This window comes from Rhinoderma darwinii, chromosome 4 (assembly GCF_050947455.1).
Source record: "Rhinoderma darwinii isolate aRhiDar2 chromosome 4, aRhiDar2.hap1, whole genome shotgun sequence".
Lineage (NCBI taxonomy): Eukaryota > Metazoa > Chordata > Amphibia > Anura > Rhinodermatidae > Rhinoderma > Rhinoderma darwinii.
In genome coordinates this window covers 172,054,095-172,342,452 of record NC_134690.1, presented here as the reverse complement: position 1 = coordinate 172,342,452, position 288,358 = coordinate 172,054,095, and the positions used below count along the sequence as shown (strand labels likewise).

The following is a 288,358-nucleotide window of genomic DNA, read 5'->3' as shown; positions in this document are numbered from 1 at the left end:
CATTCGACAGGGTGCATTGGGGATACTTGAAATCGGTTTTAGACAAAATAGGTATTACAGGTCCAGTTGGACATGCCATCTTGGCTCTTTATTCGGGACCTTCCGCAGCACTATATACAGCTGGCTTCCTGTCCTCTAGCTTTACAATCACAAATGGCACTAGACAGGGAAGTCCACTCTCCCCACTGATCTTTGCCTTGCTCATGGAACCTCTAGCTGAAAAGATCAGAACATCTGATCTGATTAAAGGTATAACTATTGGTACATATGAACATCGCATAGGCCTTTTTGCAGATGACGTCATCATAATGTGCGCCTCCCCGTTGACATCTCTTCCAGAAATAGAAAAAAATCCTCTGCGAATTCAGCAAAACGTCTTATTATAAAATTAACACAACAAAATCCCAAATATTAAACATGGGTCTTCCTAAGAAAATTGTTAAATATCTCAAAAATAAATTCACTTTCAAATGGGTAGAGGGGGCCCTGCCCTACTTGGGTATTAACCTAACATTTCCTATCTTGTGCATGTTTAACCAAAACTACATACTTTTGCAAAAGTGTATAGAAGAGGATTTACGTAGCTACAAACATCATGGAGTGTCTTGGTTAGGTAGGATTGCAGCAATCAAAATGCTATCTCTTCCCAAAATACTGTATTTCTTTAGGAATGTTCCTATAAGTGTGCCTATAACTTATCTTACAAAGCTACAATCTGTTCTGATGAAATTCATATGGGGCAAAAATAAACCGAGAGTAAAGGCAGAGATTCTTTATAAACCATTTCAGAAGGGGGGAATGGGTTGCCCATCAGTATTACAATATTACCGTGCTTCTATAATGGACCAACTAAAATCCTTATGGTCCAATGACATATCGAAGTTGTGGGTATCTACCGAATCCTTTCTACTAGGGAAAATACCCATTTCGGACATTCTTACTGCTTCTTCTCTCTTTGGTACTCATGTACAATCCACGCATCCTACTATCAAAGCAATTATGGATTTATGGAATAATTTTGTACGCAGAACTGAATTGTACTCAACAAATTATAATAAATCAAATGTTATTATCTTAATGGCCCATATACCAGACCTTGACATATCAAACTGGATGGCCAATGGTTTACATGTATTGTCTAACTTATGGAAAAGGGACCTGTTCATAACCTTTGAAGATCTTACCCAATTCTACTCTGTACATAAACACGATTTCTATAAATACTTACAGATCAGACATGCGACTTCTTCTCTACCCTGTCCTCTTCCCTCCATATGCTCACCCTTACACAAATGGATGACCTCCAACTCCGCATCCAAAGGCAACATCTCACACTGTTACAGACTGATACTCAGTTCATACCCTGACGCCCTTCAAAATTATACTCAGAAATGGGAACAGGACTTGAATATTACATTCTCAAAGAATCAATGGGCTCTAGCGTTTACTGCAATTGCTTCCATTTCAAGATGTACTAACCATATAGAAACTGCTAGAAAGCTTTTATATAGATGGTATCTCACCCCGTCGAAACTTTCTAGATACTACAATGTTTCAAATAGCTGCTGGAGATGTAACGCTGAAGGGACCATGAAACATATTTGGTGGGCTTGCCCCCCCATTCTAACATTCTGGAAAAGAATTGGCAAATTTTTATCTTCAATTTGCGGATACCCGATAATTCTGAATGCACCCTTGACTCTTTTAACCATAGATGCAGATAATTTTGATTGGACACATAGAACAGTTATTTTACACACTATAATTGTAGCAAGGTCCAAAATTGCACAAAATTGGAAATCCAACAAAATTCCTACTATTTCGGAAATCATACAGGGAATTAATAACAACTGTTGGTTTGAATCCATGATTGCTTCCTCACTAAATAGGAAAAAGGTGTTCGATGATAATTGGGATGCGTTTATTACCAGCCGCCATTGTAAAGCGTTACATTGACTCTTCATTCTAAGACTTTGTTGCACCTACATTCAATCTATACTGCCTAATTGTACAAATAATTGCGGAAATGTAAAAATGTTACATTTTGTTTTTCTTATTTTCTTTTCTTTTATTACTTTCAAAATCAAATGTTATTGGCATATTTTTGAGTGATTGTAACTCAATGTATGCACTTCATTGCCATGTTATTGTATAAAATTACTTGAAAAAAAATTCAATAAAAATAAATGTGATAAAAAAAAAAAAAAGATACGACATCTTTGTTTAAAGTTTGCATCAAGGTATAATAATTGATTGATAACAACTTACTACAAGGATAAGTAAGAGAGATACCCAAGTAAGGAATCGCTCCATCAGACCATTTAAAAGGAAATTCCCCTTGCAGGTTCAACTGTGTAAGTTTGGGGATACCCATATTTAGAATTAAAGATTTAGTAGTATCGACTTTATAGTAGCTAATCTCTCCAAATTCCTGAATGAGCTTGAGTATGTGAGGTAAAGTGTCGTTAGGGGAGGATAAGCACAATATGAGGTCATCCGCAAAGAGACCTATACGATGTTCAGTAGGGCCTAGTGAAACTCCTTTGATTTGGTGACATTTTGACTGCCATAGCAAATGGCTTCATGACCATAGTAAATATCATGGGCAATAAAGGGCAGCCCTGTCTTATGCCGTTGGTTATAGAGAACGTGGTCGACAGCGCACCTGTGGTATACACCTGGGCGGAGGGAAATGTATACAAGGCCATAATAGCAGACAAGAAGGAATTATGAATTCCAAACTTCCCCAATACCTCCCACAGGAAACCCCAATGGATGCGGTTGAACGCCTTCTCTGCGTCCAGGTTAAGGAGTAGGGCAGGCAATATTTATGAGACAATATTTATAAACCATTAAGTACTATCTACTGTTTGTCTACCTCTTACAAATCCCACCTGATCAGGACCAATCAGTTGGGGAAGAATATCCGCAAGCCTGCTTGATAAAAATTTTGCGTAGATTTTTAGATCCGTATTCAGAAGGGAAATGGGGCAAAAATTGGAAGGGACATGCAGAGATTTGCCCGGTTTGGGTAAGGCGACTACAAGTGCTTTGAGCATTTCAGGGGGGAAGACTTCATGTTTAATTACCTAATTAAATGTTCTAGCCAGATAGGGAGCCAAAATAGTTTTATAAGACCTAAAGTACTCATTGGTAAGCAAATCGGGTCCAGGGGATTTATGGGCTTTAAGCAACGATATAGCTTTGAGAATCGCCTCTTCAGTTATGGGCATAGAAATACTTTGTAGTTGGGTAGGAGAAATGGAGGGAAAATCCAATTGGGCTAGGAAACTTTTAATTTTATCAAGTTGGGGTTCTATGGTAAGGGGATTGTTCCTTTAATTATAAAGTGACTCATAATATTCCGCCAGGCTATTAGCTATCCCCCTAGGGTCCATTATGCGTTCCTTCTTAGTATTATACATAAATGGGATCCGAGATTTAGCATTGTGTGCTTTAAGTTGCTTGGCTAATAGCGACCCAGGTTTATTACCACTCCAATAGAATGACATTTTGAATTTCCGTAGAGCCAAATCATATTTATGGACATTCAATTCATGTAGCTGATGATTAAGGCAGAGCGGAGAGTGGTAACGATAGGCTACTGCTCGCCGGTCTGTTCACAGTGTGGCGCTAAGTACAAGGGGTGGGAGTGTGGCGCTATTTAAAAGGGGGGGCGAGTGTGGCGCTATTTACAAAGGGGCAGCGGGCTGTGTGTGGCACTATCTACAAGGTGGGCTGTGTGGCACTATTTACAAGGGGGACTGTGTGTGGCACTATCTACTGGGGGCTGTGTGTGGCACTATCTACTGGGGGCTGTGTGTGGCACTATCTACAGGGGGCTGTGTGTGGCACTATCTACAGGGGGCTGTGTGTGGCACTATCTACAGGGGGCTGTGTGTGGCCTCTTTAATTTATTTTCTTGTAATTTATTTTTATGTTAATTACATTATAGAACTACATGGCTTGTAAAATGTAGAAATGCTTTTATACTCGAGTTACATTAAAAAAATTGTGAACAAAAAATTACATCTCATTGATTGGTAGGGAAAGAAAACATGGCAAGGGGGAAGGAGATATCGGGAAATAAGTTGGGGGGGGGGGCGCCAATCTGAATCTTTGCCCCGGGTGCAGGAGAACCTAGCTACGCCTCTGCACCACTCTCTTGATTGAAAAATAAAAAAGTTATGGCTCTAGGAAGGCGGGAAGTGAAAAACTAAAATGAAAAATCAAATGGCTCAGTCCTGAAAGGGTTAATAAATGTGTTTTAGTGAGCAGATTTAGCCATCTGTCTAAAAGAAAAACTGTTGCCCATAACAACCAATCACAGCACAGCTTTCATTTTACCCGAGCAGTTTAATTAAAGGAAAACTGAGCTCTGATTGGTCGCTATGTTTATGACAACATCACCTAGACACAGACAGCAATGTAATACAAGAACATACGCACATACATGCTATTTCTATTCAGTTAGTCCATAGATGTCATGCAACCCTGTTAACTGAATGCCAAAGGTCACATGTTGTGTGTATGTGTGGGGGGGGGGGGGGTGTACACACTGCAGGCGACAACATTACTTAACAGGTTCCCGACCGCTGGCCGTATTTATACGGCCATCGGTCAGGGTCTCTGAAGTCCGCCGTATAGACTATTTACGGCGGCACTTCAGAGACTGTGCACGCGCGATCGCGTGCACACAGCTCTATGCCCTGGCTGTTGCTAACAGCCATGGGCACTGGGCAGAATGTCAGGGGCCAATCTTTTGGCCCCTGAACATGTGATCGCTGTGACAACCAATCACAGCGATCACATGCATTTCTGCATATAAAACAGTGTGCACGCGATCGCGTGCACACAGCCCTGTGCCCACGCTGTTACCAACAGCTCTGGGCACTGGGCAGAGTATCAGGGACCAATCTGATGGTCCCTGAACATGTGGTCGCTGTGAAAACCTATCACAGCGACCACATTTGTTTTATTTTGACTTTTCTGGCAGCAAATCTCCTGCCTCTTTTCTTCTCCTCAAACATTGTTTCAGTGTGAGGAGAAGAAGAGACTCGGGAGAATTTCTGCCAGAAGATTACAGTTACAGTTACAAAAAAATACAGTTACACTCATAAAACATTCTCTGTATAGATAGATTTCTATCTATCTATACAATCTATCTATCCATCTATCTTTTTTTCTATCTATCTACCTTTCTTTCTTTTATTCTATTAGAATAGGCAGGTAGGGAGTATATAATTATATATATATCCACATATATATAATATATATAGCAATAGCGGTTTATTTTTTTGTTAGCGGTAGTGTAAATCTATATACCAGTTAGTTTGTGTGTTTTATAAAACAAAAACAAAAAAAATGTGTTTAGTTAGTGTTAGTGTTAGTGACGTTATGGCGAGAAAGTTGTTTAGCGCCGAGGAGGCATACGCCATGCTGTGGTCTGAGTCGGAGACCGCATCAGAGATGGCGTCCGAGATGGAACCTGTTTTAGGTAGTGATGATGACAGCGTCACTTCAGGTTCATCTTCAGGGGACATTGTCCCTGATGCAGTTGAAACTGCAGAACATGAAAGCGCAGGGCCAAGTAGCGCTGTAGCACGGGACAGCCTGGTCCCTCCAGTCCAGGCTCTTGTATGGGCACCTGCCCCATCTTTTGGGCCTAGAATCCACGGATTTACTGCCACTCCTGGCATAACCGTGGACAATACAAATTTTGTCCAAATGGATTACTTCCATTTATTTATAACGGACGACATCCTAAATCAGATTGTCCACGAAACAAATTTATATGCCACTCAATATATAAGGCAGAAACCTTCATCCATCCATGCCAGAGATTTGACGCCCACCAATTTGCAGGAATTAAAAATTTTTTGGGGGCTCACCCTAAATATGGGTATTGTCAAAAAGCCCTCCATTAGGTCTTACTGGTCAACAAGACCCGCCCAAGCCATCCCAGTATATTCTGCAGTAATGCCCAGGTCTCATTATGAGACAATAATGAGGTTCCTCCACTTCAACAACAACGCACAGGACCCCCAAGTACCGATGCAAACCGTGATCGGTTGTTCAAAATAAGACCGCTAATAAATTCCCTGAATAATTTATTTCTGCAACTTTACACCCCTGAGCAGAATGTAAGTGTGGACGAATCCCTCCTCAACTTTCATGGCAGACTTAGCTTTCGCCAATATCTACCTTCCAAAAGGGCAAGATATGGCGTTAAGCTCTACAAATTGTGTGAAAGCGGGTCAGGATATACCAACGCCTTCAGGATTTATGAAGGGCGGGACCGCACAATAAATGTTCCTGGATGCCCCCCTGATCTTTCCACCAGCAGTAAGATCGTGTGGGAGATAATGCAGCCTCTGCTTCACAAGGGGTACCACCTGTACTGTGATATTTTTTATTCCAGTGTGCCCGTGTTTAGGCATTTGCATGCTGCAAGGACTGGGGCATGTGGTACCATGCGCAAAAACCGAATTGGTTTTCCACAGCAATTAGTGGGGAAGCGCATGGTAAAGGGGGACTCCTCTGCTTATGCATCTGAAGAATTGCTGGCGGTCAAGTTCAGGGATCGCAAAGATGTGTATGTGCTAAGCACGATTCATACCGCAGGAACAGTGGCAGTGAGGGAAAGGGGGGCATCATCGGACAAGCACAAACCAGTGAGCGTGTCCGAATATAACAAGTATATGGAGGGGGGGGTGGATTTAAGCGACCAGGTTTTACAGCCCTATTTAGTAAAACGCAAAACTAAAACCTGGTACAAAAAAGTGGCCATTTATTTGTTAGAGGTGGCCATCCACAACTCATTTGTGCTCTACAAAAAAAACAGAGGCAAAGACACATACCTGGATTTCCAGGAAAACATTATTGAAGGCCTCATTTTTGATGTTCAGGACACCAGAGAATGCCCCCAGTCTGAGGATGTCACGCGACTGACTGAAAGACACTTCATCAGTCGGATTCCCCCAGCACCAACCAGAAGCAACCCCCAGAAAAAGAGCCGCGTCTGCAGAAAAGACGGGCACCGCAAAGATTCCCTATATTTCTGTCCATCATGTCCCTCGCAACCAGGCCTGTGCATTGAGCCATGTTTTAAAAAATACCACACTGTTCTGAATTATTAGATTTTAGTTAATTCATTGAAAATATATTTGCCCTACATTACGTTTTTATTTTTCCCCTGATTTTACTCCAAGGGTGAGGGAGGGAATTGGTTGGGGTTGGATGTCATGATTGCATATTCTCTAAATTTCATCTGCTGGAGAGCTCCATTTGCATAAACCTGCAATTTCTTATTTTAGAAAACCCCAAAAAATAAATTCCCATTATACCCCTAGATGAATATTTTGGGATTTCTGCTTCAAGAGCAGATATTTTGGAAGTGTAAGGCGGGATTCACACGACAGGGTTTCCCGGCCGGGTGCCGGCCGTTCATAAATCGGCCGGCACCCGGCTGCATTAGGAATAATAGACCCCTAATGGGGCTATTCACACGACCGATTTTTTGACGGCCGGGACAACCGGCCGTCAAAAAATAGGACATGCTCTATTTTCGGCCGGGTGCCCGGCCGCCCGGCTCCCATAGAAGTCTATGGGGCCGGGTAATACCCGGCCATCACCGGAATGTGTCCCGAGTGATGGCCGGGTCTACCGTCGCTCGCGCACTCTCTCTCCTCCTCCTCACAGTGCAGACTGCATGTGAAGAGGAGGAGGAGGGTCTTTTATTGCTCGCTGTAGGAGTCGGAATCCCCAATCCCCAGCCGGGGATTGGGGATTCCACTACAGGAGAAGTGCGTGACTACACTGTCCAGATATGGACACAGCAAAGTCACTCACTTCTGCAGCGGAATCCCCGACTCTATGGCCGGGGATGCCGCTACAGGAGAAGTGCGTGACTACACTGTCCATATATGGACACAGCGAAGTCACGCACTTCTGCAGCGGAATCCCCGACTCTATGGCCGGAGATGCCGCTACAGGAGAAGTGCGTGACTACACTGTCCATATATGGACACAGCGAAGTCACGCACTTCTGCAGCGGAATCCCCAACTCTATGGCCGGGGATGCCGCTACAGGAGAAGTGCATGACTACACTGTCCATATATGGACATAGCGAAGTCACGCACTTCTGCAGCGGAATCCCCGACTCTATGGCCGGGGATGCCGCTACAGGAGAAGTGAGTGACTACACTGTCCATATATGGACACAGCGAAGTCACGCACTTCTGCAGCGGAATCCCCGACTCTATGGCCGGGGATGCCGCTACAGGAGAAGTGCATGACTACACTGTCCATATATGGACACAGCGAAGTCACGCACTTCTGCAGCGGAATCCCCGACTCTATGGCCGGGGATTCCGCTACAGGAGAAGTGAGTGACTACACTGTCCATATATGGACACAGTGACGTCACTCACTTCTGAAGCGGAATTCCCGACCTGTGGCAGGGAATTCCTCTTCAGGAGAAGTCAGTGACTACACTGTCCATATATGGACATTGAAGTCAGTGACTTCTCCTGGAAGGGGGGGGGGATGGGTGCAACCTACAGGGGGCTGTGTGGGATCACCTACAGGGGGCAGGGTGGAATCACCTACAGGGGGCAGGGTGGAATCACCTACAGGGGGCAGGGTGGAATCACCTACAGGGGGCAGGGTGGCATCACCTATAGGGGGCAGGGTGGGTGGCATCGCCTACAGGGGGCTGTGTGGCATCGCCTACAGGGGGCTGTGTGGCATCGCCTACAGGGGGCTGTGTGGCATCGCCTACAGGGGGCTGTGTGGCATCGCCTACAGGGGGCTGTGTGGCATCGCCTACAGGGGGCTGTGTGGCATCGCCTACAGGGGGCTGTGTGGCATCGCCTACAGGGGGCTGTGTGGCATCGCCTACAGGGGGCTGTGTGGCATCGCCTACAGGGGGCTGTGTGGCATCGCCTACAGGGGGCTGTGTGGCATCGCCTACAGGGGGCTGTGTGGCATCGCCTACAGGGGGCTGTGTGGCATCGCCTACAGGGGGCTGTGTGGCATCGCCTACAGGGGGCTGTGTGGCATCGCCTACAGGTGGCTGTGTGGCATCGCCTACAGGGGGCTTGGTGACATCGCCTACAGGGAATGGAATCGGAACGGATGCAAATCGGATGCAAACCGGCCGGGAAAAATCGGCCAAAAACGGCCGATTTTCCCGGCCGACACTCGGACCCTGTCGTGTGAATGAGGCCTTATAGAAACTCTGTTGAGTTTTGTAAAACCAGCTTTGAAAAAAAGCGATTTGTGAAATAAGCTTCTTCTATCGTCCGCCCTCCTACATCTCTATGTGATAAATAAGGCCCACATATTTGGTATCCCCATGCACGGGAGAAGTGGCAGAATGTGAAAGGAGATTAATTTTGTCCGTGGTCTATACCGTGTGTGAAAAATGCTATCATAAACTGACGCATTTGCTAAAAAAGCGCTGATTTTATTTTGTTCCATCTTATTCAAGAAACTTTCAGAAGAAAACTGGACTTGCTAAAAATATCATAAACCCCTTGAACGAAACCTTGTGGGGTCTACTTGTGTGAATGAAGTCATTTATGGGGTGTTTCTAATGTTTCAGCAGCATTAGGCCCCCCAGAAAACAGTATGTGGCTATAAAATCAAATGCCAAATTCCTGGACCGAAAAGGCCAAAAAGCCTCCTTTTATGCCAAGCCCTAGCACATGCCCGCACAGTGAATAAGGCACACATATTTGGTATCTCCATGCACGGGAGAAATGGAAGAATGTGAAAGGAGATGAATTTTGTCCGTGGTCTATACCGTGTGTGAAAAATACTAGCCTAAACTGACGCATTTGCTAAAAAAGCGCTGATTTTATTTTGTTCCATCTTATTCAAGAAACTTTCAGAAGAAAACTGGACTTGCTAAAAATATGATAAACCCCTTGAAGGAAACCTTGTGGGGTCTACTTGTGTGAATGAAGTCATTTATGGGGTGTTTCTAATGTTTCAGCAGCATTAGGCCCCCCAGAAAACAGTATGCGGCTATAAAATCAAATGCAAAATTCCTGGACCGAAAAGGCCAAAAAGCCTCCTTTTATGCCAAGCCTTGGCACATGCGCGCACAGTGAATAAGGCACACATATTTGGTATCCCCATGCACGGGAGAAGTGGAAGAATGTGAAAGGAGATTAATTTTGTCCGTGGTCCATACCGTGTGAAAAATGCTATCATAAACTGACGCAATTGCTAAATTCTTGAATTTTTTTCCAATTTTGCCCACTTTAAAGAAAAAAATAAAAATGATATATACTGACAAATGCCACTAAAACAAATCCCTATCTGTCCTTTAAAAAGAGTGTAAAATTCAAAGATGAACTTTATTCACCTGCAGAGTTATAGTCATCTAAAGAAGCGCATAGCAAAATTGTCAAATTTGCTCTGGTCATTTAGCTGTAAAACAGCCTAGTCCTTAACCGGTTAAAGGGGTTGCCCACTTTTAATTTGTTTTATTAATTTATTTAGAATAGGAAATCATACAGATTTCTAATAAAGAATATACGTATTTTAGAATACCTTTCTTATACCAGTGTACTTTGTCTAAAAACTATTTTTTATAGCCCACAGCATAGTAGCCAACAGTTGCCGGGACTGTCCCGAATTTACAGACAGCCCCAGCAAATTACTGTCCCGGACGTGTCACGGGAACAACCATATTCAATTTAACCTGCATCCTCAGGAAACTATCCGCTACCTGCTCTGCCTTTCACTCCTCCTGGAGCAGAATCCCCGGCCAGAGTGTTGCCAAAGCTCTGGCCAAGGATTCCGCTCCGAGAGGGAGCCTCTGACATCACTGTCCATATATGGAGGTCAGGGGCTTCACCAGGAGTGGAATATCTGGCCAGAGCATCAGCAACGCTCTTACTGGTGATTCCACTCCTAGAGGGAGCCCCAATGGCGCTATATACAAGGGGGGAGGGCGTGTGTGGCGCTATCTTCAGGAGGTGTGTGTGGCACTATCCACAGAGAGCACTGTGGCATTACCTACAGAGGGCACTGTGGAATTAGCTACAGGGGGGTGGCACTATCTACAGAGAGCATTGTGGCACTATCTACAGGGGGCTGTGTGGCACTATCTACAGGGGGCTGTGTGGCACTATCTACAGAGGGCACTATGGCACTATATACAGAGGGCACTGTGGCATTATCTACAGGGTGGGGTGTGTGTGGCATTATCTAAAGGGGTGTGTGTGGCACTATCTACAGGGGGGGGGGCTGTGTGGCTCTATCTACAGGAAGCAGTGTCTGGCACTATCTACAAGGGGCACTGAGTGTGTCACTATCTACGCTGGTTTTTATGCTACCAGTAGTGGTCAGTACCTATCCACTAGCACTATTAATAAAGTCAGACATCACCTGCTTGTAAGCAACCAGATAAACAGAGAGAGATACTGGCTACCATTGTAGTTGTCAGCCAAACTAGTGCAGACATTTTTGTTTGTTTATTTATATGCAGAAATTCGGGGGGGGGGGGGGGAGCCACGCCTTATTAGCCACACCCACCATATAAGCCATGGCCCAATAAGACACACCCACCAAAGAAGCCATACCCTAAGTGTCCCTGAATTTTTTTTTCAAATGTTGGCAACTTTGCCATAGATTAGTGCATAGAAATGCATTGATAGGATAACTGAATAGACTAAAGATGGCAGCAGTCATGTGACCCACATCATCTGACCCCTGGCATTCAGGTAGCACTCTCCAGGTAAATAATAGGTAATTGAGGAGCATAAATTATAAAGTACTACTACCTACAGCAGCATCTCATCATGTTTGTCAGTCTCTGTGTATGAGCAGCTGTTACATTTTTCTCCCTTTCTCTTGTGTTTGTTATTTAACTTTATTAACAACATCTCAAAGAGACAGGCAGCCATTTAAAAAAAAATATCTAAAGACAGTAAATACAGGCTCATTGAAGTAGTTGTTTATCAGTATTCCACCATTAGTCCTATTCACTTAGGCCTCATGCACACGACTGTAATTTTAATTGCGGATAAAATACTGACCCATTCATTTCTATCGGCCATGTAAGCCTTTCCTTAAATTAACGGGTGTGAGTCCAAGCCGTAGAAATTACCCGCAAAAAATAGGACATCTCCTATTTTTTGCATTTACGGACCATGCGCCTGTACTTTTTAATGTGAGTACAGCCCGCAAATCTGTGTGACAATCCGCGGCCCGTCCTTGCAGTATTTACGGTCAGTAAATACCGCACGTTCATGTTCATGAGGCCTTAGTCTTCTATGTTGCCCCAACACATTGTAACGACTTGCAGGTATGTAGACCCACTGGGCCACTCTGCCGTAACAGAGCAGCTGCTGATCAACAGAGCCTGTGAGAGTCAGTAATGCTTAAAGAGGCTCTGTCACCAGATTTTGCAACCCCTATCTGCTATTGCAGCAGATAGGCGCTGCAATGTAGATTACAGTAACGTTTTTATTTTTAAAAAACGAGCATTTTTGGCCAAGTTATGACCATTTTTGTAGTTATGCAAATGAGGCTTGCAAAAGTCCAAGTGGGTGTGTTTAAAAGTAAAAGTCCAAGTGGGCGTGTATTAGGTGCGTACATCCTACCAGGTAAGTAGCTACATCGACTTACCTGCTAACGCCGATGCTGCTGCAGAATCAACTGTAGCCTCTGGTGCCGGTGTCCTCGCTCGTCTGACACGATGCAGGACCTGTGAGTGACGTCACAGCGTGATCTCTCGAGAACACGCTGTGTCTGCACTGCCAGAAGCTGGGCGTTCTGAAGAGAAGTGGATGATACTTCTCATCAGAGCGCCCAGCTAGTAAAAGTATAAAAAACGCCCCGATGTACGCACCTAATACACGACCACTTGGACTTTTACTTTTAAACACACCCACTTGGACTTTTGCAAGCCTCATTTGCATAACTACAAAAATGGTCATAACTTGGCCAAAAATGCTCATTTTTTAAAAATAAAAACGTTACTGTAATCTACATTGCAGCGCCTATCTGCTGCAATAGCAGATAGGGGTTGCAAAATCTGGTGACAGAGCCTCTTTAAGTACCTGGAAGGTCAGAAGTCGGTAAATGCAGACAGTCAGGAGGAAGCAGGCCTGTGCAGGATGATGACGTGAGGAAATGACAGAAGAGAAGTGACAAGAAAAGTCCAAGTTTACATCTAAAAGTTTACATAGGGCTCTCCAGAATTTAGATGTGAATTGTACACCCCGGTCAGACACAACATGGAAGGGTAGTCCATGCAGACGAAAGATATGCTGAATAAACAGGCTTGCCAGACGAGGAGCTGAGAGAAGGCCAGTTAGAGGAACGAAATGTGCCAACTTAAAGAAGCGACATAGACGGTGGTACACCGAGCAGAAGAAGGAAGGTCGGTAATAAAATCCATGGCAATGTGATGCTAGGGACCATCAGGAACAGGCAAAGATTGGAACAGACCAGCTGGCTTGGAATGGGTAACCTTGTTTTGGGCACAGTTGGTACAGGAAGAAGCATAGTCCACAACATCTTTAGGTAGCGTGGGCCACCAGTAGTGACGAAAGATAAAGAACCAAGTCTTACGGACACCAGAGTGCCCAGCCAGCATGTCCTCAGAGGAGAATTATTTTCCGGTCACATCGAACAAAAAAATTTCCAGGAGGAATGTCTTTGATCTGCAGAGGTTTAACAGCAATAATCCTAGAAGGATTAATAATATGTTGAGGATCTTCTTCAGAGTCATCAGACCGGGACAGGGCATCGGCCTTAATATTTTTATCTGCTGAGCGGAAATGGAGCAAGAATCGAAATCAGGCAAAGAACAGTGACCATCTGGCTTGACGAGGGTTCAGATGTTGTACAGACTGTGAATATGTGAGATTCTTGTGATCAGTGAAGATGATGATGGGATGAGCAGCCCCCTCCAGCAGGTGCTTTCACTCTTCTAAGGCTAACTTGACAGCCAGCAATTCACAATCCCCAATGGAGTAGTTGAGCTCTGCCAGAGAGAAGAGTTTTGAGAAAAGTCCACAGGATACTGCCCTACCTTGGAATTTCTTTGGAAAAGGAGAGCTCCAGCACCAATGGAAGAAGCGTCAACCTCCAATGAGAACTGCCGAGTCACAGCTGGATGGTGAAGAACGGAAGCCCAAGTGAAGGCGCTCTTATGACTGATGAATGCCGACTCTGCCTCAGGGGTCCAATCCTTAGCATTCACTCCCTTCTTGGTAAGAGCAGAGATGGAAGCAGTAAGAGACGAGAAATTAGGGATGAATTGTCGATAGAAATTTGCGAATCCTAGAAATCTTTGTATGTCTCGGAGACCTTGAGGACGTGGCTACTCCAAGACGGACTTCACTTTCTCCAGATCCATTTGAAGTCCTTGATCAGAGATTATATAGCCCAGGAATGGCAGGGATTTTTTTTTTTTTCAAATATGCACTGCTCAAGTTTAGTATATAGGTTGTTCCCCCTTAACCGCGATAGGACTGGGCGGACATGCTTCCGATGCGTCCGATCAGGTGAGTAGATCAAGATGACATACAGATAAACCACCACACAGACATACAGAAGATCCCAGAAGATTTCGTTCACAAATTCCTGAGCTGGAGCGTTACACAGTCCAAAGGGCATCATGAGATACTCTTAGTGACCGTCTCGGGTGTTGAATGCGGTTTTCCATTCATCACCCTTGTGTATACAGATCAGGTTATAAGTCCCTCATAGATCCAGCATCGTGAAAATCTTGGCCCCACTAATCCTATCAAAGAACTCAGAGATAAGCGGCAAGTACTTGTTTTTGACCGTGATTTGGTTTAAACCACGGTAATCGATACACTGTCAGAGTGAGCCATTCTTTTTCTCCACAAACAAGATGAATCCCCTCTCAAGGTTCTCGTTGACATAATCTGACATAGCCTGGGTTTCAGTCAAGGAGAGAGGATAAACCCATCCACGAGGAGGTTAAGCTTCATGAATCAACTCAATAGGACAGTCGTAGGTATGATGAGGAAGGACCTCTGCCTCCTTCTTGCTAAAGACATCTGCGTAACTATCAAACTGTGTAAGCAGTCCAGAGAGTGACTGAGGCAGAGGGGAAAGAGCAGGACGAACCTGAGGCAGGCAGCGGTGAAGACATCGGGGTCGACATTAGTGGACCTCCCCGGAATTCCAGTCAAGGACAGGAGCGTGTTGGCGAAGCCATGGCAATCCCAGCAGGATGGGGTTAATAGCTTTAGACTGGACATAAAAAGGTATCAGTTCCGAGTGGAGGACTCCTACTTGTAGCCTCAGAGGTTTGGTGATAGAAAGGATTGAATCTGGCAGAGGTTGTCCATTCACTGAAGCGACCGCCAGAGGTTACTCCAAAATTCCTTACAAAAAACGCTGTGTGAACATACCCTAAGAGTGTAGTGCTTGTTTTTAGCCATTTTCTGTCTTTCTTGAAAACAATTTTTGGTAGGAGTGCCCTGAGGAAATTGTATTTTTCTAGTGGTGCCGCGAGTTCGAAAAGGTTGGGAAACTCTGTACTAGGCTACGGGATCCCGTCGTGGGAACGGGTACAAGGTGAGTAACATTTTTTTTTGTTTGGGGGCACTGTCTACAAGGGAGAGGTGGGGGATTATGGCACTGTCTACAGGGAGGCTGTATGGCACAATCTACAGGGGGCACTATCTACAAAGTGGGGCTGTGTGTGTCAGCCAGGGGAGGGGGCATTATACTGTGTGGGGTCCACTAAGCAGACATTATACTGTGTAGGGGTACTACAGGAGGCAAAATACTGTGTGTGGCACTGAGGGGGCATAGTACTGTGTGGGCACAATCGGAGAACAAAATACTGTGTCCTTGAAGGGATTATAATATATTTTAATTTTAAATATTATTATACTGTATGGGGGGGCACTAAAGGGGCATTATACTGTGTGGGGGCACTATATAGGGCATTATACTGTGGGGGGAATTATACTTTTTTATGGGGCAATTTCGCACGGGGGGCCATCTATCCTAAGGCCGGCCCTGGCTAGGGGGTCACTGTGTGTGTGTGTGTGTGTGTGTGTGTGTGTGTGTGTGTGTGTGTGTGTGTGTGTGTGTGTGTGTAGGGTGTCACATGACTAATGCCATGTGTAGTCATGTTCAGTTAGCCTGTGGATGTATTACACAGGACTAATCTGTGGGCTGTACCATTCTACTGTGACAGGGGCCTCATACACTATAAGAAAGGTATGTGAGCAGAATTTCTAATACATGTATATTAGAAAACTATATAATTTCCTATTCTACAAATAAATAAAAATATAAATAAAAATTCGACAGCGCCTTTAAGAAAAAGCTGATACTAAATGCCGCAAAGTCAATTATGACAGAAGAAGGTGGCAACAATGAACTGCAAATTAAAGAAATGCTGAGCTTCAGCGTTTGCGTGATTTTCATAATGAAAGGACACCCCAACAAATTGAAGGTGAATCTCAGCGCATGCATAATGTGCATATTGCAGAAGCACAAAACATAAACCCCCTAAAAAAGGGCATGTCTCAGCAACCTAAAAAATCTTCACAAAAAACAATACATACAGAGAAAAATATTCCAACGTTGACTGATTTGTAAAGAATCATCATCGTACTAGTATATAAAAGGCAAGCCATGTTGCAAAGGAGGTGGTGCAAGGCAACCCGCTCTTCAACCATGCTGGAGAAACCAATACTTAATAGTCCTCTTTCCCCTCCACTCCTTCGCTACAGGAAGAGGGGTATTGAGTAGCGGACTCTCCCAGTGTGGTTGTAGAGCGGGATACGTTGCCCCAGTAGAAGGGTATTGAGCAGGGGAGTCTATTACTAACTGGAGGTCAGTGTCTTGATTGAGTCAGAACAGTAGATGTGGGGGAGCAAAAAAATAAATAAAACCATTGAAAAAAACTATGAAGCAACATGCAGAAGTGGTCCACATCTCCTGCCCTAGAAGGATTATCATCCTGCAAATGCTTCTGAATTTTGGATTTTAATGTTTTATGAAAAATGAAAGAACTGACCAACAGGAGTTTTTTTTTTAGAGCCCATTATACTTTTTGCACAATGGGCATACAGGGGTAATTATGGTGACACACAGGGGACATAGTTACATAGTTACATAGTTAGTACGGCTGAAAAAAGACACATGTCCATCAAGTCCAACCAAGGGAAGGGAAAAGGGAAGGAAAAATTTCTACACATAGGAGCTAATATTTTTTTGTTCTAGGAAATTATCTAACCCTTTTTTAAAGCCATCTACTGTCCCTGCTGTGACCAGCTCCTGCGGTAGGCTATTCCATAAATTCACCGTTCTTACTGTAAAGAAGCCTTGTCGCCTCTGCAGCTTGAACCTTTTTTTCTCCAGACGGAGGGAGTGCCCCCTTGTTTTTTGAGGGGGTTTTACAAGGAACAGGATATCACCATATTTTTTGTATGTGCCATTAATATATTTATATAAGTTAATCATGTCCCCCCTTAGTCGTCTTTTTTCAAGGCTAAATAGGTTTAATTCTTTCAATCTTTTCTCATAACTTAAATTCTCCATGCCCCTTATTAGCTTCGTTGCTCTTCTTTGTATTTTTTCCAACTCCAGGGCATCCTTTCTATGAACTGGAGCCCAGAACTGAACTGCATATTCTAGATGGGGCCTCACTAATGCTTTGTAAAGTGGCAATATTACATCTCTGTCCCGCGAGTCCATGCCTCTTTTAATACACGACAATATCTTGCTGGCCTTTGAAGCAGCTGATTGACACTGCATGCTGTTATTGAGTTTATGATTTACAAGAACACCCAGATCCTTCTCAACAAGTGAATCCGCCAGTGTAGCTCCCCCTAGGACATATGATGCATGCAGGTTGTTGGTACCCAGATGCATAACTTTACATTTATCTACATTAAACTTCATCTGCCAAGTGGACGCCCAAACACTTAGTTTGTTTAAATCTGCCTGTAATTCATGAACATCTTCCATAGTCTGAACTATATTACATAGCTTGGTGTCATCTGCAAAAATAGAAATAGTGCTATTAATCCCATCCTCTATATCATTAATAAATAAGTTGAATAATAGTGGTCCCAGCACTGAACCCTGGGGTACACCACTTATAACCGGTGACCATTCAGAGAAGGAATCATTGACCACAACTCTCTGGATACGGTCCTTGAGCCAATTCTCAATCCAATTACAAACTATATTTTCTAAACCTATAGTCCGTAATTTACCCATTAGGCGTCTATGGGGGACAGTGTCAAATGCCTTTGCAAAGTCCAAAAACACTAAATCCACAGCGGCCCCTCTGTCTAGACTTCTGCTTACCTCTTCATAAAAACAGATTAGGTTAGTTTGACAACTTCTGTCCTTAGTAAAACCATGCTGGCTGTCACTTATAATGCTATTTATTGTCACATAATCCTGTATATAGTCCCTCAATAGCCCCTCAAACATTTTCCCCACGATGGATGTTAAGCTTACTGGTCTATAATTACCCGGGGAAGACCTAGAGCCCTTTTTGAAAATAGGCACCACATTTGCCCTGCGCCAGTCCCTTGGCACTATACCAGTCACTAGAGATTCTCTGAATATTATGAAAAGGGGGACAGAAATAACTGAACTAAGCTCTTTAAGAATTCTAGGGTGTAACCCATCTGGTCCCGGAGCCTTGTGCACATTTATTTTATTTAATTTAGCTTGGACCATCTCTACATTCATCCAATTCAGTATATCAGCCGATATATTAACAGCACTGGCACCGGCTACATCAGCTGCTCTTTCTTCAGTTGTATATACAGAGCTAAAGAACCCATTTAGTAACTCTGCCTTCTCTTGATCCCCTGTGATCAACTCCCCATTACCATTATCTAGGGGTCCTACATGTTCAGACCTTGGCTTTTTTGCATTTATATGCTTGAAGAATTTTTTAGGATTTGTTTTACTATCCTTGGCCACCTGCCTTTCATTTTGTATTTTTGCTAATTTTATTACATTTTTACAGATTTTATTAAGCTCTTTATATTTTACAAAGGCTACAGCTGTACCCTCAGATTTGTATTTTTTAAATGCCCTTTTTTTGTCATGTATTGCCCCTTTCACAGAAGGTGTAAGCCATGTGGGGTTTAATTTGAGTCGTTTATACTTATTACCTGTAGGAATAAATTTTGCACTATAATAACTCAAAGTAGATTTGAAAATCTCCCATTTATCATTTGTTCCATTATTTGACATTAGTTCTTCCCAGTCCATATCCTGAATTGCAGCCCTCATCCTGGGGAAATTGGCTTTCTTAAAATTAAATGTTTTTGCCCTCCCAGCCTGCGTTTGTTTTTTACAGTATAGGTAAAATGTAACTATATTGTGATCACTGTTACCGAGGTTTTCACGAACATTGACATTCCCAACAAGATCTGCATTATTAGAAATGACCAGATCCAACAGAGCTTCACCTCTAGTCGGGTCTTCCACAAACTGGCCCATAAAATTTTCCTGCAACAGGTTGAGGAAATGTCTCCCCTTTGCAGTTGAAGCCGAACCATGACACCAATTAATATCCCGGAAATTAAAATCTCCCATTATCACTACAGTACCCGTCTGTGCAGCCCGCTCCATCTGTTTATATAGCTGAACTTCCATCTCCTCAGTTATATTGGGGGGTCTATAGATTACACCAAAAGTAATTTTTTCAGTGTTTACCTCCCTTTCTAGTTCCACCCACAAGGTTTCAACCTCCTCACAGTCTTCACCCACTATTGTCTCTTTCACACTCGCCTTCATATCACTTCTCACATACAGACATACACCACCACCTTTCCTATTTGTCCTGTCTTTACGAAAAAGTGTAAAACCCTGTAGATTTACAGCCCAGTCACGTGAAGAGTCCAGCCATGTTTCAGCAACACCAACTATATCTATATTTTCTTCCAGTATCAAGGCCTCCAGCTCCCCCATTTTACTTGCTAGACTTCTGGCATTTGTGAACATACACTTTAATTTGCCTGTCAGTTTTTCACTTTTATTATCAGAAATGTGATTTGACATTAATCGGTCCTTTTTATTTACACTGATGTTTTGTAACGAAAGGATCTCCTTATCCTGTTGTCTAGTCCTCTCCCCACATTCTGTTTCTCCCCCCACCAATATAGTCTGACCCCTCTCTAACCTGGCTACCCCTTTATTTTCTACATTGACCTCCCTCCTCAGCCCTAGTTTAAATACTCCGCCACCCCAGCTAGAATTCTCTCCCCCAGCACAGCGGACCCCCTTCCATTTAGGTGCAAATCATCTGCAGAATACAGTTTGTACCCCAATGAAAAGTCAGCCCAGTGCTCTAGGAACCCAAATCCTTCTCCTCTACACCAAGACTTCAGCCATGCATTTAACTCCCTAAGCTCCCGCTGTCTTTCCTGTGATGCGCATGGCACAGGCAGTATTCCTGAGAATACAACCTTGGAGGTCCTTCCCTTCAGCTTGTAGCCTAGTTCTTTAAAATTATTCTTAAGGCTCCTCCACCTACCATTTATTCTGTCGTTGGTACCGACATGGACCACGACAGCTGGATCATCACCAGCCCCTCCCAGCAATTTGTCCACCCGTTCCACCACATGCCGAACCCTGGCACCAGGGAGACAGCAAACCATTCGGTTGAGGTGGTCTTGGCGACAAATAATTCTATCCGTCTTCCTGATTATAGAATCCCCTACGACTATCAATTGTCTTGGCTTACCTGCATTACCATCCCGCCGACTACTAGCTGGGCTGTTCTCCCGGCTGTTAGGGAGATCAGTATCCACTAGGGCTGCCATTTCTGAGACTGACACCCTCGCATCATCACCCAACTTGGCAATTTTGCCTGGAATGTCAGAAACCGGATCGGCCTTCCTTGTCTTTGACCCCTTTCTACTGCCCCTAACTACATTAACCCAGCTACTTACCTGATCCTGCTCACCCATGTCTTCACCCTCCAGTTGTAACCCACTAACTGCATGCTCTGTGAGCAGCAAGCTCCGTTCAAAATTGTCTATCCTCCTCAGTGTTGCATTCTGCTCCTCCAGATCTCTAATACGAGCTTCCAGGTGAACAACATGCTCACATCTGCCACAGAGATATTCACCCTGGAACTCCGGCTCCAGTCGTGCATACATATGGCAAACTGTGCACTGAAGAAAACCTCCAATCTTGCTGTCCATTATCCCAGTTACAAAAAAAACAGCGAACAGGTGTTAACCAAAAAGATAAAGAAGTAGAAGAGCACTTACTTGGGCTTTAACTCCTCTTTTGAACTCCGGTTTTTGGAACTCCACTTAATATACAAACCACTTGCTATTCAAGGCACAGAGCAGGCTCTACAGAGTAGTGAGGCCTGATTTATACCACCTGGTAGCAGCTAAGCCCTCCCCCTTACTCAGCTACTCAGGAAACTGCAAAGGAAAAAAAGGTTACAAATTATGTCACTTTTGCAAACTTTGTAGCAAGCAATCAATACATATATCACATACAATGGCCCCCCACTTTGTCACACACAACACAGTAAATCAATCCGGTTTTTGGAACTCCACTTAATATACAAACCACTTGCTATTCAAGGCACAGAGCAGGCTCTACAGAGTAGTGAGGCCTGATTTATACCACCTGGTAGCAGCTAAGCCCTCCCCCTTACTCAGCTACTCAGGAAACTGCAAAGGAAAAAAAGGTTACAAATTATGTCACTTTTGCAAACTTTGTAGCAAGCAAGCAATCAATACATATATCACATACAATGGCCCCCCACTTTGTCACACACAACACAGTAAATCAATCCGGTTTTTGGAACTCCACTTAATATACAAACCACTTGCTATTCAAGGCACAGAGCAGGCTCTACAGAGTAGTGAGGCCTGATTTATACCACCTGGTAGCAGCTAAGCCCTCCCCCTTACTCAGCTACTCAGGAAACTGCAAAGGAAAAAAAGGTTACAAATTATGTCACTTTTGCAAACTTTGTAGCAAGCAAGCAATCAATACATATATCACATACAATGGCCCCCCACTTTGTCACACACAACACAGTAAATCAATCCGGTTTTTGGAACTCCACTTAATATACAAACCACTTGCTATTCAAGGCACAGAGCAGGCTCTACAGAGTAGTGAGGCCTGATTTATACCACCTGGTAGCAGCTAAGCCCTCCCCCTTACTCAGCTACTCAGGAAACTGCAAAGGAAAAAAAGGTTACAAATTATGTCACTTTTGCAAACTTTGTAGCAAGCAAGCAATCAATACATATATCACATACAATGGCCCCCCACTTTGTCACACACAACACAGTAAATCAATCCGGTTTTTGGAACTCCACTTAATATACAAACCACTTGCTATTCAAGGCACAGAGCAGGCTCTACAGAGTAGTGAGGCCTGATTTATACCACCTGGTAGCAGCTAAGCCCTCCCCCTTACTCAGCTACTCAGGAAACTGCAAAGGAAAAAAAGGTTACAAATTATGTCACTTTTGCAAACTTTGTAGCAAGCAAGCAATCAATACATATATCACATACAATGGCCCCCCACTTTGTCACACACAACACAGTAAATCAATCCGGTTTTTGGAACTCCACTTAATATACAAACCACTTGCTATTCAAGGCACAGAGCAGGCTCTACAGAGTAGTGAGGCCTGATTTATACCACCTGGTAGCAGCTAAGCCCTCCCCCTTACTCAGCTACTCAGGAAACTGCAAAGGAAAAAAAGGTTACAAATTATGTCACTTTTGCAAACTTTGTAGCAAGCAAGCAATCAATACATATATCACATACAATGGCCCCCCACTTTGTCACACACAACACAGTAAATCAATCCGGTTTTTGGAACTCCACTTAATATACAAACCACTTGCTATTCAAGGCACAGAGCAGGCTCTACAGAGTAGTGAGGCCTGATTTATACCACCTGGTAGCAGCTAAGCCCTCCCCCTTACTCAGCTACTCAGGAAACTGCAAAGGAAAAAAAGGTTACAAATTATGTCACTTTTGCAAACTTTGTAGCAAGCAAGCAATCAATACATATATCACATACAATGGCCCCCCACTTTGTCACACACAACACAGTAAATCAATCCGGTTTTTGGAACTCCACTTAATATACAAACCACTTGCTATTCAAGGCACAGAGCAGGCTCTACAGAGTAGTGAGGCCTGATTTATACCACCTGGTAGCAGCTAAGCCCTCCCCCTTACTCAGCTACTCAGGAAACTGCAAAGGAAAAAAAGGTTACAAATTATGTCACTTTTGCAAACTTTGTAGCAAGCAAGCAATCAATACATATATCACATACAATGGCCCCCCACTTTGTCACACACAACACAGTAAATCAATCCGGTTTTTGGAACTCCACTTAATATACAAACCACTTGCTATTCAAGGCACAGAGCAGGCTCTACAGAGTAGTGAGGCCTGATTTATACCACCTGGTAGCAGCTAAGCCCTCCCCCTTACTCAGCTACTCAGGAAACTGCAAAGGAAAAAAAGGTTACAAATTATGTCACTTTTGCAAACTTTGTAGCAAGCAAGCAATCAATACATATATCACATACAATGGCCCCCCACTTTGTCACACACAACACAGTAAATCAATCCGGTTTTTGGAACTCCACTTAATATACAAACCACTTGCTATTCAAGGCACAGAGCAGGCTCTACAGAGTAGTGAGGCCTGATTTATACCACCTGGTAGCAGCTAAGCCCTCCCCCTTACTCAGCTACTCAGGAAACTGCAAAGGAAAAAAAGGTTACAAATTATGTCACTTTTGCAAACTTTGTAGCAAGCAAGCAATCAATACATATATCACATACAATGGCCCCCCACTTTGTCACACACAACACAGTAAATCAATCCGGTTTTTGGAACTCCACTTAATATACAAACCACTTGCTATTCAAGGCACAGAGCAGGCTCTACAGAGTAGTGAGGCCTGATTTATACCACCTGGTAGCAGCTAAGCCCTCCCCCTTACTCAGCTACTCAGGAAACTGCAAAGGAAAAAAAGGTTACAAATTATGTCACTTTTGCAAACTTTGTAGCAAGCAAGCAATCAATACATATATCACATACAATGGCCCCCCACTTTGTCACACACAACACAGTAAATCAATCCGGTTTTTGGAACTCCACTTAATATACAAACCACTTGCTATTCAAGGCACAGAGCAGGCTCTACAGAGTAGTGAGGCCTGATTTATACCACCTGGTAGCAGCTAAGCCCTCCCCCTTACTCAGCTACTCAGGAAACTGCAAAGGAAAAAAAGGTTACAAATTATGTCACTTTTGCAAACTTTGTAGCAAGCAAGCAATCAATACATATATCACATACAATGGCCCCCCACTTTGTCACACACAACACAGTAAATCAATCCGGTTTTTGGAACTCCACTTAATATACAAACCACTTGCTATTCAAGGCACAGAGCAGGCTCTACAGAGTAGTGAGGCCTGATTTATACCACCTGGTAGCAGCTAAGCCCTCCCCCTTACTCAGCTACTCAGGAAACTGCAAAGGAAAAAAAGGTTACAAATTATGTCACTTTTGCAAACTTTGTAGCAAGCAAGCAATCAATACATATATCACATACAATGGCCCCCCACTTTGTCACACACAACACAGTAAATCAATCCGGTTTTTGGAACTCCACTTAATATACAAACCACTTGCTATTCAAGGCACAGAGCAGGCTCTACAGAGTAGTGAGGCCTGATTTATACCACCTGGTAGCAGCTAAGCCCTCCCCCTTACTCAGCTACTCAGGAAACTGCAAAGGAAAAAAAGGTTACAAATTATGTCACTTTTGCAAACTTTGTAGCAAGCAAGCAATCAATACATATATCACATACAATGGCCCCCCACTTTGTCACACACAACACAGTAAATCAATCCGGTTTTTGGAACTCCACTTAATATACAAACCACTTGCTATTCAAGGCACAGAGCAGGCTCTACAGAGTAGTGAGGCCTGATTTATACCACCTGGTAGCAGCTAAGCCCTCCCCCTTACTCAGCTACTCAGGAAACTGCAAAGGAAAAAAAGGTTACAAATTATGTCACTTTTGCAAACTTTGTAGCAAGCAAGCAATCAATACATATATCACATACAATGGCCCCCCACTTTGTCACACACAACACAGTAAATCAATCCGGTTTTTGGAACTCCACTTAATATACAAACCACTTGCTATTCAAGGCACAGAGCAGGCTCTACAGAGTAGTGAGGCCTGATTTATACCACCTGGTAGCAGCTAAGCCCTCCCCCTTACTCAGCTACTCAGGAAACTGCAAAGGAAAAAAAGGTTACAAATTATGTCACTTTTGCAAACTTTGTAGCAAGCAAGCAATCAATACATATATCACATACAATGGCCCCCCACTTTGTCACACACAACACAGTAAATCAATCCGGTTTTTGGAACTCCACTTAATATACAAACCACTTGCTATTCAAGGCACAGAGCAGGCTCTACAGAGTAGTGAGGCCTGATTTATACCACCTGGTAGCAGCTAAGCCCTCCCCCTTACTCAGCTACTCAGGAAACTGCAAAGGAAAAAAAGGTTACAAATTATGTCACTTTTGCAAACTTTGTAGCAAGCAAGCAATCAATACATATATCACATACAATGGCCCCCCACTTTGTCACACACAACACAGTAAATCAATCCGGTTTTTGGAACTCCACTTAATATACAAACCACTTGCTATTCAAGGCACAGAGCAGGCTCTACAGAGTAGTGAGGCCTGATTTATACCACCTGGTAGCAGCTAAGCCCTCCCCCTTACTCAGCTACTCAGGAAACTGCAAAGGAAAAAAAGGTTACAAATTATGTCACTTTTGCAAACTTTGTGTAGCAAGCAAGCAATCAATACATATATCACATACAATGGCCCCCCACTTTGTCACACACAACACAGTAAATCAATCCGGTTTTTGGAACTCCACTTAATATACAAACCACTTGCTATTCAAGGCACAGAGCAGGCTCTACAGAGTAGTGAGGCCTGATTTATACCACCTGGTAGCAGCTAAGCCCTCCCCCTTACTCAGCTACTCAGGAAACTGCAAAGGAAAAAAAGGTTACAAATTATGTCACTTTTGCAAACTTTGTAGCAAGCAAGCAATCAATACATATATCACATACAATGGCCCCCCACTTTGTCACACACAACACAGTAAATCAATCCGGTTTTTGGAACTCCACTTAATATACAAACCACTTGCTATTCAAGGCACAGAGCAGGCTCTACAGAGTAGTGAGGCCTGATTTATACCACCTGGTAGCAGCTAAGCCCTCCCCCTTACTCAGCTACTCAGGAAACTGCAAAGGAAAAAAAGGTTACAAATTATGTCACTTTTGCAAACTTTGTAGCAAGCAAGCAATCAATACATATATCACATACAATGGCCCCCCACTTTGTCACACACAACACAGTAAATCAATCCGGTTTTTGGAACTCCACTTAATATACAAACCACTTGCTATTCAAGGCACAGAGCAGGCTCTACAGAGTAGTGAGGCCTGATTTATACCACCTGGTAGCAGCTAAGCCCTCCCCCTTACTCAGCTACTCAGGAAACTGCAAAGGAAAAAAAGGTTACAAATTATGTCACTTTTGCAAACTTTGTAGCAAGCAAGCAATCAATACATATATCACATACAATGGCCCCCCACTTTGTCACACACAACACAGTAAATCAATCCGGTTTTTGGAACTCCACTTAATATACAAACCACTTGCTATTCAAGGCACAGAGCAGGCTCTACAGAGTAGTGAGGCCTGATTTATACCACCTGGTAGCAGCTAAGCCCTCCCCCTTACTCAGCTACTCAGGAAACTGCAAAGGAAAAAAAGGTTACAAATTATGTCACTTTTGCAAACTTTGTAGCAAGCAAGCAATCAATACATATATCACATACAATGGCCCCCCACTTTGTCACACACAACACAGTAAATCAATCCGGTTTTTGGAACTCCACTTAATATACAAACCACTTGCTATTCAAGGCACAGAGCAGGCTCTACAGAGTAGTGAGGCCTGATTTATACCACCTGGTAGCAGCTAAGCCCTCCCCCTTACTCAGCTACTCAGGAAACTGCAAAGGAAAAAAAGGTTACAAATTATGTCACTTTTGCAAACTTTGTAGCAAGCAATCAATACATATATCACATACAATGGCCCCCCACTTTGTCACACACAACACAGTAAATCAATCCGGTTTTTGGAACTCCACTTAATATACAAACCACTTGCTATTCAAGGCACAGAGCAGGCTCTACAGAGTAGTGAGGCCTGATTTATACCACCTGGTAGCAGCTAAGCCCTCCCCCTTACTCAGCTACTCAGGAAACTGCAAAGGAAAAAAAGGTTACAAATTATGTCACTTTTGCAAACTTTGTAGCAAGCAAGCAATACATACATATATCACATACAATGGCCCCCCACTTTGTCACACACAACACAGTAAATCAATCCGGTTTTTGGAACTCCACTTAATATACAAACCACTTGCTATTCAAGGCACAGAGCAGGCTCTACAGAGTAGTGAGGCCTGATTTATACCACCTGGTAGCAGCTAAGCCCTCCCCCTTACTCAGCTACTCAGGAAACTGCAAAGGAAAAAAAGGTTACAAATTATGTCACTTTTGCAAACTTTGTAGCAAGCAAGCAATCAATACATATATCACATACAATGGCCCCCCACTTTGTCACACACAACACAGTAAATCAATCCGGTTTTTGGAACTCCACTTAATATACAAACCACTTGCTATTCAAGGCACAGAGCAGGCTCTACAGAGTAGTGAGGCCTGATTTATACCACCTGGTAGCAGCTAAGCCCTCCCCCTTACTCAGCTACTCAGGAAACTGCAAAGGAAAAAAAGGTTACAAATTATGTCACTTTTGCAAACTTTGTAGCAAGCAAGCAATCAATACATATATCACATACAATGGCCCCCCACTTTGTCACACACAACACAGTAAATCAATCCGGTTTTTGGAACTCCACTTAATATACAAACCACTTGCTATTCAAGGCACAGAGCAGGCTCTACAGGACTGCATGTACTAATGTTATCCCCATATTAAGTGTCGCTGATGCATCATTACCCCATTTAATAAACCAATAAAGCAACAAAACCTGTTTCTTGGAGAATGTGGGAATGGCCACAGCTTTATTTAACACAACCAAACATTTTTGTATCACATGGCCCTGAAGTAACCACTTAATTTATTCACATCTCCTGTGATGCCGCCCACTGTGAAGCGGCGCGCATGTAGGTTCTTCTCCGGATTTTACTCTTCAGAGCCTATCTCCGCCCGCTGTGACATCTGAAAAACAAAGAAAAACCACAGAAACACGCCTACGCAAAGAAAAAGGAAGCAACTGACGAGCCATAATAGACATGGCATAGAAAAGCAAAGAAATTAAAAGACAGAGAAAACACCATAACTACACACCCAAATTTTTTCAAAGAGGGAGGGCGGGAGGGACGTTTGCAGCTCCAGCAGGTAAGATAGTGAACTGCCCTTGACCTCAACTATTTATCTGCTCCTAACCCCTCCTCTATCCCCTTGTCCCACCAATCCCTGCTCCTGATTTTTTCCCGCACTTTTTTCCCCCCTTCCATCCCCCTATCACATACAGTCCCAGGCACTTTCTCTATTTGATTTAGTGCCTCAAGACTGCATGTACTAATGTTATCCCCATATTAAGTGTCGCTGATGCATCATTACCCCATTTAATAAACCAATAAAGCAACAAAACCTGTTTCTTGGAGAATGTGGGAATGGCCACAGCTTTATTTAACACAACCAAACATTTTTGTATCACATGGCCCTGAAGTAACCACTTAATTTATTCACATCTCCTGTGATGCCGCCCACTGTGAAGCGGCGCGCATGTAGGTTCTTCTCCGGATTTTACTCTTCAGAGCCTATCTCCGCCAAGGAGGATACCGCGAACACCTACGCGGTACTCCGACCACCCCCACCACACAATGCCAAACCAGCCTCCACTTCATCTTGCAGACCCGACAGCATGATGTCGATCCCAATGTCATTTAAATGAACGCCGTCAGATAACAATACGTCCCCATTGTCACCTTCCAACATCAAATGACAAATTGCTACCCCCCCAATGGAACGAACAAACCTGGAAATACGAACATTCAACAGCCGTCTTGACCGCTCGATGGCCACAGCACTTCTAGCTCCTCGCCAATGAGTTCGTGCAATCACCTCAGACCAGACAATCACACAATCAGAAAAAAGCTGTTTGAAATGACCTAAATCAGCCTTGATAAGGGACAACAACTCCGACAATTTCACATTTCCCAAATCATTTCCCCCAACATGTATAACGAGCACAATTGGACCACGGCATTCCCGACTAACTTCAACTATTAACGGCAACAGCTGAACCCACCTCAGCCCTCTGATACCTTTCCAGTGCACCTCGGCCGATGACACCCCAAGACTGAGGCCTAAAGGCCGATATTCAGCCCGACGAGCTGCCCAGAAAATAAAAGAATGGCCAACTATCCATACTTCCGGCCGATGTCCTGAAATGACAAGGAAAATCAAAACAACACCAGATCCGGACGCACATAGGACCTATAACAAGTTGAACTCCACCTACCCAGACGTTTAATATCTTCCTCCCCCATACCTAAAGCATTAGCCTCCGTGGCTGCCCCTATTCTAAACGAATGAGTCCCAAACTCAGCAGGATCAACGCCCAAATGCTCCAAACAAGACTTAACGGCTCCAAATTGAAATCGAGTAAGCGGCAAAGAATTAGAATGTACCAAGAAAGGAACCCCATCAGCTCGAAAAGACAAAAACTCACGCACCAAACGAACTGGACAGAATTCACCACCCAATGCATTCACACACAACCAAACACCAACGCCCATCTGATCAGTCTTGGACCGTCTCACACATACCCGGACCACTTTTTCCTCCAATAAAACATCCGCAAACAGAAGACCCCCAAACCGCTTTGCGCTCGGTGACACCAATTCGCTCACCCGCAATGCTGCGAAAAAGGCCAAAGAAAAAGCAGTACGCAGCAAAACAGACTCATAAGGATCAAAGCAAACAGCCGGAACAACCATCAGCATCCTTAGTAATAAAGCATATGTAATAGGCCTCCTAGCATCCTTCACAATATGCTCCTTCTTCCACCCCTTCAATGCCTGTCTAATAACAAACATTTTCGTCACATCAGTACAACCCCACAACTTCAACATAAACGCAATACCAGTCAAACCTTTTGAAACCGTGTACACCGAAGAACCATTAGTACGCATCCGAGACAAATACTCCAACGTAACCTCATAATGCCGCTCATCATTTGTAGGAAAAACCCCGCCAGATAATTCCAACCACTCCGCCCAAAACTTATTATGGCTCCGCCATGTACCTGGTACCACAGAACCTTGAACTAGCCGAGCAAGTTCCCCTCGACCAGGGCCCATAAGTGATTCGGGCAACGCTCCCCTTCCAGCCGTGCTCCCGGGTGAAGCTCCCGAAAGACCCCCATCTGCAAACGAGATAAGGCATCTGCGATTTTAGTCTCAACACCCGGCACATGTGTAGCCCGAAACCAAATGTTACATTGCATGCAACGTAGAACTAGATGCCTAAGTAACGCCAAAACCGGCAATGATCCAGAAGACAAATTGTTAACAGCCTGCACCACTGCCATATTGTCCGTCCAAAAACGTATGCGACTATTCAACATCTTTGAACCCCACAACTCCACTGCAACCACAATGGGAAAGAGTTCTAAAAGTGTCAAATTCAATGTCAGACCCATACTACTCCAGCCCACAGGCCAACGTGCAAAACACCACTCCGCTCCAAAAACCGCACCGCAACCGACACTGCCCACAGCATCTGTAAACAGCTGTAACTCAAAACTGGAAACCTCCTCCGACTGACAAATCGCCCTACCATTAAAAGATCGCAAAAAAGTCTGCCACACGCGCAAATCATCTTTCATTTGCCTAGTGACACGAATGAAAGGATTTGAGCGCGAAATACCCCTAGTCGCCAATGATAGGCGTCTAGAGAAAACGCGACCCATGGGAACAATCCTGCAAGCAAAAACCAGCAACCCTAACAGTGACTGAAGATGCTTCAGGGTAACCTTTTTTGATAAAACAAATTCGTCAATGGTACAAAGCAGACGCGCAAGCTTGTCGTCAGGTAATTTGAAAACCATCTCTTGCGTATCAATTTCAATACCCAGAAACGACAAAATCGTAGCCGGACCAACCGTCTTCTCTTCTGCTATCGGGACACCAAATTCGGACATTAAAACTCGAAAGGTTTTCAGCAAATAACCACATATTCCTGAATCACTTGGACCTACAAATAAAAAGTCGTCTAGATAATGAATGGCTGAAGAAATACCTGTCTTGAAACGAACCGTCCATTCCAGAAAGGAACCAAAAACTTCAAAATAGTAACATGAGATGGCACAACCCATAGGCAAACACATGTCTACAAAAAACTGCTCATCTAACCGACATCCCAACAAATGGAAACAGGCAGGATCCACAGGCAACAAACGAAAAGCTGACTCTATGTCCGATTTAGCAAGCAAGGCACCTACGCCTGCCTCCCGTACCAACCGCACAGCCACATCAAAAGACGTGTAAGACACTGCAGCCTCATCTCTGGAAATCCCATCGTTGACCGAATCCCCACGAGGGAAGGAAAGGTGATGAATCAACCTAAACTTCCCCGGTTCCTTTTTGGGGACCAAGCCAAGAGGAGAAACCCGTAAATTCGTATAAGGTGGCTCCCCAAAGGGGCCCGCCATCCTGCCTAACGACACCTCATTCAGCACTTTTTCCCGTGCCAAACACATGTTTTCTTTCACCGATTTTAAATTATCTGACATCAAAACCGAAGAAAAAACATGCGGAATGAAAAAAAACCTTCACTGAAGCCCCGACCTAACAAGTCTGCTTCCTGTCTCTTGGGATACCTGGCGAGCCACGGTTCCATCGCGAGAGCGCTCACCGGAGTTCTCCGCTGCACCGGCAGGACCCACCTTGGAAGGTTGTTTTGCCCGTCGGAAACAGCGAAGCGCGGAATGGGCACCCCCGCAGATGGAGCACTCATGACGAAACTTGCAGGAAGAATAGAACCTGCAATGTCCCTCATTGTAGAGCCAACATGCTCCTGTTGGGCGCTGCGCCGCAATCCCGGGTGCTGAACCCGAAACTGCGACTCCTGCCTGAAAGGGCCGAGCCTGCTTTTGAGCCAAAATTAGCTGTAACCACACATCCGTCGCCTTCGACGCCCAACCAATGTCAGGCGACATCGCCAACCGACGGCGAAATTCCTCGTCATATCTCCACCAAGCTGCACCTCCGTGCAATTTGTGGGCACTGAATATAGTGTCTACATACACAAACAGCTCGGCCCCTTTTTCCGGAAAACGTTGACAGATGACATGAGCCAAGGTAGAAAAACCCTGGAGCCAATTGCCAAAAGTTTTCGCGACTTTTACCTTTTTCTCCGAACCTCTTTCGAAAACACGCTCCTTATCTATCGTCACATGATCGACCGACACCAAGGACCAAACATCCACAAAGTCATGTGCCCATATCTTGTCCTTGATCTCAGCAGACAGGTGAGTACCCAAAGGAGCAACACCACAAAACAGCGAATCACGGAATGCCAAGCCAGACATACTGGCCGCCCGCTCAGGCGGAGGCTGAGCCCCCCCTGGCAAAACCAACGGAACCGAAGCTCCGCCTTTTGTACCCAAACTATCCAACAAGCTTTTTAATGCCGAAACTAAATCAATAGCAGATAAATCACCCTTAGGTAGCCATGCGTTCCCACATGGAGACTCACCGGAGAAGGGCGTCCTCGTCACTTCCGAGGGTGCATCAACTCTCCCAGATACCGGAACCACAGACAGATCCCCACCAGGTGGACAGGCTGAGGCGACTTCTGGAACTGGAACCAGCGAAGACGAATGACGATCCCTGTGCTCCCGCCGATGACTCCTCGTGTATCTCCTTCCCGTGCGGCTGGGTGTACTAGCTCCCGACGACGACTGGGACGGCGAAGAAGATGCTGTACTGGAAGACACACTCCTACTCCGGGAACGGCGACGTCTCTCAACCTGGTGGCGTGGACGCCCGTGACCACCACGACGATGTCCTCTTCCATGCCGTCTCCTTCGCCGTCTGCGTCTCGCCGACACCGCACCTGGAAGAGAAAACTCCGAAAGAGAAACTGGCAAATCACGTTGCTCCGCAGACTGCCTGCACGGCAACAGATCACTGCTACCGCACGACAATCCACCCAGCGCACTCCTCTCATTCACAGTGCCTGTGCCTGGTAAAAACAGGCCACTCACCAGCTCTGTGTCATTTTCAGAACCACCAGCAGGTGGCAGCAACTGCACACCTAACCTGCTGGTGCCTGAGGCCTGCGTCTCTGCTCTCCTGAGACCGCCCCCTCCAGCTCCCCTCTCAACCACGGCCTGCTGTGAGAGGGAAAAAGCTGTCGGGCCGGGAAGAAGAACCAGCGGTGCACTAATCACGGCCCCGGCTTCTGCGGCTGCTTGCGGCCTTGCACTGCCTGCAGCCCGGATGGGGAGAACTGCAGAAGCTCCCCCAGCCAGGGGAGTGGGTGGCACGACGTCGGGACCGGGTGAAGGGGAGAGCAGGCGACGGCGCCTCCGTCCCGCTCCTGAAGAGCGAACGGTGCCGGCCCGCCTCTGGGTGGCTGAAGGTGGACTGGGGCTCAAACGGGGAGGAGGCCGAGAAACCCGGCGCGGCCTACCTCTAACTGCCGACGCCGACGGGACTCCACCGCTGCTGACACCGACGACCGCCGCAGGTAACACCTCTTGCCTGCGATCCCCTGCCAGGAACACCTCCAGCCAGCTTGTACCCTCCGTGGCAACCCGCTGTGCCACCTGCCTCATCAGCTCATCCGCCATCTGTACTCCGGAAAACGCCCTGGACCGCAGAGGAAGATCTCTCACAGGACCAGACGTCTGACGTTTGCAGCTCCAGCAGGTAAGATAGTGAACTGCCCTTGACCTCAACTATTTATCTGCTCCTAACCCCTCCTCTATCCCCTTGTCCCACCAATCCCTGCTCCTGATTTTTTCCCGCACTTTTTTCCCCCCTTCCATCCCCCTATCACATACAGTCCCAGGCACTTTCTCTATTTGATTTAGTGCCTCAAAGTAGTGAGGCCTGATTTATACCACCTGGTAGCAGCTAAGCCCTCCCCCTTACTCAGCTACTCAGGAAACTGCAAAGGAAAAAAAGGTTACAAATTATGTCACTTTTGCAAACTTTGTAGCAAGCAAGCAATCAATACATATATCACATACAATGGCCCCCCACTTTGTCACACACAACACAGTAAATCAATCCGGTTTTTGGAACTCCACTTAATATACAAACCACTTGCTATTCAAGGCACAGAGCAGGCTCTACAGAGTAGTGAGGCCTGATTTATACCACCTGGTAGCAGCTAAGCCCTCCCCCTTACTCAGCTACTCAGGAAACTGCAAAGGAAAAAAAGGTTACAAATTATGTCACTTTTGCAAACTTTGTAGCAAGCAAGCAATCAATACATATATCACATACAATGGCCCCCCACTTTGTCACACACAACACAGTAAATCAATCCGGTTTTTGGAACTCCACTTAATATACAAACCACTTGCTATTCAAGGCACAGAGCAGGCTCTACAGAGTAGTGAGGCCTGATTTATACCACCTGGTAGCAGCTAAGCCCTCCCCCTTACTCAGCTACTCAGGAAACTGCAAAGGAAAAAAAGGTTACAAATTATGTCACTTTTGCAAACTTTGTAGCAAGCAAGCAATCAATACATATATCACATACAATGGCCCCCCACTTTGTCACACACAACACAGTAAATCAATCCGGTTTTTGGAACTCCACTTAATATACAAACCACTTGCTATTCAAGGCACAGAGCAGGCTCTACAGAGTAGTGAGGCCTGATTTATACCACCTGGTAGCAGCTAAGCCCTCCCCCTTACTCAGCTACTCAGGAAACTGCAAAGGAAAAAAAGGTTACAAATTATGTCACTTTTGCAAACTTTGTAGCAAGCAAGCAATCAATACATATATCACATACAATGGCCCCCCACTTTGTCACACACAACACAGTAAATCAATCCGGTTTTTGGAACTCCACTTAATATACAAACCACTTGCTATTCAAGGCACAGAGCAGGCTCTACAGAGTAGTGAGGCCTGATTTATACCACCTGGTAGCAGCTAAGCCCTCCCCCTTACTCAGCTACTCAGGAAACTGCAAAGGAAAAAAAGGTTACAAATTATGTCACTTTTGCAAACTTTGTAGCAAGCAAGCAATCAATACATATATCACATACAATGGCCCCCCACTTTGTCACACACAACACAGTAAATCAATCCGGTTTTTGGAACTCCACTTAATATACAAACCACTTGCTATTCAAGGCACAGAGCAGGCTCTACAGAGTAGTGAGGCCTGATTTATACCACCTGGTAGCAGCTAAGCCCTCCCCCTTACTCAGCTACTCAGGAAACTGCAAAGGAAAAAAAGGTTACAAATTATGTCACTTTTGCAAACTTTGTAGCAAGCAAGCAATCAATACATATATCACATACAATGGCCCCCCACTTTGTCACACACAACACAGTAAATCAATCCGGTTTTTGGAACTCCACTTAATATACAAACCACTTGCTATTCAAGGCACAGAGCAGGCTCTACAGAGTAGTGAGGCCTGATTTATACCACCTGGTAGCAGCTAAGCCCTCCCCCTTACTCAGCTACTCAGGAAACTGCAAAGGAAAAAAAGGTTACAAATTATGTCACTTTTGCAAACTTTGTAGCAAGCAATCAATACATATATCACATACAATGGCCCCCCACTTTGTCACACACAACACAGTAAATCAATCCGGTTTTTGGAACTCCACTTAATATACAAACCACTTGCTATTCAAGGCACAGAGCAGGCTCTACAGAGTAGTGAGGCCTGATTTATACCACCTGGTAGCAGCTAAGCCCTCCCCCTTACTCAGCTACTCAGGAAACTGCAAAGGAAAAAAAGGTTACAAATTATGTCACTTTTGCAAACTTTGTAGCAAGCAAGCAATCAATACATATATCACATACAATGGCCCCCCACTTTGTCACACACAACACAGTAAATCAATCCGGTTTTTGGAACTCCACTTAATATACAAACCACTTGCTATTCAAGGCACAGAGCAGGCTCTACAGAGTAGTGAGGCCTGATTTATACCACCTGGTAGCAGCTAAGCCCTCCCCCTTACTCAGCTACTCAGGAAACTGCAAAGGAAAAAAAGGTTACAAATTATGTCACTTTTGCAAACTTTGTAGCAAGCAAGCAATCAATACATATATCACATACAATGGCCCCCCACTTTGTCACACACAACACAGTAAATCAATCCGGTTTTTGGAACTCCACTTAATATACAAAGCACTTGCTATTCAAGGCACAGAGCAGGCTCTACAGAGTAGTGAGGCCTGATTTATACCACCTGGTAGCAGCTAAGCCCTCCCCCTTACTCAGCTACTCAGGAAACTGCAAAGGAAAAAAAGGTTACAAATTATGTCACTTTTGCAAACTTTGTAGCAAGCAAGCAATCAATACATATATCACATACAATGGCCCCCCACTTTGTCACACACAACACAGTAAATCAATCCGGTTTTTGGAACTCCACTTAATATACAAACCACTTGCTATTCAAGGCACAGAGCAGGCTCTACAGAGTAGTGAGGCCTGATTTATACCACCTGGTAGCAGCTAAGCCCTCCCCCTTACTCAGCTACTCAGGAAACTGCAAAGGAAAAAAAGGTTACAAATTATGTCACTTTTGCAAACTTTGTAGCAAGCAAGCAATCAATACATATATCACATACAATGGCCCCCCACTTTGTCACACACAACACAGTAAATCAATCCGGTTTTTGGAACTCCACTTAATATACAAACCACTTGCTATTCAAGGCACAGAGCAGGCTCTACAGAGTAGTGAGGCCTGATTTATACCACCTGGTAGCAGCTAAGCCCTCCCCCTTACTCAGCTACTCAGGAAACTGCAAAGGAAAAAAAGGTTACAAATTATGTCACTTTTGCAAACTTTGTAGCAAGCAAGCAATCAATACATATATCACATACAATGGCCCCCCACTTTGTCACACACAACACAGTAAATCAATCCGGTTTTTGGAACTCCACTTAATATACAAACCACTTGCTATTCAAGGCACAGAGCAGGCTCTACAGAGTAGTGAGGCCTGATTTATACCACCTGGTAGCAGCTAAGCCCTCCCCCTTACTCAGCTACTCAGGAAACTGCAAAGGAAAAAAAGGTTACAAATTATGTCACTTTTGCAAACTTTGTAGCAAGCAAGCAATCAATACATATATCACATACAATGGCCCCCCACTTTGTCACACACAACACAGTAAATCAATCCGGTTTTTGGAACTCCACTTAATATACAAACCACTTGCTATTCAAGGCACAGAGCAGGCTCTACAGAGTAGTGAGGCCTGATTTATACCACCTGGTAGCAGCTAAGCCCTCCCCCTTACTCAGCTACTCAGGAAACTGCAAAGGAAAAAAAGGTTACAAATTATGTCACTTTTGCAAACTTTGTAGCAAGCAAGCAATCAATACATATATCACATACAATGGCCCCCCACTTTGTCACACACAACACAGTAAATCAATCCGGTTTTTGGAACTCCACTTAATATACAAACCACTTGCTATTCAAGGCACAGAGCAGGCTCTACAGAGTAGTGAGGCCTGATTTATACCACCTGGTAGCAGCTAAGCCCTCCCCCTTACTCAGCTACTCAGGAAACTGCAAAGGAAAAAAAGGTTACAAATTATGTCACTTTTGCAAACTTTGTAGCAAGCAAGCAATCAATACATATATCACATACAATGGCCCCCCACTTTGTCACACACAACACAGTAAATCAATCCGGTTTTTGGAACTCCACTTAATATACAAACCACTTGCTATTCAAGGCACAGAGCAGGCTCTACAGAGTAGTGAGGCCTGATTTATACCACCTGGTAGCAGCTAAGCCCTCCCCCTTACTCAGCTACTCAGGAAACTGCAAAGGAAAAAAAGGTTACAAATTATGTCACTTTTGCAAACTTTGTAGCAAGCAAGCAATCAATACATATATCACATACAATGGCCCCCCACTTTGTCACACACAACACAGTAAATCAATCCGGTTTTTGGAACTCCACTTAATATACAAACCACTTGCTATTCAAGGCACAGTGATGGCATACAGCCAACAGAGTGGTGTAATGCCAGTGCACAGTGATGGCATATAGGGGACCTTAATGGCATACTTCGGGGACATAGTGGTGGCGTACAGAGGACAGTGATGGCATACAGGGGACAGTGAGGGCATGCAGGAGATAGAATGGTGTCATACAATTGGCAGAGTGATGGCAAATTAGGAGGCAAATTAGGCAAATTAGGAGGCAGACTTTTCTAGAGCATGTTGTATTTTTTGCACAGTGGGCATACAGGGGGTAGAGTAGTGACACACAGGGGACAGTGATGTCATACAGGCAACAGAGTGGTGTCATACCCAGTGGACAGTGATGGCATACCCAGGGGACAGAGTGATGGCATATTAGGGTGCATAATTTTCTAGAGCCCGTTGTATTTATTCACACAATGTGCTTTATTGCTAGTTTAGTATAATGCATGCAAAGTTACATCCATCCTCCTGACAGGAACGGCGCTGAATTTTGGGGAAAGCACACCCCCTTTCCCAAGCAGGCACACTCTAAGGCCCCATGCACACGGTCCGTAATTATGGGCCCATTCATTTCTATGGCTGACGGACACCTTCCCGTATGTCTACGGGAGAGTGTCCGTGCCGTAGAAAACTGCCGAACAAAATAGGACATGTCCTATTTTTTTATTTTACACACTGTGCTCCTATACTTTATAATGGGAGAAGGGCCTGTAAAAATGGCCGGCTGTCCGCGGCCGTCCGTGCCCGTAATTACAGGTCGTAATTATGGGCATGGTCGTGTGCATGGGGCCTCAGACCCTGTTCACACAAGGTTTTTTGCAGGCAGAAAAATCTGCCTTAAAATTCCATCTGGAATTTTGAGGCAGATTTTGACCTGCTTGCACGCCGTTTGCCACGTTTTTTGGCCACGGCCATTGAGCTCCGCGGGTGAAAATTGTTTTCTCTGCCTCTCATTGATGTAAATGGCAGGACAGAGACGGAAACGCCCAAAGAAAGGGCATGTCGCTCAATTCTGAAATCAATGGGAGGCGATTTAGGCCGTTTTCCGACGCGGTGTCCAAACCAGACAACTCCCTTTATCTGCTTGATGCACCAGGACGTCCCTGTATGTTCTGGTGTGGGGATTGAAGTATGGAGAGGGCTCACGCGCTGAGCACCCTCCATACGCTGGTGTCAGCTATGTATTATAGCTGACACCTTGCACTAACGGCCAGGAACAGAGAGAACTCTGATCCTGGCCTTTTAACCACTTAGATGCCACGGTCAACAGCAACCCCAGCATCTATGCCGTTAGAAAGAGGGGGTGATCCTCTCCGACAGCCCATGGCCGCCCGTGATGCGATTGCGAGTTGCCGATAATTGTCATTGCAGCCCGGGGGCCTAATGAAGGTCCCTAGGTCCGCCTTCTTTCTGCTCCAGGGCTTAACAGGCCTGTAAAAATTACAATTTACTGTGATACATCAGTATTGCAGTGTATGTGTATCCGACGATTGCTGGTTCAAATCTCCTAGGGGGACTGTTAAAAATAGTTAAATAAAGTTTTCAGTAGTGTACAAAAAATATTAAAAATGTAAAAAAAACTTTTTCCATTTTTCCTCTATAAAGCAATGTAAAAAATAAAACAGTAAATGTCTAAACAACATAACAACATTTAACTCGCAGAGAGGACGCTGTAATTTTTATTTTATTTTTTAAAACCGCCAGAATCATTGCTTTTTGGTCACCTTGGCACTCAAAAAACAAGTTAATATAAACTGATCAAAAAGTTGTATGTATCAAAAAATGGTACCAATAAAAACTACAGCTCGTCCCACAAAAAATAAGCCCTCACATTGCTCAAATCGACGTAAAAAAATTATGACTTTCAGAATATGGAGACACAAAAAAAATAGTATTTCTATGTAAAAGTAGTAAAAACTATATAAATTTGGGATCGCCGTAATCATAGTTACATAGGTTGAAAAAAGACACAGTTCCATCAAGCTCAACCTTTCTCAATAAATTACCTGTCATTTATTGCTTGATTAATTATAACCTTCAATGCCATTCTATAATAACACAGTTACATAGGTTGAAAAAAGACACAGGTCCATCAAGTAAGGCTCTATTCACACAACAGGGTCCGAGTATCAGCCGATGAAATCGGCTGTTTTGGTCCGTTTTTCCAGGCCATTTTGCATCCGTTTTGCATCCGTTCCGGGCCATGTTTAAGTTTTTAATGTCCAATTTTTACCCGTTTTGCATCCACTTTTTTTCCCTGTCCGTTTTAAAAACAGATGAATTGCATTTGTGAATTTTCTGCCACACACTGTTGTTAAGGCTACACACTGCCCTCTGTAGATAATGCAACACACTGACCTCTGTAGATAATGCCACACACTGCCCTCTATAGATAATGCCACACACTGACCTCTGTAGATAATGCCGGACACTGACCTCTGTAGATAATGCCGGACACTGCCCTCTGTAGGTACTGCCACAGCCCCCTGTAGATAATGCCATAGAGACCCCCTTTTAGGTAGTGGCACACAGACCCCCTTGTAGGTAGTGCTACACAGCACCCTTGTACATAGCCACCCCCCATAGATGGCACCCTCCCTACCTCCCTGTAGGGGACCGCTCCATGAGAAGTCCCTGACTTCAATGTTCATATATGGACAGTGAAGTCAGGGACTTTTCCTGGAGCGGAATCACCGGCCACAGCATCGGGGATTCTGCTTCAGGAGTAGGAGACCACTCCAGGAAAAGTCCCTGACCTCACTGTCCATGTATGGACAGTGACGTCAGGGACTCTTCCTGGATTGTAATCACCGGCCACAGCGCCGGAGATTCAGGTTCAGAAGTTCCTGACGTCACTGTCCATATATGGACAGTGACGTCAGGGACTTCTCCTGGAGCGTAATCACCGGCCACAGCCCCGGGAATTCCGCTTCAGGAGTAGGGGACTGCTACAGGAGAAGTCCCTGATATCACTGTCCATATATGGACAGTGAAGTCAGGGACTTCTTCTGGAGCGGAATCCCCGGCCACAGTTTCGGCCGAAGCTGTGGCCGGGGATTAGGGATTCAGCTCCTATAGGTACCAACAAAATGCCCTCCTCCTCCTCACATGCACTTCGGACTTTGAGGAGGAGAAGAGAGCGATTGAACTGCAGAATGCATGGCCGTTACTCGGATCACATCCGAGTGACAGCCATGCTTTACACGGCCCAATAGACTTCTATGGGAGCCGTGCGGCCGGGAGAACGTCCCAAAATAGGGCATGTTCCACTTCTTGATGGCCCAGCTTACCGGGCCTTCAAAAGAATTGGAAGTCTGAATAGCCCCATTTAGGGTCTGTTGTTCCTACTACGGCCGTGTGACGGCTGTTCAAAGAACGGCCGTCACACAGCGGAGAATCCCTGGCGTGTGAATAGGGCCTAAGACACAGGTGCATCAAGTCGTATTGACCAGTAGAATAAAGTTAAGTTGTTGTTTTTACTGCAGTGAAATATGTAAAAACAAAACCCCCAAAAGATGGAGGGATTACAGTCTTTCCAATTCCACTACACAAAGATTTTTTTTTCCGTTTTCCAGTACATTAAATGGTAGTTTAAATAGTGGCAATAGAAACTACAACTCCTCCCGCAAAAAATAAGCCTTCACACCACTCCAATGACGGCAAAATAAAAAAGTTATGGCTTTTGGAGGGCGGGAAATGGAAAATGAAAAATAAATAAATAAATAAAAAATAGCGCCAAGGGGTTAAAGGTGAAATTCTAACCATGGTGCACTCGTGCAGACAGCAACTCAAAATAAAACACTTAATTTGAGCTGCTGTATCCATACAGACCTCATATTGTAATGTAATGGTATCTAGAGAAGTTACTGGGTGCTGCTGGTCCACAAATCTGCAAATTAATGCTCCAAACCTATTTAGGCACAGGGCCGCCATCAGGAATTTCAGGGCCCCATACAGCCAAATTGTCTGGGCCCCCTCCTGTGGCACCGCCCATTAAGATTACTCCGTCCAGTACCATATCACGCTCTTTGAGTGATACATAAAAATTAAAAAAACACTCTGCTGCTACTGCAAATTGCTGTGGATTTTCCACAATGAATTTTGTTGCATAAAATCCACAGCGTTCACGCCTAGTGTTCTCCTACCCTAATAAGGCCCAGTCCACACAGTTTTTTTGGTGTTGATTTTGATGTAGAAACTGCATCAGAATCAGCGCCAAAAAACGCCCGAAACTGCCTCCCATTTATTTTATCTGAAATCAATGGGAGCCATTCGCGGGGAAAAAAAAAGCGTCATATTCTTTCTTGCCGCGGTTCCGCCTCTGACTTCCCATTGAAATCAATGGGAGGCAAAAATAGCGCTTTCACTGCGTTTTTTTGCCCGCAGTCCTCAATGGCCGTGGACGAAAAATGCCGCAAAAAACGCGGCAAGAAAGTGTAGGCAGATTTTTTCTGCCTGCAAAATACTCTGTGTGAACAGGGCCATACTTAAAGAGGCTCTGTCACCAGATTTTGCAACCCCTATCTCCTATTGCAGCAGATCGGCGCTGCAATGTAGATTACAGTAACGTTTTTATTTTTAAAAAACGAGCATTTTTGGCCAAGTTATGACCATTTTCGTATTTATGCAAATGAGGCTTGCAAAAGTACAACTGGGCGTGTTGAAAAGTAAAAGTACAACTGGGCGTGTATTATGTGCGTACATCGGGGCGTGTATTATGTGCGTACATCGGGGCGTGTTTACTACTTTTACTAGCTGGGCTTTCTGACGAGAAGTATCATCCACTTCTCTTCAGAACGCCCAGCTTCTGGCAGTGCAGATCTGTGACGTCACTCACAGGTCCTGCATCGTGTCGGCACCAGAGGCTACAGTTGATTCTGCAGCAGCATCAGCGTTTGCAGGTAAGTAGCTACATCGACTTACCTGCAAACGCCGATGCTGCTGCAGAATCATCTGTAGCCTCTGGTGCCGATGTGTCCTCGCTCGTCTGACACGATGCAGGACCTGTGAGTGACGTCACAGCGTGATCTCTCGAGAACACGGCTGTGTCTGCACTGCCAGAAGCTGGGCGTTGTGAAGAGAAGTGGATGATACTTCTATACACAACGCCCAGCTTGTAAAAGTAGTAAACACGCCCCGATGTACGCACATAATACACGCCCAGTTGTACTTTTACTTTTCAACACGCCCAGTTGTACTTTTACTTTTAAACACACCCACTTGGACTTTTGCAAGCCTCATTTGCATAAATACGAAAATGGTCATAACTTGGCCAAAAATGCTCGTTTTTTAAAAATAAAAACGTTACTGTAATCTACATTGCAGCGCCGATCTGCTGCAATAGCAGATAGGGGTTGCAAAATCTGGTGACAGAGCCTCTTTAATCAGCACTTTCAGACACTTTACTTACTGTGTCAGAAGAGCTGCTGGCTCCCACTCCAGTCCTCGTTGTCCCACGTCTTCCAGGTCCAGTCCTCCTCCTCCAGGCTTCAGAAAATAGCGGGGATCGGAAAATGCCTGCCGCCACGCTATAACTTGACTCCTCCTCCTCTCCTTACACAGCTACGCACTTACGTTGAGGAGGAGGTTAGTAAAAAACAAAAAAAGAGGGGGTGGGGACGTACTCTGCAAATAGCAGAGAAGCGAGCGGGTGGGTGCGCGCGTGCATGTTTGCGTGTGTTCGAACGGGGGGTGTTTGACGGCTAGGCCCCCATGACGAGAGGAGCATCACAAAATCAGGTAAAGGGGCCCACTGCCCACGGCACTACTTTGGTGAAAAGAACGGGCCCCATTACAGGGGCCTGTTTTTTTCTACCAAAAGCAAGCTGTGGCAGTTGTCGGGTCCCCTTTGTGCTAGGTTTGGTCCGGGCCCCGTACAGCAGTACCTCTAGTACTGCCCTGATGGCGGCCATGTTTAGGCATATCACATGCACAGTATTGGCTCATGTGCCTACTCCTTCTTGCAATGTAGGCTCATACAACAAAGAATAGGGAGGTACACGGACAGCCAGAGATGCTCGTTCGCCTCTTGTCAAATTAGGCCACATTTTGCTCCAGTGCTCTTAATACATTTCCTCTATTGTATGGTAAACTGTGGGTCCTGTTGAGGAGTCTGGCCAGTCACAGAAGGGCGGTGGAAGCTGGTGAGCACGAGAAATACTGAGAATTAGGGGGGATTCACACGAGCGTGTATTCGGTCCGTGCGGGCTGCGTGGTTTTCACGCGGCACGCATGGACCAATACAAGTCTATGGGGCAGTACAGACAGTCCGTGCTTTTTGCGCAGCGTTTGTCTGCTGCGCAAAAAGCGCGACAGGTTCAATAACTCTGCGTATTTCGCGCATCACGCACCCATTGAAGTCAATGGGTGCGTGAAAATCACGCGCACCACACGGAAGCACTTCCGTGGGACGAGCGTGATTCGCGCAACAGCAGTGAAAAGGATGAATGAAAACAGAAAAGCACCACGTGCTTTTCTGTTTCCAAGCATCCAAACGGAGTGTCTTTGCGAGGAGCGAACCCCGACAACCGAGGCAAACTTCACCGGGTTCGGCCAAACTCGTTTTGGCCGAACCCGGCAAAAAAATTTCCGGTCCGCGACGTCGGGAGAGATTCACTGTGCATGGTGCTGAAAGAGTTAAACTGTTTCAGCACCATGGACAGTGACTTGCGATCCCAAAATACATGAACCTGTAAAAAAAAACGAAGTTCTAACTTACCGATTACTCCTGTCTCCTTCCTGCAGTCCGACCTCCCGGGATGACACTTCAGTTCAAGTGACAGCTCCAGCCAATCACAGGCCAAGCACAGGCTGCAGCCAATCACAGGCTGCAGCGGTCACTTGGACTGCCGCGTCATCCAGGGAGGTGGGGCCCGATGTCAAGAGAGGCGCGTCACCAAGGACGCGTCACCAAGGACGCGTCACCAAGGCAACGGCCGGGAAGTTCTCGGTAAGTAGGAACTTTATCTTTTTTTTTTACAGGTTTTTCGCTGTTGTGTTCGGCATTCACTGTCGAGGGTGCTGAAAGAGTTAGCTCTTTCAGCACCTTGGACAGTGACGGGCGTCGACAAGCCTCATCTCTATGATGCCGGCTGCGCGAAAATCACGCAGCCGCGCATCAGACACGCATGACACACGCAGCTGTCAAATGGTTTTTGCGCTCGCAAAACGCCGCGTTGTTTGCGCGCGCAAAAACGCAACGCTCGTGTGAATCTCCCCTTAAGCCAGTGGTCAGACGATGCGCTGGGGCCCGACCTAGAGTGAGTGGCATTTTTGCTGGGCGTCTGGGATGAGCTAGGCTCCCTGCCTTGGTAGTCCCAGGAGAATGACGTCTCTCTGCATCCTGGATCTGAAACAAGTAGGTGAAGGCTGGAATCTCCCCACACTGCAATTGAGATGGAGAAGTCCATGTTCGTCTCGCTCTCGGTATACAGATACCGATCATGGGTGGATGAACTCTCTTCCACACCGGGAGCGTAAAACAGGCCATAGAGACCTAGGAATATACCCCTGCACCAGGAAAGAGATTGTTAGACTGGCCAGTATGTCCGTGCTGTGTACATAGAGAATATGGAAGTTGTCACAGTAACCGCCAAACGTGTGTGCCCCTTTGTGGGTGAAACCGATACACTTTTGTGCCTGAACCTCTACAACTGTTAGGCATACTGACTGTACATATTGTAACCACAAAAATTTGCACCTCTAAGGAAGTAAAGTTACATTTGAACTTGAGTAGTGTGTGTGGAATGGCCTCCACTGCCACCTGCTTCCACCGCCACTGCAACCATATACTTTCCAGGTCCTGACATCTTCTGGTTCCTGCCCAGCACAGCTGCTCTCCATGCTGCTGGTGGCCTCCCATGATGGCGGTGCTCACCTCCTGGTTCTCCTGCCACTGCTCCTACCGTGTTTCCCCGAAAGTAAGACAGTGTCTTACTTTCTTTTTATCCCCAAAAGCCCCACTATGTCTTACTTTCGGGGTATGTCTTATATTAGAAAAAAATTGTCGAATTTTTTGCACTTTACTTTATTATTTATTATTTTTTTATTACTATGGTCTGTCCCTCAAAGGTCAAAAAAGACCTTTGGGGAACTTTATATATATTTTTTTCTTTCTTTTACACCATCTTTTCCCCTGTAACTGGAGCTGCACAGCAGCCCCAGTTACAGGGGAAATCAGCCCTCTCATAGTGACGATTGTCACTAATAGGGCTGTGCTGGGTCTTGTTAGACCCAGCAGCAGTCTGTCACTAACGGGACCCGGCGATCATGTGACCTGTCACATGATCACCGGGAGGAATAGAGACAGCGCCGCTGCTGCTGTCTCTATTCCTATACACAGCGTTCATTGAACGCTGTGTAAAAACACATCGGAGAAGACAGAAGCAGCTAAAGCTGCTCCTATCCTCTCCTCAGGGTCCCCGGCAGTCACTGACAGCCGGAGACCCGACATTCAGCTGCCCGATCGCGCGGGCAGCAAGTTAAAACCCGAGCCGTAAAAAGTCTATGGCTCGGGTTTTAAGGAGGAGGCGGCGGCATTGACAAGTGCTGGGGGTGACGTATGGAGAGGGGGGCGGCGCGGAAGTGGGCAATACCCCCGTGTTTCCCCGAAAGTAAGACATATGTCTTACTTTCGGGGTACGGCTTATATTAGCCGACCCCCCTGAAACCCCCGATACGTCTTACAATCGGGGGTGTCTTACTATCGGGGAAACACGGTAGTGGGTGTGCTCTTAAAGGGCCAGCGTCCTTTTAAAGGGCCAGAGCATGCCGAAATTCCACTCATCTTTCCCTGTATAATAGGGGCCTTCCTACATTGCTCTATGCCTGAGCAATTAGGTTCTTACTCTAGCTTGCTAGGGGTATAATCCTGAGATTTGTATTTGATTATCTGTTACCGACGTTGCCTGAACTTGACCTCGTCTGCCTCTCCGCTTACCTTTTTACAGTAACGACAGTCTAATGACCTAACCAAAAATACAGCATGGGTCTAATAGCCCAAACATATGATTCAATAATCCGTGTATGTGAACTATATGGGCTGATGCTAGGGTGTAGACCCAGAAAGCATCGAGGATAAATATAACCTATAAGAGACAGATGCTATAAAGACAAGAGAACATGCAAAAAATAGAAAAAATCTTTATTAAGTTACATAATAAAAGACAATAGATAAAAGGAGGAATCCATAAACCAATAGACAATACGCTGTGTATCTCGCAAATAAACAAAGACTACAAAATTGTGCCAATGACGCACCTTCCAAAAGTCTTATATAGACTGAAGTAAAGAGACCATATATAAATGCAAAAACGTGCTATATAAGCACAAGGGATATATAGTATTTGAACATATAGTGGGTCAATATAAACATAGAGGAGAACAATTACACAAAGAAGTGCATAAGCATATCAAATGGATATATCATACCCATAATGGATGCAGCAGAGGAAACCGCGACCGTCCGCTACAAACGCGCATTTCGCCTTCGTCTGGGGGTGGCGTTCAACAATAAACTCACCATATTTAAATGGGGACTAGCCAATTACAAAAGCATGCGTCAGGTGAAAATACACCGTTGAAATTAAGTTACCTCACTGTATAACTACTGGTCGGGTCGTAACGACAGTATGTTGCCTGCCCTAACCTCTTGCTTTGGTAAAATGTGAGTCAGCGTCTGCCGCCTGCCCTCATCTATGCTAATACGAGACCCTGTATCTTGCCTGGCGTTAGTTTACCTTGCCTGTCCATGTCGGCCATTGCCAACGGTGACTACTCTGGGGGGTAGCAACCTGGGGATACCAGCAGCTGAGTCCATATCTCCGTACGGAGATCAAAGTATGAACGCCTAACTATCCCTAAGTAACACAGTGGGTCCACACAGTGGCTTAGCTATAGGGGTCGCAATTACGACCGGGCCTCCCGCACTACGTCTACAGGGCTGTTAGGGAGGGGGGCAAACTGGGCAATTGCCCAGGGCCCCCACCCTCTTAGCGCCCCCTGCCCTCTATAACAGCCATAGCGGCTGCTACGGGGCGCTGAGCCGCCCGATGCTTGCGGCAGCCAAAATCAATTGTATATGTGTCCTCAACCAATGCACAGATAAAATTGAACACTATAGGCTATAAGGCCCATAAGGCGCTGGGAAGAATCCCTGCGGAGGTCCGCATGAGGAGGTCACTGCATCACGCTGGCCTGCGCAAGGTTCCTTCCCGGAGGCAGTGTAGTGCTCTGTCTGTCGCAGGAATGAGGCTAATTTTTTCTGGGGCTGTGTGCCACTATTTACAAGAGGAGGGGGTAGCTGTGTAGCATTATATACAAGTGGGAGGGGCTCTGTGGCACTATATACAAGGGGAGGGGGAGCTGTGTGGCACTATACAGGGGGGCTGTGTGGCACTATATATGGGAAGGGGGGCTGTGTGGCACTATCTACTAGGGCGTCTGTATGGCACTATATACAAGGCGGGTTGGGCTGTGTGGCGCTATTTATAGGGGGCTGTGTGAGTTGCTATCTACTGGGGGCTGTGTGTGGCACTAGATACAGGGGGCACAAAGAGGTAATTATTACAGAGACGAGTCGTGGCTGGAATAAGTTGTCACAGTGGTCTAGGCCGGATGGAGAAAAAAAAGGGACCGCGAACTACTCTAATCAAAGAAAACATCACCTGTGAGTCACTAGATATAAATCTGATCTGCAGAGCTCCTGTGTATAACTGGCATCTACCACTATATGATCACTATATGGTGGTAATATTGTTTTTTTTATTCAGTGACAGTATGGGGGTATTATTCATTCAGTCACTGCAGTTATAGTGTGGCGGTATAATGAGGACCTTATATTGTATTATTATTGGTAATGTTCGTCGTGTTCAGTGAGTTGTGTTCAGTAACAGTATGCAGATAATATTTAACCCCCTTAGTGACCAGCCTATTTTAAACCTTGAAGACCAAGCTATTTTTTAAGTTTTTCCATCGTCGCATTCCAAGAACTAGAACTTTTTTATTTTTGCGTCAACATAGCTGTATAAGGTCTTGTTTTTTGCTGGACAAGTTGTATTTTTTAATAGCATAATTTTGGGGGTACATATTATTTATTGATTAACTTTTATTTTAAAAAATTGTGGCATAATAGAAAGAAAATTAGCAATTTCGCCACTCTGTTTTGCGTCTTTCTTTACACCATTTACCGTGAGGTATAAATAACAACTTTATTCAGCGGGTCGTTACGATTGCAATGACACCAAATTTATATAATTTTCTTATGTTTTACTACTTTTACACAGTAAAAACACTTTTTTTTTCAAAATTATGTGTCTCCAGATTTGAAGAGCCATAACTTTTTTATTTTTCCCCGATGCAGCTGTATGAGGGCTTTTTGTTTTTTTTTTGCGGGATGACTTGTAGTTCCTATCGGTACAATTTTGGAGCAAATGCAACTTTTTGACCACTTTTTATCACATTTGTTTGAAGGCAGGATGAACAGAAAACAAGCATGTTTTTTTTTTTTTTTACAGTGTTCGCCACATCTAAGGGGTTAAAAGGGCGGATTTCAATTTGCCCGCTGGAGCAGCGCTGCTCCAAATTTTCAGCTACCAGATGTAGCTGAGAACAGGGAGTTTTAACTGCTCCCGGCGCCGCAGATTTATTCTGATGCAGCGCCGTGAAAAGGAGTGGGCATCAGAATAAAGCCCGTTAGTGGCCGCCATGAAGAGGCGTATTGGCAGTCACTAATGGGTTAATCTGGTATAGTATGATGTCTCTCTCATATATATATATATATATATATATATATATATATATATATATATATATATATATATACACAGTGAAGGAAATAAGTATTTGATCCCTTGCTGATTTTTTAAGTTTGCCCACTGTCAAAGACATGAACAGTCTAGAATTTTTAGGCTAGGTTAATTTTACCAGTGAGAGATAGATTATATTTAAAAAAAAAATAGAAAATCACATTGTCAAAATTATATATATTTATGTGCATTGTGCACAGAGAAATAAGTATTTGATCCCTTTGGCAAACAAGACTTAATACTTGGTGGCAAAACCCTTGTTGGCAAGCACAGCAGTCAGACGTTTTTGTAGTTGATGATGAGGTTTGCACACATGTTAGATGGAATTTTGGCCCACTCCTCTTTGCAGATCATCTGTAAATCATTAAGATTTCGAGGCTGTCGCTTGGCAACTCGGATCTTCAGCTTCCTCCATAAGTTTTCGATGGGATTAAGGTCTGGAGACTGGCTAGGCCACTCCATTACCTTAATGTGCTTCTTTTTGAGCCACTCCTTTGTTGCCTTGGCTGTATGTTTCGGGTCATTGTCATGCTGGAAGACCCAGCCACGAGCCATTTTTAATGTCCTGGTGGAGGGAAGGAGGTTGTCACTCAGGATTTGACGGTACATGGCTCCATCCATTCTCCCATTGATGCGGTGAAGTAGTCCTGTGCCCTTAGCAGAGAAACACCCCCAAAACATAATGTTTCCACCTCCATGCTTGACAGTGGGGACGGTGTTCTTTGGGTTATAGGCAGCATTTCTCTTCCTCCAAACACGGCGAGTTGAGTTAATGCCAAAGAGCTCAATTTTAGTCTCATCTGACCACTGCACCTTCTCCCAATAACTCTCAGAATCATCCAGATGTTCATTTGCAAACTTCATACGGGCCTGTACATGTGCCTTCTTGAGCAGGGGGACCTTGCGGGCACTGCAGGATTTTAATCCATTACGGCGTAATGTGTTACCAATGGTTTTCTTGGTGACTGTGGACCCAGCTGCCTTGAGATCATTAACATGTTCCCCCCGTGTAGTTTTCGGCTGAGCTCTCACCTTCCTCAGGATCAAGGATACCCCACGAGGTAAGATTTTGCATGGAGCCCCAGATCGATGTCGATTGACAGTCATTTTGTATGTCTTCAATTTTCTTACCATTGCACCAACAGTTGTCTCCTTCTCACCCAGCGTCTTACTTATGGTTTTGTAGCCCATTCCAGCCTTGTGCAGGTCTATGATCTTGTCCCTGACATCCTTAGAAAGCTCTTTGGTCTTGCCCATGTTGTAGAGGTTAGAGTCAGACTGATTAATTGAGTCTGTGGACAGGAGTCTTTTATACAGGTGACCATTTAAGACAGCTGTCTTTAATGCAGGCACCAAGTTGATTTGGAGCGTGTAACTGGTCTGGAGGAGGCTGAACTCTTAATGGTTGGTAGGGGATCAAATACTTATTTCTCTGTGCACAATGCAAATAAATATATATAATTTTGACTATGTGATTTTCTTTTTTATATAATCTATCTCTCACTGGTAAAATTAACCTAGCCTAAAAATTCTAGACTGTTCATGTCTTTGACAGTGGGCAAACTTACAAAATCAGCAAGGGATCAAATACTTATTTCCTTCACTGTATATATATATATATATATATATATATATATATATAAAAAGCTTTTTTTATGTGAGAGGCAGGACAGATGCTTTGGGTCTTGCAACACTCCTGGACGTGCTAGACAAAGAAAAATTATTTTTAATCGAAATAAAAAAACAAAACAATCCTCGTTAAGAATTTAAAAAAAAAAAAAAAAACTCTGTCGTTATCAAAGTATTCCTCGAATCTGAAGTAGTCCAACAACCAAACCTGTAAAAAACTTGCCTTTCCTGGGTCCAGCACTGGAGCCGCAATGTCAGCGAGTTTGGCCATACATCGAAGCCTTTTATATGTGATAAAGTCTGCTGAGCCACTGTATCTAATCCTATCCATAGCTATAGGGTCAAAGTGCTATAGATATGCTGTCCCATAAATATATATATATATATATATTTATCTATTTATACACAGACATGCATGTAATTATTTTTTTTGTGGGGGGGGGGGGGGCACGTATTGGGGCTATTGCCCCTAACGTTTTAAGCCCTTGGCTGCTAGTGCTGCATCATTGGTTCACTTAGGAAACCCAGCGATGCAGCTAAAAGCTGTGGACCGTCGGCCATGAGAACAAGTTGGGGTGGGGCAAGACGGACTTTTGCATCAGGTTCAAAAGCCTTTAGCTACGCCCCTGGGTCCATACCATCCTCAGTGACAGTCACTACTTCTACAGGCAACGTGACCGTGTGGACTGTTTACTGCTGCACCATACTTTTGCACGGCGATGCTCCAACCTCGGTTTGGTTGCGTATAACCTCTATGGCTGGTTGTGTATAACCTCTATGGCTATTTTAAGTCACTATTATCATATCTGTAATCTATTTTTATAACGTTGTTCATTGTAAATATGGTAAAATGTACAAATTCAACTAAAACTATGCTAAGTTACATGTTGGCATTATTCTAAGCCCAAGGGAAGAGCAATTTTTCAGCCTTGGTTGCCTAGGTTTCCTTCACAGGAGTTTGTTTTCCTCTCCTGAATTCTGAAGGATGACTTTTTGTAAATGCCCCATTCACACGAGTGTATCAGATTCACGCACGTGAAAACCGCATTTGAACCTGGTCCGTGTGTGTTGCGTTATGCATCAGTGTGCTTTGCGAGTGCCATGCGTTATTCACGTACTCGCAAAAGCACATATTTTTATTTTCAATCGAATTGATGCGCAGATCACGCATCACACACGGATGTGCATCCGTGTGCAGTGCGTGGTTTTCACGCACCCAGAGACTTCAATGGGCGCCGCGTAGGTGCATGAAAACGCACCAATATAGGATATGCAGCGAGATTCACGCAGCGAACTCTCGCTGCGTGAAAACGCACGCATGTGTGAATGGCCCCATTGAAATCAATGGGTCTGTGTGCTGCGCGCAGCACACGGACGTTATTCACGTTCGTGTGAAAGGGACCGAAGTTGGAGGTCTACCATTTTCAGTGTAGTCATGTGATTATAAATAAAGCTGTGACTATTTAACACCCAAGTATAATGTTTAGTGTATTTCTTTTACATTGATTGGTGTTATTGATTTTACATGGGAGTGACTATCACATATGACAAAATCATAAGGATGGATATCTGGTTTCCATACAACCCAATAACCTACCCTGTGGGTTTTATCCCAGTTGCTGCCCCCACTCTGGCAAATAGGATGGAGCAGAGACCACAAGTGCTATCACACAACACAAGTGTGCATATGTCCTTGGATGAAGAGTTTATGTGTCTATTAGTGATAGAAAAAGTGCAATAAAGTCGGAGAAGATTAAATTGTAAGAAACATCTCGGTTTAAAAGGACAGTTTCAGCAGAAAATTACATATTGACCTCCTAACAGTCAAATGATGTTACTTTTTTTTACTGTAGATTTTGAATTTATGTCTTAAGTAAATATATTTGGCACATAACTCAGGTTCCTTAGAGTGGTATTCCCAGAATCAAAAAATGATCACCAATCCACTGGTCCCCACCTTTGGTACCCCCACCGATCGTTAGAGGGTACTGAACCCCATGTTCCTCCTCAGGAGGAGCTTGAATGTAGCCGCGATTGAGAATGTGCCCTTGCAGCTCCTTTTAAAGTCTCAACTTCTCAACCGCAGTAAGAAACATTAAATGGAGCAGTGGTCTAGCATGCGCACTGCCTCTCAATTCAACGTTTATGGGAATGAGGAAAAAGCAGCCAAGTATAGCACTCAACTGTTTCCATCATTCTCATAGGCTTGCTGCATGTCATATGGCACATAAATGTTTAGTCTTAGGAGTCAAAGTCGCCCAAGTGATTTTTCTTTAAGCCTGTGGCCTTGTAAAGGCCTCTGTATTAAAGTCATTAAAGGGTTAATGCTGGGTCCATGTATCTAAGGGTATGTGCACACGATAGCAGGCATTTATGTGTGAAAAGGCAGACTGTTTTCAAGAGAAAACAGCTGCCTCGTTTCACACGTAAATGCTCCTCGTATTATGCGAGGCGTCTGTGACGCTCGTAAATCTTGAGCTGCTCTTCATTGAGTTCAATGAAGAACGGCTCAAATTACGTTGCAAAGAAGTGCCCTGCACTTCTTTGCCGAGGCAGTCAATTTACGCGTCGTCGTTTGACAGCTGTCAAACGACGACGCGTAAATGACAGGTCTGCACAGTACGTCGGCAAACCCATTCAAATGAATGGGCAGATGTTTGCCGACTTATTGTAGCCCTATTTTCAGGCGTAAATCGAGGCATAATACGCCTCGTTTACGCCTGAAAATAGGTCGTGTGAACCCAGCCTAAGCCTATCATGTATGATACCTACTGCTGGAACCCTGTATCTAAGCCTATCATGTGTGATACTGAAAAATAGTTCTTTTTATCAATTAAAATACAAAGTGAGTGAAAAAAATATATCTAAATCAAAGTCAATATTTGGTGTGACCACCGTTTGCTTTCAAAACAGCATCAATTCTTCTAGGTACACTTGCACAAAGTCATGGATTTTGTAGGATTATAGTCAGGTGTATGATTAATCAATTATACCAAACAGGTGATAGTAATCATTTTCATATGTAGGTTGAAACAGTCATTAACTATAACAGAAACAGATGTGTAGCCGGCTTAAACCTGGGTGAGGAACAGCCAAACTCTGCTACAAAAGGTGAGGTTTTGGACGACCGTCTCATGTCACAAGTCCACTATGGCATGACTGACCACAACAACAAGACACAAGGTAGTTATACTGCATCAGCAATTTCTCTTCCAGGCAAAGATCTCAAAGCAGGAAAAAAAAAAAAATCACAATTTTTTCCCTTACACAATGTTTTATTATTGAAAACATCAATTATCTGTATTTTTTTCTTAATTCATTTTTATCGCCAAATTAGTAGCACCCCACACTATATAATGAATATGAACTTATCCCGCACAGAAATGGTTATAAAGAAAAACTAAAAAACAATGCGAGAATATCAGTTTTTTTCATCTCGCCTCCAAAAAACAGGAAAAATAAGTATTAAAAAAAGTACTCCAACATGGTACTAATAAAAACTAAGTTGTTCCACAAAAAAATAATTTTGTAAAAATTTTGCAAAAGTAGTAAAACATAACGAAAACTATATAAATTTAAATTTGTTATAATCGTAACGACTCTGAATAAAGTTAACATATTATTTATACCACATTTTCAACGCCCTAAAAAAGAAATTGGGGTTTTTTTTTTCCATTTCCTCCCATTAAAAGTTCTTCAATACATTATATGTACCACATAGTGGTTCCGATTAAAAGCTATGACTCATCCTACAAAATACAAGGTCTCATACAGCTACATTAACCCGTTAGTGACCGGCCCATAGTCTTTTTACGTCGGTCACTAACGGGCCTTATTCCGATGCCATAGACTTTTTACATCGCGTCATCGGAATAAGTAAACAGAGCAGGGAACTGTCAAATCTCCCTGCTCTTGGCTGCTAGAGGCAGCTGAGGGCTGGGGGCGTCCCTACTCTGCCGAGTGAGATCGATATAAGCAGGGCCGCCATCAGGGGGGTATTAGGGGTACTACTGTAGGGGGCCCGGCCAAACTTAATTGAAAGGGGGGCCCGGCAACTGCCGCGACTTGCCTTTGTTAGAAAAAAACAGGCCCCTGCAATGGGGCCTGTTCTTTTCACCAAAGCAATGTCGTGAGCTGCGGGCCCCCCTCTCATCAAACACCGCTGTGAGCTGCGGGCCCCCCTCTCATCTAACACTGCCGCGAAACACCGCGCGCGACCGCGCGCGCGAACGACCGCAAGCGCGCGCCGGCGCGCTCGTTACCGCAAACGCGCGCTCACGCGCGAACGACCTGGGGAAGGCTGGAAAGCAACCCGCTCGTGCCCGCCGCCGAGAGGGATGCGGTGCGCACGCACCAAAAGTACAGCGACCAATCAACTGGCAAGAACAGCGGCGCACAGTCTAATTACCTGCTGGCCCGCCTCCGACTCCTCGTCCTCCTCCTCCGCCTCCTCGTCCTCCTCCTCGGCCTCCTCGTCCAGCGCCTCCTCGTCCGACTCCGCCTCCGCCTCCTCCTTCTTCTCCTCCTCCAGAGCGTAGCTGCGTAAGGAGAGGGGGAGGAGTCCAGTTCTTGCGCGACGGCAGGAGTTCTTCGATCCCCGCAATTTTCTGGAGCCTGGAGGTGAAGGACGACATCTGGACCGAAGACATCGCCTGACGAGGACTGGAGAGGGAGCAGCTCTTCTGACACAGTGAGTAAAGTGTCTGAAAGTGCTGTTTATGTATGGCCCTGTTCACACAGAGTATTTTTGCAGGCCAAAAAAATCTGCCTCAAAATTCCTTAAAGAATTTTGAGGCAGATTTTGACCTGCCCACACTATCTTGCCGCGTTTTTTGCTGCGTTTTTTGCCCTCGGCGATTGAGGACAGCAGACAAAAAACGCAGCGAAAAATGCATTTTCTGCCTCCCATTGATTTCGATGGGAGGTCAGAGGCGGAACCGCGGCAAGAAAGGACGTGCTGCTTTTTCTTTTTTCCGCGACTGGCTCCCATTGATTTCAGATTAAATCAATGGGAGGCGGTTTTGGAAGTTTTTTGGTGCTGATTCTGACGCAGTGTCCGAGTCAATATCAAGGCCCAAAAACTCTGTGAACTGGGCCTTATTGTTAGGGCTTATTCAGACGAACGTGTAATACATCCGTGCAATGCCCGTGATTTTCACGCGCCTCGCACGGACCTATGTTAGTCTATGGGGCCGTGCAGACTGTCAGTGATTTTCACGCAGCGTGTGTCCGCTGCGTAAAACTCACGACATGTCCAATATTTGTGCATTGTTCGCGTATCACGCACCCATTGAAGTCAATGGGTGCGTGAAAGTCACGCCCAGCACATGGAAGCACTCCCGCAGCCGTATAAACTATGAATGAAAACAGAAAAGCACCACGTGCTACAAACATCCAAACAGAGTGTCATAATGATGGCGGCTGCGCGAAAATCACGCAGCCACGCATCATACGCTGCTGCCACACGGAGCTGTTATGGACCTTTTGCATGCGCAAAACGCCACGTTTTTTGCGCACGCAAAAATCACACGCTCGTGTAAATCCGGCCTTAGGGTAGGAACACACTCGGCATGAACGCTGCGGATTTTATGCAACACATTTTATTGTGGAAAATCCGCAGCGTATCACAGTCACAGCCGAGTGGATGAGATTTGAACAAATCTCATCCACACGCTGCAAAAAAAATTGACCTGCAGTGTGGCTTTTTAGGCCGCAGCATGTCAATTTATGCTGCAGAATCGCCACTCGTCTGGTGCGGAAATGTTGCGGTTCTGCCGCAAAAATCACAAAAGAGAAAAAAAAAAGGCACTTTTTTAAATTGATAAAAAAGTTTATACTTACCCCGGCCGTAGTCCTGGTGACGCGATCTTCTATTCTTAGCGCAGCTCCTGGAGCTGCTGCCGGTCTCTAAATAGGCAGTTGGTCCAGTAGAATTTGGAATTATTTTTTTTTGTGAACCAGCTTAAAAAAATACAAAACTTTTGTGTTAGGGCCTGTTCACATCACCGTTCGCTTCCGCTCCGGGGTTCCATCTGAGGTTTCTGTCGGGTGAACACCGCAACGGAAAGTGAAAGTGACAGCACAGCTTCCGTTTCAGTCACCATTGATCTCAATGGTGACGGAAACATCGCTAATGGTTTCCGTTCGTCACCATTCCGGCTGGTTTTCGGACGGAATCAATAGTGCAGTCGACTGCGCTAATTGTGACGGAAGCTGTGCTGTCACTTTCACTTTCCGTTGCGGGGTTCACCCGACGGAAACCTCAGATGGAACCCCGGAGCGGAAGCGAACAGTGATGTGAACAGGCCCTAACACAAAAGTTTTGTATTTTTTTAAGCTGGTTCACAAAAAAAAATAATTCCAAATTCTACTGGACCAACTGCCTATTTAGAGACCGGCAGCAGCTCCAGGAGCGACATCATAAGGGACACACTAGGCGGATATGCTGAGAAAAACTCCACAGCTTATCGCGGGAGCCGCAGGGAATTCTGCAAGCAAAACCGCACCAAGTAGTGGTGCAGGTTTCGTGAGGCGTGTCCGCTGCGGGAATCCTGCAGGGAAAAAAAAGTTTAGACTTCCCCCGGCCGTAGTCCTGGTGACGCATCTCTCTCTTCTGAACGTAGCCCCGCCTCCTGGGATGACGCTGTAGACCATGTGACCGCTGCAGCAGTCACATGGGATGAAACGTCATGACAGAAGGCTGAGCTGCGCTAAGACTAGAGGATCGCGTCACCAGGACTACGGCCGGGGCAAGTCTAAACTTTTTTATAAATTTAAAAAAGTGCCTTTTTATTTTTTCTCATTTGTGATTTTTGCGGCAGAATCGCAGCATTTCCACAACAGAGGAGCAGCGATTCCACAGAATACATTGACACGCTGCGGCTTAAAAAGCCAAAAGCTACACTGCAGGTCAATTTTTTTTGCAGAGTGTGGATGAGATTTGTTCATATCTCATCCACTCTGCTGCGACTGTGATACGCTGCGGATTTTCCACAATAAAATGTGTTGCATAAAATCTGCAGTGTTCATGCCTAGTGTGTTCCTACCCTAAGGCCGGATTCACACGAGCGCGTGCTATTTGCGCGCGCAAAAACATGGCGTTTTGCGCATGCAAAAGTTCCATAATAGCTCCGTGTGTCAGCTGCGTATGATGCGCGGCTGCGTGATTTTCGCGCCATCATTATGACACTGTTTGTAGCACGTGGTGCTTTTCTGTTTTCATTCATAGTTTATACTGCTGCGGAAGTGCTGGGCGTGATTTTCACCCACCCATTGACTTCAATGGGTGCGTGATGCGCGAACAATGCACAAATATAGGACATGTCGTGAGTTTTACGCAGCGGACACACGGACACACGCTGCGTGAAAATCACTGACAGTCTGCATGGCCCCATAGAGTAACATAGGTCCGTGTGAAAATCACGCGCGTTGCACGGACGTATTACACGTTCGTCTGAATAAGCCCTAACAATAAGGCCCAGTTCACAGAGTTTTTGGGCCTTGATATTGACTCGGACACTGCGTCAGAATCAGCACCAAAAAACTTCCAAAACCGCCTCCCATTGATTTAATCTGAAATCAATGGGAGCCAGTCGCGGAAAAAAGAAAAAGCAGCACGTCCTTTCTTGCCGCGGTTCTGCCTCTGACCTCCCATCGAAATCAATGGGAGGCAGAAAATGCATTTTTCCCTGCGTTTTTTGTCTGCTGTCATCAATCGCCGTGGGCAAAAAACGCGGCAAGATAGTGTGGGCAGGTCAATATCTGCCTCAAAATTCGGTGCGCGGTTCCAGGCGGTCGCGGGTGCCCATGCGCAGGAGTTTGCGGGTGCGCGCGATCGGTCGCACGGGCGGCGGTGTTTGACGGCCCCATGACGACCCCCATGCTACCCAGGGCCGCCATCAGGGGGGGTATTATGGGTGCTGATGTGAGAGGCCCGGCCAAACCTAATTGAAAGGGGGGCCCGCAGCTCACAACATTCTTTTGGTGAAAAAAACGGGCCCCATTGCAGGGGCCTGTTTTTTTTTCTACCAAAGGCAAGTCGCGGCAGTTTGCCGGGCCCCCCTTTCAATTAGGTTTGGCCGGGCCTCTCACATCAGTACCCCTAATACCCCCCCTGATGGCCGCCCTGGGTACCATGATATAGTGCTGGACGGAGTACCGTTAACAGGCGGTGCCACGGTAGGGGGGCCCAAAAAATTTAGCTGTAGGGGGCCCTGAAATTCCTGATGGCGGCCCTGGATATAAGTATCTATCTCACCCATTTAACCCCTCAGATGCGGTGCTCAATAGCGAGCACCGCATCTGAGTGGTTTTGGAGAGATGCAGGGAGCTCCCTCTCTCTCCCACCGACACCCGGCGATACGATCGCCGAGTGTCTGTGTCTCCAATGGCAGCCGGGGGCCTAATAAAGGCCCCCAGGTCTGCCTGTAATGAATGCCTGCTAGATCATGCTGCAGGCATGACCTAGCAGATGCCTGTCCGTTTTAAATGGACAGGCAGTAATACACTGCAATACAAAAGTATTGCAGTGTATTATAATAGCGATCGGAGAATCGCATATTAAATGTCCCCTAGTGGGACTAGTAAAAACGTAAAAAAAAAGTTTAATAAAGTTAATAAAAAAAAAAAAAGTGAAAAAAAAATGAAAAACCCACTTTTTCACCTTACAAACTCCTTTACTATTAAAAAAACAAAATAAAGTTAAAAAGTTACACATATTTGGTATCGCCGCGTCCGTAACGACCCCGACTATAAAGCTATTACATTACTTAACCCGCACGGTGAACGCCGTAAAAAAATAAATAAAAAACGACGGAAAAATTGCTGTTTTCTGTGAATCCTGACTTTAAAAAAATGTGATTAAAAAGTGATCAAAAAGTCGCATCTACTCCAAAATGGTACCGATAAAAACTACAAGTCTTCCCGCAAAAAAAAAGCCCTCATACAACTGCATCGGCGAAAAATAAAAACGCTACGGCTCTTCAAATATGGAGACACAAAAACAAATAATTTTGAAAATAAAGCGTTTTTACTGTGTAAAAGTAGTAAAACATACAAAAACTATACAAATTTGGTATCGTTGCAATCGTAACAACCCGCTGAATAAACTTATTGTGTTATTTATACCACACGGTAAACGGCGTAGATTTAGGACGCAAAAAAGTGTGGCGAAATGTCAGATTTTTTTCTATTCCCCCCCAAAAAAAAGTTAATAAAAGTTAATCAATAAATAATATGTACCTCAAAATGGTGCTATTAAAAAATACAACTTGTCCCGCAAAAAACAAGACCTTATACAGCTATGTCGATGCAAAAATAAAAACGTTATAGCTCTTGGAATGCGACGATGGAAAAATTTAAAAAATAGCTTGGTCATTAAGGGGTTAAAATAAAAATGAACATGAACATAAAGGGGATAATTTTTTACTAAAATTATTTACCTGGTTTATTATTTAATTATCTGGTCAGGAGAACGACCAGACATCGCCTCCAACCAGGAGGCAGCTGGAGGCGATGTCTGGTCATTCTCCCATCGCTCCGGTGAAGGAACAGCTTGATCTTGCGAGATCACGCTGTGCTGTGACTAAAGCTGGACATGAATGAAGAGAAGTGTATGATGTGAATTGGTCAGCATCATACACTTTTATATACAACGCCCACTTGGTTAAAGTAAAAAAAACAAAAAAAAAAAACAGTTGGGCATTTACAAAAAATTTGCATAAATGTTAAAATGCTCATAAATTTTGTCACTAATAGTTTTTTTAAAAAAAAACAAAAAACAACAAAGTACCTATTAGATTAGGTAGGAGATAGAAAAGTATGAAACAGGTGACAGAGCCTCTTTAAGGCTGGGTCGGCAGTTTTTTTTTACAAGGAAACTACGTCAGAAAACGTGCCAAAAAGCGGCCGAAAAAGCCTCCCATTGATCTCAATGGGAGGCGGAGGCGTTTTTTTTCCCGCAAGCGGAAAAACCAGCTCACAGGAAAAAGAAGGGACATGCCTTATCTTTGGGCGTTTATGCCTCTGACCTCCCATTGACATCAATGGGAGGCAGAGAAACCGTATTTCGCGGCGTTTTATGCCAGCGGCGCTGAATGGCTGCAGGCGAAAAATGCTGCGAAAATAGACGTGCAGGCAGAGGAATACCAAACAAAATTTTGAGGCAGATTTTCCTCCGGCAAAAAACTCTGTGTGATGCCAGCCTAAGGGGTTGTACCAGAATAAAAAATTATGACCTATTCATAGGATAGGTGATAACTTTCTGATCGCTGGAGGCCCCAACTATGGGACCCCCTTCCAATAGTTAGAAGAGGGGTCCCGAACCCACTGTTTGTTCCTCCCCACTTCTCAACCGCAGTAAGAAACATTGAATGGAGCAGTGGTCTAGCATGCGCACTGCCTCTCAATTCAACGTTTATGGGAATGAGGAAAAAAACAGCCAAGTATAGCAGTCAGCTGCTTCTGTCATTCTCCTAGACTTGCTGCATGCGGTCATATGGCACATAAATGTTTAGTCATAGGAGTCAAAGTCGCCCAAGTGATTTTTAAGGCCTCTGTATCAGTCATTAAAGGGTTACTACTTCAGAACACTGCAAGCAGGGGAGGATTATAATGAACTCAATCTGGGAAATCCGGGGCCCGAGGCTGGAAGGGGGCCCAGTTTACCTGTACCGGTTGTTATAATTATAACAGCCGGTTCAGAGATTTGGGGTGAAGCGAGACCTCTAGCGCTGGCTAAATGAACTAACCTGCTCCCTCTACTGTCAGCTAGAATATTATGTTTTAAATCTATGTTTATATGGCAGGGTTAAAAAAAACGACTTCAGTGTTTTTGGCTTCTAAGTCCTTTAAATTTTTGGGTTAATTTGCAACTATTTTAGTTGCCATCTGGACCAGGCTCCTTATGAAAGTATGAAACCCTAATAAATAGAAATTACAGGTTTAATGTACAGGTGTTGAGGTATGACATCCACCATGCTTGAAAAAAATACCTAATAAGCAAATTAGTGTGACATTTTGGCCAATCAAATGTGCAAAGAGGGCTCATGTGCCACTTCCTCACTCTTTGCTGCATACCTGTCAACATTTGCATCCCCATTCGAGAGACACTTAACTGATCTGCCAGGAACGCGCACAAAACACCACAAGAACAACCACTTTTCTGCAACTTAGCAAAGGCTCTGCCCACTTTACAACCTGTTCGTGGGTGCTGTGACGTGTATGTAGTAAAGTACATATTACATTAATGGCACGAGTGGACCTCCTTTTATTTCTATTTGTAAGGTGAGGCACCACTACCATTGAACAACACGAGCTACACATATGTCATGCACTAACCCCAAGTTGTTATACAGCATGTTAAGGAACACACATTTCAAGGGTTCGGACCAGCCATAGGAACACACATTTCAAAGGGATTGGACCAGCCATAGTAGCCATTTAAGGGATGTAAATATATTCACCACTCTCTAAGTATGTAGCCTATGTGCGGAATGGCAGAATGACAAGAGAATAACCAATCAGAACAATATGTAAAATACATATAGGCAAATATATACTGTAGATCAGGGAGTTCCATCTTCACAACTTGTCATGTTTTTCCGGTCTAGTTCAATCTGAAAATATACAAACAATACGTCTCCATGCAACTTAGGCTCTTCAAATAACAGAGCATTCCATCAGAGGTATACGTTGGGAAGATTTTCCAACATATACCTCCAAGGGAAGGCTGTGATGTTTACCACTGTATAAGCATACAATGGCATACCTTGCCCAAACGGCTCAAATAGTATGGTACATGCCCCGGCGATGTCGTCATCACGCAGCTTCCGTCGTTGGACAGGGCAAGGCAGCCGGCCAATAAGCTCACGTTGAAAGGCGCGGATTGGCTGGGCAGAATGACCCTTTTTTCTGATAAATGTGAGGGGCTATATGTGGAGCACTATCTACAGGGGGTGGGGAGGGATCTATGTAGGGCACTATCTACAGGGGCTCTATGGGGGCGGTATCTACAGGAGGCTCTATAGGGGGCACTATGTATGTGGGGCACCTACTATCTACACGGGACTCTGGGGAGCACTATCTACAGGGGGCACTGTGTGTGTGTGTGTGTGTGTGTGTGTGTGTGTGGGTGTGTGTCAGGGACACCGCGTATGGTTCTATTATAATTAGAGGTGCAGTGTGTGGCGCTATTATATTAAGGGGCGTTGTGTGTGGCACCCTGAGAATTTGATCTTAGTTTATAGGTTCCTTAAATGTTTGAAAAGTGAGAAGCTGAAAACATCTGAGCGGGAATCTGCAGAAATGGGCCATGGTAGGGAGAAGTCATCATAGAGGTCTGGACCGGATGGAGATGTCACCTGTGAGTCACTTAAAGAGGCTCTGTCACCAGATTTTGCAACCCCTATCTGCTATTGCAGCAGATAGGCGCTGCAATGTAGATTACAGTAACGTTTTTATTTTTAAAAAATGAGCATTTTTGGCCAAGTTATGACCATTTATGTATTTATGCAAATGAGGCTTGCAAAAGTACAACTGGGCGTGTTTACAGTAAAAGTACAACTGGGCGTGTATTATGTGTGTACATCGGGGAGTTTTTACTTCTTTTACTAGCTGGGCGTTAGGAATGGGAGTGTATGATGCTGACGAATCAGCATCATCCACTTCTGTTCGTTAACCCCCAGCTTCTGGCAGTGCAGACACACAGCGTGTTCTTGAAAGATCACGCTGTGACGTCACTCACTTCCTGCCCCAGGTCCTGCATCGTGTCGGCCACATCGGCACCAGAGGCTACAGTTGATTCTGCAGCAGCATCAGCGTTTGCAGGTAAGTAGCTACATCGACTTACCTGCAAACGCCGATGCTGCTGCAGAATCAACTGTAGCCTCTGGTGCCGATGTGTCCTCGCTCGTCCGACACGATGCAGGACCTGGGGCAGGAAGTGAGTGACGTCACAGCGTGATCTTTCGAGAACACGCTGTGTGTCTGCACTGCCAGAAGCTGGGCGTTGTGAAGAGAAGTGGATGATACTTCTATACACAACGCCCAGCTTGTAAAAGAAGTAAACACGCCCAGATGTAACACACATAATACACGCCCAGTTGGACTTTTGCAAGCCTCATTTGCATAAATACAAAAATGGTCATAACTTGGCCAAAAATGCTCGTTTTTTTAAAATAAAAACGTTACTGTAATCTACATTGCAGCGCCGATCTGCTGCAATAGCAGATAGGGGTTGCAAAATCTGGTGACAGAGCCACTTTAATGTAAATGTTTATTCTGCCTCTAATCTGTACTGTAGTCATTGTATGATCTGCAGCGAGATAATGGGTGGTATGATTTTTGTGAGGCTGCCAGTGATGTAGAACAGCCATGGGGATGTCAATCAAGATCTATGGGGGCGCCATTTAAATTTTTGTCTCAGGCAGCAGAAAAGCTAGAATTGGCCCTGGCAAAAGGATACACTTTTGCCATATCCTGGGTTAATCGAGCATTTGGCATATGTGTTGGGTGTTTTCCTGGCGCATTTGCCTAACATAGGGCTCGAACACGTAAAAAGAGACTTGGCACCAAAAGGGTAACTTGGGCAAGAAAAAAAATGCTCCACACAAACACGAGTGAGCAAACAGATGCAGGGATTTCATACATACCACACAAGTGTATATTGGCACGTGTTTACAAAATCTAAAACTGCTGATTTACAACCGATATTGAAAGCACAAATTTAATGAAAGCACATTAAAGGAGACAAACTTATTGTATCAAAAAAACAATATCTTTTTTGTAGAAAGTATACACATGAGCATAATAGAAATATGCCATAACAAAAAGCTTACACTTATAAGCACCTTAAAATCATTTGAAGTGAAGCGATGGGCAAAAACAAGTTTCATGGACCTCTACATCTCCCCAAAGTTTTACTTACCTGAATGCTGTAATTTTGGATATCTGAGGATATCCTCAGGCAGCTGAAGCCTGTGCTGATCCTGACAATATGAGAACTGCATTAGCATGAGCCGCTTAACAAATGGTCCAACTGCTGACCACGGCAGGCAAAAATGGGTCCATGAAAAGGAACTGGTAAATAACTGGATCACGGAGTCGTGGAGGAGCCTGATTAAACACAAAAGGTGATGAAGATTGGTTTTCATGCTGCAGTATTGAGGCATCGTTTGCTGCAAAATTGTGGCAAAAAAAATAATTAAAAATGCAGCAGTACCGCAGATTGAAAACTCAGTCTGAATGAGATGTTACTCATCATCTTACTTGTTAGGGGGCAGAGATACTCTCACTGCCCGTTAGCCTTAGTTCACATGTGGCAGATTTGTTGAAGAAATTTCTGCGACTGACCCATTCACCTGAACAGGGTTTGCATTAATCCATGCTGCAGTTTTTGCTGTGTTTTTACCTTGCCTTCCAGATTTTTGGGGGGCACCAGTATGGGGCTGCATGGTCATCTGGCTAGCAGGATAGCACTCTTCAGCTTTCAAATGAGCCCAATTAGAGCATCTAGCCAAAATGTGAGACTCATGTGGTTGGCTAGAACACTCCATCCATACAAGGACACAATTCATGTCCGTAGCAGGGGAGGGGTTAAGGCCAGGTTCACATAATGCATTGTACTTTTTATTTTTTTGATAAAATGTGAGATTTTTGGATCTAGAATATCAGTTACTGTAAACTTTTCCTGTCAGTATTTTTCCCCATTTAGAAAAGTAACCATGGTAACTCCATATAGCAGAAGATGATAGCTGAACGTAAATAGGCTAGGGTGCAGTATAAATTTATCTATGCTTAAAAAAATGACATATGTTGGTATAGCAAGTTAAAGTACACAAACATGTTTCTATAGGGGACAGGTTTGCTAAAAGTATGTCCTTTAGACATTTGTTTGACAGGTTTTATGTCAATGCATGATTTTTTTCTTTCTGCACAGATTAGCATATACATCTGGTGGAAAGAACCCTCACCTGTATACTTTAAACACTTTGTAAATAGAGCCTTATTTATTGTCCTGGTCCTGGCTAATTTTTTAAATACCAAATAAATCCCCTACCCCTAGACCTACAGTGTTCCTTTTAGAATTTATATGCCGTTTTCTTAATCTTGTCCTTGGCTGAATTCACACTGTCATATTGGTTGGTGTTAACTTCATGTTTTATAAAAAAAAAAAAAAGAACCAGATCTCATAAGAGGAAAGCAGCGGTCACTGCAGAGATAATATAGCCTTACATGGTAGCCAATAAAATAATTGTCTGTCCATGTAACACAAGAGCGGGCTGAGTCTGCCAGAGCTGTGTTGAGCTTAAAAATAATGCACATGTTGTCCAGAATTCCCTAGTTTGCCCAGATAAATACTTCCTGCTAAGCAGAGTGACCCGCTGACATTGGCCTCCATTACAGAACCATAGACAACTTCCTCATGTTCCCTCTGCTGGCAGCTTTTGGCTAAACTAGTAATGTCTTACTCATCCACAGTCCCCCAAAAAAAGTCACCAGAAAGAGATAAAGGAGCAGGAACACCCCACCCCCAAAAATATAATGGCCGGCTGCGCTTCTACCTGCTCTCTTCCCTTCCTTACATGAGTGTTCCTCTCTTTTTAAAACAAGCAAAGAGGGAGCTTCAGGGCTGGAGTTGCGTTGAGGAGCCAAGCCTGCAGGTACAGCAAGCAGACAGGCCACATGATGCCGAGCGCCGACAGCTAGACCCGGCGCAGTGCTACAGTGGGAGGCGCTTTTTCCTGGCCTGAGCGTTCCTCTCTTGCCGAAGAAAACACGGAGGGAGCTTCAGGTCAGGCAAGGGAGGAGCTGCAGCGTTCTGCAGCTGAGCTTGTATTACTTAGGACAGGTAAAGGGTACAAAATTGAACAATACTTCACCTGTAAGTTGAATATGTTGTATTGGAATGTCCATGTGGATTGTTATACGTAGCAGAGACTACCCAAAAGTGTAGGAATTGGATCAATCAACATAAAATACAACATATGTAATAAAAAAATTGGACCTAAGTGTTCTAATAATAATCTTTATATGGCGCCAACATATTCCGCAGCACTTTACAATTCAGTGGGTACATTGTACAGACAATATCAGACATTACATATTGACAAAATTAATTTACAATTTAAACAAGAGGAGTGTGGACTCTGCTCACAAGAGCTTGAAAAGTGAAGATAAAATACAATTATTATAGAAAATGGAGCTACGTTGGATTTATGAACTGGATACTTTGGAACCTAAAGATTTTAATTGTGAGCTTAAGATAGCATTATTTTGAACCCCCTGCTTGAAGTATACATACCAGTCTGTGTACGTAAAAATAGAAGATAGGTGCTTTTAATTATATGTAAAGAAAGTGCCCAATCTTCACGTTTGTGCTTTCTTTTGTGATTATTATAGTTTATAGTTTGTATATTTTCAGATTGAACTAGACCGGAAAAACATGACAAGTTGTGAAGATGGAACTCCCTGATCTATATATTTGCCTATATGTATTTTACATATTGTTCGGATTTGTTATTCTCTTGTCATTCTGCCATTCCGCAAATAGGCCTCTGTGCCTCATGGCACATGGGCCTTGTATACCTCTGATGAAATGCTCTAATGTTATTTGAAGAGCCTAAGTTGCATGGAGACACTTGTCAGGGGCGTAGCTAGGGGGGGCAGGCGGGGCATGTGCCCCGGGCGCAACTTAGAGGGGGGCACCAACGATCAGTGTCGGCGGCCTGCCTTCTAGGTGAGCTTCTGGCCTCAGGCGCAGGGCACAGCAGCTAAGAACTGCCGCCCAACTGTAACAGCAGCTGTAGTCTGTGCTGCTAACAAATCTCCCGCTCCAGCCCCCTCCCTACTCTTTACACCTCTCCTCGGGCTGCTTCTGTTATCATTCGGGACTTGAATGAGGGGAGATGGTCTGCGGCACTATGTCGGGCCATCAAGCTGCAGAACTCCCTTCACAATGATCCTACATAAAAGGTAAGTGCATGTGTGCTCACAATGTCTACTTTATATGTGCATATTTGTGATGTGTACGTGTGTGTGTGTATATAGTTTGTGATGTGTACATATATTGTGTGTGATGTGTACAAGTATGTATATATAGTGTGTGATGTGTACATGTGTGTATATATAGTGTGTGATGTGTACATATAGTGTGTGATGTTTTCATGTGTGTATATATATAGCAACTAGCAACATATATAGCAACTAGCAGAAATTCTGCTGTGGAAAAACAGCACCAATTCAGGCTACTTTCCTCAGCAGGAATTGACATGTGGCAGTACGAAAAATACGTACCGCAGGTCAATTACTGGTCAGAAATTTTACTCAGCGTGTGGATGGGATTTTAAAGGGAACCTGTCACCAGCATTTCACCTATTAAACCAGCAATACCAGGTTGTAGTGGGTGAAAAATAATTTCTATATAACCTATAATTGTCTTCTTAGCCGGCTCTGTAGCTTTAGTATTCAGTTTTTAGTGTTCCCACACCGTATGCTAATGAGCATAAAATAGTAATATCTTCGTTTGAAAAGAGTCATATTTACGTTCCTCAAGTCTTTCCGAGTTTACCCCGCCTCCTTACTTTTGATTGACAGCTCCTCACCTTCCCCCAGCACACAAAATACTGCGCCTGTGCATTGATGTCCTCTACTGGTGTGTGCGCACAAAGGGACACCGGAATATTACGATAAAAGGCGCAAAATGTTTGCAGACCGATATTTACAGTCAGAGGAGGAGTTTAGGAGAGGGGATAACGGCAATGAACTTGTGATAGCAGCGGCCAGTGAGGGATAAGTAAAGTTCAATAGGTGAAATGCTGGTGACGGGTTCCCTTTAAGTATCACCCACTTTGCTGCTACTGTATTTTGCTGCGTATGTAAATACGCAGCAATTCTGTTACGTGTGAACAATACCAAATGCAGTAGCAACAAAATGGGTGAGATTTTAACAAATCTCACCCACACGATAAGCGGAAAAAAGGCTCAGTAATTGACCTGCGGTCCGTTTTTATAATTAGCAGCATGTTAACTGTATTTGTGTAAATGCTGCTTATTTGTTTCGGGTTTTCCCCATTTAATTCAAAGGGGGAAGTAAAACTCACAACAAATAGCAGATGTGTTTTTTTGCGACGGAAATGCAGCGATTCTGCTACAAAAAACGCAACTCAGGAAAAATTTTAGTGTTATACTTACCTAAAATTCTGTTTCTTTTTCCGGGCCGGCCTCCTGGGACGACGTTTCATCCCATGTGAGCGCTGCAGTCAATCGCAGGATGCAGCGGTCACATGGGATGAAACATCATCCCAGGGCTGCAGGAGGGAAGCGTCACCATGGTAAGTATCCATTTTTTTCTCTGCTCATTTTTCCGCAGCGGCCATTCCTGGCCAAAAAACTGCACCACAGGGCAGTGTTTTACACAGCGTATCTGCCCTGTGTGAACATACCCGTACAGTATATACATATAGTAGCTGCTGTCTTACAACGATACAGCTGCAAACCACATCAACATGCTGCATTCCCACGAGTCAGCGCAGTTTTCAAATGATTGTTACTGTCCATGGAGTTTTTTGCAGACATTATCATTTAAAAACTGCACCGACGTTTGGTAAAACTGCATGTGCTGCGTGTTGTACAGGACAATGGTTGTTACGATCTGATTGTTTGCAGTAAAGGTTATGTACACCTTTGAAAGGGATTTATTTTTTTTATTTTTTTAAATGTCTGTGTTTTGTGCAACTTTATAATTAGTTTTTATTAAAAAATCTTTTTTACTTTTTGAGATACAGCTGCTCTGTATCCTGTATACAGAGCAGCTGTATCTTACGCTGAATCCTGAACACGTCAGGTCTGTGGGACTGATGGGTTCAGTGTCAGCGGGTCCTGTTTGTTTTTCTGACACGCTGGATCCACCTGTAATACATCACATCTAAGTTAGATGTGATAGATTACAAGTGGATACAGTAGACTACTCTATTGATACCGCCAATAAAACGGAAACCTTGTGAAACAGAGACAAACAGAAACCATTAGCAACGGAAGCGTTACCATTGACATGGTAACGGAAAGCTATGGTTTCCGTTCGTGGGTTCCCCTGACGGAAAGGTCCGACGGAACCCATGAACGGAAACCACGACACAGGTGAGAACGAAGCCTAACTATTACTGTATGATCTTTACAGATGGTGGAGGGTACTATTTTTTAGGGTATAAGCAACTCCCAGTATATGATTAGGATTTTAAATGGGTCATACTGGAAGCTGCTAACCTGACTTTGCAAATGATCCCTGTACTGAAATGTATTTGTACTGGTGCTGTATATATGTAATGAGCTTTGTTCTGGTGCTGCATATATGTAATGAGCTTGGTTCTGGTGCTGTGTATAGAACTATATTGCTTGTAAAATGTACAAAATGTTTTTACGCTCGAGTTACATTAAAAAAATGTGAAAAAGAAATGACACGTCATTGATTGGTAGAGAAAACAAACATGGCGTGGGGGAAGGAGCTGTCGGGAAAGGGATGGGGGGGGGGCGCCAAATTGAATCTTTGCCCCGAGTGCTGGAGAACCTAGTTACGCCTCTGCACTTGCAGGCGTAAATTAATTTGTATTCTTTCTTAAAAAAAGTTGATTTTGGTAGTACAGTAGCTGTTTGAGGTATGACATGTATAGCTTTTTGCACTTTTTTTTTAATTTGGAATTCTACACGATGCATCCTTTCCAGCTGCCATTTTGTAAGGTTACATTGACCTTTAATAGTGAATTCGCTATTTTGCTGGATGTCACTGGAAACAGTCAGCAGGCTTGTCATCAGGTACACTATAAACAGCCCAGCTGAGCTCCCACAATGCAGGGGGACAAGCTAGTATCCTTTGTCAGGCCACAGTTCAGTACCTGGAATAAAGATGCTTCCCAGAATAGAAATCACTAAAGAAAACCCTGAACGAGCAGAGCATGCTGGGAGACTTTGCACACCGTAATCTTTTATTTTACAAAAAAAAAACGTAAAACTGGGTAAGACTATTGTAATGGTCTGGTTTCTCACCTTTTACAAATTACGTAGGATTTGTGGGTACATTCACTTTGCCATTTATATTAAGGTTTGTACCAAATTGATGTTTGATTGAAATCAAATGTCAATTGAATGAAAATAGAAGACATATATGAGTAGATAATAGGCGTAGACTGCACATATTTTGAATTTTAATTCGAAAGCGCTTTTGTGATTAAAAGGTTCTGCTCGGGTCACCTTTTTAGTTAGACACTTGCACTTTTGTGTACGTTTTTGTTTTTTTAAAACAGTTTGCTAGCAACTAGTGAAATCCAACAGAACATATGCACCCAACTGTATATTTGGGCGCATATTCTGCTGCGAAAATCAGCCGACAGCTGTGACCGCTGCAACATATCACAGGAGGCCGCTTGTACTCAGACCAGTAAGTAAGGTTGTTTTTATTTTATATATATATATATATATATATATATATATATATATATATACACACATATATACATACACACACACACACACACACACACACACACATACATATATACATATACACAGTGAATGATCCCTTGCTGATTTTGTAAGTTTGCCCACTGTCAAAGACATGAACAGTCTAGAATTTTTAGGCTAGGTTAATTTTACCAGTGAGAGATAGATTATATATATTAAAAAAATTAAAAAAAACAGAAAATCACATTGTCAAAATTATATATATTTATTTGCATTGTGCACAGAGAAATAAGTATTTGATCCCTTTGGCAAACAAGACTTAATACTTGGTGGCAAAACCCTTGTTGGCAAGCACAGCAGTCAGACATTTTTTGTAGTTGATGATGAGGTTTGCACACATGTTAGATGGAATTTTGGCCCACTCCTCTTTACAGATCATCTGTAAATCATTAAGATTTCGAGGCTGTCGCTTGGCAACTCAGATCTTCAGCTCCCTCCATAAGTTTTCGATGGGATTAAAGGAACAGTGTTACCACAATTTTTTTTTAAATATGTTAAAGATGTTAGTGCTTTATTAAAAACGTTTGGATTAATTTGTGTGTTTGTGTGTTACTTTTTCTTATTTTTACACTTTTTCTTCCCTATGGGGGCTGCCATTTTTTTTTCCATTTCTGTATGTGTCGATTAACGACACATACAGACATGGAATACGGCAGCTCCAGTCCCATAGGGACTGCGAACGGGGCCGTTCCATCCACTTCTGTGTACGCCGTCTGTGTGGGAACGGCGCATGCGCCGCTCCCACACAGTCCAATTTGAAATGCGCGCCGTCCGGCGCCATTTTCCTGTGGACCGGAAGTCGCGGCCGGACAGTAAGATTACTACTTCCGGTCGCGGCTTCCGGACTTGTGCACTTGGACCAGCGGCAGCAGACGGAGCGGACGGGCCGGAGGGAGCCGCGGCGGCAGGAGCAGGTAAGAGATTTCTATGTATGTTCGTGTTTGTGTGTGTTTACTACTGTATGTAAACCTACTACACTGTGTGTTAGCTCAAAAAATTTTGACACACAGTGTAGGAGGTTAGACCGTTCAATCCCCTCGTTTATCCCGACACTAGCCAGGATAAAGGAGGGGGGGATGCTGAGAGCTCACTAGAGCGAGGGCTTTTTACCCAATTTTGCAGCATAAAGCAATGTGGTTGCTTTACCACATGCAATGCTGCAATTTTGGGAATGGCTCCATCTAGTGACCAGCAATGGGAAATATTATAAATTAGAATCCAATTTAATCCAATTTATAATATTTCCTGACTCGTGAAAAAAAAAAAAAATTTGAACAATGTTTAATCACCTATACACTAATTGTTTAACTAAAAAAAAATAATCATGTTTTGCTGGCAACACATTCCCTTTAAGGTCTGGAGACTGGCTAGGCCACTCCATGACCTTAATGTGCTTCTTTTTGAGCCACTCCTTTGTTGCCTTGGCTGTATGTTTCGGGTCATTTTCGTGCTGGAAGACCCAGCCACGAGCCATTTTTAGTGTCCTGGTGGAGGGAAGGAGGTTGTCACTCAGGATTTGACGGTACATGGCTCCATCCATTCTCCCATTGATGCGGTGAAGTAGTCCTGTGCCCTTAGCAGAGAAACACCCCCAAAACATAATGTTTCCACCTCCATGCTTGACAGTGGGGACAGTGTTCTTTGGGTCATAGGCAGCATTTCTCTTCCTCCAAACACGGCGAGTTGAGTTAATGCCAAAGAGCTAAATTTTAGTCTCATCTGACCACAGCACCTTCTCCTAATCACTCTCAGAATCATCCAGATGTTCATTTGCAAACTTCAGACGGGCCTGTACATGTGCCTTCTTGAGCAGGGGACCTGCGGGCACTGCAGGATTTTAATCCATTATGGCGTAATGTGTTACCAATGGTTTTCTTGGTGACTGTGGTCCCAGCTGCCTTGAGATCATTAACAAGTTCCCCCCGTGTAGTTTTCGGCTGAGCTCCCACCTTCCTCAGGATCAAGGATACCCCACGAGGTGAGATTTTGCATGGAGCCCCAGATCGATGTCGATTGACAGTCATTTTGTATGTCTTCCATTTTCTTACTATTGCACCAACAGTTGTCTCCTTCTCACCCAGCGTCTTACTTATGGTTTTGTAGCCCATTCCAGCCTTGTGCAGGTCTATGATCTTGTCCCTGACATCCTTAGAAAGCTCTTTGGTCTTGCCCATGTTGTAGAGGTTAGAGTCAGACTGATTAATTGAGTCTGTGGACAGGAGTCTATTATACAGGTGACAATTTAAGACAGCTGTCTTTAATGCAGGCACCAAGTTGATTTGGAGCGTGTAACTGGTCTGGAGGAGGCTGAACTCTTAATGGTTGGTAGGGGATCAAATACATATTTCTCTGTGCACAATGCAAATAAATATATATAATTTTGACTATGTAATTTTCTGTTTTTTTTTTAAATAAAATCTCTCACTGGTAAAATTAACCTAGCCTAAAAATTCTAGACTGTTCATGTCTTTGACAGTGGGCAAACTTACAAAATCAGCAAGGGATCAAATACTTATTTCCTTCACTGTATGTGTATATATATATATTCCTATTTTATTTATTTTAAACTTGCAGAATGTTCTGCAAGTTCTCAGCAAAGTCGGTAACAATTGGCATTTGTTGCGGACTTAGACTTCCCCCACAGAACTCAATGGCAAAATCCTGCAACAAATGTGCTGCAATTCCGCAACATAAATTGAGATGCTGCGGATTTGTAATCAGCCCCGAAGGTCAATTTATGCACGTATTCTGTGCAGAATTTTTTTCAGAAGCGTGTAGATTAAATTTGATCAAATCAAGTCTAGGATTCCACATGGCGTTTTTACCATGGATCTCTGTGGTTTTCTTCTGTGCGGCTAAGCAGATTAAGCACATTGAAACCATGTGCTTCACCTGTAATAGCCGCAGAGCTAAGGACCCCATCACAAAAATGGTGGCGAGTCATGGTAAAACACATGCAGTTTAACAAAAATGCCACCTGGAATCCCAGTCTTAAGCCTTAGATGTCTAGTTTGCTCACTACACCTAGTTCCGAAGGGCTCCGTAATTCTGCGCCACCCAAGTGTAATTACCTCACACCTTCATATATGCAGTATTTACAAAGAATCCCTTTGTAATCATGTCGGTTAATGAAAAACCGATTTCCGGTAAGTAATCAATCTTTTACCCTTTCACCTATGACCGCACCACTTGCGATGTACAATAGAAATCAATATTTAGGGTGGGACCCCACTTGTACCACCTCTCTACCAAAGGCCAAGACAGAGGCTGTATGTAGTTGTAATCTGTAATGCTTGAGGAAGGTGAGGAGAGATCCATGTAGCAGCCTTGCATATCTGATCTAAGGATGCCTCTGCAGGGGGGCGTGGCTAGCAGGCAAGATGGCCGGACGCATCTGAGCTGCTCTCCAGGGGACCGCTGCATATCCTGCTGTAATCCTGAGCTGACGGCATGCTCTGGTGAAATTGAGTGACCGGAACCAGACCACTATACCCCTGACTATACCCGGGCCGACTTTGAAGCGTCTACCCGCTTCCAGCACTGAGCACTCACCGAGTGAAGTACAGGCCGCATGCAGCTGCGGCCTAGCTGTCCCCACTGAGCGCTACCTCCAACAGGGAAACTCTGCAACACATTGCTCGCATCCTGCCCGCGTGTAGCGACGGAAGCCTTGAACCGAGACATCACAGCAGGAGCTGTCGCTGCAACAGGTACCGGACACCCACCCTTCAGGGACTTACCCATTATTAAGTGCGTGGCATAGCACATCGCGACGGGACCTTGAGGACGGAGGTGGGGCGCAGAGGGGTGAAAGACGAGGCCTAGATCCTGAGTAATCTTGTCCAACACTGGCCTACTTCGACCCAGTGATCCTCAATAATAGTAACAGGAGGAATAACCAGGAAATTATATTAAGTCCTAACACCATTGTCATTTGGGCCTTCCTAAACTAACAAGGAGTGTACGATAGGCCTACCTTGCCTGTCTCATCCTCAGCTGCGCAGATCCTTTACACTTTGGAGCTTCATTCGTTACCCTGCTATTCTACAAGAGCACCGTGATAATTTATCACTAGTTGCTTACTTCTTCAATAAACAACATGCACAGATCTAAACTTCAACCCGCTATGGATAAGCTGAAAGAATATGCTCATACAGACAACGACGACACTACCTCCACTCCTCGTGCAACACGTTCTGCACAGGGCAGGACGCGAGATGGCGACTCCCACTCACGGGATAACACTGAACCGGAGACGGATCCTGAACCTACTTTACGTCAAGTATCGGCTCAATTGCTGGCGGCCATAAACACCTGTAAGCCCTCATTGACAGGTAAAATTGATGAAATAAAGAGCGACGTCACCTTATTACGACAAGATATGCAAAACCTGCGGGGTCGCATTGGAGAAATAGAAGACAGTCTCCCGGACGGAGGATAAGATTCGTCCAATGATAGCTACACTCTCCTCCGCCACTCGGAAGTTGGAAGCTGAGCACTCCAAAATGGACTATCTAGAAAATAGAATGCGTCGCAACAACCTGCGCATTATAGGTCTTCCTGAGAAAACAGAGGGGCAAACCCCGGAATCCTTCGTTGAAACATGGCTTAAAACCACCTTGGGAGACACGTCATTCTCATCATGCTTTATTGTGGAAAGAGCACACCGAGTCCAAGCCAAACCTCCTCCTCCGGGCGCAAGTCCTCGACCATTTTTGGCTAGACTGCTGAATTACAGGGACCGGGATACGGCTCTCCGCCTTGCTCGTCAGAAGGGACCGTTAAAGCACAACAACTCAACCGTTTCTATATTTCCTGATTTTTCCGCTGAGTTGCAGAAGCAACGTGCCACCTTTATTGAAGCAAAGAGGAAATTTCGTGATAGTGGTATTCCTTACTCGATGTCTTATCCAGCTCGTCTCCGAATTGTGGCTGACGGAAAAGTGATCTTCCTGCATACGCAAAGAGAAGCAACTGAATGGCTCCAGATGCATCCGCCTCAACCTTGATAAGGACGCTGGGTGATGTACTGCATATATGAGGGTATTGCGGGATGTATTAATATTAATTTTACAATTGAATCTCCTCCTTACTAGGAGAATAAGAATACAGGAGAAATATTTTTATATAGATGGCTGAGAGTCATCTATCTCAAAATACAGTGACACATTAAAGCCCTTCTGTATAACACACATCACGAGTTACAGAACACTTAGGCCGACATTCATTACTTTTATATTAAGGTCTCACGGTTACTCTCACCGAATATGCTCTGTCACATGTCTGACAATATCATGGTCAGACATTCACCATTTACCTTAAATTCAACCCTGATGCAACACCTTCTTAGGGTTCTTATGCTTTTGTTCCTCAGTAATACCCTGATATGGTATTATGTTCTAATGTTATTAGCCTATGTCGCAAGTCAACTTAATGTCTCTTATGGTCAGTTTAATGTTCTTTATATATACACTTACTGTTTCTATTGGTTTTCATGGCTCAAACCTTAAAATGTATATCGTGGAATGTCCGTGGTCTGGGAACTCCCCATAAACGTGCATCAGTGTTCTCCCACTTGAGGCGATCCAACCCCCATGTCATTGGCTTACAAGAGACCCACCTCACCTCCGAAAAATGGGATTATTTACGGAAACCCTGGATTCAATGGTCCTGCCACTCATACCATACCTCTTACTCCAGGGGGGTATCAATCATTATACATAGATCAATACGATGGAACCCCATTCAGACACGTAGAGACCCTGAGGGAAGATTTGTTTTTGTATATGCGGAGATAGATACCAAACCTTATGTGCTTATATGTCTTTACAACCCACCGCAGGCGAATCTGTACGTAATTCAAGCGGCTATTACCTTTGCACATCAATTCCCGACCTCCTTTATACTATGTATGGGAGATTTCAACCAGGTTATGCACTTATCTCTAGATAGATTTGGAGCTTCCCCATCCCCGTCCACCCCTAATCCTACTCCTTTATGTCGGCTGATGGACAGTGTGGGGTGGATCGACCTCTGGAGAATTCACCACCAGGGAGAGGTGGAATACACTTGTCATTCTACAGGACGACACACATTATCTAGGATAGATTATTGTTTTGGTTCCCCTAATGTATCCATTTACGTCTCTCAGATTACACATGATATTAGGGGTATATCTGACCATAGCCCAATATTACTCCATTTAACATTTCCAGACAGATGTATACTGACCAACTGGAAGTTCCATCCCTTCTGGTTAAAACTCATTGATTCGTCGGATCGCATACCAGATCAGATTGATCAATTTTAACAAATCAATTATTCGTCACTCACACATACATTACGCTGGGACTCGTTCAAGGCATACCTCAGAGGTTGTTTGAGATCGTCCATATCATATATTAAGAAAACCTCGGCTCGGGTGGAGAGGGAGTTGGAGGAACAGGTCCTGGCAGTTGAAACACAATATGTTGCGGACCCCACTGATACTCACAAAATGGCCTGGTTGAGTCTGACTCAACTATATAAGAGACAGCTTTATCTTAAATCTAAACGCAAACTATTTTTTACTAAACAATATTATTTCGAAATGGGGAACCAATCTAGTCAACTACTGGCCCATCTTGTTAAACAAGCTAATGGGACTAACTCAGTGTTGGGAATTCGAGACTCTGGCGGATCGGTTATTACGGAAGCTGAGCGTATTACATCTCGATTTAAAGAATTCTATACTGAGTTGTACAGTTCCTCCACTTCTCACTCTATAGCTGATAGTTTAGAATACCTAAATGATCTCACATTCCCAACTCTGTCACCTGAACAGCAATCTATGTTAGATGCCCCCTTTACACTCGAGGAAATACAAGAGGCCATCAGTGATATGGCCATCAACAAATCCCCTGGACCGGATGGCCTTCCAATTGAAATCTACAATAGATACATCGATAACATAGCCCCATTTTTACTAGAAACCCTTAGTCAGGCGTCCCAACTACACGCGCTCCCTCCCACGTTCTATGACGCTACTATTATAGTTCTTTTAAAACTAGGTAAAGAACCTCTTGATTGTGGTTCATATCGACCTACAGTGAAGGAAATAAGTATTTGATCCCTTGCTGATTTTGTAAGTTTGCCCACTGTCAAAGTCATGAACAGTCTAGAATTTTTAGGCTAGGTTAATTTTACCAGTGAGAGATAGATATAAAAAAAAAAAAAGAAAATCACATTTAAATCAAAATTATATATATTTATTTGCATTGTGCACAGAGAAATAAGTATTTGATCCCCTACCAACCATTGAGAGTTCAGCTTCCTCCAGACCAGTTACACGCTCCAAATCAACTTGGTGCCTGCATTAAAGACAGCTGTCTTAAATGGTCACCTGTATAAAAGACTCCTGTCCACAGACTCAATTAATCAATCAGTCTGACTAACCTCTACAACATGGGCAAGACCAAAGAGCTTTCTAAGGATGTCAGGGACAAGATCATAGACCTGCACAAGGCTGGAATGGGCTACAAAACCATAAGTAAGACGCTGGGTGAGAAGGAGACAACTGTTGGTGCAATAGTAAGAAAATGGAAGACATACAAAATGACTGTCAATCGACATCGATCTGAGGCTCCATGCAAAATCTCACCTCGTGGGGTATCCTTGATCCTGAGGAAGGTGAGAGCTCAGCCGAAAACTACACGGGGGAACTTGTTAATGATCTCAAGGCAGCTGGGACCACAGTTACCAAGAAAACCATTGGTAACACATTACGCCTTAATGGATTAAAATCCTGCAGTGCCCGCAAGGTCCCACTGCTCAAGAAGGCACATGTACAGGCCCGTCTGAAGTTTGCAAATGAACATCTGGATGATTCTGAGATTGATTGGGAGAAGGTGCTGTGGTCAGATGAGACTAAAATGGAGCTCTTTGGCATTAATTCAACTCGCCGTGTTTGGAGGAAGAGAAATGCTGCCTATGACCCAAAGAACACCGTCCCCACTGTCAAGCATGGAGGTGGAAACATTATGTTTTGGGGGTGTTTCTCTGCTAAGGGCACTGGACTACTTCACCGCATCAATGGGAGAATGGATGGAGCCATGTACCGTCAAATCCTGAGTGACAACCTCCTTCCCTCCACCAGGACATTAAAAATGGCTCGTGGCTGGGTCTTCCAGCACGACAGTGACCCGAAACATACAGCCAAGGCAACAAAGGAGTGGCTCAAAAAGAAGCACATTAAGGTCATGGAGTGGCCTAGCCAGTCTCCAGACCTTAATCCCATCGAAAACTTATGGAGGGAGCTGAAGATCCGAGTTGCCAAGCGACAGCCTCGAAATCTTAATGATTTACAGATGATCTGCAAAGAGGAGTGGTCCAAAATTCCATCTAACATGTGTGCAAACCTCATCATCAACTACAAAAAACGTCTGACTGTTGTGCTTGCCAACAAGGGTTTTGCCACCAAGTATTAAGTCTTGTTTGCCAAAGGGATCAAATACTTATTTCTCTGTGCACAATGAAAATAAATATATATCATTTTGACAATGTGATTTTCTGTTTTTTTTTTTAAATATAATCTCTCACTGGTCAAATTAACCTAGCCTAAAAATTCTAGACTGTTCATGTCTTTGACAGTGGGCAAGCTTACAAAATCAGCAAGGGATCAAATACTTATTTCCTTCACTGTATATCGTTAGTCAATGTAGACTATAAAATACTGACAAAATTATTAGCTAAAAGACTAAATGGTGTTATCCTTTCCATCATACATGCAGATCAAACTGGATTTATGCCAGGGAAATCTACTAGTATCAATATTAGGAAGGTACAGGCCATTACACAATTGGGTAGGGCACACGACATGCAATGGGCAATTGCCTCTTTAGATACCATGAAGGCTTTTGACTCGGTAGAATGGCCGTTTTTATGGGCCTGTCTGGAACGCTTTGGCTTCGGTCCTCAATTTCGTCAATGGGTCGAGTTAATATATAAATCCCCTAGGGCTAATGTGGTGGTTAATAACGTCCCTTCTCTCCCTTTTTAGAGGTACCCGACAGGGATGCCCCCTATCACCCGCTCTGTTTGCCATTGCCATAGAGGCACTGGCGATTAGGCTTCGAGCCTCCCCGGACCTTACTGGTATAAGCTGGAGGGGTAGAACTTCTGTGGTAGGCCTATACGCAGACGACATGGTCCTTTTTTTGGATAAGCCTAACTCCTCATTCCATGTGGCAGCAAGGCTACTTGACAAATTTTTACAGTATTCAGGACTGAAGGTTAACTGGCAGAAATCGTCCATTTTATATACAGCTAGACACCCGACCCGTCTATGTCACAATATGGCCTTGAAACCGTCTCTAGATTTAAATATTTGGGCATAACTATAGTACAGGATCATAACCAGACCCGAGATACATCATTAACCCCATTGTTAAATAAGGTTGGAGGAAAATTTAAGACATGGTCTAAATTACCGTTATCTGTGGCGGGTCGTATTAATTTAGTCAAGATGGTGATTCAGCCTCAATGTAATTATACATTGCAACATATGCCTGTTGTAGTCCCTATAGCGTTCTTTAAATCCCTTAACACCTTAATAATACAATTTATATGGGGCTCCTCCAGGTCTAAACTCAATTTGGCCACATTGCAACGACCAAAAATTGAAGGGGGAATGGCCTTGACGGATTTTTACTTGTACTACCTGGCGGGTCAACTTCGCAATATCCGGGACTGGGTAGGAGATACACCTCTGTCTGACACAGATTATTACTTAGCCTCCCTGGTTACGGGACGTAGCCTGATCAGTTTTCTGGAATACCCTAAGTTTACTCCCCATGCTGAACTACTTCCTATGCATGATCTGGCACTGGCAGTTTGGCGTGCATCCAAAAAATTACTTACCTACACTGATACAGTTCCAGAGATTCCTCTGTGGCATAATCCTACATTACCACATATCCAATTATTGAAGGATACACAGAGGTGGCAAGATATGGGCATCGCTCGTTTGGGAGATATGTATGATAATGGTTTGATACTTACATTCCTACAGGTCAAAGAAACACATCAAGCTCCAGACTTACAATGGTTTAAATATCTGCAGTTACGGCATGCTATACAGACTCAATTCCCACCTCATTCCTCATTTATATCCACATACCCTCTTATTGGCATACTAAAATCACAAGGTCCTAAGGGTCTTATTTCGGCTCTATATACCCATCTGATTCTAGCTAAAATCAATTCTGCTCCACTTCCGGTTCTAACTAAATGGAAATCGCAGATACCAGACCTTTCTTCGGAAGATCTGACAAACATCTTACACTCACACTTAACAGTATCCCCGGCTATAAATAATAAACTTATTCAGTTATATATCATACACCAAGCTTATCTCACCCCGGTTAGATTACACCGTATGGGCAGACTACCCACTTCAGCATGTCATAGATGTGGGCAACTAGAAGCAGATTTTTGGCACCTCATGTGGGAATGTTCATTCATATCGATATTTTGGACAAATGTTTATGACGTTATTACTCCATTATTGCCTAGCCCTCTATTGTTCTCCCCGAAAATAGCTTTATTGGGACTCATAGACGAAGAACACTGGACACATCACACTGGTATTTTTATAAAAGAAATTGTATTTCTAGCTAGGAAGACAATAGCTATACATTGGATGGCAGACACAGCTCCATCAATAGCCTCGTGGAAATCGCTGGTTGATACTGTTGTTACTTATGAACAACTGGTATATTCCCACAGGGGCTGTCCAGACAAATTTCAGGGAGTGTGGGGTCAGTGGTTGGATGTCAGCCCTCATATCATGGTGAGATAAATCAACGTCCATTCCCCCAAGTAAGATATGAGATATTGATGAGATATTGATGATGTCTGCGATGTTATGATGCGACATAGGTGACTTGTTTTGTTCTGTTTAACGTTTTCCGTTTACTACATACAAATAAATTAATAACGCTCCTGCATTTCCTTACCTGGTTGGCAATTGGAAGTTCTGTTATCATACTACATGTAAATATGTGTCAATGTTGATATCTTAAGCTGTATATGCAATGTCATTGCTGATACTGTCATGTATTATCCAATTGCTGAAATACTTTGTATGTGATATTTTGAATAAACGAATTAAAAAAAAAAAAAAAAAGATGCCTCTGCTCTCTCAGCCCAGGAAGTGGACACAGCCCTGGTGGAGTGCGCTCCGAAGAACTCTGGAGGCTGGAGATTCTGATTTACATAGGCTAAATGTATGGCCCGTTTAATCCATCTCGCTATAGTGGATCTACTGGCTGCCGAACCCTTGTTGGGACCCTGGAACTGGACAAACAAATTTTCGGAGTTTCCTAAATCTTTAGTGATTCTTAGGTACTCGACTAGGCATCTCCTTACGTCCAGGCAGTTAAACTGTTGTTCCTTCAGATTTTTCAGGGGAATTACAAAAGGAGGGAAGAATAATCTCTTGGTCTAGATGAAACGGTGAGACTTTAGGAAGAAACACCGGTAAGGTTTTAAAGATGACCCTGTTATTTAATGGCTAACAAGAACGTCATTTTGAGTGTCAACATCTTTATGGTTAGAGCCTAGTGGTTCGAACGGTGGGTTTGTCATTGCCTGGAGAACAATATTTAAATCCCATGGAGGAACTGAGGATCTAATCTTGGGTTTAAGTCTAGAGGAGGCGGTCAGGAATCTCCCAAATCAGGAGTGTTTCATAATCTAAAATAAAAGAAGGAACTTAGCGGAAATGTGAACTTTTAAGGTGCTAGGCTTGAGGTTCTAATTTAATCCTGCCTGGAGAAAACCCACTATTCAAATGGGATATCTGGTTTGATTAGAGGATTTAGGTTCACCCTTGCAAAATTTGTAAATGCTTTCCAGGCTCTTAGATATATTTCAGAGGTAAACTTTTTCCTACTTGCTAGCAGAGTAGAAATGACAGACTGGGAACCCTCTTTGTCGAAGGATTACCCTTTCAGTCTCCAGGCTGTCAGATGAAGCATTTGAATTTCGGGGTGCATTACTGGGCCCTGGTATAGGAGATCTGGTATGGTCGGGAGAATTCAAGGCTGTTCGGAGGACATTTTCCTTAACCATGGTCTCTGGCCAGAAGGGGGCTATCAGGATTATTGAAGCTTTGTCTTCCCTGATTTTTCTGATCACCCTTGGGAGAAGACATAGGGGGGGGGGGAGGCATAACCCCTCTCTTGACTCCAACACTGGGAGAATGCATCTATTGCTGCTGGGTGTTCTGACTGATCCAGGGAGAAGAATCTCTTGACCTTATGGTTTCCTGTGGACGCAAACAGGTCTATTGATGGAATCCCCCATCTGTGAAAAAATCTTCTAATTTATTTTCGTATTCAGAGGCCATTCTAACTGGAGTAACCTTTCTCGGCTTAGGAAGTCTGCCAACTGGTTGTCCCTTCCCTTCAGTTGGACAGCTGAGAGGGTCAACAGATGGTGCTCTGCCAGAGAAATTATCTGGGAAGATAAATCCATCTGTGGAACCGATCTCGTCCCCTGATGATTTATATAAGCCACTGTCGTTGTGTTGTCTGAAAAGATCTTTAAATTCTGACCTGAAATTTCTGGAATAGAGGAGTTTTTCAGTTTGAAAAACTGCTGCCTGTTCCCTGAAGTTGCAGGACCTCTGCGCGGTCTGGTGATCCCACTGACCCTGAAGAAAAGAGTAATCTTAGTGAGCTCCCTAACCCCAAGGACTCGCATCTGTAGTTATGTTGAGAGTAGAAGTGGTTATCCATGGGATGCCCCGCTTGAGGCTTTCCCTTTTCAACGACCATATGAGAGACAGCCTGGCTGCTGCTGAGATGTGGAGGTATTGAACTAGGGAGCAACTGCTCTTGTCCCACTGATTTAGAATGTCCCATTGTAGAGCCCTGGATCTGAAGTGAGCCCATAATACTGCTGAGATGCATGACGTCACGAGGCCAAGAACTGACATAGCTTTCCTGAAAGAGGTCATATGGTCTAAATATACTCTGAGACTCTGTCTATCAGGGGATTGATCTTTCCTTCTGGGAGAAAGGACATCTGCCTGGAGGAATCTAGCAGAATCCCTAGAAAGACGCATCTGGTTGATGGTATTAAATTAGATTTACGTTTCATCCTAAATTCGTCGTCAGTATAGAGCAAATTATTTCCATCTGTTGGACCAGGGTAGGTCCGAGTCGTCCAGGTAGGGAATCAGGAGGATGTCCCTTGTCCTGATCTATGATGTAATTTCTGCTATTATCTTGGAGAATACCCTTGAGGCTTGTGAAATGCCAAAAAGGGAGGACTCTGTACTGTAGGTGAAACAAAGACTTGTTGAGGGTCACTGCTACCCTTAGATATTACTGGTGAGGACTGCATATTGGCACATGATAATATGCACCCTCCAGGTCTAGTGATGCCATCACACAATCTTTGGAGAGGACATTTATGGTAAAAGGAATGCTCTCCATGCAAAATCTTTTCTATGTCAGATAAGAGCTCAAATCCTTTAGATTTATTATGACCCTGTATTTCCCTTCCGCTTTCTTCATCAGGAACAAGGGGGGAAAAAAGCCCTGGTCTGTCTCTGCACTTGAATTAGAACCCCTTTTTTTTTTTTTAATAAGGTACAGAATTTCTGCCTCTAATACCGTCTGTTACTCTGAATTTTTTAGCGTCTTTGTGGGAAAGAATCTGTGTGGGGGAAGAGATCTGAATTAAAAGACGTACCCCGTTTTTATAATTCCTAGGATCCATGGATTTTATGTTATTTTTTTCCCAATTTTTGTAATACAGGGATAGACAACCCCCTACCATGGGCCTTCTGGCGTCAGTGTTGGTGGTCTGTTTTTGGGGTTGTTTTGAGGCCTGAAAAGGAAGCCCTTGTTTTTATTAGGAGATTTTGAGGCCCTAGACTCCTGTACCATAGGGTTAGGTCTTTTATTAAACCTCTTCGGACAAAAGGAATCCATTGGCTTTCCATTTGTAGGGAACTCCTTCTTCCGATCAGATGCTTTTTTTAATAGGTCATCTAGCGGGGGCCCAAACAAATAATCACCAGAGCAGGGAATAGCATATAGCTTCCCTGTTGACCCAGTGTCCCCCTTCCAGGATTTTAGCCAGATAGACCTTCTGGTGGAGTTTGAGAGAGCCGCTCATCTGGCAGAGAGGCGTACCAGAATCTACCGAGGCATCGGCCAAAAAATCTGCTGCCTTAGATAACATTGGAAGGGAGGAGAGGATCTGATCCCTAGAAGTCTTGTCTCTAATGTGGAGCTCCAATTGCGCTAGCCATATCTTTAGAGACCTAGCCACACAAGTGGCTGCAATGCCTGGTTTAAAAGCACCTGTAGAAGCTTTCCAGGTTCTCTAGTAATCGGCTTTCCTCTCCATAGGATCGGATAAAGAGCCTAGATCCTCAAATGCAAGAGCATTCTTCCTCTATATTTTTGCCACTGGGGCGTAAAGTCTAAGGGTATTATTCCAGCCCTTGCAGACTTCTTCTTCAAAGGAATATTTCATTTTAAGAAATTTGGGAATACCAACTTTCCTATCTGGATTTTTCTATTCCATTTTAATGAGGCTTAATACGTTCTTATGAATGGGAAAGGTTCTCTGTTTTCTAGGCACTAAGCCTTCAAACATTATGTCCTGGATGGAACGAGGTTCTTTGGCGTCATCGATATTCATAGTTGCTATTACTGTTTTAAGTAGCTGGTCTACGTCTTCTGCTAAAATCAAATCCCCCCACTCCAATCCTAATCTGAGGCATTATCTGAAGAGCTCAGCTCTCCTCCTTCTAGCTGAAAATCCTCTTCAGCAGAGGAATCTGATAAATCTACCAGACTAGAGGGGGTGGATGGAAGATCCTTCTTTTTCTTTAGGGAGTTCCTAACTTCTGCCCTAACAATCTCTTTAATACTTGAGGCCAGAGTTTTAGATTCTTCCGTGATGATCTTATCTAAACAATTCTGGCAAAGTCTTATTATAAGAGGCTAGTTTGTGTTTTCTTTTATAGCAAACTGCGCATTCCTTGTTACGGGTTTTATCCAGTTTCTTTCTAGGGCCTTCCCTGGCCTAAACATATGTACAAGAGAAGAGAACAGTATTAGCAAAGAAAGAGTTTTTTTTGTCTTACCCTATAGTCCTGCCTTCTCCTCAAGTACTGGACTGGAGGATCTTGTGGCATCCGAGCAGTCAGCGTGTCCTTTTGCTTCTCCTTGCGTTTCCATTATGGGAGGAGATGCTGGAGACTGAGGCTCCATATCGTTCGGGCCCAAATAGGCCTTGGATTGGCTGGGGAGGTTGTCTGCTCCTGACGCCTGGAGCACCTCCTCCCCGTTAGGGTCGCCAGAATCACCGCTTCCTGGAGCGTAGGACGCATCACCTCACCGGAAGAGACGCGTCGCCGCGACCGTTAGTCTTGCACGGAGTGCGCCGGAAGCCGCCAATGCTGGGCATGCGTACCAGCCATGCCAGGGAACAGAGTATGCCCCGGGAGAAGCGCTCTCTCCTGCCAGTGGAAGGTCTCACCTCGTGGGACCTACAACCATCTCCAAGGAGGGAAGCGATGGACCGGGAGAAGAGGGAGTAACAAACCCAGGCTTAAGGTTGCTCCCTCCAGAGGAGACTTACACCTTCCAGAACACCCCTAGGGAGAAAAGGTAATAACCTTGCTAGGAGGTCTGCAACCCATGGAGAAGTCCTTTTTTCAAACAATGGCCTCCAGCTGGTCCAGATAGGCTTCCTGTCAGTGACAGGAAGTCACTGTGTCGTTGCCGTGGACACAGTCGGCGACCGTGTGCATGAGGAACCGGGAGGTCAGGTGTCCCCGACAGCTGACACGCCAGTGTTGCCGATCAGCATCTCTTCGCTGCAGATTTCGGCAATTAACCCTTTAAATGCGGCGATTGCTGCATTTAGGGAGTTTGTAGCACATCGGCAGCCCCCATGCAATCGTAGGGGTTGCTGATGCTTGTGATGGCATCCAGAGGCCAGACAACGGCCTCCGGGTCTGTCATCTATGGAAGCCTAGGAGGACCAGCCTCTGGCTGGTACTCGTAGACTTACTGTCAGAGTGACTGACGTCACACTGACAGTTGGAATACATTACACTAACTAGGTAGTGTAATGTATTCTAGCGGCGATGAGAGCTGCAGGTCAAAAAATAAAGTTTAAAAAGTAACTAAAAAAAGAATAATGTTTTATAAAAGTGTAAACAGAATTTTTTTTTCCCTGTAAGTCTTTTATTATAGAAAAAAAATTAAAACGTAAAAAAAAAAAAAAAAAGCACACACATTTGGGATCACCGCGTTTGTAACAACCCAAATTATTTTTATTTTTCCCGCACGGTGAGCACACCAAAGAAAATAAATGAAAAACTATGCCAGCTTCGCTATTTTTTGGTCACCACTGCTCCCAAGATATAGAATAAAAAGTGATCAAAGTCACACGTACCCCAATACAGTACCAATAAAAACTACAACCCTCACAGCTTTTTTTTTACTAAAAAATAAAAATAAAAAAAGTTATGGCTCAGAATATGGTGACAGAAAATAAATTTTATAGAAAAGTGATTTTATTGTGCAAACGCTGCAAAACATAAAAATATTTACATATGGTATCGCCGTAATCATACCGAAAAGGCAGAATAAAGTAAAACGTAATTTGTTGCGCACGGTGAACGCCGTAAGAAATAAAAGAATTTAAACCGCCAAAATTGCTGTTTTTTGGTCACTTTAGCTCTTAAAAAAAATGTAATAAAAAGTGACCAAAAACGTATGTACCATAAAATGGTACCAATAAAAGCTACAGCTCACACCGCTCAATCGACCAAAAAATAAAAAAGCTTCAGAATGTGATACAAGTCTTTTCTTTGTAGAAGTAGTAAAATATAAAAAACCTATATAAATTTGGTATCACAGTAATCTTATTGAGACGCAAAATAAAGCTAAGTTGTTGTTTCTACCGCATGGTGAAAGATGTAAAAAAAAACAAACAATGGAGGAATCAGTTTTTTCCAATTTCAGCCTGCAAATAATTTTTGTTTAGTTTCCCAGAACATTATATGGTACTTTAAATGGTGTCAATAGAAACTACAACTCCTCCTGCAAAAAATAAGCCCACACACCAATCTATTGACGGAAAAATTAAAAAGTTATGGCTCTTGGAAGGCAGGGAGTGAAAAACGAAAATGAAAAAGCAAAAAAAGGATCAGTCCTGAAAGGGTTCATTTATATTAAAAACCCATTTATGACCACATATGGGATATTGCCCTACTCGAGAGAAATTGCTTTCAAATGTTGGGGTGCTTTATCTCTTATCCCTTGTGAAAAACAAAAAATGCAACATTTTAGTGGACAAAAATGTTGATATGAATTTTCACGGCCTAATTCCTCTAAATTCTACAATAAACCTGTGGGGTAAAAATGCTCACTATACCCCTAGAAAATTCCTTGAGGGAGTGTAGTTTCCAAAATGGGGTCACTTTTGGGGGGTTTCCAGTGTTTTGGTCCCTCCAGGGCGTTGCAAACGCTACGTGGCACCGAAAACCAATCCAGCAAAATCTGCGCTCCAAAATCCAAAAGGCGCTCCTTCCCTTCTGAGCCCTGTTGTCCAAACATCAGTTTATGACCACATATGGGGTATTGCCGTAATCGGGAGAAAATGCTTTACAAATCTTGGTGTGCTTTTTCTCCTCTATTCCTTGTAAAAATGAAAAAAAATCTGTTTTAGCAGGAAAAAAAAAAAGGTGATTTTCATCTTTACAGACGAAATCCACTAAATTCTGCAAAAAAACCTGTGGGGTCAAAATGCTAACTATACACCTAGAAAAACTCCTTGAGGGGTGTAGTTTAAAAAATGGGGTCACTTTTGGGGGGTTTCGACTGTTTAGGCACCACAAGACCACTTCAAACCTGACATGGTGCCTAAAATATATTCCTAAAAAAAGGAGGCCCCAAAATCTTCTAGGTACTCCTTTGCTTCTTAGCCCGGTGCTTCAGTCCATTAGGACACTAGGGCCACATGTGGGATATTTCTAAAAACTGCAGAATCTGGGCAATAAATATTGAGTTGTGTTTCTCTGGTAAAATCTTCTGTTACAGAAGATGGATTAAAAATTAAATTCAGAAAAAAAATAAAAAAATTTGTACATTTCACCTCTACTTTGCTTTAATTCTTGTGAAAAGCCTAAAGGGTTAAACCACTTTCTGAATGTGGTTTTGAATACTTTGAGGGGTGCAGTTTTCAAAATGGGTTTGATTTATGGGGACTTTCTAATATATAAGGCCCTTAAAGCCATTTCAGAACTGAACTGGTCCCTGAAAAAATAGCCTTTTGAAATTTTCTTGAAAATATGATAAAATTGGCGCTAAAGTTCTAAGCCTTTTAACATCCTAGAAAAATAAAAGGATGTGAAAAAAATTATGCAAACAAAGTAGACATGAGAAATGTTAACTAGTAACTATTTTGTGTGGTAATACTATCTGTTTACAAGTAGACATTTAAATTTAGAAAAATGCTAATTATTGCAAATTTTCTCTAAAATGTGAAGCTTTTCACAAATAAACATTGAATTTAAAAATCAACCAAATTTTTTCACTAACATAAAGTACAATATGTCACGAGAAAACAATCTCAGAATCGCTTGGATAGGTAAAAGCATTCCAAAGTTATTACCACATAAAGTGACACGTCAGATTTGAAAAAATCATCTGTGTCCACAAGGCCAAAACAGGCTGTGTCCTGAAGGGGTTAAAAGATCAAATATTCATTTTTTTTCACAGGACTATGAACTCATCTTATTTTTAGAGGTCTAAGCCAAATTTTTTATTTGCCCATTTCATGTGCAAATTGTTTTATACATTCTTGTAAAAATAAGCATTAAACAAACAGATTTTGCTGACAACAGGGGGTTGACGGCAGATAACAGGAACGAAGACACCTAACGGCAGTAACTTCACACAGAAGTCGCGTGGATAAAATGGCTAAATTTCAAAGTAAATAAACAACAAATCTATATCATGTATACTATTAGATTAGCATAAGTTGTTTGAAAAGTTATTGTCCATTTAAGTCTTGATTCAGACGGCCGTAATGCAGGCATAGTGCATAAAGCCATGGCCCGATTTCAGGTCTAATGACTTGATCTAACAGAATTGTAGATTCCACAGTCGTGCTGGGTTATGAAGTTGTAATACTGACACCAATGATATAGTCGCACATGGCAGATTTGTTGCAAACAATTCCGCAACTAAAAGTTAGTTTCTGCAGCATGCAGATGGATTTCTGCAAGCCCTAATTGGATGAATGGAACAGCCTCAGAAATTTCTGCAACAAATCTGTCTTGTGTGAATACCCTAAAATTCAGCTGCTTAACGGCTGCCTGAATGAGGCTCCAGAAATACACTGGCGTACTTGACTGCTGCTGGGCCTTTATATCACGTCACCGTAAAGTGCTGGTTCGCATTTTGAGAATTTGCTGGGTGTATTCTTGATAGAGGACCTGTCGCCTCTCCTGACATGTTTGTTTTAGTAAATACTTATATTCCCCATAAAATACAAATTCTGGAGAATATTTCCTTAGAATTATGTGTTGTTCTGTTCCTTTGTTATTCCACCTAAAAATTTAGGAACAAAATTTATAACTGGGTGTTACCATTCCCCCTTGTCAATAAGGTGTGTCCCAACATTCTTACACTGACTGGCCGTGTCAGACTGTGTACGGACACCCCCAATTGTTAACACCCAGTTGTCAATTTTATTCCTTCTAGAAAGTATGAACAGCAGAACGTAGAGTTTCTAAGAAAATATGACCCAGAATTGTTATTTCATAGGCAAGATAATTACTTAAACCGCTATGTCAGGAGAGGTGACAGGTCCTCTAAGAAAATATATGGGTATTGAGGTATTCTTGTATACCAAGTGTGAAATTTGTCCCAAATACTCCTGGCCACATCTAAAATGACTACTTTGCAAATAGTCTAAGGGTATGTTCACACGGCCTATTTTCAGGCCATAAACGCCCTGAAAAACGGCTGAAAAAACAGGGGCGGAATGCCTACAAACAGCTGCCCATTGATTTCAATGGGAAAAACAGCATTCCGTTCCCAAGGGGCGTTTTTTTACTCGCCCATTTTTAAAACCGGCGCGTAAAAAAGAAGTGCATGTCACTTCTTGAGCCATTTTTGGAGCAGTTTTCCATGGTGTCAATAGAAAAACAGCTCCAAAAACGGCTGTAAAAAACGCATAAAAAAACACTTGATGAATAAAAAAAACACTTGATGAATAAAAAAACGGCTGAAAATCAGAGGCGGTTTTCCCTTGAAAACAGCTCCGTATTTTACAGCTGTTTTTAGTCTAGCACATGAACATACCCTTAGGCTACCTTCGCACAGCAGTATTTTGCTTCTGTATTTGGATGCAGAAACATAGAAGTATAATGGAAAATGTATACCAAAATGTTGCCATGTGAAAGTGGCCTTGATACAATGTTAGCTTTGTGGATTTAGCTTCTAAACAGATCTATGTGCACCAAGGTTGTTGAAGTCGCTACATGAAAACCAGCTACTAACAAGCCCTGTGTGCAGCCAGCCAAGGTATGAGATTTTCTTAATAGACAGATCTGTCACTACAGATTTCATATATAATGTATGTACTTTAATATAATACATAATGGAAAGCAATTTTTTTTTAAATCAAAGTGCTTAATGTTAACCCCCTGTCTTGAAGTAATTAAGATTAGGCCATTGAATGGACTTTAATAACTTGACAGAAGAAAATCAGTGAACCAATGACACCAGGGATGTCATAGTATACATGGGCAGCTGACCCTAGCTTTAGAACCAAATCACTAGTACCTAGCACCAGGCATGTGCCACTAGTAAACAAAAATATTACGGCCACATATTTTTCTTATCTAGGGTCTTTCATTATTACTTATTTCAGAATTTTTTTTAACCCAAAAAAAAAAAAAAGAGATATACAGAATTCTGGTTGGCTTAAAAAAAATAAAAAAATTATATATATATTTCTATAGTTTTTTTGTATTATCTCTCTGTCATTAAAAGTCACAAAGACAACTCAATTTTGAAATGAATCGATCAGCCACCGGCCCGGCTTGTCTACCTGGATGTCGAGTCTAGGCAGATTTCTCCTGCAGGGCTGCTATACTGGGCTCCTATAGGCCGTATATGTACCATCACATGGTGGCCATTCAAAGGCATGGATGCACCTGGTCCACCAAGCCTCCCTTTATGAAGTCCATATGCCCCAATATATTAGGTAGTTGCTGTACATACAATTCCCTAATATTTTATGCAGTTGCTGAAATTGTTAAAATTTGTAAAATAATGCAATTGTGAAAATATTTATTGGAAAATTTATCACATTTTATAAAACATGGCTGGTACAAGATATACATACAAAAATTAAAAAATACTCTGTTTGCCAATATTTGCATATTATGTACTTTAAAACCCTTCTAATATATTCTACACTAGAGAAACATGGTACTCTGAAATAATATTTATTCCAGCAACTACTTCACTCCTGTCCATGGGTTGTATCTGGTAATGCAGATCTGTCCTACTCACTTGAATGGGGTCTGAGCTGCAATACCAGGCACAGCCCACGGCCAGTGGAACCGTTTCTGGAAGAAAGCAGCCATACTATTCCGATCTCATACAATCCTTTTAAAGTGAATATCCACCTTAGAGTATCTTTATGGCAGTAGGAGCTATGTTTTTTACGCAGATATACATATAATGACATTTAAAGAAAAAAACAAACAAAAAAAACAAAACATGCTGGCTGCCTGTAGCCTCCACAAGAGGAAGCAAGAAAGCTGGCAGCATACAGTTTATACATTGAACTCAATAACATAGCATGAAGTACGCTCCCTCTAGTGGTTAGTGCAGGCAGCTAACACGTCTCAGAAGCAACAATTATTACCTATCTACAGGATAGGTGATCACTGTCTGATCGCTTGAACCACCACCGATCGTGAGTTCTGAACCCACAGATCCTCCTCACTGCACCCCTCGCACTGAGAAGCTTGAATGGAACGGCAGTTGAGAATACTCCCGCCGCTCCATTCAATGTCTATGGGACTGATGGAAACAGCCAAGCACTACACGTCATTTCTAATGACTTTGAAATGAGCGCCAGCGTGCCGCTCCATTCAATGTTGTCCTCACTGTGGTCGAGTAGTGAGAAGGGACAGGGGTTCAGGACCCCCGTTCTAGCAATCGGTGGGTTTCCCAGTGGTGAGGCCCCCATCGATCAGACAATTATCACCTATGTTGTGGATAGAGCATTGTCTATTCTGGCAATATCCCTTTAAATTTATGTCAAAACAGGGGATTTAGAGATCTGCAGCAGTAAAACAACGCTCTGACTTCTATAAATCACAGATTTTCTGGACCTAAAAAAAACGACATAATAAAAAAGTGGAGATTCACTTTAAGTTGGTTACACAAAAAAGATACCTGTTGCCTATCCTGATCCTTCGCCTTCAATGAAATATGAGGACTGTTGGGCTACACTATGCGGATTGGATTGACGGCTGTCCTGTATGAAACAGTCAACAGCAGCGGACGTTTATTTTAACGTTTGGTAATTTTTATATCATGATGGAGGAAAAACACCTGAAAGAAAACAGAGTGTGACATGAAAGAACAAGTTACCTATAGTTTGTACCCCTCCCCCCAATATTTAAAGGCTAAAAAAAAAAACATGTAAAAAGCTTTTTTAATGACATTACAAGCAATGGTTCATTTGGTACCCTGTAAACAAAATATGTCAAATGGAATCCATGATCAGATTGAATAAAGTATGTTCATAGAAGAAAATACACTTGACACGAACACTTTTTCCTCCGTTTAGAACGCTTGGAAATCCAACTTCAGCTGATCGTTAAATCCTATATATGGCTGCTCAAAGATAATGTAAAATTAAAACTCTTTAAAAGGGCAAAAACTTTTCTTCTAAAAAAATAACTGTTAAAAGGCACAATGAAAGGAACCAAACCAATATAAAAACGTAGTCGTTAACTAGGGATGCCGTCCATTGGATTATATACAAACCATTCTTCCTTCATATTTGGATGTTATTAAGAAAATCTTCATCATCACAATCTAGAAGAATTGGGGCGTGCTCTAGGTCCACATGTGACCTATAAAGACTATGTCCCCTCTCAAGGTCCAAAGAGGTCAACTGTCCCCCTTTGCGCATAGTATAGAGGAAATAATGGAAGTCTCTACCGTAAGAGTCACATGACACAGACCAGTCATACCGAAGTTGTGCATAATGACGAGAACGGAAATGTGGGGGTGAGAAGGTGATGGAAATGAAGCATCCACTGGGGGCGAGGACCCGGCTAACCTGTACAATAGAAAACAAGTTTAAGAGGTCAGCAGGCAGAAAACGACATGAAAAGCAATAAAGAGTGTACTACATGTAGTAATATAGATGTAAGGCGTTGGTCACATCACGTTAGAGCCTTCCATCAGAGGTACATGTCAGGAATAATTTAGGACTTATGCCTCCAACATATATTGAAAAAAGTATATTGGAGCGGTATGCCATTGCATGCCAAAAAACACAATTTTGGCATAGTCGGGTCAATGGGGCACGATGGGTACAAAGTACACTGCAAGCGTGATGTGAACATAGCCAAATGATGCATTAACAATTAAAAACATGTCACATTATAGTCTGGGTTTGTTAAACCGCAAGACGACGACATTTCACGGTTACCAGGAGGAGAGACAGAAGTGTATATTATTAAAAGGTACAGACATGGTACATAATAGAGATCTTGGGAGGTAAGACGCAGGGAGGGCAATAAATACATTGATTGGGCGACGAATTGGGGATGCTAAATCTAGAATCTCAAACTTGTATTCCTACAGGAAGGCAGAGAGAAGCGTGTCTGCCCAAATAAAAAGATGCCTAGAGGCAGCTTTGTTTCCATGACAACCCAACCAGACAACACTCAATACAGCCTTCGTCTCCATGGAAACTAACGGGGCCACAGATTAGTTTAGTATCAAGAACTCCACCCTTGATCAAATGATATAGGTTAGAGGTCACCTGTAACATATGTAAGGTCACATAGGCCTAAGTGCTTATCTTAAAATAAAATTTCATACAAAATGTAAAACTTGGCTATACGATATCGAGGGTTAAAGCAACACTCCGGTGAGATTTTTATTTTTTCTTCCACCATATAATGCGCTACAACTTCCCCATGTACGTGAGTAGTGCTGTCTTTTTTGCATTATTATTTTGTTACAAGAATATGCAGCAAATGTCTGGAACTTGAAGCGCACGTGTCTGCTCTCTGCTTATGTTTTAGTGTAATGTGCTGGTCATCTAGCTAGAAACACCTGCATATAATGGTCTAGAAGAGGATTTAGTCCTCCTGTGTGAGGGGTCATGCTGCAGCCAGTTATTCATTCACACAGACCATAGCATAACACTAAGGCCCCATGCACACGACCGTATTTTTCATCCACCTGTAAATACTGTCCGTAAATACGGATCCGTAGTATATAATCATCCGCATATACGGAAAGGAGTCTGTACATACAGTCTGCATTGCATCCGTAATTATGGATCCCCAAAAAAAATAGAGGAATTACATATAGCAACGTAGGGATGTGCATTCGTAGCCGTCAGTAATTACGGAAGCGCCCATAGACTATGGGGAGTTCGTGCCGTAATTACGGACAAAAGAAAAGACATGTACTATAATTTCTACGCCACGGACACCCATAAAAATTAATGGGTCCGTAATTATGGGTCTTAATTACAGATGAAAAATACGGGAGTGTACATGGGGCCTAAGAAGGCAGACAGGGACATCCAGATAAAGAAGCCAAATAACATGGCTGCCAGGACAAGAAACCCAAAGTTCAATATTTTAGGCCTCATTCAGACGGAGGTATTTTGCATCAGGGTTAGTAAGCCAAAGCCAGAAATAGAACATAAACAGAGTAAAAGTATAATGGGAAGATTTGTACTTTTGTTTTGGACCCACTTCTGTTTTTTGGCTTACAAATACAGATGCAAAATACTGCACACTGTGGATCCCAGTGTGGCGGTCTACTGCTGTAGACCGCCACCTTAAGACTGTACCCCACGTCTAGAGATTATCTTCTGCACAACATTGTTATATGAGCTGCAGTCATTCTCCTCTGATGTTCAGTGGAGGTTTTTTGTTCTGATCACCCATCTCTGTAAACTCTAAGACCCTGTTCACACAGCTTTTTGCAGGCAAAAAATTCTGCCTAGAGAAATCAACTCGTTATTTTCAAGTGGTTTTGCACCACAGGTGTTTTTTGCCGCGAGTGTTTTCTGCTCGTGGGAAAAAAACGCCTCCACCTCCCATTGAAATCAACGGGAGGCAATTTCAGTCGTTTTTTGCCGCAGTTTCCACAGCAAAATAAACATGTTTAAAAAAAACTGTGTGAACAGGTCTTAAAGAATGAGGATTGAACATTTCGTCCATGGTCAGCCAAACAGATTTCATTTCTTACCAATTTTGGAGTATGATTTGAACTGAACTTTTTGACCATGCCAACATGATTTTATCCATTGAGTTGCTGGCACATGATTGGTCGGTTACATATTTGTATTAATGAGTAGATTAACCTAATGCGTCGTCCATGAGTATATGTACTATCCTAAAGGCCCTGTACGAAGCCCTGGCACTCTTCTATACTGGGATTTCTATTGAAGATTGGATGGAGCATCTGATCAAGACCATCTATACACACCAGTAGTGAGCTTAGGTTTTCCTTGTGGTTGCCCTGTATACATCAAGGAACATGTATATATTTGTACTGGCATTTAGCTTCTTCTATTTAAAAGGAGTCTGTCGTCACCAGATGTCCGTATCAAACTACCAACAGGCTGTTATAGATTAGGATAACCGGATTCAAACGTGTCTTACCTTTTTCCCCAGAGTGCCTCCTTTGCAGAGGAAACCTTTTTATTCTGTTTAAGCAAATGAGCATTTTGGAGCAATGAGGGTGTCACCGTCTCTCCAAAATGCTCTCGTCATTCCCCAGTTCAACCCCCCTCCCTCTCTGCTTCCTTTCATTGACAGGGGCCAGGCAGGCCCCGTAGTGTAGTGTATGCGTCCCTCCATCCTAATCGGCGCACACGCAGTATGATCTTTATGCTCACCGTTCTAATCGGCACTACTGCGTATACTTTGTATAGCCAAAATGAGAAATTGTAAGTACCGTATTTTTTGGACTATAAGACGCACCCTGGTTCAAAAAATAGGAAAACAAAATAAATTAATATTTTACTACTTTTTCAAAGCAAAAACGATTTGTTAAAAAAATAAATAAAAAACAATTGTTCTGTTTCACCACATTGAGAGACATTTTGTGGTACATAGGATTTTTTTATAACTTCTTATTTCATTCTATTTTTTTTATTTTTTACATTGTGCTTGGGGAAAAAATGGGAAAAGGTTTTGTTTGTTTTTTTTAAAACGTATTTTTTTTAAACTCCTTAAAATGTATTTAACTTTTTTTTATTTTATTAGTTCCCCTAGGGGACTTGAACCAGCGATCTAATTAGATCGCAGGTACAATACATGGATGAGTTACGGAAACAGCGTAACTCTCTTAGCTACAGTTTCCATAACTCCCATAGTAGTGAATGGCAGTTACAGAAGCAGCGTCGCATGCTACGCGGTTTCCGTAACGACTATTCAGTTCTATGGGCGTTACCGAAACAGCGTAGCTCAGCGAGTTACACTGTTTCCGTAAATCGACCATGTACGCTGTATTCGGAAATGCCGATTTCCGGAAACTGCGTAGCTCGCGGTGCTACGCTGTTAACGTAACTCCAATTCCATTCTTTGGGAGTTACAGAAACAGTGTAGCTCAGCGAGCACTGGGCTGTTTCCGTAACTCCCGACCACCTAACCAGGAAGTGGCCGGGAGACAGCGGAGCGAGTAAGCTAGAACAGGGTTTAGGGGGCCCCATTCTAGAGATACATGCGGGTCCCAAAGGTGGAACCCAAATCTGACATTTATGACCTATCCTGTGGATAGGTCATAAATGTCCTTCATGGGAAGACCACTATAAATGCCGCAGTCGCTATTGACCACGGCATTTAACTAGTTAAACGGCCAGGAACAGCGCCACCTGCAGTGTATGGAGGTGTCCAAACATCAGCCTCTCCCAGCTCCATGTGCCGGCACATCATGGGTCGGGAAGGGGTTAAGTAAGAAGCGGTCATGTGGCCCAGCACTGCCGGGTCCCTTGACTGCCGACTATAAGACGCAGGGACTTTTTAGCAAGATTTATTCTTGCTAAAAACTGCGTCAGTCAGAAAAATATGGTACATGAATACATATGCCAGGATGTAGCCATGGCAACCAGAATTAAAACATCAACTGTTAACATTAATGGATTTAGAGTAGTGGTTTATATAACTTTTTTTTATTTCACCAACTACACAGTATGAAATCACAAGGTAGCCTTTCCCCGTCCACAAACAATATAAATACCATCACCTGTGTGCCACTACACTTCACTGTCCTTCAGGCTGCATGCAGGAAAATGAAACAAAACTATTTAGAATACCATCACTGTCAAACAGCACCACCTAGTGCACAACAAGAGGTATTTCAGCAAAGAGCGGGCATCAAACACGCAAAGGAAATTCTGTGTAGTGTACACTGTATGTATCATATCAAGAGAAAAAAATCCACTAATAATCGGACAGCACTTAATCTATTAACAGGATGTAATAACCGTGATCCTTCACTTTGCTCTAAATGCATCAATATTATTCTGCATTTTACAAGTGAAATACCATTGTATACCTTCTCCTAAGCTTTTTGCCAGTCTTTTCCAACATTGACATTATGTAGAAAAAAGCCAGAAGCAGTCCTTGGCCTCAATCACACAGTGCAGTTTTTTTTAAAACATGGAGGCCTGTGGATGACTGATGCCACAGTGTGGCATTCATCAAAGGCCTCTATTAAGCCTATGAGTCGGGAAAATCTAGTGACGTAACCGTAATGACACGGAGCCCGCAGACTATGGCCGCTTGGTCTCCCCATGATTTTGCAATGTAAGCTCTGTGGCATCCTCTAGAATCCAGACCGAAAACTCCCCATCCCGCATGGCGGCCCCATTACACCTACCGAGCGGCCAGAGTACCTGGATGCCATCTAGGCCCGGGGAAGCTACTTCACTGGCAAGTGACGTAGCCTACATGGGCCGAGAGAGCATCCGGCGACACTGGCTGCTCGTTAGAGGCGATAGGGCTGCATGCGGGGGGCTAAAGAGAGGGATTTCTCTGTTTGGATCTCAGAGGGTCCAACGGAACGGACATTGCTACATTATAAGCGGACAAAGTCTGCCGGCAGGGCGCCCTCTGCTACATCAGAAAGCTGCAGTGCAACTGCCCATGTGTGGACAGTTACGTCACTGGAACTTCTAGACATATCCATTAAACGGAGGCCAGTGAGGAATGCCTAACAGAGGCATCAGTCACCCCTAGGTTTTAATTGCATCCAGTTAATGGATAAGTCATGAACGTTCATGACGTGTCCGTTAAACGAATACCATTAACTCCTTCCTGACCGCCCACTGTCTCCTGACGGCAGGCGGTGCAAGTGCTTAGTCTACAGAGACGCCTTTTGGCGTCGTTGTAGGAGAGGCTGATGAGCGCTCGTGTGAGCGCTCATCCTCTAAGCAGGAGCTGTAAGTTACAGCTCCTGATCTTAGAGCAGCCTCCTGATCACAGCTGGGGTCGGAAAACATTCGGACCCCAGCTGTTTAACCCTTTGATTACCGCGGTCCGTGACCACGGCATGATCAAAGGGAATTCCCGTCTTTGATTGCATCACCGGGATTCCGGTGATGCGATCAAACACTGGGGAATCCCTCTGCAGTCAGACCTGGGGACCTACAAAGAACACCAGGGCTGTCTTTTCCGTTTGCCTGCTGTTCGGGCACACTACGTGCTGCCCGATCAGCAGCCTGTGTCATAGTGACACAGTGTAATGTATTAGCATACAGGAGTATGCTAATACATTACAAGTAAAAAATAAAGTTACAAATAAAGTTATCCCTTGATGGGATTAAAAGAAAAAAAAAAGTCCCAAAAAGAGTATTTATTTTGCATAAAATACATTTTATTACCCCTACACTAAATAAAAACAAAAAACCTACACATATTAGGTATCTACACGACCGTAATAACCTGAAGAATTAATGTAATGGGTTATTTTGCATGAAATGTGAACGGGATAAAAAAAGAAACAAGAAAAACTATGGCGAGAATCACTTTTTCCTATATTCACGCCGTAAAAAATTTTTTTTTTACCCCCAAACTTTGGGGGAAAAAAATACTATTTCTCTCACATAAAACAAGGCCTCATACAGCCACGTCAATGAAAAAATAAAAAAAAGTTATGGCTAGTGGGACAAGTGAAAAAAGTTAAAAAAATAAAAATAAAAATGTTTTAAAAAAAGTGTAAAAATAAAAGTTATAAGTGACATAAACATGAACTGCTTTTTTTCCTATAATAAGTCTTTTATTATAGGAAAAAAAATGAACACGTAAAAAAAAAGTACACATATTTGGTATCACCGCGTTCGTAACGACCCCAACTATAAAATTATTTTTCCCGCACGGTGAACACCGCAAAAAAACTAAATGAAAAACAAAGCGAGAATCACTATTTTTTGGTCACCACCCCTCACAAAATATACAATAAAAAGTGATCAAAAAGTCGCATGTACGCCAAAATTGTACCGATACAAACTACAACCCGTCCCGCAAAAAACAAGCCCTTACAGCGCTTTTTTGACTGAAAAATAAAAAAGAAGTTACAGCTCTCAGAATATGGTGACAGAAAATAAATTATTTTCTAAATAAGTGATTTTATTGCGCAAACGCTGCAAAACATAAAAAAACCAATATACATATGGTATCGCCGTAATCGTACCGACCCGCAGAATAAAATATAACGGTCATTTATAGCCCAGGGTGACCGCTGTAAAAAATAAATAAAAATCATTGTCAGAATTGATGGTTTTTGGTCACCTGGCTTGCCGAAAAATGGAATAAAAAGTGATCAACAAAATCGCATGTATCCCAAAATTGTACCAATGAAATCTACAGATTGTCCCGCAACAAATAAGCCCTCACACAGCTCCGGTGGTGAAAAAATAAAAAAAGTTCCGGCTCCCAGATTATGGCGATGCAAAATGTGCAGAGCGTTCCAAAAGCGGATAAGATCGGGCGCCATTTATAATAGAAGTGCAACACTGGCCACATATCTGTGGATTATTATTTATTTACCCATTATACCCTCTTATTATGCCCCTGATGTACTCTGCCCAACCTACATTTGCCCCCACATTATAAACTGAAATACCAGCAAAACGCCAGAGCTTCTACCAAGCAAAATCTGCGCTACAAAAGCCAAATAGCGTCCCTCTCTTCTGAGCCCTACAGCGTGCCCAAACAGCCGTTTACGTCCACTGATATGGCATCGCCATACCTGGGAGAACCCGGTTAATATTTTATTTGTGGTATTTGTGGCACAAACTGGGCACAACATATAGTGCACTAAAATGGCACATCAGTGGAAAATTTAAATTTTCACTTTCCACCATCGGCTGCGCATTAAACCCTTCGCGCGCCATGACTTAATAGCATATCGTGGTGTGGGGGGTGATATATGGAGCTTCTCACGCACTGAGCCCGCGCCATACGCTGCAGGTGTCAGCTGTGTATTACAGCTGATACCCGGGACTAACGGACAGAAACAGTGATCGCGCTGTTACAGGAGCCTGTAAAAATCACAATAAACTGCAATACATTAGTATTGCAGTGTATTCTACCAGTGATCTAACGATTGCTGGTTCAAGTCTCTTATGGGGACTAATAAAATATGTAAAAACAAAAGTAAATAGTTATTATTAGTGGAAAAAATTAAATAAATATTTAAAGTCCAAAAAGAAACCCTTTTCATATTTTTTCTCTAAAGTAATGTAAAAAAATAAAAAAAACACACAAAATTGGTATCGCTGCGTCCGTAAAAGTCCAAGCTATTACAATATACCATTATTGAACTCGCACGGTGAACGCCGTGAAAAATAAAAGAATTTTAAATGGCAAAATCGCAGTTTTTTGGTCACCTTCGCTCTACCAAAAAATGTAATAAAAAGTGCTGAAAAAGTCTTATGTACCAAAAAATGGTACCAATAAAAACTACAGCTCGTCCCGCAAAAAATAAGCCCCCACACCGCTCTATTGACGGAAAAATAAAGACGTTGTGGCTCTCGGAAAGCGGGGAGGAAAAACGAAAAAGAAAAACATGGATCAGTCCGGAAAGGGTTAATTTATTTTCTAATGAAAAAAACATTTATGACCACATGTGGGGTATTGCCGTACTCGGGAGAAATTGCTTTAGAAATGTTGGGGTGCATTTTCTCCTTTATCCTTTGTGAAATTGAAAAAAATTCAACATTTTAGTGGAAATAATGTTGATATTAATTTTCACGGCCTAATTCAAATAATTTCTGCAAAAGATGTGTGGGGCCTAAATACTCACTATACCCCTAGGTAGATTCCTTAAGTGGTGTAGTTTCCCAAATGGGGTTACTTTTGGGAGGTTTCCACTGTTTTAGTACCTCAGGGGCTTTGCAAATTCGACATGACACCCAAAAACTATTCCAGCTAAATTTGAGCTCCAAAAGCCAAATAGCGCTCCTTCCCTTCTAAGCCCCGGTGTGGGTCCAAACAGCAGTTTATTGCCACATATGGGGTATTTACGTAATCAGGAGAAATTGTTTTACAAATGTTGGGGTGCTTTTTCTCCTTTATTCCTTGTAAAAATTTAAAATTTCTAAGTTCTTACAGAAAAGTCGATTTTTACCTTTACAGACTAATTCCAATGACTTCAGCAAAACAACTGTGGGGTCAAAATGCTAAGTTTACCCCTAGAAAAATTCCTTGAGGGGTGTAGTTTCCAAAATGGGGTCACTATTGGGGGGTTTCCACGGTTTTCATCCCTCCAGTGCATTGCAAACGTGACACGGCACTGAAAACTATTCCAGCAAAATCAGAAATCCAAATGGTGCTCCTTCCCTTCTGAGGCCTGCTGTGGGTCCAAACAGCAGTTTATTACCACATGTGGGGTATTGCTATAATCGTAAGAAATTGCTTTACATGTTGCTTTACATATGTTGCTTTATTCCTTGTAAATATTTAAAATTTTTACGTTTTTTCACAAAAAAAAAAAAAAGGAGATTTTCATCTTCACATACTAATTCAAATAAATTTAGCAAAAAAACTGTGGGTTCAAAATGCTAACTATACCCATAGATAAATTCCTTGAGGGGTATAGTTTCCAAAATGGGGTCACTTTTGGGGGGTCTTTACTGTATTGGTACCACAAGACCTATTCAAACCTGACATGGTACCTAAAATAGATTCTGAAAAAAGGAGGCCCCAAAATCCACTAGTTGCTCCTTTGCTTCTGAGGCCGGTGTTTCAGTCCATTACCGCACTAGGACCACATGTGGGATATTTATAAAAACTGCAGAATCTGGGCAATAAATATTGAGTTGCGTTTCTCTGGTAAAACCTTCTGTGGTACAGAAAAAATGTATTACAAATAAATTTTCGGAAAAAAAAATTACATTTGTAAATTTCACCTCTACTTTGCTTTAATTCCTGTGAAACGCCTAAAGGGTTAAAACACTTTCTGAATGCTGTTTTGAATACTTCGAGGGGTGCAGTTTTCAAAATGGTGTGATTTATGGGGACTTTCTAATATATAAGGCCCTCAAAGCCACTTCAGAACTGAACTGGTCCCTGAAAAAATAGGCTTTTGAAATTTTCTTGAAAATATGAGAAATTGCTACTAAAGTTCTAAGCCTTGTAATGTCCTAGAAAAATAAAAAAAATGTTAAAAAAACGATGCAAACATAAAGTAGACATATGGGAAATATAAAATAGTAAGTATTTTGTGTGGTATTACTATCTGTTTTACAAGTAGATGCATTTAAATATAGAAAAATGCAAATTTTTGCTAATTTTCTCTAAATCTTGGTGTTTTTTACAAATAAATATTGAATTTATCGAACAAATTTTTTCCCTAACAAAGTACAATATGTCACGAGAAAACAATCTCAGAATCACTTGGATACGCAAAAGCATTCCGGAGTTATTACCACATAAAGTGACATGTCAGATTTGAAAAATCGGCTTCGTCCTGAAGGCCAAAACAGGCTCAGTCCTGAAGGGGTTAAGGTCTTTTCAGGCCCGGTCATTAAGGGGTTACTACTGTAATCATGTTTTCAGTACGGGACAGTAGTTCCACGCAGAGGCAGGGACTCCTAGCATCGTACATAACTTTGATGCTAGGAGCCCGGCTCCCTGCAGTGTGTTCGGTCCGGGACTTGCAGCCGAAATACGTTCCGTCCATTACGGACGTAACATGCTCGTGTGAACCCAGCCTAACAGTTATCTTACCTCACTTAGAACTTGATCCACAAGAGTAACAGTGTCTTGGGTAACTCTCCATGGATCTCTCTCATCAACCATCATAGCATCCAGCGTTCCTTTTTCAATTACCAGATCAAATGTTCCATCAGGAAACTCAAGGTGTTGCGCATCCATGACCATCCAGCTCATGTCTGGTACATTGACATTTCTCTGTGCCATCTCCTTGATACATGCCGTGGAGTAATCTATACTGACAAGTGGTCTCAAGCCTTCCTTGTGCAGCTCCGCACTCAATGAACTTGTGCCGCATCCTATGGGGAGACAAAATAAACATAACAATGGTTGACCAGGGGTACCGACACTACTCTAGACTTCAGGAGTCCGCTTGAGCTTTCTAGTAGCCAAACACTAAGGGGGAGTTCACACTGAGGTTTTTGACGAGTTTTTTTTCACACGGAAACCGCGCCGCAAATTGGCTGAAAATTCCTCCCATTGATTTCAATGGGCGGCGGAGGCGGTTTTTTCACAGGAGCGGAAAAACCGGCTCGCGGGAAAAAGAAGGGACATGCTCTATCTTCGGACGTTTACGCCTCTGACATCAATGGGAGGCCGAGAAATATTATTTCGCGGCGTTTTATGCCCGCGGCGCTCCATGGCCGCGGGCGAAAAACGGCACGAAAATCAGCGTGCAGGCAGAGGAAAATCTGCCTCAAAATTCAGAACGGAATTTTGAGGCAGAATTTTCTCCTGCAAAAAACTCAGTGTGAACCCAGCCTAAGAACTACTATAGAAGGCAATAGAAAACAACCCAAAAAACATTGCCAAGACCTGCTGTTAAACATAATACCAACTCACAGCTTAACCCCTTCAGGACGCAGCCTGTTTTGGCCTTGTGGACACAGATGATTTTTTCAAATCTGACATGTGTCACTTTATGTGGTAATAACTCCGGAACGCTTTTACCTATCCAAGCGATTCTGAGAACGTTTTCTCGTTACATATTGTACTTTATGTTAGTGAAAAAATGTGGTCGATAAATTCAATATTTGTGAAAAACTTCAAATTTTAGCGAAAATTTGCATTTTTCTAAATTTAAATGTATTTGCTTGTAAAACAGATAGATAGTGATACCACACAAAATAGTTACTACAGTAGTTAACATCCCCATATGTCTACTTTATGTTTGCATTGTTTATTTTTCTAGGACGTTACAAGGCTTAGGCGGGATTCACACGACAGGGTTTCCCGGCCGGGTGCCGGCCGTTCATAAATCGGCCGGCACCCGGCTGCATTAGGAATAATAGACCCCTAATGGGGCTATTCACACGACCGATTTTTTGGCGGCCGGGAAAACCGGCCGTCAAAAAATAGGACATGCTCTATTTTCGGCCGGGTGCCCGGCCGCCCGGCTCCCATAGAAGTCTATGGGGCCGGGTAATACCCGGCCATCACCGGAATGTGTCCCGAGTGATAGCCGGGTCTACCGTCGCTCGCGCACTCTCTCTCCTCCTCCTCAGAGTGCAGAGTGCATGTGAGGAGGAGGAGGAGGGTCTTTTATTGCTCGCTGTAGGAGTCGGAATCCCCAATCCGCGGCCGGGGATTGGGGATTCCGCTACAGGAGAAGTGCGTGACTACACTGTCCAGATATGGACACAGCGAAGTCACGCACTTCTGCAGCGGAATCCCTGACTCTATGGCCGGGGATGCCGGTACAGGCGAAGTGAGTGACTACACTGTCCATATATGGACACAGTGACGTCACTCACTTCTGAAGCGAATTCCCGACCTGTGGCAGGGAATTCCTCTTCAGGAGAAGTCAGTGACTACACTGTCCATATATGGACATTGAAGTCAGTGACTTCTCCTGGAAGGGGGGGGATGGGTGCAACCTACAGGGGACTTGGTGGCATCACCTACAGGGGACTTGGTGGCATCACCTACAGGGGGCAGGGTGGCATCACCTACAGGGGGCAGGGTGGGTGGCATCACCTACAGGGGGCAGGGTGGGTGGCATCACCTACAGGGGGCAGGGTGGGTGGCATCACCTACAGGGGGCAGGGTGGGTGGCATCACCTACAGGGGGCAGGGTGGCATCACCTACAGGGGGCAGGGTGGCATCACCTACAGGGGGCTGGGTGGCATCACCTACAGGGGGCTGGGTGGCATCACCTACAGGGGGCTGGGTGGCATCACCTACAGGGGGCTGGGTGGCATCACCTACAGGGGGCTGGGTGGCATCACCTACAGGGGGCTGGGTGGCATCACCTACAGGGGGCTGGGTGGCATTACCTGCAGGGGGCTGGGTGGCATTACCTGCAGGGGGCTGGGTGGCATCGCCTACCAGGGGGGCTGTGGCATTATCTACAAAGGGCTGTGTGTGGCAACAAATTTAAATGAAATTCATCCGATTTTAAAACGGACAGGGAAAAAAACGGATGCAAATCGGGTCCAAATCGGCCGGTAAAAACGGCAACTCGGCCCGGAACGGAACGGATGCAAACCGGCCGGGAAAAATCGGACAAAAACGGCCGATTTTCCCGGCCGACACTCAGACCCTGTCGTGTGAATGAGGCCTTAGAACTTTACCACCAATTTCTCATATTTTCAAGGTTTCAAAAGGCTATTTTTTCAGGGACCAGTTCAGTTCTGAAGTGGCTTTGAAGGCCTTCTATATTAGAAAGTCCCCCTAAATCACCCCATTTTGAAAACTGCACCCCTCAAAGTATTCAAAACCACATTCAGAAAGTATTTTAACCCTTTAGGCGTTTCACAGGAATTAAGGCAAAGAAGAGGTGAAATTTACAAATTTCATTTTTGTTGCCGAAATTCATTTGTAATAATAAAAAAAAAAAAAAAAAAAAAAAAAAAAGGTTTTACCAGAAAAACGCAACTCAATATTTATTGCCCAGATTCTGCAGTTTTTAGAAATATCCAACATGTGGCCCTAGCGTGCTACTGGACTGAAGCACCAGCCTCAGAAGCAAAGGAGCGCCTAGTGGATTTTGGGGCCTCCTTTTTTTTAGGAATATAATTTAGGCACCATGTCAGGTTTGAAGTGGTCTTGTGGTACCTAAACAGTCGAAAGCCCCCAAAAGTGACCCCATTTTGGAAACTACACCCCTCAAGGCATTTTTCTAGGGGTATAGTTAGCATTTTGACGCCACAGTTTATTTGCAGAATTTAGTGGAATTAGTCTGTGAAGATGAAAATCACCTTTTTTTTCTGTGGAAACATAGAATCTTTTCATTTTTACAAGGAATAAAGGAGAAAAAGCACCCCAAGATTTGTAAAGCAATTGTTCCCGATTATGGCAATACCCCATATGTGGTTATAAATTGATGTCTGGTCCCATTGCAGGGTTTAGAAGGGGAGAAGCGCCTTTTGGATTTAGGAGCGCAGATTTTGCTGGATTGGTTTTCAGTGCCATGTCGGATTTGCAACGCCCCGGGGGGACAAAAACAGTGGAAACCCCCCAAAACTGACCCCATTTTGGAAACTACACCCCTCAAGGAATTTCTCTAGGGTTAGAGTGAGCATTTTGACCTCACAGGTTTTTTGTAGAATTTAGTGGAATTAAGCAATGAAAATTAATATCAACATTTTTGTCCACTAAAACGTTGAATTTTTTAATTTTCACAAGGGATAAAAGAGGAAAAGCACCCCAACAGCAAATTTCTTGCGATTATGGCAATACCCCATATGAGGTCATAAATGTTTTTTTATTAGAAATTAATTAACCCTTTCAGGACTGATCCTTTTTTGCTTTTTCATTTTCGTTTTTCACTCCCCGTCTCCAAGAGCCATAATTTTTTTTATTTTTCCGTCCAGAGAGCAGTGTGAGGGCTTATTGTTTGCGGGAAGAGTTGTATTTTATATTGACACCATTTAAAGTACCATATAATGTACTGGGAAACTGAACAAAAATAATTTGCTGATGTGCTACAAACCCCCTAAATGTGGCGATCGCAATCGAGCACCGCATTTAAGGTGTTAATTGCCTAAATCAGCGGCGATTAGCCACTGATCGGCAACACTGGAGTGTCAGCTGTCGGGGACAGCTGACCTCCCAGTTCCCGATGCACACCTAGTCGCCGACAGTGTGCATCGGGAACGACACAGTGACTTCCTGTCACTGACAGGAAGCCTATCGGGACCAGCCGAAGGTTGGTCCTGATGGGCTTCCGTCCATGCCAGACACAGAGGCCATTGTTTGGCTTCCTTTTGCCAGGCTATCGGCAAACCCAGCGATTTCGTACCAGGGTCTGCCGATATGCTAGAAACCCCTAAAATTCGGCGATTGCAACCGATCGCCAAATTTAAGGGGATAATTCGCAGAAATCAGCGGCAAAGGACCGCTGGCCGGCAAGAGTGGAGAGTTAGCTGTCGGCGACAGCTGACCTACCGGTTCCCGGTGCACACTGTCGCCGACTGTGTGCACAGGAAACAACTCAGTAACTATACGTCCTCGTGCGGGAAGTAACCTCCCGCAACTACGTATAGTTACTTACTAGTGCGGGTAGGGGTTAAAGGAGTTGTCTGGTTTCAGCAAGATGAATGTTATTTTGTGTAAAATTAAAAGTTATACAAATTTCCAATATACTTTATTAATTCCTCACGGTTTTCAAGATCTCTGCTTGTTGTTATTCAGTAGGTACATTCATTGTTAACTTCCAGCGGATAACATTCCCTTTATGGTCATGTGATGGACACAGGTGCACAGCTCGTTCTAGTATGTGTATCAGAACCGTCTTCTAACTAACCCAGTACCTGTGTGTCCATCACATGACCAGAATTATATCCGCTGTAGTAAAGAATTAATGTTCCTACTGAATAATAGCAAGCAGAGATCTTGAAAACCGTGAGGAATACCGAAAATATATTGGAAAATTGTATAACTTAAATACAAAAAAATAAAAAATCTGCTGAAAATGGACAGCCCCTTTAATCATATCAAATGCATGACTAGAAGGCCTCAAGCACATGGTCGAGCAGTGTATAGAGTCCCTGTGGTTCAGTGCTACAGAGCCGTCAGCGCCATCATATTTAAATATTCTCCTCAAAAGCAATGCTGCTAGGGGTGGCACGAGTGCAGACGTCATCTCTAAGTGTCATATTGTCAAAGTGTCCTGGCAGTTATACATGGCAGTTAGACAGGGTAAGCTGCATTACCAAACCAAACAAACTTGCATACATTCGAATTACACCGCGTTCCAAATGTTATTTTTCGCTGATTTTCCTAAATAAATAGATGCAAATGACAGTCAGTATAATCTTCAAGCCATCAACCGTTGGAGTATAATGCGAATTTTATTGAACAAATCTAATAACAGATTTTTTTTAGAGGTAAATAACTCAAAATGCACAGTTTCACATTATTATACACAACAGAGATCAAAACATTTTAAAGGTTGTAAAGAGAACTAAAATGGTAATTTGTTGAATTTGCAGCATCGGGAGGTCATATTTACAGAAATCAAAAGCTCTTTCAATCAAAAAAACTTAACAGGCCAAGTTACATGTTAACATAGGACCCCTTCTTTGATATCACCTTCACAATTCTTGCATCCATTGAATTTGTGAGTATTTGGACAGTTTCTGCTTGAATATCTTTGCAGGATGTCAGAATAGCCTCCCAGAGCTTCTGTTTTGATGTGAACTGCCTCCCACCCTTATAGATATTTTGCTTGAGGATGCTACAAAGGTTCTCAATAGGGTTGAGGTCAGGGGAACATGGGGGCCACACCATGAGTTTCTCTCCTTTTATGCCCATAGCAGCCAATGACACAGAGGTATTCTTTGCAGCATGAGATGGTGCATTGTCATGCATGAAGACAATTTTGCTACGGAAGGCACGGTTCTTCTTTTTGTACCACGGAAGAAAGTGGTCAGTCATAAACTCTACGTACTTTGCAGAGGTCATTTTCACACCGTCAGGGACCCTAAAGAGGCCTACCAGCTCTTTCCCCATGATTCCAGCCCAAAACATGACTCCACCACATCCTTGCTGACGTCGCAGCCTTGTTGGGACATGGTGGCCATTCACCAACCATCCACTACTCCATCCATCTGGACCATCCAGGGTTGCACGGCACTCATCAGTAAACAACACGGTTTGAAAATTAGTCTTCATGTATTTCTAAGCCCACTGCAACCGTTTCTGCTTGTGAGCATGGTTTAGGGGTGGCCGAATAATAGCTTTATGCACACTTGCAAACCTCTGGAGGATCCTACACCTTGAGATTCGCGGGACTCCAGAGGCACCAGCGGCTTCAAATACCTGTTTGATGCTTTGCAATGGCATTTTAGCAGCTGCTCTCCTAATCCTATTAATTTGTCTGGCAGAAACCTTCCTCATTATTCCTTTATCTGAACGAACCCGTCTGTGCTCTGAATCAGTCACAAATCTTTTCACAGTACGATGATCACGCTTAAGTTTTCTTAAAATATCCAATGTTTTCATACCTTGTCCAAGGTATTGCACTATTTCACGCTTTTAGGAAGCAGAGAGATCCTTTTTCTTTCCCATATTGCTTGAAACCTGTGGCCTGCTTAATAATGTGGAACGTCCTTCTTAAAGAGGCTCTGTCACCAGATTCTCAAATCCCTATCTCCTAAAGCATGTGATCGGCGCTGCAATGTAGATTACAGTAACTTTTTTGTTTGTTTTTTTAAAACGTTCTTTTTTGGCCAAGTTATGAGCTAATATATATATATATATATATATATATATATATATATATATATGTATGCAAATGAGCTTTGAAATGGACAACGGGGCGTTTTTTTTTTCGTTATGTTCAACTGGGCGTGAATTGTGTTTTTAACTGGGCGTGTTTATGTGTATGACGCTGACCAATCAGTGACCAGTCAGCGTCAACACTCCTCTCCATTCATTTACACAGCTGCACAGCGTTCTTACTAGAACGATGTGCAGCTACATACACAAGTGTCCTGATAATGAATACATATGAAATCCAGCCTGGACGTCATGTGTATTCAGAATCCTGACACTTCTGACTCTTTTCTCTGAGATTTCCAGCAAGGGAAACGAAATCTCGTTTACCTCGTAATTTCGCGAGATTTCGTTTCCCTTGCTTCTGAAAAAAGTCAGAAGTGTCAGGATTCTGAGTACACATGACGTCCAGGCTGGATTTCATTTGTATTCATTATCAGGACACTTGTGTATGTGGCTGCACATCGTTCTAGTAAGAACGCTGTGCAAATGGAGAGGAGTGTTGACGCTGACTGGTCACGGATTGGTCAGCATCATACACATAAACACGCCCAGTTAAAAACACAATACACGCCCAGTTGGACATAACGAAAAAAAAACGCCCCATTGTCCATTTCAAAGCTCATTTGCATATATATATGTATATATATATATATATATATATATATATATATATAAAATTGCTCATAACTCGGCCAAAAATGAACGTTTTTAAAAAAAAAAACACGTTACTGTTATCTCTATTGCAGCGCCGATCACATGCAATAGGAGATAGGGGTTTCAGAATCTGGTGACAGAGCCTCTTTAAGTAGTTTTCCTTTGATTGGGCACACCTGGCAAACTAATTATCACAGGTGTCTGAGATTGATTACAATGATCCAAAGAGCCCTAAGACACAATACCATCCATGAGTTTAATTGGAAAACTAATAATTCAATGTTAATGACACTTAAATCCAATGTGCATAATAATTTGGAACACGGTGTATTACATTCAATATTTACCTGTTTTCAGACCAAAAAAAACATGTTCACTACCGCACTCATCGTTGTAGCGGTTGTTGGTTTACAATCCTACCGCCCATTTAGGCCTTTGGAAAATTCAGTCCACATCAGTCCCTCTCTCCTCCCATCGCCCATGCACTATTCACTTTCCTGAAGCACCTTAACCCATCTCATCCCACTGCTCAACACAAAGTCGCTCTTATAAATCGCTGAACCATCTGCTGTCTCTCTCCATTCTCCTGCTACTAGCTGCAAGGGACATCTCTCCCAACCCAGGTCCTCCCTTTTCTTCTGCCAAGCCCAACCACTTACATGCCACACATATACAAGGAACGGTAAAAAGATTTGCAGGGTTTCTGTCTTCGCCTGTCTTTTAACTGTTCGCTCTGGAATTCATGACATCACCGCCGCTTTAATACAAAACACCAGTGATTGTCTATCCGCTGTCTCTAACATCATGTCCTCTCTATCTGAAACTGAATCTTTCTAAAACGGAGCTCCTTGTGTTCCCACCATCTAGTAACCTCCCTAAACCTGATGTCTCCATCTGTGTGTGGCACTACCATAACTCCTAGGCAGCAACGCACGCTGTCTCTGGGTTATTTTGGACTCTGATCTTACCTTTACTCCTCAGATTCAATCACTTTCACCTCAAAAACATCCCCAGATTCCGCCCTTTTCTTAGGCTGGGTTCACAGTTTTTTGCAGGCAGAAAATCTGCCTCAAAATTCAGTTTGGAACTTTGAGGCAGATTCTCCTCTACTTGCACGTCGATTTTCCCAGCGTTTTTCGTCCATGCCCATTGAAATCAATGGGAGGCATTTTCGGCCGTTTTTTGGTGCGTTTTCCAACTAGGTTTTTGCGTCAAAAAAACTCTGTGTGATCTGACCCTTACAGTACAAACAGTCAAAACTCTCATTGTTGCTCTGATTCACTCTCGTCTTGACTACTGTAACTCATTACTAAATCGGTCTTCCCCCTCACTAAACTCTCCCCTCTCCAATCTATCCTCAATGCAGCAGCCAGCCTCATCTTTCTGACCAACCGCTACGCCAATGCCTCTACCCTATGCCAGTCACTGTACTGGTTGCCCAGTCCCTTCAGAATAAAATTCAAACTTATTAGTCTCCCCCACAAAGCTCTCCACAGTGCTGCACCTCCTTACATCTCCTCCCTCATGTCGGTCTACCAGCCTACTCGGGCTCTACGTTCTGCCAACGACCAAGGATCAACATCCTCCATAATCCGAACCTCCCACTCCCGTCTGTAAATCTTATCTCGTGTTGCACCAGTCCTCTGGAATGCGCTACCCCAGACAATCAGATTAATTCCCAACATCCAGTTTTAAACGTGCCCTGAAAACACATCTTTTTAGACAGCCCTCTAACATTCCCTGAACTGACCCCTTTCCTTTGCCCCCTATTACATTAGTCATGAGGACTTGACCCCCTCATTCAGCAGTATCCCCCACACTCCTTGCACCCTAATGCACTTCATGTTTGTCATACACAGATACAGGCTGGTGACCGGGTCATGCAGCTTTATGTGTACTATCCTATTATATAAAAGATGGCCGGACCATTGTACTGAACAAACACTTTTACTTCTGGTGTCTCCCTTATTTCCTCTTGTTTGAATTGTTAGTTATTTTTGTCGCTATGTAATGTCTGATATTGTCCGTACAGGTTCCTTCTGAATTGTAAAGTGCTGCGGAATATATAAAGATTCTTATTATTACGACTAGAGGAAAATACCTCTGGAATATGGTGTCTGAAGGAACACGCCTCCAAATGAAATCCGAGGCATACGGAGATACACAGCAGGGACCCATCGACTTCTCTGGGTTATGAATTATGAGCCATAATGTGTTATTGTGAACAAGCCCTTAGGCAAACCAATTGTATTCTGTCCTGAGTGACATGGAGCAGCTCAGCACCACTTTCTAGAGATTACCTCTCTGTGTATATTTGATTTACTACGGTGGTGTGAATCTAACTGACCTTTCTACTATTTTTAGATGTGTGATTGAATAGATTTTATGGCAGGCAAGCCAGCATATCAGCACAGACAGTGATTGAATTGCAGTTACAGATTAGCCATGGGGGGAGGGGACAACAACTGTGAACATACACTATTTTGAGAGAACTAACATATAGCCCCAGTCAGTATGGACAGGATGTAGCAGCTGTCACAAGAGTCCGTGGTCTACGTGAGCCACATATATAGAGTAGTTAAAACTAAAGTCCATATGGGCAGATCATTATATAACTCAGTAAACATACAGAGGAGGTTGTATGAGAATATCCCGGGATATGTAAACTCACTTGGCCCTAGGTAACACCTCATTTGGTCTTTTATCATCTTGCTCCTAAACTTATAAGCCATATGACTCTATATTATAATGCTTTTATGATACTAGGATTTATTTTTTAATTGTAATGACAGTATCAGCGAACAGGAGAGGTAACTGAGCAGATAAGACAGGTAATAAAAGGCCTGAGTGCAGGAAGAGATCCCTCTCCATAGATATAAATGATACTGTCGGAAACAGCCGAACAGGCTCATTTGGCTGTCCCACCTACAACTGGGATTTGGGGACCATCGTTCTCGACATCAGTGGAGGTCCCAGTGGTCTAGCCCTAACCCAACTCTTATAACCTGTGTAAATTCTAAATAAATAGAGAGAAGTAATGCTACTAAAGGAGAATACCTCTACAGTCCTGGCCAAAATTTTAGAGACTGTCAAATTTTGGTTTTCACAAAGTTTGCTGCTTCAGTTTTTATAGATTGTTATGAAGAGTGATCAGATGAATTACAATTAACTAGTCATTCCTTGCCATGAAAATTAAGTTAATTACAAAAACCCAATCGACTGCATTTCAGCCTTGCCACAAAATGAGCTGCTAACAATTTCAGTGATCTTCTCGTTAGCTCAGGAGAGAGTGTTACGGAGGACAAGGCAGCTGATATAATTCATTCGGCATGAAAGAGTGAGAAGAGCAGGCTGGTTGCTTTAAAAGTAGGGATGGTGCTTGAAATCATCATCTTCTTCTGTTAACCATGGTTACCTCCAAGGAAACATGTGCAGTCATCATTGCTTTGCATCAAAAAGACTTTACATGCAAGGACATTGCGACTTTGAAGATTGCCCCTAAATCAACCATTTATTAGATCATCAAGAAGTTCAATTGCTGTGAAGAAGGCTTCAGGGCACCCAAGAAAGTCCAGCAAGCGCCAGGACAGTCTCCTAAAGAGGATTTGGAAACGGGATCAGTTCAACACCAGCGCAGAGCTTGCTCAGGAATGGCAGCAGGCAGATGTTCGTGCACCTGCACGCACAGTAAGGTGACAGGCTGGTCTGATATCAAGAAGGGCAGCAAAGAAGCCTCTTCTCTCCAAGAAAAACATCAAGGACAGACTGACAATCTGCAGGAAGTACAGGGATTGGACTGCAGAGGACTGGGGTAAAGTTATTTTCTCTGGTGAAGTCCCCTTCAGACTGTTTGGGACATCTGGAAGAATGATTGTCCAAGGAAGAAAAGGTGAGCGCTGCCATAATACCTGTGTCATGCCAACAATAAAGCATCCCGAGACCATTCATGTGTGGGGTTGCGTTTCATCCAAGGGAGTGGGCTTGCTCATACACTTCAATGAATAAAGAATGGTATCTAAACATCCTCAAAAGAGCAACTTCTCCCAATGATCCAGCATCAATTTGGTGATGGACAATGCCTTTTCCAGCAAGATGGAGAACCATGTCACAAAGCAAAAGCGATAACGAAGTGGATCGGTGAACAAAACATTGTAATTTTGGGTCCATGTCCAGGAAACCACAGATATCAATCCCACTGGGAACCTGTGGTCAATCCTTAAAAAGTGGGTTGACAAACAAAATAACAGAAATAGTGATAAACTCCAAACACTGATTAGGCAAGAATGGGTTGCCATCAGTCAGGATTTGGCCCAGAAGCTGACATCCAGCATGCCAGGGCGAATTGCTGAAATCTTGATAAAAGAAATAGGTCAACACTATAAATATTGAGTCTTTGTATAAACTTGATGTATTTTTCAGTAAAAGCTTAAAAACACATGAAATGCTTATGACTGTACTTCAGCATACCATAGAAACATCTGACAAAGATCTAAAAACACTGAAGCAGCAGAATTTGTGGAGACCAAAATTTGTGTCCGTCTCAAAACTTTTGGCCAGGACCGTATATACAGAGTATGATGGAGCGTGTCACAATTTTTATTTCTATTTGTTTCATACAGAATCTTATAGAAAAAACGTCCATATGCAATCAGACATAAAAAGGTAAAATAGGGGGCACAAGCACCTCTGTAGGAGCTGCATTACAGTAGAAAACCGAGCCATAATACAGCCATGAGCTTCTAGTAAGGGACTTGCTGATTGGTGGAGATCTGACCCCTGAGACCTTATCGATCACTAGAACAGAGTCCACAGAACTAGTAAAGAAGAGTGCCCCCCCCCAAATTTCTGTTTAGCGCCACTTTCAACTATGCACTTTAAGACTTGGCCCCCACAGTGATATTGTGCAGTGTATCTGATGTCAGTGGATCCTAGTGCAATATTGGGTGTTATTTTTGCTAGTGTTAACCTATGTTGGGTGGGGAGGCATTAAATTGTATGTGTACATGATACATCAGGCACTCACGATTTTATAATCAGAAATGCTGACGTTAGTGGATTTATTCCAATCACAAAATCGCAGACACGTGAAAGAGCAAGTACAAGCCATATGTCATGTGCCCCCCCCATTATTAGTTGTCATCACTTGTGAACGAGGCCTTAAAGGGTCTTTCATAGAACATCTGTGTTTGCTATTTCTGTTGCGGTGCTCCGTCATAGAGGCAGAGCAACGAAAATACCGGAAGCACTGGATCCGTTACATGACAGACACCTTCACCGCCCGACGGAACCCATTGACTTTAATAGGTTTGGTCGAGTTTCCACCATAGGGCCCGTTATTTTAATAGACAAGATAGCGCAGCATGCTGTACTGTATTTGTCCGCCATTTTTTGACAACCTGTGACGGAGGCACCTAACGTTGCCTGCAATGCTGATGTGAACAAAGCCTTAGGCGGGATTCACACGACCGGGTCGCGTCCGAGCCCGAGTGCCGGCCATTCTGTCCGGTCGGTTTGCATAAAGTTATGCATCCGTGCCGGGCCGGGCAGATCCGGACAGTGACATCAGCGGCAACTCTTGAAGGGGAATCCCCATGTGTTCGGGGATTCCGCTTCAGGAGTTTCCCCTGATGTCACTGCCCAGATATGGACAGAGACATCAAGCGCTCTGTCCAGGAGCGGAATCCCCGAACACACGGGGATTCTGCTCCTTCAAGGAGCTAAAGTGCGGCTAGCACATAGCAGAGCGGGGAGATACCTCCACGCTCTGCTATAGTGGCGTCGCTACAGTAGTAGCAGCAGCAGCTGCTAGCGGCGCCATCGAAGGTGTCACCGGGCCAAGGCGCTTTTAAAACAAGCAGGAGAAGGGAGCCAGCGCAGCGCTCCCTTCCACCTGCTGTACACCCCGGCCCTGCCACACCGTGTACAGCGATGCCATTCGTCAGAATGGCATCAACTCCTCCTCCTCACATGCACTCTGCGCTGTGAGGAGGAGGAGATAGAGCGCAAGAGCCGGAAAACCCGGCCGTCACTCGGGACACATCCCGGTGATGGCCGGGTATTACCCGGCCCCATAGACTTCTATGGGAGCCGGGCAGCCGGGTACCCGGGCGAAAATAGAGCATGTCCTATTTTTTGACGGGCGGTTTTCCCGGCCGTCAAAAAATCGGTCGTGTGAATAGCCCCATTAGGGGTCTATTATTCCTAATGCAGCCGGGTGCCGGCCGATTTATGAACGGCCGGCACCCGGCCGGGAAACCCTGCCGTGTGAATGAGGCCTTAGGCCCCAAGCACACGACCATAGCCTTCATCCGGAATTAGACCCATTCATTTATTTTGCCCACGGACACCTTCCTGTATATTTACGGTAAGGTGTCTGTGCCGTAGAGAGGCTCCGCAAAAGATAGGACTAGGGATGTCACGATACCAGAATTTAGACTTCGATACCGATACTTCGTGTAGTATTTGCGATTTCGATACCAAAACGATACTTTGCCATCAGTAATAAAAAAAAAAAAAAAAAAGTTCTTCCATTTTCAGGTGAGATTAATTTTGAATGTGCCTCACATTAATAGTAATTAACCCCATCATGTTTCTCAGTCATAATGGGTTAATGTGTGAGGTACATGGTGGGGTTAATTGCTATTAATGTGAGGCACATGGAGATTAAATTCATCACACCTCCTGCCTCACAACAAGTGATAGAAAGCAGTTTTTATTTTATTTTTTTATAGCGTACACATAAATGATGCAAAAAATTTGTTGTGCAGGTTATTACAGCCACGCCAATACCGAATATGTGAATATTTTATGTTGAGACTTATTTTAATGTTTATTGTAAAAAAAGGTGTATGTGTATTTTTATTTTATTTAATACTACTTTCTGTTTTTACTTTATTTTTTAAACTTTCAAGTACTGGCATATATCTATATACTGATAGTACACAGGCATATATCTATATGCCAGTACATTAGCCTGTGTAGGATAGCACACATGCAATTAGGACATACCTAAGTATGCCCTAACAAGAAATATGGTTAGACAGCCCTGGGGTCCTTCAACGGAACCTGGATTGTCTGCCCATATATGGTATGGCCCTCAATCGCGTCACAGGGATTCCTGTGATGTGATCCAAGGGGCATCCCCCTTCTCATTTTCTCCTGAATGCTGCAGTCAGCTTTGACTCAGGGGAATAGCGGCGGAGATGAGGTTTCCCTGATCTCCGCCGTTATAGAGCGGGACTGTGGCGGTGTAATACAGCCATTGCCCCACTCCTGACAACAAGTGCGCGCGCGGTCATCATGAGGAGATGAGGCCGGCGCTGCACTAATGAGCTGCGGCACAGGCGCTGAAGACAGAACACGGGGGTGTTTTGCAGTGCGGCCGCCATGCTCTGTCTTCAGTTCCGCCGCTCATTAGTGCAGCGCCGGCCGCATCACCTCATGCTGACCGCGCACTTGTCAGGACTCCGGAGTGGGGCAATGACTGTATCACACAGCCGCAGTCCCGCTCTCATACATTCATGTGTTACTATACTTAGCTGCGCAGCTAAGTATCGAAATACATGAAATAACGGTATCTAAACAGTATCGAAGTTTCGATGCATCGTGCAGCCCTAGATATGACATGTGCGATTTTTTGCTTTTTACGGACCGTGCTCCCATACAAATGCGAGTGGCTGTCAGCGGCCGGCCGTGCCCATGGGGCCTTAGTTCTAAGCACCTGAGCCCCATTGAAATGAATTGCAGGGTGACCGTCATACAAGTCATGAAATGCAACTTTGTTCACATCTGCGTCTGAGCCACCTCGCACATCGCATGACAGAAACTGCGCCTGATGAATCATGAATCATTTGGCTTAACAAGGTCAACGGAAACTGTGACGGAGGTTCTGACACAGATGTGAACAGAGCCTAATCCGTTGTCACACTTGCACCATTGAACACAGTCCAGAAGTAGCTCTGTAGCCCTAACCTTACCCTAGAACGTCCTCCTATATATTTTGTTATGCAAAAGTCCAGTGAAAAGCTCATGAAAGGGAAGTGTGAATGTATGCCTAAAACTGTCACTCTACAAAAAGTTCTGGTGTAGCACTATGAAAGCCGCACTACAATCGCATGGTATGACTCGCGTGTACAGGCCCTGGACGCCCTCATTAACTAGTGGAAACAAAGTAAATACTATATACGAGTAGAAAGCGTGGATACCGAGTACGAGTCCTCTGGTCCCGGGCCGCAACTCTCTCCTCACCAGGTGGGCGAAATCCTGGTAAGCGCCAAACCACTCATGCCCCCCGGTAAGGAGCCGCTCCTCCTCCTCGTACCGGGAGTCCCAGTACTCCAACTCCTTGTACCGACCCGACATGTGCACTTCCCGCCGGCAGCTCCACGGCGAACGATGCCGTCACTGAGGGCGGGTCCTGCGCGTACCCTATCAACAGCGCCGCTGCCTGTACCTTACTAGAGCCACGTGTCCTCCACATACGTCACTGTGTCATGTGTATGTAGTAGTGAAGCTTGCCGGACCGTCCCATCAGCCACTCTGCCCCTCGCCCGCACCGGCTCTTCCCGGCCTCTCACTGCCGCTTCCTGTTTCCGGGTGGCCCGGTGCAGCTGTCACTTGAGCTGATGGCTCCGGCTGCTGCTGCCCGGAGGAGAGGCGCTCCGGCCGGGGGACGCTCCGCTCTTGTGGAGAGCCTACGCCGGGGATGGGAGAACAAGTTCCAGATTCTGATCGACCCCCGGTACACAGCGCTGCTGGGAGTGTGCCTGTTCCTGGCCGAGCTGGGGGTCACACACTGGGTCATCCAGAGAGTCCCATGTGAGTGCAACACGGTCATCTGTCGTATACGATACGTGTATGGTCCGTCCAGTCCTCATCCGTCCGTCCTCTCTCCACAGACACCGAGATAGACTGGAAAGCCTACATGGATGAGGTGGAAGGAGTGCTGAATGGGACCTATGATTACACTAAGCTACAGGGGGACACGGGGCCTCTGGTGTGAGTATATGGGGGGGTCACATGGGCAAGAAATATTTAAAAAGGTTGATGCCAGTTTTCTGGATTAACAGACACATTCCATAGTTGTGCTAATTATATATATATATATATATATATATATATATATATATATATATATATATACACAGACAACAGATCTACCATAAATGATTGCAGAAGCTGGCGTAGGTCCACACCTGCTTGTGACAGGCATAGCTTTGCATTTCCGTCGCATCGAAAACCAAAGTTGCACCAAATTCATTAAAACGTGCGCACCTCCTAATATGATTGGCACATTTTCCACAAACGTAAATTAGCTTAAGACTGGCGTTTGAAAAGCCAGCCTTAGGGCTTATTTACACGCGCCCCGCACGGACCTGTGTTAGTCTATGGGGCCGCGCAGACTGTCCGTGAGTTTCATGCAGCGTGTGTCCGCTGTGTAAAACTCACGACATGTCCTATATTTGTGCATTTCTCGCGCATCACGCACCCATTGAAGTCAACGGGTGCGTGAAAATCACGCGCACCACGCGGAAGCACTTCTGTGGGACGCGCGTGATTCGCGCAACAGCAGTCAAAAGTATGAATGAAAACAGAAAAGCACCACGTGCTTTTCTGTTTACAAACATCCAAACGGAGTGTCATGATGATGATGGCGGCTGCGCGAAAATCACGCAGCCACGCATCATACGCTGCTGACACACGCAGCTGTTAAGTGCCTTTTGCGCACGCAAAACGCACACGCTCGTGTAAATCCGCCCTTAATATGTTTCCCTTCGTGTTCTGGTTGAATGTTTGAGCTTCCCACATTTGTAGCAATGACACTGGATCAACGTCCACAGGTACTAGATTTACTGTGAAAAATGTTTGCATCAAACCAAGAGAAGACCGCAGGGAAATCCGCAGTGGCAAATCCACACCAAATCGTGCAGGTCTGCCACTGCAGATCGGTTAATATTTGAAAAAAATCTGTATACTCGTTCCCAATCTTCTGTCGCTTCACCAGTAAGGCTAGCATGGTTCCTCGCCGGTCTCCACCAATGACGAATTGACACATGCAGCAGTCTTATTGGCTGCTGCGGTCACCCGTCTAGATGACACATCATCACTGGAGGTCAAGATACAGAGACTTGCCTAGTGTTACCAAAAAAGTGGCACTACATTTTTTTTTTTTTTTTTACATTATTATTTTTTTTTTACATTGTACAATTTTCGACACCTGCAGATTTTGCTGTAGATCTATATAGGTGATGTGTCCTCTTAATTTTGCGATAAATCGATGCCACCTGAAGGTACAGTGCCCGCTCATTGTGAATGGCTTGCTCTACAAAATAGTTGTAAAGACTACAAGTCTCTGGAGTAACGTGGTCAATGCATTGAGAAACTTGCTACTGGTGACTATCTGTGGGTTTTTAGTTGATCTAAACACTTGTCATATCCTATCATAGTAAGTTCTAGTATAGCAGTAGAATATGCCATCACTGTAGGTCCTGCTACGCGGCCCGCTATGAGTTGGGAAAATCAGAGCCGTTCAACTAGGCGGCTCATTGATCGGTGCCCGTTTGCGCCTTTCACAAGGGGCAATGGATGGTTTACGCAGGGAGATGTGCTGCCGACAACTATAATATTTATTGCTGCACACGAACAGATCAGCCGATGAATGTGTTTGCTCGCTCATCAGCTGATCGTTGGCCTGTTTACACACGGCAGTGATCGGGAAGGTGCGTTCATATGAACGCTCGTTTGCCCAATCATTGGCCAGTGTAAAATGGCCTTTGATTTTTGGCGTACTGAACCAGCGCTGCTGGTCGCACACAGGTCCCTTCAGTTTATTCCCTGCACAGCAGCGCTCTGAGATGCTCCCAGTGCAGGGAACTAATCTAGGACCTCCGTCCCTTCTTGTGGTCAGTCGGGGTGTCAGAGGATGGTGGGGTGATTTGCCATCATTTTCATCAAGCCTCTTTAAGCTAAAATGTTTCAGCTTTTGCCTGGTAACATGAGCAGTCAGGACGTGGGTGACAACCTTGGTATTACATAATGTATGGGACCAGTGTCATCACCCAGTCTATTTATGTTGAGCTGTCATCAGCGTTAGAAGTAGGGCTTGTCCCTAGCGATAACGTGGTTATCCAACCAGGACTTTGGGTGATGGTGCTGCCTATCTGTGCCAGTGTTGTCACCCAGTAGTGGGTAGAAGTGTTAGGATGTGATATAGCTACATTTGCCTCTAGAGGATGATCCAATACTAGGAAGGGGAAAAAAATAAAAGTTAATTATACCAGGGGCGGACATACCATTGGTGCAGCTGCACAGGGCCCAGCAGGTAAGGGGGCCCACTGTTACCTTAAAGCAACGGTCTTCTGTCTGTTAGTGCATGTACATGATCTGTCTGAGATGATGAATTGTATGGCTAACAATTATTGATGGATCGATAGAGAGACATACGGGGGTGATCTGTAATTACATTTTGGAGAGCCAGGGTCCCATATAATAATCTTGCACTGGGGCCCTCAGGTGTCTGTGGACACCCCTGAATTATACAAAATAAAATCTATATTGTATGTGTTTTTGGATTTACTCAGTTTTTGGTACTTTTTTAAAACAGGTATCCTGCTGGATTTGTATACATTTTCAGTGCTTTCTACTACTTAACGGAGCACGGGACCAACATAAGACTGGCCCAGTATATCTTCGCTGCGCTCTATCTGTTGACACTGTTTCTTGTGTTCCGCATCTACATTGTGACTAAAAAGGTAAGTCACGAATACAGACTGTGTGTGTGTGTGTGTGTGTGTGTGTGTGTGTGTGTGTGTGTGTATAATTAGTGTATGTGTGAAACTGCCTTTTCTATCTGTTATCGTCCATTCTTAGGTACCACCCTATGTGTTCTTCTTCATGTGCTGTGCTTCATATCGTGTGCACTCCATCTTCCTTCTTCGCCTCTTCAATGATCCAGTGGCTATGGTCATTTTATTCTTTGCCATCAACCTGATCTTACAGGACCACTGGAACTGGGGCTGCTTTTTCTATAGGTAATTATAGGAAATATTTTTTTTAGTTGCCCGAATACCAAAATACAAACTTTTCTGCATTTAGATTGTAACATACTTGTACAATATTTTTTAAATAGTTTGTAAAATGGCCACAGTCGTGATGGCGGTTCAAAGGCATTTTCATCTAAAAGGAACCAGTCAGCAGTTTTGGGGACTCAATACTGCTGACCGAGTGATAAAGGAGAGGGGGGGTGCATTTTAAACATACCTTTTTTTTGTTGGTCATGCAAGTTGCATAAGCGAGAAATCGGTGTTTAATTCCCCCGGCGTGCCGATTGCAAGAGCCACTAAGGCGAGACTTGATGTGCAAGTATTCCTGCGCTGCCAGCCACGCCACTCTCCTTTGAGTGGCAGCTCTAGTGGTCTCCTGATTTGCCTCTAGAGCTGTCACTCAGAGCAGATCGCAGCACTTACGACCGCCGCACTGAGGAAATCAAACATTAATTTCTCGGTCATGCAACTTAAGGGTGTTTTACACAGGACGATTATCGGGCAGACGAGCGTTAATATAACGCTCGTTGACGATAATTGCCCTGGGTAAACGGGACGAATCAGAAGATGAACGAGCAAACGCTCTATCATCTGCTGGTCGTATCGTTTTAAAAAAGTAAAAGATTATCGTTGTCGGCAGCACATCTCCCGGTGTAAACAGGGAGATTCGCTGCGACATGATAATAATGGATGGGGACGAGCGATCGGAGTAACGACCACTCGTCCCCATCCATAGCTCCATGTGACGGGAGCAAACGAGCGCCGAACAACGATGTCTCATCGATCTGTGCTCACTGCACCGGCCGCTTATCGGCCGGTGTAAAAGGGCCTTTACATGACCGAGAAAAAGGTATATTTAAAATGCCCTCCCTCTCCACCTATATCACTCTGTCAGCAGTTTTGAGGCATCAAAACCACAGACAGGTTTCCTTTAATAATGTTCTTCCAAAGGTTTGTAGAATCTTTCCGTATTTTGGTAGGGTTGGGGGGGTTCCCTAAGCCCCTTGAACTCTCATCCTAATCTTGGTCGTTAATCTATTCTTCCTCTGAAACACTTCCGAAATTTTCTCAAAATTACTTGGTTTTGCTTCGATTTACCAAAAGATCGTGGCAAGACAAAGCAAATTGACCACAACGTGTGACAATCGCCTTATATACGAGGGTGAGTCAAAAATGATCTGCACTCTGGCTGTAGCGTTTATTTTAATCCACTTTCAGATTAGACAAATACATAATTTTTCGACAATCTCCCTGCTTGCAACACAGCGATCATCAGCGATCTTTGGATGCCGTGTAGCCCTAGCCTTAAGGGTTGAGAAGTATAACTGCAGGCTTTCCACTTCTCCTCTTTTGTTGGATCCATTCCTAGGTTTTTTGGGGGGGGGGGGGGGGCAAAAAATGAGTACAAAAACATTGCAAATGTTGGTGTTTGACTATTGCAAAGGGAGTACTTAATTTTTAGGGTTAATTCACACGCGGCAGATTTGTTGCAGACATTTCTGTACCATTCCATGCACTTGCTGCAGAAACCGTAAAAATCAGGTATAGCAAAAGGGTCTATCCTGTCATTGAGTATTACTCGGAAGCCAGGCGGTAAATGATCTGGTATTTATGATGATCAGTATGGAGCGTGGGATACAACCATAGCTGGTGTGTGTCAGGGTTTTGGATAATAAAAACATCCTATTTCTCCACAATGTTCCTGCAGTTTGGCTGTATCTGTCAAAATGAACATTCTGCTACTCGCTCCTGGACTTCTGTATCTTCTTTTGTGCCGGTTTGGGCTGTTGCGTACGATACCAAAACTCTGTATCTGTGCCGTGCTTCAGGTGAGTTCCCTCTGACCTGGTACCATTTCTTGTACTCGCCATATGCTGATTACAAATTGACTTAGAATGCACATTTCAACAAAAAATTTGTACAATAAGATTTATAGTGAGAACTTTTAGATATTTGCAAGATATTAAACATTATGAATATTTAAACTGTAAAATATTTTTTACGTTTCTATTCACGTTGGGTTTAGGACATCCATTTGATATACTCAATACGGGAAATGCTCCAAACTTATGTATGGAACGTATGCAATATATACAGTTGTATACGCTTCTCATAGAAAAAAAAAGAGAGAGAGAAAATCGTATTAAAAAAAAAGGTAGAACCGCCTGGCGGACACTAAAGGGACACTTCTGGTATCCATCAGGCCCATATGAGTGTCCGTGGACAAACACAGCGTGGATAAGACCTTTTTAATATGCGGTGTGAAGGTAGAGATCTTGCTTTAAATAGCTTGAGCTCAAATTTTGTTGTATACTCCAAATGGACTTGTACATTGATGATGATATCTGGTAATACACGTCTCATAGTTCATTTTTATTCTGCCACAATGTGATACCACAGGTTATCTTGGCACTACCCTTTCTGCTGGAAAATCCTGCTGCGTACCTCATACGTTCCTTCGATTTCGGTAGACAGTTCCTATTTCAATGGACAGTAAATTGGCGCTTCCTCCCAGAGTATGTATTTCAGCATCGTGCTTTCCACCTAGCGTTACTTGCAGCTCATCTCACCGGACTACTGCTCTTTTGTTTTTACCGATGGCACAGGTACCTACTGTAAATAGTGTATTGGTGGAAATATATTAAGACATCGCAAGTGAGTTCAATATATTTGGTTTATATTTAACACAGGTCCAGGCAGAGCATTCTTACAGTCTTGAAGGATCCAGCACAAAGGAAACCCCAGTCACACAGACTTTCAGCAAATAGTATCCTTACCAAAAATAAAAGCAAATGTTTCCAGCAGTTGTATTCTATAAGGCTATGTTCACACCTGTGTTACTGCTTTCCGTAATTCTGCTCCATCAAAGAAGCGATTTGTTCCATTGCACCACAGACACGACCGGCAGCCGACGGAACACATGGGCTTTAATTGGTTCCATCAGCTTTCTGGTAATCACTGCCAGATCTACTATGGAGGCCACTAACGGAGCCTCCGGCGCAGATGTGAATAGAGCCTTACTGTAGTTTAGTCTTCACTCGTGAAATTTTTCACTTTTATACATAACACAAGCTCTGTCTAGCTGATGGCTACCTGACGGAACTGTACTTAAAGTGTAACTAGATGTTCAACAAGCTTGTGACATGTCGAAGTTTTGATTGGTGGGGGTACGAGCACTGAGACCCCCGCCAATCGCTAAAACGAAGCTGCAGAAACGCATGGGTGAGCGCTGAGCCGCTTCGTTTCTGTTTGGCTTTTTCCGGAGATCAATGTAGCGGTGTACGGGCTCAATAGAAAGTCTATGGGCCCGTACTCCGCTACATCAGCTTTCCGGAAAAAGCCGAACAGAAATGAAGCGGCTCAGCGCTTCTTCCACTTCGTTCTAGCGATTGGTGGGGATCTTGGCGCTCCGACGCCCCACCGATCAAAACTTCTGACGTGTCACTATGACATGTTAGAAGTTTGTTGAAGGTTAAGTTACCCTTTAATATTTAAAGTTATTAACATTAAGACAAGCAGTCTAGCTGACTGCTTGAGTTACACTGTTTTCTAACTAACATATGACAACGTTTTTGCAACATTACCAACAACTGCTACTAGCAAAATACATTCACCACCAGTTACAAACCAGAAAAAAAGGCATAGGACACAAAACATGGCAAGATTGAAAATAGGGGAGATTTATTAATAGTGTTGTAAAATGCAGCATTTTATGAGATGGCGCAAATGGATAAAAATGTAGCAAAAATGCTAAATTTGGCGCAACTTGCTAGACGTGTTCCTTTCTTAGGCCACTTTATAACGAGTATTTTACACAAAAAATGGTGCATGCAGTTTAATAAATAGGGTGCATTTTATGACTTCTGAAAAGTGGAAGGAGCAAAAAGTGTCCAACACATAATAAATTTGGCGCAGGCCGTGTGCTCTACTTTTTTGGCAGGTTTTTCTTTGTCAATTTCCCCCAATGTGTTTATTACCTATGTCTGGTCTAAAGGGCATAAGCTATGTGGGAATCCGCATGTTGCAGGATATAGCTTATGTTCTCATCCAAAATGGTTACAGGGCCTTGCGAAAGTATTCACCCCCTTTCCCCCTCCCTCTGTGTTTTTTTTTTTTTAGTGTTTTGTAGCATTAAAACTTTTAATTAAAATGGATTTTAGGGTGTTTGTACCACTTGATTTACACCATGCCTAACACTTTGAAGGTGCAAAATATTTTTGTGACTGTTAGAGAAATTTACAATTAAGGCAAAAACTGAGAACTTTATTGTGCATACGTATTCACCCCTGAAAGTCAATATTTTGTGGAGCCACATTTTCTGTCATAACAGATGCAAGTCTCATGGGGTTTGTCTCTATTAGCTTAGCACATCGAGACACTGGGATTTTCGCCCATTCTTGCAGACAAAACTGCTCCAACTCCTTCAGGCTAGATGGGTTGTGTTGGTGTTCAGCGGTCTTCAAGTCATGCCGCAGATTCTCAATTGAATTGGGGTCTGGGCTTCCCCTTAACCTGTTGCCGACACATGATGTTTATGCTTGGTATGAGCAGCTGGACGTTATCGCATCATGACTAGCATAGACTGCATTCTGATCGCATGGGAAAAACAAGTGTGCCCGCGCGATCGGGAGCAGGGCAATGGCTGTAATACACAACCGCAGCCCAAACCCTGATCCACACTTCTCCACAACTTTGTCAATGACCTGTTTGGGGAGCTCCTTGGTCTTCATGTTTTTTTGCTTAGTGGTGTTGCAGACTCGGGGACCTATTAGAACAAGTGGATTTATCCTGACATGTGACAGAACATGTGACACGTTAATTGCACACCGGGAACTTATTTAACTAATTAACTTCTAAAGTTATTTGGTTTGACTCAACCTTATTTAGGGGTTGCAGAGAAAAGGGGGTGAATACATATGCACTCACATCTTGTTTGTTTTTAGATAATTTTATTTGAGATTTTTTTTGTTTCCTTCTACTGAAACAATTTGGACTATCCTGTCAGGTCAATTACATAAAAACAAATTTAAATCCGCTTTAATTCCAGGTTGTAATGCAACGAAACAGGAAAAACACCAAGGGTGGTGAATACTCCCGCGAGGTACTGTATATATTTTGTGTATAGGACTGCTGCTCAGTCCTAATGTAGGACTGTATAGAACCTAGTAGATCTAGCTCCTTTTCTTGTCCACACCGTGCCAGCACCAGCTGATTAATTGTGGTGCCAGGCAGGTCATCCCTAGCAATTAGTCTCTTATATTACTCAGGGCTGAAGGGGGAAAGATGGCTTTTCAATATTAAAGAGGACCTATCAATTCTGAGAAAAAGTCAGTAAGGCCCACTTTACATCTAGTTTTACATCTAGTTTCTGAACTACATTTATCGTGTATGTTGGGAAAGCTTAAAGAGGCTCTGTCACCAGATTTTCAAACCCCTATCTCGTATAGCAGCAGATCGGCGCTGCAATGTAGATTACAGTAACGTGTTTTTTTTTTCAAAAACAAGCATTTTTGGCCAAGTTATGAGCATTTTTATATTTATGCAAATGAGCCTCTTAAGTCCAACTGGGCGTGTATTATGTGTGTAACATCTGGGCGTTTTTACTTGTTTTACTAGCTGGGCGTTGTGAATGGAAGTGTATGATGCTGACGAATCAGCATCATCCACTTCTCTTCGTTAACACCCAGCTTCTGGCAGAGCACAGACACACAGCGTGTTCTCGAGAGATCACACTGTGACGTCACTCACTTCCTGCCCCAGGTCCTGCATCGTGTCGGACGAGCAAGGACACATCGCGACAGAGGCTACATCGACTTACCTGCAAACGCCGATGCTGCTGCAGAATCAACTGTAGCCTCTGGTGCCGATGTGTCCTCGCTCGTCCGACACGATGCAGGACCTGGGGCAGGAAGTGACGTCACAGCGTGATCTCTCGAACACGCTGCGTGTCTGTGCACTGCCAGAAGCTGGGTGTTAACGAAGAGAAGTGGATGATACTGATTCGTCAGCATCATACACTTCTATTCACAACGACCAGCTAGTAAAACAAGTAAAAACGCCGAGATGTACACACACAATACACGCCCACTTGTACTTAACTTTAAACACGCCCAGTTGTACTTAAGAGTGCTCATAACTTGCCCAAAAATGCTCGTTTTTAAAAGAAAAAAAAACGTTACTGTAATCTACAGGGTGGGCCATTTATATGGATACACCTAAATAAAATGGGAATGGTTGGTGATATTAACTTCCTGTTTGTGGCACATTAGTATATGGGAGGGGTGAAACTTTTCAAGCTGGGTGTTGACCATGGTGGCCATTTTGAAGTCGACCATTTTGTATCCAACTTTAGTTTTTTCAATGGGAAGAGGGTCATGTGACACATCAAACCTATCGAGAATTTCACAAGAAAAACAATGGTGTGCTTGGTTTTAACGTTACTTTATTCTTTCATGAGTTATTTACAAGTTTCTGACCACTTATAAAATGTGTTCAAAGTGCTGCCCATTGTGTTGGATTGTCAATGCAACCCTCTTCTCCCACTCTTCACACACTGATAGCAACACCGCAGAAGAAATGCCAGCACAGGCTTCCAGTATCCGTAGTTTCAGTTGCTGCACATCTCGTATCTTCACACAATAGACAATTGCCTTCAGATGACCCCAAAGATAAAAGTCTAAGGGGGTCAGATCGAGAGACCTAGGGGGCCATTCAACTGGTCCACGACGACCAATCCACTTTCCAGGAAACTGTTCAGCTAGGAATGCTCGGACCTGACACCCATAATGTGGTGGTGCACCATCTTGCTGGAAAAACTCAGGGAACGTGCCAGCTTCAGTGCATAAAGAGGGAAACACATCATCATGTAGCAATTTCAGATATCCCGTGGCCTTGAGGTTTCCATTGATGAAGAATGGCCCCACTATCTTTGTACCCCATATACCACACCATACCATCAATTTTTGTGTTCCAACAGTCTTGGAGGGATCTATCCACGGGATATCTGAAATTGCTACATGATGATGTGTTTCCCTCTTTATGCACTGAAGCTGGCACGTTCCCTGAGTTTTTCCAGCAAGATGGTGCACCACCACATTATGGGTGTCGGGTCCGAGCATTCCTAGATGAACAGTTTCCTGGAAAGTGGATTGGTCGTCGTGGGCCAGTTGAATGGCCCCCTAGGTCTCCCGATCTGACCCCCTTAGACTTTATCTTTGGGGTCATCTGAAGGCAATTGTCTATGCTGTGAAGATACGAGATGTGCAGCAACTGAAACTACGGATACTGGAAGCCTGTGCTAGCATTTCTTCTGCGGTGTTGCTATCAGTGTGTGAAGAGTGGGAGAAGAGGGTTGCATTGACAATCCAACACAATGGGCAGCACTTTGAACACATTTTATAAGTGGTCAGAAACTTGTAAATAACTCATGAAAGAATAATGTAACGTTAAAACCAAGCACACCATTGTTTTTCTTGTGAAATTCTCGATAGGTTTGATGTGTCACATGACCCTCTTCCCATTGAAAAAACTAAAGTTGGATACAAAATGGCCAACTTCAAAATGGCCACCATGGTCAACACCCAGCTTGAAAAGTTTCCCCCCTCCCATATACTAATGTGTCACAAACAGGAAGTTAATATCACCAACCATTCCCATTTTATTTAGGTGTATCCATATAAATGGCCCACCCTGTACATTGCAGCGCCGATCTGCTGCAATACAAGATAGGGGTTTGAAAATCTGGTGACAGAGCCTCTTTAAGACCTACATGATAAACGTGACCATAGGGTACCATTAACCCGACTGAGGCCAAAAGAGTGTTTTCGTTTTTTTTGCCTCTTCCACGGCGCTAGGGTCCCCGCGCAGAGCACCAGCTGATGCGTTGCCTGGGCAAGCTCCTGATGTCACTGTCCATATATGGACAGTGACCAGGATTTTCCCCAGGTCCAGAGTCCTCAGGCAATGTTTACTATTACATTCCATACAGTGGGATTCATTGCAGCCTTCTGTCGGAGGTAAACGTCAGTAGTCCTCCTGACGTATACCTCCAACGCAAGGCGAGAATGCAATTTGAGGAGGGCCTAAGTGATGATAGAGGAAATTAAGACTTATTTCAAATCTATATTTAGCAAAACAGTGCATTTCCTTCAGTATTGCAAGGACTGAGTTATACTGCCTCATGTCTTGTGGGATTTTGACTGTACTGCTAGATTTCGTTCTCCTCTGGGAGGTACCAACTGTGGGAGGAAAGAGCAGATTTTATACAGCATCTGGAGGGCAAAATAGAGCATTGTGCTTAGATCTAGTCAGGATTAGGAGAGCGCGAATCAATTAATAGTTTCACTGTTATGCCAATTTCCTGGTTCATAGAATTGGATGGTAGAATTGATTTACCTATTATTCTCCCTAAAGCAAATCCGCCAACGCATCTTAAAGGGCGGCGAATCAGGCAAAAAAATGTTCTCGCCTCTAAGCAGGAGCCTGAACTTTACCCTATACAGAATATTGTTATTTTATTAGCCATGTAATAAGATATCCCTGTTTATTATGCAGCCCAACTAGAGAAGGAAGACAGCTGCTTGAAAGGGTTAATCTTAGTCTCACTAGATACCCAGAGCCAGTAGCAGCCACACGCTGAGAAGAAAGTTGGAGAGAATATTCCTTGTATCTGTGGTGCTTCTAGTGAGACCCTTCATATTTACCAGCAGGCTCCTCATCATCTGGCTGCTCCATAATACACAATTTATTTAAAATTGCTGCTAATATAAAAACATCCAGCATGTAGTAAGATAGCCGCAGAGATCTCTGTTGTGTACACATGCTGCACACTAAGGGTATGTTCACACAGGGCGCATACGCTGCAGACTTTTCCGCATTGTATCCCACCCAGAAACTGCAAGTCGCATACGCTGCAGACGGCCTGAACTGCCTCAAATGTTTTTGTTTATTCCCGCGACAGTTTTTAGCCAGTCAGAGGGAAAAAAAAAGCGGCATGTTCTTTCTTACTGCTGTTCCACTTCTGACCTCCCACTGAAATCAATGGGAGGCAGAGAACGTTTTTCGCTGCGTTTTTTGGCCGCGGGCGAAAAACACCTCAAATTGCATCAAGAATTTGCAGGCAGGTCCAAATCTGCCTGCAAAAAAAAACCTCAATCTGAACAGGGCCTTACAGAGTAGTGATATCTGCTGCATTTGAATAGCTGGATTAACACTAAATCTTTAAATGTTTTTAATAATATATACTAGTCCTTCTCAATGAATTAGAATATCATCAAAAAGTTAATTTATTTCTGTAAATCAATTCAAAAAGTGAAACTCTTATTATATAGATTCATTACACTCAGTGATCTATTTCCAGCATTTTTTTCTTTTAATGTTGATGAGTATGGCTTACAGATAATGAAAACCCCAAATTGTGTCTCTGAAAATCATTATTGAAATTGGGCTTATATAATATTCTAATTTTCTATACCGAAATGTAGCCCTACTGAAAAGTATGTACAGTATATGCCCTCAATACTTAGTCGGGGCTTCTTTTGCATGAATTACTGCATCAATGCGGCGTGGCATGGAGGCGATTGGCCTGTGGCACTGCTGAGGTGTTATGGAAGCCCAGGTTGCTTTGATAGTCATAATCATCAACATTAAAAGAAAAAAAAATGCAGGAAATAGATCGCTCTGTGTATTATGTATATAATATGAGTTTCACTTTTTGAATTTACTGAAATAAACTTTTTGATACTCTAATTCATTGAGAAGTGTGTGCGTGTTGCGTGTTGCGTGTTGCAGATCATTTTTTTTTTTTTTTTGTATATAGGTTTTATGTTTTGGTCTCCTATTCCTTCATGAGGTTTCCCAAGAAGTGATGGGCTCTTCTTCCTTTTTTTTTTTTTTTTTTTTTTAACTGCCTGCGGCCCCATGCACTCGACCGTGAAAACGGCCGTAATCACGGGCCCATAGACTTCTATTGGCCACGGGTACCTTCCCGTTTGCTTACGGGAAGGTGCCCAGGCCGTTGAAAAATATAGAACATGTCCTATTTCAGGCCGTAATTACGGCACGGGCAGGCCCATAGAAGTCTATGGGGCTCCCGTAATTACGGGTGGCTACGTGTGTGCACCCGTAATTACAGGAGCGTTGCTACGCATGGTACTCACTGTCCAGCGGTAGTCACTGTCACTTACTACCGCTGGACAGTGAGTACCATGCGCTGCGCTCACAATATAGATTTCTAATGTTTCCCTCAAAAACCTGCTACAAAAAAAAGTTCACTTACCCAGAACTCCCTGCTTTCTTCCTCCAGTCCGGCCTCCTGGGATAACGTTTCATCCCATGTGACCGCTGCAGCCAATCACAGGCTGCATCGGTCACGTGGACTGCCGCGTCATCCAGGGAGGTTATACTGGATGTCAAAAGAGGGACGCGTCACCAAGACAACGGCCGGGGTACGTATGAACTTTTTTCTTTCTATCGCTGCGTTCCGCTGCGGAAACTCTGCCCGAAAGAGCTGCCCCTTCTTCCAGCACTGATAGAGAGAAGAGGCTGCCGATCAGAGCTGGATGGAGAGAGGAGGCTGGAATCAGTGCTGGATAGAGAGAAGGGGCTGCCGATCAGAGCTGGATGGAGAGAGGAGGCTGGAATCAGTGCTGGATAGAGAGAAGGGGCTGCCGATTAGTGCAGTGCAATATCTTTCTCTATGTGTAAAGAGAAGCAGAGAAAACTGATCTGTAAATACGGGTGACTAAAGACCCGTATTTACGGGAGGAAAAAAATACGGTGTGCATGGGGCCTTAGTAAGCAGATGCTTTTTATTTTAATGCTGTACATCTTACACTTGTTATAAATGCTCTTTCTAGTAGGTTAATTATCTGTATCAGTTTTTACCTACAATGATTGTACTGATTTTATAATCTTATCGAAAAATTCACAATTCTGCGACTTTTTTTTTTTGTAGCACTTCATTAGTTTGTAGAAAACCTAATAAAGAATAATTTTTAGCGAAGCTTCAGATAAAAAATTCATGTTACAGGTACAGTGTGACCTCTACCATTGGCATTTAAAATTTGGACAAACCTTGACTCTACCAGAGATTATTTTTGTCCTGTTCTCTAGTAACTTCCTGGGTGTTACCTTCAGTCGCTCTCTACATTATCAGTTCTATGTCTGGTACTTTCACACATTGCCTTATTTGTTGTGGTGCACGGATACCAGCGTCCTGCCAGGACTTGCCAGGTATGCATTCAGAGCACAATTCAGTAGTGGGGGGTGTTTCCTGTGATTAGTGTGACCTTAACAGTGTCTTTTGGTTTTTTTCTTCCCCTTTTCAGAATCCTTATATTGGGCCTTATTGAGTTGTCATGGAACACTTTCCCATCTACGGCTTTTAGCTCAGGTGCTCTCCATTTGTGTCACGTGGCCATTCTACTCCACCTGTGGTTTGGTGTTCCACCAGATGAGAAGTCTCCCAAGGACAATGTAGCAATCTCCAGGACACCTCTGAAGAAGGACTAAACTCCTTTATAAGGGGCGAACATTCTTGTTGTTCACGTATGAAAAGTCTGCTACAAAGAATACTGGGGCTGAGGAGTGTTGGTTTTTCTTAAATTGCAAGGGGAATAAGAGACATGTTGTCTTTATACACTATATTTTTTTTACCAATAAATGTGGAAAACCTGATTTATATTTAGCTGTGCCTTGCTTTAAGGAAACAAGAAGAACTGTTACTGCATTCTAGTATTATTTATACTGTATATACTCACATCCATATTAGGCTCTGTTCACACCACACTGTGAGCTTTCCATCGGGAGGACTCCCAACATAGACCTCCAACAGAAGGCTCTGACGTATACCACTGTACAGGGATATACCCCCTCCTCAGCACAGCCATTTGCCTCGAGTACAGCGACCATCAGAACATGTACAGTATTGTTAAAAAAAAATGGCGTTTAAAAAAAGCAAATAAAGCACTAAATCATCATAACTTATTTGCCTAAATGCACTGGAAATACTACATACCCAATTCCAAATTAAAACAATAACAAAATGTATCCAGTTTGTTTTAATCCTTTACAGAAAGATTAGAAAAATGAATATTTGTTTTATTAGTATTGTTTTGACTGAATCAGCGCAGTCAATTCCATCAAAAACAATCGAACCCTGTCAAAACCATTAGCAAAGTTTCCATCACCATTGAGATCAATGGTGATGCAAATGGAAGCTAAGGTTTCAGTTTGCCTTTCCGTTGGGTTCCTCCAATGGAAAGACAATGCGGATTTGAACAGGCCCTTAGGCTGTTCAAAAAAAACAGCAGTGCCAGCATTTTTGTTTAAAAACTCAAATGTAATGTATAAACTGAAAAAATGTTTGATTTTACTTTACTAATATTTAGTGGCATAACCATTGTTTCTGAGAACTGCTCTGTGTTGAATGGAGTCGACCAACTTCTGGCACCTCTGAACAGGTATTCCAGTCCAGGAAGATTGGACTACACTCCAGTTTTTTGGGGGGTTTTGCCTCATAAACCGCATTTTTTATGTCACCCCTAAGTACTCTATGGGATTGAGGTCAGGGGATTGGGCTGGCCACCCCATTACCTCAATCCTGTTTGTCTGTAACCCAGATGTTGTTTGCTTACTGGTGTGTTTTGGGTCATTGTCATGTTGAAACACCCATTTCAAGGGCATTTCTTCTTTGGCATAGGGCAACATGATCTCCCCAAGTATTTTGATATATTCAAACTGATCCATGATCCCCTGTATGCGATAAATAGGCCCAACATCGTGGTATGAGAAACCTCCCCATATCGTGATTTTTGCTCCACCATGCTTTACTGCACTATGGCTTGAATTCAGTGCTCGGAGGTCGTCTGACATACCTGTCTGCAGCCACAAGACCCAAAAATAACAATTTTGCTTTCATCAGTCCACAAAATGTTGCGCCATTTCTCTTTGGGCCAGTCACTGTGTTCCTTGGCAAATTTTAACCTATTCAGGACATGTTTTTTTTTCAACAACAGGACTTTGCGGGGAGTTCTTGCTGGTAACTTGGCTTCACTTCATCTGATTGTGGCAGTACTTACTGGTGACTTCAGATCTTCTTTTATCTTCCTGGAGGTGATCACTGGCTGAGCCTTTGCCATTTTGGCTATTCTTCGATCTATTTGAACGGTAGTTCCCCGCTTCCTTCTGCGTCTTTCAGGTTTTGGTTGCCGCTTCGAGATCATTTTAGCTGAGCAGCCTATAATTTGCTGCATTTCTCTATATGTTTTTCCCTCTCCAATCAACTTTTTAATCAAAGTACGTTTTTCCATCAGAACAAATGTGTGGAACGACCCATTTTCCCCAGTATTTCAGAAGGAAATACACTATAACCAACATGTGCAACATTTGCCACCCTCCTACCTTAAATAAGACAAATTGACACCTGTTATTCCACAGAATGAATTACTTCACCAATCTAACTCCTCACTGCTATTATTTTGAATAAGCCCCTTTCACCTAATAATTCAATTACTCAGCGGCATGCATGTCCTAATTGTTGGGTCTCGGTTTTTTCTACTACACTTACAAGTAAATTATTTGCTATGTTGAAATATCACTTCTACCAAAACCAATGATTTATCAGGTTAATGATGTTGGACTGCTATTTTTTTTAACACTACTCTATATACAGTGCACTACAGATCAGTATCACTGCAGATCCTGGCAGCACTGCACTACACTACACTACAGTCCCAGCTGATATGTGAGAGGACACCGCCCCCCCCCTTCCGTATACCACATGTATCAGCCATGAGCGTAAACTGCCGGGGGAACGCCTACAGCACGGCACAATATCGGCTCAGTCCAATCCTACCTCTAGCCCCGCCTCCGCGTTGATGTTATCGCGTTGCATGTGTTAACTCTTACATCCCCAGCAGGAACATGGAATGTGGGCATAATAGTGTACATGGGAGCCTTGTATATAGCAAGTCTCTGTAGGCTGCCTCTCAACCCAGCCTGGGAAACCCAGTGACTTAACTGTCATTATATATATATATATATATATAAATACATACGGGCCACTGAAGCTTCCCCGGGGACGTATATGTCTGAAAGAGGCCATATAGTGGCATCTGTTACCCATAGGATCCTATTGGGAAAAAAAACACACTTATGTCACACTTTTTTTCTTAACTGGATAGCGTTTGTATGAAATAGCGGTCTACTCATGCTATTCGATACCATTATTAGTGGTATACCAACACAAACCAGCCAGACAGATCACAAACGTGATGTGAGCAGAGCCTAAGGCATTAGACATCTGTGGTCATTGCCTTTATTTTTAAGATACCATGTTTACTTCAAACATCACCTGGCTTGTAGCAAAGCATATTTAAGTTAAGATTTTCATCCCAGTGACGGAGAAGCAAGAAAAGCTGACGGGCAGCGCCTTTCAATGCAAGCAACTGTAGACCGTCAGGAAGTGTCTGTGCCCGCAGCCAACCCTCTGCCTTCGCAGCTAGTAGCTCCCATTCTGTAAAGAAGCCAGCACAGCGATGCTCAAGCCATGCCAGTGCTACGGCTGTGGCCCAGGAACATCCCTCAAGATCTGAATCTAATTCATTGCCAGTCTCTGAAGGACATGGAGAAGTGTCGCATGGATCTGTCTCAGATCCTCGCCCACTGTCTGCTTGATGGCAAAGAGCTTCAGGGCAGGATGTGGCATAGACAGGCAGAGAAGAGGTATCCTTTGTTATTGGAACCTGCGGCTGAGATCCTCCTTTGGAAGTTTGTGCTCCTCCTCGGATAAAGTCCCCATGTTCTAATGGGCAAGGCTCAGACACTGGGCTGAGGCTTCCATGATGACAGGTAAATGGGGAAGCACGGAGTAAACGCTGAAGAGAGATCTGCACAACACTGGAAAAGCAGTTGTTTAAGTTGAAAAAACCATCTGGGGACTGCAAGCTAATCTAAAGAAGAAGAAAAAATAATAATTGGGTAAATGAGGAGTTGAACAAATGAAGGCTTGTTGAAACAAGATTCATATTAACTTCTATGGCTAGATTCACACACCGCATAAAGAATAGGATATTGAACCAGGTTTCATATTTTTGGTGAGGATTTAAAAAACGCACATATTTCACCCTTTCATTGCAATAGGTAAAATCTGCTGCAGAAATCCACAACAGATAGGGCAGGGAACAGCGACCTTTGCAATGCCCGCTGTTGTAAAACTACTATTCCCTTTATGCCCTAGCAGCCTTTGGCTGTCAGGACATGCTGGGAGTTGTAGTTCCACAACAGCTGGAGTGCCTTAGGTTGCTGACCCCCCGAGATAGATCATGGTTTGAAAATCTGCAGCATGTCTGGAATTTGCGGCAGATTTTTTATGCTGTATGTGAATGGGGTTTGTTAATAACCTATTCACTTACATTGTTACTTTGGTGCAGAATTTTGATGCAGATTCCGCAAGGAGCGTGCAATGTGCTTGAGCAAACCATTCTAAAGTTCCGTTAGCTACAGCGCCATTATGTCAAGTATCATCCCACTGTCTCTGTAATCCTCTGAACAGGTTGTATAAATTACATGGGGGAGATTTATCAATGCAAACATTATATTTTTGAAGCTCCTTTGCCACTTTTTTCCCAGCACTGCACTACTTTGGCAGCCAGTACTAGTTACATGGTACACCAGTCTTGGTAAATGTCCCACAATTTGAAAACAATTAGTTTAGTGCTACTGAGAGTAGCCAAAACTTTCTGATCTGCACTTCACTATTGCTATTTGGCTACAGAGTGGCATATTTTGTTTATTCACTGTTCTTTAAAAAGTGACATCTTTTGCTGTCGGAGAAAGTGAAAGTTACATAGTTTGTACGGTTGAAAAAAGACACATGTCCATCAAGTTCAACCAAGGGATGGGAAAGGGGAAGTAAAAAATCTCTACACATAGGAGCGAATATTTTTCTCTTCTAGGAAATTATCTAAGCCTTTTTTAAAGCCATCTACTGTCCCTGCGGTGACCAGCTCCTGCGGTAGGCTATTCCATAGATTCACAGTTCTCACAGTAAAGAAGGCTTGTCGCCTCTGCAGGTTGAACCTTTCTTTTTCCAGATGGAGGGAGTGCCCCCTTGTTTTTTGAGTAACCGACAGAATTTGAAATGACAAGCAGCAAACCTCAGCAAGATCATCTCTGCTTTGACAAATGGCCGTTAACGTACTGTTAGAATGAAACATTTAAGGTATAGGTAATGTTCACACGGCTTATTTTCAGCCATTTTTCGGGCCATAAACGGCCGAAAAAGCCTACAAACATCTGCCCATTGATTTCAGTGGGAAAAACTGCGTTCTGTTCCAACGGGCCGTTTTGTTACGTGGCCGCTTTGAAAAACTGCCGCGTAAAAAACCGCCCACGAAAAAGAAGTGCATGTCACTTCTTGAGCCGTTTTTGGAGCCATTTTTCATTGACTCTATAGAAAAACAGCTCCAAAAACAGCCGTGAAAAACGCGAGTTGCTGAAAATCAGGAGCGGTTTTCCCTTGAAAACAGCTCCGTATTTTCAGACGTTTTTTTATTAAGCGTGTGAACATACCCTTAGGGTTAGTTAACACACGGCAGAAGTCTTTCAGAAATGTCTGAAAACCAGGTCCATACATCTGAATGGGGTTGTTTCTGCAGTATGCACATGAATTTCTGCAAGCCTCATTCAGATGTATAGGACAGTAGAAGAAATTTCTGAAAACAAGTCTGCCGTATATGAATATACCTTTTAGAGTGCTTACCAGGGGTAGATAGTCCTGTATCACAAGATCCGTTTTTGGTTCTTTATCTCCTGTTAAACATGGCTTCAAGGGGGAGAGTTTTCCAGACAAATTGCGGATTTTCCTCTTACCAGCACTAACCCTGTATAGGCAGATGGAACAAATCTCACATTTAAAGAGAAAATCAGGCCATGCTACAAGGGGCACAAACACGTTACGCGATCTATAACTTACCGTGAGCTTAGGGAAGTATCGGATGATTTCTGTGGAGCAAATGGGCTACTAATTTGTCCTGAAATAGAGAGCTTCGATTAGAACGTTTCCTTGTTTATTGTTGCAAAGGGGGAAAAAAAAAAAGTATATTCATCTTTGAAAATCAGTTCACATGTAGAATTCCTCTACACAGAAAGTTAATGTACTTACAAAAGTTATTTATCATATACTAATTATGAGATACAGGGATTAATGAACTTGTAGAGGATTTGCATAGTAAAATATACATTTTTGTAGATGATAATTCTTTACACAGTTTATTAACACAAAGGAGGACAGTATTCTATTACTAATGGATCTATGTAAGTCGGAGGGTTGGGCAAAGAAGTGGCAAATGAGGTTTAACACCGAAAAATTTAAGATTATGTATTTGGGAAGAGAAAATACATGTCACCATTACATGCTAAATGACAAACACTGGGTAAAACGGACATGGGAAAGGACATCGGAATATTAGTCGACCGTAAATTTAACTGTAGCAACCAGTGTCAGGTAGCTGCTGCCAAGGCAAATAAGATAATGGGGTTCTCAAAAACAAGTATGGGGCACCAGTGTACAAGAAAGACCTACTGCAGTAGAGATTTAGTGTATTCAAAGATGGGCAACCAAAGTAATAAATGGAAAAGGCGGACTGCAGTACCCAGAACAAAATTGGGCTTATTTTTTTCCTGTACACACTGTGTTCCTACTTTACTTTCATGTTAAGGTTTAAAGAGGCTCTGTCACCAGATTTTGCAACCCCTATCTGCTATTGCAGCAGATCGGCGCTGCAATGTAGATTACAGTAACGTTTTTATTTTTAAAAAACGAGCATTTTTGGCCAAGTTATGACCATTTTTGTATTTGAAAAAGTCCAAGTGGGCGTGTTTAAAGTAAAAGTCCAACTGGGCGTGTATTATGTGCGTACATCGGGGCGTTTTTACTTCTTTTACTAGCTGGGCGTTGTGTATAGAAGTATCATCCACTTCTCTAAACAACGCCCAGCTTCTGGCAGTGCAGACACAGCGTGTTCTCGAGAGATCACGCTGTGACGTCACTCACTTCCTGCCCCAGGTCCTGCATCGTGTCGGACGAGCGAGGACACATCGGCACCAGAGGCTACAGTTGATTCTGCAGCAGCATCGGCGTTTGCAGGTAAGTCGATGTAGCTACTTACCTGCAAACGCTGATGCTGCTGCAGAATCAACTGAAGCCTCTGGTGCCGATGTGGCCGACACGATGCAGGACCTGGGGCAGGAAGTGAGTGACGTCACAGCGTGATCTCTCGAGAAGAAGCCAGAATGCTGGCGAAACGCGCGTCGGGTGCTCATTCCTTTTAACTGTCCTTGGTGTAACACATGGCTTGGGTTGCCTCTTCAGGCTATTCGATAGATTTTTGCTATCGCTCTCCACAATATCTGGCTGACAGCTGATAGCCTACAGCGCGACTGTGCTGCTAGTGCGGCACACCAAGCTGTCATAACACGAGCGGCTGGTTGTGTTATTTCTCCCAGCCGCCGCTCCTGTCTGACCGCCGGTGTAATTGCCGCGCGGCTCCCTCTATGCTGCCCACTCCGTTTTAATACGGGAACAGGGCTACATGCTTAATTCAGGTCCACTTACAGTGGACCTGTACTCTGATATAGAATCTGTGTCGCATCTCAGCTGACAACTGGGCGCGGGCACATTCAGGGAACCACAGCTGATCTCCACGCTGCCGCCCTGATACACAGGGACAGCGGCGTGAGAGTGCAGCTGTATGCTGATTATTCACACACACTGCGGCAGACATGAACGGAGGTGCGTTGGGATACTCACTCTGACTGACAGCATGTCATGCTCTGCAGGAGACTGCAGGCACGAGTGGCTCTTATGTATCCAACCCGTGAAATCTAAATACATGATACCGCTACTTCACACTGTAACCACTGTTTGTTTATAATAAAATTGTTGCTCTTCAAACAGTCTGTTACACCATAACATTACTATTATGGATTCCAGCACTCCATAGCAGTGCAGTCTCGGGCTGTGATTTGTGCTCTTGCTCCAGCGCAATAGACACATAGCTATAGGGCGCTGCTTGCAGGCTCCTGTTTACACTACACCGCAGTGCAGCCATATAGTGGTGCAGCAGGCTACCATTGCTTAATCCTGCGCTACCGCCACTCTATAATTTACAACTGTTTTGCAAGCTCAGCACTTTGTGTTCTTCGTATGAACACTTTTGACACAATCATAATCATTATATCCCAATTTATATAGCCTAGGTATGTGAGTTTGGGGGTCACTCGCACATACCTCTTACACCAAGGATTTTTACAATTTATCTCTATTTTAATGCATATTAATAAAAGTTAAATATTATTCAGATCACATACTTTCTCCCTTTCCCTTCCCTCATACATACAGCTATACTGGGTGGTGCATACCAATGTGATCTTTCTACATTATTGTGTGATAGGTGGTCTTCCACACTTTGCCACTCTGGTTTTATGTTTACAAACAGAAAAGCACGTGGTGCTTTTCTGTTATAATTCATTTATTTTACTACTGTAGCGCGCATCATGCACAACACCCAGAAGTGCTTCCGTGTGCCGTGCGCGATTTGCACGCACCCATTGACTTCAATGGGCGCGTGCTGCGCGAAACACGGCCAAATATAGGACATGTCATGAGTTTCACGCAGCACACATACGCTGCGTGAAATTCACTAACAGTCTGCACGGCCCCATTCACTAACATAGGTCCGTGCAACGCGCGTAGCACGGACGTATGACACGTTCATGTGAATAAGGCCTAAATTTAGGACAGAATTATGCCACAATGACGTTACACATCTAAAAAATGTTTTTAATCCGAAATTTTACCGAAAACCAGGAATTAATTATTTATTTTTTTTAAACTCGTTTTATTGAATGAGATACACAAACACCATGATAAAATACATTTCTGGGCCCCCGCACAGCGGACATGCCCAACATCAATACAAAAGTGCGTGTTACAATATCATGTCAGCAATGCATGGCATTACAATCAATCTCAAATTTAAACATGAATCAAACTAAAACATAGTATATAAACCTTTCACAATCGTTCGTAGTGCACGATGTTCCATATTTTCTTAGAAGCAATAATATATCACCATATGCAGAAGACAGAGAGCCCGCAAATCCCGATTCCATCTAAGCGACCTAAGGTATCTATAATGTCTCATCCCATCTTAAACTATACATTACCCAAGCAGATAGGAGAGGTAACCTCTTCCCCCCTTTTTTACAACACACCTTGAGTGGGGACTGCTCTAAGAGCCCTAGATAAAGCATTGTTGGAGTAGGATGTGAGCTCAGAGTTACACCATTGATCCCACACCCGATGAAATTTATCAGGGCATCTTCTATTAACATAAACAATTCGTTCATAAGGTATCATAGAATTAATCAGTTCTATCCACATAGATTTAGTAGGGGTACGAGGATTCATCCACCTAATAGAGATAGCCTTCCTAGCCATAAATAACGTCTCCCGAAGGCACGTACGTGTTGGATTAGGATACATCCCATCCTCCACCAATCCAAATAGGCAAACTCCTGGTTCCAATCTAACTGGGACTTCCAATAACCGGGATAACAGAACAGTAACTTCAGTCCAGAAAACTTGAAGTAAAGGACATTCCCATATCATGTGATGAAAATCAGCCGGTTCATAGCGACACCTGGGATTAGGCCGTCTACCCATTTTATAAAGACGGACCGGGGTAAGATAACTCTGGTGTATGATGTAGAGCTGTATAAGCTTATTGTTAATAGCAGGAGAAACAAATCTATGTGACTAATAGATCCATTCTGGAATCCACATCTAGGGATGGGATCAAGGTCTGCCACCTGCCCATTGCTGGGAGAGCTGCTTTATTTGCCTTCGCATGTATAAGGTAAGAATAGATGGAGGAAATCAACCCCCCGGGGCCCTGTGATCTAATAACCCCAATCAAGGGGTAAGTGGAAATAGGTGTTTCTTTTCCCCTGTACTGAGTCAGCAGTGAATGGCGCAATTGTAAATACTTATAGAAAGCTCGTCTTGGAGCTTGATAGGTTTCCTCAACTTGAGTAAAGGACAGCATCACATTATTCACAAATAAATCTCCCACCGTATTCACCCCCAGTGTCGACCAAAATGTATCATCCTGTGAGGAGAATAACTGATCTAGTGCTACATTCTGCCATAGGGGTTGTTTCCGCTATTATTTGGTCCTCTCCTGAGATCTTAAGTGCTGCCGACCAGACATTGCGAGCAACCTTATGTATCGGTAAAGATTTCCTACTAAGGGGAAGTGAGGGTTCTAATACAGGCCAGAGTTTAGGAATATCCATATAGTTTGCCAGACATAGTTCCAATCCCTCTGGTGCCTCAGGTGACACCCAGGCGGCCATATACTTGAGCTGGCCCGCTAGATAGTATAAATATAAATCAGAGAGGGCCATTCCCCCTAAATCTCTGGGTCGTTGCAATTTTGCTAGCTGTAACTTAGATCTAGAGGATCCCCATATGAATTTGATTAGTTGCGATTCCATTTCCTGGAAAAATGACCTTGGGATATATACAAATATGTGTTGCAGAATATAAAGACATTTAGGCTGAACCACCATTTTGATAAGGTTAATACGTCCTGCTATGGATAGAGGCAGTCCCGACCAGATCTTAAATTTATCTCGAAACATCGGAATTAGGGGAGCAACATTTGCTTGTACCATGTCAGCGTCTAATCTCGTGATTTGAATTCCCAAATACTTAAATCTAGAAACCACCCTCAAACCACCCACTAATGAACCCACCCTCACATTTCTGCGCGGGGAAAAATACATCAGACACGACTTGCCCCAATTAATGGACAGTCCAGAAAAATCTCCAAACCTATCAATTATGGTCATTGCTACATCTAGGGACTCATCAGGAGATGACATAAATAGCAACAGGTCGTCAGCATATAGTGCCACTCGGTGTTCCGCAGAGTTTAGGGGTATGCCCCGGTATATCACATCAGATCTAAGTAGAATAGCTAAGGGTTCTACAGCGATTGCAAATAATAAAGGTGAAAGCGGACACCCCTGTCTGGTACCACGAGCCAAATCAAAGTATGGAGAGAGCTGTCCGTTCAAGAACACTGCCGCTCTGGGATGTAGGTACAATAAGGAGACCCACTGACAAAACACAGGACCAAATCCAAACCTACGCAGAACATGGAGTAAATATGGCCATTCAATAGAGTCAAAGGCCTTTGCTGCATCCAAAGATGCCAAGGTCCAGTCCGCACCCTGTCGCGATGCAATCTGAGAAACAATTTGGACTCTGCGTAGGTTGTCGGACGTACTTCTCCCCTGTATAAACCCAGCTTGGTCAGGGTGGATGATAGAGGGCATAATACCATTAAGTCTATTTGCCAATACCTTAGTTAAAATTTTATAATCTACGTTAAGTAATGCTATGGGCCTGTAGGAAGAACAGTCCAAGGGATCTTTATCCGGTTTAAGTATCACCACTACTGTGGCTTCATAAAAGGAGTCGGGGAGGGACCCCGCTAACAAGGATTTATGGTAGGTATGAAGGAGTTCTGGGAGTAACTGCTCTTGGTATCTCAAATAAACTTCCAAAGGTATGCCATCCGGCCCCGAGGCTTTCCCCTTAGACATATCCTTCACTGCCTCAGTCAGCTCTTCCATCGTGATAATGCCATCAAGTAGGAGACTCTGTTCATTAGTTATAGAGGGGCAGGTGATAGATTCACAATATACCTGCAACTCTTCTGCAGTTTCCGTAGTTCTAGAGACATATAAGTCTTTGTAAAAATCAGAAAATGCAGAAAGTATATCTGACGTTGCAGTGAGAATAACACCATTAGGGCTTCTAATTTTCAAAATAGCTGGGGAGGAAGTATTCTGGTGGATGAGATGTGCTAACAGGCTGCTGGACTGGTTTCCCTGTTCAAAGTACTTCTGGTTTGCAAAGAACATTTTACGCTTGCTTTTTTCCGTCAGATACATTAAATATTGTCTTCCTGCTCGTAACCAACTAACCCTATTATTTTCCGATGGGTCCGAGACATAAGTGGCTTCTAGTACCTTGCAGGAGTTAGCTAGTTCCTGTTCCCTTTTAACTGATTCCTTTTTAATATAAGAAATGGAGGACTGGAGACAGGCCCTCAAGTAGGCTTTTAATGCATCCCAGTAAGCTGAGTGGTTCGTACCATTTCCATTGCCCTGTGTGTAAATGTCAATTTGATCAGGAATGCGATCCTGCTGGGTAAATTGAGTTAACCAAAATTGGTGTATTTTCCTACAGATATGGCTCCTTCTCTGGGACGTGTTCAATTTTTTCATCATAGGGGAGTGATCAGAAAACACCCGGGGTAAATGTTCCACAGATGAGATCATTGAACACGCGCGCACATTACCGCAAATGTAGTCAATCCGGGACAATGCATTTCTCCCCGGGGTATAACAGGTATATTCTAGAACATCCGGCCACATATACCTCCAAAGGTCATGCCATCCCACCTCTTCCAGGAATAGCAATAAAGGAAGGGGTCTAGCTACACCAGGGGGGTCTGTCCCCGCATCCGGACGAAATCTGTCCAATGTAGGATTTGCTACAGTATTATAGTCTCCCATGCAGAGGACCGTAGCTTGGGGATACTCTGATGCAAAGTTGGCTGCCTCATATAGTACCGCTAGGGATTGTGTCGGGGGAATATAAATGCCCAGGATTACAAAAGGATGGCTCTCTATCCAGGCATGTACAAAAATATATCTCCCATCTGGGTCTCTTTGCATAACTCCTGGCTCCCACCTCAGGGACTTGTGAACTAGCAAGGAGACCCCCCTGGAATATGAGGAGTGCGTGGAGTGTGCTGACCATTGTATCCATGGTTTCCTCATAAATTTAATAGTGTCTGACATTAAGTGCGTTTCTTGCAAACATATTATTTGTGGACCTCTTGCTCTGATCTGAGAGAAGATTTGATTGCGTTTACGTGGCTCTCCCAATCCCCGCACATTCCAAGACATAACACTTAGAGACATCATGCACCGCTAAATGAACGATCCTTAAAATACAAAAGTAGAAGATTTAACAAAACAACAATAGGCAGAGGGGGAACTCAGTCTCCCCATCAAGAAAATCTTCCGAACTAGGGGAATATATCCCTTCTGAATCACGGGGGTAGTCTGTGTGAGACTGGAAACTCCGCACAGACTATTGCTCCATCCTCCCCCCTCCAGCGTCTCCTACCCACACAAGACAGGCATATAACCCGTCATATAAGGACCCGCAATAATATGGAGTAACAAGTCGCCCCAGGACGGTCTAGCAACTCTTTCAGGGACAATCCAGTATCTCAATCCAGCAACAACAATATAAGCAAAGTAAAATACAGTGGTTAGAGAGAGTGTACATTCAATGAAAACTTATCAGATATACCGATATTATACCACAAAGCAGCAACCTGGATCAGCATCAAGAGGAAAGGAAAAAAACAAAAGTTCCAAAAGCAAACCGCAGCTCCGCAAATGTCACCGAGTCTCCGTGTCCACGATTCTAGGTGTCGGATAACAAAACCACAATCATGGTCTGGGGCCTGGGTTATTTCGGCTGTTCAGCCATTCGTCAGCCTCTCCCGGAGTATTGAAAAAGATAGATTTATCATGATGTACGACTCGGAGCCGTGCTGGGAAGACCATGGAGTATTGAATCTGAAGATCTCTCAACCGTCGTTTAACGCCAACAAATGTAGCACGAGCTTTCTGGAGTGCTGCCGAGAAATCTGGAAAAATCGTGACCGTAGCGGTGTTGTGAGTGATCTGGCCCTTTTGGCGCGCAGCTCTCAAAATGGCGTCTCTATCTTTGCTGCTGAGTAAGCGAACCAGCATAGGCCTAGGCATGGCCCCTGGCGGTGGTGGTCTGGCGGGAACGCGATGTGCTCGTTCAACCGCATAAGCCGCAGATAGTGTAGCGTCAGGCAGCGTATCTTTGAGCCATTGCTCCATAAATGTCCCTGGGTCCTTGCCTTCAGCCCGCTCTGGCAGGCCCAGGATACGAACATTATTCCTGCGCATCCTATTCTCGAGATCATCCGATCTTTGTGTCCATGCTTCTGCTGCCCTTTCCAGGGCCCCGATTTGCCGTGCCACAGGAGCAGAATCATCCTCTATTTGCGAGATCCGAGTTTCGGTATCACGAACCCGATCTCTTAGCTTCTGGAGATCCTGACGCATCAAACCAAGGTCCACCTTAACCTCATCTATTTTCCCAGTAAGAGAAGAAGTAGACTCACGTATAGCAGTCAGGAGCTGTGCTTTGACTTGTTTTAGTGATGGTTCCGGATCCTCATCTCCCTGAGGGTCCGCCTCGTCATGCTGCTGTCCAGGAGCAACGGCGCCATGATGGCTACTTGATCTGGCAAACTCTTTGAGGCGGTCAGCAGCCGCTGAATTGCGTGTCTTGCTCATTTTGAACTCTCCTCTACTATGCCTGCGATTGCCCCCAAGTTCAAGGAGTATTTGCGGGAAGTTTTACGGCAGGATTAGTGCAGAAACACTGAAGCCGGGACGGAGCTCTCACAGCATACGACTGCTCGCGGCGGGAGTCAGCCACGCCCCCCCCAGGAATTAATTTTTATTCAATAGTCTACCAAAAAGATTGGAGTTAGGCCTCATTCACATCTGCGTTTGGTAATTTGGTTTCTCTGCTTTGTCATAGGAGAAGAGTAGTGAAAATACCAGAAGCACCAGATCCGTTGCATGATGGACACCATCGGTGCCGGATGGCTTTAATGGGTTCCGTAAAATTTCTGCCATGGTGTCCGTCATTTTGACGGAGTCCCCCGAAGGCCGGCTACCACAGTTCGAATACGCTGCATAAAACTACGCAGTGTATCCGACCAGCAGTACATTCCGTCAGAATAACCACACCACATTGTGGTGCAGTTTTTCGGACGTAATTTCCACTGTGGAAAGTAGTGGTAGAGAAAAAACAAAACCCCATTCATACTTACCATGGCCGATGTCATGGTGACGCGTCCCTCAGTTGTCCTCTCTCGCTGGATGACGCCGCAGTCCATGTGACCGCTGCCAGCCTGTGATAGGCTGCAGCGGTCACATGGGATGAAATGTCATCCCAGGAGGCCAGATTGGAGGAAGCAGCAGGGAGTTCTAAGTATAATTTGTTTTTTTCTCCGAGTTGCGATTTTTTTGCAGCGGAATTGCTGCAATTCAAGATTTTCGCTGCGTTTTTTTTTTCTGTAGCGTGGGCATGGGATTTTCAACATCACATCCACTTTGCTGCTACTGTAAATGCTTTGGAATTTCTGCACAGAATTAATTTGCGGAAATTCCACATCGTTTATGGCAGGTGGGAACCTGGCCTAACGGAGCCTCCGATGTAGACAAGGCCTTAGACGAAAACCAAATACCGATATTTAATTCTTGTGTATAGTGATAAATAATATGTGCATATTATCATCTGATGTAGCTGTCAGAACAATGGTCAGAATTTTAGTTTTAGGTTTGTCACCCTCCTATAGTTTGTAGCTGGTATCTGTACATGGGCGCAAAGCACCTGATTACTGAAATATTTCGCTTAGTTACAGCAACTGATAGGGATGGGCAGACAAAAATTGAGGGTAAGGAATAGTGTTAATGGATTTGAGGAAGCCAACGTTTTGTGTGATTAGGGCACATTATCACATAAACATGTGAGTCCCTTGCACAATGTATCTACACCATGCAGACTGGTTGAATTTGGTATCAACGAGCTAGGCGGTGCATACATTTTTACATGCTTTTACACTATCTCTTTTTATTTTTTATCTATAGACTCTGGTTTGTCTGTATTGCACAATATATACACACACACACAGTCGAGTCACATTATTATGACCACCTCCTACTTTCGACGTCGGCAGCGCGTAGCCCATGAAGGAAGTGATGTCGTGGGCTGGCTTTGTGGGTATATAACGTGTGCGATATGCTGTCTGAACACATATCACTCGTTGTTGCCATGGGTAAAAGGGGCGATTTATCAGTTGCAAAAAGGGATGATTATTGGTTTTCAGGCGAAGGGTAGCAGTATTTCTCATACAGCGCAGTTTGTGAACGGTTTGCATGCTGCTGTGGTGGGAGTGTATCGTGAGTGGACACATAGCACCATTGGGAATAACCAATGTGGAAACATGCAATTGATGTGAGAGGTGAATGTCGGCTATGAAGGAGCTCAAGGACCAAACGACACGCAACAGTGCAGCAGCTCACCGTAAAAATCAACCAGGGGACTACCAGACGTGTGTCTAAAACCGTTCAACGAACCCTACTGTGTATAGGGCTCTGAAGCAGATGGATGGTCACTGATCCTACGCTAACAAAGATGCATCGGAAAGGCTTCAATTTGCACGGCCGTATCTGAATTGGACCGATGACTGGCCAAGGGTTTCCTTTTCCGCTGAGTCATGTTTTCTGCTTCATCGAACGGATGGACGTTGGCGTGTCAGGCGATAAAGAGAACAAACACCCTGCAACCATTGCTGGAAGAACACAAGCTGGTGGCGGCAGCGTTATGGTCTGGAGAATTTTTTCATGGTATTCTCTAGGTCCACTCATCCATGTGGAAGGCACTCTGAACCGATTTGGGTATGAATCCATCGTTGCAGATCACGTCCACCCATACATGCGGGGCAGATGGACATTGGGGCAGATGGACATTTCTAGCCATGTGACATGTCGCATTGTCTTGTAAGAAGATTCTGATAGTGGTTGGAATAGCACAACCAAGACTTCCAAGCACTTCTCTGGTCCCCCTACGTCTGTGGGACCACCTCGATCGTCTTGTTCGCTCTATGGATCCTCCCCCACGCACCCTCCAGCAGGTGTGGCATGCACTGCAGTCAGCATGGCTCCAGCTACCTGAGACAACCTACCAGAACCTTATTGAGTCCCTCCCAGCCCATCTAGCTGCTGCCCATGGTGGTTACTCTGGATATTAGCGGATGGTCATAATAATGTGACTCAACTATGTACAAATAATTCTGATCTAATCTGTAATGGGTGTTATTTCAGTACCATCAGTAGTCTATATATTGAGAGCAGGTAGAGAAGGCAAAGATTTGGGCAACTTTAGCTGTTGGGAGTTACAAAGAACTATAAAAAAAAAATCTATATATGAATAAAATTTGCTAAAACACAAAAAAATTAAGGACAGGTTGCCAAGACACTGTTTTTTGTTTTGCTTTTTTTTTTGCAGCAAACAAACAACCTTTATATATAAAACTTAAAAAAGCCAAGGTCGGAGCATTTAGAAACCACTTCAACTTTGCGTGTCACTTTTTAATACTAGGAACAAAAAGACTAGCGCTTTGTAAAGAAAAGCAGTGGCTGAGGTAAGTCTAGGGCTATACACAGGCTTCATATAGCATGACATCTGACATAGCGACAGTTGTGCAACAGGTGCAGTCCATAGGAATACATGGAGTATACATTGAGATTTTCATACAACTGTTGTGGAACAAATACAGTACAGTATTTTGATAAGGAAGAAATGGGGAGAAAAAGGTTTCAAACGCATTTACAAGTAGCATGATTGCTACTAATGAATCTTTTTCCCTACAAAAGTCTGTGTGTAGCCATACCTCAACAGTGTTGCAAACAGAATGCTCTGCAACTGAAGGGAAATCCTGACATGATGGACTCACCAACACTCGCTAAAGGTTTCCCCCGGAGCCTCCCTGCACAGCAAGAAAAGATCCATATAGGCAGCTGCCTGCACAAAAGTTGTGTGTGTTATGTATGTATGTATGTATGTATGTATTGTAGTGTATAGTGCATGTGTAATGTGGTATGTATTGTAGTGTAGAGTGCATGTGTAGTGTGTATATTGTAGTGTGTAATGTATGTATGTATTGTAGTGTATAGTGCATGTGGAGTGTGTAATGTATGTATGTATTGTAGTGTATAGTGCATGTGGAGTATGTATGTATGGTAGTGTATAGTGCATGTATTGTAGTGTATAGTGCATGTGGAGTGTGTAATGTATGTATGGTAGTGTATAGTGCATGTGGAGTATGTAGTGTACAGCGCATGTGTAGTGTGTAATGTGTGTATGTATTGTAGTGTATAGTGCATGTGTAGTGTGTAATGTATGTATTGTATAGTGCATGTGTAGTGTATAACGTATGTATTTTAGTGTATAGTGCATGTGCAGTGTGTAATGTGTGTAATGTATAGTGCATGTGTAGTGTGTAATGTGTATGTATTGTAGTGTAGTGTAGTGTATAGTGCATGTGTAGTGTGTAATGTGTAATGTGTGTATGTATTGTAGTATATAGTGCATGTGTAGTGTGTAATGTATGTATTTTAGTGTATAGTGCATGTGTAGTGTGTAATGTATGTATCGTAGTGCAGGTGTAGTGTGTAGTCTGTAATGTATCTATGTATGTATTGTAGTGTATAGTGCGTGTGTAATGTGTGTATAGTGCATGTGTAGTGTGGTGTGGTATGTATTGTAGTGTATAGTGCATAGTGCATGTGTAGTATGTATTGTAGTGTATAGTGCATGTGTAGTGTAGTATGTAGTGTATAGTGCATGTGTAGTGTTTAATGTATGTATTGTAGTGAATAGTGTATATGTAGGGTCTAATGTATGTACTGTACATTCGTTTCTTGCCTTGCCATTCGGCTCTTTTCAATAACACAGGCGGCGCGGTTACATCACCCTGCTTGCATCATTCAGCTCAAGCAGACCTGCGTTGCTGGAGGACGGTGCGGGAACAGGATCAGGTGACCATGTAACGTTTGTTTTTTTAGTTAAAGGGCTTGTCCACTAGCGGACAACTGATGACCTATCCACCGGATAGGTCATCAGTATATCATCAGTGCGGGTCCGACATCCGAACCCTGCACCGATCACTGGATGCTATTGCCCATTATGCGATGTACGGAGCCGGAAGTAGTTGGCTCCGTACATAGCATAGCGGCCGTGCTGCAGAACTGCAGCTCTGCTCCTATTCACTTGAATTGTACTGCAGCTCGGCCGCTATTCCGTGGCCGGAGCCAACTGCTTCCAGCATGTACGGCCGATGCACGGAGGCAGCCAGAGTGGCTTAACGGTGCGGGGTCCAGATGTCGGACCCCCACAAATGATGTACTGATGACCTATCCGGTGGATAGGTCATTAGTTGTACGGTAGTGGACAATCCCTTTAACAGTGTGAGTGCCATTATCTACAGGGGCTTTAACTACAGGGGGCTCTATTGGGCAATATCTACAGTGTACAACCAATCTCTATAACTATAGTTACAAATATCAAATGATAACAAAATGAGAAGTTCAATATCTTTATTAATAATCCATTAAAAACAAGAACAGCTGTAAATAGACAATTAAAGTCAACAGAGTAGTAGGACAATGGGGGACTCAGCAGGTTTGATATGCATGAATACAATGCCAGGGAGCAGTATATACGGACACAAATACAAAAAAATAAAAATAAAAAGATATATACCCCAAATATTATAGTACAAAAAAGAGGAGTCGGATTTAAGCTATACAGGTGTATATAATAATACTCCAAAATGAATCATCACTCACAAATGTGTGCGTTTTTAGGTATGTCACTAAATGATAGGGTATGCACAATTTGTGTCAAATTTCCCACACAATGGTGATCGGTCCAAATGATGTACTTACGAACTAGGATTTGAAACCTCTATCTATATAAGGCGTCTTTAACACTAGCGTTAGTATCAGTTTAGCTCTCTTCCGTCAGTGGAAGAGGGGATCAAAACATTCCGTTAGAATTACCATTCATTTCAATGGTAATTCTTTTGTTTCAGTGGCTTTCCGTTTACTACTTTTTCGTGTTTTTTGTTTTTTTTGACAGAAGCAAAAGTGCAGTCTGCAGAACTTTTGTTTCCAGGAAAAAATTAATTTAGTGACATACCTAAAAACGTACACATTTGTGAGTGATAATCAATTTTGGTGTATTATTATATACACGTGTATAGCCTAAATCCTACTCTTCTTTATACTATAATATTTGGGATATATGATTATTGTATTTGTGTCAGTATATACTGCTCCCAGGCATTGTATTCATAAATATCAAACCTGCTGTGTCCCGCATTGTCCTACTACCCGGGTTATTTTAATTGTCTGTGTATGACTGTTCTTGTTTTTAATGGATTATTAATAAAGGTATTGATATTCTCATTTTGTTGTCCTTTGATTTTTAGAGATTGGTTGTATATTGAAGCAGTACCTAGTATCCATATCACATGTTACTACCGGGTATCTACCTTCTGTTATTTATAGGTTGTCAATATCTAAAGGGGGCCCTATTTACAGGGGGCACTGTGTGTGTGCGCGTTTGTGGGACACAGTGTTTTGGTGCGATTATATTCTTGGTGTAGTGTTTGGCAACATGAGAATTTTATCTTCGTTTATAGGTGCGGAAATATTTGAAAAAACAAAAGCTGAAGATATCTGAGCGGCAAACTGCAGAAATGGGCCGTGGCCGGGAGAAGTCATCATAGAGGTCTGGACCAGATGGAGAATATAAGAGGAAAAGAACGGCTAGAATCTGAGAAGTCGTCACCTGTGAGTCACTCAATGTAAATGTTTATTCTTCCTCTAATCAGTACTGTAGTCACTTAAATTTTCAGCGAGATGATGGGTGGTATGATTTTTTTTTTGGGGTGAAACAGCATCTCCCAGCATATCCATACCATTGTTCGAACCATGCTGGGAGCTGTAATTTTACACTGTACAAACCTATACTGCAGGGATTAAACGGAATTTGCAAATGATCTCTGTACTTAGCTGTATTTATGCTGATACTAATATATACACACACACACATATATATATATATATATATATATATATATACACACACACACACACATACATACATACATACATACATACACACATACTGAGCTCAGTTCTAGTGCTGTATATGTGTACTGAACTCTTTTCTGGTGCTGTATATATGTAATGAGCTTGGTTCTGGAGCTGTATATATGTATGAGCTTGGTTATTGTGCTGTATATATGTAGTGAGCTTTGTTCTGGTGATGTATATATGTAGTGAGCTTGGTTCTGGTGCTGTATATATGTATTTGGCTTGGTTCTGGTGCTGTCAGATATGTTTAACAACTTGAACTGCCACCATGCGGTAATACATGACCTGACAATATTTCCAAGAATCGCCCTGTGTGGTGTTTTTTTTCAGATGCAGCAAAATATATCAAAATCAACGGATTAAAACAGCACATGCCATTTGCTAATTACTCTATAAAGGGTCATGGGTCGGTGCTGCTATCCTGAAGAGTCACACAGTCCTGACTCTAAACCCACCTTTCTATGTTTGATTGACACCCCCCTGGCTGCTCTACACTACCAGTCTCCTCCAACTTTCCCGGATGCGCCATTGGATGGGCACGCACTGTACAGCGAGGCGTTTTTTGCCCGACTTCATTGCTGCACCACACATGCCAGGGAAGTATAAGTCAATGGCGCATCCGAATGTAATTGAGGAGGATACTAGTGATGTAGAGCAGCCTAGGGTGGTGGGCGCCAATTTCAATTTTCGCCTCAGGCAGCAGAAAAGCTAGAATTGGCCCTGCGTCCAAAGGTAGACCAAATAAACGTGAACAAGATACAAGGTCCAGATGGCTTATATCCAAGACTTCTTTAAGAGCTAAGTGTACTTATTTCTGTTCCCCTCTGTCTAATATTAGTTGACCGGAGCAAGGAAAGTATGGTGGCTATTTTGAAAAAGATCTTTCACAGGTAAATGTAGAACTGTAATTGTAGGAAGCATAATTGGAAGGTTATTAGGAGACCACATACAGGATTTTGTGACTGAAGTTTTGCAAAGGGTTACAAATGGTGATCTAACGAAAAACAATTTATGACTTTTAGTAAATGATTTATCATTGAATGATCTTCATTTATAAGTGATCCATCCCAGGGTTCACTTCTGGGATCATTATTGTTGCTATGTAGTGCAATACACTCAATGGAAATATTTACAAGCTGCTATATACACATTTGGGCACATTTTTCACAGAACATGTGCCACAAAAGTGTTGTATTGTGCATACAAAAATTACACGAGTGATGTGCTCCAGTTTTAACTTTGGTTTGGGACGCGTAAGATACATTTGAAAAAGAAAGATGCATCAATGGGGTATCGCAAAGTCGTGCAAAAGTTGCACCAAATGAATTATGAGCTAGCTCCATTTTTGATGCTTCAAAACTGGCATGAAATCATATAAAAAGAGAAGTTATATCTATAGTACTCCAAGAGTTCCACCAAAATGTACAGACCTAACGTGGACAGAAAATACGGCTGTGTAAATGCAGCCTAACTTGTGTTGAAATATATAAATGGATGATACAAAGAATTCTGTGAAGAGCGGTTTACAGTAATGGGACCATAAAAGAGGAGGACACCCACTCCAGCTAGAGGCAGTACGGTTCAATCTCACACAGGGGTAATGTTTTTATTTTTCCTGTAAGCAACGAATTTGTGGATCTGTTTTCATGGAGAATAACAGATAAATGTCAAGAAACGTACAGATACCTAATGTGTAAAATGCTTAGCGGAGTGTTGATCCAAATCGGATAGCTATAGGTGAGGGATTTTTTTTTCTTTCTTTTGGGGCAAATATTGATAACAGTTATGCAATTTTCTAATTCTTCACTATTGTTAAGAACTTTAAAGGCTATGTAAACCTTTGAAGGGCAATTTTTTTTGTGTGATTAGTGCAACTTTCTAAATCGTTTTTTAATTAAAAATTAGTTTTACTTTTCGAGATATAGCTGCTCTGTATTCTCTTATACATAGCAGTTGTACCTAGAGATAAATCCTGCTCCCGTCAGTTCCGCGGGAGTAACGAGTTCAGTGTCAGTGGGTCCACGCAGGATCCACGCAGGATCCACCTGTAATCTCACATCTAAGTTCATAACTTAGATGTGATAGATTATAGGTGGATCCTGCGTGTCAGAGACACACAGGACCTGCTGACACTGAACCCGTCAGGTCCGTGGGACTGACAGATTCAGGTCATAGCGAACGATACAGCTGCTCTGTACACAAGATACAAAGCAGCTGTATCTCAGAAAGTAGAACAAATTTGTAATAAAAACTATATAGAAAGTTGCACTAATCACACTGACTAACCTTTTTATTTAAAAAAAATAAAAAAATTGCCCTTTAAAAAGGTTTACATTTTACAGCCTATTTCTAAAAAAATGAATGAAAGCATGCTTGTTTACATCCAGGGGCACACAAACTATACAGACGGAATACTTCTAACAGCTGACAATTGTATTCAGTCTAGGCAATCCACTGTACATCAGAAGTGTCTAGGATATCATAGTGGCCAAAATGTACCAGCCTGCAATTCAGGCTGTTTAGCTCACAGAAGATTGTGTAGACCTGATACAATTGTATTCAACTCTTAGGGCCTGTTTACATCACCGTTGCCCTTCCGTTGAGGGGCTTGTTAGGAAAGTTTTATTTTAAATTTATGTTTACTTTATGTAACGGAGACTAAAATGTGTATTAAGCTATATAAGCTTTTCAGGAAACGCTTTGACTGACAAAGTGTTAAAGAAGCTTTACTTTGGGGCGTGGCTAGCAGCGGAACTGGATGGTCGCATCTGAGGAGAGCTCCTGACCACTGAGCCTTATCCAGGGCCATCCGACCTCATCCACTACCGAAATCGGGATATCGCCAGTGGCACTATACTCCTCATCTCCCGCTATACTCCTCATCTCCCGCTGATCATTTTGGGACCGGGTTCGGCTGTTTTGGCAAGCACCCGAGTTTGAGGCCTACCGGCGGGACTGCAGCCACGGCCTCGATTTTCCACTGCGGCCGGGAGGGCGGCTCGTCTGACATCCCTTCAGGAGCATCAGAGTCGGAGGAGCTGACTACCGTAGCCTCTATGAGGCAATTGGCTTGGTCATAAGCCCACAGTGATACCCACTGCAACAACCTCACTCCTCCCCCAACCCCCACCACACCTGCCTACCACACCTGCCTACACCACCTGGACATAGGCGTCCACCGTTTGGGAGTTGCTCTGCTGAGCATAACTTGCCTGCTTGTCCTCCGGACCAGCAAGGGGTCTGGGCCAAATTTTTCTGGACCTCGCTACAGGGTTCTACTCTGCTGTGCCCGCTGGATGGTTCAGCCTCACCTCTATTAAGGGCTCGGCCCAAATTTTTCTTGCATAGCCATCGGCTTTCTAACACATTTCCGTCCACACTGAGGGCCTGCATATGCCTTGATCCTAGACCTATGTTGGGCAGCCTCATGATCTTTTGAGTGAAAGAAACATCTAGAGAATCCGCTGCCTCTACCAGACACGGTAACCTTGATACCTTCTTAAAAAAGAACTCTGCTTCAGACTTAGTAAAAGCTTCCTCAGAGGCTTCCACAATGGGCCCGACCAAACCTCCCGCTAGTTCACAACAGGACTTGGGCAACGACAATGAAGATCAACAGTCTACCTTGAACTTGCCCATATCCAGATCTTTCATCAACAGGGCTCTGATCAAAGCCCTATACCCCTTGATATGGGACCTACAAGACATCAAACAGGAGGTTAAACAGATTGGCTCTAGGGTGGAGAACTTTGAGTCCCCTCACTCGCAAGTCGTTGCCTATACTGCGGCTTCTACTACCTCTTTCCAAGCTTGCCAAACCCATCTCAACTCATTGATGGATCTCATAGATGATCAAGATAAGAGAGACTATAGAGTCGGAATCCTTGACTTCTACGGTTAAACAACTATTTCAATCCGGGGTGACACCTTCCCGGAGGAAATTTCTGTTGAAAGGGCCCACAGAGCTAAGCCTAAACCTACCGAACCTCCTAGATATATCATCTGTAGGCTCTTCAGCTCTCAAGTACATGATGCCATTCTACGGAAATCCAGGGATACACACCCGCTTAGGTTTGGAGGACTCTTCCATTGCTATATTTCAAGATCTCTCCACTGTTACGCTAACGAAAAGGAGGATTATGAAACCCCTTACCGATGAACTCCGTCGTCAACGTATCCTATACAGATGGCTCTTCCCGTTTGGAATTACGTTTTGGCTTCTGGCAGACGATTTGTCATCACATAGACCTCCCTAATGCCCTGGCTGCCCTCAATCAACCATATTTATCCATACCTGACTGGGCGGGAGTTCAAGACCTAGCTTCTCTTCCCACTCTACATCACCCCACTCCTTGGAAAGTTGTGGGCCCGAGCAAATCAAGCAAGTCGCGCAGGAGGTCTGGGAAACTAATGCCTCAAAAGATCAACATGGACAGCACCTGATTTGTGAGAGATCCTTTGTTTGTCTTCGGGTTGTCAGAAATATTAAAAAGGGTCTTCCACCAACTGCATTATTTTAAATGTCCTGTCCAGACTGTAAATTTGGATTAATGTTAGCTATTTCTTCAGAAATTTGGAAAATTGTGAAAATCACAGATAAAGGGTACATAGTTACATAGTTAAAACGGCTGAAAATAGACACATGTCCACCAAGTTCAACCAAGGGACAGGAAAAGGGAAGGAAAAAATGTCTACACATAGGAGCTAACACTTTTTTGTTCTAGGAAATTATCTAACCCTTTTTTAAAGCTATCTACTGTCCCTGCTGTTACCAGCTCCTGTGGTAGGCTATTCCATAGATTCACAGTTCTTACAGTAAAGAAGGCTTGTCGCCTCTGCAGGTTGAACCTTTTTTTCTCCTGACGGAGGGAGTGCCCCCTTGTTTTTTGAGGGGGTTTTACATGGAACAGGATTTCACCATATTTTTTGTATGTGCCATTAATATATTTAGATAAATTAATCATGTCCCCCCTTAGTCGTCTTTTTTCAAGGCTAAATAGGTTTAATTCTTTTAATCTTTCCTCATAACTTAGATTCTCCATGCCCCTAATTAGCTTCGTTGCTCTTCTTTGTATTTTTTCCAACTCCAGGGCATCCTTTCTATGAACTGGAGCCCAGAACTGAACTGCATATTCTAGATGAGGCCTCACTAATGCTTTGTAGAGTGGCAATATTACATCCCTGTCCCGCGAGTCCATGCCTCTTTTAATACACGACAATATCCTGCTGGCCTTTGAAGCAGCTGATTGACACTGCATGCTGTTATTTAGTTTATGATTTACAAGTACACCCAGATCCTTCTCAACAAGTGAATCCGCCAGTGTAGCTCCCCCTAGGACATATGATGCATGCAGGTTGTTGGTACCCAGATGCATAACTTTACATTTATCTACATTAAACTTAATCTGCCAACTGGATGCCCAAACACTTAGTTTGTTTAAATCTGCTTGCAATTCACGAACATCTTCCATAGACTGAACTATATTACATAGCTTGGTGTCATCTGCAAAAATAGAAATAGTGCTGTTAATCCCATCCTCGATATCATTAATAAATAAGTTGAATAATAGTGGTCCTAGCACTGAACCCTGGGGTACACCACTTATTACCGGTACGATAAACAATTTACTGGGTACGGACCTCTGTCTGTCCAATTGGCTGACTTTAAAGTTTTTAGGTTAAATATACATGTACTGCCAGCCGTTCAAACAATTATAGGCACTCTTTTTCATCATTTTGAAGAAGGCAGACCATATGTACCCAAAGACAGTATAGTAAGGTGTCCACAAAATCAAGGCCACCTTGAAGACTATACAACATTAGCTAAACTGCAGGTCTTGAAACAAGGATTTCATCTTTAAAAAAAAAAAATGGGCCATGGGGACTTTATCAGGAAAAGCTTCAGGATGCGGTTATTTCTGCTGTTATCAGAAAAATTAAGGTTTAGTAGGTGATATGAAATATATGCACAAAATTGACCCAGAAAGTATCAAGTACGTAGGTAAATGGAAAAAGAAATGTAGTTTTACTAATAAACGAAGTCTCATTGCATGTCAAAAGTTAGTAAAGGATATTGAAGGTTGCAGTGAAAAAGATTAAAGAAAATATGGTCTAAATCGTGCAAAAAAATTGTTAAATGAGGCACAAAAGAGAGAAAACAGGAAGAGTAAGAAATAAGAAGAAAGGTAATAATAAAATGTTGCTATTATATTGATTCTGCGGGCAACCTACGTGTTAAAGCTAATCTAACAAAAATAGCTGATTTCAGAGAAATGTGGCTACAAGAACACGAGGTTAACAAAGACTCTTGGTGGAATAATACCTTTTTTTCCCTTAAACCCAGCTAATTGGTTTAAGGGATTAGCAGGATGGCTGATGGGTATACTTCAAACTGTGTTTCAAATGATTTTGTTTTGCATACTTGGCTATATAAGCTTTTATTTGTTAATATGGCTAATGAACTGAAGTACAAGGTTGTGCAAAAAGACTTGTTTTTTTATGTACCTGATCTATAAGGTTTAAATAATTAAAGTGAGCTGTGTATAGTCAGGTTTTAGAGTTATAAATATAGAAGAAATTTAGTTTCCTTTCAGCATTATTGGCTTGCTGAGGCTTATAGTTCTATAAGAAAAAAGAAAAGTTGTGAAAGATGGGGGCAGCAGCTGAATGTAGGGTGTCAGAACGTTAGAAGGAATGTAAAATGTTGCTCTCGCTCTCAATTTAAATATTACAACAAGCACGGTCTGCATAAATGATAGATTGCTAAGTTATTAGGAAATGAAACTGATAACTACCATTGTGTCTCCCTATAAAACCCCTTTTTTCTCTATCCCTCTGTCTTCGGATTTTTACCAATATTTTGCCTTCACACACACACAGAGGCAAACAGCATGCCTGGATGGTGCTTCCCCAGAGTGCAGCAAATTCCCCGGTTATTTTCACCCGTACAACGAAAGAGCTGTTGGATAAGTGGTTCCCCAAACACTCCACCACTTGTCTATTGCAATATGTTGATTTGCTTTGGTGTTGTATCTCTGTTGACATATATGTGCTCAGGAAACAGTCTCAGTATTGTTGTATTTCTCTCATATAGGTTGAAAACTATCCAAGAACACATTACAACTTTGTAAGCCCATTGGTTGTTTTCCTTGATCATTGCCCTTCTGCTGTTGTATTGAATCACACTCCCTCAAGGTTCACTGCTATCCCAGACCACCCAGTCCCACACAATCATCACTATGCCTATGGTTGTAGAGAAAGGAGGGGAATGGGGAGATGCCAGACCCTTAATGTACGAACTTGCAAATGACAATGTCTTGTTTGATATGGAACATGCGCATGATTGTCCCAGTTTAATGCAACTTTTAGCCCAGGGGTTACCAGGTGTCACCAATGTACCTTTGATTAACTATGATATTCAGTATTTTGTAGACTGATCCAGATAATGGAATGAGCAGACAGGACATTTCACCGCCGGGTATTCAGTAGTCCAGGAAGGTAAGACAGCGCTGCAAAAGTCACTGCCCTCCAGCTGCTCTGCCCAGGATGCAGAACTCATAGCACTCACAGAAGCATGTAAGTTGGGCACAGGTAAAAGGTTGAACGTCTATACAGACTCAAGGTACACCTTTGGAGTCGCACACGATTATGGCACAATATGACGAGCAAGAGGCTTTCTGACTTCAGCAGGCAAACAATCAAAAAGTACAACAATTACTTGAGGCTCTAGCTTTACCTACAGAGGTAGCCATAATTAAAGTGCAAATGCACACAAGATTAGACACCCTTGAAGCAAAAGGGAATGCACGGGCTGACCAAGCAGCAAAAGCAGCTGTAACCCTCCACATGTTGGTAGTCCAAGAAGTGGGCCCAGTCACAGAGGAATTGTGGTGTGCTTTCCAGACCCAAGCGCCAGCCCCTGAACAGAAATTGTGGCAGGAGTCAGAGGCAAAGGAGGGCCATGGCGTGTAAAGGGTAGAACGTGCTTACCACATAGTCTTTATCCAATAATGTGCATCCTAGCACATTCCCCGGTTCACAACTCAAAAGGAGCCATGAGTAGCACAATGTTACAACACTGGTTTGCCCCTGGATTTAAGAATGCAGCTGCTCGACATGTAGGAGGGTTGCCTGACATGCGCCAGACACAACCACGGTAAATTGACAAAAACACCCAGTAAGCTCATGCCTCGCCCGGATTACCCCTTCCAGCAACTGCAGGTGGACTACATACAGCTACCGAAGGTAGGTGTATATCAATATGTCCTCGTATGTACGGACTTGTTTTCAAACTGGCCTGAGGCATGGCCAGTAACCAAAGCCATAGCTGAAACACTCACATTACAGGAAACCACACTAGAAACCATAAAACCTACAGATACTAGCTGATATGCACAATTACTAGAACAAGATAGAGAACTCAGGGAATACCCCGAGTCCTTGTGGTCCCAAGTAGAGATGAGCGAACCGGGACAACCGAACCCGGTTTCGGTCCGAACATCGTGAAAAGTTTGGTTCGCAGCGAATCCGAACTTCACCGGGTTCGGCCGAACACGTTTTGACTGAACCCGGCTTATGAGTCACTGATTTTCCGGTACGCGACGTCAGGAGATAGTCACTGTCCAGGGTGCTGAAAGAGTTAAGCGATCGGTAGTAACTGTTTCAGCACCCTGGACAGTGACTTCCGATCACAATATACATCAACGTGTAAAAAAAATAGAAGTTCCTACTTACCGATAACTCCCTGCTTCTTCCTCCAGTCCAACCTCCCGGGATGACGATTCAGTCCAAGTGACCGCTGCAGCCAATCACAGTCCAGTCATGGGCTGAAACGTCATCCAGGGATGTCGGGCCGGATGTCAAGAGAGGGACGCGTCACCAAGGCAACGGTGACGCGTCCCTCTCTTGACATCCATCCTGACATCCCTGGATGACGCGACAGTCCATGTGACTGCTGCAGCATGTGATTGGCCTGTGATTGGCTGCAGTGGTCACATTGGCCGAAACGTCATCCAGGGATGTCGGGCCGGATGTCTAGAGGGACGCGTCACCAAGGCAACGGTCGGGAGGCCGGACTGGAGGAAGAAGCAGAGGAAGTTCTCGGTAAGTATGAACGTCTTTTTTTTTTTTTTTACAGGTTGCTCTATATTGTGATCGGAATTCACTGTCCAGGGTGCTGAAAGAGTTACTGCCGATCAGTTAACTCTTTCAGCACCCTGGACAGTGACTATTTACTGACGTCGCCTAGCAACGATGCCATAATGCCGGGTGCACACATGTAGCCACCCGTCATTACTGGAGCTCCATAGACTTCTATGGGCTGCCCGTGCCGTTATCACGGCCACGATTTTTATGGGCTTTCTTGAATTACAGGTTCGGTCCGAATCAAACTTTTTCATGAAATTCGGCGAACCAGCCGAACCGAACTTATCATAAGTTCACTCATCTCTAGTCCCAAGGTCATGTGGACGTGGGTCTAATGAAAGGAGTGGAACCTGTAATGATTACCCCTAAATTTACCTTTAGGCCACATCAGAGATAATATCCCCTGAAACCTGAAGCAGAAAAGGGTATTGTGAATCTCCAACCATATTTTCACAAGCCAGGTCTGCAAATTTGGCCCTATTTGAACCTCCAAATGGTAGTCAAATACTTCTGTATGTAGATGAAATTTTAAGTGAACAAGGCCACAAAGTAAATAGAAGCAAACTACAACTCTGGCAAAATACAGTTCAATACTTGGGATATAATTTATCCCAAGATAAGCATCTAGATGAAGGAAGAAAGTTAGCAATATTCCAAGTCCCGAAACCACTGACAAAAAGACAAAATGATGTCCTTTTTGGGTATGACCAACTTCTGCAGAAGTTGGATAGCCAATTATGCTACTATTACGGGATCATTGATGTTTTTGATTTATGAGGAACCCCTTGCAGCCCAGGATTCCATCAAATGGACTCCTGAAGCGGAGGAGGCATTTTTTCAGATAAAAACAGGTTCTTATTGGATCTTCAGTGCTTGGACTACCTGATTATTCAAAACCCTTCATTCAAACTGTGGATTGTAAAAATGAATACATGACTTCAGTGCCAACACAGGAGTATGGAGGAAAGGATAGACCTCTAGCTTACTACTTATCAAAACTTGACCCAGTAGCTAGAGCCTTACCTCCCTGTGTTCAATCAGTTGTAGCAGTCGCAGAAGCTATAAGAGCTTCCGCCACATTAGTGTTATTTCATCCATTAAACTCTTAAAGTACCACACGCAGTAGCTGTAATTTTAATTACAAAACAAGATTTCTTATCTTTTACCATCCAGACACTTGTCATGCATAACATGGTTACTTTCACAACTACATTTGATGATAGAAAGATGTACCACTTTAAATCCTTCGACCTTGATGCCTACTGCTGAGGATGGTGAACCACATGATTGCCTATCCTCCATAGCAGAAAGAGTGTAACCAAGATCATATCTCAAAGATACTCCACTACCAAATAGTGATCTCATACGGTTTGTAGATGGATCTTGTAAGAAAAATCCGGATGGCACAAATGCCACAGGGTTTGTAGTGGTCGCACAAGAGTAAACATTAATAGCTAAAGCCTTAAACACTTGTCAGCACAAGCAGCTGAATTAACAGCATTAACTGAAGCATGTAAAATTGCAAGAGATAAAAACAGCAACTGTCTATACTGATAGTCAATATGCATGTGTTTGTCCAACAATGGAAAAATAGAGGCATGGTAACTTCTACAGGTAAAGTTATCATAAAGATCTTATATTGGAAGTTTTGGTGGCTGTTCAGCTACCAAAAGCGGTTGCGATGCGTAAATGTGCCGCACACACACAAGGAAAGATGACCCCATTTCAAAAGGAAATGAAAAAGCTGACATAGCAGCAAAACATGCAGCTACAGGACAAGATCATCTACTCATACAACATACACCGCAAATTATAGATCCCCAAATACTACAAGACATGCAACAGTCCTCACATAAGTCACAACAAAATAAATGGATAAATAAAGGAGCCGCCATTCAAAATGGGCTATATATATATATATATATATATATATATATATACAAAAAGCAAAATAGAAGCAGCACCGTAATTTTTAGTATCGGGTGCACAGGTTCCTGTTCAGACACTCGACCAAACCCCTTTCAACCCACCAATAAAAAGTTCTTCCGCTTACCCTCTTGGTGTCCAAGACCAGTGTCTTTATATATATAAAGAATCACTGTGTGTACCATCCACAATCAGCAGGATTGGTAGAAAGAAACAATGGGATACTAAAAAACAAACTCAAGAAAACAATGGAAGAGACTGGGAAGAATGGGGTATATTTACCATTAGTAGTCCTAAATATGCATCGGATTCCTACAGTATCAGGTTTGACACCTTTTAAAATGATATATGGCAGACCTTTTAAAATTCCAACTCAGACCATTTTATAGGATTGATGAAGAAGCAGATAATACGTTAACATTTTTACCATAAAGTCAGCTAAGCAACAAAGAAGTTTCTATTTCTAATTCTATTCCAGGTGAACCTGTTCCAGAATCAGAAACGGTCAAACCAGGGAGCTGGATTCTGATTCGAACAGTCAAAAGAAAACATTGGCACCAGCCTAGGTGGGAAGGTCCATATCAAGTCTTGCTTAACACTCCTACAGCAGTCAGGATAGCAGAGTGTACTTCCTGGATCCACTTATCCCATTGTAAACGAATTAGAATGACAGGGTCAGAATAGAGATCTGATTGAACTGTCAAAAGTCCAGCTACAAAGGGAGGTCTTCCATTTGGGAAGACTTGTCTCAAACCTGGTGAAGAAACCAAATACCCCTCTCCGGACAAGGAGATCAGATTTAGGAATGATGATACATAGGGTCATGATTGTAGGATTACTGGGGTGATGGCAATATAATGAAAACAAGAGATGGGAACCCGCAGATAACTTTAATTCAGCAACTCCAGGTCAATGGAAATGGAATGTGGTTAGCCTTAAAGGGAATGTGTAGCTAGAATTTTATTTATTTTTTCAGTTAAAAAATTAGTATTTGAGTGATTACACATTGTTTATAATATTTCCTGACTTGTGAAAAAATGTAAAGTAGATTCTAATTTATAACATTTCCATGTGCTGGTCACTAGAGGGAGCAGTTCCCAAAATTGCAGCATGGTCACTGTTGTAAATTAAACTCATTGATTTATGCTGCAAATCTGGGGTGGACACACTTTCCCCTAGTGTCCTCACACAATCCCCCCTCCCTTCTTCTGGCTAGTGCCAGGAGAAGGAGGGGTTTGAAGGACTGCATACCTCCTACATTGTGGGCCGCCATTTTCTGAGCGACTGCACAGTGTAGGAGGATAAGATACAGGGCTCAGCAGACAGTATCACACATCACATACAGTAACAAAAATTACCTGCTCCTGCCGCCGCCGCCTCCGCTGGTCTACGCTCCTTGCGCCTTCGCTTCGTTGAACATATGGCCGGAAGCCGCGGCAGGAAGTAGTCATCTTACTGGTCCACATGAAAATGGCGCCGGATTTTGCTCTACGAACGAGCTTCGTTTTGGTCTGTGTGGGAGCGGCGCATGCGCCGTTCCCACACAGATGGCGTACGCTTCTGTGAATAGAACGGCTCCCAATCGCATTCTCTATGGGGTTGTATGTGCCGTATTCCATATCTGAATGTGTAGTTAAATCGACACATACAGGAGATGAAAAAAAGAAATGGCAGCACCCATAGAGAAGTAAAAGTAAGAACAAAGTAAAAAGTTGAAAGTCACAACACTAATAAATACAATTTGTTTATATTTTAGTAAAAGCAATATAAAAAATCATGACACCTTCCATTTAACTTTAGTGAAGGACGAATGGCCACATTCCATGTAGATTTTTGTGACCTGGTCAGAACTGGAAACAATGGATTGTTAAAGTGTAATTTAAATAGAGGAGAATCAGCTAAGTTAACAGGGTCAGACAAATACATCTGTGCTATACAAACGCATATAAAGTTAGGATGTGCAGTTCATGGACTTTGGCTGTATGGACTGCGGCTATGCCCGACTATGGATATTATGCCAGTAATCCCTCTTTAAAAGAAAGGTTAATTATTAAGAAACCTACCTCTCCATGTACAAAATACAACAACTGTAACCAGCCATTCCTGATAGGAGCTGATGTTTCAGGTACTGAACCTATAGGGCATTTTATTGAAGTTAAGAAAAAGGATGTAACAAAGTTCTTTAGCCCCGAAGATAGACCTACCCTCTATAGTCTATCTGGCCAACTTTACTTATAAATTGGCATTAGAAACAGGTTACAGTGATAAAAATGAATGGTTAGCCTGGATAAGATACACTGCAATACTAACTGTATCATTTGCGCAAAAGCTAGGCCACATCTGGGTAATATACTTTTCAGGCTATCAGATAGGGAAGACCCACAAGGTCTGCAATGCAGGTTATCTTTATATAATGCATCATATAATCCAGGTGATAAATTATGTAAGACACACTTTATTGTACCGACCTGTGGGGAGAGATGAAATCCCTCCCTTAGTAGTTGCTTACCCAGGCAACTACACCTGCTTTGAGGAAGTGGCAAGGTAAGAAAGTAGGGAATCTCACTAAAGAGTTTTGCGAAACCACCATAGATATTGGTACCAATAATGGTAATTACTCCTCTAATTGGTTTACCACTCAGACAAGGGCAAGGACTAATCTCTGATGGCTATGTGGAGACAGGAAGCGGAGACCTAGGCTACTGGCAGGGAAGCTGTACTCTGGTTCAGCTTCTGATGCCATTCCACTTGTTTTCAGCCCTGGAATTTCAGAGAATGAGAAGCAGCCATGGAGACTATCTGAATCGCTATAAGCGGTCTATCCTTAGAGGTTCCTTTGACCAAAGAATATACGTAGATGAAATAGGAGTAGCCCAAGAGGTGCTAAAAGAGTTTAAGGCCCGAAATCAGATTGCATCAGGGTTCGAGTTTATACTTTTCTGGTTGTCTACGATAAATAAGAATGTCGACTGGATTAATTACATTTATTACAATCAACAGAGATTTGTTAGCTATACCAGAGATACAATGAAGGGCATCACAGATCAGTTGGGACCTACATCTTTAATGACATGGAAAAATAGAATGTCCCTGGATAGGTTACTAGCAGAAAAAGGGGGTGTCTGCAAAATTTTGGTACCTTCTGTTGTACTTTTATTCCCAATAATACAGCTCCTGATGGTAGTATTACCAAGGCATTGGAAGGACTCCATTCCATGTCCAAAAACCTTGCAGAAACTCTGGAATAAATGACATATTCACTAATTGGCTTGAAGGATGGTTTGGAAAATGGAGTAACCACATATCTAGTCTACTGATTTCCTTAGCAACAGTGGCAGCCATACATGTAACTCGTTGGTGTTGTTGCATTTCTTGCATAAGGGGACAAATTCAGAGACTCATTGACACTTCAATTACTAATACAATGTACCAAGAGATTCAAAGTAAGAACATATACGATGACTTGGAAACACCCCATGACGACTACCAAGATTCTGAAGTATGGAAGGACTGGTGAAAACTTAAGAAGAGAATCTGTTTTGATTGTGTCACAGAATATTTCTTGATAAATTTACAACAGGGGGGAATGTTAGGAAAGTTTTATTTTAAATTTATGTTTACTTTATGTAACGGAGACTAAAATGTGTATTAAGCTATACAAGCTTCTCAGGAAAGGCTTTGGCTGACAAAGTGTTAAATATGCTTTACTTTTAACTGATAAGTGTGAGGGGGGGGGGCTGGTGAATTCCTCAATAGAGAGATTAGAACTAGCTAGGACTGGTTTTTAGCACCCCTATTATATGTATAAAAACCAGTGTTATTCAATGAAAGTCTCAGACAAAGGCTGAGAGACGAATATCAATCTACAGGCGTTTTGTCTCCTTGTTAACAAGAATAAAAAGCTGCACTTCTTGACTTATTCAGATGACATTTTGAACTTTTATTGATAAGAATAGAAAATTCTCCTAACAGGGCTCCATCGGAGGTTTCCGTCGGGTTAACCCCTCAACGAAATGGCAAACTGAAACCTAAGCTTCTGTTTAAATCACCATTGATATCAATGATGACAGAAACGTTGCTAAAGGTTTCCGTTAGTCACCGTTGTGACCTGGTTCTGTTGTTTTGACGGAATCAATAGCGCAGTTGACTAAAAAAAGTCAGAACCCTGTCACAACGGTGACAAGCGGAAACCTTTAGCAACGTTTCCATCACCATGTATATCAATGGTGAGGGAAACGGAAGCGTAGGTTTCCGTTTGCCTTTCTGTTGAAGGGTTAACCCGGCGGAAACCTCAAACGGAACCCCTAAATGGAAGGGCAACGGTGATGTGAACACAGCCTAAGGCCCCATTCACATCGCGTACAGCTCGGTGTCACGTTGGCTGCGTGGACCCACTGGGCCGTACTGCCTTGACGGTATGGTAGCTGGCCAACAGGACGCAGGTCACAGTCTATAGTTCGTATAGTGTACCTGTGGCAACTCGGACAGTAGCAATGACAGGCTCGGCTGGGACTTAGGTAGCAGGCAGACGTCAGGCGTCTTGTAGCAGGACAGGCGTGGTATACAGCACGGCACCTGACCAGGATAGCATGGGATACAGGTTACAGGTACAGGAACGGGGAACACTGGGAACTGGGAAACACTAGGAGACCATTAGCTAGACAAACTTAGGGTACGACAACAACGCTCAGGCATGGGAGAAAGGGGCTGGGCCCTTATAGTCCAGGGTACTCATGGGCTAATTAGACATTAAACTCCAGTGCGCGCGCTGGCCCTTTAAGAGCGGGCACGAGTGCGCGCACGCACCCTACGGGACCCAGCCAATGTAAGCGGAAGTGAGCGCTGGCGTCTCTTGAGGAGGAGACTGGGGCCAGCGCTCGCAGACCCATGGCAGCGGCCGTCAGGAGGTGAGTAAACATGATGGCCCGCGGCCATGTACATGACAGTATACCCTCCTCTTACGCCCCCTCCTCTTGAGGCCAGAGCGGGAGAGAAACTTCAGAAGGGTAGGAGCATTGAGGTTCTCCTCTGGCTCCCAGGACATATCTTCAAGACCAAACCCCTTTCAATCCACCAATAAAAAGTTCTTCCGCTTACCCTCTTGGTGTCCAAAGATCTCCTTAACCTGAAAAGGTGTCTGAAGAGCCGCTGGAAGCAACCACAGGGCTAGGTCTTGGTATAGTGGTTCAGAACCACCGGCTTCAGGAGGGAGACATGGAAGGAGTTGGGGATCTTGAGGGTAGGAGGCAGCCGAAGCTTGTAGGCAACAGGGTTGAACTGCTGTGGAATCTCGAAGGGTCCGAGGAACCTGGGAGCAAATTTGTATGATGGCACCCTCAGTCGGATATTCCTAGAGGACAGCCAGACCTTCGTGCCAGGGAGAAATTGAGGAGACTCTCTTCTCCTTGTGTCTGCCTTCCGATTCATGTGGTCGACTGCCAGTAGGATGGAGGCTCGAGTCTGTTGCCAGATCTGCAGGAAGTCCCTAAAAGCAGTGTCAGCTGCTGGTACCTCGGACGTAAGAGGCACCGGGAGAGGAATTTCTGGGTGTTGGCCATAGACAATTAAGAACGGTGTATTCCTTGTGGACTCGCTGGTGTGATTATTGTATGAGAATTCAGTCCACGGGAGCAGCTGCACCCAGTCATCATGCTGCTTGGAGATGTAGTGGCATAGGCAGTTCTCCAAGATCTGATTGATCCACTCGACCTGCCATTGGACTGAGGATGGTAGGCTGAGGAAAAGTCCAACTTCACACCGAGGAGTCCGCAGAGGGCTCTCGAGAACTTCGAGGTGAACTGAACCCCCCGAACAGACAATATGCTGCGGCAAGCCATGCAGGCGGAAGATATGTTGGATGAAAAGCTTGGCCAGTTGAGGAGCAGAAGGAAGGCCGGTCAGAGGAACGAAGTGGGCCATTTTCAAAAATCGATCCACCACCACCCAGACAGTACTGCATCCTGCAGAGAGAGGCAGGTCCGTAATAAAGTCCATAGCTATATGCTGCCGGGGAGCATCAGGGAACCGGCAGTGGCTCGAGCAGACCAGCAGGTCTGGCGTGAGCGACCTTGTTAGCTGCACACACTGTGCAGGAAGAAACAAAGTCCATAATGTCTCTGGGCAGCGTGGGCCACCAGAAATGACGGGCAATCAGGTCTCGGGTCTTACGGGTACCCGCGTGACTTCTTAGTCTACAGCATTGTCCCCAGCGGAGGATCTTCCCTCTGTCATCCAGGCGCACAAAAGTCAACCCTGGAGAAATATCCACATACCATTGACTTACCCTTGGAACCTCTCTGAAACAGGAGTGCACCAGCACCGACGGATGAGGCGTCCACCTCCAACGAGAACGGTCGAGAAACATCTGGATGATGGAGGATCGAGGCTGACATGAATGAATGAAGACTCTGCCTCAGGAGTCCACACCTTGGCATTCATGCCTTTCTTGGTGAGGTTAGAGATAGGAGAGGTCAGTGAGGAGAAGTTTGGAATGAACGGTCTGTAAAAATTGGCGAATCCCAGAAAGCACTGTATTGCCCTCAAGCCTTGAGGGCGTGGCCATTCCAGAACGTTTTTACCTTTTCAGGATCCATCTTGAGACCTCTATTCGAGATGATGTAGCCCAGGAAGGGTAGAGCATCTTTCTCAAACACGCACTTCTCCAACTTGGCGTACAGACGATTCTCCCTTAACCGCAGCAAAACTTGACGGACATGTCTCTGATGAGTCACAGGATCTGGAGAAAAAAATAAATCAAGATGTCATCAAGACAGACTACAACACAAACATAGAGGAGGTCACGGAAGAGGTCATTAACGAACTCCTGGAAGACCACGGGAGAATTACACAGGCCGAAGGGCATTACTAGATATTCATAGTGTCCATCACGGGTGTTAAATGCAGTCTTCCATTCGTCACCCCAGAGAATCCGTATTAGGTTGTAAGCCCCACGCAGGTCTAGTTTGGAAAAAATCTTGGCACCACGTATACGATCAAACAGTTCTGAGATCAATGGCAACGGATATTTATTTTTCACCTTGATATGGTTGAGACCCAGGTAGTCAATACAAGGACACAGGGAACCCTCCTTTTTCTTGACGAAGAAGAACCCGGCTCCTGCTGGGGAGGAAGACTTCCGTATGAAGCCCCTCTCAAAGTTCTCCTTAACATAGGCGGACATGGACAAAGTCTCTAGCATGGAGAGATGATATACCCTACCACGGGGAAGGGATGCACCAGGAATCAGCACGATAGGACAGTCATACGCCCATTGTGGGGGCAGCGTCTCCACCTCCCTCTTGCTGAAGATGTCCGAAAATGCAGCATAATGACCAGGCAATCCTGCCAATGACCGGGGCAGAGGAGGTTAAGCCGAACTAATCTGTAGCAGTCAACATTTGTGACACTCGGGGCCCCACTGGAGAACCTCTCCAGAGTTCCAGTCCAGGACTGGGGCATGTAGTCGGAGCCAAGGCAGGCCCAGCAGCACGGGGTTAACGGCCTTGGACAAGACAAAGAACGATAGAAGCTCGGAGTGGAGAGCTCCCACTTGGAGCCTCAGCGGCTTGGTCACAGCTATAACTGGGTCTGGCAGAGGTAGTCCATTTACCGATGCAACCATCAATGGCCTCTCCAGAGGGGTTGTGGGCAATTTGAAAAGATCCACCAGGTCTCTACGAATGAAATTAGCAGCGGATCCAGAGTCCAGATAGGCAAAGACCCGATGCGTTCTCTTGCCGGACAATTTAGACGGAAGCCCTTCTTTACCCAAGGTTGTCTCTCCTACCAACCCTAGGCTTTGGGGCTTTTGGGTACACAGACGCACAAGATGGCTACTGAGGCCGCAATATAGACAGAGTCCCGAAGTGCATCTGCGTTGTCTCTCCTGGGTAGATAGCCCAAACTGGTCCATCCTCACAGACTCCTTGGGAGGATCGGCATCTGAAGACAACAGGGGTTGCTGCAAAGTAAGAACCGGACTAGGAAGGCCTCCCGACGAGCCTCTTGGAGCCGTTCTCTGATCCTTATATCAATCCGGGCGGCCAGAAGGATGAGGTCATCTAGGGTAGACGGTAGATCTCGAGCAGCAAGTCCTGCCGGAATGTAGCCACCAGGGCCTCATTGTTCCACAAAAGTTCTCCCACCAGGGTGCAGAAGTGGATAGCGTACTCGCCTACGGAGGGGTCTCCTTGGCGTAGGTTCAGCAAGGAGGCTGCTGCAGACAAGACTCGTCCAGGCTCCTCAAAACGCCATGCGAAATGTCCGGTGGAACCCCTGGAGGTCACGGGTCTCTGCGCCTAGTCTCTCCCAGATAGGATTCGCCCATGCAAGGGCCCTACCAGTGAGGAGAGAGAGGATGAAAGCGACCCTTGCGCCATCAGACGAAAATGCCCTTGCATACAGGCTGAAGTGGATTTGGCACTGGTTCAAAAATCCACAACAGGTCTCTGCGTCTCCATCATAGCGGTCAGGAAGTGGCAAAGAAAATCGATGATCCACTCGCCAGGAGGTGTAGTAGGAGGAAAGGCAGCTTGTGCCTCCTGCCGACGTGCGAGAATGTTCAAGGCCCAGAGGAGTTGGTCCTGTCGAGACCGGAGGTCCAGCATGTCCGTCCGCATCTCTTGTAATCTCATCTTGGTCGATCAAAGACCAGCAGGGTCCATGGCCTGAGCGTGCTGTCATGTTGGTTGCTTGGACCCACTGGGCCGTACTGCCTTGATGGTATGGCAGCTGGCCAACAGGACGCAGGTCACAGTCTATAGTTCGTATAGTGTACCTGTGGCAGCTCGGACTGTAGCAATGACTGGCTCGGCTGGGACTTAGGCAGCAGGCAGACGTCAGGCGTGGTGTAGCAGGACAGGCGTGGTATACAGCACAGCACGGCACTTGACCAGGATAGCACGGGATACAGGTTACAGGTACAGGAACGGGGAACACTGAGAACTGAGAAACACTAGGAGACCATTTGCTGGACAAACTTAGGGTACCACAACAACGCTCAGGTATGGGAGGAAGGGGCTGGGCCCTTATAGTCCAGGGTACTCATGGGCTAATTAGACATTAAACTCTGATGCGCGCGCTGGCCCTTTAAGAGCGGGCACAAATCTGCGCGCGCACCCTACAGGACCCAGCCAAGGTAAGCGGAAGTGAGCGCTGGCGTCTCCTAAGGAGGAGACTAGGGACAGCGCTCGCAGACCCATGGCTGCAGGCCGTCAGGAGGTGAGTGAACCTGATGGCCCGCGGCAATGGACATGACACTCGGCGTATACATTGACTATAATGGGTCAAACGTAGACCCAAAATTGCATCTGTTTGGTCTATGTTTTTCATGGTTTAGGTTGGGATACTGTTTTTTGAAAGTACTGAAAAGCATAGTCTGCTATACACGACGTAACTTTTTTTTAGCATTGATCTCAATGGACGACGTATGCAAACGTAATGCTATACGTTTGTATCAGTTTACACACAGTGAATCGATCAGTTTTTTTCTATCAGTGTTCACTTTAAAGAAAAAAAAAAGTATAATATTTTTTAGGTAAAAAAACGTACAGAAACGTATACCGACGTATGAGTATATGCTAAACGTACACACTATAAAAAACAAAACGTAAACAGAAAATGGTACACGTTTGTATACAGTTTCAATGGTCCGCTTTTTTAAAAAAAACAAAAAACATATACACTCGACGGATAGCACAAATGCGATGTAAATGGGGCCTTAGCTGTCGCGAAGTACTTCGGTATTCAGTCTCTGGATGTAGACAAGAATGTTTCTTCCCATTTAAAGAGGCTCTGTCACCAGATTTTGCAACCCCTATCTGCTATTGCAGCAGATAGGCGCTGCAATGTAGATTACAGTAACGTTTTTATTTTTTAAAAACGAGCATTTTTGGCCAAGTTATGACCATTTTTTTATTTATGCAAATGAGGCTTGCAAAAGTCCAAGTAGGCGTGTTTAAAGTAAAAGTCCAAGTGGGCGTGTATTATGTGCGTACATCGGGGCGTTTTTACTACTTTTACTAGCTGGGCGTTCTGACGAGAAGTATCATCCACTTCTCTTCAGAACGCCCAGCTTCTGGCAGTGCAGACACACAGCGTGTTCTCGAGAGATCACGCTGTGACGTCACTCACAGGTCCTGCATCATGTCGGACGAGCGAGGACACATCGGCACCAGAGGCTACAGTTGATTCTGCAGCAGCATCGGCGTTTGCAGGTAAGTCTATGTAGCTACTTACCTGCAAACGCTGATGCTGCTGCAGAATCAACTGTAGCCTCTGGTGCCGATGTGGCCGACACAATGCAGGACCTGGGGCAGGAAGTGAGTGACGTCACAGCCTGATCTCTCGAGAACACGGCTGTGTCTGCACTGCCAGAAGCTGGGCGTTCTGAAGAGAAGTGGATGATACTTCTCGTCAGAACGCCCAGCTAGTAAAAGTAGTAAAAACGCCCCGATGTACACACATAATACACGCCCACTTGGACTTTTACTTTAAACACGCCTACTTGGACTTTTGCAAGCCTCATTTGCATAAATACAAAAATGGTCATAACTTGGCCAAAAATGCTCGTTTTTAAAAAATAAAAACGTTACTGTAATCTACATTGCAGCGCCTATCTGCTGCAATAGCAGATAGGGGTTGCAAAATCTGGTGACAGAGCCTCTTTAAAGTTAAAGAGGATCTGTCACTAGTTTAGTAATGTCACCACCATCGATTCTCCTGAGGTGGAGCTGCCTCACAGACTCTGAACTGTCCTGTCAGCATGAAGCTGCTTTACACAGTGTGAGAGACATTCTAGAGGGAAGGGGATCACTTCAAATAGCCATATTTCCGGCTGTGGACAACCTGGAACAGTGGTTCTGGTGGCATATGAAAAATGAGATTCTAATCTTTCATATGGCTCACAGTTCTAGCTGGGAAACAACGGCAGGTATCGCCAGTTGAAAACAGTCGGGAATGGAAGCTGTACACTATATGATCATGCTGTGTTGCGGAGCTAGAAAGAGGAGAACTGTAGGATGCTGATTGAGCGGTGTAAGTATGACGCTGTCCAGAGTGAAAAGAAAGTCACCTCCCATTTGGCAAATATAGCCAAATTTATCATATTTAGAAAAATGCACATAACTTTGCAAATAAACTTTTTTGAAAAATAAAAATCACACTGTAGTTATCAGCATCATAGCGCCTATTAAATTAATTGGGAGGTAGGACATTAGTAAAGTAGTGACAGATCTTCTTTAATGTACATAGTTGAACCATACTAACAGTAACTAAAGAAAGTGTGTTTGGGGGGGGGGGGGGCGCTATGAGTAATTTCTGGGTCCCATACAGCCAAGGAGTCTGGGCCTCCCTCCATTACAAAGGGTTGGGCAATGGTAAATGGTGCACTCACGTTTGTACGTTATGCACATTAACTGATTTTGATACTGATGTCAATTACAGTGAACAAAACCATGGCTCAGGCACATGACTGGTTAATGCCCTTTTTTTAATAACCAGCCAAAATGTTTCCCACTGTATGGCATACATCGCCCAAGGAATGGCCTGGGGAAACTCCTGAAGTCACTGTCCATAAATGGACAGTGACATCAATGGCTTGAGTCCCTGGGTAGACCTTCTACTAGCGCTCTGCCCAGGAACTCCGGCGCTGGTCCTGATGTCCATATATGGACAGTGATGTCAGGAGCTTTCCCAGGGCCAAAGTCCAAGGGCAGAGCGATTGCGATGCTCTGCTTGGAGACTCCGGCATTGGGAAGCTCCTGACAATACTGTCCATATAGTGTGGTCAAGAGAGGTATACGGTTTTTTTGTGGGATCTCTCAGGATGAAATAGTATAGTCTACTATGCTATTCCAGCCTTCAAAAAAATAAAAAAAAAATAAAAAATAAAAAAAGAGGTAAACCCCATTCACGAGTTATATTGTAATATGCAGTGAGTTTATAGTATTTTCACAGAAAATAAGAGTTTTAGCCATGTGCCAATTTAAAAGAAAATTGTTGTTCTAATACTCTCCCAACCTACATATATTTGGTCTGGTTTTTCAAGTGATATATTTTACAGTGTAAAAAAATTAAAAAGGAAAATAGGGAAAAAGATTGCAAATGAAATGGAGTTAAAGAGTTTTTCCAGTCAGTAACAATTGATGACCTATCCTCGGGATTAGGGATGCACGGTGCATCGAAACTTCGATACTGTTTCGATACTGTGCATCCCTAAACGGTTCGATACCGCTATTTCCTGTATTTCGATACTGAGCTGCGCAGCCACACAGCTCAGTATAGTAATACATGAATGTATGGGAGCGCGGCTGCGGCTGTGTAATTCAGCCACAGCCCCGCTTCTGAGTCATGATAAGTTCGCGGGGTCAGTATGATGTGATGCGGCCGGCGCTGCACTAATGAGCGGCGGCACTGAAGACAGAACATGGCGGGGGCTCCACAAAATACCCCCATGTTCTGTCTCCAGTGCCTGAACTTGCGCTCATTAGTACAGCGCCGGCCGCACCTCCTCATGCTGACCGCGCACACACTTCCTGTCAGGAGCGGGGCAATGGCTGTATTACACAGCCGCAGCCCCGCTCTATAACGGCGGAGATCAGAGAAACCTCTCATCTCCGCCGTTATTCCCCTGAATGCTGCGATCAAAGCTGACTGCAGCATTCAGGGGAAAGTGAGAAGGGGGGATGCCCCTGGATCGCGTCACAGGGAATTCGTGACGCGATCGAGGGCCATACCATATATGGGCAGACAGCCCAGGGTCTATTGACGGACCCCAGGGCTGTCTTACCATATTTCATGTTGTTAGGACATACCCAAGTATGTCCTAACAACTGCCTGTGTGCTATCTGTCCACAGGCTAATGTACTGGGATATATCTGATATATGCCTGTGTGCTATCTGTCCACAGGCTAATGTACTGGCATATATCTGATATATGTCAGTACATTAAAGTTTAAAAATAAAGTAAAAACAAAGTATTGTTAAATTTAAAAAAAAATACACATTCACCTTTTTTACAATAAACATTAAAATAAGTCTCAATACATAAAATATACACATTCAGTAATGGCGCGCACAACAATTTTTTTGCATCATTTATGATCCGTACACTGTAAAAAAATGAAATAAACACAGCTTTCATTCACTTATTAGTGTGAGGCACGAGGTGCGATGAATTTAACCTCCATGTTCCTCACATTAATAGTAATTAACCCCATCATGTACCTCGCACATTAACCCATTATGACTGAGAAACATGATGGGATTAATTACTATTAATGTGAGGCGCATTCAAAATTCATCATCACACCTCGCGCCTCACATCAGAAAACTGAAGATTTTTTTTTTTTATTACTGTTGCCAAAAGTATCGAAATTGGTATCGAAATCGCAATACTAAACGAAGTATCGGTATCGAAGTCCAAATTCTGGTATCGTGACATCCCTACTCAGGATAGCCCATCAGTAACCCCCTTTTCAGTTTAGACTATTTAAAATTTTCACTTTTGTTTTTTTCTCAACACCTTTCAAAAGCTATAATTTTTCCGTCTATATCGCCATACGAGGGCTTGTTTTTCCCAGGACAAGTGGTAGTTTTTCATGGAACAATTTATTGTACCGCATAATGTACTAGGAAGCTGAAAAAAAATTTGTGGGGTGAAATGGCCAAAAAACAGCGATTACGTCATATTTTGGGGGGTTTTGTTTTTACGGCGTCCATCATGCGGTAAAAACTACATATTCACCTTATTCTACAGGTTGATACGATTACGGCGATACCAAATTTATAGGTTTTGTTTTAGATTTTTCCACTTAAAAAAATAAAACCATTGGCTAAATTTAAAAAAAAACGTTTGTGTCGCCGTATTCTGAGAGCCATAACTTTTTTCTTTTTCCATCAATTTAGCAATATGAGGGCTTAAGTTTTGCGGGGGGAGCCGTAGTTTTCACCGATACCCTTTTGGGGTATATGTGACTTTTTGATCATTTTCGATTTTATTTTTTTGGAGCGCTAAGGTGACCAAAAAACAGCAATTTGCGTGTTTTATATATATACTTTGTACAGCAATTAGCAAGCGGGTTAAACAACGCTATATTATGATAGTTCGGACTTTTACGGACGCGGCAATACCAGTTATATTAACTTTTCATTTTTTTTAACATTGATTTAGGGGAAAAACGTGAAAAGGGGTTTTTTTTTGAACTTTTAATACTTTATTGTTTTTGGAACATAATAAAAAAAATTATTTAACAGTATTTTACTTTTCTTATTAGTCCCCCTAGGAGACTTGAAGCAGCGATCGTTGGATCGCTTGCATGATATACTGCAATACTAATGTATTGCAGTATATTGTGATTCAGGCTGTCTCCTTTGAAGCCCTGCCGGAGGCAGAGCTTCAAAGGAGTACAAAGATGCCGGACCTGGGGGCTTTTGTTTGGCCCCCAGGCTGCCATAGCAACCGTTGTAACCGGCCGATCGTGCCGCGGGGGGGGGGGGGCGATCGCTTGTTTGAGGGGGTGCCCCCCTGATTCTAATACTTTAAATGCCGTGGTCGCGATTGATCGCGGCATTTAAGGTGTTAAACGGGCGGAATCAAAGTGAACTTTGATTCCGCTCATTGCAGGGAGGCGTCGGCTGCGTGTAACAGCCGTCATCCGCTGTGTATGGAGCGAGCTCAGCCCGTGAGCTCGCTCCATACTTCCCCTTAACCCTCATCACGTACAGTTACGTGATTTTGCGTGAAGGGGTTAAAGTATACAGGAAGTGATGGAGTACAGCCATTCCAGCGGCAGGAGAGACGCATATAGAGTCTTAACAGTTATATAGCACGGTTGAATAAAGACACATGTTCAACCAAGGAATGGGAAGGGAAAAATTTCTACACATAGCTGCTAATATTTTTTTGTTCCTAGGAAATTATCTAAGCCTTTTTTAAAGCCATCTACTGTAGGTACTGTGACCAGCTCCTGTGGTAGACTATTCCATAGAGTCACAGTTCTCACAGTAAAGAAGGCTTGTCGCCTCTGCAGATTCAACCTTTTTTACTCCCGACAGAGGTAATGCACCCTTGTTTTTTGAGGGGGTTTTTACATGGAACAGGATTTCACCATATTTTTTGTATGTGCCATTCATATAAGTTAATTATGTCCCCCCTTAGAACTGCATATTCTAGATGAGGCCTCACTAATGCTTTGTAAAGTAGTAATATTATATCCCTGTCCTGCGAGTCCATGCCTCTTAATACACGACAATATCTTGCTGGCCTTTGAAGCAGCTCATTGATCGGCGCTCGTTGCACTGGCCAAAATTGGCTGGTGTAATAGGGCCTCTAGTCCAAGAAAAAAAAAACACTAAAAGCTTATATTGTTGTAATAAAAACCGAATTTAAATAAGTCATTTTCTGACTATATATTACCGTTAAAATCTATATTAACCAAACTCTATTTATGACATTACTAATGCTCCTTTTTACTGTAAACCCACCTTTTTGGCCACCCATTTTCTCCAATTCATTTTCAGAGGAAATTCTTGGTGGGGAGGACGGTAGAACTGGAGATCTGCCTATGACAAGGAAAGATGTATAGGTTTTATCAGCTGCACTTTCATTAAAACTCTCACTACATTTTAACTTGAGCTAGAAGTGTGTTTTAAAAAACGCTTGTGGACTATAAATAGTGTTACATTTTTCCCATTTCCGGCCTTGTGCCTTAATAAAACGTCACGACTCACAGTTACGCTGTACTATTACGACATGGTGATGGAGAGGGCCAAGAAGCTAAGCCGGCGGCATCACTTGTGGGTGTCAGCTGTAATATACAGCCGGCACCCCACTTTAATGCTGTGATGGGAGATAAACGGGCAGGATCGGAGATAAATCCAATCCTGGCCGTTAAACCCCTTAGATGCTGAGATCAATGTTAATCACGACATCTAAGTTGTTAGATAGATAGAGGGGACTACCTCTGTCACCCCATACGTGCCCCGCGAATGCGGTCTGGGGGAGCTATTGGGTTGCTATAGCAGCCAGTGGCCTAACAATGGTCCACAGGTCTGCCATACACGGAAACCTAGGAAGGGCCTAATAGGCCCCCGGTCACTGACACATACAGTATAATGCATTGCTATACAGAAGGATTATATGAGCGTTCAGAAGTCTAGCTAGACTAAAACAATAGAAAAAAATAAAAATGCATACAATAATTATCCCACAAGGTGAACGCCATAGAAAAAAAAAGTAATAATAAATCAATGCCAAAATTGATGTTTTTTGTCCACCCCGCCTTCCAAAAAGGAATAAAAAAAGTGTTAAAAAAAAAAAATAGTATGTATGTATCCCAAAAGCATCCCAATCATAACTAAAAATGTATCCCGCAAAAACCAAGCCCTCATAAAGCTCCTTTGACAGAACAATATAAATGTTAGGGGACACAGCAAAAAAAAATATATATATATTTTTCTAAACAAAAGTTTAAACATAAAAAAAAACAACTAAAAACCCCATATACATTTGGTATTGCAGTAATCATAGCGAACCACAGAATAAAAGTGATCATGTTATTAATACGGCACAGTGAACGCTGTAAAAACAAAACTCCAAAAATATTCCTAACCTCACAAAAAAAGTTAACTAAAGTTATACAATGCATTATATGTACCCTAAAATGGTGCCTTTTAAAAAATACATCTTGTCACGTAAAAAGAAAGCCCTTATATGGCTACTTTGGAAGAAAAAAAATAAAAGTTAAAGAGGCTCTGTCACCAGATTATAAGAGATCACTCTGTGCTGTCATTCACAGAGACTTTACCGGAGTGTCGGGAGTGAATAGACATCGCATCCTGGCTGAAAGACAAAAGTTAATGTGGGAGTATGTGACAGCACAGCGTGATCTCGCAAGATCACACTGTGTTGCGAGTACTGCTAAAAATGAACCTGAGAGAAGAGTATGACACTGATTGGTCAGCATCATACACTTCTCTTTACAATGCCCAGTTGGTAAAAAAGTAAAAACAAGCCCAGTTGTCTATTAAGAAACGAATTAGAATAAATCTAAAATTGTGCATAACTTGCTCAAAATTTAGTTTTTAAAAATAAAAAACACTTCTCTACATTACAGCGCCGATCAGGCACTTATAATCTGGTGACAGAGCCTCTTTAATTGGAACACAGATTAAAAAAAAAAGAAAATAACAAATGGTCCAAAATAGGCTGCATCCTTAAAGGGTTAAAATACTCTGAAATGGCTTTTGGCTACAGCATATAGTAACAATATGCCTTTGCCTAATATCTTAAGATTTGTATTTTAATATGCTGTAAAAAATGTCTTAACGCTAAAAGCACATACATGCAAGAGCCCTAATGGGTTTTTTTCTCTGTCGACCTAGCCGTATGAGGGTTTGTTTATTGCAGGACGAGTTAGAACTTCTAACAGCACCACTTATTGTAACCCATAATGCGCTAAAATAATCCTGTGTGTGGAATAGAAAACAGTGATTCTGCGAATGTTTTTTTGGGGTTTTTAATTTTATGGCATTCACTGTTCAGTAAAAACGACATGTTAAATTTATTCTGCAGGTCAATACAATTATGGCGATACTATATATATATATATATATATATATACACACACACACACACACACACACACACACACACACGGGGCGAGCTAGTTTTATTGGTACAATTTTGGGGTACATACGACTTTTTATTTATTTTTCTGGGGAGCGAAGGTGCACAAAAATCAGCAATTCTGGGTGCTTATCTTCTTTTACCTTAATGGCGTTCACCCCGTGGGATAATTAATGTTATATAGCAAGAGTTCAGACATTTACTGACACGGCGATGTCAATTATGTTTATTTTATTATTTACATAACTTTGGAGGGAAAATGATTGAAGTTTTTTTTTTTTTAGCATGTAATACGGTTGGTTTTGTTTTATATTACTAAAAAATTTAACTATTTTCTTCTTTTTTTTTGTCCACAGGGAACATGCGATTGTTAGATTGATGGTGCAATACTTATGTTTTGCAATGTATTGTGAATTTTACTGATTGAGTGACAGAGGGGACACCCCCTCTTTCTAATGGCTTAGATGCCGTGTTGGCTAATGCAAGCAGCATGTAAGTGGTTGAACAGTCGGCCCTTGGTGCAACATACTGCTGACACCCGCGACTTAGGGAGTGGGCTCAGCCTGTGAGCTTGCTTCATACTCTCCCCTCTACCGACTATTTAGGTCAAATGGCGGTAAGGGGTTAAACGATATGTAAACCCTTGAATGGCATTTATTTATTTTTTTATAAAAAAAAGAAAAAGGTCAGTGTGATTAGTGCAACTTTATAAAATAGTTTTTATTAAAAATTATTTTAACTTTTTGAGATACAGCTGTATTATGTGCGGAGACCTGTATCCGTCAGGTCAGCAGGACTGACTGGTTCAGTGAAAGCAGGTCCTGGGTGGCTCTGACACCTGTTATCGATCACATCTAAGTTCATAACTTGTGCTAGATTACAGGTGGATCCTGCGTGTCAGAAACACGCTGACACTGAACCAGTCAGGTTCGCGGAACCGACTGATTCAGGTCATAGGGAAAGATATAGCTGCTCTGTATGGAGAATACAGAGCAGCTGTATTTCAAAAAGTAAAACAAATTTTTAATACAAACTAATTATAAAGTTGCACCAATCACACGGACTGACCTTTTTATAAAAAATAAAAAAAAGTGCACCATTCAAAAGGTTTACATAGCCTTTAATATTTGAGATCGTTGATAAATTGTGCATCAGTAAAGCAATTATTAGTGCAAAATTATATATATATATATATATATATATATATATAAATAAATCACACAAACACTATTCTATTCAAGACGAAGGCCTCATGCCCACTTCAGTTACTTTCTTCAGGGTGCTATCAGTTTTTGTTTTTTTTAACCGATCACACCCTGACATATTCATTTCTATCGGGTCACGCACACTTCCTTTGTTTTAACGGAACCATGTGGCCATTCCGACAAAAATAGGACAAGTCCTACTCCGGTCCGTTTTTGACGGAACAGTCCCGGCCTTTTCATTTATTTGGTCCGTGAAACAACGGACTGCACACGTGTTTCACGGATCCGTCATTAGCGACTGTATGACGGCCAACCGAAGTGTGCATAAGGCCTAAGGAGAATTGTACAGTGTTTTACTGGCTTTTCCACTGCGCTTTTTGCACTGAAAAAAAGCATCCAGATATTACATAAAGGAAAGTGTGATTTGTGAAAAAGAATCATATTTTGTGATTGAAAGGTTATAAAAAAAAACAAACACAGCATGCCCTATTTCTTGCATTTTTGTCTTGGTTTTTCCTATTGCCTCAATGGGGAAAGCTGTGGCATTTAAAATTGCATGTGCTGTTTTAAAAAAAAAATAATAATTTAACTGCACCTATGGCAATATTACATGTAGTAACATTTGGTTTGTGTTCTTTTGCATGTTTGTGCCACACTAAAATAAGTATGTATGAGAAAGGACCTTTTTGTGGTCCATGACAATTAATGGACATCTATGAAATGCAGAGGGATGTTTCGAATTACCTGCATTTTCAAATGAGTCATTTATTTTTGCTGAGTGCCTGTTTTCTGCCACACTCCAGCTTCCAGAGTTTGAGCTACCACTCCTCCTACTGCGCCCACCTAGAAGCAAATAATCAAAGTTAGTTCATAGGTTTTCGATTACTATTTTCTGACATAAATTTGAGAAATCATTGCATGTTATACCCACTCCTTACCTCTTCGCACAATCATCTGGCCTGGAAGTGCATCCTGGGTATCTGGGTCTGCAGGCATATGGCAAGTAAAAACGGAGACTTGTGAGCATGACTTGCTGGTCTGTATGGCTTTTAGCCGGAATCGTCGAGAAGAACCTACAATGCAAGTTGTACAATAAGAAATGATACCCACATAAAATGATACATGTGCTTTTTCATGACTTTAAAAGGCAGGTATTACCATGTTCAATGTCACACTCTCTCCAGGCCATATCCTCATTGTCTCGAATCACAGAGTGCGCAGCCAACTGGTGCAGGTCAGAAGACTTTTCATACTCTGTATATGTTCCAAAATCCTCTCCAGCACCTCTCAAAAGTGACTCCAGGCTTATTGTGGTTTCCCAGGAGTGGTTGCTGCTTCCAACGTATCCATGGATTACTGCTCGGCACTGCCAACCAGATTCACTGCTAACCCCAGAGCCCGTATTTTCTGCATCGGCAGCCGAAGATACAGAGAAAAGATACTGTGCGTCCACCAGCATATCCCAGTCCAGCTGTGCAGGAGAAGGAAGCTCACCAATGACTGGATAACAAAGAATAAAAGCAATGGAAAACTGTTAAAAAAAACACAGCGTTCTATATCCTAGTAACTTTAAAGAGACCCTTGAACAGAAGTAAGGCTGTGTCATTATGTTGATGCCAAGACTTCCATCTAGAGAAATACAAGGAACAGATCTTTCAGTGCCTTTTTAAAATGACCAGATTCCTTCCAGTAAGGAGATTGTTTTCTTCACTACCCTATGTAGTATAGAAGAAAGCAGACTTCCCAGAATTGGCACAATGAGCACATAAATTGAAAGTAAAAATACTCAAATATCAAAAAAGTGTCCTGGGTAGACAGACTTCTAAAGTAAAATATGTTCACCACATCTACTTGATAAAATGATGTAAATTATACTGTTTTTTTGTAATAGATTTGTACTCATTTATGCTTTGAACGGTAGAACTCTTCAGATAGCCCTAGACCATGTATTATTCTGGCCTGATGCAACAGTAGCATCAAGAAACGGATTGTCTAGAAGTTATTAAGCATTTCTGATGATCGATCAAGTGCTTGCTAGGGCTTAGGTTTTCGCTGGAGTTGTAAAAAATTATTTACAATTATGTGAACATGCACAACTTTAAGCCCTGTTCACACATCGTTTTTTGCAGGCAGAAAATTCTGCCTGGTAAAATCAGCTTTTTTTTTTTTTTAAGTGGTTTTGCACCACAGGCGGTTTTTGACACTCTTTTTTACCTATTTCGTCAAGAGGCAAATGGAAAAACTGCGAATATTTTTTGACATAAAACGCATCGGCTGTTCACTGCGTTCTTTCCGCCTCTTATTGATTTCAATGGGGTTTTTGAGGCGAAAACCGCCTCAAGACAGGGCATGTCGCTTCTTTTTCTCGCGGGGAAAAAAACAAACCGCCTCCACCTCCTATTGAAAACAATAGGAGGCAATTTCAAGCCGTTTTTTGCCACGGTTTTTGCCGTGGTTTCCGTGTCAAAAAATTCTGTGAACAGGTCCTTAGACATCAACTGCCCTCAGAACACAAATGCCCAGTAACAATATTTATTTATTTATTTCTGTTACTTATATTTTACAAGTAATCCTGGTGGAAAAGTCTGTTTTTCGGGAACACACTTATTATTGTAATGAGGCAAAATAGGATTAAGGGAGAGAAGGATAAAAAAATGTTTATTACTGACAAAGTTACGATCATTTTAACATTTATGCTAATTTTCTTTTTAAAAACGCCCAGTTAGGCTTTTACAAAAAATTTGCATAAATGTTAAAATGATCATAACGGTCACTAAAACGTTTTTTAAAAAAAACCAAAACAACACAGTAGTTATCTACAACACAGCGCCTATAAGATTAGGTAGGAGATAGGGAAGCATGAAAGGTGTCAAAGCCTCTTTAAAGGAAATAATTAGCTGGAATTTGTTTCAAAATCTTTGTTACTTTTTTTCCTTCAGTGTTTCTGTAATCTAGTCCCAAAATAAATGGGACGTATATTACATGAAATGAACAGACTGTATGAATACATTTTTTACAATTTAAAACTATAATGGAATCAATTTTACGACAGTATAAGGAACAAGTCAATGAAAGGCTCCTCATAAGCATTTGTGAAGTTAAAAATAACTAGATTATTCTAAAATACGTAGGCACTTATTATTGGAACAGCATTCATCGGCATTATGAGCTTCTACTAGACTTCAGAAATCACCACCCAAGCAGTGTATTTTTACTATTTAGCATCTCTGACTTTATCTTCATCCAGAAATTTGCTTACAGGAATCACATCGTCCCACTGTGTGCTTCGCATTAACATCTTCTGGATCCTGGCTTTGTGACACTTTGTCCAAGACCATGCGTAATCGAAGCATATCCAGTTCACCATGAGGGGATGAGAAACTGCGGCCAGACATGGTGGCTTGAATCAGAGCTTTTCTTCTGACCAGCTCCTCTGCGCTTTGTGTCACTGTAGCCTGTGGACAAGGGGAACAGGTAGAAACCTCGTGCTATTATTTGTTGGAGTAAGATTTCTGAATTGGATTACTTTTCTAAACATCAGCTACTGAAAAGACCTCAAATAAGTGTAGCATGTCCAAAATACAATGGACGGCCATCTTACCTTAGAGGATGGGGTGGAATTTTGGTTGAACGCACATATTCCTTCACACTGTGAGACGCTCTTCTTTCCCTGTTGGGAGACTTTCCTAGAATATGGCGTTATGCAGTCTCCTGAAACTGTTTCTTTCGAACCTACTGAGTCACTGCTAGTAGATCCATGGCTAGTTGCACGAGTGGGGTCACTGCATATGGAAGGTTGTGTTGGAGCTTGAGTTGGCTCAGTGCTAACAGAACAATGAGTGAGCATATACTGTTCCTGTATATAAGAAGAACGTACAATACGCTTCCTTATATCACTTACTTGAGCGCCATCTCCACCTAAAGAAAACAGAGCCGTTAGTCAAAGACACATGTAGGTTCACACTATATCCGATTAAGTGTATTTGGTGCAAAATAAAATATCTATATCAGAAATTACCAAATAGAAAGAAGCCAAATTACATAGTATACTAGTTCCAAAAACTGACAGATATTTAAATTGGAAATGTTCCTCATGTTATTTGATTCACAGCTCCGTATACTTTTTATTATTATTTTCTAATCATAATAAAAGATTCATAGCTGCAACTTTGTATATTTGACAAAACATATTTTTATAAAGAAAGGTTTAAAAGTTGAAAGGGCGAGCGAGATAAGAGACCATCTTGGTGAAAATTTTAAATGATTTTACATGGGTAAAAAGGAAGTGCATTTTCTTCAAAGCCAAAAATGTATCATGTGAATTCAGCCTCTTAACACAATGTGAAAATATAGGTTTAGCTTACCTGGGATTTGCCGAATTCTATGACCAATTCAACCAGCAAAATGTTGTTTGACATTTGCACTTAATGGAACAAGTTGAATAAACCACTGAGTAGTCATAGTGGGAGATGCACTTAAATCCTAATATCCGTGATAAATCCATAATTTGTTAGCATTTATATGAACGTAATGAGGAAGATTTATAAAATTAGTGCAAAGGGGAAGTGCTTTAATTTTATAACCCGCCTCAAAAGGGGTTGTCCCAGTTGTTATTGCCACGGGAATCTCCTTGCAACCACAAATTTTGCATGGCTCCATTTACATTTTACATGTGCTAAGCCTGCCAGATCGGAAGCCGCTCTTTGCAGCACCTCTGGCTTGAAGGACCTATGGAAAGAACCTTTAAGTAAAATGAGTGCTGGAACCTAATTGGGCACTATGGAAAAACTGTCCTTTTTTTTTAATAAATGTATTATAGTTTTTCTAAATGTTAACTTGGTTTTATTTCAAGTTATACTACAGAAGTTTTCAAACTATATCTATTGGATAAAAACAAAAAACAAAACACATGTACACTATTGAGTACATTCTTCTTGACTAACTCCCCCGTCATACTGAGAAACAGTTTGATCACTGCAGAATCTTTGAGACCACAATGGTAATGAAAAGAGTGTCTGTTAAAACATGCCAAAACAAGTTCATATATATCGCAACACAGGAAAGAATAAAGTCTATACATATTCATAGTAATTTATCCTCACGGAAAGAAAGCCAACACAAATGGCAGGGTTACCTCTAAACAATGTTATATGTGCTTTTTGGGTACATAATACAAGCACAATGCACATAAATACTAAAAATCTAAAAGGTTTCCTTAGGTGACTGCGTACCAATGCTTTCAGTTCTTTCAGGATCTTCACTCCATGCAGAGAACTCCATAGAGATTTCATGTGAAATCTCTTGTAATGCACGCTCCACATCTTCCATGCCAGCAGATGGATTCTGGTAACTTGTGTCTGTAGTCCCTGGAGATTGAGACTCTTCCTGAGACTGGAAAACAGAACTAAGGGACCCTCCTCTAGCGACGCGTGTCTGAAACATAAAAGTAACCCAAAGAAATAAAACAATCTAAATAAGACTAGACACGCATTCTGTCTACTCTTATACTCACCGGTCCCTTCTTGCTTCTAAAGCTTGCAGTGTTATACAAAGTGCAGTAGCTAATAAGAGAGTCACCAGGATAGAGTGGAGCAATGTCATTGGGGGTTAGCAGGGCCTCCATGGTTTCTGGCATGTACCAGTCAACTGTGATGTCACTCAAAACTGGCTCCAGTGCCTTCTTTAAGGATTTAATCAGCTATAAGAGCGAAAGCAAAAGTGCAATAGATAAGCAAATAGAAGGAATGTTCTTGTTCAATTATATATGATTATAGGAGGGAAAAGGGCCCTTGCTACTCACCTTGGGCTGTAGCCTTTCTCCCTCAGACAGCAGCTCCAAAGTTCCCCTGGTTAACCTGGCTGCTCTATCAAGAATTTTGTACTGCGCATTTGACCCAAGCGCAAAACCAAACACCCTGCATGGAAACAACTGGTAACTTGCATTGATCAAGTCTGGATGTTCACATTTGCACAGTAGTATTTTTTTCAGAGGCCTGGTGTGATGTATTGAAATACAACAATAAGATAGTGATAAAAACGCAGCATATGTTATAGGATAGCCATTGTAATGGTTAATAATCAGGGGTACATTAGGTGTACTCTGCCCATTGGCATTGAGAATGCATTCAACTCATAACCAGTAAATCCAAAAGTGCAGTGAATCCAAGGCATTGTAGAAGAGGGTGGCCATACTTTATTAATCCAACTTGATAGCACAAAAATACAGTGACATTGTAATCTGCATGCAGTTTCTAAATGGCTTAGGTGACCGAAACATTGCTGTATGTTGTGCTTTTGTGCTACTATCGTGGACTGGACGTGCAGTGCCATGGATGCCATGCCAACCCCATGTTATCCGCTGCTGTGATATGATTATGTGTAAGAGCCGGCTAGGATCCTGTGTAAATGCTGCAAAACATGCAGTAACTTTTTTATTCTCACCGTGTAGTTCTGGCATGGCGTCTTAAAAGCTCAAGAACTCTGCTACAATTAGTAAATCCAGAGTCTGTAAATATAAAAAGTTGCCGTGGGTACCCACGATGCACTGGATGTGCTAGTATTCGACCCAACACAGAAGAGAAATTCCTGGACATGCCACACATCTTGCTGCTTTGGAAAAATTCACATGCCATCTCCAATGAATCCTGTTAAGCAAGAAACAAACAAACGAATACCCCAAGCGTCTAGATTAGAATTTTTTTATTTATTAAGAAATATTATCGAGTAGGGTCTAAGTAATGCGACTGAGGCAGTAAGTGAGCCAACAACTGAAAAAGCCACTCTGTGATTTCTTACATATAATAACAACCATTCCTCTAGTATTTTATGTGTATATGAATTATTGGACGTTAACCAGGAATATGGACAATGACAATTGCAATTACTGAAAAAAAAAGCACACTCTGAGTGGCATGCAGTTGGTGGCTCCTGCATACTTCCTTCTCCAGTCAACTCCACTATAGAATCATACATGACTAATAGCAAAACCGATTTCGGGTAGAGCAAAATAGTGCATCAACTGTTTTTTAAATAAATAAATAAATAAAAAAGTAAAGCAAAAGCACAAAAGCAAAAGAAGAAGAGGGCAAAGCAGGAAAGTGACAGAGCGAAGTGTGATTGACACTGCAAATTCTCACCAAACTCTCAGCATCCTTTGCAGTCAGCAGTACAGAGTACACAGATTCCCTTGCAGCCCCCCTCACTCACGTTGCTGCACTGCCTGCTGGTTGGAAACAGGGCCCTGCTGTTACATGTACCACCTGCCACATTCAGCAATGTGCGTGCAGGTAAACTCCTCACTGCCAGTAGAAGGGCATCCTACAACACAAACAAGAATTGAAGACACGTGGGAAACACGTTTGATAGACATCTACACAGCAGTAACAGAAAATAAAGCAACATGGAGGGTGTACAGGATACAGAGACCTATAATATACTATTGACCTAGACATGCATAGATGACCTGGCGCTCTATTATATGTAGGAAAAACAATACATATAATGGCCATTGATAATCTCTGCAATTTACCACAATGGATCCCAAGATTGTCAGTTTTTTGGATTAGAAGATTGACTTTCGGTAAATGCAACATAAATAGGCAAAATGTACAAACCAGTCACTAATTTTACCATAGATGTTACTACAGACTGAAAACTAAGGATTTTTCACAATGATAAGAAAAATCACTAATGAATATTACATTACACACATTGCTGAAGTTAGCAGTACGCTGGTTTTAGAATGTATGAGAAGTAAGGCATATTTGGTCTCACCCGGATATTGTGGGATGGCTCTTCCATCAGATGGACCATGAAAATAACTTCACGGGTAATGGTGGGAAGATCAGAGCTGAGAGAACTAAGAGCAGTAATGTCCGGACAAAAGTTCAGCATCAGAACTGGATTAAGATGTAGATCCTTGTGAAATCGCCTCCGTACAAAGTTGACCTAGCATTAAAAAGTCAGTACTGTCGCTTCCAATCATGTTAGGTATCCACAAACAGAACATAGTGCCCTCATCCAGCCACATCAGCACACTGCCACTACAATTCTGCTTTTAACACACATATATATATATATATATACAAACACACACACACACACATATACACACACACATACATCCTGATCCACAGATTATTTATATTATATATATATATATAAGAAATCCCACGGCACACCGAAGTGATCAAAAAGAGTGGTTTATTCAGCCAACACAGCCGCAATGTTTCTGTCCTACTATGGGACCTTTTTGAAGCATGGTGATACAACAACGTGTGCAATATAAACATCTGTCTCATTAACATAATTAGTGATAATTAAAAAGTGCAATAGGATATTGTACATATACAGTGTTACAATAAAGTTATTAGTACAATAATGCATATTACGTGCCAGTGATAAGGATGCAATTATAACCATATAAATAAACATTAAAAACACGCACATATAGACTTGATTAGTGCTCAATCGAATATGCAAAAATATGGGCAGGGGTGGGGAATACTGGACCACTCACCAATCAAAACGTATGCATGAAGGTCAATAAATGTAAACATTCATATCGTATCCATGTGGTGTCTGATAACCCGGCGTCCTCTATATCCTACTGCGCATGCTCGCACGCTCAAGCCGGAAGTATACTGTTGCATGGCAACCAAGCAAGGAAAGAGTGTTACCCGTTCATATAAAAGAACTCATCAAAGCTAACTGTATAAAATCTGGATTATTACAGGAGAACAACATACAGTGAGTATATGTGGAGTCCCATTGACAGGATCAATCGTGTCTGTCTGAAAACAAAACGGGACAATCATCCCAGTACAATAATACGGCCCCACATCAGAAAGGAAGCGGCATGCAAACAAATCAAATAAAAGTAACATTGTTACTAAACAAAGGGTATTCGCATAATAGTTTCCATAGCTCCACACTTATACTCAGAGACCCAGATCCAACTATGAACCCTGGTACTCAAAGTAGAGGTTCGTGTGCCCCTCTGTTACACCTTCGTGAATAGGGATTGCTCCATGTTGAACCATCTAAAAAGTGTATTGGACCCAAATAAGAACAGAGCCAACGTCTAGAGGGCAACACAGCATGTATTTTATATAAAGAATGAGGTTAGAATGATTATATAAATTGCATGTCATATCATGAAGGTGGGGTATGTAATAAACAATAAAAATTACGTTGTGTATTTTCAAACAGACACGTCACAGTATCCACATAAGACCCTTCCTATATATACATAATAAGATACAATCATGGTGAGTGGTCCAATTATTCAGTAGTAATCTGTAACGAAAAAAACACAACAATAATGTAAATCATGTATCATATATACACACATGTATAAAAAAGGAACATGTGTATACAAACGTTTATCGAAGAGGACATTGCAAGAACAAAGCGGAACCAACAGGTCAAGTTCGTCAGGTCACGAGTCTCGCCACATTAAATTCAACATTAAGACCCTTCAGTCTTAGACAATCTAATGAATAAATCCACTTAAGGTCACACTTATGCAGTAACATGTGTCTGTCCCTTCCCTTACGGGGAATAGGGATATGTTCAAGAATCATAAATGTAAGATCTTTTTCAGTGTGTCCCAACTCGGAAAAATGTTTTGCCACTGGCAGATCACATCTTTTCTTTCGAATGGAGTGTCTGTGATTATTCAGACGTGTCTTGAAATCACAAGTGGTCTCACCCACATATAGGAGCAGGCAAGGGCACCATAACACATATATCATCCAGTCTGAGTCGCATGTAAGGTATTGTTTGATTTTATGTGCCCTATGATTGAGAGGATGCGTAAAAGACACTGCCCTTACACATGAAACGACAATTTACACAATGAAGGCAGGGAAAATTGCCCATTTTTCTAGGTCTCAGAAATGTCTGTTGACCTATTTTACATATAACCCAACATGATTTTTAACAAGTTTATCACGCAAGTTTCAAGGGCGTCTATACAACATAAGCAGTCTGTTGTTAAATGTCTCAATATGTTTATAGCTGTTCTTGATAATCCCCCAGTGTCTATTCAATATTTTAGACACCTCCCTGCTTAAATCATAAGTCGAGACAAATGGGACGATTTTGTACCTTTAGTTCCTTAGAAGATTAGGGTCACTCCTAGGGATAATCTCTTAATAAATTCTCTCGATGTGTGTGTAATAAATGTTTCGCGTAACCCCTTTGAGAAAAATGTAATTATCAACTGCTCTACAGTCTGATCAAGATCAGAATTACTGTCCACTATACGTTTTGCTCTAAGCAACTGACTGTATGGGAGAGCGCGTATCATTTTTTTCGGATGACAACTCTCAAATCTGAGCAGTGTATTCTGATCAGTTGGCTTAGTATACAGGTTGGTTTGAAAGCAATTATTACTGATGTTAACCGAAACATCTAAAAATTGAATATTTGTCATGGAATAAGTTATGGTGAATTGAATGTCAGGATCAATCTGGTTCAAAAACACATGGAAGTCAAACAGAGCTTCCACTCTGTCCATCCAAATGAGGAAGATGTCATCTATGTATCGCCACCACCTCAAAACATGAGTGAAGTGGTGGGATACATAGATCGACATCTCCATCATATCAACAAAAATGATGGAATAGGTCGGCACCATGTTTGACCCCATGACTGTGCCCCTCTGCTGTAAATAAAATTTATCATCAAATGAAAAATAGGAGGTCAAAATAAGTTCAAGTAAAGAGATAATCAACTCGCAGCATGATGCGCTATATTCTGATGTCAGTAAGCTACATATGACAGCCTCAATACCCCTTTGATGGTTAATAGATGTATAAAGTGACACCACATCAAAAGAAACAATAATTGCACCCTGAGGTGCTGTCACCTGTTTAAGTTGAACAATAAAGTCTGTAGTGTCCCTAATGTATGACCTCATGTTTAAAGCAAAATCCCTCAGTGCCCTATCTATGAAAACAGAGAAGTTGTTCAGTAACGTGCCTCTGCCCGATACAATCGGGCGACCCGGGGGATCAGACATTTGTGTATCTTAGGTAATAAGTATAAATAAAAGGTTTTGAGATGTTCAACGATGAGAAATTTCTTAATGGCCAAATCAATAACCCCCTCCTCATGAGCCAGACTAACCAATGAGATTATCCTCCTCTCGATGTCAAATTTAGGATCACACTTTAGTAATCTATAGACATCGGTATCATGTAACTCGCCTCTTTCATGTATGTGCTTGTATCCATGACCGCCCCACCCTTATCGGCAGGTTGGGTCCCATAGTAGGACATAAACGTTGCGGCTGTGTTGGCCGAATAAACCACTCTTTTTGATTACTTCGGTGTACTGTGGGATTTCATATATATATATATATATATATATATATATTCTCTTATGGTCTTATTTTTCATGCAATCTTCTTTAATGTTTAACAATAAAATCAAATTACTTCACTTAACTCACCTGTCTTTCAGGATCACTAGATTTCTTCATCCCTTTAAGAAAATCTTTCCTCTCTTTTATATGCATCTCGTACTGTTGGAAGGTTTTGATCCCCTTCTCAAGACATAGGTGAGGGAGATGTGGTTCTAAAAGTCAGAAATACATTTTACTCCCTCACAGAAATATAACTTTTTACTGATATATTGTTCTGGCTTGTATTGTTTTTATAAAGCTCCACTCTCTGTTGTAAGGAAGCAATGGCTGTAAAACTATTTTTTATTGCAGGACAAACTCCCATCAACCACATACATCAATTGACGGCGTAATACAGACACATATAGAATATCTAAGATACTAGCACAAACCTGACAAATGATAGATCCACACTATAAAAGTCACTCTGCTGATACATATGTTTATATGGTAATGTACATAGTTTAGTGGATCTAGCCGACATCAGAAGTAGCAGCAGCTAAATGTGACTCATGGGTGAATCAGGTCATTCTTTGCTGAATACAGGCAAAGTACAGACAAGTACTTACTGGTTTAACACAGAACTACAAAAATTCAATACAATCTATATAAAAAAAAAGGAGGAAATTACTACTCAAAGTAAGAAGTTAACTGATACAAATAAAGCAAGCCCATTTAAAAGCTAGAAGATGCTGCTAAAAGCTGGTGAATCATTTTCTGTGTTTTGTTTGTGGATTTTAGCACTGCTTTTAACACCGTGGTGCCCTCACTCTTTGTGGCTAAATTAGGGAATCTTGGGTTGCCACGGAGATTCTACAAGTGGATGTTAAGTTTCTTGATTGATAGACATGAAGAAGCGGTTAGGGTGGAGGGTTAGGCATCTTCCCCAAGGAAGTAGAATTTGTGGGTACCACAGGGTTGCTGTGTCCTGCATTGTTCTCCTTTTATACTTCAGACTGTGGGACATGTCACGATAACACTATTTTACTCAAATATGCAGATATCATGATGCCGATTTTTCTGATCTCGGACAAGGATGATAAATCTTATTGGTTTGAGATTCAGCGGTTAGGGCAATAGTCTTTGGAGAATAATTTGGTTCCTAATGTGAAGAAGATAGATAAGATGATCACAGATTTTAGGAAACGGGAGCAGGAACTTGTGTATTAGCTTGGGTGGGAATCCAGCAGAGGCGGTAAAGGAATTTAAGTTTCTGGAACAGACTGTCTCGCATGATCTGCCATGGTTTGCAGCAATCTATGCCACAGTGAAGAAGGCTTAACGAGCACATTTAATTTTTAAGAGTTTTAAGAGTGTTTTGACTTACGGCATCAGTCTGGTTGGTATGTGAACGGTAAAGGAAAAGCGTTTGTGATGTAGGATGGCTGAAAATGCTGGAGCTATTATTGGCTGCAATGTTTATCAAGTATTTATGAGGAGTGGTATGTGAGTAGAGCAGCTCAAATCCTAGGGAACAGTGTACACCCATGTATTAGCCTGTTTGAATTGCATCTGGAAGGCGGTATCGGGTTATTAGAGCCCAAACAAGCAGGCTTAGGCCTCATTTACACGAGCGTGTGCATTTTGCGTGCGCAAAAGGCACTTAACAGCTGCGTGTGTCATCAGTGTATGATGCGCGGCTGCGTGATTTTCACTCAGCCGCCATCATTATGACACTCCGTTTGGATGTTTGTACACAGAAAAGCACGTGGTGCATTTATTTTACATTCAGAGCTTGACAGCTGTTGTGCGAATCACGCAGTTCGCACGGAAGTGCTTCCGTGCGGCATGCGTGGTTTTCACGCACCCATTGACTTCAATGGGTGCGTGATGCGCGAAAAACGGCGAAATATAGAACATGTCGTGAGTTTTACGCAGCGGACTAACGCTGCGCAAAACTCACGGACTGTCTGCATGCCCCCATAGACGAATATAGGTGCGTACGACACGCGTGAAAAGCACGCGCGTATATCACGCTCGTCTAAACGAGGCCTTAGGGAGAGTCTATGTCTTATTGCAGTACGGTTTCTAAATAAGCAAATGTGATTCTATGACATGTGCTGGTCTAATGTGTTTCTTTTCTGGTACGTTCCGACCGTTTGTGCTTTTACATTTTTTCAATTGTGTAAACTGCCGATATTTTATCCTGTGAAAAGACGAGGCTGGACGCAGCCTGCAGGGCTTAGGAGGGAAGCCTCCATGACAGCCCTAGGAGGGAAAGGGTTAACTTTGTAGGGAAAGTTAGAGGTGGAGGAGGGACAGGGAGGAGTTAGGGGGCCGTTACGGAGCTTCCCGCTGTTTTTCGGCAGTGAGCCGGAAGCAGCGGGAGAAGTAACCACTCACCCAGTAAGCTCCCGTTGCCCCGCTCTGTTCCGTCATGTCTGAGGCTGATATGCTTGCGCGGCTGCGTGCCGCTGCTGTGCACCACGGTCCCGGTTGGTTGGAGGAGACCGTGGCTGCACTTACAATGATCCCCGACGCCGATTCGCCACGTCAGGCACGGCATATGAGGTCTGTTGAAGTGGGGGACAGGCTCCCCTCCCCCGGCCCCCTTCCTGGCAGTAATATGGCGGCGGGGGGGAGTTTACAACACCCGCTCCTGCTCAGAGGAGGCAGAGAGCGTCGCCGGGGGTGACGGTGACTCAGGCCGGGTCTGCCCGTCGCTCCCGGCGGTCCCGACCTCCAGAACGCCTCAGCCCTGAGGTGGTCCCGCGGACACGGCGTCGCAGGGGGAGCCCTAATATGGACGCTGCAGGCCAGGCAGCTGGGGGGACCGCCCCTTCCCAGGCCCTGCGTCCTGGCAGGAATCCCAGGCCGCGACGAGGTCCGGCGGTTCTCAGGGAGTCGCAGGCCGGGCTCCCTGTCACCCCCCCCCCATCAGATGCAAGATCGGGAAGACTAGCTACGGCCGCCCCGCCTGGTGATGCTCCGGCCAGGGGGCAGGCTTCATCAGGATCGTCGAGACGGACGCCTAGACCTGCAGCGACGTCGAGGCAACAGGTCCGGTCGGAAGTTTGGATCCCAGCGGTCGGGCGGCAGGTTGCCGGCCCATCTGCCAGCGCGTCATCATCCCCGGTTCGGAGATGTCGGTGGGATGGCCAGTCGTCGGCGAGAGAGGAGCTGGAAGACGGTGAACTGGACGTGTATCGGCGAGGGCAGGATGGTCCGGCTGACGGGAACACAGCGCCTGTGCAGCCCGGTGAGTGCATAACTCCATCTTTGTCGTATCCAGCGATTTTTATGTCGGGTGTCGGCAGGGGGGCTGCTAGCGTCGGATCGGTGGCCGGTAGTGGCGTGGGCGGGCGCGACGGCGCGGGTCTAGCGGACTTGGTGGGTTGCTTGCGGGAGCTGGTCGGGCGTCTCGATAGGGCGGCGGCGCCAGTAGTTACGGAGGTGTCCCCGGCGGTAGTTTGGGAGGGCCCTAGGGAAGTGGGATTGTTACAGGCGCGCCCCGTAATGGCGGCTACGGAGGCGGTCGCGGTGTCGGTACAGACCGAGGCCCAAAAAGACGGCGATCGGGTGCGTATTGATGATCGTGCTCGCGGGGAGGTATATGTTTGCTTTGAAGGTCCGTTGGGAGCGCACTTAAAGCAGGAGGTGCGTGAGCGTATTTGGAAGGACGAATACGTTGAGATTTTTTCTCTTCTGCCGCTTGCTAAATTCAATTTGGATAGGAGCAAGCGGGATGAGAGCAAGAAGGACGAGGAGGAGCGTCGGCGGTATAGGCTTATCCCGCAGACGTTCGTAAATTGGTCGCAGGCGTTCGCCATCTTAGCCAGTGTAATAGGGGAAAAGGCGCCGGAAAATTGTTCGGCGTTGTTTTGTTATTTTGACGCCATTGGGGAGGCTCATCGGGTGTACGGGGGGCAGGCTTGGCTCAGATACGATGAGCAATTCCGTCAGCGTAAAGCGGTTCGGCCGGCGATTCAATGGGACCAGAAGGATATTGCTCTCTGGTTAAGGGTCACGGCTCCAGTTAGGCAGCCCTTTCCCGGGAGCGTTGGCCAAGGGGGCCAGTCCAGTCAGGTCGGACAGGGCGGTGGGGCAAAGTTGGGATTCTGCTGGCAATTCAACGATGGCCAGTGTAAGTTCGGGGCCACGTGCAAGTTCAAGCACGTGTGTTCGGAGTGTAATGGTGCATCCCATGGGGCGGCAAAATGTATGCGGAAAAAGAGGTCAGGGAACCAGTCCTCCTCGGCTGGTCAAGGGGTTGTCACCGGTGAGGGTGGAAAGGATGGCCCCCTATCTAAATGAGTATCCGGATAGGGCTGCGGCGAAGTTGCTTTACGAAGGGTTTAGTGTTGGTTTTATTATTCCTCCGCCTCCTTATGAGGTCCCGGTTACGCGGAGGAACCTTAAATCGGCCTACTTGCATGCTGAGGTCGTGTCGAAAAAGTTGTTTAAAGAAGTTTCGTTAGGCCGTATGGCGGGGCCTTTTATTGATCCGCCAATAAAGGATTTAGTTGTGTCCCCATTGGGTATTGTTCCAAAGCGCGAGCCCCAAAAATTCCGGTTGATTCAGCACTTATCGTTTCCCAAGGGTTCGTCGGTAAATGACGGGATTGATCATGAGTTGTGCTCCGTAGTGTATACCTCATTCGATAAAGCGGTTGGGTTAGTTCGTGCTGCGGGTCCAGGCGCGCTGCTCGCAAAAACCGACATCGAGGCGGCGTTCAGGTTGTTGCCAGTTCATCCTGAAAGCCAACGGCTGTTGGGTTGTTTTTGGAATGGGGCTTTTTACGTGGATCGGTGCCTTCCGATGGGGTGTTCCCTTTCTTGCGCGTACTTCGAGGCTTTTAGTAGCTTCGTGGAGTGGGTGACGAAGGGTGTAGCCGGGGTCGATTCGTTAATACATTACTTAGACGATTTCTTGTGCGTCGGCCCGGGGGGTTTGCCGGTTTGCGGTAATTTGCTTCATGCACTGCAGAAGGTTGCGAGGGATTTTGGGATCCCTTTGGCGCCAGAAAAGACTGAGGGCCCGGTAACGACGATTTGTTTTTTGGGAATTGAGATAGATTCGGTGGCTATGGAGTGTCGTCTTCCGATGGATAAGTTGGGGGCTTTGAGTCAGGAGGTACGTCGGGCTTGCAAGTTAAAGAAAATTACGCTGCGGGAGATTCAGTCGTTGCTGGGGAAGTTGAATTTCGCCTGCCGGATTATGCCAATGGGGAGGGTGTTTGGTAGACGGTTGGCGGCGGCTACGGCGGGAGTGCGTGCGGCACATCACTTTGTACGGCTCAAGGAGGAGCATCGGGCTGATTTGCAGGTATGGGATGACTTCTTGGGCCAGTATAACGGTCGGTCGCTATGGATGGCTCCAGCGCAGGATACGAGTGATTTGAATAATTTTACGGATGCAGCTGGAGCGGGCGGTTTTGGAGCTTATGGGGGGGGTCCGTGGTGCGCGGGTCAATGGCCGGCTAGCTGGGTGTCCAGTGGACTCACGCGGAATCTGGCCCTGCTCGAGCTGTTCCCCATCGTGGTTGCGGCGACCATCTGGGGGGACAGGCTCAGGGATAAGAAGGTTCGTTTTTACTGCGACAACATGGGGGTGGTGCTGGCCATTAACAACATCACGGCGTCCTCTCCTCCGGTAATTCAGTTGTTGCGACATTTAGTGTTGGTGTGCTTGTCATTGAACGCGTGGGTGGTGGCGGTGCACGTGCCGGGGGTACGGAATTGTATCGCTGATGCTCTTTCTCGCTCGCAGTGGGACCGGTTTCGGCAATTGGCACCGGGAGCGGAACGTCTCGGCGTGGTCTGCCCGGAACATCTTTGGGATCTGGTCTCGGTCCCGTAGAACGATTGGTGGAAAGGTCGTTGGCGCGCTCAACGTGGAGTGCTTATTCTGCTTGTTGGAGGCAGTGGGAGGAGTGGGTAAGAGAGTTGGGTGACGTCAACACGGATAGAGACAGGTTGGTGGCACTTTTGTACTGGTTAGGGGACGCCTGGGAGGCGGGGTTTTCATTGGCAAAGGTTAACCGTTTCATGTCGGCGGTGGCGTTTGGTTTCAAGTTACGGGGCTTTAGGGATGTGTCTAAGGAATTCTTAGTGGGGCAGGCTTTGAAGGGTTTGCGCCGAGGTAGGGTCGAGGCGGATCGTAGAAGGCCTGTGTCGTTTTCTCTGTTGAGCTCTTTGGGCGGATCATTAGCATCGGTCTGTCGTTCTTCGGCCGAGATGAGGTTGTTTCGGTTAGCTTTTTCTTTGGCGTTCTTTGGGGCATTTAGAATCGGCGAGTTGGTTTCGCCGAGTACCAAGCAAGCTGGGGGGTTGAGACTGAGAGACGTGAGCATATATACAGATCGGCTGGAGGTATGGTGGCGTCGGTCAAAAACTGACCAATTAGGAAAGGGGAAGCTGATAGTGTTGTTCGCTCTCCCGGGTTCGGCTATGTGCCCGGTGGCGTGCAGGCAGGGTTTTAAGCCACAGGTGGGGTCTCCGGAGTTGCCATTGCTATGTCACGAGGACGGGTTATTTTTGTCTAGATTTCAATTTAGAGCTGTATTCAAAAAATGTTTGGCGGCGGTCGGTGTCGCGGCGGACGCGTACTCATCTCATTCCTTCAGGATCGGCGCAGCAACGGAAGCAGGGCGCTGGGGGTTGGATGATGAGGGGGTGCGGCGCATCGGTCGTTGGGAGTCCAACAGATTTAGGTCTTATGTCCGCCCCCATCTGTTATGAGTTTTGCTGTTTGCACTTATAAGAATGTTTTGTGTGGTGGTATTTAACTTGCTTTTCCGTTTCAGATCCGCCTCCGTGTTTGGTGTGGTTGCTGGGCCACTCTTACGTGCATTGGGGGGCTTTGAGGGCGGACGTCCGCCCGGACGGTCGCCAGTTGCGCATTCCGCGACAGGATGCGGTTTTGCATTGGCTGGGATTTAGAGGTATGTCGTGGAGTAGGGTGTTAGCAGAATTCCAGACATATGCCCGGCTTGATAGGGTCCCGGAGATCTTGGTCTTGCACGTGGGTGGGAACGATTTGGGAGTCCGCCCTTTTCGTGAGTTGGTGCGGGATATTAAACACGATATGTTGTGTTTGTGGGTTTCTTATCCCAGGTTGGTAATTGTGTGGTCGGACATTGTCCCAAGAAAACATTGGCGGCTGGCTAGGTCAGTGGAAAGAGTCAATAAGGCTCGCATTAAGGTTAATCGCGCGGTGTCCCGATTTGTAGCCAAAAACGGGGGCATTTGCGTTCGGCACAGGGACTTGGAGTCAGGAGTGGGGAACTACTGGAGGAGCGATGGGGTTCATTTGACCGAGGTTGGGATTGATCTGTGGAGCTTGGCAATAGCAGAAGGAATTGAAAGGGCGGTGGTGGTGTGGTGGAACTCACAGGCTTAAGGTGGTCAAGGCCTGTTTCGCTGTGGCGGGGGGAGTCCTTGAGGCCAGTCAGTACAAAATTGGTGGGGGGGTCGCATCGGGGGTATGCGTCCCCCAAAAAAGGTACATGGTTGAAGACTTCATCGGGTGTTATCCCTTTGAAGTGGTCTTCTGGTGGAAGGTATATCACTCGAAGGCTTCATCGGGTGTTATCCCTTTGAAGTGGACTTCTAGTGGTCGGTATAGCACTTGAAGGCTTCATCGGGTGTTATCCCCTTGAAGTGGACTTCTGGTGGTTGGAGCCATCTGCAGAGGTGAGCGGTGCCTCCGAGCTGGTTTACGGCTGGAGGTAATTAGTGGTTTGCAGATGGCTAACTCGAGGTGTGTAAAAAAGGAATATCTAAAATGGCTTCAAGGACTGCCCCTGCTCGGTCTAATGTTAACGTTAAATTGTTATTTATGATTCTGACCCATGTTGGGTCATGTGAATTATTAGGAGGAATTCTCTGGTGGATTCCTAATTAGTTATCCGAATGTTTCGGATTTAATTTGTTTTAAACTGTGAAATTAATAAAACGGCTGCTGTGGCCATTTCACATCCAACCTCGGTGTCACGTGTCTTTTTCCTAAAGGTGGGGGTGAAGGAATTGGTAGGGATAAGGGAAGGTGCACTAACACACGACTCTACTTAGGCAGGTCATGGCTTTATATAGTTGTTGGGGGGTGAAAAAAAAATTGTTGATCTGGTCGATACCTTTCTTTAACTACACACTTACAAAGTCATTTGTACCTACTATATGAAAATTACAGAGCAGTTTTCAGAAAAGGTAACATGCGCTGATAAAGCCTTCTTCAATTTTTTCTTTTTCATTGCAGATTTTTATTCCAGAAGCTATGACTATCATGTATGGCTTTAATTTACAACAGTCAGATAATAAGACTGTACTACAGTTGTAGACTTTTGGTTTGTCACAGATAGATGAACCATCTTTATGTATGCGCTCTTACAATGTGCACAGATGGTAAGATTAATACATGCATATAATTCATACCAAGCAAAGCACAGCGTCATTTTCATCTACATACTGTTTGGTGTCAACAAATACCTATTTTAGATTATTTTTTTAGGCATTACCTAAATTCTGAAGGTAAAATGGATTATAGAATAAAGAACAGGAAAAGTCAATAATTTACTATTCAAGACAATATTACAAAAGGTTAAATACATGTGTAAGGCCTAATTTACACAAGTTTAATACAGATTATTCCCAGCTCCATATATTTAGTGATAAATTAGAAAGGATCCCCGCAGAGGGAACAAGAAAAGCTGTCCCATATCTTCCTTCTAGGCCAGGTTCACACAGCGTGGTCTGGTGCAGTTTTGAATGCATTTTTTTTTTTTCATTTGTAGCCAAAGCCAGGAATGTATCCTGTGGCGGATTAAGTTAGTTACAAGGTTCGGATAGCACTAGGTAATGGTGTGGGTGCATGAGTAGGGGCCCAACCCGATCCAGTAGAGAAAAGAAGTACTATGCACACCAATATGGAATTATTTATCCAAGCAAATAATTTATTTATTTGTAGCCAGTGACAGTGCAATGTTTCGGTCAAACCCTTGACCTTCCTCAGGCACTTTAGTCAATGCTGGTCCTGCGTGGCTGGCTCTGTAAGATTGGCGGGTAACCGCTGTGTGAGGCGCTGCGACAGCCAATCTGGCTACAAATAAATTGATTATTTGCTTGGATAAATAATTCCATATTGGTGTGCATAGTACTTTTCTCTGTGGCGGATTAAGTAGACCATAGGCCCTGGGGTCTCCCCCCCCCCCCCAAACTTGGGCCCCCCTTCTCCATCGCGCCTTGCCACACTGTGTCTCTAGCCAACATCACGTTTCCGTGCTAGCACTAACAAATGTGTGTTACGATTCCGCTTTTCAAAGGGCTGTTTCCCTACATACGGACAGTCTGCAACCATCGCTGACAGTACCACACTATGTAGGGACACATCCTCCTGACAATGGGAATGGTAACAAAGTTTGTATATTAGTCCTTAACTACACATATACTTTTTGTGGAATACAAGGATATCCTATAACAGACATTTCAGGAGAAGTGACAAATCCTCTATAAATCCAGTGACTCACAGGTGATGTCTTCTCTGATGGGAGTCGTTCTCTTTTCCTTTCTTCTTCAATGGACACAACCGTTATGGCGATATCTCCTGACTACTGCAGAGTTTCCTGCCAAGTCCTCTTTGTCCCTCGCTTCTTCAGCCATTTACAGCCTCTAAATTGTTCCATAGCCCAGACCCCTAAGGCCCATCCATTAACTCCATAGTATAGGCTCTGCTCCGGGACTCTGGGGGAGCCTCGGACATCACTGTCCATGCATGGACAGTGATGTCAGGGGCTTCCCCAGAGCAGAGCGTAGCGCTCTGCCCAGGAATCCGGCTCTGGGGTTGCCCCTGACATCACTGTGCATATATGGACAGTGATGTCAGTAACAGAGCTGGAGTCCCAGGGAGAGCGCTAGTAGCGCTCTGCCCGGAACTACGGCTCTGGGCAAGCCCCTGACATAACCGTCCATATATGGACACTGATGTCTGTGGCTTCCCCAGAGTTCCGGAGCAGAGCCTATACTAGTGCTCTCCTCTGGGACACCGGCTCTGGGGTTGCCCCTGACGTCACTGTGTATGGACAGTGACGTCAGTGGCTCTGCCAGCAGAGGAATCCCCGGCAACGCTCTGGCTGGGGATTTCACTCCTAGAGGGAGCCCCAATAGAGCTATCTACTGGGGGGGGGGGGGGTGTGGCAGCATCTACAGGGGGCACAGGGGCAGCATCTACAGAGGGCACTGTGGCAGCATCTACAGAGGGCACTGTGGCACTATCTAAAAAGGGGCTGCCCAATCTTAACATTCGTGTGTCTGCTAAATGCTGCCAACTGAGCCACAGTACTGCATTTAGCGACACTTAAACTGGAAAACTGGATTGTTGAAATAAGCACGTGGAGAAATCTCGCAAATTTCAATTAAGTTTAAACCTAGCGGTATTATTATAGTAATGTAGTATTGTTATTGTGATGTAGTATTATTATAGTAATATATTGTTGTTATAGTATAGTAGTATTATTATAGTAATATAGTATTGTGATAATCATTCAGTTATTTGAACTACTAACAATAATTTTGTATTGTATCAAATTTGAAAGTAATTTGGCCCGTCAACTTCACATTATTTTCTATAGTTGGCCCACTTCACCGAGTTTGAGACCCCTGCCCTAAGCTAATACATACCTCAGGGCAGACCCCTAAATACAAACCCCCTTAAACTAATCCAGACCCCAGACCAGACCCCATATACTTACATAGCAGCTCACACTCTTTTCTATGGAGCCTTGCTGCTCTCCTCTCATAAGGACCTGCCTACATGGTCATGTGACCTTATCTCTACAGGTCCTTTTGGAGAACCGGGGCCAAATGCATTATTTTTAAAGGAGGGTTTCCAAACGCATACTTTTCAAGTTATTTTCACCACTCTCCCACTACAACTAGTCGTCTGCACTTATCCACCAGCCTAGCTCATTATATTACGAGCTCTAATAAAATAAAAAAAAACGGGCTAGGCTGGTCAGCACATTTGCACTACTACTACTAGTGTAAAAACCAGCAAAGACAGTGCCACAGTTACTGTCAGTTGTTATTGCCACACTGCTACCTGCAGATAGCGCCACACCGCCGTTCCCTGCAAAAAGCGCTTTACCGCCACACCCTGCAGAAAGCGCCACACTCACCTTCTGGTCCTTGTCACAGGGGAGTTTCCTGGCAACTGCCTAAGCAGTTTGTCGTGTTTTTTCACGCGATTCGCAGCAAAAAATGCAACAAAAAAACTGCAATGTACTTTTATTTTTTGGGCAGCCATGGGCCCCACTGGAACCTTGGACCCTGGGTGGCCACCCTAAGCCGTGTTATCGGGATCCTCCACTGAATGTATCCTACAGAAAGGAAAAGAATGACAGAAAGCCTTGGCTTTTTTTAGATCCAATTCCGGTTTGCAAAAAAAACGGACTATGAAAGGCATCATACATGCACCGTTTGAAAAAAAGTCTTGTTCCTTATGTTTGGGATCTCCCCATGTTTACATAAAATAAAAAAAAAGGGAAAAAGGAACGCTTTTGTAAATGAGGCCTTAGAAGGTTGTGCATTTAAATTAGAGATCAACGTTTCCATCCTGGTGGGATAGCACAAGGCACAGCACATGGGAAGTACGGCCACGATCAGTACAGGGTTTACATCTCAGGAGCATCTAGGCAAGGATTGTCTAGCACCTTAGACATAATGGCTTTTAAATGTTTGTCTGCTCTTACAAGATAAAACAAAAAATTGCAGTGCACTTCTTACAACATCTAGAACCTCGACGGCCTTCCTCTTGTCCCTTTCTTTCTTGCAGACACAGACGCACAGACCTACTGTGCCTATAGGTAAATCCGGCCCTGGCCACAATAGTAGTGGTAGAACTTGCTTACAAAGGGAAACAGTAGTGAGAATGTTATAAGAGCCATTCCTAGACACAGAAAAGCATAGGATTGATGGTCTATTACAGATCACAGAAGAGGGCACAACAAAACATATCCAAACTATTTTGAGAAAATTTTCCCTGGACCTTTCTTCTGGGATCAATCTCCACAAAAATTAAAAGGGGTATGGTCCCATCAAATATGATTATTTGAGCCTCAATTGTTTTTAGCATTGCTACAAGCTCTGTGTTTATAGTTTCTCTAGGCACAATATGGAATTACTTTTTTTTACCAGTCTTTTAAAACGTTTCAGCACAACTGCAACTTATTAGCTTGTAATCGAATATTTTCTATTTTTATTTTTTATAGACATCTCTATGAGGTTCTTGAAGTTACAATACTATTTACCACTGGGGTGCAGGATAATTTCTACAGCACGGTCACAATTGTACTCTTCAGCCAGGATGATCCAAATGGAGGAGGCAGAGACCGCAAAGGGGCTTGCATCAGCACGAAGGGCATGAGATGGACTTTCTATACCTGCAGAATGAGGGGATAGACATGATGTTTAAACACTTCTCATCTCAGCACTAATAAACCTGCAACATAGCTCTGTTCATATGGGCGTTGTGGCTTCCATTCATAATGACGGTTCCCAACGGCGCCCAATGACCTACAAAGAGGCCTGCAGGGGTTAAGTTGTGGTTTTTGTAATTTTGACATGCAAAAATAGCTCTGCACGCTGTGCTATTCATGCCATCATATGTGACAGAACTGCGGACTGAGCCTCCAACGGCAGTGTGAACACAGGAATCAACTTCATGCATATATTTCACTTGCCTGCCAAAAGACATGGACCCTGGACCTGTAGTCGGAAGATGAAATGGTAACGTTGTGGATTGGTAGCCAAGCCAGTTAGAGCAGCTGAAAGTGATTTAGAGGTCAATGTCTGGGGTGGAGAATCTGCCAACAATAGCCATTGACTTGCCCCTGTTCCGCTCACTCCACCAAAACAACTGGCAGAACTGTAAGACATGGAACAAACAAGCATTATGATCCAAGATGCACACTGGTTATAAATAGTCATGTACACTACCGTTCAAAAGTTTAGGGTCACTCAGAAATTTCCTTATTTTTGAAAGAAAAGCACAGTTTTTTTAGATAACATTAAATTAATCAGAAATACACTCTATACATTGTTAATGTGCTAAATGACTGTTCTAGCTGCAAACGTCTGGTTTTTAATGCAATATCTACCTAGGTGTATAGAGGCCCATTTCCAGCAACCATCACTCCAGTGTTCTAATGGAACATTGTGTTTTCTAACTGTGTTAGAAGGCTAATGGATGATTAGAAAACACTTGAAAACCCTTGTGCAATTATGTTAGCACTGCTGTAAACAGTTTTGCTGTGTAGAGGAGCTATAAAACTGACCTTCCTTTGAGCTAGTTGAGAATCTGGAGCATTACATTTATGGGTTCGATTAAACTCTCAAAATGGCTAGAAAAACAGAGCTTTCATGTGAAACTCGACAGTCTATTCTTGTTCTTAGAAATGAAGGCTATTCCATGCGAGAAATTGCCAAGAAACTGAAGATTTCCTACAACGGTGTGTACTACTCCCTTCAGAGGACAGCACAAACAGGCTCTAACCAGAGTAGAAAGAGAAGTGGGAGGCCCCGCTGCACAACTGAGCAACAAGACAAGTACATTAGAGTCTCTAGTTTGAAAAATAGACTCCTCACAGGTCCTCAACTGGCAGCTTCATTAAATAGTACCCGCAAAACGCCAGTGTCAACGTCTACAGTGAAGAGGCGACTCCGGGATGCTGGCCTTCAGGGCAGAGTGGCAAAGAAAAAGCCATATCTGAGACTGGCTAATAAAAGGAAAATATTAATATGGGCAAAAGCACACAGACATTGGACAGAGGAAGATTGGAAAAAATTGTTATGGACAGACGAATCAAAGTTTGAGGTGTTTGGATCACACAGAAGAACATTTGTGAGACGCAGAACTAAAAAGATGCTGGAAGAGTGCCTGACGCCATCTGTCAAGCATGGTGGAGGTAATGTGATGGTCTGGGGTTGCTTTGGTGCTGGTAAAGTGGGAGATTTGTACAAGGTAAAAGGGATTTTGAATAAGGAAGGCTATCACTCCATTTTGCAACGCCATGCCATACCCTGTGGACAGCGCTTGATTGGAGCCAATGTCATCCTACAACAGGACAATGACCCAAAGCACACCTCCAAATTATGCAAGAACTATTTAGGGAAGAAGCAGGCAGCTGGTATTCTATCTGTAATGGAGTGGCCAGCGCAGTCACCAGATCTCAACCCCATAGAGCTGTTGTGACAGCAGCTTGACCGTATGGTACGCAAGAAGTGCCCATCAAGCCAATCCAACTTGTTGGAGGGGCTTCTGGAAGCATGGGGTGAAATTTCTCCCGATTACCTCAGCAAATTAACAGCTAGAATGCCAAAGGTCTGCAATGCTGTAATTGCGGAAAATGGAGCATTCTTTGACGAAAGCAAAGTTTGAAGGAGAGAATTATTATTTCAAATAAAAATAATTATTTCTAACCTTGTCAATGTCTTGACTATATTTTCTAGTCATTTTGCAACTCATTTGATAAATAGAAGTGTGAATTTTCATGGAAAACACAAAATTGTCTGGGTGACCCCAAACTTTTGAACGGTAGTGTATGTACTAAGGTGAAAAAAAACCCACTAACAATACTATAACACAGCATGCAAAATAATTCAAAACATAATGTACCACATTATGCTTGAAGGTACTAGAAGTTTTCCCACATCCGGCCAAAAAGAAACAAATTGTAGGTGCAATTTTATATATGAAATGCCCATTTTTCTTAAATAAAGTGTGAAAATGTCAGTTTTACGCATAAAACCAAATGTAGAGTGTGGTATTTGGCAAAAGAATAAACTATCACCTGTCATGTCTATTAGGTTACGTTGTGAAGTTAATAAATATTAGAATAAATCTAGGTATGTATTTTAAAGCCAAAATTTTATTTCAAATGCATACTTGACAAGCATTTGAGTCACATTAGATTAATATTATCAGACTGATATAGCTGGTCTTTTCCATTTAACACACGGAATAATAAAATCTGCATCAGTTTTAAGTAATGGTTAAGACTGGTGTATAAGAGTTTAGAAGGTTTGTAAATACTGTATGTTTCTGTGCACTGTACTGTGCTGGTTTCTACGCGTGTACACACACACACACACACACATACACAAACATGATAAAGCACAGCTAGATAAATGCTGCCTATGGGAACCTAGCTTTGACCTCGCATTAAATATTCTATATGAAAAAGATCTAGAGCCACACTAGAGCTTTAAAGCCGCAAACAGCACAGCGGAAAAGGAAGCAATGCATCTGTACAGATACCTACAAGTATGTAGTCATTCAGTTTACATTCCAGGTTGGTGCACCTGTTGGACTAGCATAACAAAGGACATGTTTCACAAGCCAGAAGAACGGACTATTTAGTTCCTCTGCAGTAAGGAATGTTGCTTTGTTGTATTCAAGGCTTATTAAAAACCTTCATATGTTTTTATAATGCGAGATTACGATATTCCAGTATGTATATGTGCATTTTACTTTGGATATAACATTAGTGTCACAAAGCTTTACATCAAATAATAAATAAAGATAGTGCGTAGTATAGCATGCAATAAAGAATCCACTTATAGTGATTCTCAATAATTGTGTCATATATAAACCAATGCCCCAGTACACAGAACGCACAATCACCATGAGCACAACCTGTCGTCACACAGACCATCCATATGTTCGTTGGGATCCCCTGGATTTGGTGCCAAGGGGGTGAGTGATGAGTTGAGGGTCACACGTACAGCTCCTCCAGGAAGTGTTTGCAACTCTCTGCTACTTTGCAGAGTCACACTGACTACTGCGGAGGGATGTACAGAGCCAACACTAAGCATAAACACACTGTGCGCTGTGTCTGGGTCTAAAACAAGGTGTCCTAAAAACATGGAAAATAAAAATGATAAGCTGGATTAACACAAACAAGAGCAAGAACAATACAAATGTATGTGGGCTAGAATATGAAAAATACAGAAAAAAAAATACTAAATGTTTGCTTACGTTTATTTCAATTTTTACATCAGAAAAGCCAACGATGTATGTTTTTTCCTTACAAAAGTTAAAATTACCAGCCATGTGCATTGACAATTGAACTCACTGTTAAACAGCCATTGATTTAAAGGCCATGTGCTGGACACGTTGTCAACCACTTTTAGTGCTCCAAAAATAAAAAAATGAAATTAAACTTTGAACCCTGCTTTTTGGTAACATGCATATGGAGGGTTAGCAAGAAGTAGGCAACAGATCGAAAGTGGTATGACTGTAGGATCAGACTTCATAGGGTATGTTTGAGTCTGTAACCATAGAGACGCATAGGTTTGTATAGAAGCTGTAGACCCCAAACTGTAGGATCATTTTAACCTGTTCCCATAAATCGACATACCATTACATCCTAATTGCGGTCTTCTAGATGCAATAGAACGTAATGTCCTCATGATTGATAGATTGACTCCTGCTGTAAGCGCCAGGACCAGAGAAACCTCCACTCCTGGCCATTAAACGCTTTTCATGTAGCGGACAAAAGCGACCGTGGCACCTGAGATGCTACGGGAGGGTTCCCTCTCTCAGCCAATCGGCTCCCCTGCGATGAGAACGCTGGATGCCTATGGATTACCATAGCGCAGGGGGTCTAACAAAGGCCTGTAAGTGTATCACTAAGTATACAGTAAAACATTTGACACAACCACCCAAAATTGCATTGAAAAGTGGTCTTCTAGAAGATGGGCAGTATGCACAGTATATGGTGGAACAGAAAATATGTCACAGGAAATCTGGTCTGGAAAAAGAGGTGATCTTTTAGAGCGTTTTCACTGTACTAATAGAGTGCTGGTCAGTATAATACAAAGTACCCCAAAGCAATATAAATGCTATCAAGTGATTGCAGCTTCAAGTCCCCCTTACCAAAAAAAAACACAAAACTTATTTGGTATTACTGCAACCGTAGACTGTAGTGGTATGTACCCCAAAATAAAAACAAACTCGTTCCACAATAAAACAACTCCCGCTAATGTGAAAAACAAAATATGCTATTGCTTCCGCCAAAAAACTGAAACCTTACGGAACGGAGACAAACAGAAACCGTTCGCAACGGAAGCATTACCATTGAACTCAATGGTAATGCAAACGGAAGCTATGGTTTCCGTTTGCCTTTCCTTTGATGGGTTCCTCTGACGGAACCCATCAACGCACACGTGTCAAACCTGTTGCACTCCAGCTGTTGCAAATTACAACTCCCAGCATGCCTTAAAAGCATGCAGCAACCAAGGAATGCTTGGGAGTTGCAGTTTTGCAATAGCTGGAGGGCAACAGATTTGACACCACTGCATCAACGGAAACCGAACGCTGATCTGAACACACCCTAACCACCAGAAGTATTACAGGAATACGAGCCCTGAAACCACCCCATGTAAAAGTGTATGATGTCATTTATGTAGAAAGTTAGAAAAGTCTGTATAAAATCGGGGACATTTTGCTGTATATACAAAGGCGCATTAATGCATTTGGAAACTCCCTTTGAAAATCCTGCTATAAGCCTACAGTGTTGATCCAGGGTAGGGCAAAAAAACACTATAAAAGGCAGTTGCCAATTGTCGCATAAGTGGGAAAAGTTTCTTCCCGACTTCAAATATGGTAATCAGAATAAATCCTGCAACCTAGTACATACAAGTTGCAAGAAAAAGTAAGTGAACTCTTTGAAATTACCCGGAATCCTGCATCCACCAAAAACAGTTGTACTGTTCTACCACAGTGCAGGGAATAAAAAAAAAATAAGTGAATCTCTGTGTTAATTGACTTCTCAAAGAGCTAAATAGAAAAAGTTTTTTTCAAATGACCTGATGAGATAGGAAGTGTGGGTTTCACAGGTGCTTTGCCCAATAAATAAAGGCACACAAAGCCTAGTTACTGACAAATCTGTACTTCTCAATAAAGATTGCTTAGTGTGAACCAAGCCTCGAAGCAAACAACTTTTAGAAAACTTGTTAAAGAGACACATGACACTTTAAAAAAAAAAGGCTACAAAAGCATTGCTAAGGACGTGGGTGTAATCAATTCAAGGTTAGAGAAATTGTCTACCAATAGAGAAAATTCAGGACTGTTGTTATTCTGCCAAGGAATTTGCATAGATGGCACCCCCCTTCCTGTAAATAGCGCCACTGTAGGGGACCGCTCCAGGAAAAGTCTCTGACGTCACTGTCCATATATGGACAGTGACTTCTCCTGCAGCGATGCCCTGCTCCTGAAGCGGAATCCCCGGCCACAGCGGCCCGTGATTCCGCTCCAGGAGAAGCAATGGAATATGTCATAAAGACATATCAGACGTTTTCATCAGTGGGATCTGTTAATTGGCAGCTCCACTGTTGACTAATGTAACTGCTCCTTTGGCTTTTAACCCAGAGATCTTTAAGATGACCTGTCCCTGTCTATAATGGATAATAAAAAAAAAAGTCTAACCAACAAAAAAAAAAAAAAATTTACTTTACATTTAAACTTTTTAAGTGTTTTTAAGAAACAAGCCTATTAGGAGAATAGGCGACTATCACCTCTAGAGTCGGCGCACAGACCATCTCTGATGGCTTGGGTTTAGTCAGTGCCGCGGGGGATTGTAGGAACGTTCCATTGGCATTGCTAGGCATGATGGGAGCGGATGCACATGCCAACTCCACAGGTGAGGGTCGTCTATCCGCATAATAGGCGTGCTCCTAAAAATACCTTATTTTTAGATTCACATTATTTTTTTTTTGTGGGGGCTAACTCCATTAAAACAAGGGGCCTCTCCTGCCGATAGGACCTTTTTAACATTTCTGAAGGTCTCCGAGCTAATGTTGACATTATTGGAACGGTACTGCGTATGCGAGTTTAAAAAAAATAAAAAAATAAAAATAGAGAGAAACACATTAATGGAAAAAAAAACAAACAAAAAAAAAACAACAACACACAAACAGACTTAAATCATACCAAAACATAGAACACTTTTTCCTGGCGCAGGCACAGAGTGGTAAATATAAATGATCTACTATATTTTAAATATGAAGATGATCTCTATACTTACCGTTAGGGCAATAACAAGGCAAGGATTCCGAGTGACAGCTAGAACAGCATTCCTCCATTCGTACTTGACCCTGGACTTGCGCTTGAACCTTCCTGTTTCCAGTCACGGCCTCAAAACTTGTCACAACCTCTCCCTTATCCAGGAGGTATATAAACATGGCTAGAGAACACACAATAATTAGCTGGACAAGGCTTTTCCAGCATTTGTGATACCATCAATACTACTACAGACCATCCACCAGCTACCATGGGTGGTTGTTCTTTGTCACAGTGAGGGTATGTTCACATGCAGTGTCAAAAACATCTCAAAATACAGAGCTGTTTTCAAGGGAAAACAGCTCCTGATTTTCAGACGTTTTTTGCTGCGTTTTTGGAGCGGTTTTCAATAGAGTCTATGAGAAAACGGCTCCAAAAACGTCCCAAGAAGTGTCCTGCACTTCTTTTGACGAGCCGTCATTTTACGCGCCGTATTTTGACAGTGACGCGTAAAATGACAGCTCGTCTGCACAGAACATCAAAAGTCCCATTGCAAGCAATGGGCAGATATTTGCCGACGTATTGGAGCCGTCTTTTCAGGCGTAAAACGCCTCCATTACGTCTGAAAAGAGGTCGTGTGCACATACCCTGAGGCTTTATTTACACTTGGCCAAAAAAATTGTGTGTCAAAAACAGGACTGGATCCCATCACGTCATGGCAGAGAAATATTTCCCCCCCCAAAAAAATATGTGGAAAGGTTTTCCTGCTTTCCCATAACAACATTTTCCCCTCACGCACAGCCATAATATGGCTGTATGACTAAAGCTGGTCTTAGATTTTGATCAGAAGTTCATGCTGTCCATCTTGTTGGACATTTACGTACCAGATCTTTTATTTCCCACAAAGATAAATGGTGGCAGAGATATAGCTGTGTGAGCATGAATAGGGGCCATACGGTTTCATTTTGTTTAATGAAACATGTTTTTAGGAATAAATATAGCCTCTTATTACAGGACCTTAAACACTTGCTTAGTGCATTCAATGTGGATAAACTATCAATGATTGTTCTGTATATAATAACAGCTTTGACTCGGTTTTCTCACTGCTCCTTTACTCCCATATTAAAAGACTCAAAACACTTTGAGATAAACATAAGTGTATTAAAATGTAATAAACAACGTATGATGTATATTATAGCAATACAAAGTTTATTAGCTAAACAAAATTAACTGACAAAATACTAAAGTTCCATAGACACCAATTGAAAACAACCTAAAAATGTGGGTGCTAGAAGCAGATTTCTAGGCACTTTGGCTTCTTGAAAGGGTTTTCCAGGGATACAACATTTTTGTACTAATACTCTATGTCAAAATTAAATAAACTTCCTAATATGCATGGCGTCAAAAATAGGAACGCATTTGTTCCTATTCCCCCTACATCTGGCCGGCCGGAACATCTGCTTTTCATTCTAGTGTTTTTTTCTTTCGACACACGCTCGTGCACGAGCGTTATTATCCAAACAGACCTGGGTCAATACCTCACGGAGTATCGACACAGGTCTGTCACTGAAGCATAAGCAAAAAATGAACGGCGCGGTTATTGAGGAGGCTATGGACCAATAGGATGCCTCAAACCCGGGACTTCTGACGTACACCCAAGTTTGAGGCATCCTATTGGTCCACAGCCTTCCCAATGCCCGCCCCGTTCATTCTTTGATTATGCTTCAATGCCTACCCCATTTTCTTCGTGTTTCTTCACATAACTTAGTGCTTGTGCATTGCCCGCCGCAAAAATGATCTCCCTGGAAAACCCCTTTAAATAGGAGTAAGATATATTACCATAACACTGTATAAGCAGAAGACAACAGGGTAATGATTTGGCCTAAAGACCCATTTTAACATTTTAGTTCACAGATATAAGCCCACCTTGTACTGTGTCGCTACAGGTGTTCAGGTAGGTCAACTGTGCACGGAGTCCCAGACTAAACCCATTGGCACAGGCATTTACACATGAAGTCTCTAGGGGAAGCTGCACCCAGGAAGAGGCATCATACAGACCAGGCATCCTGTCACTGTTGTGAAAAATTGTTACATTGTAGCATAAATATACATAGCAATCATACATACTTTATCCATCCTATTCAATGACTATATTTGTAAAGCAGGGGGTATGTATGAATGAGTTAGAAATGTATTTCATTTTACATTTTCTGTTTAAACAGGCTCTGTCACAAGATTTTGCAACCCCTATCTCCTATTGCAGCAGATCGGCGCTGCAATGTAGATAAGAGTAACTTTTTTTTTTTTTTTAAACGAGCATTTTTGGCCAAGTTATGACCATTTTTATATTTATGTAAATGAGGCTTTCTAAAGTACAACTGGGCGTGTTTACAGTAAAAGTACAACTGGGCGTGTATTGTGTTCGTTACATCGGGGCGTTTTTACTTCTTTTACTAGCTGGACGTTGTGTATAGAAGTATCATCCACTTCTCTAAACAACGCCCAGCTTCTGGCAGTGCAGACACAGCGTGTTCTCGAGAGATCACGCTGTGTCGTCACTCACTTCCTGCCCCAGGTCCTGCATCGTGTCAGACGAGCGAGGACACATCGGCACCAGAGGCTACATTTGATTCTGCAGCAGCATCTGCGTTTGCAGGTAAGTCGATGTAGCTACTTACCTGCAAACGCCGATGCTGCTGCAGAATCAACTGTAGCCTCTGGTGCCGATGTGTCCTCGCTGGTCCGACACAATGCAGGACCTGGGGCAGGAAATGAGTGACGTCACAGCGTGATCTCTCGAGAACACGCTGTGTCTGCACTGCCAGAAGCTGGGCGTTGTTTAGAGAAGTGGATGATACTTCTATTCACAACGCCCAGCTAGTAAAAGAAGTAAAAACGCCCGATGTAACGAACACAATACACGCCCAGTTGTACTTTTGCTTTAAACACGCCCAGTTGTACTTTAGAAAGCCTCATTTACATAAATATAAAAATGGTCATAACTTGGCCAAAAATGCTCGTTTTAAAAAAAAACAAAAAACGTTACTGTAATCTAAATTGCAGCGCCTATCTGCTGCAATAGGAGATAGGGGTTGCAAAATCTGGTGACAGAGCCTCTTTAAGTCATATTCTTTCCAAAGGGTTTGTCTTCTTGACCTACAAATTTAATGGAGACTATAAAATACAAACAACTATTCCTTTGCAGAACCATTTACCAACTAGAATTTGTTTGCAGAGTTTTGGTTAAAGGAGTTTGACCTATACACACCGCATTGCTTGGGCGATAAGCTTTCCCAGTCCGTAGCTTCTGTATGCCCCTGGTTTCCTAGCTGCGAGGTGATGTAGAATACAGTTTCCAGGAGATCTGTTCTGGAGTTGGCTATGTTTACCGGTGGATTAATAATTTATCTGGACACTTTTAATACACACATACATAGCTGACACAGTGCAGACCACCTTTCTACTGAGCCTGCACCCAATACAGGAGGATGAGTCATTGCAATGTCACTATACTGTGATGTTCCTTTCCAGATAGGATGATAATATCCTACATTTAATTTGAATGGCGTATTTTACACGTCTATAGGTCCTTTCACACAGGCAGATAAACTGCATGTAAAGAGTGCCGATCGAATACATAGAAAGTCGATCGGACGTAACAATGATCGAGAGGGGATTTGTGCGAATGATCGTTTGAAGCCCATCTCATACACTTAACATTATTGGAAGCACAACCCATCTACATGAGGGGGATGAACTGCCGACAAATTATAATTTTTATGCCTGCATAAAAGATGCGACAAACGAATTAGTGTTTGATTGCCTGGCACGTTTGCACTAGGCAATCGTCGGGAAAAATTCATCATATGGACGAACGTCACCCCGTGTAAAAGTAAAGGAAATAGATAAAAGTGATTTGCGTAAACATTTTTTAAAAGGCACACACTTCTTAATAAATTTGGCGCATTGTGAACTCTGACAGTCAGAAAATAAAATCTTTGACTGCTATTAGCAGGTGTAGATTTGCACCATTTTCACCTATTTTGCTTAATAAATGTGGCCTAAACTGTATTTCTTTGGAGACCACGCCCACTCTTCTTGCTACCATAGATTTGTCACACGTCACCATTCGTGATTGATGAAGTTTATGCTAAAACCAGATGTAAACTCTATAAGGCTCCAAACGAAGGTAAACAATGAAGAGGCTGCAGTGATCGCACGAGTGCCGCGCACCTTTAAAAAAGCTGATCGGCGGTGGTGCCGAGAGTCGAACCAGAACCGAACTAATATAAATGGCCTAACCTAAGGATATACCATCAATTTTAAAATTCGGGATAACCGAATTAAGCCCATCCATCACCCATGGGAGTCAGTTGAGTGGCGATCTCTGCAGATTGGACCCCAGATAGGTGGTAATTCAGGTGATGTGAGACAGAGGGTTAATCAAATATTTTCTTATAGTACAGCTTAAATATTTTTTAATTGACGTTACCCGGTAAGGAGGGAGGAGGCAGTGAATGTAACGCGGCTATACTATGTTTGTTTTTGTCCATTAAAGCTCAAGCAGTGAAACTAAATTAACAATTAATGTTTCTGCAATGTGGAAAAAGTGAAAGAACTGGATACCAAGGTGTATTTCCTAGAGCCCTAGGAACGTGGAAGCAGTGTTTGCTTACTGGAGACCTGGCTGATTGGTTGAGATCTAGATTTTAAAATGAAGACTTTATGGAAGGTATTCATAGAATAAGTAACGTGACAATAAACGAAAATGCACAGGAACTAATGTAAAGCACGGGCATGAAATCCAGACCGGTACAAGACATTGCAGGATAGCATACCAATAGAAAGCCGCCCAGATGTCAAAACACAAAAATGATTATTTTTACACTCAAGTAAGAGAAAACAGCTGTAAACATTGGTATTTGAGTTGTCCTCTTCTCTCATTATTAGTCATATCTGTTTCTGGAGAGCTGGGTAACAACCAGCACGGCTCCTACACGGGCTGTCACCCACCCTTTTTCAACCTCCTGAATGTCAAATCTGCCACGTTAGGCCTCATGCACACGACCAAAGTTTTTTTTTTACTGTCTGCAAATACGGATCCGTAGTCATCCACATATCTGGCATGCTGTCCGCAATTAAGGTCCGTAGTGCATCCGTATTTACGGATCCGCTAAAAAAAAAATAATGTCACTAATATGTCCCAACCCCTTGAAAAGGTCACATGATCGCTTAGGCGCCATTTTCTTGGGGGAATCCTTTGTTGTCACATAGCATTAGCTACCTGGTTCCTGGGATTTGTCGAGTGACGTTTTTCTATTCAGGAGCGTGGGAAAAAAATTAGGTAGGGGCTGAAGTGGCAGCCATGATGGTTGGGACTCACCTTTCCCAAAAATAGATATAACTAGGGAATGGTTTAAACATTTTTACAGTAGGTTTTATTTTTTTGGGGTGCAAATGCACTTTTAGGCTATGTTCACACGGAGTATTTTGGGGGAGGAATATCTGCCTCAAAATTCCGTTTGGAACTTTGAGGCAGATTTTCCTCTCCCTGCACGCCGATTTTCGCGGTGATTTTCGCGCCGTTTTTCACCCGCGGCCATTGAGCGCCGCGGGCATAAAACAGCGCGAAATACGCTTTCTCTTTTCGCTTTCTCGGAAGCGCCCGAAGATAGGGCATGTCGCTTCTTTTTCCCGCGAGACAGTTTTACTGCTCGCGGGAAAAAGACGCCGACGCCTCCCATTGAAATCAATGGGAGGCGTTCTCGGGCCGTTTTTGACGAGTTTTGCGACGCGGTTTCCGCGGCAAAAAACTCGGCAAAATACCCCGTGTGAACATAGCCTTAGACCTCCTTTATACACACTATTTTGTTTGTTGTTTTTAACAAATGCTAATAGATTTGAGCGTTTTTCAAGGCATTTTCTACTGTGTGAAACAAGAATTAAGAAGTTAACAGCAGGCAGTACAACATCTTGGAAGTCAGCAAAGGAGATCTTGCCAGAAAGATCTGTAACATTAAATATGCATTAGATCTATTGTGCACGTATTGATAGGGGAACATGTTATAGATACATCTGTTGGATAAACAGAGAAAAGTGAACATACAGAAGACACACATCATGCAAAAGACAACAAAGCATGGAAAACAACTAGATCCTCAAAATAGTACACAGACATCCCATAGAGGGAAGGAATGTTAAAAAAACAAAACATCTTCTAAAGCAGAACACACCCATTACGGCAAAGGGGAACTGGCACCTGAGGCAAAACCCATCACTTGCCTATCCTGCTGCAGAACATGGACTAGGGCACATACAGCATGCCAACCATTGCCAGTACGAAAATCACATGTTACACCAGAAACATAAAGCGGATTACCAATGAGAGCACAGAAGTGGAGCAAATGGAAAGTGGCAAGTCAAGACAATTGGCACCTGTAACTGGCACCATATTTAGGAACACATTTTGCCATTTCCTGGGAAACCTTTTTCTTTTTTTGTTAAGAAAAAAACCCCGTTATCAGATAGTGAAGGAAACGTATCAAAGTGATATCCCTTCCCCAGAATGTCTCATCAGACAGGGGTTGGGAATATCACATCTATATATGCACCCAGAATAGAGTGACAGCCCTTCTGAAAACCAGCTCATCCCTCCTAGATGCCAGTGCAGCACACTGCCCCCTTATAACGCCCTAATCACTATATAGAAGACCGTCAGCTGGCATTTATACTGGCTAGAGGCGCTAGCTCTACATTACTGGGTATCCTGACCTCTGACCCCTGCAAGAAATCAAACTAGGGGTCGGTGCCCATCCTGAGAGGGTATCACCTCAGTGAGACGTCGCTGGGTCGGTGCCAGCACTGCAGAGGGGAGCGGCTGCTTGGAAGTAACCAGGGTGCGGTCTGCGCTTCCTCCTAGCTTGATCCTCATCAGTGAGCAGGTCGGTGTCCACCGCGCAGTGCTCCGGCTGTCTCCCTGCTCTCGGGGTGCCCTGGGTGCCGGCACCTCCTCCTCTTCTCTTTCTCCTCCCTCTCTGGCTCGGGACTGCGCCTACAAGCACCGGGACTGGAGCAGTCAGGACTTGCTGTACTTTGTCAGCTTTTTCCTACCTGTGCTCCCACAGCAGCACGTCCTGTCAGGGACCGCCAGACACCACAGCACGACTGTATGACTAGTATCTACCCTAAGGTACAATACATACTACGTAATGTATCCGGCTTGCCATGGAACCTGAGGGGAAAATAAATTAAAACACAATTTTTTTCATGAGTTTTTAACATCAGGATGCAGCGGTTTTTATTTTTCACAGCGACCCAGTTCAGACAGAGTTGTCTTTAGCATTAAAATGTATGTAAAAAATGCACCAAAGGCCGGGTTCCCACGTAGTGTAAACGCTGCGGAGTTTCCACGACGGAATTGTGTGAGGAAATTCTGCAGCATTTACAGTAGCAGCAAAGTGAATGAGATTTAGAGAATCTCATGCCCACGATACGGAAAAAAGACGCAGCGTAAACGTTAATAACTTGACCTGCGATGCAGAATTTAATTGCGCAGCATATCAATTTGTGCTGCGTTTTTGTTGATTTTCTGTTGCAGGTTTTCTCCATTGAATTCAATGGGGATGCAAAGCCCGCAACAGAAAGCCAAGTGTTGCGACTTTTCTGGCGTAATCGCAGCGTTTACGCTGCAAAAATCACAAATCCGGAAAAAAAAAATCATACTTACCCGGAACGCTCTCCTTCTTCCTGCAGTCCGGCCTCAAGGGATGACGTACAGAGAAGACGGAGGGTTAAGTATGAGAGCTTTCTTCTGCAGCGGAAATTGTTTGAAAAACTGGTGCGATTTTTCGGACGGGATGTACTGTGGGTTCCTGGTCAGACACGCTGCGTGATATTTACGCAGCATATCCGACTCGTGGGAACCCGGCTTGAAACGCAGTGATGCGCATTTTAAAAAAAAAAGCATGCCTTTCTTTGACAATATTTGCAGTTTTACTTTGTGTTTACTATCCGGTTTTAATTACCGCACTTAATCGTATGCATTTTTTTGTTGTGTGTCATTGTGGTTTTCTTTATACAATTCTGTTGTGTGTGTTTTTTTTTTTCTTTGTTGTTTTTTTTTTAATACTAAGGTAATATCCAGTTCCAGAGCCAAGCCATTGTGGAATGGCAAAGAGAAATATTAAAAAAACGCGTATTTAAATTTAATGTGTTTTCCGTTGCGGTTTCCTCTATTTATGTCTATGGAATAAAACTGCAAATAAACAGCATAATCGACATGACGGAAAAAACGTGCAGTGTTTTTAAAAACCCTGAACCGCAGTGAAAAACCCGCTTGGTGCATTAACGGAACATTTTAACTACTTTTTCTAAAATCGATAAGGTTTAATGGCATTAAAATGTAATGCCAGGTATGGCCGAATCATCAACACGGTGTGTGCCAGTGTAAAGTGTGCCGCATGCCAAAACGTACATGTTTTAACACCGTTTTGTGATGCGGTTATTGGCTACTCAGTTTTTACAGGTGAAATATGTTTTCAACATGTTTCACCTGTAAAAAACGCGAAGCCAATAACGCCAGAAGTTAGCGGTTAAAAGCATTTTCGTTTTTGCCCGCGCTGCACACTACCGCAATGTGTAAACCTAGCCAATGGCTGGATTCAGACAGAGTTTACTTGCATTTTTTCTTGTAGCTCAAAAACGCTGTAGCTAGATGTCAGTAAACACTGTAGATTTTCCACAACAGATTTAGTTGCGGAAAATCCGCTGCATAATACAGTAGCAGCAGAGTGGATGAGATATGAACAAATCTCATCCAAATGCTGCGTAAATAAATAATGAGCGGAAAAAACGCTCAGAAATTGACCTGCGGTAAGTTGTTTTTTAATCCGCAGCATGTCAATTGTCTTTGCGTAATCGCTGCTTCTTTGTTGCGAGTTTTCCCCATTGTATTCAATGGGGAGAAAAAATCCACAACAAATAGCAGATGTTGCGGTTTTTTTTGCGACGGAAAAGCTCAGATTTCAACGCAAAAACCGCAACTCAGAAAAAAATCTTACCCAGAATTCGGTGCTTCTTCATCCAGGCCAGAGGTCACATCGGATAAAACGTCGTCCCAGAAGGCCGATCTGCATGTAAGAGGGTAAGTATGTGTTTGTTTGTTTTTTATACGTTGTTATTACGGCCAAAAAACTGCACCACAATTTGGTGTGTGCTTTTACGCAGCGTATCCGCCCTGTGTGAACTCAGTATTAGGGCTTATTTAGACTAACGTGATATACGTCCGTGCAACGCGTGTGATTTGTTAGTCTATGGGGCCGTGCAGACTGTCCGTGAGTTTCACGCAGCATGTGTCTGCTGCGTAAAACTCACGACATGTCCGATATTTGTGCGTTGTTCGCGCATCACGCACCCATTAAAGTCAATGGGTGCGTGAAAATCACACGCAGCACACTTCATACAAAACACAGGAAATGGTGCGGTGTTTCCGCAGCTGAATTTTTGCTACTTTCTGCGGAATTGCTGCAGAAATTTTCTCCAGCAATTCCTTTACGTGTGGACAAGCCCTAACACAGCTATTGACTACGGCATCTAATGTGTTTAACGTGTCAGCTCATCGGCTCCAATTGTTACCATCGCAGCAGGGGGCCTAGATAGGGCCCCTGGTTCTTTCATAGGCATCTGAGGTATGGCCTAATAGATTGCCTGTCAGTCAGTGGCGTAACTACCACTATAGCAGCCGTAGCGCCGGCTGCTACGGGGCCCGCGGCATGAGGGGGCCCGTGTCGCCCGCCGGCACGGGACCCCACCATGGCCGGAGGCTCCGCTAGCAGCCGCCATGGCTGCTACAGCGCGACGCCACTTAACACTACGGCAGAGCAGGGAGGTATCTCCCCGCTCTGCCATTAAACAAAAGACATGTATCCCCTATCCACAGGATAGGGGATACATGTGTGATCGTTGGCAGAGATAGGGAGAACGGGGGACTGAAAGTCCCCTGAAGTTCTCCATCACAAACCTCGGACTTCGGGGTCTGTGTCGGCAGCTCCGTAGAAATGAATGGAGCGCCGGTCGCGCTTGTGCGCATGCGTGACCAGCGCACCTTTCATTTCTATTGAGCTGCGCAGACGCCGGAAGTCAGAGGTTAGTCATGGAGAACTTCGGGGGGACTTTCGGTCCCCCGTTCTCCCTATCGCTGCCAGCGATCACACATGTATCCCCTATCCTGTGGATAGGGGATACATGTCTTATGTAGGACACGCAGTAGGTCGCATTTTTTGGGGAGGGGGGGCTGTATGGCGTTCCCTGCAGGGGGGCTGTACGGCGTTCCCTAGAGGGGGGGCTGTATGGAGTTCCCTACAGGGGGGGCTGTATGGCGTTCTCTACAGGGGGGGCTGTATGAGCCCCCTCTGTAGATAACGCCATACAGCCCCCCCTGTAGAGAACGCCATACAGCCCCCCCTGTAGAGAACGCCATACAGCCCCCTCTGTAGAGAACGCCATACAGCCCCCTCTGTAGAGAACGCCATACAGCCCCCTCTGTAGGGAACGCCATACAGCCCCCCCCCCCTCAGTAGATAACGCCATACAGCCCCCTCTCTGTAGGGAACGCCATACAGCCCCCCAACTGTAGAGAACGCCATACAGCCCCCCTGTATATAATGCCATACAGCCCCCCTGTAGATAATGGCATACAGACCCCTGTAGAGAACGCCATACAGAGTCCCCCCTGTAGATAACGCCATACAGCCCCCTCTGTAGATATCTACAAAGGGGGCTGTATGGCGTTATCTACAGGGGGGGCTGTATGGCGTTCCCTACAGAGGGGGGGCTGTATGGCGTTCCCTACAGAGGGGGGCTGTATGGCGTTCCCTACAGAGGGGGGCTGTATGGCGTTCCCTACAGGGGGGGGCTGTATGGCGTTCCCTACAGGGGGGGGCTGTATGGCGTCCTCTACAGGGGGGGCTGTACGGCGTTAGCGCCATACAGCCCCCCCTGTAGAGAACGCTATACAGCCCCCCTGTAGATAACGCCATACAGCTCCCCCCCTGTAGGGAACGCCATACAGCCCCCCCCTCTGTAGATAACGCCATACAGCCCCCTCTGTAGATAACGCCATACAGCCCCCCCCTGTAGATAACTCCATACAGCCCCCCCCCTGTAGATAACGCCATACAGCCCCCTCTAGATAGCGCCATACAGCACCCTCTAGATAACGCCATACAGCCCCCCCTGTAGATAAGGCCATACAGCCCCCTCTGTGGATAACGCCATACAGCCCCCTGTAGAGAACGCCATACAGCCCCCCCTGTAGATAACGCCATACAGCCCCCACTGTAGAGAACGCCATACAGAGCCCCCCTGTAGATAACGCCATACAGCCCCCTTTGTAGATAACGCCATACAGACCCCTATGGGCGTGGATACAGAAGCTGTGCCTGGCAGATCCTTAACAGTACCCCCCCTTTTATGAGGGGCCACCGGACCCTTACTAGATGGACCTGGTTTATTGGGGAAACGAAGGTGGAACCTCCTGACCAATACCCCAGCGTGAACATCACGGGCGGGTACCCTAGTCCTCTACTCAGGCCCGTATCCTCTCCAATGGACCAGGTACTGGAGGGAGCCTTGTACCATCTTGCTGTCCACAATCTTGGCCACCTCGAATTCTACCCCCTCAGGGGTGAGAACGGGGACAGGAGGTTTCCTCGAGGGAGCCAAGGACGGGGAGCAGCGTTTAAGGAGGGAGGCATGAAACACGTCGTGTACTCGAAAAGATGGGGGCAACTCCAGTCGGAAGGAGACAGGATTGAGGACTTCAATGACCTTGTACGGCCCTATAAACCGGGGAGCAAACTTCTTGGACGGGACTTTAAGGCGCAAGTTCTTTGACGATAGCCACACCAGATCCCCGACCATAAACAAGGGGTTAGCAGAATGTCTTCTATCTGCCTGAGTTTTTTGTATGCTCTGGGACGCCTCTAGGTTCTTCTGAACCTGGGCCCAGACTTTGCACAGTTCCCGATGAACGACCTCTACCTCGGGATTGTTGGAACTACCAGGTGAAACGGAGGAGAACCGTGGATTAAACCCAAAATTACAGAAAAAGGGGGAGACCCCTGACGAGTTACTGACCCGGTTATTAAGGGAAAATTCGGCGAGGGGAATGAATGAGACCCAATCATATTGACAGTCAGAGATAAAACACCTTAAATATTGTTCTAGAGACTGATTAGTCCTCTCGGTTTGGCCATTAGTTTCAGGATGGAAGGCAGAGGAAAAGGACAGATCAATCTCCAACTTTTTACAGAAGGCTCTCCAAAACAAAGAAACAAATTGTACCCCTCTGTCAGAAACAATATTGACAGGAACCCCATGGAGACGCAGGATATGTTTGACAAACAAGGTAGCTAACGTCTTAGCATTGGGTAGTTTTTTGAGGAGCACAAAGTGGCACATCTTACTGAAGCGGTCTACTACAACCCACACCACCGACTTGCCTTGAGATGGAGGCAAATCGGTGATAAAATCCATGGAGATATGGGTCCAAGGTCTCTGTGGAATGGGCAAAGAACGTAGTAAGCCCGCTGGTCGGGACCTGGGAGTCTTGGACCTAGCACAAACCTCACAAGCGGCGACATAGGCCTTAACGTCTTTAGGCAACCCAAGCCACCAATAGTTTCTGGCAATGAGGTGCTTGGTACCCAGGATGCCTGGATGACCAGATAGTGCGGAGTCATGATTTTCCCTAAGTACCCTTAGCCGGAATTTCAGGGGAACAAACAGCTTGTTCTCAGGAAGGTTCCCGGGAGCTGAACCTTGATCAGCAGCAATTTCAGAGACTAAATCAGAATCAATAGAGGAAATGATAATACCTGGAGGCAAAATACAAGCAGGATCTTCCTCCGAAGGAGGGCTGGCCATGAAGCTACGCGACAGTGCATCAGCCTTAATATTTTTAGACCCAGCCCTATAGGTAACCAAAAAATTGAATCTGGTAAAAAATAACGCCCATCGAGCTTGTCTCGGGTTTAGCCTCCGGGCCGATTCTAGGAAAACCAGATTCTTGTGGTCGGTAAGGACCGTTACCTGGTGCCTAGCCCCCTCCAGGAAGTGGCGCCACTCTTCAAATGCCCATTTAATGGCTAAGAGTTCGCGGTTGCCAATATCATAGTTACTCTCAGTGGGCGAAAACTTCCTGGAGAAGTAGGCACAGGGACGGAGATGGGTGAGGGACCTGGTACCCTGGGACAAGAAAGCCCCCACTCCCACCTCGGACGCGTCAACCTCCACGATAAATGGCTCCATTTGGTTGGGCTGAACCAACACCGGGGCCGAGATAAAGCACTTCTTAAGGGCCTCAAAAGCCTGGACAGCCTCAGGAGGCCAATGGAGGAGATCAGCACCCTTGCGAGTGAGGTCCGTAAGAGGCTTAGCGATGACCGAGAAGTTAGCAATAAATCTCCTGTAATAATTAGCGAACCCCAAGAAGCACTGTAACGCCTTCAGGGAGGCAGGTTGGACCCATTCCACCACAGCCTGGACCTTGGCGGGGTCCATGCGGAATTCATGAGGAGTGAGGATTTGACCCAAAAATGGTATCTCCTGCACCCCAAACACACATTTTTCGGTCTTCGCAAACAGTTTGTTTTCCCGAAGGACCTGGAGCACCTTCCTGACATGCTCAATGTGGGAGGTCCAGTCCTTGGAAAACACAAGTATGTCATCAAGGTACACTACAAGAAATACCCCCAGGTAATCTCTTAAAATCTAATTTATGAAATTCTGGAAGACCGCGGGAGCATTACACAACCCAAAGGGCATGACGAGGTATTCGAAATGACCTTCGGGCGTGTTAAACGCAGTCTTCCACTCATCCCCCTCTTTGATGCGGATAAGGTTATACGCCCCACGTAGATCAAACTTAGAGAACCATTGGGCCCCCTGAACCTGATTAAAGAGATCAGGAATCAAAGGAAGGGGATACTGGTTCCTTACAGTGACCTTATTCAAGGTACGGTAGTCAATGCATGGCCTAAGACCACCATCCTTCTTCCCTACGAAGAAGAAGCCAGCACCTACCGGAGAAGTAGAGGGGCGAATATAACCCTTGGCCAGGCATTCCTGGATATACTCTCTCATGGCTTCACGTTCGGGACAAGGGAGATTAAATATCCTACCCTTAGGGAGCGTACCAAATCGATAGCGCAATCGTATTCTCTATGAGGAGGTAACACTTCGGAGGCCTCCTTAGAGAAAACATCAGCGAAGTCCTGAACAAACTCAGGTAGCGTGTTCACCTCCTCAGGGGGAGAAATAGAATTAACAGAAAAACATGACGTCAAGCATTCATTACCCCATTTGGTAAGCTCCCCAGTATTCCAGTCAAACGTGGGATTATGCAACTGCAACCAGGGAAGGCCTAAAACCAAATCGGACGATAATCCCTGCATCAACAGTACAGAGCACTGCTCCAAATGCATGGAGCCAACAAGGAGTTCAAAAACAGGGTTATGCTGTGTAAAATAACCATTAGCAAGAGTGGAGTCGATACCCACTACCGGGACAGGTTTAGTCAAATCAATCAAAGGCATAGCTAGAGAAATAGCAAATTCCACAGACATGATATTAGCAGACGACCCTGAATCCACGAAGGCACTGCCGGTAGCAGACCTACCACCAAAAGAGACCTGAAAGGGAAGCAAGATTTTATTACGTTTCATATTTACGGGAAATACCTGTGCGCCAAAGTGACCTCCCCGATCATTTAGGCGCGGAAGTTTTCCGGCTGCTTATTCTTACGCCTAGGACAGGTGTTCACTTGATGCTTGTCATCCCCACAATAGAAGCAGAGACCATTCTTCCTGCGGAACTCTCTACGTTGTTGGGGGGACACGGAGGCCCCGAGTTGCATAGGTACCTCCGAGTCTTCCGTGGAAGAACGAAGCAACGGAACCTCCGGAGGCATCATGAGGGAGTCAAAGGAGAAAACACAAACGTTCACGTTGTCGTTCCCTGAGACGTCGGTCAAGTCGTACCGCTAAAGCCATAACCTGGTCTAGGGAGTCAGAAGAGGGATAGCTAACTAGCAGGTCTTTCAGGGCGTTCGACAGACCCAACCTAAACTGGCACCTTAAGGCAGGGTCATTCCACCGAGAAGCTACGCACCACTTCCTAAAGTCAGAGCAATACTCCTCAACAGGTCTCTTACCCTGACGTAAGGTCACCAGCTGACTCTCTGCAAAGGCAGTCCTGTCAGTCTCGTCATAAATGAGTCCGAGAGCAGAAAAGAAAAGATCAACGGAGGAAAGTTCAGGGGCGTCAGGAGCCAAGGAGAAGGCCCATTCTTGGGGCCCTTCCTGGAGCCGGGACATAATTATACCCACCCGCTGGCTCTCAGAACCTGAGGAGTAGGGCTTTAAACGAAAATAGAGCCTACAACTCTCCCGAAAGGAGAGAAAAGTCTTCCGGTCCCCTGAGAACCGGTCAGGCAACTTGAGGTGGGGTTCAAGAGGTGAGGTGAGGGGCACTACCATGGTAGCATCAGGCTGGTTGACCCTCTGAGCCAGGGCCTGGACCTGTAGGGAGAGACCCTGCATTTGCTGAACCAGGGTCTCAAGGGGGTCCATAGTGGTGTGAGGGACCAGGGTAGAGTAGGTATATGGGCTTGTGATTATGTAATGACAGGGATAGGGAAACAGACAAGTGAGCCCTAATCTACCCGCCACTCAGTCCCTGCCTACTTGCAACGACCCGCCCTAGGCGACGGGGTACAACTGGGCGACGGTCCCTACACTCAGTAAGTGCACGACAGACAACCAGACAAGGAAACACAGAACAAAGGGAAACGGGGCAGTTGCCCACGGCAACACCATGAGCAACAAGAGTAGTGAACGAGCCGAGTCAAACCAGGAGAGTACGAGGTGCCAAACGCAGAGCAGGAGAGTAGTGAACAAGCCGAGTCAAACCAGGAGTGTACGAGGTACCAAACACAGAGCAGATGAGTAGTCCGTAAGCCAGGGTCAATACAAAGCAGGGACAAGTAGTACAAGAAGCTGCAGCAGGGCCAGGAAACCAACAGAGAAGAATCACAAGCAAGGAGGAACAGGAAAGGCAGGTATAAATAGACAGAGGGCGGGAGCTAGCTCTGTCTGGCCAGGCTGTGATAGGCTCTCCCACTCCTAAGCCTGCCATCCTGAGTGGTGGAAGATGGAGTCAGTCTCACAGACATAGAAGCAGGTGCAGACTGATTACCTATGGGCGTGGATACAGAAGCTGTGCCTGGCAGATCCTTAACATAGCCAATGTTACGTTTGTCCTGTGAGATACATAGGTTTATGATTTTCCTCTTTGTTGCATCTGTTTGTGTAATGTATTCAAGTTAATTCGTAACATTTTTCAGGTTAGGACTTACGAGCTTGCAAATTTTGGTCAAAAGTAACCACAATTCAGCGGGACTATAGTGCCTGATCAACAGGCTGTAAGACGTCATGTAGTGTTGCTGGAAATAGTGCAGTGTTTGGAGCAGACATTTCTGCCATATGTGGGACTGTAGCCTGTACTGGCATCCTTGCTGCTGGTGTTGAGTTTGCCTAATTTGGGCAAAATATAAGCTAATACTTCATTCAACATCTGTTCTACTTTACTTTTTTTTTTTTTTTGCATTTTTATTAAAAACATGAAACCTTATCTTACTACCACACATACCGACATCCTTAAGCACACTCCAAACCCACCCATCTTCCACCTTTCCCCATAAAGAACCACAAACAACAATTTGGTTTGTTAACAATTCTTTTTAAAGGGGTTTTCCGAATTATTCAAAAAAGTGGCAGGGTCTGAGGAGATAAAGAGAACTAATCATTATAGCTTTTTCTAATCTATTGCCATCATTATATGCTTATACTACAGGGTGGGCCATTTATATGGATACACCTAAATAAAATGGGAATGGTTGGTGATATTAACTTCCTGTTTGTGGCACATTAGTATATGGAAGGGGGGAAACTTTTCAAGCTGGGTGTTGACCATGGCGGCCATTTTGAAGTTGGCCATTTTGTATCCAACTTTAGTTTTTTCAATGGGAAGAGGGTCATGTGACACATCAAACTTATCGAGAATTTCACAAGAAAAACAATGGTGTGCTTGGTTTTAACGTTACATTATTCTTTCATGAGTTATTTACAAGTTTCTGACCACTTATAAAATGTGTTCAAAGTGCTGCCCGAGCATTCCTAGCTGAACAGTTTCCTGGAAAGTGAATTGGTCGTCGTGGGCCAGTTGAATGGCCCCCTAGGTCTCCCGATCTGACCCCCTTAGACTTTTATCTTTGGGGTTATCTGAAGGCAATTGTCTATGCAGTGAAGATGAGCAGCAACTGAAACTACGGATACTGTGCTAGCATTTCTTCTGCGGTGTTGCTATCAGTGTGTGAAGAGTGGGAGAAGAGGGTTGCATTGACAATCCAACACAATGGGCAGCACTTTGAACACATTTTATAAGTGGTCAGAAACTTGTAAATAACTCATGAAAGAATAAAGTGACGTTAAAACCAAGCACACCATTGTTTTTCTTGCGAAATTCTCGATAAGTTTGATGTGTCACAGAAATTTTTACAAGGAATAAAAGGAGAAAAAGCACCACAACATTTGTAAAGCAATTTCTTCCGATTACGGCAATACCACATATGTGGTAATACACTGCTGTTTGGACCAACAGTAGGGCTCAGAAGAGAAGGAGAGTCATTTGGATTTTGGAGCACGGATTTTGCTGGAATAGTTTTCAGTGCCATGTCGCTTTTGCAATGCCCTGGAGGGACCAAAACAGTGGAAACCCCCCAAAACTGACCCCATTTTGGAAACTGCACCCCTCAAGGAATCTTTCTAGGGGTATAGTTAGCATTTTGACCCCACAGTTGTTTTGCGAAATTTATTTGAATTAGTGTGTGAAGATGAAAATCTACTTTTCTTCTGGAAAAAAAACCTAGAAATTTTTAATTTTTACAAGGAATAAAGGAGAAAAAGAACCCCTACATTTGTAAAGCTATTTCTCCCGATTACGGCCATACCACATATGTGGTAGTACACTGCTGTTTGGTCCCACAGCAGGGCTCAGAATAGAAGGAGCGTCATTTGGATTTTGGAGCGCAAATTTTGCTAGAATAGTTTTTAGTGCCATGTCGCGTTTGCAATGCACTGGGGGGACCAAAATAGTAGAAACCCCCCAAAAGTGACCCCATTTTGAAAACTACGCCCCATAAGGAATTTTTTTCTAGGGTTGTGATCACTTTTTTTAACCTCATAGTTTTTTTGCAGAATCTTGTGGATATCTGGCGTGAAAAAGAACATATGACAAATGCTTCATTTATAGGACAGATTTTTCAGACATACAGCATACAAGTGAAGAAAAGCACCTCAACATTTATCAGGATATAATGGAAATTTTTAGTTTTGTTATGGGGATGTTCAAATTTTAAATGGTGAAATGGTTATGGTAAATGGGAGGGACGGTGATTGTAAATGAAAGGGCCGAAAATTATAAATGAAAGGGACAGCTGAAAATAAAATTTAGAAATCCAGAGAGGTGTGGTATATCCGGAAGCACTCCTTCATACACAGTCCAGGGAGGGTGGGACAGGTGTTACACTGGTATGTCGTGTCTTTTCTTATGCCTCTTTTGGCACAGAAACGACACCTCTTCTGGGGGTGGATTTTTTTTGCGGTGGGCGGCACTTCACCAGGAAAGTGCTGCCCTGGAACTTTCCTGGCGACATCCTAACTTGCAGAGGCAGAACTTTCTCCTACCTCTGCCACATTCCCAAAGAGAAGGGATTTGATCACCTTCTCCTGGTACTCCAGGTATGTCCCCTCCTGACCAGTGCATCGCAAGTTTTTTATACCAAATTTTTGATTTCCGCATGGCATTGTACGGCTTAAGCATCTGGTCAGAAAGGTCCACTCGAAGGGGCGTGGCTTGGACATGGCGCTGACCAGACGTGCTGCTTGAGAGCTCCGTTCCTGCACTTCCATAACACGCTCATAAGCATACTAAAAGACACACTTGAACCTACCTAATGGTCAGGAAATCTAAGGCAACCACGGGGACTCCATACTGTACGAGGCAGATGTCTTCAGCTGGCTCCATTCAAAGATTCCTCACTGACGCTGCTGCCGGGCCGTCTCCCAAGATGGCGCCGCTGGAGGGGAGACGAACTGGAACAGGATTCCCGCTTGCAGAGGAGTCTTCTTCGGGGGTTGCCGCTGCAGCATCAGGTACCGACAGTACCCCCTCTTCGGTCTCTGGCTCCCTGGGTCCGTTTCCTTCCCTGCAGGCGGGGGTGGAGATGGGTCCTTCTGGAACTGTCATGGCGATTTCCCGCTCCGTCCTGCTCGCAACGTGGTGTTAGTCATGGCACCCGGGTCTCTCCTTCCTCATCCTCTGGCATGCTGGGGTCTGCATCGATGCCTGCTTCTCCTCGGGATTTGGATCTACATTCCTCTCCCCACAGTGTCGGCTCTGCTAGCATGGGAGATGATTTACAGGGCCTGAGACAACAGCTCGCCACATTGCCCACTAAACAGGACATGGAGCGTTATGTGAATCGTCTTGAGATGACCTATAAATCTGAGATACAGGCTCTTACGACTAATGTCTCTCAATTGTCCGATCAAGTTCAGCGCATAGAAGGCGACGTTTCCACTGTTACACAGCAGCAAGTCTCTCATGCAGAACGGCTGGATCATCACTCCCAGCAGATTCATGCTCTATTTAACCTGGCTGAAGATCATGAGAATCGTAATCGCCGTAACAATATTCGGCTCCGGGGTATTCCTGAGGATATATCTTCGGGGCAACTCATACCTGTCTTACAGTCCTTGTTTAACTCCCTGCTGGAGCGTCCTGCTGATGATCCATTGGAGCTGGATAGGGCTCACAGGACTCTTGGCCCTCGTAACCCGGATCCTGATAGGCCTAGAGATGTGCTATGCCGTGTCCATTTTTTCTCTCTAAAGGAGCAGATCATGAGGAAGGCCCGAGATAAAGGAGAAGTCTTATTACAAGGGGTCAAGATCCAGTTGTTATCCGATTTGTCCAAGATGACCCTGGACAAACGCAGAGTGCTTCGTCCTTTACTGGATGTGCTGAGAGAGCATGAGATCTCCTATTCCTGGGGTCACCCCTTCCAGCTACAGGTTCGCAGGGACGGGACATTGCTGAGTGTTCGAGACCCAGGAGATGTCCCGGACTTCTGCGCTGCCCTCCAGGTGCCGAGAGTTTCCTTGCCTGATTGGCCGTATGTCCCTCTACCACCACAGCGTCCAAGGCCACGCCGGCGTGGTCGGTCTCCCGCTTTTCCTATGGGTCGTCCTGGTGGGCAACGTGCTGATCCGCTGTGATTTCGTCTGGATGTTTTTTTTTTGTAGGCCAGCAGTCGGCTTAGGCCTGTTAAGTTCAATTGTTACTGCTTATATCTTGGGAGGCGAAAGTCTGATGTGTTCATGTGATACTCTGTTATACTGGTTCTTTCGCTCTGGGCAGGGGCTGCAGGTGATCAGATAGGCCATTTGCCCGTGATTAATTAATGTTCCTCAGCCGCCAGTCCTATTGCACTATGTATGTTATGTGATTATCTACGTTTTTACTAATTACATGCCTGTATACTCGTGCGGTAACTGTGTAAATTTCCGGGAATGTATTGTTATGCTGGCATCTCTGTTCGATCCTGACCTAATATCGGCAATTACTTCATTTTCTCGTGATATTGAGCTAATTGCCTTGATCTTCTTTCCATTCATGTTTTGGTTCTAAGATGTGTTATATTTGCACTGGGTTGGGGGGTGCGGGGCGCTGGCTAGACCTTGTCTGACACTTCTCCTCTTAGGGACTCACTGGTTATATCCGGTGTATATTGGATTGTTTCTCCTTGAGTAGCTCAAGGAGTGGGTGATTATTTCACCTGTCTGTTTGTCTTTGTTGTCGGGTCTCCCTTCCTTGTTTGTCCTGTTGCTGTTCGTCTCGCCTCTGCTTAGTGCATTGCTCTACGAGTTCCTTCAGTGAGAGGTGGCGATGGCACAATTGAAGGTTTGTACCTTTAATGCTAGGGGGCTTAGTGTCCCAGAAAAACGCTCACAAATTTTATATAACATGCATAAAGAGCGGGTACATATTTTGTTCCTACAAGAGACCCACTTTCAGGCGGGCCATACGCCACAGTTCACGAATCGATATTTTCCGGCCTGGTTCCACAGTACCAACCCGGAATCCAAGTCCAAGGGTGCCAGTATATGTATTCATAAGTCACTCTCTCATAAAATTCTTGATGTTCTGGTTGACCCGGATGGTCGATATGTTTTTCTCAAGCTATCCATACGTAATAAGATCTTTTCTCTGGCTAATATGTACCTCCCCAATAAGGACCAGGCACGAGCGGGCCGATTGTATTTAAGGAAATTGGAGGAGTTCACTGAGGGCGTTTTAATTGTTGGAGGTGATTTTAATCTGACTTTCGATTCCAGACTTGACACCTCTTCGGGCAGGTCTGTTGTCCCTAAGTCGCATTTGGGGGCACTGAAAACTGTGATGCATTCCATGCAGTTGATTGACGTGTGGAGGATTCTACACCCTCAGGTAAGAGAATACACTTATTTCTCCCCACTGCATAACATGTACAGTAGGCTAGACTCTTTTTTGATTAGCCACCACTTGCTTACCTGGCATCCTACCTCTGACGTGTGCCCTATGGTTTGGTCGGATCATGCCCCTGTGTTTCTGAATCTCACATTTCCTAACTCGTTGCCTAATTTCCAATCCTGGAAACTTAATGACAATTTGTTGCGGGATGCAGTATGCGTGGCGGCCATTAAAGATTCACTTACCGGTTTCTTTGAGGTTCATGAACATGAAGCTACTCCCTTGCCACTCCAGTGGGAGGCACTGAAGTGTGTCATTCGAGGGGTACTAATACAAAATGGGGCACGATTGAAGCGCGAAAAGGGGTTTACTATTGCACGTCTCTTGATTCAGATACGGGATCTGGAATCCTGTCATAAACAGGTCCCATCCTCACAGATTTTTGCGGAGCTCACTACAGCGAGAGAATCCTTGCGTTCTTTGATAGACCAGTCACACGCTCGGTTCAGGGATCAGATGCGTAAGCACTCCTACGAACATGCGGATAAATGCACACAAGCGTCATATATTCCTAAAGTTTCATCTCCCTCGGGCGGTGAGGTTCATGACCCGGTTGGTATTACTGACTGCTTTAAACACTATTACTCGGCGCTATACAATATTAAAGGCCAATTTCATGATATGCAGGCGGAGGCGTTACGGGATAAAATCGACCATTATGTTCATGATACTGCGTTGCCGACCTTGGAGAAGGGGGTGGCTTTGGAGCTTGAGGAGGATTTTTTGGAAGCCGAAGTGGAGCGTTCTATTGGAGAGTCACCCTTGGGCAAGAGCCCGGGGCCCGATGGGTTTAATAATAAATTTTATAAGGCATTTAAAGATCAATTGGCTCCTTTTCTGACAAAAGTTTTTAATTCTGTGTCCTCCTCGTGTCCCTTTGCGCCTCAATCCCTCGAGGCTCATATAACTCTCCTACCAAAACCAGGCAAGGATCCAACGGTGTGCGCAAACTTCAGGCCCATATCGCTAATCAATGTAGATGTGAAGCTTTTCGCAAAGTTGCTTGCCTCTTGTTTATCGCCATTACTGCCTGGATGATCAGGTGGGGTTTGTGTGTGGTCGGGAAGCGCGGGATAACACGAACAAAACTCTCCTTTTGACGTCATACTGCCAAACCCGTAAGATACCGATGTGCTTACTCTCGATAGATGCCGAAAAGGCTTTTGATAGAGTGCACTGGGTGTTCCTCCGCAGTGTCCTGACGCAGGTTGGCCTTGGCACCACCACGGTGGATAGGATAATGGCCTTGTACCAAAGGCCTACTGCTCGAGTTCGTGTCAACGGACTATTATCTGATCCTCTGTCTATTGCTAATGGCACGAGACAGGGGTGCCCACTTTCGCCTCTTTTGTATGTTCTGGTCATGGAACACCTGGCCGTGGCACTGCGGAACAACCCTAATATTAATGGTATACGCGTTGGCTCACAGCATCATAAATTGGCGTTATACGCAGATGACCTTCTAGTATACATTACAACTCCCATGATTTCTTTGCCATCTTTGACGGAGGAGTTTCAGTGCTTTGGTCATTTAAGTAACTTTAAAGTCAATTACTCTAAATCGGAGGCCTTGAATATCTCTTTGGATCACACTCTAGCTGCCCATCTCGCTCAGGTTTTTCCGTTCAGGTGGCAACCTACATCTTTAAAATACCTAGGGGTACATGTCCCCACACAACAGTCGGATTTGTATGCTCTGAATTATACGCCCATTCTACAGCGTACCATGAAGGACTTGGCGGAATACGGCGGGAACCGCATGTCGTGGTTTGGGCGTATCAATGCGGTTAAAATGGATATCTTGCCCAAATTTCTATATATCTTCCAGACCGTCCCTATTGCTGTACCATCCAGTTTTTTCCAGGTTTTACATAGGGCCATAACCAAGTTTGTGTGGGGCTCCTCTAAGCCTCGTATCCGGTTTGCTGTCCTTAGCCGCCCAAAAATAGACGGGGGCGCGGGTCTCCCAGACTTTAAACGATACCATCAAGCAGCGATAATTATGAGAGTAGTGGATTGGTTCCATTCGGAAACAGGTAAGCAATGGGTGCGCATTGAAAAGGCTATGTCTCCTCTTGCATTGTCCTTTCTGCCGTGGCTATCAGTCCTTCAGAGACAAACTCTCTCTCTACCTTTCCTCACACGTCAGTTTCTCATGGTATGGGAACGGATCCTGGGTACTACGGGCCTTGTTGATCGCCCGGGTCCCTTGACTCCTCTATTTGATAATCCTTTTTTCCCTCCGGCGGAGGGTGTTGATACATTCCTCTGTTGGGAGAGAGGAAATGGTGGATGTTTGTCTGAGACCCTTACTCCAGACGGTGCCATATTGCCAATGACTGATGTATCTGCTGCCTGCCTGGGGAGGCGGTCAACCTGGTGGTCCTATTTGCAGTTGCGGTCCTATCTCTCTTCCATGGGTGACTGTTTGGTATTACTACAGGATAAGACTCCTCTGGAACTCTACTTGTCCTTGCCCACAGCCCCTTCTCATGTGTTGTCCCACCTACATGGGATCCTCCTGCCAAAATTTTATTTTTCTCAATTATCCTTCACTGCCGCATGGGACGAGGAAATGGGGGTTAGACACTCTGAAGAGGAATGGGGCACTGCCTTCTTTCTAGCCCATAAGTTACCGATGTCTTGTTTTGCCCAGGAAAAGAATTACAAAATACTCACCAGGTGGTACCGTTGTCCGACCTTGTTACATAGGCTATACCCTGATGTGTCGGCTGATTGTTGGAGGTGTGGGGGGTCTCCTGGAACTATGTTGCATATTTGGTGGGACTGTCCCATGCTACGTCCCTTTTGGGGAAAGATTTTTGATCTAGGCGACAAGCTTTTCCATACTGAGGTTCCAACCTCGGCTTCCATAGGCTTGATTTCTATGGTTCCTGGATCACTCCCACACCTCAAAAAGGGGATCTTTCGACATTTCTTGACCGCAGCGAGAACGGTGATACCTCGTCACTGGAAGTCGCATACTGTACCGTCCCTGGCGGAATGGGTAACGGAGGTGAACGGGATTATGAGGATGGAGGAGTTGCTGTCCGCTGATAGGGACAAATCAGGGCTCTTCGTCCAAACTTGGATGGTGTGGTCTGGATTCCGGGATGGTGCTGATTTGCCTCTCTGGCTGGATGGAATGTTCTGAACAAATTATATTCCCTACCGGAGGCGCTTTGTCTGTATGTATTTTTCCTTTGTTGTCTGGTGTTATGTGTTGTGTGTCCGTATATTCACAAGTGCTCTTATATGTGTCACTTTTCACTTTACTGGGGGGGCGGTCTCCCTGACTATTGCACTGATTTGACGCGAGCATGGTACAGTTATTGCCGTTATATCTCTCTTATCACTCAATTCTGATAGGTGGGAGGCTACCTTTTACTGTGGTTCTTATACATGTATATATATATGCATACTGTTGTTACACTATGATACTTCATTTAAATGTATTGCACTGCGTGCAAATTTCCTTTTTTGCACAAACCGTGAAATGTTTCTGTACTGTTATATTTTCAAAAGAAAAATCTTTGATAAAGAAAAAAAGAAAGGTCCACTCCCCCCATAAATTTGTTATATGCCTGGATGCAGACAGGCCGTGACGTGGTGGTGGGTGTTGCACCACGCACAGGGACAAGAGAGCAGGTGGCATCATGAATGGATGTTAGCATCAACACATCCTTCTTGTCCCTGAATTTCAAAAATAGGACCCCTTCGCTTTGGAGCGCCTTGCTCACCCCACGCTGCAGGGGTTGGCCGAGGCATTTGAACAGGGGTACACTTGTGTACCAGTTGTCAATATACAAGTGGTACCCCTGATTAAACAGTGGATGCAGGAGGTCCCAGACAATCCTCCCAGTTGTGGTCAGGACGGGTGGACAGTTTGGGGGTTCAATCTGACTGTCTCTTCCCTCGTATATTCTAAAAGTATGTGTGTAGCCCGACTCCGACTCACACAACTTGTAGATCTTGATGCCATACCTGGCACATTTGTTGGGCAAATGCTGCCTGAACTTCACCCTTCCCTTGAAATGCACCAGGGACTCGTGAATGGCAATTTCTCTTCCAGGGGTATATTACATGGAAAACTTTTGGGCCAAATGAGAAAAAAGGGGTCTAATTTTATAGAGTCGATCGAAATTGGGGTCATCCTGGGGGGGGGGCACTGGGAATTATCATTGAAATGCAAAAACTTCTGTATTGCCTCAAAACGAGCCCTGGGCATTGTGGTGCTATAAGGGGCAGTGGTAAAGAAAATCAGTGGACCAATAGGCCCTCACCGATGGCTTCTTTGTTAGGCCCATATTTAGGACCAATCCCCAGTACTGCAGCATTTCTGCTTTGTCGGTGGGATGCCACCTGTATGGCCTGGCATAAAAACTACCGGGGTTGACAGCAATAAATTGTTGAGCACAAAGATTTGTTTGCTCAACAATTTTGTCCACAATGCTGTCCGAAAAAAAGAGCTGAAAAAACTCAATTTCAGACAGCCCTGCTGTCTGGACTTGGACCCCTGCAGCAGCAGTAAAGTCCGGTACTTGGGGGGTGTAGGAGGTTGGGGGCAGCCAATTAGGTTCAGGTGCAGATGTAACCTGAACACTAACCCTCCTGCGACTGCGAGGAGGTTCCTCAGTGTCACTTGAGGAAGAGGACAGCACAAAAGCGGACCCAGCATCGCTCGCAGTATCTGTGTCCGATGCCAGCATCTCATACGCCTCCTCTGTGGAAAATGTTTTGCGGGCCATTTTTTATTTTTGTGTACAGTAAATGTTTATGTACACTTGTATACTGTAGAAAGTGTATACAAAAAAATGTAGAATAGAACTTTTTTTTTTTTACATAAAACGCTAAATACTAACACTAACGTACACTAATATATTTTTTTTATTTTATGACACTATAACTGACTAACACTAAACTACACTTGCAAAAAGACGATGACTAACTGACAATCACAGACTGACTGACGCTAACTGACTGAGACTAACTGACGCTGACGAACAGGCGGTCTAACGATGACGAACAGGCGGTCTGACGATGACTAACGGACGATCTGACGCGATCAGGCGATCTGACACTAACGGGCAATCTGACGCTGATAGGTTGTCTGACGCTGACTAAATTGACGCTGACTAACACTGACTAAATTGACGCTGACTAACACTGACTAAATTAACGCTGACTAACACTGACTAAATTGACGCTGACTAACACTGACTAAATTGACGCTGACAAACACTGACTAAATTGACGCTGACAAACACTGGCTAAATTGACGCTAACTAACACTGACTACATCTGACTAAACTAACTAAAGGTTTTTTTTTAGATTTTTTTTAAATAAAAATAAAAAAAAAGAAGTAACAAAAGAAATGCTCCCTTATAGACTGGGAGAGGAGGGGAGGGGTGATCACAGTTTGGGACTGCGATCAAGGGGTTAATGTGGGTTTTAAAGGACGAGTGTCGCAAAAAAAATTTTTTTATATCAATTTGCTTTTAGTGTTTTATTAAAAAAAAAAATATTTATTTGTGTGTTTGTACTTTTTTTTTTTTTTTCACTTTTTCTTGTCTATGGGGGCTGCCATTTTTTTTTCCATTTCTGTATGTGTCGATTAACGACACATAAAGACATGGAATACGGCACATACAGCCCCATAGTGAATGCGAACGGTGGCCCGTTCCATCCACTATGCGCCGCTCCCACACCGTCCAAATTGAAGGTCTTCGGCCGAGCGACGTCCGGCGCCATTTTCTTGTGGACCGGAAGCCGCGGCCGGACAGTAAGATTACTACTTCCGGTCGCGGCTTCCGTACTTGTGCACTTGGAGCAGACGGAGCGGACGGACCGGAGGGAGCGGCGGCGGCAGGAGCAGGTAAGTTTTTTCTGTGTATGTACGTGTTTTACTGTGTGTTTACTACTGTATGTAAACCTACTACACTGTGTGTTAGCTCAAAAAATGGCGACACACAGTGTAGGAGGTTTGACCGTTCAATCCCCTCCTTTCTCCTGGCACTAGCCAGGATAAAGGAGGGGGGATTCTGTGAGCTCACTAGAGCGAGTGAGTTTTCTAAAATTTTGCAGCATAAAGCAATGTTGCTTTACCACATGCCAATGCTGCAATTTTGGGAATTGCTCCATCTAGTGACCAGCACTGGGAAATGTTATAAATTAGAATCTAATTTATAATATTTCCTGACTCGTGAAAAAATTAAAAAAATTAGAACAATGTTTAATCACTTATACACTAACTGTTTAACTAAAAAAAAATTTTTTCTAGCGACACATTACCTTTAAGTCTTTTTTTCTTCAACACTTGTTGCACACGACGGCTGCAGGCTCTGATCTCCTCCACTTCCTGACTCCAACAGAAGAGATCAGAGCCTGTGACGTTGAGCTCTAACGTGCTAAGCTCCAATTGATTAGTCTGTACAGACTAATCAATCGGAGCCTCTCTAACAAAGGACAGCTTCGATTGGTCCCTTGTACTCTGCCTGGACATCAGGGCAGACGGACTACACAGTTAACCGCCGCTTTGGTGTAGCGCCGTGCAGCGGTTAACTTTTAAAGTGCACGTCAAGGTGCATGAACTTACTTCACAGCTTGACGTGCAGTTACGTCAAGGTGCGGGAAGGAATTAAAGGCTATGCAAACCTTTTGAAAGTTTTTTTTATTTATTTTTTAATAAAAAAGGTCAATCAGTGTGATTGGTGCAACTTTCTAAATAGTTTTTATTAAAACATTTTTTTACGTTTTGAGGTACAGCTGCTCTGTATTCTCAATACAGAGCAGCTGTATCGTTCGCTAAATCCTGTTCCCATTAGGTACGCGGGACTGACTGGTTCAGTGACAGCTGGTCCTGCGTGGCTCTGACACTCCAGGATTCACCTGTAATCTATCACATCTAAGATCATAACTTGGATGTGATAAATTACAGGTGGATCCTGTGTGTCAGAAACATGCAGAACCCGCTGACACTGAACCCATCAGGTCATACCGAACGATAGAGAATACAGAGCAGCTGTATCTCAAAAAGTAAAATTATTATTAATTTTTTTCCAAATCAAGTTTTTATTAAAGTTTTCAAAACATAAAACATTTTACATTTGATTTAATGAACCGTCCGGGTATACAACACCCTATTCACATTTAGAACAGAGAATCCGTGACTGCTGTAAGAAGAATAGAAGGAGAGTGAAGGCGGTAAGTATACAGATACCCAATCTGACATTAACCCCTTTACGACATCCCACCATCTTTTGACGGCAGGCGGTGCATGTGTTTAGTCTACAGCAGGGGTCTCAAACACGCGGGCCGCATGCGGCCCCTGAGGCTGTTATCTGCGGCCCGCAGGACACAGAGCCGATAGTATAGGCTCTGCTCCGGGACTCTGTGGAATCCCTTGACATTGCTACCCATATATGGACAGTGTTGTCATGGTCTTCCCCTGAGCTGAGTCCCGGGCAGAGTGCTAGTATAGGCTCTGCTCTGGTACCCTGTGGAATCCCCTGACATCGCTGTCCATATATGGACAGTGTTGTCAGGGTCTTCCCCAGAGCAGAGTCCCGGGCAGAGCGCTAGTATAGGCTCCGCTCCGAGACACTGTGGAATCCCATGACATTGCTGTCCATATATGGACACGCTATGTCGGGCTTCCCCAGAGTCGGAGTCCCGGGCAGAGCGCTAGTATAGGCTCTGCTCTGGAGCTCTGTTGAATCCCCTGACATCGCTGTCCACATATGGACAGCGATGTCTAGGGCTTCCCCAGAGTTGGGCAGTGATGTCAGGAGCACAGCTGGAGTCCCAGTAGGAGCGCTACTAGCCCGGGACTCCAGCTCTGGTGTTGCCCCTGACATCTCTGCCCGTATATGAACAGTAATGTCTGAAGCAGAGCTGGAATCCCAGGCAGAGTGCTAGAAGCAGCTCTTCTCCAGGACTCCAGCTCTGGGCAAGCCCCTGACATCATTGTCCATGTATGGACACTGATGTCAGTGGCTTCCCCAGAGTTCCGGAGCAGAGCCTATACTAGTGCTCGTCTCTGGGACCCCGGCTCTGGGGTTGCCCCTGACAGCACATTCCGGTCCAGGAGGATCCCCTGACGTCAATGTGTATGGACAGTGACGTCAGGGGCTACTCCAGCAGAGGAATCCCTGGCCAAAGCGTCGGTAACGCTCGTGCTGGGGATTCCACTCCTAGAAGGAGCCCCAATGGAGCTATCTACTGGGGGGGTGTGTGGCACTATCTACAAGGGGTGTTTTTGGCATTATCTACAGAGGGCACTGTGGCAGCATCTACAGAGGGCACTGTGGCATTATCTAGGGGTGTGTGGTATTATCTACAGAGGGCACTGTGGCATTATTTACAGAGGGTACTATGGCAGTATCTACAGAGGGCACTGTGGCACTATCTTAAAAGTGGCTGCCCAATCTTGACATTTGTGTGTCTGCCAAATGCTGCCAACTGAGCCGCCGGACTGCATTTAGCGACACTTAAACTGGATTGTTGAAATAAGCATGTGGAGAAATCTCGCAAAGTTTAAACCTAGTGCTATTATAGTAATGTGGTATTGTTATAGTAATGTAGTATTCTTATAGTAATGTAATAGTATTATAGTAATGTAGTATTGTTATAGTAGTATAGTATTGTTATAGTAATGTAGTATTATAGTAATGTAGAATTATTATAGTAATGTAGTATTACTATAGTAATGTAATATTTTATTTTCTATATGTTTTTATTGAGAAATACGCAAAAAGACATAAATAAAACAGGCGATTTGTATATTTCGGCTCGCAGGCCTGCCATAAAATTACTTATTTTCATATTAAATCAATCGTAAAGCAGACCTAGGTAATTAGTACATCAAACCATATGTGACATTACTAATAAGCTACAGGTTATGCAAAGAAGATGCCCGCTCGGTCAGGTCTTCCGTTAATCATCAGGAGCATTTCTCTAAAGCATCAACAATAACAAAAACAATAACAGGTGACTATCATGAGACAATTATGAAAGTAGTTGTAACTACTAGGATGCTCTGCAGTTTTATTTGAGGTATTAATATTATTTCAGAGGAGAGGAGGTCAAGGAATGACCGTATAACGGGCTTTTAGTGAAGTCTAGTCAACTCTGCCACGTTTTTAAGAATTTTACATGAGCTCCACTCTCCCATCCAGCTAGTGCCTCCATTCTAAAAATCTGTCAAATTTTTTCCAACCATTGAGGGATGGTAGATGGGGACGCGGATTTCCATTGCAAAGGGATGAGTAGTTTAGCTGCCGTCAACAAATGGGTTACTACTGAATGCTTCGCCGGCCGAACTGAAGTGTTAGGTAGCCACAACACCACAAGTTCAGGAGTGATACGTAAGTCTATCTTACATATTACATTTATAAGTCTCGTTACCTCAGACCAAAAGGCCTTTAGGACTGAACAATGATACCATATATGTGAGATAGTCCCCCAACTCCGATCTGCATCTCCAGCACAACTCATCAGTGGTAAGCCGCCATTTACAGAGTAGCTGGTGGTTCTATACCATCTCGTAAGTGTCTTAAAGAAGTTCTCCTGGATCTTAACACAGCTAGAAAATCCGTGTGAGTTGTCAGAACAGTAGAGACTTCAGAAGGAGTAAAAGTGGTGGAAAGCTCCTTTTCCCATGCCAACAAATATCTAGGTTTAGGCGGGGCTGCTAACTGCAGGATTTTAGTATATATTTTAGAGAGAAGGCCTTTGGGGAGGCTTGGGAACAACAAATAATGTTCTAGCCAATTAATGTCCCGCAGGGGTTGTGTATATTTTGTACAAAATTCTTTACATACCGTAGTGAAGTAATGTAGTATTATTATAGTCATTTAGTATTGTATTATAGTGATGTAGTATTATTAAAATAGTTCAAATAACTAATTGATTAACAATAATTTTGTATTGTATTAACTTTGAAAGTAATGCGGCTCGTCAACTTCACATTTTTTCTATATGTGGCCCACTTACCTGGCCGAGTTTGAGACTCCTGGTCTACAGCGACGTCTTTTGGCATTGCTGTAGAGGAGGCTGATGAGCGCTCCTCCTCTAAGCAGGAGCTTTAACCCCTTGAGTACCCAGCTCATTTTGGCCTTGAGGACCAGACCCATTTTTTCAAATCTGACATGTGTCACTTTATGTGGTAATAACTCCGGAATGCTTTTACCTATCCAATTGATTCTGAGATTGTTTTCTCGTGACATATTGTACTTTAGTTTAGTGCAAAAATTTGGTCAATAAATTCATTGCTTATTTGTGAAAAACACCAACATTTAGCGAAAATATGAAGAAATTATGATTTTTCCAATTTTAAATGTATCTGCTTGTAAAACAGATGGTAATACCACACAAAATAGTTACCAATTAACATCTCCCATATGTCTACTTTATGTTTGCATCGTTTTTTGAACATCCTTTTATTTTTCTATGACCTCACAAGGCTTAGAACTTTAGCAGCAATTTCTCATATTTTTAAGAAAATTTCAAAAAGCGATTTTTTCAGGGACGAGTTCAGTTCTGAAGTGGTTTTGAGTGCCCTATATATTAGAAACACCCATAAAACACCCCATTTTGAAAACTGCACCCCTCAAAGTATCCAAAACATCATTCAGAAAGTGTTTCAACCCTTTAGGCGTTTTACAGGAATTGAAGGAAAGTAGAGCTGAAATTTTTCAAATTTTTTTTTTTTTTTACAAAATTCATATGTAATACATTTTCTTCTGTACCACAGAAGGTTTTACCTGAGAAACGCAACTCAATATTTATTGCCCAGATTCTGCAGTTTTTAGAAATATCCCACACGTGGCCCTAGTGCGCTAATGGACTGAAACACAGGCCTCAGAAGCAAAGGAGCACCTCTTGGATTTTGGGGCCTCCTTTTTTCAGAATATATTTTAGGCACCATGTCAGGTTTGAAGAGGTCTTGTGGTGCCAAAACAGTGGAAACCCCCAAAAGTGACCCCCATTTTTTAAACTACACCCCTCAGGGAATTTATCTAGGGGTATAGTTAGCATTTTGACCCCACAGGTATTTTGCTATATTTTCTGGAGTTAGTCTGTGAAAATGAAAATCTACTTTTTTTCTGGAAAAACGTAAAAATTTCTAATTTTTGCAAGAAATAAAGGAGAGAAAGCACCCCAACATTTGTAAAGCAATTTCTCGCGATTACGGAAATACCCCATATGTGGTAATAAACTGCTGTTTGGACCCACAGCAGGGCTCAGAAGGGAAGGACCCCCATTTGGATTTTGGAGCTCTGATTTTACTGGAATGGTTTTCAGTGCCGTGTCACGTTTGCAACGCCCTGGAGGGACCTAAACAGTGGAATCCCCCCAAAAGTGACCCCATTTTGGAAACTATACCCCTCAATGAATTTTTCTAGTGGTATAGTTATCATTTTGACCCCACAGGTTTTTTGCTGAATTTATTGGAATTAGTCTGTGAAGATGAAAAGAGACTTTTTTTTGGAAAAAACACAGAATTTTCTCATTTTTATAAGGAATAAAGGAGAAAAAGCACCTCAAAATTTGTAAAGCAATTTCTCCTGATTACGGAAATACCCCATTATGTGGTAATAAACTGCTGTTTGGACCCACGGCAGGGCTCAGAAGGGACGGAGCACCATTTGGATTTTGCAGCTCAGATTTTGCTGAATTGGTTTCTGGGGGCCATGTCGCCTTTGCAGAGTCCCTGAAGTACCAGTACAGTAGAAATTCCCCAGATGTGATCCCAATTTGGAGACTATACCCCTGAAAGAATTAAATTAGAGGTGTAGTGAGCATTTTGAGCCCTCAGGTGTTTTATAGATTTTATTAGAATTGGTCCGTGAAAATGAAAACATTTTTTTTTTCCAATAACCTGTAGCTTTAGCTCAGAATTTTTCATTTCCACAAGGAATACAGGAGAAAAGACACCCCAAAATGTGTTACACAATTTCTCCTGATTACGGAAATACCCCATATGTGGTTGTAAACGGCTATTTGGACGGCAAGGGTCTAAACGGAAAAAGTGCAATTTCGTTTTTGGAGTGGAGATTTTACAAAAAATTTTTTTACGCCATGTTGCATTGCGCTGAGGTACGAGTACAGTGAAAACTCCCGAGAAGTGACCCCATTTAGGAAACTACACCCCTCAAGGAATTCATCTAGAAGTGTAGTGAGCATTTTGACCCCCAAAGGTTTTGCAGAAATTAGTGCACAGTGGATGTTGCTGATTGAAAATTGACATTTTCCACATATATGCTATTTCAGTGCCCAATGCGTTGGGCCCAGCTTGTACCACTGCAGACATACGCCCCATAAATTGTTAAGCGGTTCTCCAGAGTACGGTAATACCCCATATGTGGTCATAAACCGCTGTTTGGGCACACTGCCAGGCCCAGAAGGAGCGCCATTTGGCTTTTGGAGCGCAGATTTTGCTTGGTAGTAGTTTTGTTTAGTGTTTTACTGGTGTTTCAGTTTATAATGTGGGGGCATATGTAATCTGTGCGGAGTACATACATTTTTTGCGTGACACACTGTCGTTTTTATTGGTACCATGTTTGGCTACGCGCGACTTTTTATTCCATTTTTTTTGGAAACAACGTGACCAAAAAAGGAAATTCTGCCATTGTTTTTTATGGTATTTTTTTTACGGTGTTCACCGTGCGGGATAAATAATATGATATTTTTTTAGGTCAGGCCGATACGAACGCGGCGATACCTATTATGTCTAGTTTTTGTCTTTTTTTTCATTTTTTTTCTAATTATAAATGGCTTGATCAGGGAAACAAGGCGATTATTGTTTTTATTACGTAAAACTTGTATTTATTTATTTATCTAAAACTTTTTTTTTACTTTTTTTTCACTTTTTATTTTACACATACTAGGGGACTGGAAGATCTGATCTTCTGATCCCCTGTACAATACACTGCACTACTTCTGTATGTACTGATGTAGTGCAGTGTATTGTAACTGTCACTTTACAACTGACAGTTGAGCCTATTATGTCCTGCCTTGGGCAGGACCTAGTAGGCTCCCGTACCTGGCAACCAGGAAGCCGTTGCTAGGCTTCCTGGTTGCCATTGCAACCATCAGAACCCCGCGATTTTTCGCGGGGGGGGGGGCAATGGGGTTCAGAGGGAGCCCCCTCCCTCTGTATCAATCACTTAAATGCCGCTGTCGCTATTGACAGCGGCATTTAAGGGGTTAAACTACAGCGATCGGAGAGGACAGTGATCGCTGTAGTTGCAGTGGGATGTCGGCGGTATATTACAGCCGACATCCGATGAAGATGGAGCGAGCACAGCTCCTGTGCCCGCTTCATCCTCAGGGCGTTACTATACGCCCATTTTCGGGAAGGGGTTAATAAAAATAGTGTTTTTTTTTTTTACACCGCTTTCTCTGATCTCCTCACGTATCTCACAGAAGTGAGGAGATCAGAGAAAGTGACAGGAGCTTTCTCCTGCAGACGACGTCACAGACGGCTGTGATTGGTCAGTCTTCAGAGACTGACCAATCACAGCAATCGCCGGCATTGGGGACTGCTAATTGGTCCCCAGGCCGGTAGCAGAAACGGTTGTCTGTCAATGACAGCTGCCGCCGCTGTTCTGTCACTATGTGATTTCACATAGTGACAGTTTATTCCTGCGCCGTAATAGTACGTCGAAGGTACGCTGGAATAAGCGGCCAGCGACGTACTATTACGTCGAAGGTACGCAAGGGGTTAACTAAGAGCTCCTGATCTTAGAAAAGTCTGTTAAATACAGCTGGGGTTGGAAAACATTCGGACCCCAGCTGTTTAACCCTTTCATCACTACGGTCCATGACCGCGTCAAGATCAACTCCAAGGGAACTCCCCTATTTGATCGCGTCACTGGAAACCATTTGATGTGATAAAAGAGCAGGGAATCCCTCTGCAGTCAGCCCTGGGGACCTAGAAAGGACCCCAGGGCTGTCTGTTCAGTTTGGCTGCTGTTCGGGCACACTATGTGCTGCCCTAACAGCAGCCTGTGTCATAGTGACACAGTATACTGTATTAGCATACAGGAGTATGCTAATACATTACAAGTAAAAAATAAAGTTATAAATAAAGTTATCCCTTAAAGGGGTTGTCCAGGGAAAAAATTTCTAACCAGTTTCTGTTTGATTTCCATCGTCACTGCTGCTTTTTCTGTTTGTTTACATCCCTTGCTGTTTGTTTACATCCCTTACTGGCTGTTTCCTGTCTTGTAACCCACTATACCCAGTTGCATCCCCTCCCCCTTCCTCCAAAGCACCTCAGCTATTTGCATACTGCCACGCCCCTCTATGGTCACATGTCCTTCCCTGCTCTAATTCCAGATTACAGGCAGACACTCCTCCCTCCCTGCACACGGTCTGAGGCCGGATTACACCAGCGTGTGCCTTTTGCCTGCGCAAAAAACACGTCATTTTGTGCGCGCAAAAGGTACATAACAGCTCCGCGTGTCAGCCCAGTATGATGCGTGGCTGTGTGATTTTCGCGCAGCCGCCATCATTATGACACTCCGTTTGTATGTTTGTAAACAGAAAAGCACGTGGTGCTTTTCTGTTTTCATTCATACTTTTTACAGCTGTTGCGCGAATCACGCGCGTACCACGGAAGTGCTTCCGTGTGCTGCGATTGATTTTCACGCACCCATTGACTTCAATGGGTGCGTGATGCGCGAACAACACACAAATATTGGACATGTCGTGAGTTTTACGCAGCGGACACACGCTGCATGAAACTCACAGACAGTCTGCACGGCCCCATAGACTAATATAGGTCTGTGCGAGGCGAGTGAAAATCACGCGCGTTGCACGGACGTATTACACGTTCGTCTGAATAAGCCCTTACACAGTAATAATCATCATTATCCTTTGTGCCTCCATCTATCCCTGATCTAAGTACAGGCCCCCATCTCCCTCCCCCGCCCCTTCCACAGCCTGATAAATGTCAGGGTATGTTCACAGGCAAAGACGTCTCAAAATACGGAGCCGTTTTCAAGAGAAAACAGCTCCTGATTTTCAGAAGTTTTTTGTGCAAATCGCGATTTTTACTCCCGTTTTTGGAGCTTTTTTCACTATAGTCTATGGAAAACGGCTCCAAAAACGTCTCAAGAGGCTTCCTGCACTTCTTTTTCGCGGTCGTTTTTTTATGTGTAAAAAAACGCATCAAAAAACGCTCCTTTGGAACAGAACGCCGTTTTCCCATTGAAATCAATGGGCAGATGTTTGGAGGCGTTCTGCTTCGGATTTTTCGGTCGTTTTTCGGGAGTTTACGGCCCGAAAAAGGACGAAAATAGGCCGTGTGAACATGCCCTAAGTCTGCCCACTCCACCTAAGTCCGACATCTTGGTACACACAATCCAGTGAGCACATTTACCTCACCTGCTGCTGGATCTGTTCCAATAGATCCTGTATTAGGCCCTGTTCACACTGAGTTTTTTTGCTGGCAGAAAATTCTGCATCAAGATTCTGTCTTGAATTTGGAGGCAGATTTTGACCTGCCTGCACGCCGTTTGCCACGTTTTTTGCCCGCGGCCAAGGAAAAAAATGGGTGCAAAACGGGTTAAACACTACTCCAAACAATGGTAAAACGTTTCTTTTTTTTTTATACATAATTTACTATAAATGTATGTAAGGCCCCATACACACTAACGTGCTTTTGTGGGCGCAATTCCACCGAAAATCCATGAGAGAATTGCGGCCCCATTCATTTCTATGGGCCCATGCAAAAGACCGTGGTTTCCAAGGTCCGTGCATGGCCCAGGACCCTGGACCGCGGAAAGAACGGACATTTCTTAGTACGGCCGTGTTCTGCGGTCCAGGCTCATAGAAAATAATGGACGCGGCCATGTGCACGGCCCGCGATTTGCGGGTGGCTCGCGGGTGACACTCCGGGGCAGGCCGACACGAAGATCATGGCCGTGCACATGGCTACGGTCGTGTGCATGAGGCCTTAGTGTGTCTCACTATTTATAGATATTTTTATATATAAAATTTTGTGTATGTGTGTGTAATATATATATATATATATATATGTGTGTGTGTGTATATATATATATATATATATATATATATATATATATACACACACATACAAATTATATATATATACACACAGTGCGGGAACTACAAGTGTGAAGAAGGATGAGAAGGTGTGGACGACGAGATTGTCAGAGGAGGGGGCGTGTTCTGTGATTGATGACGCTCCGTGTCTTTGCTAAGATAGCACTTTCGACTGTGTAAAGACACGGCGCGTCATCAACTACCTTTAGGCTCTATTCACACGAGAGGGTCTGAGTGTCGGCCTATAAAAAAACGGCGGTTTTTGGTCAGTTTTCTCTGCCGTTTTGCATCTGTTCCGTTCCGGGCCATGCTTTCGTTTTTAACCCGTTTTGCACCCATTTTTTTCCTTGTCCGTTTTAAAAACGGATGAATTTCATTTGTCAATATCCTGCCACACACTGCCCCCTGTAGATAATGCCACACACTACCTTCTATAGATACTGCCACAGCCCCCCTGTAGGTAATGCCACACAGCCCCGCTGTAGGTAATGCCACACAGCCCCCTGTAGGTAATGCCACACAGCCCCGCTGTAGATAATGCCACATAGCCCCCCTGTAGGTAATGCCACATAGCCCCCCCTGTAGGTAATGCCACATAGCCCCCCCCCCTGTAGGTAATGCCACATAGCCCCCCCTGTAGGTAATGCCACATAGCCCCCCCTGTAGGTAATGCCACATAGCCCCCCCTGTAGGTAATGCCACATAGCCCCCCCCTGTAGGTAATGCCACATAGACCACCCTGTAGGTAATGCCACATAGCCCTCCCTGTAGATAATGCCACATAGCCCCCCCTGTAGGTAATGCCACATAGCCCCCCCTGTAGGCAATGCCACCCTCCGTACTTTCCTGTAGGGGACGGCTCTGGAGACATCTCTCACTTCATATATGAACAGTGAAGTGAGGTACTTCTCCTGGAATGGAATCCCCGGCCACATCGGCGGGGATTCCGCTTCAGAAGTCCCTGACGTCACTGTCCATATATGGACACAGTGAAGTCAGTGACTTCTCCTGGAGCGTAATCCCCGGCCACATCGGCGGGGATTCCGCTTCAGAAGTCCCTGACGTCACTGTCCATATATGGACACAGTGAAGTCAGTGACTTTTCCTGGAGCGGAATCCCCGGCCAATTCGCCGGTGATTCCGCTTCAGAAGTCACTGTGTCCATATATGGACACAGTGAAGTCCGTGACTTCTCCTGGAGCGGAATCCCCGGCCACATCGGCGGGGATTCCGCTTCATTAGTCCCTGACGTCACTGTCCATATATGGACACAGTGAAGTCTGTGACTTCTCTTGGAGCGGAATCCCTGGCCAATTCGCCGGTGATTCCGCTTCAGAAGTCACTGTGTCCATATATGGACACAGTGAAGTCTGTGACTTCTCCTGGAGCGGAATCCCCAATCCCGGGTTTGGGGATTCCGCTCCTACAGTGAGCAAATAAACACCCTCCTCCTCACATGCGCTTCGGACTGTGAGGAGGAGAAGGAGAGAGCGAGCTACGGCAGACACGGCCGTCACAGTGCACACCGACACCACATATTAAAACTTGCGCATGCGCAATGAAACACTGCTGCTGAAGACGCAGCCATATCATTTAACAGAGCATGCGTGGTAGTGTCAACCACGCATGCTCTAAGCAGATGGGGAAAACACGTGGTACAGTTACGTAATTTATGACGTAACCGTACACTGTGAAAACCGGAAGCCGCAAGTTAGGCGCGAATGGACGGGTATGCACAGGAAGTGCAAATTTTACATGGACAAGCGGTCACGTGACGGAAGAGGGGATACGACAATACATCCAGCTAATCAAACGTAAGTACATTACAAAGTTAAATGTTTTTTATTGTTTAGTTTAATTAAAAGTAATTTTTTACTTCCGGAAAACCCCTTTAATGGGATAAAAATAAAATAAAAAAATGAATTCATAAAAAGTTAAGAAAAGTCATTATTTAGCATAAAATATATTTTATTGCCCCTACACTAAATAAAAACAAAAAACCTACACATATTAGGTATCTAAACGACCGTAGTAACCTGAGGAATTAATCTAATGAGTTACTTAGCGTGAGACATGAACTGAATAAAAAATAAATAAACAAGAAAAACAATGCAGAGAATCGCTTTTTCCTATATTCACGCTGTAAAAATATTTTTTAGGTAGATTTAATTGGAGAGACACATTCCGAGGAAAGAAAAGGTGTTCAAAATTGATTTGCATAGGTTGTATTACTTTGATCATGTCAGTCAGGTAGAATGTGTAGTATGTAGTATTTTTTTTAGAGAGATGGTCATCGGCATGAATGATGGCTTTACTTCGGCTTGTGGTCTGGGTTATTGAAGCTGGCTTCTTGTAGCTTGAAGAAGGATTGTTTATGAATGATCTGGTAGAGTTTGGCTGGGGGAGCACAGTAGATTTGTTCTTTTTTCTTGAAGCAGGTTTCTTCTTAGAAATTGCACCAGGATTTTCCAGTAAAGGAACAGATTGATCTTTTGTTTTTCTGCTACGTTTCCTAAATTTTTTTTTCGTGATTGGAACAGAATTACTTTGAAGGCACATAGAACTATTTGCACCTTGTACAGGTGAATTGGCTTTAGTAAATGCTTCAGACTTGGCCTTGCAAGCTTTATTCCTGCCTCTGTCAGGGCTTAATAGAAGCCTGTCAAAATCACTATATACTGCAATACATTAGTACCCCTTGATAAAGCTACCGCGAAACGCGCGTCGGGGCTCATGGTGTGGTGTTCACCCTAAGGACTATTATGACTTATACTGGTTGGTACACTCTTTGGGACCGGGTTTGAACCTCGGTTACTCCCTTGCTATACTGTTTACACACATACTAGTGTGTCCTGTATGTTCCCTTCCTTGTATACTTGCTGTTCATCCATTGATTGTGTCATTGCATTGGCATGGCAACTTATATTACAGCAGTGGTTTCTGGATTTTCCCATTAATAGTATGCCTTTCTGAACTACCTTTTATATATAGGTTTTTCTGAGTATATTCTATAGTGTCATAATCGGGTGTTCCCCACTTCTTTGTATTTTAACTGTGTGTCTCATTTTAGGTCTTGATGGCCAATATGTTTTTATGTATTTCAATAAAGCGATGTGATTATTACAATGTACATATCTGTACTTGGTTCTATTTTTCCTTTGTGGATGCGTGATTTGTCCACATGTACATTTATAGGTATTCATTCTATATATTCTTTTGATATATGTGGACGTTAAATTGAAACGTTACTGTTCGGTCTGTAACTTTATAGGTATTCATCAATACATTAGTATTGCAGTATATAGTGTAAGCGATGTAACGATCACTGGTTGAAGTCCCCTTGGGGGACTAATAAAAAAAAAAGTAAAAATTAGTAAAATAAAGTTGTTTTTTTATGTAAAAAAAATTAAAAATTAAAAGTTCCCAAAAATTGTAGACGCCAGAATCGCTATTTTTTGGTCACCTCATCTCCCACAACAAATGAAATAAAAGGTGATCAAAACGTCGCATGTACCCCAAAATGGTATCATTAAAAACGACAGTTTATCCCGCAAAACAATAAGCCCTCATACAACTTAATCGATGGAAAAACAAAAAAGTTATGGCTCTTAGAATTTGGCGACACAAAATAAATGTTATTTTTTACTTGTAAAAGTAGTAAAATATAGAAAAATCTATATATATTTGGTATCACCGTAATCGTATTTACCCACAGAATAAAGTTAACATGTTGTTTTAATTGCACAGTGAATTCAAAAGTGCAAAAAACTATTCAGGAATCGCGTTTTTTTTCATTTTCTACCCCACAAATAATTTTTTCCCGTTTCCTAGTACATTATATGGCACAATAAATGGTGCTACAAAAAACTACAACTCGTCCCACAGAAATCAAGCCCTTATATGGCTTTTGGAAGGTAGGAAGGAAAAAACGAAAATGAAAATCTGAAAAATGGCTGCAGCGGGAAGGGGTTAAAGTACAACATCTCATACTGAATGTAAATACAAATATGGAGACATATTTTTCCCTAGTATATAGGAGGGCAGATTCCCAGATAAGCAATAAATACAGAATATATTGCAGTGACTTATAAGCAGTAGTGGGTTTTTCCATAAATTCTGTCCAAATTGCCCAGCGAAAGACAAAGCTGGAGTATTGGTTATTTTGAGATGCCAACATTTTCTCCATTGTCCAGTCCTGACGAATCTGGTTAATGAGGTTTTGGACTGTGAGAAGATCCGATGATTTCCAGGACCTTGCAATCAGTAATCTAGCCGGCATCAAAATATGTCCCTTAACCGTTCGGAGATTCCTTGGAAGACCCAAAAGTCCAATAAACACAAAGCCAGTGCCGGAGAGGGGAGGATATTGCAAACTATTAAAGTGAACGTGGCATTCCAGAAGTTGTACACTATTGGGCGTTTCCACCATGCATGGAAGAAGTCGCTCCTTTCACAGCAGTTACGTTGACATAAAGGAGGATATGATGGATTAAATCTCGAAGTTTGTGCAGTGGTTTTATACCATCTCATTAAAATTTTGAGTGCAATTTCCCAATGCGTTGAACTGTGGGAAGTTTACTTCGACCCTTTGATGGCCTGTTTCCATTCATTTAGTGTGAGGTTGATGTTCAAATCAATTTCCCAGGTCAAAAACTGGCCTGTTTTTTGGGACAGGTGAAGTTGCTGAAGGGCAGAGTTAGGGTATGTGCACACACACTAATTACGTCCGTAATTGACGGACGTATTTCGGCCGCAAGTACCGGACCGAACTCAGTGCAGGGAGCCGGGCTCCTAGCATCATAGTTATGTACGATGCTAGGAGTCCCTGCCTCTCCATGGAACTACTGTCCCGTACTGAAAACATGATTACAGTACGGGACAGTTGTCCTGCAGAGAGGCAGGGACTCCTAGCATCGTACATAACTATGATGCTAGGAGCCCTGCTCCCTGCACTGTGTTCGGTCCGGTACTTGCGGCCGAAATACGTCCGTCAATTACGGACGTAATTAGTGTGTGTGCACATACCCTAAAGCTAAGAAATGCCCTTGGTTTGCCGAGTGGACCTGTTGAAGTACTCCAAGGCCAGTTTAGGGATAGCTGGGGACTCTGGTGGCCATGACTGTAACAAATGAGTCTGAGGTACTTGAAAAATTCTCGTTTCGCGATGTTGTACGTATCTGATATGCTGGAACAAGACTTCATTGCAGACGTTCCAGGAGAAGATTCAATTGCGATATACCCACTTCTTTCCCAATTTTGAAAAGAGATGTCCGGTAGTTTGGATGCTAGATAGTGGAGTGGTAAATGTTTCAGCAATTTGAATTCCTCCACTTGTGTATTCCTAATAAGATATTTCCATGCAGCCAAAGATGTGGAAATCATAAGTAAACGATTCAGAGAATAAATAGGGCTTTGATCTTTGGGACTAAGTAAAGAGATTAGGGGGACTCCGGCTAAGGCTGGGTTCACACAACCTATTTTTAGGCGCAAACGAGGCGTATTATGCCTAGATTTACGCCTGAAAATACGGCTACAATACGTCGGCAAACATCTTCCCATTCATTTGAATGGGTTTGCCGACGTACTGTGCCGACGACCAGTAATTTACGCGTCGTCGTTTGACAGCTGTCAAACGACGACGCGTAAAATGACTGCCTCGTCAAAGAAGTGCAGGACACTTCTTTGAAACGTAATTTGAGCCGTTTTTCATTGAAGTCAATGAAGAACAGCTCAAGATTACGGGCGTCAAAGACGCCTCGCAAAATTCGAGGAGGAGCTTTTACGTCTGAAACGACGCAGCTGTTTTCTCCTGAAAACAGTCTGTCTTTTCAGACGTAAAAGCAAGTTCTTGTGTGCACATACCCTAAGTCTCTCTCAATGGCAACCCCTCTTAATTCCAAGTTAGTATTCCACCAATGGGGGAATTGGGATATTCGTGTGGATACATAATAATAGCTACCGTAATGTATAGGACTCCCATTCCTCCATCAGACCATGGACGCACCATGGTCGAGATGGGTACTCTGGATTTTCTCCCATTCCAGATAAAATTAGTAAGTAAACTGTAATTTTCACAGAAAAGTGACAGACACTGGAATAACAACAACACGAAAGACATACAAAATTATTGGAAGTATCATCATTTTAACTTTCGCCGTTTAGACAACATTTCAATTAGATGAGATATCTTTGGAATTAGGGGGAAGATAATATTTATCAAACAACTGTGAGCTAGGAATCATCAGGGAAAAGCCCAAATAAGTCAGGAAGCCATCCTGCCACGAGTAAGGCAACTGTGAGGCAATCAAGTTACATGTGGATTGATCTATCCCAATGTTCAATATTCTGGATTTGTTAGCGTTTACTTTATAATAAGATATTTTTCCAAACTCAGAACAGCTTGCAGTGCAGGCAGAGAGATGAGGGGCACTGTACAGGATATTATGACATCGTCCGCATACAATCCTATTTTGTGGGTGTGTTGACCCACTTGGATGCCATGAATATCTTTCGAAGAGCAAATTTGTTTGGCAAGAAGCTCCATGACCATAGCAAAAATTATGGGGAGTAAAAATAATTTTTGATAAAAACTATAAAGTTGCACAAATCGCACTGACTGACCTTTTTTAGAGAAAAAAAATAAAGAAAAAAGTGCCTTTCAAAGGTTTACACAGCCTAAAGGCCGGGTTCCCATGTAGCGTAAACGCTGCGGAATTTCCGCAATGAAATTCTGTGCGGAAAATCCTCAGCATTTACAGTAGCAGCAGAGTGGATGAGATTTAGAAAATCTCATGCCCATGCTGCGGAAAAAAAAATGCAGCTTAAACATTAATAAATTGACATGCGGTGCAGAATTTAATTGCGCAGCATGTGAATTTATGCTGAGTTTTCGTTGATTTTCCATCGTGTTTTCCCCATTAAATTCAATGCGGATGCAAATCCTGCAACAGAAAGCCAAGTGTTGCGACTTTTGCAGCGTATTTGCAGCGATTGTGCCGCAAAAATTGTGACTAAAGAAAACAAAAAAAATCATACTTACCCAGAACACCCTCCTTCTTCCTGCAGTCTGGCCTCCTGAGATGACGTTACATCCCATGTGACTGCTGCAGCCAATCAAAGGCTGCAGCAACATATGGCCTGCAACGTCATTTTAGGAGGCCGGACTACGCGCAGAGAAGACGGAGTGGGTAAGTATGAGTGCTTTCTTCCACAGTGGAAATTCCGTTAGAAAAACCGCACCACAATGTGGTGCGATTTTTCGGATGGAATATACTGCAGGTTTCAGATCGGACACGCCGCATGATTTTTTACGCAGTGAATCTGACCCATGGGAACCCGGCCTTAAGGCCCAAAACAGGCTTGTCACTAAAGGGTTAAACAGGAAATATTATTGTTGTTTTTTTCCCTACTTGCGATTTTTGCTGTGAATCATCAAAAAGCAATGCAAAAATTCCAACATTTCCAAATTATTTTGGATTTTCCCCTCTCATTGAACTCCAATAGGAATGGATTCCGCAGCATAAATAGACATGATTAAAAATCTGCATCGCAGGTCAATTTATACAAGTTTTCTCAATGGGTTTTTTTCTGCAGTGTGTGGATGAGATTTGTTAAAATCTCATCCACTTTGCTGCTACTGTAATACGCTACTGATTTTTCGTTCGCAAATCCAGATGGAAAATCCGCAGCTAATCTGCCCTGTGTAGGCTGGTTCCCACTCAAGGTAAACACTGCAGAATTTGCGCAACAGAAATCTGTGCAGAAATTCGACAGCATTTACAGTAGAAGCAAAGTGGATGAGATTTTGCAAATCTGTCGCATGCTGCAGAGAAGTAATGCAGAAAAGTAGTGCGGGAAGTGTTCTGCAGTGTGACTTTCAATTCCGCAATATAGACTTCAATGGGGAGCATAAACTCTGCATTAAAATATGCAAGTTGAGTCTTGAGTAAATTTTGTAAAGCGTTTCGCAGTTAAAACGCAGTAAAAACCACTTAAAATCCACAGGTGCACATAAAGTCTGCTATAATCAATGCTTGGCACTAAATCCGCAGGGAAAAACGTTGCGGAAAAATCACAGCGTTTCCGCAGCAATTTCCTCAGCACAAAAAAAACTTTTTGCTGCGGATTTCTATGACTAATTACCGGACGTTTCTTTTTTAGATTCCGCTGCATATTTTCTGTCGAGGTAAATCTGCAGTTTATCCTGCCTGTGGAAACATGCTCCTAGGGTGCGTTTCCGCTGTGTAAATGCTGTACAAACTGCAAAAAACCCAACTTGTTTTAGTGCACAATTTATGCTCCCCATTCAAGTCGATGGCCCAAACATGCAAATTACCATGCTGCAGATTTGAAAGCCGCACCGCAGAATGCTCTTTGGCATCGTGTTGCTGAGATTTGAAGAAATCTCTTCCATTGTGCTGCTACTGTAGTTGCTGTGGCGATTTGCGGTAGAGGCACAATTTTTTTATGCTGTTTTTACCACACAGCCAAAAACTTTTCCTGTAAATTGATCCTCAATGTGCCCAGATTGTTTCTCAACTGCACTCAAGTCAATCTGCGAATTTGACCTCAATCCAAAAATATTAAACAAATCTGCACCATTCAAATTATTTATATTCTGCCAAGTCACAACAATTCTTATACATTACTGTTTTGTATCCATGTAAAATACTGTATATTGTAATAGCTGTTTGAGAACCGAGTCCCAGGTACCAAAACACCACATCTATTACGAAAAAAAAATGTAATCTTTATTCTTGGGCACCACATTAAATTTTACACATTGAGATCACATTAGATATCTATGAGATACCTGACACTCATATGTGTGTGTATATATATATATATATATATATATATATATACATACACACATACACACACATACATACATATATACATACATACATATGGCAGCAAGAGAATTGAAAATGCTTTCCATTTGTTTGTCCTGTGGAAATACAAATAAAATCAGTGTGGTGTAAAAATCCAAAAGATAAGTGATTTTGGTCTCCATGTTACAGGTGAGACTCCCCCGCCTCGCACCGCTCCATCTGCTCTAATTACTCTCAAAGTTTCCTGTTAATGACAGAGACGCCAGGTGCCTAGTGACAGACTCGGGTTACAGGATGGATAAAAGGCCTTTGTTATTTACTAGCACTTTTCACTGCTCTTTGCACACTGGACTGGCCTTGCATTGCAGTTACAGAACTAAATGTCCTGGTGCATGTAATCTTGTGAGGCCTGCATAATCCATAGGTGTCTGTACTGACCCTGGATAAGCCTCCTCTCCGGTAATGAAATTATAATCTCGGGAAATTCATCGATAATGCTACTTGATGTTTCTAAAACCATGATGGTGTGTTTTTGGGGAAATTATATGTATCCCCTTAAACTTATAAAATCCTCCATTGGCACACCAAGGCCTGATTTACCCTTTACATTTTTAATATATTTCATTAAAAGAAACAGATGATGAGGAACAGATTCCTTTGCTTTCAATGAGAGTTTGTCCTCTGTGCTGCTGTACAGGTTGTCAGGTGCCGTATGTAAGGCGCTATTCTTCATAGCTCTGTATATGTGGCCTTTATTTTTTTTTATTTATTTTTTTAAGGCCAGATTCACACGAGCATGTCCGTTTTGCGTCCGCAAAAAACGCAGCGTTTTTTCTGCATTTGAGTTCTGTGTGCCATCAGTGTGTGTTCCGTGTGGCATCAGTTTTTGATGTCCGTGTTGGTGCGCATTTTTATTTTTAACTGCATTTCTTTAGCAACTGGTGCGTGAATCACGGACAGCACACGGATGACGTCCGTGTGCTGTCTGTTTTTTTCATGCACCCATTGACTTTAATGGGCTGCATGGTGCGCAAAAACACACCAAAATAGGACATGCTGTGAGCCACCCGCAATTCGCGGGCCGTGCACATGGCCGCGTGCATTATTTTCTATGAGCCTGGACCGCAAAACTCCTGGGCCATGCACAGACCGTGGAAACCACGGTCGTGTGCATCGGCCCATTGAAATGAATGGGGCATCAATTCTCCTGTGGATTTTAGGGGGAATTGCAGCCACAAAAGCACTTTAGTCAGATGTTTCTAAGATATACTGAAGTACAATTATAAGTATTGCATAAGTTGTTTTTTTTAAGTTTTATTGACAAATACATCAAGTTTAGGCCTCATGGACACTTCCGTTGGCCGCTAATGCCGGATCCATGAATCATGGACCGCACATGGATGGCTTCCATGTGTAGTCCATTGTTTCAACGGACCAAATGAATAAAATGGCAGAGACTGTTCCATCAAAAACGGGCAGTAGGACCTGTCCTATTTTTATCGGAATGGCCACACGTTTCCGTTAAAGCAACGGAAGTGTGCATGGCCCCATAGAAATGAATGTGTCAGTGTGCTATCCGTTAAAAAAATGTAGAGCACCCTAAGGCCCCATGCACACGGCCGTACCCGTAATCACGAGCCGCGATTGCGGGCGCGGACAGCCGTCTGCATTTTCGGCCCGTGCTCCCATACAAAGTATTAGAGCACGGCCTGTAAAAATCAAAAGATCGGACATGTCCTATCTTTTGTGGTACACTTTTACGGCCTGGACATCTTGCCGTAAATAAATGGGAAGGTGTCCGTGGATAATAAAAGTGAATGGGTCCGTAATTTCAGTCCGCAATTATGGACGATTTTTACGGTTGTGTGCATGGGGCATTATGCAAAGACTCAATATTTAGGATATGTGCACACGTTTTATTTTCAGCCGTTTTTCGGGCTGTAAACGCTGAATGCCATCTGCCCATTGATTTAAATGGGAAAAACGGCGGTTCTTTCCGACAAGGTGTTTTTTTTTACGTAGCCGTTTGAACAAACGGCCCATAAAAAAAATGCCCCATAAATAGAAGTGCATGCCAATTCTTGAGCCGTTTTTGGAGCCGTTTTTCATCCGGTCAATAGAAAAACCGCTCCAAAAACGGTTGCAAAAAGCGCATAAAAAAACGCTTGATGCTTAAAAAAAGTCTGTTTTCTCGTGAAAACAGCTCCGTATTTTACAGCCGTTTTTAGTCTAGCGTGTGAACATTCCCTTACCGTGCTGACCCTTCCTTTTCAAGACTTCTGCAATTCGCCCCGGCATGCTGGATTTTAGCTTCTAGTCCATATCCTGACTGATCGCAACCCATTCTTGCCTAATCAGTGCTTGGAGTTTATCACAATTTCTGTGTTTTTGTTTGTCCACCTGCTTTTTTAGAATTGACCACAGGTTCTTAATGGGATTGAGATCTGGGGAGTTTCCTGAGATGACCTTGCATCGTATGTGACTACTGCAGCCAATCACAGGCTGCATCGGTCACATGGGATGTAATGTCATCCAGGCTGGCCTCCTGGGATGACGTTTCATCTCATGTGACTGCCGCTACAGCCTGTGATTGGGTGCAGCGGTCACATGGGATGAAATGTCATCCCAGAAAGCCAGACTGGACTAATTAACACAGACTTCTGGGTAAGTATATTATTTTTTCTTTTTCCGTAGTTGCGATTTTTGCGGCGTAATTGCTGCAAATACGCCACAAAAGTTGTACCACTAGGCTTTCTGTTGCGGGATTTGCATCCCTATTAAATTCAATGAGGAAAACCAGCAACGGAAAATCAACTAAAATGCAGCATGAATTTACATGCTGTGGATTTAAATTGCACAACGCAGGTCAATTTATTAACATTTAACCTGCGTTTTTTTTTTCGCAGTGCGGGCATGAGATTTTCCAAATCTCATCCACTTTGCTGCTACTGTAAATGCTGTGAAATTTCTGCACAGAATTCCGTTGCGGAAATTCTGCAGCATTTACCCGAAGGCTGGGTTCACACGACCTATTTTCAGACGTAAACGAGGCGTATTATGCCTCGTTTTACGTCTGAAAATAGGGCTACAATACGTCGGCAAACATCTGCCCATTCATTTGAATGGGTTTGCCGACGTACTGTTCAGACGACCTGTCATTTACGCGTCGTCGTTTGACAGCTGTCAAACGACTCCGCGTAAAAGGACTGCCTCGGCAAAGAAGTGCAGGGCACTTCTTTGCAACGTAATTTGAGCCGTTCTTCATTGAAGTCAATGAAGAGCAGCTCAAGATTTACGAGCGTCACAGACGCCTCGCATAATGCGAGGAGGAGCTTTTACGTCTGAAACGACGCAGCTGTTTTCTCCTGAAAACAGTCTGTCTTTTCAGACGTAAAAGGCACTTCTCGTGTGCACATACCCTGAGTGGGAACCCGGCATAAGACTTCTGGAGGTTCAGAATCAAAGTCCTTAACCCATTCAGCAGTGGAAACTTTGGAAGACTCGTTTCCTTTGTTCTTCTCAAAGAAAACATTATTCTCCCCAGTAAATGCACTTTTTTTAAATCTATAAACGTACATTGTATTCCAACAAGTGAGGAGGGAAAAAATATTGGAAGAAAGAGGTTCGGATTAATATTGAAAGAATGACCCTTAGACCCCATGCACATGATATACGGCTGCATGTCCCGGACCAAACACCGTGCAGGGAGCCGGGCTCCTAGCATTATACTTATCTATGATGCTGGGTGTCCCTGCCTGTCCGCAGAACTACTGTCCCATACTGAAAACAGGATTACAGTAGGGGACAGTTGTCCTGCAGCGAGGCAGTGACATCTAGCATCATAGATAAGTATGATGCTAGGAGCCCGGCTCCCTGCAGTGTGTTCTGTCCGGGACATCCAGCCGACATGCGGGCCGTATATTACGGACCGAACACAGTCGTGTGCATGGGGCCATAGGCTGGCTTCACACTGTGTGTTTTTGTTGCATTTGAAAATAAAAGAAACATGCATCTTAAAAAAACATGTAATGGCAGGGGGTAGGGAGACGGACAAGTGAGCCCTAATCTACCCGCCACTCTGTCCCTGCCTACTTGCAACGACCCGCCCTAGGCGACGGGGTACAACTGGGCGGCGGTCCCTGCGCTCAGTAAGTGCACGACAAACACGACAAACATACAAAGGAACACAAGCAAGGAAAAGGGGCCGTTGCCCACGGCAACACCGTGAGCAACCAGAGTGGTGAACGAGCCGAGTCAAGCCAGGAGTGTGCGAGGTACAAAACGAAAAGCAGAAGAGTAGTCGGTAAGCCAGGGTCTGTATGGAGCAGGATCAAAATAGAAGGAGCTGTAGCTGGGCCAGGAAACCACAAGGAAAGAATCACAAGCACCGAGGGACAGGAAGTGCAGGCTTAAATAGACCGAGGGCGGGAGCTAGCTGAGTCTGGCCAGGTTACGATAGGCTCTCCCACTCCTAAGCCTGCCAGCCTGAATGGTGGAAGCAGGAGTCAGTCTCAGGGATGAATTCTCAGGTGCTGACTGATTAGTTCTGGGAGTTAACCCCGAAGCTGTGCCTGGCAGATCCTTTACAAAACACATGCGTTTTTACAAAGCTTTTCAGCTGTAAGCCTATGACCATTAAATTAAAAAAACAGATTCTCAGCTGAAATACTTTGCAGATACTGTCAGCATTTAATGAAAGGGCTAGATGTTTATATAATTATCAATGACATAACTTATCTAGCAATAATTAATTGATCTTTTTTTCTTTTACGATGTATTGTAGGAAGCACAAAAAGAATAGCTTTAGAATAAATAATACTGTTAACCCCTTGGTACACCAACACTGTACGTCCTTGTGTGGGGGTTGTAGTATGGAGCGGGTTTAAGGGCTGAGCCCACTCCATACGCTGCAGGTGTCAGCTGTGTATTACAGCTGACACCTCACACTAACGATCCGAGAGAAAGCTGATCCTGGCCATTTAACCACTTCGATGCGGTGGTCAATAGCGACTGTGGCATCTAAGCCGTACGAAAGAGAAGGGTAGCCCCCGTCTACAGACTATCGCCCTATTCCCTCCCCTAATGAATAATATACCTATATGGAGAACACCAAGAGGAGCCCTAAAGTGCTTATTGTGAACATGCATTTCGCTTAATGTATAATATCTATAGGGACCTGGGCACAACAACCCATAATAAACATGGTGGTAACGGTGAGACACGCTGATTTGTAGCAAAACCTAAAGATTGGAGTCTGACACACCAAATATAAAACAATGTAAATTTATTGAATCAGTTTAAAATTACAGAACATATTAAAAGCAGAGATGATTACCACAGTGTGGAAAGACAACCAGATTGTACAGAAAATATAAATATATAAATGTATAAATGACGCTGTGTCAGCAGAGTAAGGCCTCATTTATACGATCGTGTGCGTTTTGCGCACGCAAAAAAAACGCAGCGTTTTGCGTGCGCAAAAGGCACTTGACAGCTCCGTGTGTCATCAGTGTATGATGCGCGGCTGCGTTATTTTCGCGCAGCCGCCATCATAGAGATGAGGCTAGTCTACGTCAGTCACTGTCCAGGGTGCTGAAAGAGTTAACTGATTGGCAGTAACTCTTTCAGCACCCTCGACAGTGAATTCCGATCACAATATACAGCAACCTGTGAATAAAAAAAAGACGTTCATACTTACCAAGAACTTCCTGCTTCCTCCAGTCCGGTCTCCCGGCCGTTTCCTTGGTGACGCGTCCCTCTCTTGACATCCGGCCCCACCTCCCTGGATGACACGGCAGTCCATGTGACCGCTGCAGCCTGTGATTGGCTGCAGCCTGTGCTTGGCCTGTGATTGGCTGCAGCTGTCACTTGGACTGAATTGTCATCCCGGGAGGTCAGACTGGAGGAAGAAGCCGGGAGTTATCGGTAAGTCAGAACTTCTTTTTTTTTACACGTATATTTTTACATGTATATTGTGATCGGAAGTCACTGTCCAGGGTGCTGAAACAGTTTAACTCTTTCAGCACCCTGGACAGTGACTGTCTCCTGACGTCGCGTACCGGAAATTTTTTTGCCGGGTTCGGTCAAAACGAGTTTGGCCGAACCCGGTGAAGTTCGGTTCACTCATCTCTAAATTCTGACACTCCGTTTGGATGTTTGTAAACAGAAAAGCACGTGGTGCTTTTCTGTTTACATTCAGTTTGACAGCTCTTGCACAAATCACGCAGTTCGCACGGAAGTGCTTCCGTGCGGCATGCATGGTTTTCACGCACCCATTGACTTCAATGGGTGCGTGATGCGCAAAAAACGCACGATTATAGAACATGTCGTGAGTTTTACGCAACGCACTCGCGCTGCGCAAAATTCACGCATTGTCTGCACTGCCCCATAGAGTAATATAGGTGCGTACGACACGCGTGAAAAGCACGCGCGTATATTACGCTCGTGTAAATGAGGCCTAAGATACAGTTAAAGCACATTGCATTTGTACAACATAATTGCATCACAGCACGAACAAGTAAGAGAAACCACACTCAGTCCTCCATATATGGACTATGTTGGAAGCCAATTCAAATGGCCAAAATATGAATAAACATATGGTAGTTTAGCAGCTCAGTAGCTGTTGTAAATAATAATGTATACACCGTGTATAAACTCTGCACGATGCACACAGGAGCTTGCCCGCAGCGACAGAGAATAAATTTGGCAAAAAAGTATATATACCATATATGACAGGTCTGTTTAAATACCCAAAGAGTGGCTCTTACCCATCACGGAGGTCACCGTGTCTGGTGTCAGCCCCGACGCGCGTTTCGGCCCGGAAGCCTTCGTCTTTCCTCCATTTTTTGGGAGAGTCTAATTTTTACGGCATAAGACTTTTTGATCACTTATCATTCAATTTTTTTTGTGGGAAATAGAGTGACCGAAAAACAGCGATTCTGTTTGTTTTTTCCTCACGGCGTTCATCACATTTACATTGTGCTTGGGGAAAAATGGGAAAAGGTTTTTGGTTTCTTTTTTAACATGTCTTATTAGTCCCGCTAGGGGAATTGAACCAGGGATCATTGAATCGCTTGCATGATATACTGCAATACTAATGTGTTGCAGTATATCGATATACTGGCGGGCTCCTATGAAGCCCTACTGGAGGCAGGGCTTCATAGGAGTACAAAGATGGCAGACCTAGTAGCCCCCCTTTTCTAACCACTTAGATTCCGCAGTCGCTTATGACCGGGGCATCTAAGGGGTCAAGCAAGTGGGATCCCACTAGTTACACTCAAGTGTCGGCTGTTACACACAGCCGACAAGCCTGTTCTATGGAGCAGGATAAGCCTGTGGACCTGCGCCATATATATATATGGCGGATTGGCGGGAAGGGGTTAACATTTGTATTGACATCATTACAGAACCCATTAAAGTCAATAAGTTCTGCTCAGTTGTTGTCCGTCATATGACTAACCTTTCATCACATTGTATTACGGTTTTCTGCTAATATGACAGCACAGAAAATCTGAATTCTTAGCGCAGAGGTAAATATAGCCTTATGTATAAAACATCATAGTCAGGGGGATTAGAGTTCAAACAAAAAAGTGGCCAAGGAATACAATTTAAAAAAAACCCAAGAGGCATTACCCGACACATCCCCTGGCATTCCAGCGTAGCTACCCCACCACTGTTTAGTGATACGACTGCAGTGATGACGGGCCCGTATACCCATGTGTTTGCAGCATCACTGGCCTCAGTGGGTATATGGCACAGGACTGCTGAGCCCAGTGATTAATTGCAGCGATCATGTCGGTGTATGGCATAAGTTATCGCTGTAGCAGTAGTACAGCGATTACATAGAGTACAGCGGGGCCGGTCACATGATGATGAGTCGTGTCGTCATGAAGGAAGACTGTGCCAAAAGACTTCCCGTCGCCCGCCAGCGCTATAAAAATCGATTAAAATCTCCCAATCAGCACGACGGGGGACCGGAATGTATGTAAGCGAGTGAACTCACATACTGCAGTGAGTACACTGCTAATACTTTTCACTCCCCACATAACCCCTTTAAGCAAAATTTACAACCTCCATATGTATGAGCCCTGCTATGCACTGTTGATTTAGTTTCCAAGCTTGATACATTGCACAAATTAAATTCAACAAATCTGGTGAACGTGTACACAGCGCTAATTATACATACATGTGGGAGGACTTGGCAGCCTCTTCCTTATTAGTTTCAGAGAACAGTGTATTTCTTGTTTTATTTTTACCCTGTTTTGTGCAGGCTACACATTGACAGACGTTTTTTAGCAATGTGATGCTTTAATTTACCGTCATTTTGCATTTATTAATGAGTTGGGCCATAATGATCACTTGGTGATGGCTAGGGTTTTATCCATAATAACAAAGCAGTGCCATCTAGTGACACACACATATAGTAATCATTTACTGGCTTCTAAAAACTGACATTAATGCTATGTACACCTTTGAAATCGTTTTTTTTTTTTATATAAAAAAATGTCTAGAAGTGTGATTGATGTAACTTCCAAAATGCTTTTTATTAAAAATAATTTTTCAGATAAAGCTGCTTTGTATCCTGCACTAACACGTTCAGTGTCAGCAGGTCCTGTGTGTCTCTGCCACGCAGGATCCCACCTGTAATCTATCACATCTAAGTTATGAACTTAGATGTGATTGATAGAAATATGATCCTGCGTGGCAGAGACACACTGGACCCACTGTCACTGAACCCGTCAGCGCCGCTGACCTGACAGATAAAAGGTTTCAGCGCTAGATACAGCTGCTCTGTATACAGGATACAGGGCAGCTGTATATCAAAAAGTATTAATATAATTTTTAATAAAAAGTATTTTGAAAGTTGCACCAATCAAACTTATAGACATATATATTGAGTTTTTCTCAATAAATTACAATATCATCAAAAAGTTAATTTATTTCAGTAATTCAATTCAAAAAGTGAAACTCAAATATTATATAGATTCATTACTGTCATGTCCGTGGCTGCGGGCCGTCAGGTTCACTCTCCCCCTGACGGCCGCAGCCATGGGTCGGCGAGCGCTGGCCCCAGTCTCCTCCTCAGGAGACGCCAGTGCTCACCTCGGCCGGATCCCATAGGGTGTGCGCGCACGATCGTGCCCGCTCTTAAAGGGGCAGCGCGTGCACCGGACTTTAATGAAGTATCAGCCCATGAGTGCCCTGGACTATAAGAGTGGTTCAGAATGATTCAAATATGATTTTCAATACCGAAATGTTGGCCTACTGAAAAGTATATACAGTATATGCCCTCAATACTTGGTCGGGGATCCTTTTGCATGATTTACTGCATCAATGCAGCGTGGCATGGAGGCGATCAGCCTGTGGCACTGCTGAGGTGTTATGGAAGCCCAGGTTGCTTTGATAGCGGCCTTCAGCTCGTCTGCATTGTTGGGTCTGGTGTTTGATATTGGGCTTATATAATATTCTAACTTTCTGAGACACTAAATTTTGGGTTTTCATTAACTGTTACCATAATCATCAACATTAAAAGAAAAAAAATGCTGGAAATAGATCACTCTGTGTATAATGAATCTATATAATATGAGTTTCACTTTTTGAATTGAATTACTGAAATAAATTAACTTTTTGATATTCTAATTCATTGAGAAGGACTAGTGTGTATATATATATATATATATATATGCGCTCCAAGATACGAGACAGCACTCCAGAGTTTGTGAAAAAATAGGATCACTTTAATGCGACGTTTCAGCCCTACTCCATGGGGCCTTTCTCAAGCTTGAGAAAGGCCCCATGGAGTAGGGCTGAAACGTCGCATTAAAGTGATCCTATTTTTTCACAAACTCTGGAGTGCTGTCTCGTATCTTGGAGCGCATTGGTTATTTGGGATATATATATATATATATATATATATATATATATATATATATATATATTATGATTTCAAAGGTGTACATAGCCTTTAAAACCTCCTCTTAGATGGCCGCCAGATTGCAAGGAATCTATCTAAGCTTAGTAGCCCCCTACTGAAAGAAATTTTAATCAAGTACCCCCAGATCTGTTCTATCGTGATATTAATCAAATGTACTCAGCTGACAATGTATTATACTGCAATGTTGCCATTGGTGAAAATTGATCCATTCAGATTTTGCGATTGGGGTGCGGTTAAAACTGCACCTAAAAATGTAATGCGTTTTTACCGCGATGCAGTTGCGGTAAAATAAGCAACTGCATAGAAAAAAAAAGCAGCAAAAACGCACGTAGTTTTTGGATGTGGTTTTAACCGCAGTGTCTGAATGGACCCTAAATAAATCACAAATAATTAAATACAATAGATGTAAAAAAGGAACACAAGAGAAAATGTTCTGATACTGTCCATGTGCAGGTTCACAGGTTTTTCCAATTAATATCACTATACAATGCCTACTTAGTACCTCAATAAAGTGCTCAATTAATACCCCCATACATTTATTAACCAGTTAATGCCACCATTCAGTGTTTAATTTATACCGTGTCACTATGTACAGTACAATTATTGTGGCTATTTAATGGTCAAGTAATGCTGCCACCCACCCTAGTACAATTAATGCTACTACCTACAAATAGTATAATTAATGCCACCAGCCCCGTCCCCCCCCCCCAGTACAGTTAATGCCGCCAATCAACCCCAGGACAATTTGTGCCGCTACCCACCCCAGTACAGTTAATGAAGCAACACATAGTACAATGAATCTACATGAAATGCCATAAATGTTTGATCAGTGGGAATCGGAGGCTGGAACCCCATATTTGTCAGAGTAGGGATAGATTGACACTTTTGCCACGCATGTAAATGATGATCCTCATTGAAGTTGATGAAGACTGGTGGAACTGTTGCTCAGTTGTTTGTCACTTCCCATTGATACACATAACAATAATAAGTGTCAAACGACCCTCGTTCACACAGTCCGTGGAGATCCCTGAGATCAGACTCCCAACGATCAGACGTTAAATATTTATGGCAGGAATAACCCTTTAATGCCACATAAAACGCAATGTTAGAGCCTGTGCTTTTGTCACAGTTTTTTATGGCATTTTGTACTAAAGTGTCAGAAAACAAAATGGATGTGTGAATAAGATCTAACACTGATATTTATGAGGCAAAGAGCAGGAGCTGTCCACAGTCCTTCCTCAGCGGGGCAGGAAGACTCTCTGAGCAGAGAGCCATTTTCATTACCTTGCTCTCTGCTCAGATTGCTGTAGGAAGCTTCACTGGATAATCCGGCTGTGTCCGCCTAGCACAGCATTCTCGCAGGTTTTCTGCAATTTTCAGGATACCCCTGATAATACCGTGGTATGTGGTGACATATATTACACTGGATGCCTGATGTTTAACCCCTGGACATATGGCGTGTACTCCTTAGGCCTTATTCACACGACCGCGATTTACGTCCGTGATAAGCGCATGAAAATCACGCGCGTCGCACGGACCTATGTTAGTGAATGGGGCCATTCAGACAGTCCGTGATTTTCACGCAGCGTATGTCCGCTGCGTAAAACTCACGACATGTCCTATACGTTTTTCACGCATCACGCACCCATTGAAGTCAATGGGTGCGTGAAAATCGCACACGGCTGCACACGGAAGCACTTAGATAAAGAAATGAAGGGGAAAAAAAAGCACTTCATTTCTTTTTCTAAACATCAAAACCACGTGTCAGAAGCATGGCATATGCGTGAAAATCACGCAGCCACGCAGCACATACTGATGACACACGCAACGCGCAAAAAACAAACGCAAAACGCACACGTTCGTGTGAATAAGGCCTTAGGGTGCTTATACCACGGCCTTAAAACCACTGTTCTGGATGGTTGTTGCTCTCAAAGAGGCCAATCTACATAGGATTTAAGAGTTAGGGTATGTTCACACGGAGTGTTTTCAGGTGTATTTCAGGGCGTTTACGCCTCGAAAAACACCTGAAAAACATGGAAGCAGAATGACTCCAAAAATCTGCCCATTGATGGGAAATACGGCGTTCTGTTCAGATAGGGCGTTTTTCTACGCCTCGTTTTCAAAATACGGCACGTAAAAAGACGCCCACAAAAAAGAAATGCATGTCACTTCTTCAGACGTTTTTGGAGCCGTTTTTCATTAACTCTATAGAAAAACAGCTCCAAAAACGGCCGTAAAAAACGCAGAGAAAATCGCATGTGGCTTAAAAAACTGCTGAAAATCAGGATCTGTTTTTCCTTGAAAACAGCTCTGTATTTTCAGAGGTTTTTTATTTTGTGTGTGCATACACTCTTAGGGCAGATTCACACGAACGTTGCGTTTTTGCGCGCGCAAACAACGCGGCGTTTTGCGAGCGCAAAAACCATTTGACAGCTGCGTGTGTCATGCGTGTCTGATGCGCGGCTGCGTGATTTTCGCGCAGCCGGCATCATAGAGATGAGGCTTGTCAACGCCCGTCACTGTCCAAGGTGCTGAAAGAGCTAAATCTTTCAGCACCCTCGACAGTGAATGCCGAACACAACAGCGAAAAACCTGTAAAAAAAAAAGATAAAGTTCCTACTTACCGAGAACTTCCCGGCCGTTGCCTTGGTGACGCGTCCTTGGTGACGCGCCTCTCTTGACATCGGGCCCCACCTCCCTGGATGACGCGGCAGTCCAAGTGACCGCTGCAGCCTGTGATTGGCTGCAGCCTGTGCTTGGCCTGTGATTGGCTGGAGCTGTCACTTGAACTGAAGTGTCATCCCGGGAGGTCGGACTGCAGGAAGGAGACAGGAGTAATCGGTAAGTTAGAACTTCGTTTTTTTTTACAGGTTCATGTATTTTGGGATCGCAAGTCACTGTCCATGGTGCTGAAACAGTTTAACTCTTTCAGCACCATGCACAGTGAATGTCTCCCGATGTCGCGGACCGGAAACTTTTTTGCCGGGTTCGGCCAAAACGAGTTTGGCCGAACCCGGTGAAGTTAGCTTCGGTTGTCGGGGTTCGCTCCTCGCAAAGACACTCCGTTTGGATGCTTGGAAACAGAAAAGCAGTGGTGCTTTTCTGTTTCCATTCATCCTTTTGACAGCTCGTGCGCTGTTTGAGTCTGTTCGCACGGAAGTGCTTCCGTGCGACCTGCCTCGTTTTCACGCACCCATTGACTTCAATGGGTGCGTGATGCGTGAAATACGCAGAGTTATTGAACCTGTCGCGTATTTTGCGCAGCGAACAAACGCTGCGCAAAATACACGGACTGTGTGTACTGCCCCATAGACTTCTATAGGGCATTGCGTGCCGCGCGAAAACCACGCGGCGTACACGCTGCCAAATCACGCTCGTGTGAATCCCCCCTTAGGGTGGATTTACACGAGCGTGTGTGTTTTGCGCACGCAAAAAACGCTGCGTTTTGCGTGCGCAAAAGGCACTTAACAGCTCCGTGTGTCTTGATCATATGATGCGCGGCTGCGTGTTTTTCGCGCAGCCGCCATCATTATGACACTCTGCTTGTATGTTTGTAAACAGAAAAGCACGTGGTAATTTTCTGTTTGCAATCATAGTTTGCCTGCTGTTGCGCCAATCACGCACGTCCCATGGAGGTGCCTCCGTGGGGCATGCGTGATTTTCACGCACCCATTGACTTCAATGGGTGCGTGATGCGCGAAAAACGCAGAAATATAGGACCTGTCGTGAGTTTTACGCAGCGGACTCACGCTGTGCAAAAATCACTGACAGTCTGCACTGCCCCATAGACTAGCATAGGTCCGTAGTGTAAATACTGAAGAATATCATTCTGGAAAATCCGCAGCAAATACAGTAGCAGCAAACAAATCTCATCCACACGCTGCGTAAATACTGAGCAGAAAAAAACGCTCAGAAATTGACCTGCGGTGCGGAATTTTATTTCACAGCATGTCAATTGTATCTTCGTAAATGCTGCTTATTTGTTGTGGGTATCTCCACTTTCTCCACTTAACTGGTTGCCGACACAGGACGAGTATGCTCGTCCTGAGCAGCGAGCACTTCGCGCATTAGGACGAGCATACTCGTCCTGTGTGACAGCAGTCTCTGCCATCTCTGTGTGTGCGATCGAGAGCGGGGCAACGGCTGTAATACACAGCCACGGCCCCGCTCTGACAGCGGAGAGGAGAGAAACATCTTCTCTCCGCCGTTAACCCTTTGAACGCCGCGATGACAGCTGATCGCGGCGTTCAAAGAGAGGGGACTGCACATTGATCGCGTCACAGAAAATAACTGTGACGCGATCAAAGCCCATAACTCATATGGCCAGACAGCCCAGGGTCCAGTGAAGGACCCCAGGGCTGTCTGAACATATTTCCTGTTGTTAGGTCATACTGAGGTATGCCCTAACAACTGCCTGTGTACGATCAGTACACAGGCTAATGTACTGGCATATAGATCTATGCCAGTACATTACAGTTACAAAATAAAAATCAAAATGATAAATCCCTTTATGGGATTAAAAAAAAAAGTTAAATGAATGTAAAAAAAAAATAATGGTAAATAAATAAATAAAAAGTAAATAAAATACACAGAAACACACATTTTTTATGATAAATCAACTTTTTAAAATATAAGTCCCAAAACATGAAATAATATAGACATATTTGGTATCGCCACGACCGTAACAACCTGTACTACAAATGTATACCATTATTTATTATGATCGGTGTATGGTGTAAAAAAAAAAAAAATTAAACTGCTGCACAACTGCTTTTTTTTCTGCATTTTAATCTAATTAAAAATTTATAGAAATTAAACGATAATGTATTTGTACCAAAAAATGGTACGTACATAAAGTACAACTCGTCCCGCAAAAAACAAAGTCTCATACAACTACGTCGTACAAAAAATAAAAGCGTTATGAGCGTCGGGATGCAAAGAGGGAAATGTAAAAAAAATTGCTCTGTCCTCAAGGCTAAAATTGGCCGTGTCCTTAAGGGGTTAATTCAATGTGGAGTTAAAACCCGCAACAAATAGCAGTTGTTGCGTTTTTTTTGCGGCGGGTTCACTGCGATTCCACTGCAAAAAACGCAACTCCGAAAAAAAAAAAAATCTTATACTTACCCAGGAGTCTGTGTTTCTTCCTCCAGGCCGGCCTCCTGGGATGAAAATGTTTCATCCCATGTGACCGCTGCAGCCAATCACAGCCTGTAGCGGCGGTCACATGGGATGAAACATCATCCCAGGAGGCCAGTCTGGATGACATCAGGGGGCCAGCCTCCTGGGATGACGCTTCATCCCATGTGACCGCCACCGCAGCCAATCACAGGCTGCAGCTGTCCCCTGGGATCAGGGGCGTAGCTAAAGGCTCATGGGCTCCGATGCAAAAATTCTTACTGGGCCCCCCCCCCCCCCGCAAACTTCTCATGGCCGACGGTCCGCAGCTTTCAGCTGCATCGCTGGGTCTCCTAAGTGACCCAACAATGCAGCACTAGCAGCCGGGGGCGTCACTAAGGCTGGGTTCACACACCCTATTTACGGACGTAATTCGGGCGTTTTAGCATTGAATTACGTCCGAAAATGCGGCTCAAAAGCGTTGGGAAACATCTGACTATTCATTTGAATGGGTCTTACGATGTTCTGTGCCGACGGTCATTTTTTTTTACGCGCCGCTGTCAAAAGGCGGCGCGTAAAAAAGATGCCCGCGTCAAAGAAGTGCCTGTCACTTCTTCAGACATAAATGGAGCCATTTTCCATGGACTCCATGGAAAACCAGCTCCAATTACGTCCGTAATGGACGCAGCGAAAGACGCCTGCACATGCCATTACGGTTGAAATTACGGTGCTGTTTTCTCCTGTAAACAGCACCGTAATTTCAGCCGTAATGGACGCTGCCGTGTGAACATACCCTCAGGGCTTAAAATGTCAGGGGAAATAGCCCCAATACATATGTGTCCGCCCAAAAAAATGTGTGTATAGGAGACAGCATAGCATATCTATAGCACTACGACCAGATAAACTATGGATAGGATTAGATACAGTGGCTCAGCAGACAGTATCACACATGATAGGATTAGATACAGTGGCTGAGCAGACAGTATCACACATGATAGGATTAGATACAGTGGCTCAGCAGACAGTATCACACATGATAGGATTAGATACAGCGGCTCAGCAGACAGTATCACACATGATAGGATTAGATACAGTGGCCCAGCAGACAGTATCATACATGATAGGATTAGATACAGTGGCTCAGCAGACAGTACCACACATGATAGGATTAGATACAATGACTCAGCAGACAGTATCACACATGATAGGATTAGATACAGCGGCTCAGCAGACAGTATCACACATGATAGGATTAGATACAGTGGCTGAGCAGACCGTATCACACATGATAGGATTAGATACAGTGGCTCAGCAGACAGTATCACACATGATAGGATTAGATACAGCGGCTCAGCAGACAGTATCACACATGATAGGATTAGATACAGTGGCCCAGCAGACAGTATCATACATGATAGGATTAGATACAGTGGCTCAGCAGACAGTACCACACATGATAGGATTAGATACAATGACTCAGCAGACAGTATCACACATGATAGGATTAGATACAGCGGCTCAGCAGACAGTATCACACATGATAGGATTAGATGCAGTGGCTCAGCAGACAGTACCACACATGATAGGATTAGATACAGTGGCTCAGCAGACAGTACCACACATGATAAGATTAGATACAGTGGCTCAGAAGGCAGTATCACACATGATAGGATTAGATACAGTGGCTCAGCAGACAGTATCACACATGATCGGATTAGATATAGGGCCCAGCAGACAGTATCACACAAGATACGATTAGATACAGTGGCCCAGCAGACAGTATCACACATGATTGGATTAGATACACAGCTCAGCAGACAGTATCACACATGATTGGATTAGATACAGGGCCCAGCTCGCTGACATTGCGTCTCCAGCGCTGGACCCAGGATAGGTAAGAATAATAATTTTGCTTCTTTATGTGTTACTGATTATTTTTGTGTGTTTATGTTTTTTTTACAGGTTCGGTTGTTGGACTTCGGATACGAGGACTTCAATTACGGCGTTTTTTTTATTCTCAATAAAATGGTTAATGAGGGTTGTGTTTTTTTATTTCAATAAAACATTTTTTCTATGTGCTTGTATCTTTTTAAACTTTATTATCACCGCCTTAGTAATGGCCGCCGGCTGATTGACAACCTCCATTACTAAGGCGAGGCTTAATGTTAGCCGGTGCAGAGGCTAACACTAACCCCCATTATTACCCCGGTACCCACCGCCACCAGGAGTACTGGGAAGAGCCGGGTACGATCCAGTACCTGACCATCTGTAGTGATGGTCGGCCACTGGGGTGGTGGCAGGCTGGTATTATCAGGAGGGGAAAGGCCAAAAACAGTGGCCCTTCCTACCCTGGTGATGCTAGGCTGCTCCTGCTTTATTGTATCTGGCTGGTTATGAAAAATGGGGGGGACCCCACATCGTTCTTTCCAATTATTTTTTATTTTTTTAAATGACGTGGGGTCCCCCCCATTTTTCATAACCAGCCAGATACAATAAAGCAGCAGCAGGCAGCATCACCAGGGTAGGAAGGGCCACTGTTTTTGGCCTTTCCCCTCCTGATAATACCAGCCTGCCACCACCCCAGTGGCCGACGATCACTACAGATGGTCAGGTACTGGATCGTACCCGGCTCTTCCCAGCACCCCTGGTGGCGGTGGGTACCGGGGTAAAGGGGGTTAGTGTTAGCCTCTGCACCGGCTAACACTAAGCCCCGCCTTAGCAATGGATGCTGTCAATCAGCCGGCGGCCATTACTAAGGCGGTAGTAATATAGTTTAAAAAAAAACACAAAGACATAGAAAAAATATTTTATTGAAATAAAAAAAAACCCACACATCCCTCATGAACCATTTTATTGATAATTTTAAAAAAAACGTCGTCCGAAGTAGTCCTGGAATCCCACGTAGTCCAACGACCAAACCTGTAAGAAAACACACAAAAAACGATTAGTAACACATGTGTTAGGCTTAGATACAGGGCCCATGTGTGATACTGTCTGTGGGACCCTGTATCTAAGCCTACCACAACGTAGGCTTAAATACAGGGTCCAGCAGACAGTAATCTTATACAGTATAAGATTACTGTGTGCTGGGGCCTTGTATCTAAACCTACAGTGTGGTAGGCTTAGATACAGGGCCCAGCAGACAGGATCACACATGGGCCATGTATCTAAGCCTACCATGTGATTGGCTTAGATACAGGGCCCAGCAGACAAGATCACGCATGGGCCATGTATCTAAGCCTACTATGTGATTGGCTTAGATACAGGGCCCAGCAGACAGGATCACGCATGGGCCATGTATCTAAGCCTACCATGTGATTGGCTTAGATTCAGGGCCCAGCAGACAGGATCACACAATCTGTGATCCTGTCTCATGGGCCCCCTAAGCCTGCTACATCGTAGGCTTAGGGGTTGTGCAGTCCCTAAACATTGATGGCCTATCCTCAGGATAGGCCATCAATAGCTGATATGTCTCCCGGGACCCGCAAATCAGCTGTTTTGAAGGGGCCGCAGCACTCGTACGAGAGCTGCTTCCCCTTCATTTCACTACTCGCTCACACTGTGAATCGCCGACACGGATTCACAGTGTGACCGGAATGAAGGGGAGCAGCTCTCGTACGAGTGCTGCGGCCCCTTCAAAACAGCTGATTGGCGGGTCCCAGGAGTCGGACCCCGCCAGTCAGGGCTAACCTTACCTTCCTCTTCGGCCGCGGCGGGAGTTCTGTCGTCTCGATGCTGTGCGCGGCGCATAGCGTGGTGACGTCATGCGCTGCGCACAGCGCTTGACGTCAGGACCTCCGCTGCGATCCGGAACCAGGAAGGTAAGTAAAGTATGTTACTATAGTAACAGGGGCCCGCGGCCCGAGTTACTATAGTAACTTTTTATTGATGTGGTGCGGGGGGCCGTGGGCCCCCCTGGCTTCGGGGCCCGGTTGCAATTGCGACCGCTGCGACCCCTATAGCTACGCCAGTGCCTGGGATGAAATGTCATCCCAGGAGGCCAGCCTGCTAGGGTGAAACGTCATCCCAGGAGGCAGGTCTTCTAACAGTTTGGTGCGGTTTTTCGCCCGGAATTCCCAGCACATAGCTCAGAAGGCTCCCGGCTGCCATAGGAACACACTGGCTCCTGCGATCTCACCGCACGGCAGCCATGGGCACGTCCGAGGGGGCCACCCCCTCATTCTAACGGCCTAGATGCCGCAGTCGCTATTGACTAGGGCATCTAAGGGCTTAAACGAGCTTGTTACACTGAAGTGTTGGCTGTTACATACAGCCGACAAACTCGTTCTATGGAGCAGGCTCAGCCCGTGAGCCTGATTCATACTCCCCCACCTAACCTCCGTTGTAGAAATGCGGCAGATATTGGGAAGGAGTTCAACGTACAGGACAAATAAATAAAAAGATTCACACACCCGAAAACGTGCGTCAGGGTGGGCACCATCCCGGTTTTGTCATACAGATGGGTATGTATCAGGTATGTATGGGTATGGCTATCTTTTATGCTGCACTCTCTTGGAACATGTGTTTCACATATTTAATTGCCGTTACTGCTTACATTTATCCTCTTGTGCATGTCCTTGCCTATCTTGCAATATTGGTATATAGCTTTATGATAGGGTGAATCATATGTGTTTCTTATGTACTGCTCATCACTGCGCTTTAAGGCCTCATTTACACGAGCGTGTGCGTTTTGCGCGCGCAAAAAACGCCGCGTTTTGCGCGCGTTTGTATTGCGTATGCACTGCGTATACGCAGCCTTGTTGCGTTTTAAACGCACGCACGACTAGCGTTTGCATCGCGCGTAAAAAACACAGAGGGGATTAGTGGGACGCCCGCCTACAAATAGGCCAGCTGGCCCAACCCCTGCTTGCTGGTAGAAATCTGTTTACAAGCTTATTTCCGCCTCTGCAGAAACCACAGTGTTTGTTTTTCCCTTCAAATTGGAATCGCTTTGACACCCAACTATTCTGACTTCGCCAGCACTGGCGCGTGTGCTTCTTCTCTGGATGATCTCACGTCGGTTTGGCCAGCGCCGACACATGCTGCAGCACCACACGCCTGGAAGAAGTCGCATTTGGGTTCATCCACTTGTGGCCCAACGTACAATAAAAGGGCATTTCCATACCCTGTTTGAGGACTTACGCCGGCATCCCGACAAATTTCGATCCTTCTGCCGCATGTCTGTGGCCACATTTGACCTTCTGCTTGAGCAAACTCGCTCTGGTCTCACCTTCCAGAATACGAACATGAGACGCTGCATTTCGCCCGAGGAACGTCTGCTTGTGACCTTGAGGTATGTATGAAGCTGCTATAACTTAGTCCATGCCGCTGTCTGCTTCACCAGCCCCCCACTAACATGTGTTCTTCCTTTCGTTTTCTTTCTCTTTATTTTCTAGATTTCTGGCCACAGGCAATAGTTATCATTCGTTGCATTTTGAATTTCTTTTGGGAGTGACCACCATTTCCTTAATTGTCATATCCACCAGTGTCGTGTTGTGGCAGAGGTTAAAGAGCACGGTCATGCCTCAGCCCACGACAGAACAGTGGCTAAGTATATCAGAGGGATTTCTTAGAGCTACTGAATTTCCAAATTGCATTGGTGCCCTTGACGGCAAACACATTCGTGTGAGAAAGCCCCCACGCAGTGGCTCGCAATACTATAACTACAAGCAGTATTTTTCTATGGTATTGTTAGCCTTGGCGGACACTAATTATTGTTTCACTATTGTTGACATTGGCTCGTATGGAAGCTCGGCAGATGCACGCATATTCCGTACATCAAGAATGGGGAAGCGACTCGTGAATAGGCGACTGGGGTTGCCGGAACCCTCCATCCTCCCGGGCTCCAGCGGGCCCCCAATCCCGTATGTAATCGTGGCAGATGAGGGGTTTGCACTCACAAGGCAAGTCATGCGTCCCTTTGCAAGAAGGGGCTTGGATGACCGTAGGCGCATGTTCAATCTCCGCCTGGGCAGAGCTCGGCGATGTGTGGAATGTGCCTTTGGCATTATGTCGAACAGGTGGCGTGTCTTTCTGTCAACAATGCAATTGTCCATGCATAATGTCACACGTGTTATCCAAGCGGGTGTAGTTCTGCATAACTTCTGCCGCATTAATTATGCAAACTTTGATGCTGACTATATCCTAACACATGCAGACACCACTGACAATGTCCCGGTGATTCCTCTCGGCCGATCTGTCTCCTCCGGCCTCCGAGTTCGTGATACTTTGGCGGCATATTTTGAGTGCCCATCTGGACCAGCACCGTGGGGGGCTGATGACCTGTGAAGGGGTGAATGTTCTTTTGACGCTTCACTACCCACCTGAGATGTGGGCATTTTTTGTTTTGATTATTTTGGGGGTTGGGGTTGGGGTAGGGACTCGCAAAACATGAGGACCCTTGACGCGGGTTGCGAGCTTATATCTCTCGGGGTTTGAGCAGGACTTTACACAGTTGCCGACTTACTTTGCCCATATATCCTGTTGTGCGGACTCCAGTTAGGGAAGTCCAATTGCAAGTGTACTTATTTTGCTTCAGGGCCCATGGCAGGACCTAAACTTTGCAATCCCTTTCAAGCCATGTCAAACCCCGAGAGAGTAACTAAAACCTCATATCACATGTCCATGCATTGGTCCAAAAGGCCAGAAGTGTGTGAGAGTGTAGGCTAAGGAAATGTGTGGCAAACCTTGTGTTGTGTGGTCTAAATGATTAATAAAACGAAATCAAACCATTAACCATAATTTTTTTTATTTAGGGATTCGGACCAATCCCAAATTTTGGGGACAAAAACTTAGACACCAACATGGTGTAACGAAATACAAAATAAAAACATGATCCCACAACATACGTGGCCAGGCCTGCACCACACACAACAGTGCCGTCCAAATATATTGGCACCAACACACTCAGAGGTGTTGGTATAGTTGTCCTGGGGAGGCATATGCCTGCATTTCAGCACCACTATGCTGGACCTGGAGCTGGGTAGGTTGTTCCTGGCCAGCATAGTGGTGCTGATGTGGTGGGTGGAATGTGGGCCCTGCGAAGTGGGGAGCCATAGGGCGCATGTATGGATGCGGACGGGCCATCTGGGGAACAGGGTGGAATTGGCCAGGCACCTGGGCCGTGGGTGGCGGCATGTAATTATTTCGCCACTGCTCTATTGCCGTGAAACACATATGGGGATTGTGTGGCGGTCTGCAAGCGTCGATCAATGTGACGATCGACGCCTGCAGACGGCCCATAAGGTCCATCGGCACCAGGCGTAGGAGGGGGACAATGCTGCGGCCGAAGGCATCATTGCCATCCTCCTCTGCGGCTCGCCTCAGATAGTCCAGTACCCGTGTATCCACCTGGGCAGATGTGGAGGGCTGTGGGGCATGAACACGCCGACTGCGGGCTCGCACGGGCCGCTCCTGGGCTGGAGAGGCAACCGGCCGTTCTGACTGGCCAGGTGCGGGCTCCTGGGGTGTCGGCTCGGGGCTGGGTGGCAGGATATTGGGAGCAGGGGGTTCGGCCACAGACTCCCCCACGTCAGTCTCCTCTGCTGTGTCCTCCAAATTGTCGGTGGTTCTACAAGGAGCAAAAAAAGTATGAGTACAATATCTAACATTGCCCACAACAACACGTTGGCAGACAGGACCTGGGCAAACACACATTACACTCATGCAACGACATAAATGCTTACGTGCGCATATCCATGATGTCCTTCAGGAACATCAGCTGCTTAGTATAAATGTAGGGCCGTTTGCGAGATGCCCCATCTCCGCTGCGTCCCTTGTCACCCATCTCTCGCCTGAATTGATCACGGCAGCTCCGCCACCGTGTCTTGATATCTTGGACTGGTGTATGTAACAAAAACATAACACGCCATCAGAACTATCACCTCTCACTACAAAATGAAGGGCCCTGCAATGGCAATGCGGTGGGACGTGGGGAAGCACCTGCTCCACCAAAGTTTCTCGTGCTCATGAGCGCAATACACATACAGGGCCCAGGTTTTCGATAGGCATGACAGGCATTGACAGAAAATGCCAGGTACTCACCCAACCGAGTGCGGTCACGGGTTCGGCCTGTCTCCCACTCTTGCCCAAAGAGGTTTTTGGCCACCAACTCCCATGCGTCCTCCTTCACCGTCCTGTTATGATACTCCTCACATCTGGTATCCCATATCGCTGGATGCTCCTGGACAAAAAGTATGAGGCGCTCCACATCCATCCCGCGCGGCATGGCTGTAGTATATGGCTGTGAAACGCTCCAAACTATCCGCACACAACTCTCCTGGCACTGGCTAGACTTGCCCCCTCGCACTTGAAAGGCAGGCACTTCCTGGTTTGGAGTAGCTTTGTGTAGCTTTATAGACTAATTAGAATGGACATAACAGCTCTTGCGTGTTTTTCGCGCATGCAACGCAGGACCGTCCGTGTGGCATGCGTTGTTTTCACGCACCCATTGAAGTCAATGGGTGCGTGTTGCGTGAAAAACGCAAGAATATAGAACATGTCGTGAGTTTTACGCAACGCACTCACGCAGCGCAAAATACACGCATCGTCTAAACAGCCCCATAGACTATTATAGGTGCGTACGACACGCGTGAAAAGCACGCGCGTATAATACGCTCGTGTAAATGAGGCCTAATACATAAGATGTATCCATATGGCTATGGGCCGTGTTCACCCTGTGTATTTCACTCCGGTGACGCCACCACATCCATTATGTGACACTTTTTATTCACTTGTCCTGTATGTTTAATAAAGTTTGATACTTTTTCTGAAAATTGGTGTTTTATCCCATTATTGCATAGGTTTATGCATTTGGCTTTTGTGAGATGCACCACTTTACTGGTCCTCATGCAGTAGCAGGATGTGACGTGTATTTGTTGCTATATAGAACATGGTTTCATGCTCCTTGTTATTTTTTGTGAATACAAAAAAAAAAACCTGGCCTGGACCAGGGGTGCTCTTCTCAAGTATCTAATTCTATCAGTATAAGGGTATGTTCACACTACAGCGTCTGTAACGGCTGAAATTACGGGGCTGTTTTCAGGAGAAAACAGCCCCGTCATTTCAGCCGTAACGGCATGTGCAGGCGCTTGAACGCCGTGTCCATTACGGACGTAATTGGCGCTGCTTTTCATTGGAGTCAATGAATAACGGCTCCAATTACGTCCCAAGAAGTGACAGGTACTTCTTTGACGCGGGCGTCTTTT

General features: G+C 43.8%; 4 protein-coding genes across 5 annotated transcripts; 1 reads left to right on the top strand and 3 right to left on the bottom strand.

The window, feature by feature from the left end:
* Nucleotides 1-28,876: 28,876 nt before the first annotated feature.
* Nucleotides 28,877-34,162, bottom strand: LOC142759574 (uncharacterized). The gene is made up of 2 exons (XM_075861894.1): nucleotides 32,912-34,162; nucleotides 28,877-29,595 (listed from the first exon to the last, which is right to left on the bottom strand). The coding sequence occupies exons 1-2, from the start codon at nucleotides 34,008-34,010 to the stop codon at nucleotides 29,000-29,002; spliced, it is 1,695 nt and encodes a 564-aa protein (XP_075718009.1). The 5' UTR covers nucleotides 34,011-34,162; the 3' UTR covers nucleotides 28,877-28,999.
* Nucleotides 34,163-93,686: 59,524 nt separating this feature from the next.
* On the bottom strand, nucleotides 93,687-121,661 carry EEF1AKMT4 (EEF1A lysine methyltransferase 4). Its single transcript, XM_075861893.1, has 3 exons — nucleotides 121,432-121,661; nucleotides 105,865-106,148; nucleotides 93,687-95,717 (listed from the first exon to the last, which is right to left on the bottom strand). The coding sequence occupies exons 1-3, from the start codon at nucleotides 121,586-121,588 to the stop codon at nucleotides 95,430-95,432; spliced, it is 729 nt and encodes a 242-aa protein (XP_075718008.1). The 5' UTR covers nucleotides 121,589-121,661; the 3' UTR covers nucleotides 93,687-95,429.
* A 35-nt stretch (nucleotides 121,662-121,696) lies between these two features.
* On the top strand, nucleotides 121,697-136,944 carry ALG3 (ALG3 alpha-1,3- mannosyltransferase). Its single transcript, XM_075861892.1, has 9 exons — nucleotides 121,697-122,044; nucleotides 122,125-122,224; nucleotides 124,830-124,977; nucleotides 125,096-125,256; nucleotides 126,977-127,097; nucleotides 127,669-127,874; nucleotides 127,959-128,035; nucleotides 136,356-136,500; nucleotides 136,596-136,944. Exons 1-9 carry the CDS (start codon nucleotides 121,852-121,854, stop codon nucleotides 136,777-136,779), a joined length of 1,335 nt encoding a protein of 444 aa, XP_075718007.1. The 5' UTR covers nucleotides 121,697-121,851; the 3' UTR covers nucleotides 136,780-136,944.
* Nucleotides 136,945-139,380: 2,436 nt separating this feature from the next.
* VWA5B2 (von Willebrand factor A domain containing 5B2) lies at nucleotides 139,381-224,615 on the bottom strand. 2 transcript variants are annotated; one of them, XM_075861890.1, is made up of 22 exons: nucleotides 224,334-224,615; nucleotides 219,431-219,576; nucleotides 217,530-217,688; nucleotides 214,127-214,358; nucleotides 211,185-211,369; nucleotides 210,753-210,884; nucleotides 198,559-198,683; nucleotides 194,875-195,048; nucleotides 194,308-194,418; nucleotides 193,543-193,745; nucleotides 192,902-193,016; nucleotides 192,614-192,799; nucleotides 192,333-192,534; nucleotides 190,703-191,019; nucleotides 190,361-190,556; nucleotides 188,260-188,601; nucleotides 188,040-188,174; nucleotides 187,846-187,944; nucleotides 183,754-183,831; nucleotides 142,244-142,301; nucleotides 142,031-142,151; nucleotides 139,381-140,219 (listed from the first exon to the last, which is right to left on the bottom strand). In XM_075861890.1, exons 2-22 carry the CDS (start codon nucleotides 219,567-219,569, stop codon nucleotides 139,611-139,613), a joined length of 3,918 nt encoding a protein of 1,305 aa, XP_075718005.1. In that variant the 5' UTR covers nucleotides 219,570-219,576; nucleotides 224,334-224,615; the 3' UTR covers nucleotides 139,381-139,610. The 2 variants fall into 2 exon arrangements, with proteins under 2 accessions (XP_075718005.1, XP_075718006.1); XM_075861891.1 differs by having other exon boundaries at nucleotides 214,139-214,358.
* Nucleotides 224,616-288,358: the final 63,743 nt, after the last annotated feature.

Bases quoted from the DNA above. Each gene is read 5' to 3' on its own strand.
- LOC142759574 (XM_075861894.1), bottom strand. From the start codon at position 34,010: ATGGCGGATGAGCTGATGAGGCAGGTGGCACAGCGGGTTGCCACGGAG. The intron at 29,596-32,911 runs GTGAGTCTCCAT...TTGTCATTTCAG, and splicing joins GACGAGGACGCCCTTCTCCG to GACATCGGCCGGAAGTATGG.
- EEF1AKMT4 (XM_075861893.1), bottom strand. From the start codon at position 121,588: ATGTCGGGTCGGTACAAGGAGTTGGAGTACTGGGACTCCCGGTACGAG. The intron at 106,149-121,431 runs GTATCCACGCTT...GTCTCCCCATAG, and splicing joins GACCAGAGGACTCGTACTCG to GATGCGGCACAAGTTCATTG. The intron at 95,718-105,864 runs GTAAGATAACTG...TCTATTGTACAG, and splicing joins TGGATCAAGTTCTAAGTGAG to GTTAGCCGGGTCCTCGCCCC.
- ALG3 (XM_075861892.1), top strand. From the start codon at position 121,852: ATGGCTCCGGCTGCTGCTGCCCGGAGGAGAGGCGCTCCGGCCGGGGGA. The intron at 125,257-126,976 runs GTAATTATAGGA...ATGTTCCTGCAG, and splicing joins TGGGGCTGCTTTTTCTATAG to TTTGGCTGTATCTGTCAAAA. The intron at 127,098-127,668 runs GTGAGTTCCCTC...GTGATACCACAG, and splicing joins GTATCTGTGCCGTGCTTCAG to GTTATCTTGGCACTACCCTT.
- VWA5B2 (XM_075861890.1), bottom strand. From the start codon at position 219,569: ATGCCTGGTCTGTATGATGCCTCTTCCTGGGTGCAGCTTCCCCTAGAG. The intron at 210,885-211,184 runs GCAAGTGAAATA...CTCATTCTGCAG, and splicing joins GGGTCCATGTCTTTTGGCAG to GTATAGAAAGTCCATCTCAT. The intron at 142,302-183,753 runs GTGGGTTTACAG...TCTCTATTTCAG, and splicing joins GAAAATGGGTGGCCAAAAAG to GACAAATTAGTAGCCCATTT.